This window comes from Podarcis tiliguerta (genome assembly GCF_965153285.1).
Source record: "Podarcis tiliguerta genome assembly, chromosome: 7".
In the NCBI taxonomy this organism is placed as follows: domain Eukaryota; kingdom Metazoa; phylum Chordata; class Lepidosauria; order Squamata; family Lacertidae; genus Podarcis; species Podarcis tiliguerta.
The window spans coordinates 10,574,236-10,820,582 of NC_139540.1; the positions used below are offsets into that span (position 1 = coordinate 10,574,236).

The 246,347-nt window shown below is 45.7% G+C and overlaps 2 protein-coding genes and 2 long non-coding RNA genes across 5 annotated transcripts; 3 read left to right on the top strand and 1 right to left on the bottom strand.

Annotated features, from left to right (window-relative positions):
- The first annotated feature begins 29,614 nt into the window (after positions 1-29,614).
- On the top strand, positions 29,615-188,838 carry KCNQ3 (potassium voltage-gated channel subfamily Q member 3). 2 transcript variants are annotated; one of them, XM_083450493.1, is made up of 16 exons: positions 29,615-30,939; positions 163,065-163,155; positions 164,322-164,448; positions 165,463-165,635; positions 167,196-167,348; positions 168,655-168,765; positions 169,221-169,316; positions 170,621-170,715; positions 171,386-171,409; positions 174,048-174,104; positions 181,479-181,666; positions 183,160-183,262; positions 183,822-183,953; positions 185,033-185,131; positions 186,011-186,095; positions 187,276-188,838. In XM_083450493.1, exons 1-16 carry the CDS (start codon positions 30,560-30,562, stop codon positions 187,990-187,992), a joined length of 2,631 nt encoding a protein of 876 aa, XP_083306619.1. In that variant the 5' UTR covers positions 29,615-30,559; the 3' UTR covers positions 187,993-188,838. The 2 variants fall into 2 exon arrangements, with proteins under 2 accessions (XP_083306619.1, XP_083306620.1); XM_083450494.1 differs by lacking the exon at positions 174,048-174,104 and having other exon boundaries at positions 29,872-30,939.
- Positions 86,728-113,794, top strand: LOC310682248. Its single transcript, XR_014513809.1, has 3 exons — positions 86,728-86,822; positions 112,679-113,383; positions 113,486-113,794. It is a non-coding gene; the product is annotated as an uncharacterized lncRNA (long non-coding RNA).
- Positions 106,935-113,240, bottom strand: LOC310682268. The gene is made up of 3 exons (XR_014513830.1): positions 113,195-113,240; positions 111,670-111,768; positions 106,935-107,000 (listed from the first exon to the last, which is right to left on the bottom strand). It is a non-coding gene; the product is annotated as an uncharacterized lncRNA (long non-coding RNA).
- A 15,492-nt stretch (positions 188,839-204,330) lies between the features above and the next one.
- HHLA1 (HHLA1 neighbor of OC90) lies at positions 204,331-245,340 on the top strand. The gene is made up of 18 exons (XM_083450585.1): positions 204,331-204,472; positions 209,911-210,018; positions 210,863-210,913; positions 213,058-213,138; positions 214,422-214,505; positions 215,312-215,395; positions 215,769-215,852; positions 218,091-218,147; positions 218,770-218,856; positions 220,578-220,670; positions 221,480-221,731; positions 223,901-224,140; positions 226,578-226,655; positions 227,474-227,545; positions 229,961-230,035; positions 241,391-241,541; positions 242,037-242,119; positions 244,955-245,340. Exons 2-18 carry the CDS (start codon positions 209,943-209,945, stop codon positions 244,996-244,998), a joined length of 1,692 nt encoding a protein of 563 aa, XP_083306711.1. The 5' UTR covers positions 204,331-204,472; positions 209,911-209,942; the 3' UTR covers positions 244,999-245,340.
- The last annotated feature ends 1,007 nt before the right edge of the window (positions 245,341-246,347 follow it).

Consider the following 246,347-nt stretch of genomic DNA (forward strand, 5'->3'; position numbering starts at 1 on the left):
TGGGTGAGTTAGCTTGGGATGGGTGAGTTAGCCTGCCTAGTTAACTTTGTCACTCCAGCTTTCTCTTCTCTCTCTCTTTTTCTCTCCCCCGCAATGCCCTCCCTCCCGTCTCTGCTTCCACGAATCCTACACTGTGTCTCCGCTGTTCCTCTGGAAAATCACTATGAAGATTGTTATTTACTTCTACAAAAGTACACTAGTTCCTGAGCTGTTAAGTGAGGTGAAGGAAGTCTTGTCGCTTTCCATGCTGCAGCAGTTGGCAACTTAGATAGGCCAGTGAACGAATCCAGTGCAAAACACCTAGTGGGAGGTGGGGCAGCCTGGCCACAGCACACGTTCCTAATCTTTTCTCCCTTCTTCATGCATCCCAAGCCTAGGCAGCAACAGCATTGCTGAGACAACTCACAGACAAAAGGAAGTGGTGGGTCATCATCCTTCCCTTCCCTCCCCTCCCCTCCCCTCCCCTCCCCTCCACCACTTCAGATTCACAGGGAATCGTACAACATGCCCGATGTTTTCATATCAATGGGATGAGTGAAGATTAAGCCCAGGGGGGTGAAATCATCTGTATTGCTGCTTAGCAACCACACAAACATCTTCTATGCTTCCTGCTAACCTAGATACCAAAATGAACACTTGTGTGGTTGCCTAGCAACCATACTTGTGATTTCCACCCCCATTTCACTTTCCCCTACCTTTCTAGATTACCTTTACTAGCCCAGTTGAATTGAGCGGAACTGTAAAGTTGTGGCAGCACCTGCTGCTGCTGCTGCTGCTGGCCTTCAAGTGGCGATGGCAGCATCCCTGGAAGTGGGAGCGGACAGCATCGAACTCCCCCATCCTGCCGGCGCAATAATGGTTGCTTATGCAATGGGCTTTCTCCCCTCTCCTTCCCCTGCTGCACGTACCCCACACCCTCCCAAAATCTGCTCCGGAGGGTTGGGGAAAACCCCAGAAGAGTTTAGGGTGTGTGTGGAGAGGAAATGGGGGGAAGTCTAGTTGCACATGCAGAAATCCTTGCACTGGTGGGAGGCTTACTACATTGGATACAAACCATAACCTCACCCCTTTTTGCTCAATATCACCCTGTGGCTAAGGTTCTGCTCAGTCCCTTGCCTTAGTTGATTGCTAGGCATTCTAATAGGGCTAAGATGATGGGGAGCATTGGATTAACTTTTGCAGATCTCACAATGTCTCCTAAAGGCAGGGGGAAAGCATTGCCACTTTGCCTTGTGTCCTCTGTGCACTCACTTTTTTGGACATACTACCATTATCAATCTGAACTGAAGTATTGGAATAAATAGGCCAATAAGCTAACTCACTTTACGGCAGTTATAATTTCATGCAAGACTTGGCCTGGTTCTCTCTGAAGTGGTATACCTGTGCACTGCAGCATCTGAAGAGGGCAAACATCACTCTTCCATGTCTGGGAGAAGTATTTTAGCTTATCCTTCTTCCTGACACTTCAGTTTTTATTGTTTTGTGCAACTCAGAGATGCAAGTGATCAGTTTGTGCAACACAACCACAGAAGAAAGGTGGGATATAAGTGTAATAACACATGGAAATCCACGCACCCAGTGCAGTGGAGTGTTGCCTGTTCATGCCACAATAAAGTATTGCAACACTATCATTTATTTGAAGCTTCTTAGTCTTCTGGGATTTAGGAAGTCATCTACTTTTCAGGGTAAATCACCTTTGAAACATCTTTAACTTTTTGTTGGTGTCCAATCAATTTCCTACTCAAAATGTTTTGCATTTTCATTAAAGCCATCTGTGATGTTGAGAGCGATGGTTCCTGCTGTTTGCAAGGGATGAGGATCCACACTCCCAGGAGGAACTCATCAGCTCCTTATTAGTTAATGAATTTTAAGGTGTTGCCTGAAGGTAACCTTGGCATCGCTTTCTGTCAGAACACCTGCGGAAGGCCAGCTGTTACTTGTCAAAGCAAGGCAAGGACCAGACTCTGATTTCACTTCTGTGCTCAGGTCTACTTTTAACTTTTTAAAATCACTTCAGAGAAGAGTATTTGGCATAAGACATTCTACATTGGGAAGGACTCTGGAAAACTGGGAGCAGACATCCCCCTGGTGTGATGGCCTGGGATTTGGACTCGGATGCTAAACCTGAGGGATCCCAGCCTGCACAGGATTCCCCACCTCCAGAACCAACTGAGCCGGGGCTGGGGCATGAGTCTGAAGGGTCATCACCTGTGCTGGATCCTCAGGTGCAGGCATCAGCTGAGTCTGCTCTGGCTCCTGAGGTGCAGCCTGCAGGTGCTCCACTCTCAGCCCCATCAGAGGAAGCTGAGGTTGCCTCTGGGTCCGGTAACCCTCCAGCCTCTCTTGAGCTGCAGAGGCTCAGGGCAGAGAGGCGGAGGGAACTATGTTCCCGCAGGAGGAGTGCTCACCTCCAGGCCAGGAGAGGCGAGTCACCAGAGGATCAGGGCTGCCCTATGCCTCGGGACAGATAAAAGCCAGTCAGCCCCAGTCCCAAGTTGCAGGAGCAACATTGTTGGTTGCTAGTTCCTGCCTGAACCCTGTCCTGATTTCCTGCCTGAGCTCCTGATCCGCCCTGGCTCCCTCCTTGCCAGCTTGTTCCTGACTTCACCCAACTCCCTCCCCTGCACCCAGCTTCAGCTACTATGGACTGCCTCCATGTTGCACCTTTGACCACGGACCGGACTTGGACCTTGCCTCTCTGGTAACCCACGGGACCAGCACACCTGGAGCCTTACAGTACACATACAAGGGACCTCACTAGCCTGCTTGCCCTTCATTCTCAAATAGCAAGGTCAGGTAATTGCTGAGACCCTACTGGCTCAAGGGAGCTTGGACTGCATGTTCATTGCAGGTGGGAACAACTCAGAAGCAGGCATGAACTACTGGAGCGGTGTAGAGTGGTGCCAAAATGCTCTGCCCCAAACTGTCAATAGGTCTATCAATGGGTATTAGTCATGATGGCCGTATGGAATATTCATGTTTATGCCATTGAACCCCAGCCGCTGGGAAGAAACAGGAGAAAGGCTCAACTTGTTAGCTTCCTGGAGGCATCAGCTTAGCCACTGTGAGAAGAAGGAGGGTAACTTAGAGAGACCTGTAGTTTTCCCTGAGCACATGCATTGCATGCAGAATGTCTCTGATTCAATCCCCATCATCTCCAGGTTGGGCTGGGGGGGGGGAATTCCCGTCTGAAACCCTGGAGAGCTGTTGCCAGCTAGCATTAGCAGAACTAACCTAGATGGACTGGTGGTCTGGCTTAGCGTAAGACAGTGAATGGGTTCAGTCTGATCCACGAAGCTTGCATTTTTAGGGGTCTCTAAAGTCTTTGGGCTTTGCTGAGTCACAGGAGACATTTGATGTTATTCTTCCCAAAGGGCACCTTCCCTTACCCCCGGAAAAACACAATAGCCTGGGGCTCATCTCCATGGCCCCAAGAAATACAGAGGTTGCTACTGCTCTGGAACACACATCAATCAGTCAATTTCATACATTACTGCAGAAGCTGCTTCTCCACACCTTTTTCTCAAGGCCTCATAGTAGCATGTGGAAACAGGAAATATGTGTCCTGGGCCAATTGTACTTTTCCTTCCCAGAATGCAGTTGCCCTCCCTCCTGGCTGGGTCATTATCGAGCGGAAGGACCCATGCACTTGGGTCAAGCTGCGTAGTTCCAGTTTCCAAATGTTACCGTGGCACTAAGGGATGAAATTACAGTGAATCATCTCCCAGGTTGCCACAATAATGTGTGAGGGCTGTTGCTTTGAGGGTTCACATCGCCTTGGTTAAACCCCGACATGAAAACCTAAGATGCTACAAGTGGTCAGTCTCCAGTACGTAAACAGAACAAGACTGAGCATTGGTTCTGTCATATCCCACAAAGAAGAAGAAAAAGAAGAAGAAGAGGAGGAGTTTGGATTTGATATCCCACCTGAAGGAGTCTCAAAGCGGCTAACAATCTCCTTTCCCTTCCTCCCCCACAACAAACACTCTGTGAGGTGAGTGGGGCTGAGAGACTTCAGAGAAGTGTGACTGGCCCAAGGTCACCCAGCAGCTGCATGTGGAGGAGCGGAGACGCGAACCCAGTTCCCCAGATTACGAGTCTACCGCAATTAACCACTGCACCACACTGGCTCACCACACAAAGGGAAGACTTTTACATTAAAATAAATTACATCAGCATTGGGGCTCTGCATCTTGCAGAAAAGCGATAAAAATAAATGTAAACAAATAAAGCATCCTATAAATCTAAACACAATTCAAATAACGACATATCTCTGTGTGATGTGTCTTCTCTAGCGAGCATGAAGAAAGGTCAATGAGGAATGATTGATTGTGTTTTTTCAATGGTCGCTGGTCTCCCACCAGATTTATTGCCGCCAGTCTGGGAGGTGACTCAAGCCTCCTCAACTTGCCCTTGAAAGGGTAATGCAAAAAGATGGCATGTCATTTTTAAAAAGCGCTCTTTTACTCAAGGAAACCTGCGCTATTTCTATGTGAAAGGATATTGTAATCCCAAGATGAGTTCACTTTCTAAAAATAGCTCCTGTGTTGGAGCTGCAATGTTTGATTAATGAAGATGAGGACAAATTAGCAGTAGATACCCTCTGAAGGCAAGCGCTGGAGGTGGGGGTGGTCTTCAGCGTGACCCGGACTGTCTTTACAATTAGAAAATCAGAGCTGCCTAGAATGATCCTTTCAAGGATATTTGGGGATTATGACTGCTGCAGGGCATGGCTGTCGGGCTCTTACTAGAGATTTTGTCCCTTGGAGCATAGTTGTAAACCCCACTTCAATAAAGAAGGACAGCAGAGTGATACGAGACATAATACTACAATTACATTAATCTGTCTGAACAATGCAGTTTTTAAAAGACATCTAAAAGAAAATGGGTAAGATACTTGCCTTCTTTTACTGGCCAGACGTTTCCACAGGGCAGGACCTGATACATTACAGGCTCAGTCCTTAGTGATGACCGACCGAACTACAGGGGCCCCAGGAAACACCCAAAGGGTCCCATCAGAAGATCTCAGTGATTGAGCTGGAACATAAGGAATCCCATGGTCCGTATGTAGGACAAAGCTGACCGCCTAATACAGCGGTACCTCTACTTGCGTTCACCTCCGGTTACTTATCTCTCGGGATAGGTATGTGGCAAACTACGTGTCGTGCTCATGTGCAGAAGCAGCATGTCCGGTTTCGAATTCATCGGGATGTGACCAGAGCTCTGGAACGGATCCCGTTTGCAACCGGAGGTACCACTGTAATATGCCAAGAGATTGGCCCTTTGAAATTTGTACTTCACTGAATTTTGTAGTGTAGTTCTCCAACCAAAGAGTATGTACAGAGATAGTATTATCCTCGAGAGAGATGTGTGTAAAATGCACATATTATGGAATATAGCGCAAACATGAATGATATTATGGAAACTTGCTTGCAAAAATGTGTATTCTAGTCCTAACAATGTATAAACATGTTTATTAGGAGAAATTTGCATTAATGATGGATATTCCTGAGTATATTTTTTAAAAATGCAAATTGCCGCAGAAATGTAGAGAAGAGAGTTTTTGTACTGGGAAAATCAGAAATGCAGACAACCAAAACTGATGGTTTCCTCCATCCCTACTCATGAGTAAGTCTGCTAAGGCTTGGGCTGCATGGGTGAAGCTTTGAGGGGGAAGAAAAAAGAAAGCATTTGCCAAGAGAGAGCAGAGAATGTTAAAACTGGCCTACTTCTCTGAAAGGCCCATTTTTTCCCTCAATTTCAGCGAGCAAAATGGCTTTGTTTAAACTTCCAGTAGAAACCATGTCGCCCATTAATCTCCTTATCGGATGCCTTCAGTTTCTGCGATATGAAATATATATATATGAAATCTTTGAAATGGATCCTGCTGGATTATGAAGAACACGAGATGCGTCTCTTAAAGCATCGCAGTGGGTTTAGCTATGTGTCTGGTTCTCTCGGCTGTGACGTGCAAGAGATATGTTTTTAATAGCTCTGCATGCAGAGTTGGAGCTGGATAAAAGGGAGTTCTTGTGCTGCTCTCAAATACTAATTCGACAGCTCTTGCTCCAAATGCATCTCACTGCCTGGTGACAGCAGTTCAGTCTCGCTAACACCCTCAATGTATTCAGCTCGGGTCCCTGATGCTATTTCTGACTCCTGTCTGTGAGGGAGAAGCGGGTACTGTTGCTTTGTAGTTAATTAAAAAGACCTACGCTCTCAAGTGCAGATCTGCCTGGTCTACAGGCACAACATGATGAGCCTCTCTTGATGCCTCCTGGTCCTTTTCTGGTGGTGACACTTTTGGTAGGGTATAAGATAAGATCGCCGAAGAATTGATGCTTTTGAATTATGGTGCTGGAGCAGACTCTCGAGAGTCCCATGGACTGCAAGAAGTTCAAACATGTCCATTCTTAAGGAAATCAGCCCTGAGTGCTTTCTGGAAGGACAGATCCTGAAGCTGAGACTCCAATACTTTGGCCACCTCATGAGAAGAGAAGACTCCCTGGGAAAGACCCTGATGTTGGGAAAGATGGAGGGCACAAGGAGAATGGGACGACAGAGGACGAGATGGTTGGATAGTGTTCTCAACGCTACCAGCATGAGTTTGACTAAACTGCGGGAGGCAGTGGAAGACAGGAGTGCCTGGTGTGCTCTGGTCCATGGGGTCACGAAGAGTCGGACACGACTAAACGACTAAACAACAACAAGAAGAAAAGGTCTCACTGCTAAGGAGCAAACCTAAGGAGGAACAGGCAAGAGGTTCAGAGGCTATTGCAGCGAGTAACAGTTTCTGGAGAACTACTGCCTTCATACCCTGTTCAGAAGTTTCCCAGAAATATGTGGTTGACCACAGTGGCAATTCCAGCCCTATCTTGAGGCAAAGTGAGTAGGGGCCTCTGCAGGTGACAGATGCTGGAAGTGATGTCAAGGTGTTGGGCCGATACGGCTGTGCACCTTCCTAAGTTTTCCTCAAGCGCAGCAGACGCCATTGTTCCACCACCAAAGTAGAAGCAAGACTCAACTGCTGGCCCAGCTGGCTTCTGTGAGTGACACGGAATGGCATGTGGGCGCCATCTTGTTCTTCATCCCTGACAACAAAATGTCTTGAGCCAATCCTGCACTGTGGGATGCAGGATGCGGAACTATAGATGGATCTCTGCTCTTTGGTGATATAGAAGTTGTGCATGGCACATGGAGAGAGTGGATGGAAAAAAGTTTCTCTCACTAGAACTCATGGGTGGCCAATGCAGCTGGTTGTTGGAAGATTCAGGAGAGATAAAAGAAAGGACTTCAACACTCAGTTCCCAGGATTCACTGGAAGAAGAACATGTGCTTTAAATCTGAGTTGACTGTGCTTTAAATTCAGATGTTTCCTCAAACCCAGCTGGAACTGGTTAGTCCAAAGATTATTGCTTCCTAGGGGGTCCCCATTTCCAAGTTTCCTTGTTCTTCTGGGCCTCGAGGCTAGCATGCTGGAGATGGGTGTCCCTAGTGCTTTTTTTCCGTAAAAAAAATGTTTAGGTGTACTCTCATTTTGACTCAAGACAATCACTGGGAAAGGAAATGAAGCCGTCATCGAAAGTGGTAACAACAGAACTGACCAATCACCATGCTAGATTCTAACTCCTACTTCACACATTAAACACTCGCTTCCGCCTGAGACTCAGGAAACACCGTGACAGGAAATGAGGCCGCCATTGGGAGTAGCAGTAGAACTGATGATTCACTGTGCTATTCAATGGAACTGACAATTCACCGTGCTGGAGCAGAAACTATATATTTTTTAAAAATACTATCTTTCCCCATTAGATTCACATTTTTTTAAGGGGTATGCATACGCCTCCATCCCCCCAGAAAAAAAGCACTACGTGTCCCTGTACCTTCAGATGCCAGAGCTCCCTGGGGTTGGGACATCGTTCAACACCCACCTTTGATTCTGCAAGTTTTTGTTTTTGTTTTAATCCTTTTAAATATTTGAAAACCCTCATGATATGTGCCCCCTCTCCTTTATTCTTCAGTCAGGCTTGCATGCAGAATTCCTAGGACACCTGTTCAGGGCAGCCAGCCATTTAATTTCTTGACATATATGTAGCCCATGCAATTCTGGGATGAAGAGTAAAAGGTAAAGGGACCCCTGACCATTAGGTCCAGTCGTGGACCACTCTGGGGTTGCGGCGCTCATCTTGCTTTATTGGCCAAGGGACCCGGCGTACAGCTTCCGGGTCATGTGGCCAGCATGACTAAGCCTCTTCTGGCGAACCAGAGCAGTGCACGGAAACACCGTTTACCTTCCCGCCGGAGCAGTACTTGCACTTTGATGTGCTTTAGAACTGCTGGATCGGCAGGAGCAGGGACTGAGCAACAGGAGCTCACCCCATTGCGAGGATTCGAACCACTGACCTTCTGATCAGCAAGTCCTAGGCTCTGTGGTTTAACCCACAGCACCACCCGCATCCCGGTTTGCTTACCCATGGTTTAATCCATGATGTCTAAAGGAAGTGGCAGAGAAGCCGTTCTGTGAAATTGTGCCCGTGTTCTTTGCCAAGCGTCTAAATGCCATCTCTAAAAATTAATAGGCATATAGCTCAGCATACGGCAGCCTTGGCACAACTGCTAATGGTGAGGAAATGAAAGATGAGAAACAACTGAAAAGAAACATGTTGGCTCCAAGGATCTGCGAGGGTGCAGATGCTTCAACGGTCCTTGCTTATCTGGGGCTATCTCCCATTTCCTAAATCACTGTTCCTGCTTTGTCCTGTGAAAAAGATTCGGCGGGTTCCTTGGAAAGGCTTTGCTGGTGCGATTTAACATTGCAGGGGATCAGTCTGTCAATGGCTACTAGTTGTGATGACTATAAAGGTTCTCAGGCTGTATTCTGTTGAGAAACTTTTTTTGGAGGGGGACAGCAGGAGAAGGCTATTTTCTTTACGTCCTGCTTTTCTGGCTTCTTGAAGGCATCTGGTTGGCCACTGCGAGAAACAGGCTGGGAAACAAATCCAATGAAAAGTACAGACCCTCCAAGTGTCCCTGTTTTCCAGGGACAATCCCAGATTTACAGAAGCCATCCCGGTTTCTGATTTGATCCCAGAATGTCCCGTTTTTTCCTCAGGACGTCCCTATTTTCATCAGAGAAATGTTGGAGGTTATGGAGTTTTGCGACCCCTGAACCAAGGAGATAAGTAACTATACAGCCTTTAGAAGACATCTGAAGGCAGCCCTTTGTAGGGAAGTTTTTTTTTTATTTTTATTGCATTTTTTATTTTACAAGCAATGACAAAAACATCAAACAGAACAGAAACAAAATGTCCCCTTTGACATCCCCACCTTTTGTGGATCATTATTTTTCATCTGCATCTCCCAATTATTATAAATCCTTAATCAACCCATAATTCAAAATTTAATTCAAGTTTTCTGTCAATCCTACTAATGGTTGTAGTTGTCTACAATAATTTTTCTAATACATTATATACTTTCCCCATTCTTTATTAAAGTTTGATTCTTCCTGGTTCCTGATTTTTCCTGTGAGTTTTGCTATTGTAGCATAGTTCATTCATTTTATCTGCCACTCTTCCTTGGTTGGGACTATATCGTTCCATCTCTGGGCTAGCAAAGTCCGGGCAGCTGTGGTCGCGTACATAAACAGATTCTTCTGGTCCTTCGGAATCTCCAGACCTAAAATCCCTAAAAGAAAAGCTTCTGGTTTCTTAGAAAAGGTTATTTTCACCCCCCCCATTAAATATCTCCCAGAAAGCTTTCACCTGTGTCAGGAAGGGTTTTTTAAAGAAAATATTTAATGTTTTATTATGTGAGCAGTGAGCAACCTGGCCAACAAATTCAGCAGCTGAAGTTTCCGAACCATCTTCATAGGCATCCATATATATAACATGTTGCATATCTAGAGGTTACAGTGTTGGGTTGAAATAAACGGCAGACGAGTGACAAGTGTCATACGGGAGGCATCTCTCGAGCATGTCTCGGAGAGTCCCTTTTATTGAATATTACAGCATTGCCACGTATGTGCTTGGTTGCTGATTGGTTAACACAAAGACAATGCAAGGGTTGCATATAGGCATTAATCATCAATAGATTAAAGGTTGGGAAAGGAACACAGATTCGGACAGGTATGAAAACCTCCCTATTGATTGATATAGCAAAACTTAAAAGGGCATAACCATTGCATTCATAGATGTGGTCAACCATGCATTAAGAACAGGTCAGGGTACGATGTTTCATGATGTTTCAGGAACTCAATGTGAACTGAACATTCTAGGCAGAAGCAAAACTTCCCATCATACAGGAAGATAGACAACTGTAGTTAGGTTATTCCTGATCAGATAAAACAAGACAGTCCCAACCTGCAGGCTTACAGTCTAAGAAACCTACAGAGAACAAGGGAAAGGGGACAGGGAGAGGAAAAAATCAAACTCAGACACCAGTTTCTAAACAGCTGTTCTTATCATGACGGGCTGGCACAGTTCAGTGGAAAAGGTACCCAATGCAGCTAGGGTTTTTTTTTTTTTTTACAAAGCCAGTGGAATGAGCCCAGCCCCCTATCTCTCCCACTGAGGCAATCGGATGGAATGGCTGCCCCAATGGGCCAGTTGAAGGAGAGGAGTTGTTGAGATGATGTTCATGCCTAGTTATGTACAGTAGAGCTCTGCTTCTGAACGACTGAACTGAGTAGCCTGTATACTGATCTACGTTTAAGCCGTGCGCTGACTTGCAAAACGAAACCTTTGGGGAATAACCGAGCCCAGAGTCTGAGTGCTGTGCCTGAGAGTGGGAGCCAAAGCAGTGGGTGACATGATGGGTGACGTGGTGCTCATTGGGATGAATCACTGCAGCATGCTGGAATGAGACGGCAAAGAGTGAGGTCAGCGCAGGGCAAGTGCAACGGCGGAGCCCATCCATCAAGCCTGCTAGAGTGTTTGCACCATGCAAACTTTGCCATCGTGGCGGCATCCCTCCCCCTCTCCATCCAGGTATGCAGGGGCAACTCAGCAGGAGGAAGATCAACTGAGCAATGCTGCCCTGCCCAACAGTGGTGTGGGGTCAGTGGTCTAGGGGGACTAGACTAGTTTCCTAAATGTATCCAGTAAATTAGAGTATTAAAGCCTGGTGCCTCCATCCCAAAGCCTAGGAAGCTTCTGCCTGGCTTAGGGAGGGAGGCACGATGCTTCACTGGGGCCAAAGACACCTCCTGTTACCTTCCCAATGCCTGCGCAGCTTTGGAAAGGAAGCAGCAGGGCACCAGCATCGTGTCAGAGGCCTGGGCATCTCCCTTCCAAAGCTCGGGAAGCTTCTGCCCGGCTTAGGGAGGGAGGCAGGATGCTTACACTCGTGATGTCAGGACATCGCAATCACCCTCACAAGCTAACACCTCTGGACCTAACTTTGAGAGCCAGTGTGGTGTAGTGGTTAAGAGCGGTAGACTCGTAATCTGGGGAACCGGGTTCGCGTCTCCGCTCCGCTGGGTGACCTTCGGCTAGTCACACTTCTCTGAAGTCTCTCGGCCCCACTCACCTCACAGAGTGTTTGTTGCGGGGGAGGAAGAGAAAGGAGAATGTTAGCCGCTTTGAGACTCCTTCGGGTAGTGATAAAGTGGGATATCAAATCCAAACTCTTCTTCTTCTTCCCCAACAAACAATTTCACTGCACGCCACTGCTACCCTGCTTTCTGTTTCTAGCTGTAACCCTCCAGAAGTATTAGTTACAGGTACGTAGACATGTTGGTCTGCCATAGTTGAAACAAAATTAATTTTTTTCTTCTTCCAGTCGCACCTTAGAGACCAACTAAGTTTGTTATTGGTAGGAGCTTTCGTGTGCAAGCACACTTCTTCAGATACACTGAAACAGAAGTCACCAGAACCTTCTATATAGTGAGAGGGTGGGGAGGGGTATTACTCAGAAGGGTTGTTGGACTACAACTCCCATCACCTCTGACCACCGACTAGGCTGGCTTGTGTTGATGGGAGTTGGGAGTCCTACAATATCCGGATGGCCAAAAGATGGCATGGCTTGTGCTGTTCCACACTCATGCAGAACCCTGAATAGCCAGATCTCTAGTTACCAAATAATGCTGTTTGGACCAGTAATTGCTGGAATTTTTAATTTTTTAATTATTATTTTCAATGCAAAAATTACAACAAAAATTAGAAACAGAAAACCCAAAAAACTAAAACAAAACAAAACAAAACAAAAAAACAACAACACACCTACAAAGAAAACTATGCCATCATAATGATCTTTACGTAAAAAGGTAAAGGTACCCCTGCCCATATGGGCCAGTCCTGACAGACTCTAGGGTTGTGCGCCCATCTCACTCAAGAGGCCAGGGGCCAGTGCTGTCCGGAGACACTTCCGGGTCACGTGGCCAGCGTGACATCGCTGCTCTGGCGAGTCAGAGCCGCACACGGAAACACCGTTTACCTTCCCGCTAGTAAGCGGTCCCTATTTATCTACTTGTACCTGGGAGTGCTTTCGAACTGCTAGGTTGGCAGGCGCTGGGACCGAACAGCGGGAGCGCACCCCGCTACAGGGATTCGAACCGCCGACGTTTCGATCAGCAAGTTCTAGGCGCTGAGGCTTTTACCCACAGCGCCACCCGCGTCCCAATCTTTACGTACATATACACATATTGACTTCCTTCCTCTGTTTGGAGAGGAATTTTGGAGAGGAATTTTTTTTGGCACTCTGTTAGGAAGGAAATGCAGAAGGGTTCTTTCGAAGCCTTTCTGGGAGATCTGGGAAGCTTCCTTCTTGCCTGAAGCACCAGAGCTGGCCTCCCACTCTGTTTTCCCTCTTGCCATTCTCAGCGCTGTGCAGCAGAAGGTGACTGGATCCGCGGAGAACGCCCTCCAGAACGCACCCTCCTTGCCAGCCTGTCACATAGTGCTACACACGCCTCCAGTTTTAAACATCCAGTCTCTCGTTTGGTACATCCCTGGAAGGCAGTGGGCACATTATGTTCAATTAATCCCTTCTCTGTCTGCCAAGAGGGAAGCATTGCATGGTGCAAAGGGTCCATCTCAACCCGCCAGATCGGTGCAGCCAGAATCCAATCGGTAGGACGCTTTGAAGCCCAGGTTTCTCCCCAGTTGTGCCACCAAGCAGAGGCATATCTAGGTTGCCTTGTGCCCGTGGCAAGAAGCTGTATCAACACGCATCCTTTGCTCCCTTGGCACAGACCTCTATTGGCACCCTCATCCCTTGCACTCTTGCCAAGGAGATGCATCGGTGCCTCCAAAGCCATAGACCAAAGTTTTTGTCCCTGTGATGGCCTGGGACTCGGGCTCAGACTTGGAACCAGAAGAGTCTCAGTCTGCACTGAATCCTTTGCCTCAGGCATCATCTGAACCAAGTCTGGGGCCTGATCCTGAAGAGCCCCAGTCTGCACAGGTTCCCCTGCAACAAGCACCAGCTGGGCCAAGTCAGGGGCTTGAGCCTGCCCTGGCTCAAGAGGCATCCATGGTTCTCCTCTTCCCATTGAATCCCCGCAACAGTCCTGTGAGGTAGGTTGCACTGAGAGACAGTAACTGACTCAGGTTCACCCACTGAGCTTCATGGGGATTCGAACCCTGGACTTGCAGGTTCTATCCCAGGACTCTGGCCACTACACCAGCAGAGGTGGCTTTGCGGGAATCCATCATAAAACCACAAAAACGAAAAGGCAGCAGGTAGGCAAAACCTACAGATGACAGCTCTGGAAGACGTGCAAGGAGCATGTCAAGAGTCAGGTTTCCGTTCTGTGACTCCTTCTAGCTTTGATGCTAGAGTTACGCTGTGTGCCCGTCGTCCCTTGTTTGTTGATTCCTTTTGAACGGGGAAGTGTTCTTTTACTAATGTATTTATATTGCTTGTCTTTCTCTAGTGACGGCGGAAATCAATAGACTCGTGCCTGTCCAAAAGGCCAAAATGCATCTTACCGTGCTTCAGATATTGAAACCTTTGTGCCAGGAACTTGGGCTGCTCTGCATGGCTGCAAAGATGCAATCTGTACCAGCTGCAAGAGCTTCAGTATCAGAGACAACAAGGGGAGTTGCGTGTCAAGACCCCATAGCCACCCCCTCGTCGGGAAATAACACACACAAGGACATGGATATTAGGTTTATGTTATTGGGCAAATTTGGCCACAACTTTGATTACAGAATGTGAGCGGTATTGGCTTAGGCATTGAATGGACCCAACTATATCTGACTCCTGCCCGATGCACAGGAAGTCCAGTAAGGGTAAACCACTGGAAGGGGGAGCCCTGTCGATGCGAACCAACTCAAGCTCCCCCTGGTGTTCCTGTCGGGGTCGTGTCATGGCCCTAGCCCCTGACCTGGGCTTCAGTCAAGATCAACACTCCCAGATTCCTTTAACGGAATACCCTTAAGCTTGGAGGGGCAGGTGATGGCCACACCCCCCCTCCCCCATCACAAGGTCAAACAATGCCTAACTGCAACCCTAACAAAGTTGTGACGATTGCTACGAGGTAGGTGAGAACCACAAGGCCAGGGCCAATTTGCCAAGTGGAAAAATTCCTACCAACCAAGGTCCATAGCAAGCCTAAACCTACGAAATAAGGAGGGAGGGTGATTGAGGAAGCGAGCCAAAGAGGAAGCCCTTCAGCTCACGCTTCCGCTTTAAATGGTCCTGGCCCCGTAGCCCCGTAGTGGATAGGCTAGCCGGGTTCTGACGTGGCCGGGATCTCTCGGTCAATGGGGGACAAAGTCCCCCGCCCCTGGTGGGAAGTGGGTGGCCATGCTGTCCACCGCAACTCCTCCCCACTGGGAAGTGGAGCGGATTTGTAAAAGTGATACATAGTAGAAAGTCATTGCAGGAGCTAGGATCATAGGCTTTGTAGAGTTGGAAGGGACCTTGAGGGTCATCTAGTCCAACCCCCCTGCAATGCAGGAATCTCAGCTAAAGCATCCATGACAGATGGCCAGCCAAACTCTGCTTAAAAACCTTCAAGGAAGGAGAGTCCACCACTTCCCGAGGGAGCCCATTCCACGGTCGAGCAGCTCTTACTCTCATAGAGTTCTTTCTGATGTTTAGTCGGAATCTCCTTTCTAGGAACTTGAATCCATTGAGATGGAGAAATCAGTCCATTTTGGTTTCCATCTTCAGTTCAGTTTTCCACATCAGTTAGTTTGTGATTATTATTATTTTTTAAAGTCCTCCTGAAAATTCAAGAGCATTTTAGCACAAATTCCCCCTAATACGCACATATTTTTTTTGCAGGGAATTTTCCCTGGTATCATCTAGTTTTGCATGTTTATTGGTTTGTGTTTTTATCTTCTTGTTTTTATTATGTAATTTATGTTATGAACCACCCTGAGAGCTACGGGGGAAGGACAGAATGCTACTTCTACTAAATGATAATAATAGTTAGCTCTGGTCTCTGAGAAAGAAAGGGAAGAAACCTCCAGGTGTATGAGGGAAAAAATTGTTTTTTTATTCCTCTTGATGCATTTTGAACCAAGTTCTTCCTCAGGGACCTTCTGGAATGGCAAGTTTCAACCTGGTGAACCCTTTGTTGCATGGGTTTGATCATGGACTGAAAATTGTAAGGGAAGAGTTACCCTGAGGAGGAACTCTCTTCAAAATGCTCTCAGACTGGGATATGTAATTGCACTGCAAATCTTACTCAGAAATTAATTTGCACCTTGGCTTTAAGGTTGATGTAGGTGAAAATGTGAATTTTCCAGAAGTGTGTGTGTGTGTAGTAATAAAATTTTTTTCCATATAGAAAGTTACAGTTGTTACTCAATAATTATATTCCAATTCAGCAAAGCTAGTGACTTTCTGCTCACCCACCATTGCTGTTTCTAACTCAAATTACATACAATTGCATTTTAAGGTTCCGTCTTACCTAATTTCATCCACTCTAACATGTTTCTTAATATATTCTGCTGTTTCCTTACACTTCAGACCCTGCTGTGGTCTTTGCATATGGGAAACAACTTTTTAAAAAGACTAGAAAGGGTTTCCAGTTTGGATTTGATATCCCGCCTTTCACTCCCCTTCAGGAGTCTCAAAGCGGCTAACAATCTCCTTTCCCTTCCTCCCCCACAACAAACACTCTGTGAGGTGAGTGGGGCTGAGAGATTTCAGAGAAGTGTGACTAGCCCAAGGTCAACCAACAGCTGCATGTGGAGGAGCGGGGAAGCGAACCCAGTTCACCAGATTACGAGTCCACCAGTCCTTCAGATTATGAGTCCAGTTCTCTTTAAAGGATTCTAAATTTACATCTTCTATCAGCGGCGTCAATTTTGCCATCTCTTCATATACCAAGAGAACAAAGAACACCTCTTCTAGAAATTGTGGTGCTCCCAATTAAGGATTACACCCCTTCTGCCCCTATTAATCTACCTCACTCCTACGTCTTGTAAGCTGAGTTTGTACCCTCTGTGCTTTCTGTTCTGCCACTTTCTGAGCTCTTCTTGACCTTGGGCTGAATGGAGGATTGCTGTCTAGAGACTGTGAATCTGTTAACCCCCTCTCTCCCAGTGTTTCTTCTCCTAGCTGTTCCCCATCCAGTATTTCCCAGCTTCTGCCTTCTGAACTATGCCCCTCTGCAAACCACTGTTCCAAATCTATACTGTGGGAAGATTCAGGATTTTGAGCAGGACCAGGGGGATGCTCCAACCATTCCTCCTAGAGTCCAGCCCTCCCCAGCATGATCCCTGACCATCATTTATAACTCATCACGTAAAACTGTACTGTCTGGCATATTTATGGATGGGTTTACAGAGGATCCCATCCATGCAGGGCCCATGGCAAGAATCTGCATGGCTGAGCATCTGCTGAGGATTCACTCCCACCCAACCTGCTGCAATACAGGAGCAGCTCACCTGTTGGGGGCAGAGCACAGAAATAGCTTCCTGGCAGTGGTGTCACCACTGTTTACCAGGAGGGCGAGTGGGCTGTGCTGGTGAGTGGTTCACCACACCTCAACCAGGGTGATGCCCTTTTAGGATTCAACCTGGGACGTTTGGCATGCAAACCCGTGTGTTCTTCCCATTGATTCAGGTCATCTCTCTCCCACTCCCCGCAAGACTCCTGAGCACAGACATATCCAGAACAGTGTTCAAATAGTTTTATTTATTTATTATTATTTATTACATTTGTATACCACCTTTAGGGACGCGGGTGGCGCTGTGGGTTAAACCACAGAGCCTAGGACTTGCCGATCAGAAGGTCGGCGGTTCAAATCCCCACGACAGGATGAGCTCCCATTGCTCGGTCCCTGCTCCTGCCAACCTAGCAGTTTGAAAGCACGTCAAAGTGCAAGTAGATAAATAGGTACCACTCCGGTGGGAAGGTAAATGGTGTTTCCGTGTGCTGCTCTGGTTTGCCAGAAGCGGCTTAGTCATGCTGGCCACATGACCCGGAAGCTGTACGCCGGCTCCCTCGGCCAATAAAGCAAGATGAGCGCCACAACCCCAGAGTCGGCCACGACTGGACCTAATGGTCAGGGGTCCCTTTACCTTTATACCACCTCTATCGTCCAAGAATCTCAAGGTGACTTACATGGTTCTCCTCCTCTCCATTACATCTTCAAAACAACCCTGTGAAATTGGTTAGGCTAAGAGATGATGACTGGCCCAAGGTCACCCAGTGAGCTTCATGGCGGAGTGGGGATTCGAATCCTGCTCTCCCAGGTCCTAGTCTAGCACTCTAACCATTACGCCACCCTGGATCTCAATCATAGAATTGTGGAGCTGGTTGGGCCTTCTAGTCCAACCCCCTGCAATGCTGGAATCTTTTGCCCAACGTGGGGCTCAAACCCACGGCCTTGTGGTTAAGAGTCTCATGCTCTACTGACTTCGCTATCCAGCTCTGTGTATTTACCCAGGCTTGTTTTGAGTCACAATCGTTCTGGGCGGCTGCTTGGCTATGTCTTTAAAAGCAGCTGCTGAAGACGGCTTGATCAGCAGCGAAAGAAACAAAATCCAGCCACTACAACGGAGCCATCTGGCGAGGAAGAAACGGGCAGATGTGCACCCCCCTTCCTTTGCTGGATTCCAGTTCTCCCATTCTTCTGCAACGCCTAATATTTTCTACCCCACTGAATACCATTGCATCTGGCGTCCAGTAATTTGATTGCCTCTCCAACTTGATGGATGATAACATCCTTAATTCTGATAGCTGCATCACATTTTCCCTCCCCCTCCATAAAGTTCAGGGGGCAGACTCTGATATTAATGATACAGCCTCGTGCTTTGTATGCAGGAGGTCCAAAATTCAATCCCCAACATCTCTAACATCAAGGACTCCAGGTAGGAATATTAAGAAAGACTTACCTGAGACCTGGGTGAAACGCAGAAAGCAAGAAGTGTGCTCTGAACAGGTTATCACAGTGTGTTCTGATCCATAGGAAGCTGGCTTGTATTGACTCAGACCGCTAATCCACCTAGCTTAAAATAGTCCACACTGACTGGTAGCAGATCTCCAGGGTTTCAGACAGAGTCCTTTCCCAGTCCTACCTGGAGATGCTGGGGGACTGAACTTGTGCATGCAAAGCAGATGTCCTACCATTGAACTACATCCCTTCCCATTGGTACCTGCCGATGACCAACATCCAGGCACAACCAATACATGAAGGGAGGCGGGAGTTGCGCTGGCTGACCTCATCCCTGAGCGCCACACATTCATCAGATCTTCTGTGCAGAGCCTCCATGGATGTTGGTTGCCTTCATGAGATTATAGTCCAATGAAATCATTGTGTTACATACAAAAGCTGGCGAGAATGTGCAGAAGTTAAATCCTACACCGCACGACCGAAGATGATGGAAACACAGCCCAGACAACGTCAGTGCTAGACCACAGAAGTACAAGGGTTCTTTGAAACAGTGATAGCCAGACCCACGCAGATCTACTCCAGTATTAATCCAGTGATCCAGCCTCTGAACTGGGCATGAAACAGATGGAGGCCTGTTGTTATTGGTGTTAATTAAATTTCTATACCACTCTTCATCTGTGGATTACAGGGTGGTTTACAATATTAAAATGCAAAAATACATAAAAAAACTCCCTCCCACACATACAGTTTAAAAGGCTAGAGATTGGGGGGTTTTTGTCACAATTTTTTATTGATTTTCATACAATTTAACAAATTCAACTCAGTTTCCATACAATATTCCCTTAGCATCCTCATCCTTACTTCCAGGATGCTTCTGTTCAAATCCTTTTATCTGCTGCCTTAAATGTAATACAGCAGTACCTCAGGTTACAGACGCTTCAGGTTACAGACACTTCTGGTTACAGACTCCACTAACCCAGAAATAGTACCTCGGGTTAAGAACTTTGCTTCAGGATGAGAACAGAAATCACACAGCGGCAGCAGAGGGAGGCCCCATTAGCTAAAGTGGTACCTCCGGTTAAGAACAGTTTCAGGTTAAGAACGGACCTCCAGGGACCCCTGACCATTAGGTCCAGTCATGACCGACTCTGGGGTTGTGGCGCTCATCTCGCTTTATTGGCCGAGGGAGCTGGCGTACAGTTTCCGGGTCATGTGGCCAGCATGACTAAGCTGCTTCTGGCAAACCAGAGCAGCGCACGGAAACACTGTTTACCTTCCCGCTGGAGAGGTACCTATTTATCTACTTGCAATTTGATGTGCTTTTGAACTGTTGGGTTGGCAGGAGCAGGGACAAGCAACGGGAGCTCACCCATCGTGGGGATTCGAACCGCAGACCTTCTGATCGACAAGCCCTAGGCTTTATGGTTTAAGCCACAGTGCCACCCGCGTCCCAAGGTACCACTGTACTTATTTCTAGAACATGTGTCGTACATTAGATTCCTTTATCGTTCTCATTCCTTTGCTTATATTTCCAGCCCTGCCTGCGGTTTCATTTGACTATAATATTTCCTCAGAGAATCCTAGACATTGTTTAATTAGTCAGAGGCCTGGGAGAAGAGGGATGCTTTTGACTGGTGCCTAAAGATTTGACATGTGTCGGAATCAGAGGGACTCAGTTGCATCACTGGTATAGTCCTCCTTGTCACCTCCCACCTTCACCTTGGGAGAATAGTAAGAGCCCTGTTGGATTAAAGACCCATTTAGTCCAGCATCCTATTCCTAAAGTGGCCAACCAGAAGCCCAGAAGGAGCAGAACCTGAGAGCAACACACTTTCCCTCCTTCTGCTTCCTGGCCACTGGCATTCCTAGGCATATCACCTCTGGTTTTGGAGATAGGCCGGAGCCATCATGGAGAGTAGCAGTCGATAGCCACGTCTTTCAATAGTTTGTCTACCATATTTTTCGCCCTATAGGACGCACTTTTCCCCCTCCAAAAATGAAGGGGAAATGTGTGTGTGTCCTATGGGGCGAATGCAGGCTTTCGCTGCCAGCCCCACAAGGTCGGGGGACAGAGGGAGGCGGAACGCTGCCATCCCACTGTCTCCTGAAGTGGTTTGGAGGCTGACGGCGGGGGGACGCGTGCTTCTCCCCGCTGCCTGCCCCGCAAGCTCCGGGGAGAGCAGGGAGGCACAGAGCGTCTTCCCGCTGTCCCCGGACCTGGTCTGAAGGCAGGCGGTGGGGAGAAGAGTGCTTCTCCCCGCTGCCGGCCCCATAAGCGCCTGGGGAAATTTTTTTTTCTTTATTTCCCCCCCAAAAAACATGGTGCGTCCTATGGGCCGGTGCGTCCTATGGGGCGAAAAATACGGTAATCCCCCTTTAAAGCCCCCAATTGGGTGGGCATCACAACATCTTGCTGGAGCAAATTCCAGGGCAGAAATCTGTGCTGTGTGATGTCCTCTTTCCCTCTGCAAAGCTGGACAAAATTGACGTGTGAGTCACAAGCGAAGGACTCCAGGGAACATGAGCTCCCAGATGGCTTGGGGCTCATCCAAAATAGAAACAGGGAGTGGGGTGGATATGGAAACGTCCCCCTAATTTAAGAATTTGATGCATCTCTTGTTAATTATGATTTATATAGTGCAATCTGAGTACAAGGGGCCAGGTCCCTGCCCTTGAGTAGTTTACCATCTAATACAGTGGTACCTCGGGTTAAGAACTTAATTCGTTCCGGAGGTCCGTTCTTAACCTGAAACTGTTCTCAACCTGAGGTACCACTTTAGCTAATGGGGCCTCCTGCTGCCGCTGTGTGATTTCTGTTCTCATCCTGAAGCAAAGTTCTTAACCCGAGGAACTATTTCTGAGTTAGTGGAGTCTGTAATCTGAAGCGTCTGTAACCCGAGGTACCACTGTATTTGACACGGGAAGCAAGAAAGGGAAGGATAGCGTACACAGATACATGATGGATCAGTCTCACATGCTTAGGTTTAGTTACAGTCTGAGGTAGGGCATGAAAATGACCGTATCGTTACGAACTTGGGAGAGCCAGCCTAGATAATATCATTGGGTTCCTTCCAGGCCTGTGTTTCTCTTTATCCTTGGTGGGATGACGATGATATTCATGTCCACACCATAAAAGCAGTGTATAGCTGCTTTAGGGACATCTTTAGTAGAAATGTCTAAAGAGTAAAACCCTACACCATGGGTAGGCAAACTAAGGTCTGGGGGCTGGATCTGGCCCAATCGCCTTCTAAATCTGGCTGGCAGACAGTCCGAGAATCAGCGTGTTTTTACATGAGTAGAATGTGTCCTTTTATTTAAAATGCACCTCTGGCTTATTTGTGGGGCCTGCCTGGTGTTTTTACATGAGTAGAATGTCTGCTTGTATTTAAAATGCATCTCTGGGTTATTTGTGGGGCATAGGATTCGTTCATTTCTTTTTCTTTTTCGAAATATAGTCCGGCCCCCCACAAGGTCTGAGGGACAGTGGACCGGCCCCCTGCTGAAAAGGTTTGCTGACCCCTGCCCTACACCAATCTGAAGTGGAGTTCCTAAGATGGCGCCTTGTACGCCTCCTTCCGGCAACTCCTGCAGCCGAGCTGATGCCGAACGTATTGCTCTGCTTTCCTTTGGACTGCATCAGCGAGGACAAGGGAGAGTCTTGTCATCTGGGCAGCCCAGGACCTCCATGCACACTGCCCAGGCCTGCACCCCAAAGAGGTCACTTTGCTGCTGCTAATGCAGCAGTTTGACTTCACCCCTGGAGGCGCACTCCATTGTCTCTTGAGACAGATGGATGCCAACAATAAGTGATGGTGCTCTCTGGAAAATGGGGGGTTCTTCCTGGGATGAAGAGCAATAGGCTAAAGGAGAGAGTTGGGGTGTGAGCTGGGCTGATGCTGGAAGCTAGACACAGAGTCATGTCAGCTCTGTGATGGATCCCAAGCTATGCCTTGGGGGCTTCTCTGTAAACCTAATGGAGAAGCAAGATTTGTTGGGGTGTTAATGCTGTGAGCCCCTCCATCCTATGCTTAGGTTGTGCATAAAGGTAAAGGGACCCCTGACCATTAGGTCCAGTCGCGGACGACTCTGGGGTTGCGCGCTCATCTCGCTTTAGTGGCCGAGGGAGCTGGCGTACAGCTTCCGGGTCATGTGGCCAGCATGACCAAGCCGCTTCTGGCGAACCAGAGCAGTGCATGGAAACGCCGTTTCCTGCCGGAGCGCTACCTATTTATCTACTTACACTTTGACGTGCTTTCGAACTGCTAGGTGGGGAGGAGCTGGGACCGAACAACGGGAGCTCACCCGTTCGCGGGGATTTGAACTGCCGACCTTCTGATCGGCAAGCCCTAGGCTCTGTGGTTTAACCCACAGCGCCACCCGTGTCCCTTGTACATACATATGTATAAATGAAACCATATATCTGAAAGACACCACAGTCTCTGCTAACCTTCATTCCAAGGAAGCCAAAACCTGGGTTAAGTGCAGGTACCCCTGGAGTCTCCAAGCGCTCAGAGTCTAGGATAGCACACAATGGTCATGGAAGACATCATGGAAAAGGTGGAATTGAGGAGGGATCTGAGTTATGTTAAGACCAGTGTCCTGGGGTGCAGTTCCAAGCATACAAGGCAGCATGGGAGAAAGGGAGGATAGGTTTGGACAGTGGAAGGGGGCAGAACTCGAGGAATTAAGATCACAGGCATTGATATAGGTGGGTGGGGTGGGGGTAATAATAATAATAATAATAATAATAATAATAATAATATATTTATACCCCACCTATCTGGCTGGGTTTCCCCAAAGGCAGCAGCTCTGCTGTCTGCTTCTTCTACCCTGCTATCTAGGTGTGTGTAGATAGCAATAATAAAATAAATACAATTGCTAACTAAAAATAGCGCACAACCAGAGTGGCTATAATTTTCAGAATAGCTTTGAGAATTTGTTTCTTTATGCATAGTGAAAAAATATATTTGCAGTCTGCTGTTAGACTAGCATTTTTCTCCAATAAAAGTAATTTGGGCACAACCACAAGGATGTGTGTAGATTTATCAGTCTGCAGTCTACAACTGGTTGCTGAGATGCCCTGTTCTGTGGTCAGTGCTTGGGTGCGACAGCCCTTTCAAACCTTCCCATACTGCTTCTGATTCAATATTAGGAAAGGCTGAGGTGTGTGTGGTTGGTGGAGCATTAGTCAGCCGGGATTACGTTCGCATCTTGCTGAAGAAATGTTACCTTGTGTTCTTTTATCACCAAAACTGATAATAAGATCATCGTTTTGGCATCGATGCTGCCATTTGTTATTTGGATACGGCGGGGGGGGGGGAGATAAGGAAAAATTAATAATTGGCTGGCTACATGCAGAAAAGCCTACGTTCTGCTCTGATGCACTACCCGCCATCTGGCAGCCATGAGATGTTGCTGGCAATGTATGGGCCATCCATCTAGTTTGGGAGCCACGGTTCTTGATAGCTTTCTTTTCCCATTTCCAATCCATCCTTTGGGCCGTAACATACATTTATTTGACACTGATATTGGTTATATACATGAGTGCAATAGGAGAGTCCCGGGAATTATGGTTTATTACCCGATTGCCTGATTTGCTCCCATGCATGTTTACTCAGAAGCAAGAACTCAAGGAAGAAGCCCTAAGCCTACTAGCAGAGCATAGGCTTCGCTTGCATGGAAAAGATTCTGTGGCCAAACCCCAGCTCCTCTAGAATGGCAGAGTTGGATGGGACCCCAATGATCATCTAGTTTCTAGTCCAACCCCATGCAATGAAGGAATATGCAACTGCCCCATGCCTGGATCGAACCTGCAACCTTGGCATTATCTGCACCACACTCTAATTAACTGAGCTATCCAGTCAGCTGAAGGACTTCAAGTAGAAGGGTCAGATCACTGCCAGTCCATATAAAGCCCAGAGGTAGCCAATGTGGTACCCACTAGATGTGTCGGGATTACAATGTCCATTATCCCCAACCATTGGGCATGCTGGCCAGGGCTGAATGAATGAATGAATAAAACTTTATTTGCATAGCCAACAGGCCATAGCATCGAAGGACAAACACCAACAGAAGTACATTACAAATATAGTTAAAATCTTGTGACCTATTAAAACCCTAGGTAAATTAATAATCTCAGTACTTAAAACTTAGCAGAAGTAATAAAATAATAGTAATAAAACATAATGATAATAATCATAAAAACCCAGGCGAGGAATCCGGGTGACCACACTGATATCATTCAGATACCAGCTCTCAATCTCATTGCTCTCTCGATAAATTTGGCAACCTTCTCTGTTGTCGAGCTGTTCTGATCGGCTAGAAGTGAGCACAATTTGGCTTCGCAAGAGCGGCCGGGGATGGCAGATAGGAGCGGCGTGATGGTCTCGTCCCTGAGATCTTTATATAGGGAGCAAGACAAGAGAACGTGTGACGCCATCTCTACATAGCCAGCTCCACAGGGGCAGAGCCGGTTCTCAAATGGAATTTTTTGATATCTACCTTCAAGAACAGCTGACGGTAACATATTTAGTCTGGCCAGTGTAAAGGCCCGCCTAAGTTTTGGAATGGTTAGGGTAGACAAATAAGGTGCCCGAAAATCAAAATGGGAGGGGGGCAGATAAGCGTACCAAGCACTAAATTTCTTAATATAGGCCAGATTATTCTGCTGCTCAATATCCTTCAAGCGCTGTTCGATAATGGGTTTTGCCTTGGGGAGACCCACTTTCAGGAGATGCTGTGCTTGTAGGCCACATGTAAGTAGTTTTTGATGCACTACTTTGGACCACCGACTTCTATGAGCGTCTCGTGCTACTAGAGGTAATAGTCCGGATGGGTTTAAATTTAAACAAAGCCAATAGTTGAATGTTCTTATCCAGGTCCGGGTCTCGACGGAGAGGAGGCCGGTCTCCAGCCGTAGGGCCGCATTTGGTACGCATGATGGAACGGCTAGAATCTGTCTTAGGAATTTAGACTGGACCGTTTCGAGTGTGCGGCAATGATTTCCCGTCCAGATTTGGGCCCCGTAGAGTAGTTGTGCCAAGGGTTTTGCTTGAAAGACCTCCAAAGCTGCTGGGATATGTCTGCCCCCCTTCGTAAAGTAAAAGCGAGATAGTATTTTGACGCTTTGAGATGCTTTTTCCCTAGCATATTTATGGTGGGCCTCCCAGGCCCCTGTTGACTGGAAAACTACTCCGAGGTATTTGAAAATTTTGACCTGTTCTATTGGCTGATTGTCCATCTCCCATCTGTGATGTCTGTGTCTCCTAGCGAAGACCATGACTTTAGTTTTTTGGTGATTAACCACCAATTGATCTCTCCTGCAGTAAGCTGAGAATTCTCTTAGTAGCCTTTTGAGGCCTACTTTAGTTCGTGATAAGAGAACCGCGTCGTCCGCATAGAGGAGCACTGAAATTGTTTTTTCGGCCAGTTTGGGGGCATGGAACTCTGGGGATGTTAGGTGTTTGACCATGTCATTGATATATAAGTTAAATAAGGCTGAGGCTAGAATGCAACCCTGCTTAACGCCTTTGGTGGCTGGTACAGGGCCAATTAGTTGCCCATTTACTGAGGCTCTTACATATAACTTGGAGTCTTTATATAGGCTTTTTATCAAGAATAGTAATCTTTTGTCAATGTTGGTAGCATTGAGTTTCGCCCAGAGTTTGATTCGTGAAATCAAAGGCCGCCTTTAGGTCAAAGGCCGCCTTTAGGTCAATAAATGCTGTGTATAGAATCCCACGTGTTTTGTTGACATATTTGTCAATGAGATGTGCTAATACGAAGCAATGGTCTATTGTTGTTCTGCCCTGTCTGAAGCCGGCTTGCTCCTCTGCCAGAACTGCCTCAGTTTCCATCCAGTCGATTAGTTTAATGTGGAGGTGGTTTGGCGTACAATTTGCTGGGAATGGGGAGGAGGCTGATGGGTCTGTAGCTCGCTGGATCTGCCATAGGACCCTTTTTATAGATTGGGATGATTACTGCCTCTGTCCAGCAACCAGGGATTATGCCTGTTGAATCGATGTATGTAAATATTGACGCCATTATAGGAGCCCACCAACTGGTATTGTTCTTCAGGAGCTCTGCTGGAATGTAGTCTATGCCCGGGGCTTTGTTGTTTTTCAGTTGGGCAATTAGTTTCCCCACCTCCTCTATGGAAACAGGAGGCCAATATGGTAAATTCTCAGAGTAGGCACTTGGATCGTTGTGCTGAGCTTTGTCATCATAGAAGAGGGTTTGGAAATATTTCATCCACTCCTGGGGTTCTACAGTGCATGTGGGACCAATCTGTTCTTGGCCCAGGATCCCCCTAATGGTACGCCAGAAGGAGGTTGAGTCTTTGTCATTCGAGGCCTTCACTAGTCTACACCAGGCCATTCTCTCGGCTTTTTGTTTTTTTACCTTTAATGGCTGTTTGTAATTTCGTCTTAAATAGATGTAGGCCATAAATAGCGAGGGTGCTCCGGTGTTTCTGTAATTCCGATAGGTTGATCTCAGACGTTTCCTTGCTTGTCTACACTCCGAATCAAACCAACTCTCTTGATCCTTTGCCCGCTTTGTAACAGAGTTAAGTATCTCAGTTGTTAGGAAAGTCTTTAGTCTTGCTAATAACTCGTTGAACGAGTCCATGGCCTTTGCCCCGGTATTGGCTAATACAATGGCAGAGTAGATGGTCTTCACGTCTTCCGAATGGAGGAGGTGGGTTAACTCTGTATTAAGCATGGAGGACCATTTAATGCTTCTGGGGGCCAATGATCCCAGGTTAACGATGGGGGTGTAGTAAAGGTTAGCCGTGGGTTTGTTAAACGATGGGCCATTGAGCGCTAAAGTTAGTGGGAGGTGGTCGCTTTCGGTGTTATGTCCCACTTGAAACGTCGATACAGAATTATAGGCGAATCTTGATATCAGAATATAGTCTATCACACTTCCTCCCATCTTTGAAAGATGGGTATACTCCCCTGGGTGGTCCTCTTCCCTACTACCGTTTAATATCATCAGCTCCCTTCTTTTTGCGACCTGGGCTAGGCATAGCCCCGAGAAATTACATTTATTATCTTTAGAAAGTCGTGAGACGCATTCTTCGGTTGGGCTTTCAGGGTCCTGAATCTGATTATATTGGCTGTAAAGGTTGTCATCATCAGTTCCCATATGGGCGTTGAAATCCCCCCCGATTATGATCGGTGTAGAAGGGTAGGAAGATTCTATGGACTCTAAGAATGCCTCTAACTCTGCCCAGTTAGCTTTCACTATAGATTTTTTTTGGCAGGGGGGCAGGTAGACATTGACCACTACCAGTGCATCTCTCTTGATTTTGAGTAGGACTGCCGTGGCTAGTGAATTGCAGTTTGGGAGGGCTTTTAAGGAATGTTCAAGCTCTGTGGAGATGAGACTAGCTAGACCTCCACTAGGCCTACCTCCCCTCACAGATGGAGTAGCAAGTAGGGAGTGGCAAGAATACCCATTGAACAAAATGGGGTCGCTGTACCAGGTCTCCTGCAGGAGGATGATATCAAATCGCTTAAGAAACATCGCAAATTGTTGATTGTTTTTCTTGGCGCGCCATCCTGCAATGTTCCAGGACAGCAGCTTTAATTCTCTGTCCCTCCATGGTGTAGATTTGTTGGGTCCACAGAGTCCAGTGACCCCTTTACATCTAAAAAAACACTCCCATTAAGTTTGTCAATAGGCATCTGCTGCATAGGGGAGTGATTATCCATAGCTCCCGGGGACTTAAGGGGGTGGTTTGGGCTTGGGGGAGTAGCTATTTCATTTGGGGAGAGTTTAAGATAGTTGAACCAGGTACTCGGAGATGTGACAGTCTGTTTTAGTTTTGCCTTACCATACACCAGCGGGGGCTGCGATTGGTCTTCCGAATCTACACATTTAAAGGCGCCTCCCGCCGTCCTCTTGTCCACTAGGCACTTGGGGGATATAGGCCGTGTGTATGAGCCTTCCGTAGTCTCAACATGGGCCACCTTTTTGGTCAGTCTGCTTCTCAGGGTGTCCAGTCTAACCAAGATTTCCCTTTGGGCTGACGTCTGTAGTGACCAGAACCGATTTATTAAGGCATGTTCTTCTATGGAGAAAGAGTCCTCTCTGTCGTTCGAATGAAGTTGAGTCTCAATAGGAGCTTTGTTTTTCTGCTGATGCACTAGGCTCTGGTTTTGTTGGTTTTGTTGCATGTGCACTCTATCGTTTTGTTCCTCTGTTCCTGGTCTCCCTTCCCCCTTGGCCGCCAGTAGGGAGGTTGGCGGGGCCAAAGCTGGATCCATCAAAGCTCTACCCCTTAAGGCAGTCCCTTCTTGCCGGTGGGATGGTCGTCTAGTAGATCGTGGGGAGGGGTTCATAGGGAGGGACCGTTGCTGCGAATTCCGGGCGTGATCCTCAATCCTCCTTGTAGGTCGGCTAACCAAATTTGCTGAGTTTGGGATTTTCCCAATAATGCCCCTACAGTTGTTAAAGAAGCAGAGGTAGCCAATGTGGTACCCACTAGATGTGTCGGGATTACAATGTCCATTATCCCCGACCATTGGGCATGCTGGCCAGGGCTTGTGGGATGTTCATCAACATCTGCAGGGCACATTGGCTACCCCAGGGAAATAATAATATTGCTGGCCCAGATGGGCCATTAGTCTGAATCAGGTTTTTTCTTCCAGTGGCCTCAGTTGGAATTTCCCCCAAGTAAATGTGCACAGGGTTGCATCATGCTGTGAATAGACCACAAAGGGCAGTCAATGAATTATACACCTCAGTCTAAGAACATGTTTTTGGGCTTTTGTGTATGATTACATTCTAGCTCAATTGGTTAGAGTGTGGTGCTGGTAACACCATGGTCACAGGTTCGATTCTCCTATGGACAGCTGCACATCCCTGCATTGCAGGGGTTGGACTAGATGATCCTCAGGGTCCCTTCCAACTTCACAGCTCTATCGTAACAGGTTCACATCCTGGCATCTCACAAAAATGAGGGGAGGGCACTCTGCATGTGCTTTGGGGCACTCTTTGCAAATTCAGAAGAGGACCCCTACGTGTGTTTTAGGGACACTTTCTCGCAAATCCTCCTCTTATGACCGAGCCCTGGGAAAACAGGCGTCATCACAGACCGTTCTGAAAATCGTACCGATGAACGCGGCTCCTTTCGGGATCCAGAAGCTGCTGCACCGAAGGTGATCGTGCAGGTGTGTGTCTCTGTGTGACGGCAGCACCCCTCCCCGGTCCTCTCCCCCTCGCAGCCTCCCTTTTCTCCCGACAGCCTCCCCCCACCTCCTCCCAGCCCGAAAGCCGCGGGGAGTCCCGGCAACCCCCTAGCCTGGCCTCCTCCTCCTCCCGTCTCTTACCAGAGCCAAGCCTGGAACGGAAAGAGAGCGCCACGAAAACAGCCAGCTTGGCGGCGCGATCGCCGCTACTGCCTCTACCGGAGAGAGGGGCAATCCCTCGCGCCTGGTTCTGGGGGATTCACACCCACCCACCCACCTCTCCCTTTATTTTATATTTTTGCACCCATCGGCAATCGCGATCATAAAAGGTGGCGGGTAGAGAGCGCACGCCAGCCTCCTTTCTCGCCGCCGCTCTGTGCGCAATTACGCGCCGGGCGCTCGCCAAACTGGGCAGGAGGAAGAGGAGGAGGAGGAGGAGAAAGAAGAGAAGGAGGAGCCGGTTGAGGCGCTGCTGCGATTTGCTGGCTTCCTATCTCTACAATGGACCACGCCCTACGGTGAGGTTGGGCAGGGCTGGGCGGAGAGAGAGAGAGGAGAGAGAAAACTCGCTCCCTGGCTGGCATCGGAAGCTGGAGCGCGCGAGGAGGGTCGGGGGGCTGCGCCGGGGCTCTCATGCGTCGGGCTGGGAAATAAACCCTGCGATGAGCTGCTCGCCCCTGCCCGGCTGGACCAGGTGTTGTTGCCGCTGCCAGCTTCCTCTCTCTTCCTCCTTCTCCTCCTCCTCCTCCTATTCCTCCGGAGCATCCTCGCCGCTGATGCCTCCTCGGTGCCCGCGGAGCTGATGCCCATCTCCCCTGGGGAGGCGATGACCTGACGGAGGATGTGATTCCCTCGCCCTTCCTTTCCTTCCTTCTCCAGCTCTCCCCCCTCTCTCTCCTCCCTTGCCCTGCCCTGCTGGGGAGGGGGGAGTTCTCCCCTCTCCCTCCCCCCCAGAAAATCGGAGGGTGGGCGCAGACCATGGCCTTTGGCTCCCCGCGGCTGCTGTTCCTGCGCACCCCTTGCTCACCTCTGAGGACCAGGGCAGAAGAAGAAGGAGGAGGAGAGGAAGATGGGACTAAAATCCAGGAAGGCGGCGGCGGCGGCAGCAGCAGCAGGAGCATCGCCGCCGCTACCACCTCCAGGGGCTGATGGTGGTGGCAGCGGCGGCCACGTCGGGGACGAGAAGAAAGTGGGGCTGGCCGCTGGGGACCTGGAGCAGGGCGCTCTGGCTCTGGGTGCCGGGGCAGACAAAGATGGGACCCTCCTGCTGGAAGGGGCGGGCAAGGAAGACGGTGGCAAGAGGTCCGCGCAAGGGATTGGGCTGCTGGCCAAGACGCCGCTCAGCCGACCCGTCAAGAGGAACAACGTGAAATACAGACGGATGCAAACTTTGATCTACGACGCCCTGGAGAGGCCGAGGGGCTGGGCGCTGCTCTATCACGCCTTCGTGTGAGTCGCTGCTGGCACCCCATGACACCTGGGCGCGCGGTTGAGGGATTGCTTGCGCGATGGGCCAGGATAAAATGTTCGGGGGGTGGGTGGGTTGGATGGGACCAGGGGTGAGGAATCATGTCCATATGGGTTGGCATTCCTCAGTGGGATGGATATTAGGAGGGGGGGGGTGTCATTTGGTGGGCCGATGCCACGATGCCAACAACAACATGTTTCTGGTTGGGTTCTAGCAAGCTGCAGACCTAGATCCTGGAACGGAGAGCGTAGCTTTAGGGCCGTTTCCCACGTTATGTGGCAGCACACACGGGTTTGCTGCAGCAAAGGGGTGTGCAGACAACCCAGCCGGGAGTTGCACTTGATCCCGGTCTCCCAGTAAGATGCACGTGTCTGCAAATCCACCTCGGTGGTGTTTTGCGTTTTGTGCTGAATGTAATGTGTGAATCAGCCTTTGGGAAGGCTCGTGGCACGCATGTAACGCTCAGAGATGCTTCTCATTTACGTGCCTCTTTTACCCAAAGGGCTTTTTGCAAGAAACCGTGGTGGTTTGTAAGGGCAGAAAAACATAAATAAATCTGGATTGGTGATGGCGGGTTGTGGGTTATCGGCATAGGGAAAAAAGCATATGAATTCTGGGTTGTTGGGGAAAACGCGTGATAAGAATTTGCTTTCTGAGGTGGACTAATCGCTATCAATAGCTAGGGTGCGTTCCGATAACGGAGTTAAATTGTGGCACTAGGTGATCGGCTGGGTTCTTTTCCTGCAAGGTAAAACCTTCCACGATGTTGGCTGATGGAAGCTCGTTGCAAAGATAGAAAGCATGGCTTTATTTTCTTCCTGTAAAAAAAAAAGGGGGGGGGCACTCTGAGCCCTCGAGAGATGCAACGCCTGAAGATGTGAGGGCTGTGATAACGTAATGTTATCTTGGTCACATGGAAGAGAACATGTTTTCCTGAAAGTCGAAAGCGCTCAAGGTGTTGTGGGGAATTTGCCATAGAAACAGGAATGTTTGATGATCTGGCTGTGGTGCTTCATCATTCTAGTCTAGGCAACAGCCTCATGGAAACTTGTTGTCAACAAAAAGAATTGCAGGCGGTTGTTTGGGTCCCTGTGTGTGCTTCTCCGGGAGCAACACTTGTGCTCTTTTTTTGGGGGGGGGGCGATATGATATTCTCTGGGGAGTTTGTAAAAAGGCACGTAGATTGAAAACGCTGCTTCAAAGACGCTTCTCTAGATGAGTTGTGAAAAGGCTTATTCGTTTTTTAAAGAATGAGATGCCCCTGAAACGCACCTCTGCAATTAAATATGGAGATGAATAAGCTTTTTTCCGTTTTTAAGGAAAAGCAAGATCAGGGAGAAATTAAAACAAGGAAACAACATTGCTTTAGCGGATCGGACCAAGAGTCCACTTAATACTGGATTTTCTGTTCAGCGCTGGTCAGCTGCACTACATCCACAATCTGGGTGTGAAGGTGGTTACTGTCTGCACCTGCTGTTTGCAGGTATACTTCCCTTGGGCATGGAGGTTCTCTATTATGAATAGTGGCAAACTGATAACCCACCATACTTTTATTTAAATATCGAATTAATTGACAGTGATCAATAAGGTTTCTGTGCATTACTAACAACTCAACGTTTTGCAGTGTGGAGAACTTTGCAAGAAACAGACTTATACCAAGGACATGGGTGAAATGGAAGGGGCACACACCAACTGTATTCCACAATATAAAAGCTGGAATATCCCCTAGCAGCCGAATGGCATCTTTAGTGACTGGGGCCACACCCACACCATGGATTTCCCAAAGAACTCTGGGAACTGTAGTTTGTTATGGGTGCTGGAGATCATAGCTCTGGGAGGAGGCAAACTACAGCTCCCAGGATTCTTGGGGAAGGATGTTCTTTGAATGTATGGCGTGGCTTATCGTGCTGTGGGCTTTTGTGAAATAAATATATCCAAAATGCAAAAAGGGCAAATGGGAGGCTGACGACTATGTCTCACTTTTAGTATGGGTACATTTAGTTTGGCTTTCCTGCGTAAAACCAGTAAAACAAATGGTCACGAAGAGTCGGACATGACTAAACGACTAAGCAACAACAACAGCTATGGAACAGTGCAGGGCCTGTGCAGAGAAACCACACGTATTTTTACAGATGTCAGGCCAGTGCAGTGGTTGCAGTGTTGGACTTAAAGCTGAGAAGGTGTGGGTTCGAATCCCGGGTGGGTAACCAAGAACCCTTGTCGATCTTAGACCAGTTGGTATCTCACAGTCAAGTCTGCCTCACAGGGTTGTTGTGAGGATACAAAGGGAAGGAGACTCACTCTTAGGTCCTTGGAGGCATGGTGAGATGATGATGAAGATGATGATGATATTAACAGCCACATCATAAAAGCGGTTTATAATTGTCATGTGGGACATCTCTGGGAGAAGAAACTGCTAAGAAGTAAAACCCTACACAAATCCGAAGTGAAGTCCTTAAGACAATTGGATGGCGCCTTGTATACATACAGTGGCACCTCGGGTTAAGAACTTAATTTGTTCCGGAGGTCCGTTCTTAACCTGAAACTGTTCTTAACCTGAAGCACCACTTTAGCTAATGGGAAAATATGAAATAACGTAAAACCAATTTTGCAGGCAAAAAAATCAATTTTAAAAAATCAATGTGTGTGTGTGGGGGGGGGGGGGGTTGACAAGAAATTTTCCTCACCAGGTACCACCTGACCTTCCTATACCTCTGGTTGTGAGGTGATGTGAGATTGCTGGGGATTGTGCATACAGTACTCTGAGGGGCAGCTTGGTCGGTAGAGAATGAGACTCTTAATCTCAGCACCATAGGTTTGAGCTCCACCTTGGGCTAAAGATTATTGCATTGCAGGGGGAAGGACTTTCCCAAACTTAGGTCTCCAGCTGTTTTTGGACTACAGCTCCCATCATCCCTAGCTAACAGGACCAGTGCTCAGGGATCATGGGAACGGTAGTGCAAAAACAACTGGAGACCCAAGTTTGGGAAAGCCTGGACTCCACGATCTTCATGGTCTCTTCCGACTCTACAATTCTGTGATTCTGCTCCAAGTTCTCGTGGCAGAGACTGCATAAAACTGACCCCCCAAGGGAGAGCAGGATATATAAATTAGGGCTGGCACGCAATTAAAATCAATCAGTCAATCATTTAAATATTGGTTGGCTGGTGAATTTACCTGCCTGTGTATGCGAGTGAAACAAATAGTTTTGAAACAAAAGGGCTATTTTGTTTTTCAATGGTGCTGCAAATGTCGTAGCCAGCATGTCTAAGAAGAGGTCCTGTCTTGATCTTGACCTTCCAACTCTAGAATTCTGTGATCCTATGGGACGTTCCTTGCTGCTTGAGGGAGAAGGGAGATTGCCTCTTTTAAGAGGACCAAGAGTCTGGAAACCAAGCCTTAGGAGGAGCAGTTGAGGGAGTTGGGTGTGTTTATTCTGGAGAAGAGAAGACTTGAGAGCAAGGGCTGTCACATGGAAGATGGAGCGAGCTTGTTTTCTGCTGCTGCTCTGGAGGGTAGGACCTGAACCAATGGGATTCAAATTACAAGGAAGGAGATTCCCATGGAAACTTTCTGATGGTAAGAGCTGTTCAACAGTGGAAGATATGGTGGACTCTGCATCGTTAGAGGTCTTTAGCCAGAGGTTGGGTGGTCATCTGTCAGGGATTCCTTAGCTGTGATTCCTTGATTTCCAGGGGGTTGGAGCTGGACAGTGGAAGATATGGTGGACTCTCCATCGTTGGACGTCTTTAGCCAGTGGTTGGGTGGTCATCTGTCAGGGATCCCTTAGCTGTGATTCCTTGATTTCCAGGGGGTTGGAACAGATGACCCAGCTCTTCAATTCTGTGATTCAAAGGTGCTACAATCCAAGGTGGTCGTACTAGTGTGCCAAGACTCCAGTAGCCACAAAGCTGACTCCACCAGTATCAACCATCTTGGGCCATATGATCAGAAGGGCAGCCCTGTTTGTGGTGCTGTTTGGTGGGCATCATTGCCATTTTTTTATTTGTATACCGCCTTTCTATCTTACAATACTCAAGGCGGTTTACAAGCTGAAGAAACAAAGAATGTGATAATAAAACAAAACTTTAAAATAAGCAACCTACATCAAAAAGTAACTTTCAGCAATTAGAGTAGTATAAAATAATATCAACATGTAAAAGTTAAACAGAAATCCACTCAACAGTTACAATAAATAATTTCTAAACTATGATCAATAAAACAATGGCAAGCCACAGTACATAAAATAATACAATACAAATTGAGAAGCAGAGACTAGAGGATGGAGCAAGGCAGGTGGAAGGAGGCCTTGCCTGATGGAGTCTCTCCCCTCATTGACCCATAGCAGGGTCTCCTCAGTGGTGTCTACCTGTTTGTGAAATGCCCTCCCTGTTGAGGTGTGTCAGTCTCCCTCATTATTAACATTCAGGAGGGATCTTTAATAATAATAATAATAATAATAATAATAATAATAATAATTTATTTATACCCCGCCCATCTGGCTGGGTTTCCCCAGCCACACTGGGCGGCTTCCAACAAAACACTAAAATACAATAACCTATTAAACATTAAAAGCTTCCCTAAACAGGGCTGCCTTTAGATGTCTTCTAAAAGTTTAGTAGTTATTTTTCTTTTTGACGTTCCACAGGGCGGGTGCCACTACCGAGAAGGCCCTCTGCCTGATTCCCTGTAACTTGGCTTCTCGCAGCGAGGAAACTGCCAGAATGCCCTCGGCGCTGGACCTCAGTGTCCGGGCAGAATTTCTCTTCCCTCAGGCATTTGGTGGCTGAAAGAGGCTGTTCCTGGTAATCTTGAAAATATTAGCCACGAGGATATGTGACTGTTGTTAAATGTTCTCAATTTTTTTTTGCAGTAGTTTTGTTCTTTCCCACCATTCATTTGGGATAAAAAAGTTATAAAAACTAATAGGGTGGTGCTTCGCATCTGCAGTTTTTGAGTGCTTACAGCCTACAGAAAGTTCGGCTGCCTGATTAATCAGCGTCTTTAGTTAGTTGATGAAAAGTTTTTAAAAATAGATTCATGCAACCAATGAGTAGCCTTGGAATAAAGAAACCGCTTGCAGTTCTGTCTTGCATGTCGGACCCACTCTGCTATCCCTTTCCCCCAGGAATACTTAGTGTGTTATATTTTGCTAATACTTACTTCATACTCACCATGGCTAAAATTCTCTTGCCATTTGTCTATGTCTCAGCTTGAATATTTATTACTGGAGGCAATGATGCACTTCCTTATTTTGGCAACACTTCGTGGCTGGGAATACGCAAGTTTTATGTTTAATGGAATCTTTTAAAACCCGTTTTACGTAAATGCTTTTTAATCTTTAACATGCTCTGTGAGCTGTAGCTCAGAGTAAACCCACTGGAATTAATGGGCATGAGTTACTTCGGTTGATTTTAGCGGGTCTGATCTCAGTAGGACTTAGTTTTACATAGATGATAGATAGACAGATGATAGATAGATAGATAGATAGATAGATAGTATTCCTTTTATGTTTTATATTGCACACTTGTGGACAGTAGTGCCGGGTAGTGGAAAAGAATAATTTGAAATATTAAAAAAAGCAGAAGAAAATGTTAAGAACTGCATTGCTGGATCAGTCCATCTAGCCACAGGACTGTATAATGTATGGCGTTCTAAGAGACCCCAATAAGTCATCTAGACCAGGTAAAGGTAAAAGGACCCGTACCATTAAGTCCAGTCGTGGCCGACTCTGGGGTTGCGGCGCTCATCTCACTTTATTGGCCAAGGGAGCCGGCGTACAGCTTCCGGGTCATGTGGCCAGCATGACAAAGCCGCTTCTGGCGAACCAGAGCAGCTCACGGAAACGCCGTTTACCTTTACACGGGAGCAGTTCCTATTTATCTACTTGCACTTTGACGTGCTTTCGAACTGCTAGGTTGGTAGGAGCAGGGATCAAGCAATGGGAGCTCACCCCGTCACGGGGATTCAAACCGCCGACCTTCTGATCGGCAACTCCAAGGCTCTGTGGTTTAACCCAAAGCACCACCTGTGTCCTTAGACCAACCCCATGCTTAATGCAGGATCCACAATGCAAGATGCTCTGCTTAAATATCTCCAGCAGCAGAGCCCTGCCACTTTCTGAGGCTGTTTCTGTGCCTCTGTCCAACCGTTCTTCGAGGGTTTGGCTAATGTTTAGCCAAGACCCCCCTTTCCATCCATTGCTTCTCTAGCCTTGCCCTTTGGAGCAACAGAGCCTTGGTGTTTCTAAGAGCCCAATGCCTACAAAGGAGGGCACGAAATCAACAGCCCTCCCCGTTAGACCTCAGACACTGCGTGGCTCAGTGGTAGAGCATCCGATTTGCATTCGGAAGTTCTTGGGTTCAATTCCTGGCATCCTCTGGTAGGGATGCGAGAGACCCATGCCTGAAATCCCAGAGAGCTGGTGCTAGTCTGTGGAAGCAGTACTGCACTAAATGGTCCAATGATCTGACTGGATAAAGCAGCTTCCTCCTATTCAGAGTTACCTTGCCTCTTGAACATCATCATACATTTTACATTTAAGGGCCATGTGAGCTAGAGTTTCCACCAGGTGGGCATCACATGGGCAGATCCTATCTCCTTCTGCCAAACCCACAAACCTACCCCAAAGAAGGTTAGAAGGATTAGAATTGAACTTAGCCAGCGAAAAGACCCTTCTTTCTTGCGGATTAAACGAAAATGGTAAATTCCTGCGCCCAAGAGAGTCGAAAATAAAGAGGGGAACATGTTTTTTCCGCAGCTGAGATTAGTTCCTGGTGATCTATGTCCCACAGCCTAGTTTTTAACGTGGTCTTGGCGACTGGAAAGCCACAGCGCCCAGGAGATCCTCTGAAAGCCCGAGTTGCTGTGTCTTTGTGCAAAACAGTTGTAGCCCTGGGGAAGGGAAGGCGTCAGACAGAACTTCACTAAGTAAAGTATCTTTGTCTGTGTGGCTTGTTGGCTAAGAGACTAAGCTGTGAGTCAGGGAGCTCCCAGTTCAAATCCTGCCCCTGCCACAAACTCACTATGTAGCTTTAGGCAAGGTTCTCGCCTTCTGTCCTAGTCTCTCCATCTGCACTATGTGAAGGAGCAGTAAGACTGACTTGCCTTATAGGCTTGTTCTGATATCATCGATTCATTGAGTTGGAAGGGACCCCTGAGGATCATCTAGTCCAACCCCCTGCAATGCAGGAATATACGGCTGTCCCATACGGGGATTGAACCTGCAACCTTGGCATTATCATTACCACGCTCTAACCAACTGAGCTATCCAGGCTGTAGGGATCACCTGAAACTCTTTGAACGCTTAAAAGCACTGTGCAAACATTGCAGATTATTAATTGCCATCAGCAGGTCGGCCCCTGGGTGACTATCGCCAAATCTTGCGACCATGAATCCCAAACATTGCAGTGCATGCAGGAAGTCTTTTCTGTCTTGCACTCCAAAAAAGGTGGGGAGGGAGAGAGACAGATGTGGAAGAGCGATAGCTCAGCAGATGAGCCTCTGATCTGCACGCAGAAGGTTTCGGGTTCAAGTAGGGCTGGGAACATCCCTTATCTGAAACCCTGGCAAGCTACTTGGACTAGTGGATCTGACTTGCTATAAGGCAGCTTCCTATGTTTCTAGGAAAGCCAGCAGATTTGGGACCTGCTCTTCATCACCTTAATATCCCTTACTTTCCTGGAAACATCAGAGCAGCGTATATGCAACTCCAGTGGTCTCTGCAAAGGAGCTTTTGCTGTGCCTCAAGCATGTGACTGAGCCCTTTCCATTCTGCTGAGATACTCCAACTTGCTCTGAAAACCTTTTAATGACATGCCGGGGTCAATGTATTATTAATGGTAGCAGCTCTGTAGAATTAAGGGTTCTGATGTTGCTCTCCTGCATTTTTTTTCTTCTCCTTTATACAGTTTAGGCTATGGAAGGCGGCGGGGAAACATAAAAAGCATCTTGCTCAAAACAGTCAGAGATTTCAAATTTTTCGCCCAATTATATTTTATTAAGTTTCAACATTTCAAATATGTACAGTCAAAAGACATTTTCACCCCCCCCCCTTTATTTTTGTTGACATCTCACCCTCTTTCTCATGGAATTCTTATTTCTTCCCCTTCTGCCTCAGCCTATCTATCAAATCACAGCCACAATATTATAATCCATTGCTTCTTTTGCTCATAGCTCAGATTCTGCTCCCAAGTTCATCATATTGTAATATTCCTTTAAATAGTCTGAAAAGGGCATCCATTCTTCCACGAAACACTCATCGTTAGATTTGCTTAATTTTGCTGTTACTTTTTGACAGTTTCGCATAGTCCATTACCTTATTTATCCGCTCTTCTTTGGTGGGAACTTCTTGCTCTCATTTCTGCAAAAGTTAGAGATTTCAAATGGCCCGTCTGCAACCAGACACTAACTGAGTACAGTGGTACCTCAGGTTAAGAACTTAATTCGTTCCGGAGGTCCATTCTTAACCTGAAATGGTTCTTAACCTGAGGTACCACTTTAGCTAATGGGGCCTCCCTCTGCCGCACGCGATTTCTGTTCTCATCCTGAAGCAAAGTTCTTAACCCAAGGTACTATTTCTGGGTTAGCGGAGTCTGTAACCAGAAGCGTATGTAACCCCAAGTACCAGTGTACTCTGTTTTTTATTTAAGCATCTTTTCCTTTCTCCGTTATCTGCTTGCTTCCTTTACTGCCTCACACTTCATGGAGAGTCAGTGTGGTTTAGTGGTTAAGACTCGTAATCTGGTGAACCGGGTTCGTGTCTCCGCTCCTCCACATGCAGCTGCTGGGTGACCTTGGGCTAGTCACACTTCTTTGACGTCTCTCAGCCTCACTCACCTCACAGAGTGTTTGTTGTGGGGGAGGAAGGGAAGGAGAATGTTAGCTGCTTTGAGACTCCTTAGGGTAGTGATAAAGCGGGGTATCAAATCCAAACTCTTCTTCTCTTCTTCTTCTTCTTCTTCTTCTTCTTCTGGTGTTGCCGTTGGGGTGATCATTGAGTTAGGTGATCAGAGAGTTAAGCGTTTTCCTTGCACCCTGCTGAAACATGAGAGAAGATGGAAGATTATGGCTGACCTAGAAACACTTTTCTCAGAGGGTGAGGAAGGAAGCAGGCCAGGACTCTCCCATATGGCAGCATCACTAATAGAGACATCGTCTTAATGGCGTTCCTGGCTCGAGGCAAGATTAATTATGGCACAGCATGCGTATGGGGACAGCCAACCTTGGCTTAAGCCTGACTTATCTGTTACTCAGGTAGCAAAGGTGTACAGATGCCTGCATCTTGCCCTGCTCTGGTGATGCATGAAAAGAGGGAGCCACGTGGAGAGGACCAGATCCTGGAAAGGTGAGGAAGAGCTTCCTAAAAAGATGGGAGATGCAGACCTTCCAGGCTGCAGAAATAGGGCTCTCCACCCCCATCGTTCAGACCGGACACTGGGGTCCAGCTCCAAGGGCCTTCTGGTGGTTCCCTCACTGCGAGAAGTGAGGTTACAGGGAACTAGACAGAGGACCTTCTCAGTAGTGGTGCCTGCCCTGTGGAACGCCTTCCCTTCAGATGTGAAGGAAATAAGCAGCTATCTTATCTTTAAAGAGACATCTGAAGGCAGCCCTGTTTAGGGAAGTTTTTTATATTTAATGCTGTATTGTTTTTAACACTCGATTGGGAGCCGCCCAGAGTGGCTGGGGAAACTCAACCAGGTGGGCGGGGTATTAATAATAAATTATTATTATTATTATTATTATTATTATTATTATTATTATTATTATGAGATGTGATTGGCAGGTGAAGTGCTTGCCGAATCTGGCAATCTGGTGCAGCATCATGTTCTCACTGTGGCCAAACAGATGCCTGTGGGAAACTCCCGAAACTCCCCTCCTGTGATTTCCAGCAACCGGTATTCAAAAGCGTTGTCGTCTTCAGTTGTGGGGACAGAGCACGGTTAGCAGCTGTCGACAACCCTCTCCTCCATGAGTTTGTCTAATCCTCTTCTGAAGCCATCTAGGTTGGTGGTCATAACTGCTCCTGTGGCAGTGAGTTCCGTAGGTCATACAGCAGAAGGCTTCCACACACAAACGCAGCACAAAATGCAAAGGTGAAAGAGGGCAGAGCAATTAGCTTTGCACAGGGCGGCCTGGTTCTGAACACACATCTCTCTGCTGTCCACCCCAGAGGTAAGAGTTCAAGGATACATACCAGCGAAGCAGGAACACCCGAGGAGACTATGATGCAAGGCAGAGGGGCCAACTTGAATAAAATATCAGGAGGGGAGGGTCTAGGTAAGCCCCACCCTACATAATTGATCACATGCCATCTGAATGGCAGTGCCCATCAACTTTGGGGCCCTCCCCCAAATATTTCATTCGAGGGACAAAGGGACCCGGCCCCTAGGAGATGGCTTCTATCGTGCAGGACTAGTGAGGGTTGTGGCTTGGAAACGGTGTGGTGCAGAGAGAGTTTTGAGCAGTGTTAGAAACTCAGGTATATAATCTAATCGCCTTATTTATTTATTGAATTTATATACCACCCTATACCTGGGGGTCTCAGGGTGGTTCACAGAATAAAATCAAGATATAAAACCAGAAAACACCTAATTAAAATAAAAACAACAACCCAATAGGCCCGCCCCAAAAACCCCCTCCATATTTTAAAAGGGCATAGGATGTAAATCAGCTCAGCCAAAGGCCTGGTTAAAAAGGAACGTTTTTGCCTGGTGCCTAAAGGTGTATAATGAAAGTGCCAGGCGAACTTCCCTGGGGAGAGCATGCCACAAATGGGGAGCCACTGCAGAGAAGGCCCTGTTTTTGTGTTGCTACCCTCCGGACCTCTTGAGGAGGAGGCACACAAAGGAGGGCCTCAGAAGATGATATCAGGGTCCGGGCAGGTTCATATGTTCCTTGAGGTATTGCGGTTTGTTGTTGTTGTTCACTTCATTTCTGTGCTGCTTTCTAGAACAGATCTCAAAGCGGTTTGCATAAAACACCAAGTACAGTGGTACCTCGGGTTAAGTACTTAATTTGTTCCAAAGGTCTGTTCTTAACCTGAAACCGTTCTTAACCTGAGGTACCACTTTAGCTAATGGGGCCCCCTGCTGCTGCCGTGCCACCGGAGCACGATTTCTGTTCTCATCCTGAAGCAAAGTTCTTAACCTGAAGCACTATTTCTGGGTTAGCGGAGTCTGTGACCTGAAGCGTATGTGACCCGAGGTACCACTGTATAACAATCCAGTATAAAACAAATCCAAACATCAAGGGAAATATTTCTAAGCGACATTTTGCTTTCCCCAGTTGGCAACCTGGCATCCAGAGATCTCCCTGTGGTTGCAAATGGACCCAAGCCAGACGTAAATTGCACCTAGCTCCTGGCTAATTTCTAACACTGGTCCTGAGCGGGGATGCATCTGCCCACAAGCCATTCCTGTGCACAAGAGTGTGCAATAGTTATTGGTACAGAGTTATTGGCAGCTTCCTGCTCTCCCCATCTGAAATGATGTTCATATTCCACAGTGCTTTTGGAGGCATGCCTCCTTTTCGCTCTTCTGTTTTACACTCGGAGATAACACATCACTTTGGCATCTTGTCATAACAAGCCAGCGGTGGGTTAACCAGGGGTGTGTTGCAACTGGCTGTTTCGCTTGATCTGGCCTCAAAAAGGAGCAAAGCGGGATCTCTGCTGCTTGAGCTCGAAAGGATCAGGCACTCGGATGGGAGAAGGAAAAGGAACCGGCCTGTAGAAGCCAAAGCGGAATGAATAAAAATGAGAGCCGGTTTTGAACGGCAAAGGTGACTCATCCATGCAACAGACAATTAAGAGACGTGGTTGTTTCTCCATTTCTCGTCTTCCCAGCCAGCCCTGACGCCTTTGGAAAAGGCAAATGTATCTGTATCTTTTCTGCAGTCCCGTTGCACAAGTGCAGAACGTGACACGAGATTTGCTGCCCTGAAAAAAAAATCTGTTTCCAGGTGGTTGTTGTTTTTAAAAAGGCAAGTTCCTAGCGGTCAAGGTCTCTGAAGATGAGTTGGAAAGCATATGGAAACTGGTGAAATCTGAGAGATGCTGCTGAGGTGGATTCCCTGTGGGCTTCTGTGCTAACCTGGTGCCTTGCTGCTACCCTGGTGGAACTCTGCCCATGCTTCCATCCTGGTCTTCGCTTTGCCCTGCGCATTGTTGGTGCATTAGCAAAGGCCCTTTCTGCTTGGTTTATTTAGTTTGGTTTTAATTATTGATGCTAATACTTCATGTTGCGCTAATAAATATTCGGCAGTGTGCTGTGTAAGAGTAATGAAGCCTCAGCAATTTGGGATCTCAACCACACAATTTCTGCTATTAAATCTTTGCTGCAAGTTGGAGCAGTAGCCAGAGTATCCCCCTTCTCTCTGTGTGTGGTTGTTTATGTGTGTGAGAGAAACCATGCATTATCTGCGAGGATAACACAATCTAGGACCCCAGTGTGTGCTTGTGTGTAAACTGTGTGGGTTCCTGAGGCCTTGCTGTTTTCTGCAGGAAAGATATTTACATGCTGCCCAACATTTTGCAAATGATAATGATAACAACAACAACAACAACAACATTTATTTATACCCCGCCCTCCCCGGCCAGAGCCGGGGTCAGGGCGGCTAACACTAGTAAAATTACAGTAAAATCATAATAGGGGAAAAAATCACCAATTTAAAATACAGGTTAAAATGCAATTTAAAATGCAGCCTCATTTTAAAAGTAGCCCATAGGTCAAAACCATAAGGGGGAGGGAAACATAAGGGTCAGACTGAGTCCAAACCAAAGGCTTGGTGGAACAGCTCTGTCTTGCAGGCCCTGAGGAAAGATGTCAAGTCCCGCAGGGCCCTAGTCTCTTGTGACAGAGCATTCCACCAAGTCGGGGCCAGTGCTGAAAAGGCCCTGGCCCTAGTTGAGACCAATCTAACCGCCTTGCGACTTGGGACCTCGAAAATGTTGTCATTTGTGGACCTTAAGGTCCTCCGCGGGGCATACCAGGAGAGGCGGTCCCATAGGTACGTGGGTCCTAGGGGGAAACCTTGCAATACTCCTGTTCTCATATCAAAGGCTGCCCTACCTTATTATCTTTGAGTAATTTGGGCGAGGGCTGTAGGTCAGTGGTGGAGCTTTGGAGGCAGAAAGTCCTAGGTTCAATACTTGGTACCTTCAAGAAGGACTGGGAATGTCTGCTTTGTGAAATTTTAGAGAGCTGCTGCCTGTCTGTGTAGACAATATGAAGCTAAATGGGCCCATGGCCTGACTCTGGGCTCATGCACATTTCTGCTTCTCCTGGGCCTGGAATGCCTGGATCCAAGTGATTTTCTGCTTGCCCCATGTTTCTAGGCATGGGTCTGAGCAAGTCTGCCTTTGTTCTGCCATTTGCCACCGGAAAGCCCCCTCTTTAGCACTCCATTGGAACAAATAGCGATCTGTGGAAAAGTCAATTGCTGTTTGTCCTGATTCAGTGCTAAACCATGGGTTTTCCTGGGGAAATCAGCAGGGTAAATGGAGTTGTGGCTAAGTCCAGAGTGCATGGCAGGTTTTTTGTTTTCTGCTACTGTGGAACCCCCACTCACCTCACAGAGTGTTTGAGACTCCTGAAGGGGAGTGAAAGGCAGGATATCAAATCCAAACTCTTCTTCTTCTAAACTGATAAATTAATAACTAGAAATATAGGCATGTGGCGGTAGGACATCAAATAATGTCCTAGCAATTCCCAATGACATTGTTAGAGAAAGTTGGATTAGGAAAAATCACGGGCAATAAGTCTCATTGTGGTGTTGCTTTGATATTGATGAAATGAAGTATTCAGTGCTGAGTAAAAGGAAGGTGATGCCTATTTTCACCACTGCGATTCCTTTCTTGCAGGCATCTGACTTCACCCCCTTTGGAACAGAGGGCTGGGTTTATGGAGACCTTTAGATGTGACCCCAGAAAGGCAATTCGTACATTTTTATTATTATTGCCATTGTACTTTGATACTGCACATTTTTAACAAAGCCACAGGCATTGCTTGCCTCAAAATTGCTTCTGGCGTGGAAGAAAATTAAAAGGGAGAACCTCAACTATTAATAACTTTGAAAAGAAAATGGGCGAAGAACCATTAAATATGTGTCACCTCCAATTTCATTTTGGAGCTATCTGTGCGAGACTGATCAGCTCGTGCCTGGAAGAAAGATAAGACGCCCAAGAACTTTGGAATAAGACTGCACAGCACTGACTTCAGGGATCAGCTGCACTTAAAAGAAGAAGAAGAAGAGTTTTGCCTATAAAGCAGCATATTAAATTTAATTCAGCCTCTTCTGTTCCCCAAACCATTGATGGCTACAAGCCTATTCCTACTTATACCTGGAGCTAAGCTTCATTTAAGTCAGTGGGAGTTAACTTTTGAGTGTAAATGAATATTATAAGATTGCACAGTTAGACTCCTGTGCATGCATGCTCAAAAGTAAGCTCCATTTAGCCCCAAGGACTTACTCCCAGGTAAGGCTGCAATCCTTATATCATGATCCTCTTCAGTTCAGAAGCTTTAGCAAAGTCACTTAACTAATGCAGCTGCAGCCCAGAGAGAAAAATCTTGATAACACTTAACTGAGGAGACTGAACCAAGCAGTGTATACTTTGAAGAGAAATAAGCAGGGAGATTTGGTCTTTTCTTTGTGGGCCTTGTACATCACACAGAGACATTCAACCAAATATACAGAAGAAAACTCCCTCAGAACTGAACAGCCAATCAGAGATGTGCTACATCAGTGGAGCTCATGCTGTTCTGCCTGGTTGCTAAGCAACATTTACACACACACACACACACACACCCACACCCACACACCCTTGGCTAGACTTTAAAACCATTAACCCTTACATTACAAAGGGAATGGCCCATTGAAAAGCACTCTTTGAGTGTGGGCTCCAAACAGCTGTGAATTAGTAATATAGGAATCTGCTGTGTAACTTCAGTCCATTTTTGTCTGCACTGACGAGAAGCATCATTCCCGGCCCTACCAGGAGATGCTGAGGACCGAATCTGGGGACCATTTTTGCATGCAGAGCAGGTGCTTTCTTGAACCTACAGCCCTTTCCTCTAGCTGCAATCCACCTTGCTGTTTTATCACCTAGCCTGCCTTTAGCCACTTCACAAAAATATCACAGGGGATTTTGTTAAAAGCTTTGCTGAAATCAAAATAAATTCCACCCGCAGCATTCTTACAATCCACAAAGTGAGTAACCTGATCAAAGAAAGAGATAAGACTAGTCTGGCAGGATTTATTCTTGCCAAATCTGTGCTGACTTCTACTTTATCGCAGTTTTGCTATCAATATGTTTGCAGACTGACTGCTTTAGAATCTATCTGAGTGCCTTTCTCGGTCTGGAAGTCAGACTGATTGGGCTGGCATGTTTTAAATCTCTCTCCTCCCCTTCCTCTTTTGATTTATTCCTTACTATTGGGTAGGAGTTGGCAACCCTGTCTTTGTCCCCTCCCCATAGGGACACAGATGTATGACATCGGCAAGGAGTCGCCTTAATAAAACCTAGGACAATATCTCAGTCAGTAGAGCATGAGACTCTTAAATAATAATAATAATAATAATAATAATAATAATAGTAATAATTGTTGTTATTGTTTAGTCGTTTAGTCGTGTCTGACTCTTTGTGACCCCATGGACCAGAGCAAGCCAGGCACTCCTGTCTTCCACTGCCTCCCGCAGTTTGGTCAAACTCGTGCTGGTAGCTTCAAGAACACTGTCCAACCATCTCGTCCTCTGTCGTCCCCTTCTCCTTGTGCCCTCCATCTTTCCCAACATCAGGGTCTTTCCCAGGGAGTCTTCTCTTCTCATGAGGTGGCCAGAGTATTGGAGCCTCAGCTTCAGGATCTGTCCTTCCAGTGAGCACTCAGGGCCGATTTCCTTAAGAATGGATAGGTTTGATCTTCTTGCAGTCCATGGGACTCTCAAGAGTCTCCTCCAGCACCCTAATTCAAAAGCATAAATTCTTCATCAATCAGCCTTCTTTATGGTCCAGCTCTCACTTTCATACATCACTACTGGGAAAACCATGGCTTTAACTATACAGACCTTTGTTGGCAAGGTGATGTCTCTGCTTTTTAAGATGCTGTCTAGGTTTGTCATTGCTTTTCTCCCAAAATAATAAAAATAAAATTTATTTATTTATTTATTTTGCTACCCACTCTTCCACCTAGTGGGATACATGGCAATTTTAAAACAACCCCTAAAACAGATCGCAAGCATGCATTTCCGACACTCGTCAACCAGTAAAGCAGGAACTACAGAATGATAGTTTTTTTTCAAGTGGTGCTGAAAGCTTGTCAAAAAGTAGGATTTTGCTCAGAGGGGAGGGAGTTCCACAGAGGGAAGGGCGCCACCACCGAGAAGGCTCCCCCTGCAGTTGCCTGTACCACCATTAGGAGGGCCTTTCCCCATAGCACACGGGCAAATCTGTAATGTTTGAGCCATTCCTTCAAGCAATCTTCTGATAGAGGCATCCGGAATAAATGCAGCGCTGCATTCTTCCAGAACTCCGGCATGTAATAGAACACCTTTGCTTATTAAATCCCCAGTTCCCTGTTTCACTGTCATATTGCATTATGAACTGCTGCAGTTTTTGCTGAATAATGATATTTGCAATTTTTTGTTTGGTGCTGTCTCCCCGTGCTTAGTGTTGCTGTTTTCAAGGTTATCCTTTCTCAAACGGTACAGCGTGGGGACATTTTGCACCCCCCAGTGGAAACTCTGTGAGTGGCTAGATCTAGCAACCAGTGTTGGCTTAAGGTCGACAAGTCCAAAGCCTTCTGGTTTTCAGGCTCTGTGTTGCAATGAGAGTGACGGGGGATGGGCGATCTTTCAATTGATCACTCTGAGCCACTCAGAGCCTTCAGGTGTGTTCCGATGCAGACAGACACATTTCCACACAACAGGATGCTGACGGAGCTTGCATATGAATCAACACACCATTAAAATTTGCTATTTTTACCATCAAAACAGAGACATCACCTTGCCAACAAAGGTCCGTATAGTAAAAGCTATGGTTTTCCCAGTATGGAAGTGAAAGCTGGACCATAAAGAAGGCTGATCGCCGAAGAATGGATGCTTTTGAATTATGGTGCTGGAGGAGACTCTTGAGAGTCCCATGGACTGCAAGAAGATCAAACCTCTCCATTCTTAAAGAAATCAGCCCTGAGTGCTCACTGGAAGGACAGATCGTGAAGCTGAGGCTCCAAGACTTTGGCCACCTCCTGAGAAGAGAAGACTCCCTGGAAAAGACCCTGATGTTGGGAAAGATGGAGGGCACAAGGAGAAGGGGACAACAGAGGACGAGATGGTTGGACAGTGTTCTTGAAGCTACCAGCATGAGTTTGACCAAACTGCGGGAGGCAGTGGAAGACAGAAGTTCCTGGCATGCTCTGGTCCAGGGGGTCACGAAGAGTCAGACATGACTAAACAAGAACAACACCATCAAAACAAAATAAGAGGTAGATCTTGAGCACTGGCAATAGGCTAGGGATTGCACCATCATCTCTCAGAGACATTAGGCTTGTGGAATTATCAATGCTAAACTTGATCAGTATCAACTTTGGGCTTTATTCCCCATTCCCATGGAAACAGATATTGGTTGTTATATCACCACTTTCTCTGAAGCAGAGCTAGAAAACAGGAACCCAAAATGTAGCAGTCCCTGCTCACAGACTCCTCATTTGGGTCGCTCTCATCCAGTCATTGCCCAGCTGAAAAAGGACCACAATTTTAATGGGGTTGAAAATTTGCAGAGGGAGGGAGAATTGGACTTTGATGAAGTGTGATCTCTGAGTTTGGTCCCCACCTCCCCTTAGAAACCTTTCAGAGGCAAAGAGGAAGGAAGCCAATTGTGTTTGACCGTCCCATTAACTTTTCATTTTTTTCCTCATTATTCATTATTCATTATTAGTTTTATATACTGTCCTTCCTGTGACACTCACAGGGCAATTTACAGCATAAAAATGCAAAACGAAAGACAAAATAATAGCGTAACAACAACAAAACCCACCCAGAAACACCCTTCCAAAAACACATTTAAAAGTCCATAGATTTTTTTTAATCAGCCAAAGGCCTGGGGAAAAAAGAATTTCTTTTTGGCATGGTATCATATAATGAAGGTGACAGGCGAGCCTCACATTCAGGGTGCCACCAGAGAAAAGGCCTGTTGTTGTATGTTGTAAACAAAAATCTTCCCTTTTTCTCTTATGGGGTATCCAAGAGCCTGTATAGAGTCCTTACGTAGGTTCCCTATTGGTAGGAGAAAATAACAGAGGCCAACCAGAGAAAACTGAGAAGCAAAGCAGCTAGTAAGCTGATCTTTATTGATCTGTTGCAACAGGGTACTCCCCTCACATGCAGGAAAGGAGGAGGAACCCCAAACGAAAGTGTGCCTGCCCTTATATAGACATTTTAAATTCCCTCCCTTGAGTCCAAGACCACCCCCTGAAACATCATACATACATCACAGAAGGGGTGTAGCTCAAGACCACCACCCCAGATACATCATACCTACATCACAGAAAGGGCGGTCTACAGCAGAAATCTGAGTGCTTTGTTTACTTCCTGTCTGCCAGGTTACCTGTTTAATGGTCACTTGATTGGATTGCCTGGGGAGCCTGGCCAGTCTTTTGTAATGATAAATAATTAGTTCCTGAACCAGGTCACAGGCTCACACCCTATTCATATATTACATGTGCCCTTAAGACAGGATTTGTGAAGGAAAAGACAATGGGGAGGCTTTTCCATTTTCCTTTGACCTTGCAGAGAAAACATTTGGTCAGTTTGGGAATCAAAAATGGCTTCAGGTCGGTCTTCCTGTGCTGATCTATGTACGTGCTTGGTTGGTACACTTATGAACATTTAACATATATCTAAGACCTCAAAATTCCTATCACATTGTGTTGCCGCCCTCTCTGGACCTCTCATGGAGGAGGCACACGAAGAAGAGCCTCAGATGATTTATTACAATATATATTTAACCAGAAGAGTTTTCTGACAGTAAGAATTGTTTGACAGTGGAATGAACTCCCTTGGGAGGTTGTGGACTCTTGTACCTTGGAGGTTTTTAAGAGAGTTTGGATGGCCATCTCTCATGGATGCTTCAGCTGAGATCCCTGCATTGCAGGGGGTTGGACTACATGACCCTCAGGGTCCCTTCCAGCTCTATGATTCTGTGATTCAATAACAACAACAACAACAACAACAACAACAACAACAACAACAACAATTTATTATTTATACCCCATCCATCTGGCTGGGTTTCCCCAGCCACTCTGGGCAGCTCCCAACAGAACACCAAAAGCACAATAAAACATAAAACATCAGATTGACATCTGATGGGAGGGCGTTCCACAGGGCGGGTGCCACCACCGAGAAGGCCCTCTGCCTGGTTCCCTGTAACTTCGCTGCTCACAGAGAGGAAACCGCCAGAAGGTCCTTGGAGCTGGACCTCAGTGTCCGGGCTAAACGATGGGTGTGGAGATGCTTTTTCAGGTATACTGGGTCGAGGCCATTTTGGGCAGGGGTCAGTAACCTTTTTCAGCCGTGGGCTGGTCCACCGTCCCTCAAACCATGTGGTGGGCCGGACTATATTTTGAGGAAAAAATGAATGAATTCCTATGCCCCACAAATAACCCAGAGATGCATTTTTATGTAAAAACATGCTGATTCCTAGACTGTCCGTGGGCCGGATTGAGAAGGCGGTTGGGCCGCATCCAGCCCACGGGCCTTAGGCTGCCTACCCCTGATTTAGGACTTTAAAGATCAGCACCATCGCTTTGAATTGTGCTTGGAAATGCCAATGTAGGTCTTTCTGGACCAGTGTGGAAATGCCAATGTAGGTCTTTCAGGACCAGTATGTGGTCTCTTCCAGTCTATGATGATTTCAGGGTCTGGATTGGTTCATATGGGATAGGAGGAGATGCTAAGCAATTTGCCCTGTGTGGTCGAAACTCTTTGGGAGTGGCTCCTATGCTTGTGAAGCAATGTCAGAATGCAGATAGATGCCTTTGAGCAAAACTCCCCTAGTCCTCTTGATCCTTTTAGTGCTGAAACTGTAGCCCAAAAGATAGAGATGCATTTTTCTTCTGAAAATTGTGATGCTGAACTTGTCTGCACAGATTATCTTTCTCTTTCCTGGTTCACTCCTTGATCTTCTCGCTGCTAACATAATAACATGTTAATATGCCTAATCTAGGGACGCAGGTGGCGCTGTGGATTAAACCACAGAGCCTAGAACTTGCCGATCAGAAGGTCAGCGGTTCGAATCCCCATGATGGGGTGAGCTCCCGTTGCTCGGTCCCAGCTCCTGCCAACCTAGCAGTTCGAAAGCACGTCAAAGTGCAAGTAGATAAATAGGTACCACTCCAGCGGGAAGGTAAACGGTGTTTCCGTTGCACTTCTCTGGTTCGCCAGAAGCGGCTTAGTCCAGAAGCTGTACGCCGGCTCCCTCGGCCAATAAAGCGAGATGAGCGCCGCAACCCCAGAGTCGGTCATGACTGGACCTAATGGTCAGGGGTCCCTTTACCTTTATGCCTAATCTAAAGAAATAAGAACACCTAGACTCTAAAGAAAGCATAGCAGTTTGATACGAAGTAGAGAAAATAGAGGGGGGAAATGCAGAGTTACCTATCGTGGCTCAGGACTGAGTTGTCCAGCAACTGCAGTGACCTTCTCTGAACACGTCAGTGTTGAGATCAATACCAGAGGTTTGGGTAAGATTTGCAGGCCAAGACTCCCCTTGGCAGTCACAAGCTCTGCCCAGCGCGGTTGCTTTGAGTTTAGACCTTCAACCAAGGAAACTAGGCAGAAGAACTCTTATTTTTACATCCGGCCTCTCGCTCTGACACATTGTGCTGTGATGTTCCTCGCCCAAAGATGCTGCATGAGTGGGTGTGAAAATGAGATGACGTCTGAAGCGCAAAGCAAGGCTGAAAGCTACGCTTTAAGTCTGCTCTTGATTCTCATAGGCGTGTATGTATTTTAATGGGGGGCAGATATGTTGTTGTGAGGACAAATGAGCAAGGGAAGGAATATCTCCCGTCACCTTGGGGAAAGTTCAAATTCCTTTGCAAGGCGGGCACCTGAGATGCTACCCTGGTTACAGACAGGCACTTTTGGCACTGTTCCAGTTTGCTTAAAACGTGAGGAAAGCAATTTTTTGTCCTTCCGCTTGTGATTCCAAGCTTAATTTGCACCTCAGTGGTATCTGCATTTGGCAGGAGCAACTATTCCTTCAGAGATAAGGAGGACCTTTCGTTCAATGGCTATCTATTGCGTGCAGAATGGTTTTGATCAATTGCTACCTCTTTGCATCTGTCGGCAAGACGGCTTGAATTCTCCGTGAGCTGCGGAGGGGAGGGAGTAACGACCCCGTCATGAGCCACTGGTCCAGTTCATGAGCCGAAGTGCTGGCTTATCACTCCTGACAAGGGCAGGTGACAGGGACATGACCGAAGGGGTGGGGCCAGTGTGTGGGGCCATGCTCTTTCCCCTATTGGGATAGCAATGGCACAAGGGTAGAGCAGGGGGCAAGAGTGACAACCTCAGGCCTGAAGATCAAGTACATATTTTCATTTAATAACTTTTTATTCAAAATTAAACAAAACATATTATCCAGAGACATATCATCCTTATTTCCCCCCATTTTTCCTCCCTCCCCCCACAGAACCCACCCCCACCCCCGACTTCCCTCAGTTCCAGTCTTTGATTTCTCTAAAAATGCTGTTTTCTGCACGTTACACAGTTGTATAGATCCTCAAACTATTTAGCTGATTATTATCAATAAAAAGTTTGTGCATGTTTATTCAAAACCAGCCATGGAGTCCAGTTCGCTTTGTTGCGTCTTCAAATACTTTGTAAAGGGTTCCCATTCAACTTTAAAGTCACAGTTATCCTTGTCCCGTAGCTTGTATGTCAGTTTTGCCAGTTCTGCATAGTCCATCAATTTTTCTTGCCATGATTCTTTAGTTGGGGTTTCTTCAGTCTTCCATCCATGTGCTATTAAAACTCTTGCGGCCGTTGTCGCATACATGAAGATGTTTTTCAGTTTTTTTGGCAGATCTTTCCCTACAAAGATCAAGTACATATTTTCAAGCATCTCTGTTTGGCTCATGGGACCCTCCTCAGGCCAGATCTGCCACCAGCCTCATTTCACGCCCTCTTTGAGTGTTTGGCTGGAAGGCGGCCTTGGACTCCGATGAGGGCAATTGCTCACCTGGATGGAGGACCGAGAGGCTTATGAGTAGAAAGAGTAGCTCACTGGTTCCCAAATTCCATCCCAACCCACATGGACCACTTACAAATTACAGTGGTACCTTGGGTTAAGAACTTAATTTGTTTTGGAGGTCCGTACTTAACCTGAAACTATTCTTAACCTGAAGCACCACTTTAGCTAATGGGGCCTCCTGCTGCTGCCGCCGTGTTGCCAGAGCACGATTTCTGTTCTCATCCTGAAGCAAAGTTCTTAACCCGAGGTAATATTTCTGAGTTAGCGGAGTCTGTAACCTGAAGCGTATGTAACGTGAGGTACCATTGTAATGGAGGGTCTTGGCAAACCACCGGGTGATTTTTCCTGTATGTTATATCCATTGCAACGCAGCATTCAATATGCTGCATGCTTGCTAATTTTATGGCTTCTTATATTTCTGACTGATTGAATTTTATTCATAGAATCATGCGGGTGGCGCTGTGGGTTAAAGCCTCAGCGCCTAGGGCTTGCCGATAGAAAGGTCGGCGGTTCGAATCCCCGCGGCGGGGTGCGCTCCCGTTGTTCGGTCCCAGCGCCTGCCAACCTAGCAGTTCGAAAGCACTCCCGGGTGCAAGTAGATAAATAGGGACCGCTTACTAGCGGGAAGGTAAACGGCGTTTCCGTGTGCTGCGCTGGCTCGCCAGAGCAGTGATGTCACGCTGGCCACGTGACCCGGAAGTGTCTCCGGACAGCGCTGGCCCTCGGCCTCTTTGAGTGAGATGGGCGCACAACCCTAGAGTCTGTCAAGACTGGCCCATACGGGCAGGGGTACCTTTATATTTCTGACTGATTGAATTTTATTCATAGAATCATAGAATTGTAGAGTTGGAAGGGATCGCAAGAGTCCTCTAGCCCAACCCCCTGCAATGCAGGAATCTCAGCTGAGGGATCCATGACAGATGGCCATCCAGCCTAGGCTTAAAAACCTGCAGGGAAGTAGAGTCCACAACCTCCAAGGGAGACTATTTCACTGTCGAACAGCTCTTACTGCCAGAAAATTCTTCCTAATGTTTAGTCAAAATCTCCTTTCTTGTAACTTGAAGCCCTTGGTTCTAGTCCTACTCTCCGGAGCGGGAGAAAACAAGCTTGCTGCCTCTTCCATGTGACAGCCCTTGAGATCTTTGAAGGCAGCTATCATAGCTCCTCTCAGTCCCTCTTTTCCAGGCTAACCATACCCAGCTCCTTCAACCATTCCTCATAAGGCTTGGTTTCCAGACCTTTGATCACCTTGGTTGCCCACTTCTGAACATGTTCTAATTATACTACAGTTATAATTCCATAGAATTCAAATGGCAATGTGTAGGAATAACAGAGACAATGGGAGGTTGAATGCAGGTGACCTGTGCACTCTTCTCACTTTGGATCAAATCTGTTCTTCCAGGTGCCATAAGAAAGCGGCACATTTCCTGGAAATGATCTCTTTCAGCTTCTGCCTTCTGGAAGAAGGTACAGGGTTATAAAGACGAGGACTAGTCGCCTGAGAAACAGTTTCTACGCAAATGCAATTCTGGTTCTAAATGCAGCATAAGGGGTCTCCATAGTAGAGTGTATTTTATAGTATAGTATAGTATAGTATAGTATAGTATAGTATAGTATAGTATAGTGTATTTTAAAATGGGGTTTCAGAGTTTTTAGGGATTTTTATAGTATAGTATAGTGTATTTTAAAATGGGGTATCAGAGTTTTTAGGGGTTTTTGAATGTTTTATGTAGTTTTTCAGTTTCATTGTTCTGTATGGGACAATGACAATAAAGATATCGTATATCATATATCAGAAGCATGCTGGCAAGCATGCTCCAAGCAAGCTGCTGACTAGCTCTACGGAGCTGCTGACTAGCTCTACGGAGGCTCCTTTTATTAGCAGATGTCAACAATTGGAAACAGTAGTGAAACCACTACTGGTTCTATATTTCTATATAAGCACATTTCCAACATTAGCAAATACACGTGTCAGCAGGTGTTTTCCCTCAGATGTTCCCCCGATACTTGATTACGTCTGCGTCCCTGGTCATGCTCTAGCCAAGAATTATGTCTAGTAAACAAATCTGTGAGAGGACAAACAGTCAGGGGAAAACCCCTGTTTTCTAGCCAAGAAGGCAAAAGGTCAGGGTAAGCAGGCGCAACGCTGCTTGACATACTGTTGCATGTCTGGTGCGAGGTTTGCCTTCGCAAAGTGGAGCATTACCTCCACACAATGTAGTGAACTGCAACGTAAGAAATGGAAGGAGCCATAAAAATACAATTAGAAATCAATATGGATGTTCAGTCTCGTCTTCAGCCACAAACATACAGACACACTGTTGTCCACCTTGCTAAAACTTTGCATCCAATGCCCTGCCCACTTTTGCCTCCGTCCCCACCCACCACTTGCATGTGGCCCTGGGAAGATTGCTTAGAAGGAAATGTGGCCCTTGGCCTGGAAAAGTTTCTGAGTTAGAGGTGAAGAGCCTTTCTCACTCCTGGCTTTGAGATTCTTGCAGACTCTCTGGCTAAGTTTCTCTCCGCTTCCCTCTGCCAGCATCTAACCTATAATTCTGGGTTACTTAAAAAGTGATTACAGTGTAGTTGCCGGCGTAAAAGCTGTCAGCTCTGTCTAGGGAGATGATTCCCACCCACCCTCCCCAAATAATTGATATGCTTGGCATTTTCCCACAAGTCCTTTTTGGCTCTCTTGGTCTCTGGCTCTCCCAGAAAGCAACTAGCTGACTACCTAAAACAAGAGCAGGGAAAATAAGGCCAAGATTCCATTAACCATGAGATGGCAATGAACAGGTCTAGCCCATGTGGGGTGGGCTTGCAATAAAGGGGAGCCCCCTCTTTTTTTTCTAGTGAAGGCACTGCACTGCCGGGGATATAGCTCAGTATTGCCTAATTTGCCTGGTGTTGACTCTCCAGGGTCCCAGGCAAGCGTTTTCCCCATCCCTGCTCTAAGGAAATGGAGAGTTTTAGAAATATCTCAATATCACATATGGCAGACCCTCCAAGTGGCCCTACTCTTGTGCTCAGGTCCTGCTAGTGGACTTCCCACAGGCACACGTTGGACAAAAGATTCCTGCATTGCAGGGGATTGGATTAGATGATCCTACTGGTCCCTTCCAACTCTACAGTTCTATGACCTGGGCAGCCACTGTGAGAACAGGATGCTGGACTAGATGGGCCTTTAGTTGGGTCCAGCAGGGCTTTTCTTATGTGCCTCCTGAGGCCATCGCCTTATATTGTAGAATGATAGGGCCAGCCCTGAGTTTACACCTCTGTTTACACTGGCTACAATATATACCAGACATCCCCAAACTCAGTCCTCCAGCTGTTTTGGGACTACAACTCCCATCACCCCTAGCTAACAGGACCAGTGGTCAGGGATGATGGGAATTGTAGTCCCAAAACAGCTGGAGGGCCGAGTTTGGGGATGCCTGATATATACAGTCATACCTTGGGAGCTGAATGCCTTGGCACTCCTGAATGTCACAAACCCGGAAGTGAGTGTTCTGGTTTGTGAAGATTCTTTGGAAACCCAATGTCTGGCGTGGCTTCCTGCAACCAATCAGAAGCTGCACCTTGGTTTCCAAACATTTTGGAAGTCGAATGACTTCTGGAACAGATTCCATTTGGCTTCTAAGGTACGACTGTATATATATATATATATATGTATATGTATATATATGTATATGTGTATATATATATATATATATATATATATATATATATATATATATATAAATGTAGGGAATAGCTTGAAACTTCTGAATTGAGACCAGGGATTTTTTTCAGCTGGAACCCACAGGAACTGAATTCTGGCACCAAGCTATTTGAGCGAAAGCCTGGACTTTCCCTATTTTTAGGCAGAGGTGAATTCTTAGGCAGCGGATTTCAGAGCAGAATTAAAAAGCAGCAAATTGTCAGTTATTTAGTTTATTACGGTTTTATGTTCCCCACCCCTGGAGGAGCTGCCATTTGGATTTTCTGCTCTGGCCATCAAATTGATTGGTGTCTAACTTCTAAAGGCATCAAAGAGCGTCAGAAGCCTGCCTGAACGAGAGCACCTTCTTCTCACAACTTGTGGTGGGGTGGAGAGAGAGATAATCTATGCTGCTGCATCCAGACATTTTTAATTCTCCGCCAAGAAAAGATGGAATCCTCATCTTATTTTAAATTATTGAATGGAACTAAATGCTCACATTATCGCATACTTTGCATAATTTATTCAGCTTGTGCTAGTTATGGGAAGTTGCAAGGAGCTAGTTTTGCTACTTAACCATTACGTATCAATAAAGCAGTTTCAACTCATTCTGTTCTATTGGCAGTGGAACTCTCAGCCATTTCAGCTCAGCTTCTATTCCCCCTGGAGTCTGGATCCGCTGCAGCCATCTCTGTCCTGACTTCTTTCTTTTGATCTTCAGCTCTTTCTTTTTCCCTCCAGCAATCTCTATTTCCCCAACGGGGGAAAAGGGGTGAGCTGCTGGGGAAGTTGGCAATGTGAGTGGCGATTGATGATGACGACTACTTAATTTCTGTCCTGCTGATTAAAAACATCTCTAAAGTGGTGTACAGAAAACTGAAGCAACAACAGACATCTTAAACAAAAGTATCACAGAAACACACAGTTACATATAAATGTGTTGATACAACATGACAAATATATGTTGTTGTTGTTTAGTTGTTTAGTCGTGTCCGACTCTTCATGACCCCATGGACCAGAGCACGCCAGGCACTTCTGTCTTCCATTGCCTCCCGCAGTTTGGTCAAACTCATGCTGGTAGCTTCGAGAACACTGTCCAACCATCTTGTCCTCTGTTATCCCCTTCTCCTTGTGCCTTCCACCTTTCCCAGCATCAGGGTGTTTTCCTGGGAGTCTTCTCTTCTCATGAGGTGGCCAAGTCTTGGAGCCTCAGCTTCAGGATCTGTCCTTCCAGTGAGCACTCAGGGCTGATTTCTTTAAGAATGGAGAGGTTTGATCTTCTTGCAGTCCATGGGACTCTCAAGAGTCTCCTCCTCAACCATAATTCAAAAGCATCAATTCTTTGGCGATCAGCCTTCTTTATGGTCCAGCTCTCACTTCCATACATCACTAGACAAATATATATGTAATTCATTAATAGTTCTTTTTCCTTCTGACACACCCTCCCTCTAAGCCTCTGGGTTCTCACCCAGGGTCCAGTTAAATTCTCAGCTTTCTCTTGCACAACCGTGAATACACATGGCACTAGGAAATAATTAAATACTTGATTTCAAACCTAGAAATGGCAGGAGAGAGCTGGAGAGTCCTTGTGGCTTGTGGGAAGGCCCTTCTCGGAGCCCCAATAGGACATCAGTGAGGACAGAGGAAGCCTCAAAGAGACTGGAGGCACAGCGAGGCTTGTTTAGGCTGCTCAGCCTCCCTGCCTAACAGCTGGCGCACGAGGTAGCGCAGCGGTGGCAGTTGCTCTCCCGCAAAGCCTCCAGCCAGCCTCAGAGCTTCCATTCTAGTTGTGGATATTTTTAGATACAGTATTTTGGGTATGGATTGCAGAGGGGGCAGAAGAGAGGGCTTTGAAAGGGTGTTTAGAGCGTACTCCCCACTTTACATGATTTCACTTATGCGCACGGGGGACGGGGACGTAAGCCCTGCAGAAGTGAGGACTTGCCTGTAGTGAGCTACTGGGCTTCACCATTATGCCGTACAAACATGGATGCATGGCAGAACCACTCCCAATATGTCACATAAAAAGGTAAAGGTAAAGGGACCCCTGACCGTTAGGTCCAGTCATGGCTGGCTCTGGGGTTGCGGCGCTCATCTCGCTTTACTGGCCGAGGGAGCTGGTGTACAGCTTCTGGGTCATGTGGCCAGCATGACTAAGCCTCTTCTGGCGAACCAGAGCAGTGCATAGAAACGCCGTTTACCTTCCTGCCGGAGCGGTACCTATTTATCTACTTGCACTTTGACGTGCTTTTGAACTGCTAGATTGGCAGGAGCAGGGACCGAGTAACGGGAGCTCACCCCGTTGCGGGGATTCGAACCGCCGACCTTCTGATTAGCAAGTCCTAGGCTCTGTGGTTTAACCCACAGCGCCACCCGCGTCCCTTAACATGTCGCATAAGAAGAGCCAAAATCCCATCCAGTCCAGCATTCTCTTCTCACCGTGGCCAACCAGATGCCTTTGGGAAGCTCTTAAGCAGGGGTCAGCAAACTTTTTCAGCAGGGGGCTGGTCCACTGTCCCTCAGACCTTGGGGGGGGGGGCGGACTATATTTTGGAGGGGGGGGGGGAAATGAACAAATTCCTATGCTCCACAAATAACCCAGAGATGCATTTTAAATAAAGGCACACATTCTACTCATGTAAAAAACACCAGGCAGGCCCCACAAATAACCCAGAGATGCATTTTAAATAAAAGGACACTTTCTACTCATGTAAAAACACACTGATTCCTGGACTGTTGTGGGCCGGATTTAGAAGGCGATTGGTCTAGATCCGGCCCCCGGTCCTTCGTTTGCCTACCCGTGCTCTTAAGCAGGGGTCCCCAAACTAAGGCCCGGGGGCCGGATAAGACCTGAGGGACTCATTTATCTGGCCCGTGGCAACCCCCGCTGCCACCACCCGCTCTTACCGTCACTGCGCTGCGCGGCTGTCCACTTCCGGGTTGGAGGAGCACCGGAAATAGCTTATGTGCAAACATTATTTGTGCATGCGCAAGCGTTATTTTGGGTGCACATCTGGGTCAGAGGAGGCCCATGCACATGCACACAAGCTATTTCCGGTGCTCCTCTGACCCGGAAGTGCGCCAGAAATAGTGTGTGCGCATGTGTATGGGCATGCGCTCCCCTGCCCTCTGGCCCGCCACACGATCGGTGCTGGAGACACTGGCCTGAGGCACGGTAAGTTTGCTGACCCCTGCTCTTAAGCAAAAACTGAGCACAGCAACCTACTCCTCACTTATGATTCCCCAGCATACTGCCTCCAACAGGGAAGGTACAGCTTAGCCATCTTGGGTAGAAGCCATTCGTGCTCTTATCCTCCATGAAAGGGGACTGTCCTCCTTATCTACATCCCGAGAGCAGGGAATGTTGGAAGACCAAGCTCTCTTTTACAGAAACTCACTCCCTATTATCCATCTCTCCAATATTGCCTGATAAGATTTCCTTGGAAAGCAGTTTGAAATCCACGGCTGCAGTTCTCTCCCCCCCCCCCCGCATGCTCACGGAGTTCTCACGAGTCTCAATTCCAGGGCCATTGTGTCCAAAGAAAAAAACATTTTCCTTGCTAAAACCAAGTGATTTGTAGTTGGGCAGCCCTGGGAAAGAGATGGTCAGAACTGGCCTGTGGGGGATTTTCAAGGGAATGTTTGCGGTAATTAAAGAGCTCTTAACTGAGAACAGATTTAGGCATTTTTCTTTCTTTAAAAAAAAAGCAAGATGGGGTTTATTAACTATTTTCCTCCCTTCGCTGCTGTTTTTAAACGGTAAATATGGATTTGGCTTTTGGCTTGCTGAAACACAGAGGCAGGCCCTTTGTTAACCACTGAAATGGACGACAGATGGTGCTTCTATTGGTCCGTTCATTTTCAGATGCAACTTTGTTTTTAATTTTTTGGCACTAGGTCAAAATAAATTAAATTTCAATTGAGCCTGGAAATGTTTATCGGTACTTTTGTACAGACAGACTTGTGTTGCTCCTCATGAAAGAGCCTTGATACTCAGTATGGTGTAGTGGTTAAGAGTGGTGGTGAACTTGTAATCTGGTGAACTGGGTTTGATTCCCCGCTCCTCCACATGCAGCTGCTGGGTGACCTTGGACTAGTCACACTTCTCTGAAGTCTCTCAGCCTCACTCACCTCACAGAATGTTTGTTGTGGGGGAGGAAGGGAAAGGAGAATGTTAGCCGCTTTGAGACTCCTTCGGGTAGTGATAAAGCGGGATATCAAATCCAAACTCCTCTTCTCTTCTTCTTCTTCTTCTTCTTCTTCTTCTTCTTCTTCAACTTCTTCTTCTTCAACTTCTTCTTCTTCTTCTTCTTCTTCTTCTTCTTCTTCTTCTCCTCCTCCTCCTCCTCCTCCTCCTCCTCCTCCTCTTCCTTCTTCTTCACTGCAATGTACAAAGACCTTTTATGTTGACCTTCTCAACATGGTCCCCTCCTGGTGTTTTGGACTACAACTCCCATCAACCCCTGTTTACTTGTATGTTGCGCAAGAAAATCTTTAATAAAATCTTTTTTAAAAACCCTCCCGCTAGCCCCATGGAATTTCTGGAGTTCCCCAGACAGGAGAAATCTGTGTGTATTTGTGCAGTAAGCATGTGCTTGTGTGTGGCTCCATGTATTGGGATCCAATATTGTCCATGTTCTTAGAGAGCCAGTGTGGCACAGTGGTTAGAGTGTTGGACTAAGACCTGAGAGATCAGGGTTCAAACCCCCACTCGGCCTCACCGGGTAACCTTGGGCAGGTCTCAGCATGACCTACCTCACAAGGTTGTTGTAGGGATTAAAACGAGGAGATGGAGCTCCTTGGAGAAATTGTGGGATATAAATGATTATTTTTTTTTTAAAAAAATGCTTATAATCAGTTTCCACATTAAGTTTTGCCTCATCACATGGTGCCCTTGGGCACCTGCCAGGCCCAGCAACTTGGGCAAGGCCTACCACCATTGCTTGCTGGTGCACCCTTTATTAATTTTATTTTTGAGGTACTCAGTGCTATGTGGCCAGGCAGTGCCACTCCAGGGAATTGTGGGGTACTGAATGGGCATCACTCACCGTTGGCGGCCATCTTAATTTCTTGTGGTGTGTTGGAGTGATGCAGGGGCATTGTGGGTAAATCAAAACGGCACTCCAGGGAATTGTGGGGTACTGAATGGGCATCTCCCACCGTTGGCGGCCATCTTAATTTATTGTGTTGTGTTGGAGTGATGCTACCTCAGGGGCATTGTGGGTAAGTCAAAATGGCAGCTGCCTGGCTCTGATCAGAGAAGCAGCGTCACTGGTAAATGATGCTGTGGAGGCCCACTGGCATAGGAGGGCCCCCAAGTGCCAAGTTCCTTCTTTCAAGGAAGCTGTACCTGTTGTTGTTTAGTCGTTTCTCTTCTCATGAGGTGGCCAAAGTATTGGAGTCTCAGCTTCAGGATCTGTCCTTCCAGTGAGCACTCAGGGCTGATTTCCTTAAGAATAGAGAGGTTTGATCTTCTTGCAGTCCACGGGACTCTCAAGAGTCTCCTCCAGCACCATAATTCAAAAGCATCAATTCTTTGGCGATCAGCCTTCTTTATGGTCCAGCTCTCACTTCCATACATCACTACTGGGAAAATAATAGCTTTAACCATGCGGACCTTCATAGGTCCTTCATAGGACCTTCATAGTCTGCTATGTTTGCACAGCGCTTTTAAGTGTTCAAAGGGTTTCACGAGGGTTATCTGCTTGTGATCCCTACAGCCTGGATAGCTCAGTTGGTTAGAGCATGGGCACTGATAATGCCAAGGTTCCAGGTTTGATTCCCGCATGGGACAGCCGCATATTCCTGCATCACAGAGGGTTAAGCTATATGACCCCCCCTTCCAACTCTACAATTCTATGACAGAACTAGCATGGTTCCCCCACAAAGACTCCTGGGAATTGTAGTTCTTTGAAGGAAGTGATAATTCTTTGCCAAAGTCACTTTTGTGTCCTCCCGGCTCCAAGAACTACAACTCTCAGGGTTCCCTGTGGAGAAGCAATTATTCTTAAGCCAGTTTAACTCCGCAGAGTTGATATTCCCCGAAGCCCTGTTCACACATGGGGCTTTAAGTGCATTCTCTATCAAATTGGCTCGTAATATGATTGTAAAACCTATAGATCTATTTGGATTGCAAATGCCTCTCTTGCGCTTCCTGTTTTGCTTTCACAGCGGTCTCGCATTTGCATGGATTGCGCCAGAGGGGCTCGGAGGCAATTTAAGCATCGTGTGTGAAAATGCCCCTAAAATTTCCAGAGCACATCCAGTTACATAAATGGCAATTTGGCTCGATAGCGATACAGCTTTCCTCCTCCTCCTCCTCATCTCCCCGTCCCCTTTAAAAGCAGAGGTTATTTCAACAGTTTGAAGACAGCCTGGAGTACAGGAATGAGCATGCAGGGATAGTTGTTAGGTAGACACGTATTTACCCAGCAAATAATCTTTCAAAGAAGGAGGGGGAAACCTTGGACCCAGAGTCCAAATGCGGCCCTCTGATTCTCCCTATCTGGCCCTTGGGATCCTCCCCAACTGCTCCCCCACTCCCCCTGAATTGCATCCCCATTGATGGCATGGCTTCAACTGTGACAGTGCCTGTTCTTGCTTACCCGGAACGAGGGTAGAGCTATTGGTGTGTGAGAGACTGTAGAGACTAGCCTGATTTTCAAAGAAATGCAAAAACTTTTCCCTCTAGCCCTGTGCACGTTTAGAGCTCAAAAGTCAGTTCTCAATTAAAATACGTAGTGACATTAAAATATCCTCAATTAAAAGATAAATTAAAAGCAAACAGTTCAAATCCATAATGGTTAAAATGTTTAAGAAACAGTTAACACAATAAAACCACAAGTAGTAGTAGTAGTAATAATAATAATAATAATAATAATAATAATAATTTATATCCCGCCCATCTGGGTTTCCCCAGCCATTCTGGGTGGCTTCCAACAGAATATTAAAATACAGTGGTACCTTGGGTTAAGTACTTAATTCATTCTGGAGGTCCGTTCTTAACCTGAAACTGTTCTTAACCTGAAGCACCACTTTAGCTAATGGGGCCTCCTGCTGCCGCCGGAGCACGATTTATGTTCTCATCCTGAAGCAATGTTCTTAACCCAAGGTACTATTTCTGGGTTAGCGGAGTCTGTAACTTGAAGCATATGTAACCTGAAGCGTATGTAACCTGAGGTACCACTGTACAATAACCTATTAAACATTAAATGCTTCCCTAAACAGAGCTGCCTTCAGATGTCTTCTAAAAGTCTGGTAGTTGTTTTTCTCTTTGACATCTGATGGGAGGGCGTTCCATAGGGCAGGCACCACCACTGAGAAGGCCCTCTGCCTGGTTCCCTGTAACTTGGCTTCTCGTAGTGAGGGAGCCTCCAGAAGGCCCTCGGCGCTGGACCTCAGAGTCCGGGCAGAACGATTGGGGTGGAGACGCTCCTTGAGGTATACTGGACTGAGGCCGTTTAGGGCTTTAAAGGTCAGCACCAACACTTTGAATTGTGCTCGGAAACGTATGGGAGCCGGTGTAGGTCTTTCAAGACCGGTGTTACGTGATTTTGGCGGCCACTCCTAGTCACCAATTCCGCCAAAGGTTTGGCTAGACAGGTATATTTTCAAGAGCTGGCAGAGTGTCAGTACTGATGGGGCTTCTCCTATTATGAGAGCATGAGGCCTTTCTCAGGTTTCCCAGAAGGGAAATGTGACCCTCAGGTTGAAAAGGGTTTCCTCCTCCTGCTCTACAGGAAATAATGTGTGCCGTGGATCATTGCCTGCTAAAGGGAGTTCCTAAAGACTTTACGGACCCTCCAACACCTGGCAAACCTTTCTCCATGAAAAGGATATCTCTGGAAAAGAGTGAGAGCAGAGAAGACAGGGAAGCTTGGGGAAATGTGGGGAAGTTTTTGTTTCTTTACCCTCTCAAAGCACAGATCAACCCAACTGAATATTCAGAGGAGCTGGTGACTGCTCAGTCATTCCATCTATCTGGTGATGCTGTTTGCCATTTCAGCACCCCTCTACCCAAGCTGCTACGTTGCGAGTCTTTGGTGATGTTCCCCCATTTATTTATTTATTATTAATGTTGCAATACATATATGAAATCTTTACATAATTATACATATATATTATATTCATAAATTCACATTTTCCCATTTCTTTTTTTTCTTTTTTTAAAATAATATTTTAATAAAGGTATGCTCAATGTCTCTTTTTTCAAGTTACATTTTCCATAGGTGAGTTTCTTTTCTTTCTTTCTTTTTTTTAACTTTTATTTTGCTTTAAACAGGTACATATAAATATGGACAACAAAATTACAAAGGAAAATTCCATAATAGTAATGAAAAAAAAACCCTAAAAAAACCTACAAAAAATATCAAAGTACATGACACAGAACATAAGCAACTATAGGAAAGATAAAAGAAAAGAAAATAGAAAAATAGAAAAAAAAGAAAAAGAAAAAGAAAAACATTTTCCCATTTCATTTTGTACCAACATTTATCCATTTCTTATTTCTTGCCCTGTGTCTTCCCTCCACCCGTGCGTGACTTCCTTGTTATCATTTTGTAACTTTATTATTGAGATTGTAATTCTGTATCTTAATAATTAAACATTCAATCTTATATATCTGCTTAGCTTAGCTTAACTTTGTGAAATCAGTCTATACATATCAATAAATTCTTGTTGGAGCATCTTTTGGTCATGTATTCTTCGAGACGTTTCCATTCCTCTTTGAGATTTTGACTAGATTGCATTCTAATTGTTGCTGTCATTTTTGCTAATTCAAACATTTCAAAAAAATTATGTTGCCCATCTCTCAATGTTGGTACTTCTTCTGATTTCCATTTTTTTTGCAATCAATAACCTTGTGGCGGCTGTTGCATATAAAAAGATTCTCTTTGTGAAATGGGGATGTCATTTGTTATAATTCCTAAAAGGAATGTTTCCGGCTTCTTACCAATCGTTGTTTTGAACTTTTTTTTTCAGTTCCTTGTGTATATTTCCCCAATTTTTAATTTTTTTTTAATCACATCCCCAGTCTTTGGTGATATTTTATTTAAGCTCCTTATGGTGTGGCGGTGTGCGTTTTTCTCCTACAGCTTTTTCAAGGTACTGACAGGGAGCTGCTAAGCGGTGCCCTTAGCTGGGGCTGCAATGTTGTCGTTCAAGTCGATAGCGCTTTTCCAAGTGCAAAACACTTCAACAGACAGCATCCTATTCTCTCACCCTGTTATTTCCTCACCACCAGCATGCCTCACTAATCCAATCATGGCAAGATCTCCTGCGACGCTTTTACGGACATCCCATTGCCTCTGAAGTGCATCTTCGCAGGGTTTGTGTGTGTATGTGCACATCTCACCTTGCCACTCACTGGTAACTTTATTCTCGCGCCCTCTTCAGGGAGTCTTACAATATGGCTGCTCGGGGCCAGCCCAAGACAATTTCCTACCTGAAATGAAGGACAAGAGGCCTCTGTCATGCACAAATGGAAGCCATCTGGACTGGCAGTTTAATCTTCCTTCAACCCCAGTTTACTGGGCCTCAGAAGAGGCGGTGTTGGCAACAGAGGAGGATGGCTTTGTGGAGCTCAGCAGGAGCGGCTGGAGGCTGCCGTTCCTGCTCATCGGTATTTGCCACCTGAGGCAGTTGTCTCATTCTGCCTAATGGCAGGGCTGGTCCTGTTTCTGCTAGAACCATATATTTTGTTTGTTGTTGATGTTTAGTCGTTTAGTCGTGTCCGACTCTTCATGACCCCATGGACCAGAGCACACCAGGCATTCCTGTCTTCCACTGCCTCCTGCAGTTTGGTCAAACTCATGCTGGTAGCTTCGAGAATACTGTCCAACCATCTCGTCCCCTGTTGTCCCCTTCTCCTTGTGCCCCCCATCTTTTCCAATATCATGGTCTTTTCCAGGGAGTCTTCTCTTCTCATGAGGTGGCCAAAGTCTTGGAGCCTCAGCTTCAGGATCTGTCCTTCCAGTGAGCACTCAGGGCTGATTTCCTTCAGAATGGAGAGGTTTGATCTTCTTGCAGTCCATGGGACTCTCAAGAGTCTCCTTCAGCACCAGAACCATATATACCTCACATTTAAAGAGACAGGGAGAGAAATTCAAACCCAGCAAAAGGAAACCCAGATTCTGTTCCAAGGGCAGCTGATTTATGTAATCTGTATAAACGATGCAGCTAATTGTATTTGCTGCAAATTAATCCGATCAGCAGAGGCGTGCTTATTTGGCATAATATGCCGGCCAACCCTATGCATGTTTACTTTGAGCCATTTCTCATTAAGTGCAATGGCCCATGCTACCAGTAAGTGTGAATAGGATTACTTTGTTGGTCGTGGCTAAGGAACAAAGTGCTACAGGGGACTGGAGCCCCTCCCCTTAACCTTGATTGAAAATAAGACAGGCTGTTTTTGCAAGGCTTTCTGTACAAATCCCTGGGACAGCCACTTTTAGAAATGTGACTGCTTGCCATTCTGGGCATCCCATTTTCTAAAGGGCATCATCAGGAACTGAGGCAGATAGTAGTGACAAAAGATGAAGTTATAGGCCAGGCATAGGCAAACTAGGCTCCCCAGATGTTTTGGGACTACAACTCCCATCATCCCTGACCCCTGGTCATGTTAACTAGGGATGATGGGAGTTGTAGTCCCAAAACATCTGGAGGGCCGAGTTTACCTATGCCTGTTCTAGGCCTAATAGATAAAAGAAAAATGGAGAAATTGCCAGGTCCTAATGGCCTCTACCTGAGTGTTCTCAAATAACTCACATGTGAAAATGCTTATCTTCTAACAAAAACATGTAACTTGCCTCTCCGATCAGCCTCCGTACTTGAGGACCGGAAAGTAGCTGTTGTAATGCCAGTTTTCAAAAGGCGATCCAAAGGAGATCCTGGAAATTACAATGAGTGTAACATCCATCCTGGGAAAGCTGGTTGAAAGTCTAGTTAAAACAACCACAGATATAGAACAAGCCCTGCTGAAGCAAAGCCAGCATGGCTTCAGCAAGGACAAGTCCTTTCTCATTAACCTATCATCGTTCTATGAAACTCACTCCCACAAGTGGATTAGACAAATTCATAGAGGTTTAGACAAATCATAGAAGATAAATTTATGAATCGCTTCTAGTCATGTCAGCTGTGCTCTGCTTTCATGGTTGGATCAACATTCTATGGCCTTTTAAATGTGTTTGTGAGTGGGGTGTTACTGGTTTCCGTTTACGCTTTATTATGTATTTTGTGCTCTCATTTTGTATTTTTATGTTGTGAACTGTCCTGTGATCTTCGGATGAAGACTTGTATACAATTTTAATCAATATTATTAATACTAATTTGGCCAGATGTGGGGAACATCAGGCCCAGGAGCTAAATGCTTTCCCCAAGCCTCTTTGACCTAAACCCCTCACGTCTCCTTGCTTTGTATCCCAAGTGTTTTTGCCTGGCTGTGTCCTTAAACTCTGGTCCTGCTTCTTGTTTGCCTGGAAGGAGAATAGAGAGAAGCCTCTGTAGAACGATACTGGCCTACTGCACAAAGATGCAGTTGACATTTGTTGCTTCGCCCACTTTTGTCTCAGGTTCTGCCTGTTGGGATATTCCGTTCCACCTTAAGAAAAGAAGTGTGGAATTGTTGCATGTCACATGTCTGTGTACACTCCAGCACAGCTTGCTGGGAACTTCTGTTTGTGTATAGCTTTTGCTTAGGCTGTCTTGCTTTGGGCACAAAGGAGATCAGACATGTTTCCTTCTGTTGCATAGTGTTTACTCTGCTGAGTAGCGTGCCCTAGCTTCTGAAGCTCGGGTCACAGATTCATGTCAGTGGGCTGGAGCCAGCTGGGGGCCTGCCAATTGTCCCCGTTTCCTTGGTTGCATGCCAACACTGCCCACCCCTGGCATATTGCAGGGGGTTGGACTAGATCAGTGTTTCCCAACCTTGAGTCTCCAGCTGTTTCCCCCCCCAGACTACAGTTCCCATCATCCCTGAACACTGGTCTTGCTAGCTAGGGATGGTGGGAGTTGTAGTCCAAAAACAGCTGGAGACCCAAGGATGGGAAACACTGGACTAGATGACCCTCCTGGTCCCTTCCAACTCTATAGTTCTATGACTCTATGACCCTCAAAGGGTTGCCCAGAAGGGAATGGGGCAGACTTCGAGCTGACAAAGGTTCCTAGCTCCTGAACTAGGACACAATCGATCCAAAACTCTCTTAAGATGGACAGTTTCTGAGTGTCAAATTGATTCACCAACCTCCTTCTTTCTCACACTCTCTGTTCCCAGAATATTGTGAGGAGGGAGGATGAAATCTGTTAAGTCCTCATCGAAGTCTGGAGTTCAAGAGCATTTCTTTCCCCGTGCCTTCTCCACATTTGCGTGTGAGTGATGGGGAGAGGGCATGACAGGTGACAGGGTATTAGCACCCTGAGCTATGACCTCATGCACCACCCACTCTTTGCTTGGGCTGCTGCTCCCAGCTCCCAGCTCCCCATCGCAGTTCAGGCATCATCAAGCCTTCTTGGACGCCTTGAGTTCTGTTGAATCATCACCACTGCAGTCTGGGGTTTTCATGACACGATATGCAAGCGAGCGAGTGAGCTGGCTGGAGCATGAATCACGTCTTGGGCCGTCTTGCCAAATAGGCACAGGAACACATGTTGAGCGATTGCACAGTTCTCTGATGTGGCAGTTGGACGGCTGGCATATACGAAGCTGGCCAAAAGGTAGATGGGCAATTAGAATGAGGCCATCCAATATCCTCTGCAGGGCTATATGCATACAAACAGCCATAAAAGCTTATGAGGAGCTCGGCTCTTCTAGTGCGCCTGCCTGACTCCTGTCTCTGTTGAAGTGGACCCTCAGGCTACTCACTTTCTCAGATGCTTCCATTAAACTTTATTTTCGGAGAGCATCTTTTAGTCGATTAGAGCCATGGCACAATCTGAGCCTCTCTCCATTTCCAAAACCAGTAAGAAGATAGCTGATTTTCAGGGATTGAGAGAGAGTAGGACATCTATAGGATGGGATGTCTAAGTGGGTACAACTGAAGTGTAACAGTGAGTGTGGCCAATTTTCTTTTCTTTTTTTGATAGTATCAAATTTCAGAAGGTTTCCAGGAGGCATCTGGGTGGCTGCTGTGTGCATGGGCTGATGGACTAGATGGGCCCCTGGCCTGATCCAGCGACCTCTTAGTCTCTTCTTATAATGTGGGTCAGTTCGTGCAGTGTGGCTGAGCTTTGGCACCCAGCCACAACTTTTATCCATCCCTCACTCTTAGCGTAGTTGCTCCTACTGCCTTAATACTCTCATGATTGACTCGCTGAACTGGAAGGAAGCACAGCGACTCCCTTATTCCACTCTGCGGGAGGAGAATCATAGCTGCCCTTCGCTCCATCCCTTGCGCAAAGGACGCCATCCATCTCGTCTAGCTGCAGGGTCTTAATTTAGCTGTCGGTTCTGCCACTCACTGAAATCAGGCCCTGCGTGGCTCGTGCTAAGGATTCGAGGCAATTTTTCACAGCAGCTGGCATCGCATCGCCGCCCTCCCTGAGCTCCCAGCCTGCCTACAGTGGCATTTCCTGCCTCCCAGGACTTCTCTTCCAATTACCTGAGCAGTTCATTATATGTTTCAGTGTTGGGGGTGCTTTGTTTTCTCCCCCCCTCCCCCCCCACTCAACTGCAAACACAGCACTAAATTGCAGCCACCTGCAGGTACTTGAGAAGGAGAACAGGGACAGTTCTTGCTGGATGCTTGGGGAGAGTCAATTACACCGTGCATGATTAACAACAGCCCAGGTAAACATTGATTTAGAGAATGATTTGTCAGCTGACACCTTTCTGTGTGTGGTGTGTGGCCCGTCAAGGCTGCGGTGGGGAATCAATGGCAGACACCAAGCCGAATTGCTGAGCTTGGAAGTCTTGCAAGAGGAGGTTGACTGGGACACCCAAAAGATTTCAGAAGGAGAAACAAACCATCAGGGAAAGTGTGTGTGTGTGTGTGTGTGTATTCCCTTTGGGCTTTCAATGTTGAGGCTCAGACTTTATTCAGTCCAGAAAGCCTGTGAAAGCATATCAATTAGAAGAAGAGGAAGAAGAAGAAGAGGAGGAGGAGGAGGAGGAGGAGGTGGAGTGGAGGAGGAGGAGGAGTTTGGATTTGATATCCCGCTTTATCACTACCCGAAGGAGCCTCAAAGCGGCTAACATTCTCCTTTCCCTTCCTCACCCACAACAAACACTCTGTTTGGTGAGTGGGGCTGGGAGACTTCAGAGAAGTGTGACTGGCCCAAGGTCACCCAGCAGCTGCATGTGGAGGAGCGGAGACACGAACCCGGTTCACCAGATTACGAGTCTGCCGCTCTTAACCACTACACCACACTGGCTCTCCTATAGAACAGACTATATAGGAACAACACCTCATCTTGGCTATTTCATCCTCTGCCCAACCATCTTCCGACACCCATCGCCCCACCATCTCTCAAGTTTGGCTGAAAGAATTTGCATCTGCCAAGGGCATGACAAGTGTTTGGAAGAGATTGGCACAGCAGATGCTGGAGGATTTGTGTATGCGGAATGTGAACGCAACTTCTTAATTTCGCCTCGCGATTAATTAGACCTGCAGCTCCGAAGAACATACTGGCTGCACGGAATTGCCTCCGCCTTTGGTAAATAGCAGCCATGCCTAGATCTGAATTCAGCTGAGGAGATCATGTGCTTATAAATATTCTTGATTGCATCCTGTATTTAGCGGATCGTGAGATAACTATTTACATAACACCCAGGAGAGTAAATGATGTGGCTTCCTTAGTTTCCCATTAACAACAATAATCACTCTAGCCAGCATACTTTTCTTTCCGTTTCAGCCTAACCAAAGGCCTGTCCTTCAAGTTCAGATGTGAGATGACAACAAAACACAGTCCATGGGCATGTTGTTTTCTTTGTGGGCTCCTCCTTTGAGTACAGTACAATATAGGGGCACGATCCAGTCACCCACCTCTGGTGTCAGGGACTGGCTGGATGCAGAGGAATGGTGGGAGGCAGCAGCTGGGAAGCCCCCAAGGGAAGAAGGCTCAGAGGCTGGGAATTGGTGGTGGGAAGACAATGTGTGGTCAGAGGGAGAAGAAGGAGCAGATGGTGCGGGGAGAGATGATAGAAGCTGAAAAGGCAACAGAGTTTAGTGAGCAGGAAGAGGCTGGGTCAGAGAGCAGTCCAGAATCAGAGGCAGAAGCTGAAGCAGGGGAGGGAGGAAGCCGGAAGACACAGATGAGGCAGGCTGGTGAAGAAGCCAGGATGTTTTCCTCTCCTGCTGGGACCAGCACTCCTCGCTCCTAGTCTCCTAGAACCAGAAGAGGTTTGAAGAGAGAGGAGCAGAGACAGGCATGGTGACTGTTATGTACTGAGTTGAATAGGATCCAAAAGGCAGCAGTCTGATTGGTCCTAGAACAATAGGATTCAGAATATAGCAGCAGTCTGATTGGTCCTAGAACAATAGGGTCCAGAATGCAGCAGTCTGATTGGTCCACAGGAGCCACCCAATCCAGCTGCAGGTGGAAGTGAATCTGCAACCTGATTGGCCTACAGGTGAATCCCGGAATTAGCCAATCACATGGGGCCCATTGTGTAAATAAAGCAGACATTCTGGGGGAACTTCCATTCCTCCTCACTACTATGAGCTGAATAAAGAGCATGAAATCCACTCTCGATTCCAAGTATATTTCAGTGACATAGTCTCAGATTCATTGGGAAGGACCTAGGGGAGGAGGAGACTTAGGGAACTGTGAGAAGGCAGGGACCTTCAGTCCCCAAGTCTGCCTCATAGGGGCCAGATCTACTGGGATGAGTTGCTGTGCTCACTAGGCCTGGCTTCCTGAGCCGACCTTCTTTCCTTGAATAAAAAGTTAACTTCAATGGGACTGTGAGATTTATTGCTGACCTGACATCTGGGAACATTTGCACACATACTCCATTGAGAAGCGCTTGTGCGGGACTCCTATGAACCACCTATGGCTTATGCTGAGTCAGACCTTTGCTTGAACTTGCTCAGCATTTGTCTGCATTGAACTGAAAGTGGCTCCTCAGGGTTTCAGACAGGGAACACTCCCAGCACTACCTGGAGAGTCCAGGGGACTGATCCTGGGACCGTCAACAATATGTGGTCCACCACTGAGCTATAGCCTTGGTCTTGGCGTCTCTCAGCACAGCCAATACAAGTGTGCACAGAGCACTGTCTGCTGGCAATTGTATTTGATGAGAGGCCTGTGTACCTCTAGCCTGGAGTTCAGAGATCCTGTCCCCAAGTGTGATTGTCTTGGCTGGCAGGCAAGGAGAATAGCAGGTAGCAAGCAAAACACTGCCCTGATACACTAATCTGCCTGGGAACAGAAGAAAGAGCGGACACATGTCCTTTCCACATTACCCAGTGCAACTGCAGGAAGCAGGGGAGCCAACCTGAATAAAATATTGGGGGAAGGGAGCCAGGTAAGTCCTGCCCCACATAATCAATCACATGACACGGCACACACACCCCATTTGAATGGCAGTACCCATGAACTTGGGGCATGAGTGGCACTGTGGGTTAAACCACAGAGCCTAGGACTTGCCGATCAGAAGGTCGGTGGTTTGAATCCCCACGACGGGGTGAGCTCCCATTGCTCAGTCCCTGCTCCTGCCAACCTAGCAGTTCGAAAGCACATCAAAGTGCAAGTAGATAAATAGGTAAACGACGAGAAGGTAAACGGCATTTCCGTGCGCTGCACTGGTTCACCAGAAGCGGCTTAGTCATGCTGGCCACATGACCCAGAAGCTGTACGCCGGCTCCCTCGGCCAATAAAGCGAGATGAGTGCCGAAACCCCAGAGTTGGTCATGACTGGACCTAACGGTCAGGGGTCCCTTTACCTTTACCTTTACCCATGAACTTTGGGAGCCCCTGGCCACCTCAAATATTTTTTGGGGGGAGCTGAAGGGACCTTGGCCCCCAGAAGTTGGCTTCTATGGCAATAAGCCTCTGCTTCTTACTGAACTCCCCAGCACATGTCCGAGGACTTAGGGCAAATAGAAACAGAGATCAGCTAGAAAGTTAAGCCTTCAGTTGTGGCACTCTACATTGAGCCACCCCACACACTTGAGTCCAGCTATCACATTGGACAATAAGGCTGGATGTTAGGGGGAAGAAATGATGATGATGATGATTTATTTAATATATTTACTTCCTGCCTTTGTCCCACACTGGGATTCGAGGCAGCTTACAATATTTAAAAACAGCATGAGATTTAAAATCATTATACGATACAAAAGGATATAGTTAAAAGCAATAACTAAAAGACATCAGAACACATTGAGAGCCAGCAATTAAAACCCAGTCTGCCCTGACAGCAGTCCGGTGATCAGTATCATCTGCGCCTCAGTTTTCTGAGTACAAAGGTCTCCGCAAGGATAACCATAAGGAATGCTTGCCAGGGCACCAGTCAGCCCCAGAAACACTGGGGCTGTGAGGATGGCTCTGCCCCACTGGGCTACTGGTGAAAATTCCATACAACACAAAAGCTGTGTGTCAGTGGTTCCGAAGTGGGTGGTACTGATGCCTGGGGGATTACTGGTGTGTGTGTGTGTGTGTGTGTGCTAAGAGGCAAGGGGGAGACAGGGCCTGTGTAGATGGCTATCAGACGCTGAAAATCTGGTCTGACTGGATCAAGTTCATCTGTTTCGCTGAATTAATTAAACCAAAGAGTTTTCATTGGATTCTGAACAAATGTGGAATGAATTGCTACTGTTTTGAGTTGCGCTGTGTTGTCATCTTCCGTAATGGGCTGTGCGAACCATTATTCTGAATAGTGCTTTATATAGGGTAGGGGTCACTGGGGAAGAAAATTTGGGACCCACTGCTGAATACAAAGGAAGAAGTCAGGCTAAATCACAGGTGGTCAGAACCATGGACAGCTCACTGTGTGGCTGCTATTAATTGTCTACAAGAGTTTGGGGAGTGATTCATTTGGCTGCAAATGTACTTGAGTTCATGATCGTCTTCAGTAAATGTAAGAGTTGGTGCAACAAAGCTGTTTTCATTTATTTTTTGCTCTATAAGACTCACTTTTCCCCTTCTAAAAAGTAAGGGGAAATGTGTGTGCATCTTATGGAGCGAATGCAGGCTGCGCAGCTATCACAGAAGCCAGAACAGCAAGAGGGATTGCTGCTTTCACTGCGCAGCGATCCCTCTTGCTGTTCTGGCTTCTGAAATTCAGAATATTTTTTTTCTTGTTTTCGTCCTCCAAAAATTAGGTGCGTCTTGTGGTCTGGTGCGTCTTATAGAGTGAAAAATACGGTATTTGTTTGGCCCCCCATAGGCTCCTCCACTGACCCACCTGCTTCTGCCATAATCCACGGGTGTGTGGGTGTGGATGTTACTATATTGGGAATAAAAACTCCAAAAACTTTGGGAAAGTGTTCACATTCTGCCTCAACATCACAAACTGCCTAAAGAGAAGAAAGGAAACGATTTGGCCTAGAAAGTACTTTGTTGCTGAGCTTGCTGAACTGTGAGAACTTTCTTTCGAACCTTTTCCAGCACTAGACAGGGGTGTGTGTGTGTGTGAACTGCCAGCGTTCCATCTATCGACCAGGCTCTGCAAAGTTCAGAACAACAAGAGGCTCTTAGGTTCTGGCTGGGCCAAATGAAGTCCACAGTCTTCTAGTACAATTATGTAAGCTGCTTAGCTGGCAACATTCTGAGCCGCGGGGCAGAGGAGAGGTTCCTGTTACAACAGCCTTTGCTGGAGCAAAATGCAGCTGGCTGAGAAGGGAGCTAAGATGCTTGAAGGCAGCCGCCTCCAGCCCGGTGCCTCCCAGATGTTTTGGAGGGCAACCAGAGGGTTATTAATGGCTACTAGCCACAACGGTTCTGCTCTGCCTCCACAGCTGCAATGCTTTGGAATACCAGCTTGTTGTTCTTTCCCAGTAATCTGGTGGGTTATTTTTGACTGCCTGCATTATTTCCTTCCATTTGATTTCTCATTCTCTGTAATAGAACAATACACACCAATTTCAAGCTGCTGTGTGCTGCCTATATTTTGGTTTTCCCTGTTGTCAAACTGTAGGTTGTTCCTCCTCCTCCTCCTCCTCCTCCTCCTCCTCCTCCTCCTCCTCCTCCTCCTTGGCTTGATTAAGGTTCTAGTTGCTAACAGACCGTATTTTAATCCTCGCCCCATGAGGCATATTTACAGTATTTATCCAATTGCCTTCTAAAGCAGGTTCACAGCGTGGTGTACCTAATATATATTTAAATATCTGAGTAAAACACTCTCAGCAAGTGTAAACCTTATAAACAGTAAAACGAACAACAAAGTCAAGTACAGTGGTACCTCGGGTTAAGAACTTAATTCGTTCTGGAGGTCTGTTCTTAACCTCAAACTGTTCTTAACCTGAAGCACCACTTTAGCTAATGGGGCCTCCTGCTGCTGCCACGCCGCTGGAACACAATTTCTGTTCTCATCCTGAAGCAAAGTTCTTAACCCGAGGTACTATTCCTGGGTTAGTGGAGTCTGTAACCTGAAGCGTATGTAACCCGAGGTACCACTGTCTAAAGCCATTTAGGGCTGATATCCAGTTGTGGGCTGCCTGGTTGTGAAATAACCATCCTGTTAGTGGAACCATGGTTCTCAGTGCTGTGCAGTAGCCAAATCCAATGGATACCTTGCGCTTGTGCAACATATTTCACAAGCAACCACTGATATTATATTGTCTGAGAGTTGTCATGCTCCCACTGTTGGAATCCTCTTCAGAGCATGACCTGGAATCCCCTGGCCAAGGTGGACAACACCCACACCAGGCTGTTAAAACCCTATGGTGACAAAGTAACTGTCATGGCTCCCCACAAAGAATTCTGGCGGCTGTCATTTGTTATGGGTACTGAGAGCTGTTAGGAGAACCCCATTCCCCTCACAGAGCTTGGCTGTGAAACCACTCTGGTATCAACAGCCCTGCTGGAAATCCTGCTACCAGACAGAGTAGACAATGCAGAGCAATGAGTTTCCTATGTGGAAAATTATGTTTCTAGCCTTGTGAGGGAAGGAGAGAAACCTCAGTGTGGTGTAGTGCTTAGAGTGATGGACAAGGACCTGGGAGGCTGGAGTTCGAATCCCCACTCAGCTATGAAACTCGCAGGGTGAACTTGGGCCCCGTCACTTCCTCTCAGTCAAACTGAGACCACATAACACTGGTCCTGAAATACCTACATTGGCTCCCAGTACGATTCCGAGCACAATTCAAAGTGTTGGTGCTGACGTTTAAACCCCTAAACGGCCTCAGCCCAGTATACCTGAAGGAGCGTCTCCACCCCCATCATCCAGCCCGGACACTGAGGTCCAACTCTGAGGGCCTTCTGGCGGCTCCCTCACTGTGAGAAGTGAGGTTACAGGGAACCAGGCAGAGGGCCTTCTCAGCAGTGGAACCTGCCTTGTGGAACGCCCTCCTATCAGATGTCAAGGAAATGAATAACTACCTGACTTTTAGAAGCCATCTGAAGGCAGCCCTGTTTAGGGAAGTTTTTAATGTTTGATGTTTTATTGTGCTTTTGCTGTTCTGTTGGGAGCTGCCCAATGTGACTGGGGAAACCCAGCCAGGTTGGTGGGGTATAAATATTATTATTATTATTATTATTGAATCACAGGATCATAGAGCTGGAAGGGACCCTGAGGATCATCTAGTCTAAACCCCTGCAATGCAGGAATCACAGCTAAAGCATCTATGAGAGTTGGCCATGCAACCTCTATTAAAAACCTCCAAGGTACAAGAGTCCACAACCTCCCAAGGGAGTCCATTCCACTGTCAAACAATTCTTACTGTCAGAAAACTCTTCTGGTTAAATATATATTGTAATAAATCTGGCTGGGCTTCCCCAGAGTGGCTGGGGAAGCCCAGCCAGATGGGCAGGGTATAAATAATAAATTATTATTATTATTATTATCAGCGCCTCTCAGTCAAACATACCTTGCAGGGTCGTTGTGGGTTGAGGTGGAGTGAAAACCATGTACTCCACCTTGAGCTCCTTTCAGAAAAGGGTGGGCTCCAGCAAACAAATAAACCTCAGTGTAGTGTAGAGGTTAAAGCTATGGGCTGGGAGACGAAGGTTCGAATCCCTGCTCAGCCATTGCTTGGGCCGCTCTCTGCCTCTAGGCCTAACCTACCTCACAGGGTTATTGGTAAAAGGTGGAGGAAGAGAACCACTTGAACCACTTTGTGCTCCTTGGAGATATAATTGTACGCTAAATGAATAAATAATAAACACCAGTATGCATTTATAAATAGACAGCACCGGATACATATTTGGCCATTTTAAGCTCTCGTTTTAGCTTCTTCAGCAGATGCTGAGGCTTGGGGGAAAAAGTGCCCCAGTTTCTCAGGATTGTGATCGTTGCTCCCGCTCCCTCGCTGCTTATCTCTGCGCTTGCTGTGTGTCAGCCCAAGATGCCTGCTAACAAGCGTGCGGTCTCGCGCTGTCTCGCCTCCCCTTTGATTTTGGCTCGAGTTCCCCTCCCGCACAGCAGCCTGCCAAGCAGAATATCGATTCCAATGTATCGAACGAGTTGGGATTCCCTTCTCCCTTGCTCTCCCTCTCGGCTGCTCTTACTCCCTTTCCCTCCAATCAAATAACAAGGCGTTGTCGAAACGGCAAGGGGTGGGAGGGGGCCGAGACGCCGGTGGCGTGGAAACGCGCGAGATAATCTGACAAAAGCTCATCAAATTCTAACGCCGTCTTTGCGACATAGTGGGTTTTCACGAGGCAAGCCTCGAAGCTGGCGCCAGATAAAGAATTTTTATAGGTGACAAGTGCCCAGCGCAGTTTGGCAAATTCGCCTTGTTTGAGGGCGGCTGTCCGTGCCAAGGAAGGCAGAATAGAGTTAATGCTAAGAACAGCAGTCCAGTTCATTAAAATCATTAATCGCACGTGCAGAAACATTTAAAAATTCATAGTAAATAAAGCAAGGGACTGATCATTTCTATGCCATGCATTTTTTCCTTGGCAACGCATAAGTTCAGGAGGTTTGTTTTTTTAAAAACTGCAGGAGCTGGCTCCACTGGCAAACAGCTCATACTGTCAGAAAGTTATTCCTGATGTTTTGTCAGAATCTCCTTTTTTATACGTAAATCCGGCATTGGGATGCGGGTGCTGCTGTGGGTTAAACCACAGAGCCTAGGATTTGTCGATCAGAAGGTCAGCGGTTCGAATCCCCGCGATGGGGTGAGCTCCCGTTGCTCGGTCCCAGCTCCTGCCAACCTAGCAGTTTGAAAGCACGTCAAAGTGCAAGTAGGTACCACTCCAGCTGGAAGGTAAACGGCGTTTCCGTGTACTGCTCTGGTTCTCCAGAAGCGGCTTGGTCATGCTGGCCACATGACCTGGAAGCTGTACACCGGCTCCCTCAGCCAATAAAGCGAGTCGGTCACAACTGGACCTAATGGTCAGGGGTCCCTTTACCTTTACGGCCTTTTTAAACTGTGTTGGTGGGCGTTATTGTTCCGTGTTATGTAGTTTTGTGTTCCTATACCGTGATCCACCCTGTGATCCTTGGATGAAGTGCACCATATAAGTTTAATAAATAATAACAATCATCTTTCCTATTCATTCCGAGAGATTCCTTCCTTTTTCTTTCGATTATGAAAGTCTGCCAGGTTGGCAGCCCTGGAAGGCATCGTGAAGCATATGCGTCGTGTAACCTTGAAGTGGCCTTAGTATTGAGCAGGACCTCCTGCTGCTAATGGCATGATGTTGTTCCCGGCCTGCTCAGCCCCCAGAAAGGCTCAGAGGAGTGTATAAAGATGAATTATTCAGAGGTTGCCTTTCCAGCTCCATAAGCAGAGTTGGAGATGAATTAACTTTTCATGGCTGATCATAAATCCGGGAGTAATGGCGAGGGTATCCCCGCCGTACGGAGCTATATATAGCTCATGCCTGCAGTAACGTGCAAAGAGTAAACAGAATAAAACCTCAGAATGGAGGAACTAGGGTAGGGGGGAGGGAAATGTCTGGCAAGGATATAAATCAACCTCAGAAACAGGCAACCCACCTTCTCAATGTCTCTGCAGCCGTTCTTACATTACTGCAGGCGCAGATTTTGCATCACAGCCATTCAGTGTTTCATCTAAACCAGCCCTGCTCTTAATCCAATTGTCATTCTGACGTCACTGTTGGAGCAAAAATCTGAATTAAGGAAGTGCACTTTCTCACATCTTTAGCCTGGGTTTGGTTGTTTTTTTAAATGAAATACAGTGGTACCTCTGGTTGCGAACGGGATCCGTTCCGGAAGCCTGTTCACAACATGAAAAGAGCGCAACCCGCAGCGGCACATCTGCGCACACGCGGGTTGCGATTCACCGCTTCTGCGCATGCGTGTGACACCATTTTGTTCTTCTGCGCATGCGCGAGCGGTGAAACCCAGAAGTAACCCTTTGCAGTACTTCCGGGTCTCCGCAGGACGTAACCTGAAAGAACGTAAAATGAAGCGGATGTAACATGAGACACGACTGTAATCAACAACTGAAGCACAAAATAAGGGAAGCCAAATTGCAATGTATCCTAATATTTCTCCACCATGGCTGCTGTTCTTTAAATCAGGAACAGGAATAGAGGTGTCCAGATGTTCTTGGGAAATCCAGCTCCCTTAATTTGCAGCCAGCATGCCCAATGGTCAGGAAAGATGGGACTTGTGGTCCCATAACCTCAGGAGGGCCACCAGCTCCTTATCCTGACTCTAAATCAAACAGTTATCCAAAGCCTATAGAAATATCCCTTCCCACTCCCCCCCCCCAAAATATCACGATCAGTTTCAGCTTGCTCAAGTCTCCAAGTGGTCTACAGAATGTGATGATGATAAATAATAAAGATCCTTGGTGGAATATAAATGTACAGTGGTGCCTCGCAAGACGAAAAGAATCCTTTCCACGAGTCTCTTCGTCTTGCAGTTTTTTTCGTCTTGCGAAGCAAGCCCATTAGCGGCTTAGCGGATTAGCGCTATTAGCGGCTTAGCGGGCTTAGCAGATCAGCTGATAAGCGGCTTAGCGGCTTGGGAAAAAAGGGGGGGGAGGAAAAAACCCCTGCAGGAACTTGCAAGACATTTTCGTCTTGCGAAGCAAGCCCATAGGAAATTTGTTTTGTGAAGCACCTCCAAAACAGAAAACCCTTTCGTCTAGCGTGTTTTGCGTCTTGCAAGGCATTCATCTTGCGGGGCACCACTGTACTTTTGAGGCAGATTTAGAGCACCATGGCCGGTTCACCTGCACAGGGCTCAAGAGCCAACAGGGGCACCTTTCTACCACCTTCCCAAAGTCTAGTAAGTGCTGGCCTTTGGGAAGAAGGCATGAGGGCTCTGACAGGGTCCTAGAGTCCTCCATCCCCCTTCCTGAAGCCTAGTTAGCACTTGTCCATCTTTGGGAAGGAGGCATGATTGCTCTGAGCCTTCTTCCCTTGGGGGTTCCCCAGATGCAGATGTTCCTCTGCATCCAACCAGTCTATGTCAGTAGGGCTGGAAGAGGCCATTGTATGAAACCCATGAGAACAGCTGCCGGTCAGTGTTGGAAATGCTGAGCGAGATGGACTAGGGATCCTACTCAGCAGAAAGCAGCTTCCGATGCTTCAAATGATCTTCCTATGCTTTAAATCAGGCGTGGTGAACCTCTGGGAGCTGAATGTGGCCCTTAAGGCCTCTCTATCTGGCCCTTGGGACTGTCCCCAGACGCCCCCCTCTGCCCAGACCATCCCCATCACCGGATCTCCTTTGCACCCTCTTGTTGTGTTTCTGCCTTTATGAAATAATATCCAAAAAATATCTACATGGTGTCTAGGGAACAACTTCCACCTTAATATCAGCAAGACAAAGGAGATGGTGTTGGAGTTTTGGAGGAAGAGAGGAGAACTAGTCCCACTGTACATTGGGGAGGGCTGTGTGGAGAGAGTCTCTTCCTTTAAATTCCTAGGAGTTTATCTCAGTGAAGACCTTACTTGGAAAATAAATACAGCCCAGGTGGTTAAGAAAGCCCAGCAGAGACTCCATCTCCTCAGATTATTGCGGAAGAATGATGTCAATCAACATTTGATGATCTCCTTCTACTGGTCAACAATAGAAAGTGTCCTTTCATACTGCATCACGATGTGGTACACTGGTTTGACATCAACTGATAGGAAGTGCCTACAGAGGGTGGTGAATACAGCACAAGATATTATGGGCTGTCCAGCGAATCCACAGGATGAAATAGCGAAAGAACGTTGCCTCAGGAGAGTGAGGAAAATTCTCAGGGATCATTCACACCCTGGCTGGCACTTTCTTTATCTCCTGCCCTCAGGCAGAAGATATAGAAGCATGATTAGTCGCACCAACAGGGTAAAGAACAGCTTCTATCCGTGGGCTGTTAGGCTGCTGAATGAAAAGATAACAACAGGGCAACTGAATTTTGGGTTTGGTGGGTGTGCGTCAGTAAACGAGGGGAATTAAGACTAGGAGAGCTGAGTGGGGGGTGCTCGTGTAATCTCACTGTACAAGTGACAATAAAGTATTTCAATAAATATGTCCTTGGACTCTGTCAACTCTTGCTTGCCTGGATAAGGTGGAGAAACTAGCTAGCCGTCCAAAGCTAATATGTGCATCAATTGTTCCACTCACTTTTTGCTTCTGGCTGTGTTTACTGCTGGCATAAGGCCCCCATGTGAATGCCTAGCAGGGAATGTGGCCCTTGCTTTTCTTACCTCTGCTTAAGTGAAGAGTAATAATAATACTGGGGAGATCCAGTCGCAGTCTCTTACGTCTTCTTTGTTCCAGTTCACGGAGGGAGAATTTCCTTCAGCTATGCTGCTGAACCTATCACGCTTTGTTTTCTTTTTCTTTCTTTCTTTTTAAAAAAAATCTCCCTGTAATTGGTGCCGCTCTGGGGAATTGCAAATGACTGTCTTGAGCGATGACATGTACAGGAGGGAAACTCTGAAGTTCCTTTTCTTCCATCTGGCCTTTGAAGTTGTTTGCAGGTTCCCTGCTATCCTGCTAATGCAATTAATCTTTGACATCTGGCTGTAAATAAGGCTATATTTAGTGCAGCGAGAAAAGCGGGGAAACTCAATTAAGGCTCGGGTGAGTAACTGCTGACTTGCAGAACAGATCCTCTTCTCTAGGTGGTTTTCAAGGAGGTAGAAAATATAGCAAGAAAGCGGCGACTGAACACCCCCAGACCAAGCCCTGGCCTTCCCGAAGTCACTGTGTGGCCGAGGAAAAACTATAAAGACATTAACAACTGCCTCTGTCTCCATCCCCTTATGCCTTAATCTGGGGATGACTGACGGTGTTCACGGAATCATTTTACCTGTTTCTCGGTAGCTCTGCCAAATTTTAATCACAGCGTGGGAACAAGGTTGTCTACGGTTTCACTCATAAGGAAAGGGAAAAGACAGGAAAGGAGGCAGCTACCCGGTTGCAATTCGCTTGTCCTGTACATGTCTACTCAGAAGTAAGCCCCACTGAGTTCAGCAGGATTTGCTTTGGAGTATCACCGTATAGGAATGCGCCGTTCAGTGTCAGCGGATCACCTGGGTGTTAGTCAATGAACTGAGTCATTAATTGAAGAAATTTCCGCAAAGTTGCAAACCAAATGGAAAACAACCCCTCCTACACAGACACACTAGACATGTGTCCTAGCAGGAAAAAATTGAGAAAATTCACATTCCTGCGTGAGAGTTAAAGGGGGGGGGAGGTGCCCCTTTAAGGTGATGTGTATCGGCTGCAGATCTTATAAATACCTCAGTTGATTATTATTTTTAAATTGCAAATATAGATGCAGAAAAGAAGGAAAACAAGTGAGAGGAACTGGAGCGGCAGTAGGTCAAGCACGAAGCTTGTTTCTAAATGACAGATGCCGCCTCTCCCAATAGTTTCTGAAAGGTTGCCATTTTCTACGAAAGGTGTTATTTTTCTGTCTTCCCGTCTGCCGCTTGAATGCAATGAGTTAATTTTGCAGAAATTACACATTCTTGGCATTTATTCCTCCACTCATTTGTGCTCTGCACAGTTCTCTACCCTCTGACGATACTGTGCGTACTATACTTTAGCTGTGCTAATGGTGTGCGCAGTCATTTGAGTGAAGAAGGAGCAGGATTTCTGTCCCTCTGGGCTTGTGTTCCCACCCCAAAACACTCTCACCCCATTGCGTTTCCTTATGCAAAGGGCCAGATATCTGTTCGTCCTTGAACTATTCTTACTATCGATTTTTGAATTTATATCTCGCCCCTTTCTCCCAAGGATCCCAGGGTTGCAAAGAGAGAGACAATTTAAGACAGGGGTCGGCAACCTTTTTCAGCCATGGGCCTGTCCACCATCCTTCAGACCATGTTGTGGGCAGGACTATATTTTTTAGAGGGAAATCAACGAATTCCTATGTCCCACAAATAACCCAGAGATGCATTTTAAATAAAAGGAAACATTCTATTCATGTAAAAACACCAGGCAGGCCCCACAAATAACCCAGAGATGCATTTTAAATAAAAGCACACATTCTACTCATGTAAAAACACCAGGCAGGCCCCACAAATAACCCAGAGAAGCATTTTAAATAAAAGGACACATTCTACTCATGTAAAAACACGCTGATTCCCGGACCGTCCGTGGGCCAGATTAAGAAGGCGATTGGGCTGGATCTGGCCCACGGGCATTAGATTTAAGACCAAAGCAAAAACCTTCTAAAACAGATTGAAATGTTCTAAAAACCAATGACCATTAAAAGCCATTAAAACGCTTAAAGACACTCCATGCAACACTGCAATATTCCTCACAAAAATTCACCAGCATTTTAGCACGCATTTCTCCCAATGCAACACATATTTGTGGCTACGCGCCCGTTTTTGGAAGCAATCCCCTGCCCAATGCATTTTCCTATATTGCTATTTTCACTAATATGCATTTCACTAATATATGCATTTTTTTGGACTGCTGTGCGTATTTTCTGGACACTTCTGTTTGTTGTCAGAGCGAAGCACGAATTTCAAAGGATTGCATATCGGGTTGTGTATTCCTTCAGGAAGTGTGAATCAGGTGGGTTCACGCTGAAATGCAAAATGCACAAGCAAAAAGAACAGAGAAGGGTCATAGCTCACTGGTTAGAGCATCTGTCTTAGATGCAGAAGGTCACAGGTTCAACCCCCAGTGTCTCCAGGTGGGACTGGGAAAGACTTTCTTTCTAAAACCCTGGAGATCTGCTGCCAGTCAGTGTAGAGCAGGGGTCAGCAAACTTTTTTAGCAAGGGGCTGGTCCACTGTCCCTCAGACCTTGTGGGGGGCTGGACTATATTTTTTTTTGGGGGGGGGTGATGCAAGAGCCCCACGAGCCCCGGTGGCTGCTTACCTGTGTCTTGTGAGTGGCAGGGACTGGGGCGGTGGCAGTGGCGGTACGGTGAGTGGTGCGTGAAAGGGCTCCGGAGAGGGGCTGCTTAAAATGGCGGCTGCCAACCCCCTTTCTCCTCTAGGCAGGACGGGGATAATAATAATAATAATAATAATAATAATAATAATAATAATAATAATTTTTATTTATACCCCGCCCTTCCCAGTTCAAAAACTGGGCTCAGGCCGGCTAACAACAAATTAAAAACACTTAATTGTAAAAGCAGCATAAAATACAGTATAAAAACATGAATAACAATAAAATTCAAAATTCAAAAATCAATCAGATAATCCCCAGGGCTAGCTGGCTGAATTGGTCCTACTTGGGCCAGTGAGGAGGCGAGGGGAGAATTAGCTGTGGGGTCTCAGGGCGGGTAATCTTCATAAAAGGGGAGGGGGAGGGAAGGGAAGGGAAATAAAAGATCAGGCTGAATTCAAATTAAAGGCCAGGCAGAATAGCTCTGTCTTACAGGCCCGACGGAAGGAGGTTAAATCATGAAGGGCCCTGGTCTCATGGGACAGAGCATTCCACCAGGTCGGAGCCATCACTGAAAAGGCCCCGGCCCTGGTGGAGGATAGTCTGACTTCCTTAGGGCCCCGGACCTCTAAACTATGGTTATTCATGGGTCTTAAGGTCCTCTGCGGTCCTCTTCCACCATCCCTGACTTTTGCCCCTGCTGGCCTCTGTGGGGCATACCAGGATAGACGGTCCTGTAAAGCCCCACAAAGGGCTTTAAAGGTCAAGACCAGCACCTTGAACCTGACCCTATACTCCACCGGGAGCCAGTGCAACTGGTAAAGCACTGGGTGAATATGCTCCCATGGCAGGGACCCCATGAGGAGCCTCGCTGCAGCTTTCTACACCCGCCAGGAGGAGGGAGGGAGGAGGCGCTGCCGCCGTGCGAGGAAGAGGGAAAGAACATGCGTGCTGGTGATCCATGTGGCAATTCCCGGACTGTCCGTGGGCCAGATCCAGAAGGCAATTGGGCCTGATCCGGCCCCCGGGCCTTAGTTTGCTGACCCATGGTGTAGAGAGCACAGACCTAAATGGGTACATGGGTCTGACTCAGTAAAAGGCACCTTCCAATGTCCTTGTGTTCTTCTCCATTCCTAGCAATGTTATTCCGCTCTCGCTTCGCTGCTCCCCCCTGCCACCTGCACGGTATTTCAGATTCTTGCATGCCTGTCCTTCTTTGAAAATGAATTTTCGCACTTGGCTAGAGTTCCCTTGAAAAAGTCCCGTCCCCCGCTATTTCATTTTCTTATTGGCTGCTTGTGTAAGGCATCTTATCTGACAAGTTGCTAGCCAGCTGACTGCACGTAGCAGAGATAACGTCTAGCCTATTACTAAAGTCCGACAGAGCCTATTTGTTTGTAAACACAAAGGGAAAGGCGAACGGCCGTTTGCCCCGATTCAGCGTGAAAGAGCGAGTTTTCGCGGGGGAAGATCCAGAGCTAATAAAAAAAGGTCGTTCGGACACAGACGTTTAAAGTGTGGACTGTGCCTGGAAAGAGCAGGGCAAAATATAAGGGTGAGTAAGCTGCAAGTTAGGTCCATTCATTTCAGTGAGTCTACTCTGAGTAAAACTTAGTTGAATGCCATTGTATCATTCTAGATGCTCCTTCCAGCAACTAGCAGGGGCATGGATCTGGGCAGAGGCAGATTTAGGGGAGTGTGATCAATTTCTGACCAGATTTAGGGGAGCGTGACCAGTTTGGGCATGGAGCAAGTATGATATAGAACAGAAGGCAAAAGGCAGAGGTCGCAGAATTTTGGTGTTGCTGAAATTTGAGACCTCCAGGTCTGCCGCTGTTCTGGGACGTGAATACCTGAATGGCTTGCTTCAAGATGGGAACAGAAATTGTACGCCAGCGGCGCAGCGGCAGCGGGAGACCCCATTAGCTAAAGTGGTACCTCAGGTTAAGAACAAGTTCAGGTTAAGAACGGACCTCTGGAACGAATTAAGTTCTTAACCTGAGGTAACACTGTACAGTGGTACCTCGGGTTACATATGCTTCAGGTTACATATGCTTCAGGTTACAGACTCCGCTAACCCAGATATAGTGCTTCAGGTTAAGAACTTTGCTTCAGGTTGAGAACAGAAATTGTGCTCCGGCGGCGCAGCAGGAGGCCTCATTAGTTAAAGTGGTGCTTCAGGTTAAGAACAGTTTCAGGTTAAGAATGGACTTCTGGAACGAATTAAATTCTTAACCCGAGGTACCACTGTAATAGTAATTTGCCTCCAGCTTTCCTGTCAGGCATGCTTCAGCCCAAAGTTACCGAGTCAGCTAAGTAAATTACTGCTGTTTACGTCTAACTTGGAACTGCTGAATTAGGGCATGCCGAACCAAGAGGTATCCGTAACATCATCACATCTCTCTGGGGCTAGGCAGTTTTTGGTACAGAGGCCCGCAGGGATTATTCCCACCTGGCTCTGTGCATAAATGGAGCTGACGGTTTGGTAAGGGGGAATTTTCGTACCTGAGTGAAATACTCAGCCAGATCCCTGGGGCATGTGGCCTCATCGCAGGAGTGCTGAGCGGTGAAACTGAACAGAAGCTCTTGTGTCTCTGTTGGCTAGAGTATGCCAGATTGCAATACTTTCCCCCCTTGAACTGTAAAAAACAAAACGCCCCATAATGCTATTATCATGGGTGTGTTTCACAAGGAGCCATTTTTACCTTCAGGGAGTCTAATATATAAGCGCAGCATTTCACAAACAGGGCATGGAGCAAATGGCAGGTATCGCTGCTGATCATACCTCCATTTTCATAGTGTGATTCTCTCAAGGCAGGAGAGGGAAGGCTTCAAGCTTGCGGGATCTAATTTGCATCTTACTATAACTCTGAGATGTACCAGCTAGAGCCCAGCTAGAGCCCAGCTATTTTCCAGGGGCAGTCCCAGATTTACAGAAGCCGTCTTGGGTTCTGCCTCCATGGAGGCGCAGGTCAATTCTGTGTCCAGGGCAGCTGTTTACCAGCTCCACCTGGTACGCGGGCTGAGACCCTATCTGCCCACAGAGTGCTCTGGTTATCTCCCGCTTGGACTACTGCAATGCGCTCTATGTGGGGCTACCTTTGAAGGTGACCCGGAAACTACAACTAATCCAGAATGCGGCAGCTAGACTGGTGACTGGGAGCGGCCACATAACACCGGTCTTGAAAGACCTACATTGGCTCCCAGTACGTTTCCGAGCACAATTCAAAGTGTTGGTGCTGACCTTTAAAGCCCTAAACGGCCTCGGTCCAGTACACCTGAAGGAGCGTCTCCACCCCCATCGTTCTGCCCAGACACTGAGGTCCAGCACTGAGGACCTTCTGGCAGTTCCCTCACTGTGAGAAGTCAAGTTACAGGGAACCAGGCAGAGGGCCTTGTTGCTATTGGCGCCCGTCCTGTGGAACTCCCTCCCATCAGATGTCAAAGAGAACAACAACTACCAGACTTTTAGAAGACATCTGAAGGCAGCCCTGTTTAGGGAATCTCTTAATGTTTGATGCATTACGGTATTTTAATATTTTGTTGCAAGCCGCCCAGAGTGGCTGGGGAAGCCCAGCCAAATGGGTGGGGTATAAATAAAAAATTATTAATTATTAATTATTATTTATTATTATTATTATTATTATTATTATTATTATTATTAAATAAATATAATTTGATCCCAGAATGTCCTGCTTTTCCTTAGGACATACCTATTTTCACTGGAGAAATGTTGGAGGGTCTGGAGTTATGTGACCTCCGAGCCAAGGAGGTAAGATACAACCTTTAGAAGACATCTGAAGGCAGCCCTGTATCAGGAAGTTGTTTAATACTTAATGTTTAATTATGTTTTTACATATGTTGGAAGCCTCCAGGGCTTTTTTTGAGCTCACCAGAACATAGTTCCGGCACGTCTTAGTTGGGCGTCATTGCCATTATAAGAGAACAAGTGTTCACGGTGAATTTCCTGAACCCCACCACCAAATTGTGGGAGTTGTAGTTTGTTTAGAGTTGTCAGAGTTGTTAACACACCTGCCAACATTTCTCAGATGAAAATAGGGACATTCTATTCTACACCAGGAAGCTTCAGGAACATCTGATTATCTCCTTCTACCGGTCAACAATAGAAAGTGTCCTTTCATACTGCATCACGGTGTGGTACGCTGGTTTGACATCAACTGATGGGAAGTGCCTACAGAGGGTGGTGAATACAGCACAAGATATTATGGGCTGTCCCATGAATCCGCTGGATGAAATAGCGAAAGAACGTTGCCTCAGGAGAGTGAGGAAAATTCTCAGGGATGATTCACACCCTGGCCGGCACTTTCTTGATCTCCTGCCCTCAGGCAGAAGATATAGAACACAGGTGTCAAACACAAGGCCCGCGGGCCGAATCCGGCCCGCCAGACGTTGTCATGTGGCCCGTGTAGCCGCCATTCTCACTGCTGTTCTCGCCCATCCAGTGCACCATCGCCTGGTTGTGCGCCGCGTCGCCTTTCAGCACGAAGGTGGAGGTGAGCAGAGAGGCTGCTCCTCCGCGCGCCCCGGAAGCCGCTGCTGGTGCCATGCTCGGCCTCCGCTGTGCCGCCGCCGGGCAGGGATGCGAGTCTGGCAGGCGAGGCGCGGAGGCGGAGAACGGGAGGGAGCGAGCCGAGATGGAGGCGGGAGCGCGACGCGAACGCGCGGCGTGGGAGACAACGTGCCAGCAGGGCTTCCACGCCCAGGCGAGGCGCAGCGCCGCCCTCTGCCGGCGGGCCCCACCGAGCCCCGGAGCCCGGCCGCCTTCCCCGACGGCTGCTGGCAGCTGGCAGCAGGGCTGCAGCGAGCGCACCGGAGCAAGTGGACGGAAGCCCGGCGCCTGGGCAAGCGAACGTCCCCCTCAGCCTCGGCTTGCCACGGAGGGCAAGGGAGGCGGCTGCCTCAGGCAGCAGGATCCACAGGGGCAGCTCGGCCCGTTGTGGAAATGTGCTTCCTCCACCAGCACCAGATTTGGGGCCGTGCGGGCGCCTTACCCGCCCCGAGCCAAGGGAGGACAAAATAATGATAACGATGCCTATTTATTCTATGGGGGGGGGGGCACCAAAGTTTGTCCTCACTCAGGGTGGGTGCCATATTACCAAAGTCCGCCCCTGCCCCCCCTCAATGGGATTTGAAATCCAGGGATTTGAAATCCAATAAATTCCTAGGAGTGCCCCTGTCCGTACTGAGTAAGCCCATCAGCCCCTAAAAGCAGACGATACCAACTTTTCAACATTGTGATAGTGATGTTGTGATACGGTAGCGATATATTGCAGTGTTGAAAAGTAGAGGGAAGAACAAGCAGCATTGGCCCCCGTCAGAAACTGGGTTGCAACCGGCACATCTCCCCCCCCCCCCCCGCCAGCACCTGGCACAGGGAGGAGGCAGCACCAGGCGGAGAAGGAAGAGAAGGCGTAGATAAGCCCCAGCCACAAGACGCAGTCCAGTAAAGGTGCCCTCAGACTGGGCCTGCACAATGTTATGATACATCACCACAGGGGCAGACTTTAGTAATCTTTCATAACAGGGGTGTCAGGCTGAATAAAATATTGAGGGGGGCAGGTAGGCCCCACCTCACATCATCATCATCATCATCATCATCATCATCATCATTTATTACGGGTCAAAGACCAGCTCGAACCTCACATAATTTATCACATGCCACACACATCCCATTTAAATGTCAAAGCCCATCAACTTTGGGGGTCTCAGCCTGCTCAAATATTTTAGGCCGATACAACCGGCCCTTTGAGGGTGACCAAACTGCTGATGCGGCCCCCGATGAATTTGAGTTTGACACCCCTGATATAGAAGCATGATTAGTCGCACCAACAGGGTAAAGAACAGCTTCTATCCGTGGGCTGTTAGGCTGCTGAATGAAAAGATAACAGCAGGGCAACTGAATTTTGGGTTTGGTGTGCGTGCGTCAGTAAACGAGGAAAATTAAGACTAGGAGAGCTGAGTGGGGGGTGCTCGTGTAATCTCACTGTATACAAGTTGTACAAGTGACAATAAAGTATTTCAATTTCAATTTCTGATCTGTCACCTTGAGCCAATTACAACCTCTCAACCTACCTCACAGGATTGTTGTAAAGGGAAAATGTATGAGGGAAGAGAACATGTACAACATCTTCAAGAGGAGAGACAGGGAGAGGAAGGGCCTGCTTTCCTGCAGCTGCCCAAGAGAGGAGATTGGCAGTGGCCATGGAGAGACAACAAGAAGCTCCCTTGCAGTCGCAACCGCCTTCATTGTTGTTACTCAGGACAAAAGCCTGGTCAACCTCCTCCCAGAGCTTGGCACTGGCGCCTCTAGCAGGGGAAATTGGGATATTCCTGGATCAAATCAAAGAAGCTGCGATGACTTCTGTCATTCCAAGTCCGTCCAGGGAAAATTGGAACACTTTGAGGGTATGTCTTTGCTGGGATACTGCCAGGGAGACAAAGTCCATCATGACTCCACGTCATCTCCGGACGTCCATCAATCTCCCACAGACACGCAGTATCAGCAATTAGCGACACGAGCTCCAGAAATAGCTTGCCACATTCCAGAGCCGATGCACGCTCTATCAGCAGATAAAGCACACAGCGAAAGATGCAGTCAGGAGAGCATTATTTACAAGTTTATTTCTGCGTTGATCAGAACAAAGAAAACCATAGCTGCCTGCTTCAGTGTTCAGGCACAGAGAGAGAAACGAAAACAAAGACACAACAGAAACATCCTGTGAAACAGGAAATACGCAGGCTGTGACACAAACATCCTGCTCCCTTTTAAGGTGGAACGGAAATATCCTAACAGTCTTAAGAGCCCTTCTTTCCCCACCTCATAGAGCTACAAGACTCAGAATGGTTCAATAACCTCTTCACAGGGAACTCTGGTTCCACAGCTGAGTGGGGATTTGAACCTGAACCTCCCTGGTCCTGGTTGGGCACTATAACCACTATACCGGACAGCCCTCATCACCTCTAGTGGCTCTCAGCTCTTGTGGTATGTGCTGGTGTGACCCAAGAGTCCTGGACAATTCCTCATTGTTCATCTGAATGCACGCTCCAGAATTGCCTGCAACACAGAGAAGTTCTACTGCAGTGGAATCATTGTAGAAAAGCTTCCTTGACAGTAGAAAGTTTGTAAACCTCTGATCTGAAGCAATAGATTTAGAAATATCGTCATGGCTATCACATACAAATGTGACTCTCCATGGGTGATATTCTTACGCCGTTTAATGCTTTGCAGTGTCCATACAAATTATGTCATTTCTACTCTCTCCCAAGGAAGCTTGGCGAGATCGTTCAGCTTTTTTTTTTATTATGATTAACGTCAAAGTCAATATTAGGTTGTGTCAACAAACATCACGTGGCTCTAATCGTGAAGCCTGAAAAAGCAAGGACCAGATCCCAGAAGCCTGAATGCTGTTCTGCAGCAGAACATTAGCTTTGATCTAACAGAATGTCAGACTCTGTTTCTCGGCTGTGAGTGAATGTATTCAGAGTTTAAAGGGGGGGGGGGGAAATCCTGTAATTGCTGAGTTAGCGGAATGTAGCTGGAAATGGGTTGACGGTTGTATTAAGTTCACATTAAATATGGGTTCAGATTTCCCCACCAAGTTCTAGGGTAACTTTCTCCTAAACAATACACACATGCTCGTAATTTTTCAATTTTTATTAAAGGTTTTTCATAGTTAAGAAGGGTTAATTGGCACCAAATTATGTCAATTGTACCAATTAGTTGATTTCCAATGAAGGGGGTTGTGTGGTCCACACACACACACACACACACACACACACACACACACACACACAGTGGTACCTCGGGTTAAGTACTTAATTCGTTCCGGAGGTCCGTTCTTAACCTGAAACTGTTCTTGACCTGAAGCACCACTTTAGCTAATGGGGCCTCCTCCTGCTGCTGCCACACCGCCGGAGCACGATTTCTGTTCTCATGCTGAAGCAAAATTCTTAACCCGAGGTACTATGTCTGGGTTAGCGGAGTCTGTAACCTGAAGTGTTTGTAACCTGAAGCGTATGTAACCTGAGGTACCACTGTATATAGAGTTCTTGAATCACTGCCTGGAGAATAGCGTTTTCCTCTGGATTAGAAGTGGGAATGCTCTTTGTTTTTTCACTAAAATCCTGAGATTACCCCCCAACCAGAGCCATGTGGTCATACTCCAAGGATTAATAAAAAAATAAAAAATTGTCCAGTAGCACCTTATAGACCAACTAAGTTTGTTCTGGTATAAGCTTTTGTGTGCATGCACACTTCTTCAGATACACAAAAGCTTATACCAGAACAAACTTAGTTGGTCTATAAGGTGCTACTGGACAATTATTTATTTATTTCGACTGTGTGAGACCAACACGGCTACCTACCTGAATCTAGAATCCAAGGATTAAGGACAGGATGAAGAGGAGCGACAAACCATCATTGAAGGAAATGGTTATAGCAATCTCTGCATTCCATAACCAGCCAAACACCCTACTGAATAAGAATGTGATATGCCACCTATTGGGGGACGCGGGTGGCGCTGTGGGTTAAAGCCTCAGCGCCTAGGGCTTGCTGATCGAAAGGTCGGCGGTTCGAATCCCCGCGGTGGGGTGCGCTCCCGTTGTTCGGTCCCAGCGCCTGCCAACCTAGCAGTTCGAAAGCACTCCCGGGTGCAAGTAGATAAATAGGGACCGCTTACTAGCGGGAAGGTAAACGGCGTTTCCGTGTGCGGCTCTGGCTCGCCAGAGCAGCGATGTCACGCTGGCCACGTGACCCGGAAGTGTCTTCGGACAGCGCTGGCCCTTGGCCTCTTTGAGTGAGATGGGCGCACAACCCTAGAGTCTGTCAAGACTGGCCCGTACGGGCAGCGGTACCTTTACCTTTACCTTTATGCCACCTATATATGGGGAAACAGCAGAACTGGGAAAATGGGAGGAGCATTCTCCCCCAAGCTTTTCTTTCTCCCCACTTCTGGCGTAGACCTACTTTGATGAGAAATCAGAAGAGTATACTATTGCATTCGAAATCATTCAGCAATTGAAGTAGCTCAACACAACGGATGCTTCAAGTGGTTCCCACCAATTCAGCTGGAAATGCAACTTACACTGGCTTCTCCAGTCTCGCTAGTATTCAACCCCTTATGACAAAAGATGTCTTATTCAACATCTTTATCAATGACTTGGATGATGGACTCAAGGGCATCCTGATCAAATTTGCAGATGACACCAAACTGGGAGGGGTGGCTAACACCCCAGAGGACAGGATCACACTTCAAAACGACCTTGACAGATTAGAGAACTGGGCCAAAACAAACAAGATGAATTTTAACAGGGAGAAATGTAAAGTATTGCACTTGGGCAAAAAAAAATGAGAGGCACAAATACAAGATGGTTGACACCTGGCTTGAGAGCAGTACATGTGAAAAGGATCTAGGAGTCTTGGTTGACCACAAACTTGACGTGAGCCAACAGTGTGATGCGGCAGCTAAAAAAGCCAATGCAATTCTGGGCTGCATCAATAGGAGTATAGCATCTAGATCAAGGGAAGTAATAGTGCCACTGTATTCTGCTCTGGTCAGACCTCACCTGGAGTACTGTGTCCAGTTCTGGGCACCACAGTTCAAGAAGGACACTGACAAACTGGAACGTGTCCAGAGGAGGGCAACCAAAATGGTCAAAGGCCTGGAAACGATGCCTTATGAGGAACGGCTAAGGGAGCTGGGCATGTTTAGCCTGGAGAAGAGGAGGTTAAGGGGTGATATGATAGCCATGTTCAAATATATAAAAGGATGTCATATAGAGGAGGGAGAAAGGTTGTTTTCTGCTGCTCCAGAGAAGCGGACACGGAGCAATGGATCCAAACTACAAGAAAGAAGATTCCACCTAAACATTAGGCAGAACTTCCTGACAGTAAGAGCTGTTCGACAGTGGAATTTGCTGCCAAGGAGTGTGGTGGAGTCTCCTTCTTTGGAGGTCTTTAAGCAGAGGCTTGACAACCATATGTCAGGAGTGCTCTGATGGTGTTTCCTGCTTGGCAGGGGGTTGGACTCGATGGCCCTTGTGGTCTCTTCCAACTCTATGATTCTGTGATTCTGTGACAAGCATCTTTTGTACTTAGTAGAGCAGCCTTCTGCTGCTATGACCTGCTGCAAATGAGATGCATAGCCGGCCAGCTGCTTCCCACAGCTTTCCTGAGCAATGGGCAAAAGGCTGCTCTTCCAGCTGAATTTTGGGAAAATCACCTGAAGCATCCCTTGTGTTGAGCTATTTCAATTGCTTTTGTTTGATTTGCTCATTGCAAACAGCCGAAGGTCTGTAAATTTTGATAATAATAAACCTGATTTGCAATGGGGGTTGAATAATTTCGATTGCAACTGCACACACACACACACACTCAGCCTTGCCACTGTAACAGGATGTGATTAGGTTTGAGAAAACACAGGAGAATCCATATCCAAGTTCTGTTGCAAAATGTTTTTAATTCAATTTTTAGTCATTAAGTCTGACAAGATGAATTCCAGCTGCGTAGCTATTGAATAAGCATCTTGGGGAGATGGATTGAGAGACGTTCAAGCCATGCATCATGGAGTGACAGATTTTCCCTCCAAGTTGTAGTCCATGGATGAAGGGGCAAATTGCCTTTAATGTACTGTGCACACAAGTACAATATTTCACCTTGACGTAAACTCTGCTTTATGCCATTGAGGGCCATGCCGTTGCATTGGACAAAGGGGAAATATGAAGTTGCCCCAAGTTTGGCATGGTTTGGTCCTTGAAGGACAACGGACCCAAGTGGGTTATTGGACTACTTACTCTTTGTGAACAGCCACCTACGCATCTGCATGAGCCGTGTCTACTTGCAGTGAGAGAGGGGATTTTGCTTGGAAGTCAGGCTAACGTGGTTCAGCGTACTCCCAAGTGGGATGTGAGAGCTGGACCATAAAGAAGGCTGATCAACGAAGAATTGATGCTTTTGAATTATGGTGCTGGAGGAGACTCTTGAGAGCCCCATGGACTGCAAGAAGATCAAACCTATCCATTCTTAAGGAAATCAGCCCTGAGTGCTCAATGGAAGGACAGATCCTGAAGCTGAGGCTCCAATACTTTGGCCACCTCATGAGAAGAGAAGACTCCCTGGAAAAGACCCTGATGTTGGGAAAGATGGAGGGCACAAGGAGAAGGGGATGACAGAGGACGAGATGGTTTCCAATGTTTGTTTGTAATGTCTCATTTGGCACCAAACAGGTGAGGGGAGACTTCAGGGTAGATTTATAGGCCAAGTTTCATTTGGATAAGAGAAGGCTCCAGACATAGCTCCTTTGCAATGATTTGTTTATATCTGCATACAATGGATTAAGCCTTATGGGGCAGCAGTAGCAAGTGTGCAGGGAGGCAGGGCTGGTCATAGAATGGTGCAGTTGGGGGAGTCTGCCCCACCGCCCCCTTTCCTACACCCCTGGTCCAATTCCCTGCCATGCAGGAGTATGCAGCTGTCCTGTATGGAGATTGTGTGGGATGTGAAACACAAGAGCAGTCAAGTACAACATTCCTAGAGTGAACATGTTTACACATGGGGAGGAATGTTTGTCCAGCCAGCAGATAAACTTCCTTTTTCCTTCTGGGCTGGGACAGACTTCCTCTGCATGTGACTAGACGTGGGTGTGGCCTCACCTGTGCAGGTAATGACAAAAGCACAGGGCAGGGCAGCCATCCTCTCTCTTTGACTACATGCATCAAAGAAGCAACATCTGCTTAGCAACATCTTGGCTTCCAGCCAAGAGAGGACAAAAGGACTGTCTTCTTATGAGATAGTTTCCAGGTATATGTTACTTTTCTAAGCTAAGTCTGCCTTCTGGGATCCTATTGTGAACAGAATGATGTGTGAGTAAACCTTTTTATACTTTTATAGAAGACTGTGTCATGTCTTATCTTTTATGAGGGAATAAAGGGGAAATACCAGAACAGTTATTATAGAGGCTTTAGCGAGCCTGAGCAAACGCATCCGCTGCAAGTTTAAAAGGGGAATGTCACTCTGCTAAATTGTGAACTTGTTAACACAAGTTGGAAAGGGCATTATCAGACAATATATCCTCTCCTGCATTCCTGAACATTCCCACAGATTGAACCTGCAACCTTGATGTTATCAGCACAGCAGTCTAACCAACTGAGTTATCCAGTGGTAACTAAGCTCCCCTTCTGCAGTGCCCTCCACATTCAGACTGGGATAAGCAATCGAAGGCTAAATCCTAAGCACACTTGGGAGTTGTTGTTGTTTATTCATTTAGTCGTGTCCGACTCTTCGTGACCACATGGACCAGAGCATGCCAGGCACTCCTATCTTCCACTGCCTCCCGCAGTTTGGTCAAACTCATGCTGGTAGCTTCGAGAACACTGTCCAACCATCTCGTCCTCTGTCGTCCTCTTCTCCTTGTGCCCTCCATCTTTCCCAGCATCAGGGTCTTTTCCAGGGAGTCTTCTCTTCTCGTGAGGTGGCCAAAGTCTTGGAGCCTCAGCTTCAGGATCTGTCCTTCCAGTGAGCACTCAGGGCTGATTTCCTTAAGAATGGAGAGGGTTGATCTTCTTGCAGTCCATGGGACTCTCAAGAGTTAAAGTAGGTACACACCCTGAAAGAATCCTGCGAACTGTAGTATACCTATCACAGAGCTGTAATTTCCAATTAAGAAATTGCTGCTACCTGGATTCTTGGATTCTTGTGTGTTTTAAATGTTCTTTAAACATCTGATGTGTATGCAGCTGAAGGCTCTCATCCCATTCTCACCTGTATTCATTTGCCTTTGTCTGCAGGGAACTCGAGATGGGGGAGAAATCCGATTCCGTTTGCATTGTAAGGCAAATTACCTAATTTGCACTTCCTGAAACAATACAGGAAGGGCGAGGAACCTTTTTCGCCCAGATCTTTATCTGTCCCACTCCACAGGCCAACTCTGATAGTTAGGTGGGGCAACCCACCTGTTGCCCTCATGATGTCATTATGGCATCACATGATTGACAGGTGGTGTTTCCCACCCACGTGTCAAAATCATTTTTTGTGGGGTTCCCGAAATTGGGAAACACAGTGCAGGGGGCAGTGCCAGGCCTATTCTTTGCAACCTGGTTCATGCCGCTCCTTTCAACCTCCAGTTTCAAAGAAACAGCACAAAGCCCTTTGCAAGCTGCCCTGGGATTCTCCCTTCAACTTTCCGTTCCGGAGGTTACAGGGAGCAGCAGAAAGCAGTTTGCGTTGTGGCTGCTTCACAGAGCAGTGCTGGGAGAGAGAAGTCATTTCAACTGAATGAAAACTGCTTCCCCCTCTTTGAGCAAGGCACATTCCTGCAGCCCATCAGTTGATCTGCTGTTGGGAAAATGCCCTGCTCCACCAGAAGATGACTAGGAAGCCCATATTTGCCCCACACCTGATGTAATGTATGACTTCAGGTGTAGGGTGTGTCTTCCTCAAAACAGCCTCATAACCTGCAGGTTCCCCACCACTGCAACACACAGACAAAAATGCAGCCACCCTCCTCAATTTGCACTTCTCTGAATTTTGCAAAGTAGTTCTCCAGACAAGTCATACGTTCAGAATGCATATGCTAGGTAAAGTGTGAATGGATTTCCGTGGGGTCTTTTAGAAGAAAAATGGAATTTGCAAACTGATGTGGTAACCTGGAGATCTGAATTGAAGAGTGGGGAAAATGAGATACCAAAATTGACAGATTCTCCCCTTCCTTCGGGGAACCTTCTTGTCAGAGCAAACAAAGAGCAGCTGAAACCTCTAATCAAGTATAATGTGCCTTTATGCGATAAAATTTATAGGGTTAATGTGGCTGGATAAATGTAGATTTGCTTTTCTCATTCTACCCTCCCTACATTAATTTCAGGCATTATTCATACTAGATTGAGGGGGAAAGTAGCCTAGCGAATGAGACAGAAAGAGTGATCTTTCTAACTTTTCTTGTTCAACAGCAAATGCAGAGAAACTTGTCCTTTTAGTAGCCATTTGTAACATATGGTGGAACAAGACTCCTATTTTTATGTAGCTTCTGGACAATGGTGATAAATCACTGCCTTTCATTTGCATTCGTTCCTGTCCCCCCTTGTTCATCCTGCAAGCTCTGGATGGCACAAAGTGCTTTAAATAATGTATTCTTTGCACCCACCCATTGGAGAACACAGGCTTACTCATACTTTGACATCAGCGCTAAAATGCTTCACTGCCTCAGCAAGCCTGAAACTGTGGAGGCTCCTCAGTTGCTTAAAACCCCCCCACTAATTTAGTGGTTATCATACAGAAAGGAGAAAGTGCCAGGTTTGAGTTGTTAGGTATTTGAGGGCTCCTCCAAATGACCTGTTTATCGTGTATCCATCTTCATTTGCTTACACGGAGGTTAGACTGTGGCTCAATAGATCATTTGTTTGCAGGAAGGTTATATGGCAATGAGTAGGGACGTGGGTGGCTCTGTGGTCTAAACCACTGAGCCTCTTGGGCTTGCCGATCAGAAGGTCGGCGGTTTGAATCCCGCAATGGGGTGAGCTCCCGTCGTTCAGTATCAGCTCCTGCCAACCTAGCAGTTTGAAAGCGTGTCAAAGTGCAAGTAGATAAATAGGTACCACTCCGGTGGGAAGGTAAACGGTGTTTCCATGCACTGCTCTGGTTTCCCCAGAAGCGGCTTAGTCATGCTGGCCACATGACCTGGAAAAACTGTCTGCGGACAAACGTCGGCTCCCTCAGCCAGTAAAGCAAGATGAGCACTGCAATCCCAGAGTCGTTCGCGACTGGACTTAACTGTCAGGGGTCCTTTACCTTTACCTTTTATGCCTCCTGAATTACTTGCATGGTGTTTATATGCCTTCCCATGGATTATTTTTTCCTCCCCTACTTTTGAGTGCATTTCCATGTCTCTTTCCTAAGTGCCAAAATTCTGGTGGGGTTTTTGTTTTAAAGCAGATTGGTTTATAAAATTTGTCCGTTGCTTTATCTGGCCAAAGGCAACCCAAAGTGTCTTACAATCAAACAACCAAAACAAACTACACCCCACCCTGAGACATTAAATCTGGGGGCGGGGTGGCGAAATACATTAAAAGCATCCCGCCCATTTCTAAAAGGGTGCAGATAGTTAAAGACCAAAGTACTGGTTATAGAAGAAAGTCTTTCCTGGTGACTAGAGATATGTAATGAAGGTGTCAGGAGAGTTTCCTTGGGGAAAGCATTCCACAAGTAGGGAACCAGTACAAAAATGGTCTGTTATCATGTTAACACCCACTTCACATGAAGAAGGGCCTCAGATTTTGATCTCAGGGTGCAGGTCAGCTTATGTTTAGCATTCTCTCATTCCCTCTGTTTCCTACTTGTGTCTTCATCTTCATGAGGGCAACTGGGGTGTGATGGCCTGGGACTCAGGCTCAGACTCGGAACCAGAGGAGTCGCAGTCTGCACCTGATCCTCTGCCTCGGGCGGCATCTGAATCGAGTCTGGGGCCTGATTCTGAAGAGCCCATCTGCACAGGTTCTCCTGCAACAAGCACCAGCTGGGCTGAGTCAGGGGCCTGAGCCTACCCTGGCTCCAGATGCGGGGATTACCTCGTTGCCTTCAGCTGGGCCATCACTTACAGCTGCTCCACTACCGGCTTGGTCAAGGGAGGCTGAGGCAGCCCCTGGGTCTAGTAACCCACCGACGTCTCCTCAGCTGCAGAGACTGAGGTCTGAGAGAAGGAGAGACCTGAGTACTTGCAGGAGGAGTGCTCGCCTTTGGGCGAGGCAAGGAGGTGAGTCACTGGGGGATCAGGACCGCCCGTTACCCCAACAAAGATAAAAGGCTGCTGGACCCCGCACCAGTTGTCTTCAGTTGTCTTTTAAAAGTAAAATAGTTGTTTATTTCCTTGACATCTGCTTGGAGGGCGTTCCACAGGGCAGGCGCCACTGCCGAGAAGTCCCTCTGCCTGGTTCCCTAGAACCTCACTTCTCGCAGGGAGGGAACCGCCAGAAGGCCCTCAGTGTCCGGACTGGATGATGGGAGTGTATACAGGACCAAGGCAGTTTAGGGCTTTAAAGGTCAGCACCAACACTTTGCATCATGCTCGGAAACGTACTGGGAGCCAATGAAGATCTTTCAGGACAGGTGTTATATGGTCTCGGCGGCCACTCCCAGTCACCAGTCTAGCTGCCGCATTCTGGATTAATTGCAGTTTCCGAGTCACCTTCAAAGGTAGCCCCACGTAGAGCGCATTCCAGTAGTCCAAGCGGGAGATAACTAGGCTACTGCATATTGTTGAACTCGATATGCGGCAGCTCCTAGACTGGGGAACTAGATGAGCCTTGGATCTAAACCAGCAAGGAAGTACTTATGCGTGGGACTTGCCAACCTTCTGAGTCAGATCCTGTGTGTCAAACTTGCATTTTGTCGCTCGAACATGAGACAGGCATGTGTTCGGCATTTCTCCATTCCCTCCCTTTCCTGCAACAGCAAGAAGTGACATGCAATGTCCCCCAGAGGCCCTCCCCACCGGAAATGACTATCAGTGCCAGCCTATCTGCATGCAATACATGAGATACCTTCAGTGTGATGTTTCTCTGTTGCTAATCTGCTAAATAAGAAACAGCAAATGTGCGAAGTGTCCCATTGCACCTTTGGGACTAGCAGATTTATAAGCCACAGTCTGCTTCGTCAGAAGCATTTGCATATTTTGATTAGAAATGCGAGAACTATTCAGTGCGAAGACACGCCACGCGGCTCGGTTGTGAATATGCAGACACACGGACACACACACACACAGGGTTTCGCATCATGCAAATGAAGTCTCCTGTGTTTTGGGGTTCTGCCTCTGAAAAGCATCGAGGAAATGAAGCTGCGTAGATGTTGAGCCAATCCCATGAGCAACATCTCTATTAATAAGACCTGTTTTGAATTCTGTTCCGTCTCTGCTATTGCTGCAGCCTCCAGTGGGGTTTCGAGCCCCATTGGGGAGAAGGAAAATACCCCTGATGGCATTTCTAGGGAAGGGAAGTTGCTTTGTGGTACAGAACATGAAGTTCAATTCCTGGCATCTCCAGGTACGGCTGTGGAAATTCGTCTCTTGAAATAAATGAATAAATGAATGAATAAATGAATGAATAAAAAATTATTTGTACCCCGTCCTCCCCTGCCGGAGCCGGGCTTAAGGCGGCTAACATCATAAAACTAACACAGTACAGTGGTACCTCGGGTTACATACGCTTCAGGTTACAGACTCTGTTAACCCAGAAATAGTACCTCGGGTTAAGAACTTTTCTTCAGGATGAGAACAGAAATCGCACAGCGGCGGCAGTGGGAGGCCCCATTAGCTAAAGTGGTACCTCAGGTTAAGAACAGTTTCAGGTTAAGAACGGACCTCCAGAACGAATTAAGTTCTTATCCCGAGATACCACTGTATACAAAGAACACAAAAACAGGCAATCAATTAATTAATTAAAATACAACTTAAAATTAGTTCAGAGCAAATTGAAATATGGACAGATGGCAGTCCACGGGTAAAATTGAGAGTGTTCTGGCCCGTGGGGTCACGAAGAGTTGGACATGACTAAACGACAACAATATTCTCCAGAGCCAACTGTTACCAGTGGTCTTATCTTAGCAGGGATCCATAGGTATACTGCTTCTGGATGAGGACTCATGATATGTGATTGCAGATAAACATGCATGCATTCACCACTTTGGTCCGGCTGTCTTTGGCAAAAAACCCTACATATCTGCTTTTTCAGGCAAATTCTCCTATTCTTGTAATGCCAGTCTGTAGAAATAGCAGCACAAGAAGGATAGCCTTGCCTGCTTTCTCTCCCTTGTCATCTGCATGCCTGGAGAGTAGTTATTTGACTAGTCTCTATTAAGCAGATTAGACTAACGCTTTAACGTAATTATCTGAAGATTTCAACACTGCGGTTTGCTCTGTGATTGGATGATCATGCGCTGTATCTTTATTGAATGAAGTCCCATTATTTGATTCCTGCTATTACTATTATTATCACTATTGTTATTATTTTTATTAATCAATCCAAGTTTTGCAAACCCAAGCAAATGATTTTACACATTTCATTTCTTCTATGAATCGCTTTCCACGAAACATCCTGAAGCGATTCAACAACAACAAAAAACCCAACACCACAATTCTGTTCAAATCCAATACAGGGACTATTGCTGACTGAGACAAATGTCTCCACTTAAAAGCTTTGCTGGAAAAGGAAGGTCTTTAAAATATGTGCTTGTCTGATATATAATGGAAGGAAGGTCCAAAAGGCAGGCACTGCCACACTGAGAGGGCAAAAGTCCAATGCTGGGATGACAAGTCAATAATCACAACAGGGTGGGAAAAGAAAGGATTTATTCAGCCTGCAGTAGCAAGGTACGGGTAGGGTTGCCATATTTTGAAGAGCAAAAAGGAGGACACATTTTCCGTCATACTTTTAACTAGGATCGCTGTGACGATTCTCATTTTTAAAAAGAGGATGTGTCCTTTGCCAAGTTAATAGTCGACATTTAAAGAATGAGAGATAAATGGTGAAACTTCAGGCATTTCTTTTTTCCAACCCCCTGCCCCCGCTGCATTATAATGCAAGATGAAGGTAAAGGCACCCCTGACAATTAGGTCCAGTCGTGGACGACTCTGGGGTTGCGGCGCTCATCTCACTCTACTGGCCGAGGGAGCCGGCGTACAGCTTCCGGGTCATGTGGCCAGCATGACTAAGCTGCTTCTGGCGAACCAGAGCAGTGCACAGAAATGCCGTTTACCTTCCTGCTGGAGGGGTACCTATTTATCTACTTGCACTTTGATTTGCTTTTGAACTGCTAGGTTGGCAGGAGCAGGGACCAAGCAATGGGAGCTCACCCTGTTGCGGGGATTCGAACCGCTGACCTTCTGATCGGCAAGCCCTAGGCTCAGTGGTTTAACCCTTATAATGTAAGATGTAAAGGTAAAGCGACCCCTGACCATTAGGTCCAGTCGTGACCGACTCTGGGGTTGCGGCGCTCATCTCGCTTTATTGGCTGAGGGAGCCGGCGTACAGCTTCCGGGTCATGTGGCCGGCATGACTAAGCCGCTTCTGGCGAACCAGAGCAGCACACGGAAATGCCGTTTACCTTCCCGCCGGAGTGGTACCTATTTATCTACTTGCACTTTGACATGCTTTCGAACTGCTAGGTTGGCAGGAGCAGGGACCGAGCAATGGGAGCTCACCCCGTTGCAGGGATTCGAACCGCCGACCTTCTGATCGGCATGCCCTAGGCTCTGTGGTTTAACCCACAGCTCCATCTGTGTCTTTATAATGCAAGATAGATTCATGCATTTGATGGTAAGCGTTGCCCTTCACTTTCCCAAAATGCATCTTTCCACTCTAAAGTGTTCTGTCTCTTTGCTGCAAAATACCAGAGGTAAGCTTGCATTTCGAAGTTATATTGGAAAGGTCCTTTGCTGTGCTTGGCTGTGATTCAAAGCCTGGAGGTGGACAATGGGCTGTGTATTTTCTCAAAATTGAAGGCAGTGTGGGGGAAAAAAGCATTGCTGGCGCACAATGTGTTGTGAATGCTTATCTCACCATCATTTCTGCTGACAACATTTGTGGAGTTTTCTCCCCATGGATCTTCAGAAACGCATGAGAACCTTTTGATTGGAAAGGGGAAAGGGACAAAGAAACGAGTGGAAAATGTTGGCTTTTTCAGATCATGTTACGGGTTGCATTTGGGTACCATGATAAGCTTTGGTTTATTATAAGGAGATGAACCTAACCTCTACCCAGACTCATAAGCTTCCTCCTCCCTTCCCTGCCTTCAGTGTGGTTGTGCGGAGTTTGAAAGCTTCGCTTCTAATTTCAGTTTAGCATTGCGTCTGTCCCTTAAACTCTGGTAGTCTAGACTATGGTTTGTTTTGTAAGTCATAGTTAAAGCTGACCACAGTTTGATGGATTTTTAAAGCATGACAAACCATGGTTAATTGAAAAAGGGGAGTGAAAGCTTCTACTCTTTACAGGAAGGCCAGAGGGTAATAGTAGTAATAATAATAATAATAATAATAATAATAATAATAATAATAATAAATAAAAATAAATTATACCTCACCCATCTGGCTGGGTTTCCCCAGCCACTCTGTGTGGCTCCCAAGAGAATATTACAAACACGCTAAAACATCAAACATTAAAAACTTCCCTAAACAGGGCTGCCTTCAGATGTCTTCTAAAACTCAGATAGTTGTTTATTTCCTTGGCATCTGATGGGAGGCTGGTTCACAGGGCAGGTGCCACTACCGAGAAGGCCCTCTGCCTGGTTCCCAGTTCCCTGTAGCTTCACTTCTTGCAGTGAGGGAACGGCCAGAAGGCCAGGAAGAGCCAGGAAAGGACTAGGTGTTAATCAGTGCTATTTTTTCTAGAAAAAGAGGTTCTGGAACTCACCATGAACACCTCCCTCTTTCTCTTAGAATGGCAGTGGTACCCACCTGAGAGATGCCGGAACCCACCTGTGAGTGCCCCCTGGAAAAAAGCCCTGGTGTTAAGTGTTAAACCAGAGGTGAGGAACTTCAAAAGTCCAGGAGCTGAGTGCAGTCCTTTCGGCATCTCTCTCAGGCCCTTGGACCTCAAGCCCTTACATGGCTTGAATGCAGCCTATCTCTGAGTTCAGCCATTGCAGAAGGGAGTGAAATGTTTTGCTGGGAAATGGCCTGGCTTCCAAGCCATCACCAGAGCAGCTGGCCTTGTTTTCTCCCCCTGTGGATCTTAACCAAGTTCTTTCCTGGCACCTAAGTTGCTATTTCGCTGAGAAGCTCATGACCTTTCAGATGTCCTGGCTGGTGGTAACTACTTTCTTCAGCGGGTTTTGTTTGACTTCTCAGGAAATTTAATAATCCCATAGCACTGAACGGGGAGAGGGGGGAACACAAAATCTGATAAGGAGCCATACATTCATTGTGGTTTCGCTTGTACATTAATGGATTATTGACTGAAATAGGTCAGATCTGTCCGTAATTATGCTTTTTGCTGCGCTTGTGAAAACGGAACCTCTCGTGTGACTGTTAACCTACATACTAACCTGGTAAACGATTTTTCCGAAAGGCATTCAAAGTCAATTTCTGTCCGGCATAGGCTGAAAATCTTTCCTCTCAGATTTTTATCAGGCAAAGTTGATTATTACAAGGATGTGTTAATAGGATGTGTGGGGACCCTTTTTTCAGTTTATTGTTTATGACCTACCTTTTGCATTTCTTTGGTTCCAGTAAATTGCACAGCAAAGGTGTGAGCCAATACATGTTTAGTAAAGGTAAAGGTACCCCTGCCCGTATGGGCCAGTCTTGACAGACTCTAGGGTTGTGTGCCCATCTCACTTAAGAGGCCGGGGGCCAGCGCTGTCCGGAGACACTTCCGGGTCACGTGGCCGGCGTGACATCGCTGCTCTGGCGAGCCAGAGCCGCACACGGAAATGCCGTTTACCTTCCCGCTAGTAAGCGGTCCCTATTTATCTACTTGCACCTGAGAGTGCTTTCGAACTGCTAGGTTGGCAGGCGCTGGGACTGAACAACGGGAGCGCACCCCGCCGCGGGGATTCGAACCGCCGACCTTTTGATCAGCAAGTCCTAGGCGCTGAGGCTTTAACCCACAGCGCCACCCGCGTCCATATGTTTACTTGGGTGTAAATTCACAAAGAATCAGTTTTAATCCAATTTTTAGCATCTAGGGTACCCCATCAGCAGCTAATGGATGTAATCCAGGAAAACTCTCCTCCCTTTAAGAATAACAAACATTAATAGGACTTCAAAGGTTAAAACACATTCACATGCACACCAGCCCTGAAAGGTACGCTGGTATTTATTATGCCCATATTTCAGAAGGGTATGCGATGGAAATCTGAGGACAATAGATTAGTAATTTGCCTAAGGCCACTATAAACATTTCCAGAAATTGCTGCAGTTTGTGTGGTCAGAAATGAAAACTGGTCAAATCAACACGATGAGTATTCGTTTGCTTCATTGCTGTTCTGCAAACGATATGTAATTAATGACAGGCTGTTTTGCCCTGTTTTGACATTTGTTTTACATTGAAATGAACGCAAGTTATGTAAATTATGTAACTTATTTTAATTAGTGGACTTAGTATAAGGTGGAAACCAGGAATCAATGCTGGTTGTGATTAATGGAGGTCAGAATGGAAACCGCTTCCTTTCAACATTGCTCCCTCCAGATGACCTTTTCTTGAGCATTTGTCCTGATTTGCTTGCTCACACAGAGGTCTGGTCTTTACTAAGCATCTATTCTGATTTGTTATATATGACAATGAGCATTCATCATGATTTGCTTGATGGGTGTGTACATGTCTTCCCATTAATGATTCAGGACCAAGGTGAGCAAGGGTCTGGAAAACCAAGCCTTATGAGGAACGATTGAGGGAAGTGAGTATGTTTAGCCTGGAAGAAAAGAAACCGAGAGGGAGCTATGAAAGCCTTTGTGGTGATCACACAGGGTCCCCAGACGTTTAACGGTCTATTGATCCTAGTGCCACCACTATGCTCACTTCCCCGCTGCCACCAACCCATTACTCTCAGGTAAAGCACTGAGTCCAGACAGTTGTTAAGAGTGAACCAAATAAAAAAGTTTATTTTATAACCATTAACAAGTTTATGGTTTCTCAGATAATATTCCTGTCAGTATCTTAACTTTAGTTTCTTTACCGGCCTATACCTTCCTAATACCTTCTGATTGATTATCTCAACTGTTTGACTGACTCCTCTTAACAAATTCTCTCACACCAGCCTAGCCCAGCCCACAGACTTATCCTCTCTGTCTCTTCTAACTCCAGACTGTCTTCTCAACCACCCTAACTCCTAACTCCTCCCAAAACCTCTCTGTGCTTAAACCTTATACACAGTTAACTCCGCCCCTTGGGTTCCCATTGGTTAGTCATTTTACAATCAGGTAAGCCTTTCCCTATGAACCCAGTATGATGTCACACGCCTAGGAGGGCAAACGCCACAGCCTTCTTCAAATATCTCAAGGGCTGTCACATGGAAGATGGATCAAGCTTGTGTTTTCCTGCTCTTCAGGTTGGGACAGTAGGACTTGAACCAATGGAGATTCCAGCTAAACTCCAGGAAGAAATTTCTGACAGTATGAGGTGTTCGACAGTGGACTCCTCCAGAAGATTGTAGACTCTCCTTTTTTTGGAGGTTTTTCAGCAGAGGCTCAATGGGCTGCTGGCAGGGATGCTTTAGTTGAGATTCCTGCATTGCAGGGGGTTGGACTAGATGACCCTCAGGGTCCCTTCCAACCCTATAATTCTATTATTCATTAAACACACACTTTTCTGTGCATTTCCCCATCACTTTCCTAACTGCAAAAAGTTCATTTTTTTTAAAAAAAAGTGGATTTGTTGCTCTAGGGAGGCAGAAAACGGTCATCCACCAAAATTCCCAGTATATGTTTGGATCTCTCCTGCAAAATAGTGACAGTCTGGGGGGGGGGGAGTCCTGTCTGTCTCACTCAGCCACTGCCTTTTCTGAGTTCTTGGGATAATCCATCTTTATTTTAGTGGAGAGTGTAATTGAGCAGCATGTTCTAGATTTCATGCAGTACAGAGTGCTAAACTAAATTAAAAATATGGTACAGTATGTATCTCACCCCCCTCTCAAAATTGAAATTCTCTGCCAAGAACAACCAAATTCTGAATTTTGCAGACTGAGCTCTACTGATTCTTACTTTGGAAACTTTAATCCTAGTTTTGTATCCATAAGGACTAGAAACCTGCTCTCTCTCCTTTTAAAAAAAGAAGGCTTAGATTGTCAGGGAGGAAGCAAAGTTGAGCACAATGTCCCATATTCTGTGCTCTCGTACAGCCACGGTGGGCACAAAAAATGAGAGGGGAGAAGATTCATTTTTCAACTTAAAAAGTTGCGTTTGCCAATTGATAAGTGCCTGCCTTTGTCAATAATGATAATGATAATAATAATAATAATAATAATAATAATAATAATAATAATAATAATTTATTATTTGTACCCAGCCCACCTGGCTGGGTTTCCCCAGCCACTCTGGGTGGCTTCCAACAAAGATGAAAAATACACTAACTTTGAGAAACACCCACCCATTCTGTAAAAGAGAGAAGCCCCCAGTTTGCCACCTGCAAATCAGTTTTTAGGGCTCATCTTTCCTGCGTTGCCAAAACCAGGGCATCAAAGCAATATGCTGACCTGCGGAGCGGCGTTGGGGTGGCGGCAGGGAGCCTTGTAAGAAATAAGTCAAGGATTTTATGGGAACATGGCTAACACTTTTTAGATCTATTGACCACATAAATCTGAGAGGCATAAAACGCCAAGTCATTATAGAGCAGTGAATCATCTCTCTCTCTCTTGGGGAGCAGATGTTCTTGGAGGCTTCTGCCCAGTCTGGCTCACACAGTGACCTGATGGAGCATTATGAAGCTTTGGCTGGCTCGAAAGGAAACTCTTTTTTTTTGAAGGATCAGCAAAGGTATATGTGTGCAAATGTACAATCAGAAGCCCAGTTTCTGTTCTTCTTGATCTGCAAGTTTGATCTGGGCAAACAAACTCGTCTGTAGAAGCCCAGTGCACGTTTTGGAGCAAACAGTAAAAGGAACTAGCCATATTTATCATACGTGCGAACAGCTGCCTAAATGGGCAATCCTATGGCAACAGTTGTTGGCAGTTTAGGATGCTGTTGGCTCTCCAACCCTGGCTTAGTCGAATATATGCCAGGGTAATTTGTACAGCTGGGGCTCAGCTGGCTGAACAATCCAGCCGTGGGCTTAGGCAGAGCAGCCACCCCACTACTGAATGGGTTTGGATCTGGTGTAGCTTTATGCCAGCTTAATTTACAGAGGCATGCTTTATACCAACTTCTTGTGCATTGAATTGTGTCCATGAATTGCGTCATGGATCTTCATGTGGTCAGAAGAGCACCATTCATATGTGCAGGTAACTCAGGTTTTGCAGGAGTATTTTTTTTTAAAAAAAGAGGAAGAAAACTCCTAAGGAGAAGACCCTTCCCCAAATCTCAGTAAGGACTGACCCCCCATGCTCTGTGGGTACAGAAGGACACGGTGTGGTTTAAAGGAAACTCTTGTTTGTGAAACAAGCAGCTGCATAACTCATTGTAGCATATACTGCAAAGAGCACATAGCCAAAAACCCGGTTTTGAAACAACACATTTGAGCCAGGAACTGGCAAGTGGACTCAGCCCAGGTCATGCAAAGCAAGCAAGTTTATGCTAGTTTGCTTGTTTTGCACAATCTGCAGCACAATCCGAACTGTGTTAATTTATAATCTACCCAACAGTGTTCAATTTTGTTTACTTCCGGGTAAGTGCCCATAGCAATACAGCTTTGTTCCTCCTTTAGTCTAGGTGTAAGATGTTGCACAGAGAAATGAAAGAGTCCTGTTGCTGTAACCTTCATTTCTGCATTACTGTTTAACTAGGCATTGTTCAACAAGCAGTGCTTTTTTTTTACATGGGTGGCTCTGTGGGTTAAACCACTGTGCCGCTTGAACTTGCCGATCGAAAGGTCGGCAGTTCGAATTCCTTCGACAGGGTGAGCTCCCATTGTTTGGTCCCTGCTCCTGCCAACCTAGCAGTTCAAAAGCACACAGTGCAAGTAGATAAGTAGGCACTGCTCCGGTGGGAAGGTAAACGGCGTTTCCATGCGTTGCTCTGGTTTCACCAGAAGTGGCTTAGTCATGCTGGCCACATGACACGGAAAAACTGTCTGCAGAAGTGGACAAATGCCAGCTCCCTCAGCCTGTAAAGCAAGATGAGCGCCGCAACCCCAGAGTCGTTCGCGATTGGACTTAATTGTCAGGTGTCCCTTTACCTTTACCTTTTACTAAAGGGTACATAGTACTGGCACCTCTTTTTGTTGTTGTTAAAAAGTGTGACACTTACTGTAACAACTTTATGGTGAGTACCGGCCCCTATTTTTCTAGGGGGGAAAAAAGCACTGCCGATAAGGGTTTGGAAGCTGAAGGTGGTATTCAACTACCATGTCCCATCAGAGCAAGGATCTGGGTACGAGAGTGGGAAAATGTTTCATTGCAGAAGGGGAAATACTTGCAGTGATGGAACAAGAGACTTAATTAGGGTTGCTATACGTCCGGAACTTCCCGGACACAGCCAGTATTTAGCCCTCTTAAGCCAAATAGGGGAATTTCCCAGGGGTAAATTGCTGCAATGTCCGGGACAATGTAGATTTTGATGAATTTCATTAAAAATAGCTCAAAAACTAATATTTTCTTTGAGATTTTGCACACACAAAAAGCCCAGCAACTTTTGTGTCCGGATTTTCACTTTTTGAAATATGGCAACCCCTTGCTTTGGTTAGATTCCACCCTTGTTGTCTGGGTTTTGGTTTTGCTCTAAATTAAAGCTGATACTTTCCATTATACTTACACAATGTGATCCCCAAAGCCGCATGAGATATAAACTGCCCTGGGGAAAACCCAAAGATGTATAAGTGATGCCAACACAATCCTACTGGTGCAGGTGAAGCTGGAAGAAGCAGAACATTTTATTTCTAACCGGTGCCCTGACAGATGGGAGGTTTTTGGCAAGCTTCCTTTGTGCTCGCAAGGGTGCTTTGCCGTTCAGGTGGCAAATGAATTCAGCAACACAGGCAAGCGCTCCCTGGCTGTCCCAGGTGCTAGACACGACGTCACACTGGCAGAATGTCTTGGCTCAGGAACAAGCAAAGAAGAAGAAGAAAAGAAGGAGGAGGAATGTTCCTGTCTGGGGAAGAGATTTCTAGCGGTTTCTGCAACTTACACTTTTGGGGGGCGAAGAAGAGATTGGTGGCTCTGTAGGAACAGATGCTTCTTGCTGACCTTTGGATATCAGACACTTGGCACAATGTCAAGCACTTGGGTTGTACAGGAAAAAATGATGGCCTGGATCCAGTCCTAGTCCTAGTTGCCAGCTGGCAACTCCAGATAAGGACAGGCACACTCAGCCTTGCCGTGACGGCTGAACTTTGAAGAGTGAGTTTCGGTTCTGCACGCGTGCTGGTAACTTGGAACACAATCCAAATTTCTGCATTCTGGATGCCGAAGTTTTAAGATATGAGAAATTAGGAACCACATAGAGGTAGGAGGAAGTCATTAAATAAATCAGGGAGTAAAACCAGAGATTAGGCATAGATAAGAAAGTAAGAGTAGCAAGGAGAAATCGATAAGGTGAAGATAAACAGACTTCTTACTGGAAATATATGTTTATAATGATGGTTCATATTTCTTAAAAAACTGATAAGATTTTCCTTTTAACTTTCTATTTTTCTCCTCTTTTCTACTTTTCCTTTTCTTCTTTTCGATTTTCTTTTTTGTAATTTTTTTTCTTTCACAACAGAACAATGTGTTTTATTATGTGCCATTTTTAATGTTTAAATAAAGATATTTTTTTAAAAAAGGAATGCAATCCTGAGCATATTTTACTCAGAAGCAAATCGCATGGAGGCTGAGGGAGGCTGCTTTCTAGTAAGTATGTTTGGGATCTGAGCAAGAGGCAGCGGAAGTGTATAAAAATTTGCTTTTTTTCTCTCTCTCTCTCATGACACTAAAACTTTGGGGCATCCAGCGGAGCTGAATGCTGGAAGAGTGAGGGCAGAGAAAAGAAAGTGCTTTTTCACACAGCATTTTGTAAAGTGGTGGAATTCTTTCCCACAAAAGGTCAAAGAATCATAGAGTTGGGAGGGACCCCATGGGCCATCTAGTCCAACCCCCTGCCATGCAAGAATAATGATGATGGCTACCAACTTCAATGGCTTTGAAAGGGGATTAGATACATTTGTGGAAAATAAGGCGACCAATGCCTACTTGTCATGATGGCTGTTGTAGCGTTTCCCCGTTCGTTTGAAAATGTCTGTACAGGGGAGAGAGAAAGGGTTAAAATGTAGACCAATAGGAAAGCGGGAGGCGGAGTCTACCTGTTTATAAAAGGGCTTAGCCTGAGGTTTGGGTTGTGGGTAGTTGTTTGGTTGGTTGGTTGGGAAAAGGCAGTTGGAAAAGCAGTTGGCAGGCAGTTGAAAATAGAGAGACAGTTGGTGCAGTGGGTTCGAATGTGAGGGAGGTAGAAGAGATAGAGACAGGATAAAATAAGACTAAGAAGGTAAAGAGTAGCAATGTTTGGAACATAGCTGTCAACATTTTCCCCTTTTTAAAGAGAAACTCCCTTATTCTGAATAGGATTCCTCGCAAGAAAAGGGAAAAGTTGATAGCTATGGTTTGGAATGCGGTTAAAGTTTGTTTGTGTCTGCAATAAACTACACTCTTCTTTGTTAACTTGAGAACCTGACTGAGACAAACTGATTTACCGGGGAGGACCTGGTTGGTGGCAGTGGATTAGTGGTGTATGGTTCAATAGTCTGTGAGACGACCAGGGGCTCCGTACGAACGCCACAAAATGTTCTGCTGCCACTCTTTGAGGCATTATGTTTCCAAATTACCGGTTGCTGGGAATCCCAGGAGACAAGAGTCCCGTTGTGCTCAGGTCCTGCCTGTAGGCTTCCTATGGGTGTCTGGTTGGCCACAGCAACAACAAGGTGTTGAATCAAATGGGCTGGTCCAGCAGGTTCTTCTTATGTTCTTATGTTAATTGCAGCCTTTGGTCCCCACCTTGCACTCGGCTCTCACCTGTGGCTCCTAGATGCTGTCAGCATGCGACAGTGACTACACCCGGGAAACAGCTTTGACTGGCTGGCTAAACCAGGGGCTAGGGGCTGGACTGAGGAGGAATTGTGAGAGCCACCCACTCCTTTTTATGAACCTTTCCAAGGGCAGGAGGACAGTATTGATTTAGAACAGTGGTTTGCAGAGGGACATAGTCTAGAGGGCAAAAGCTGGGAAATACTGGGTGAGAATAGCTAGAAGAGGGAATACCAGGAGAGGGACAGCTGGCAGATTCAGTGTCCTTCGACAGCATTCCTGATCCCCCCTTCCCCTAAGACTAGATCAGGCACATCCAACAGGTAGATCATGGTCTACTGGTAGATTGCAGGGTGTTCCTGGTAGATCTATGGTCTCTCAGGGATCTCCCCCCCAAAAAAAAGAATAAAAAAGCTCAATAACTACTGTTTCGTAAAAAAAAAAGTTCAACCACTCTGGCTTCCTAAGAAAAGCTGAACAACTTTGCCTTTCCCAAAAAAGCTCAGCAACTTTTGGTTTCTAGCCAAAAAGTTGACCATCAGATTAAGGTCCACTATTTGACTGCGGATTCAGGACCCTAAACTGTGTTTTATATAATCGACTTTTGATTATGTTCTGTGTATATCGCAATGCTCATTCGGTTTCATTCATTCATTCATATATTCCATTTCCTTCATTCATTTGCTTCCTAAAAAAAGCTGAACAACTTTGGCTTCCCAGAAAAAGTCCAACAACTTTGATCCATCCAACGACAATGGGTAGATCACTGCTAGTTTTTTTACACTGTGAGTAGATCGCAGCCTCTTGGGAGTTGGACGTCCCTGGACTAGGTGGAATTTGAGAGTGATAGAACAGAAAGTACAGTGGCAACAAGATCAGATTACCCAACGTAGGAGTGACGTAGATTAATTGGAGACGGAGGGGGTGAACATGTACTGGGAGCAATGCCATTTCTAGAGAGATATGCATTCCTTTATCTGTGGCTGTGATTATTAAAGAAACTAACTGGTAAGGGAGTGGTGCTGTGGTCTAAACCACAGAGCCTAGGGCTTGCTGATCAGAAGGTTGGCAGTTCAAATCCCCATGATGGGGTGAGCTCCTGTTGTTCGATCCCAGCTCCTGCCGACCTAGCAGTTCGAAAGCACGTCAAAGTACAAGTAGATAAATAGGTACCACTCTGGCGGGAAGGTAAACGGCGTTTCCGTGCGCTGCTCTGATTTGCCAGAAGCGGCTTAGTCATGCTGGCCACATGACCCAGAAGCTGTCTGTGAACAAACGCTGGCTCCCTCGGCCTATAGAGTGAGATGAGCGCCGCAACCCCAGAGTCATCTGCGAGTGGACCTAATGGTCAGGGGTACCTTTACCTTTAACTGGTAAGAACGCTCCTTTCTTTTGATCTGCTTATATAATGCCACCAAGGGAGGGATCCCATTCCCCGAAGCCTGACACCAGGTGAGGGTAGCCGATGGGTCTCAAAGCCTCGGTGAGTTAGGGACCTTTCCCCTGAATGCAAGGCAGGCTCCGGCAGATTGAAGATCAAGGGAAGTTATAGTGCCACTGTATTCTGCTCTGGTCAGACCTCACCTGGAGTACTGTGTCCAGTTCTGGGCACCACAGTTCAAGAAGGACACTGACAAACTGGAACGTGTCCAGAGGAGGGCAACCAAAATGGTCAGAGGCCTGGAAACGATGCCTTATGAGGAACAGCTAAGGGAGCTGGGCATGTTTAGCCTGGAGAAGAGGAGGTTAAGGGGTGATATGATAGCCATGTTCAAATATATAAAAGGATGTCACATGGAGGAGGGAGAAAGGTTGTTTTCTGGTGCTCCAGAGAAGCGGACACGGAGCAATGGATCCAAACTACAAGAAAGAAGATTCCACCTAAACATTAGGAAGAACTTCCTGACAGTTAGAGCTGTTCGACAGTGGAATTTGCTGCCAAGGAGTGTGGTGGAGTCTCCTTCTTTGGAGATCTTTAAGCAGAGGCTTGACAACCATATGTCAGGAGTGCTCTGATGGTGTTTCCTGCTTGGAGGGGGTTGGACTTGATGGCCCTTGTGGTCTCTTCCAACTCTATGATTCTATGAAGGGACAAGACCAAGAACATGCATGTCCCTTTAAAATAGGGAAGATATGCAACTGAACAAGGCTAACCATGCCTGATGGCCTCTGGGCTTCACAGAATGCTGCAGGCAACTGAGGGTGCATCTCACTACTGTGGTGATAGAGGGTTACCTCGTTCTCCAATGATTCCTTGTGGCTGCTACATTACTACATTTTTAACCTGCAGATACATATCAGCATCTGATTAAAACTCTTGCTTTATCTCTTTGTCTCTTAAAGGGGCGCATTTCAAAGATGGCTCCATGTCGGAGATTTAAAGTCTCTGAGAGTCTTTCCTGGGCGGACATTTCTCTCTCCCTCCCCTCTGCCAGCCCATTTTATGGGATTTGTAATAAAATACTGTAAATGGCTTACTTAACGGGTCAACCTTTTTTTTCTTCCCTGGTATAATATCGAAACTGCAATTCCCAGCACATTTCAATACATCAAGAGGGAATAGTAGAAATTTACAGCTAATGAAATATTGAGGAGGGCGATTACCTAATCTGCTCCTGGGGACTTGGCAGCCAGGCACACGATAGCTGAGTGCTGTGCTGTCACTGGAGTTTTTCGGGGTATAAAAACTTGCAACATTTTGTTGCAGCGTGGAGCCCTGCAGTTCAGGGTTCCAGGGGCTCTGCTCCATCCCTCCTCCCCAGTTTTATGTTTCCGTCACAGCAGTCAGCAATCCGTGAACCCTGGAAACATTTAGGGACCCACCAGACACTTCCTGTTTGTGTGTGTGTGTGTGTGTTCTGCAATAACTGAATATTGTAGTAGCTCAGCTTGGTAGAGCACAAGACTCTTAATCTCCTTGTCATGGGTTCGAGCCCCACATAGGGCAAAAGATTCATGCATTAATAACAACAATAATTTTATTATTTATAGCCCACCCATCTGTCTGGGTTTCCCCAGCCACTCTGGGAGGCTTCTGGCTGATATAAAAACATAATAAAAGGTCAAACATTCAGGGGGTTGGACTAGATGACCCTCGTTGTCCCTTCCAACTCTAGAGTTCTATGATTCTATGAATTGATGCAATAATAGAGCTTAAGTGGTGGGTTTATACTGGATCTTCCTACTTCATTAGTCATTCTGTGATGCTTCCCAGTGCTGCTGTATTATTGCCAGTGATTTTTCGAGAAGGACTCACCATGTTTTCTTATAATGGCAATGGCATCCACCTGAGAGGTGCTGGAACTGAGTTTCGGTGAATTCCGGCTAAAAAAAAGTCCCGATTATCGCCATCTGGAGGGGGTCTTTTGCCCTATAGTGCAACAAAAGCCGGTGTCTAGGAACTGCACCCAGAAGACCAAAAACTGTATTGAGGAGTTAGTGATATAACATGGAGCTCTCCCTGCCTCTGTTCCGTCCCCTTACCGTGCTCTTGCTACATTTTTTGATGGCGTGAGAACAGCCTTCAATGTCCTGAGAACGTTGGGAGGAGGTGAAGACCCCATACAGCTGCCTTAATCAGCTGTAGAGGATAATGATGGCTACCTTCTTTGATGTTGGACACTGTTTTGGGAAAATGAGGCATTGGGAGGGGGTGGCTATTGGAGGATCTGCACGTAGCCAGTTGGAAGCCACACAGGCTATCTGTAAAATCGGACGGTTTGGGCAGAGTTTCTTTGAAGCTCGTGCACGGACTGATTGGCCGCAGGACCGTGCAAATTGGGGCTACTGGGGGAGTCGCTTCGCTGCTTCTTGAGGGCTTCCAAGTGGCAGATTGAAGTGCTTGCTTGGTATGTACACATTGCCTGCTGTTTTGGAACAAAACCTTTAATCTTCTCACCCATTTGTGTATTTTGTATTGCTTCTGAATCTCATTTAAAAGAACCACCTTGCCTTTGGCATGACGGCCGAACAACCTCCCCACCCTGCCTCGAACATTTGTGGGGTGAAGATTCAGGACAGATGAAGGAATGTTCTTCTTTGAATGTACATTTCCGAGCACAATTCAAAGTGTTGGTGCTGACCTTTAAAGCCCTAAACAGCCTCTGTCCAGTATATCTGAAGGAGCGTCTCCACCCCCATCGTTCTGCCCGGACACTGAGGTCTAGTGCCAAGGGCCTTCTGGCGGTTCCCTCACTGCAAGAAGCCAAGTTACAGGGAACCAGGCAGAGGGCCTTCTCGGTAGTGGCACCCCCCCCTGTGGAACGCCCTCCCACCAGATGTCAAAGAGAAGAACAACTACCAGACTTTTAGAAGACATCTGAAGGCAGTCCTCTTTAGGGAAGCTTTTAATGTTTAACAGACTACTGTATTTTAATACTTTGCTGGAAGCCACCCGGAGTAGCTGAGGAAGCTCAGCCAGATGGGCGGGGTATGTATAAATAAATAAATAAATAAATAAATAAATAAATAAATAAAATAATAATTTAATCAGTTTGTACTTAAACTATGGAGCTCACTCCCAGAGGAGGCAGCGGTGGTCAACAACCTAGATGGCTTTAGAATAGGGATGTCCAACTCCCAAGAGACTGCGATCTACTCCCACTATGAGAAAACTGCCAGTGATCTATCCATTGGATTGACCAAAGTTGTTGAGTTTTTTTTTTGGGGGGGGGGGAGATAAATCAGGATCACGCGATCGACCAAGATTGACCAGGGGCGCCCCGCAATCGACCAGTAGATCACAATCAACCTGTTGGACATGCCTTCTTTGGAAGATGATGAAACCAGTGGAGGACAAGGCTCCCAATGACTACTACCCATGAGGGCTGCCTGCACAACGGGAGACAGTAATGCTTCTGAAGACCAGCTGCTAGAAGCCACCGGATAGTGCCCTTGTGCTTTCAGGCTTCCCATCTGGTTGGCCACTGCGGGAACAAGGTGCTGGACTAGATGGGCCACTGGCCTGATCTTCTTATGCTCTGATGATGTGCTCACAATGTGCATGTTCAGCATTGAGGAGAAACCACTGCTCTGCCAGTCAGGATCCCTGATTGTCTCCCACATAGGTGGGGGGGGGCACTCTGTGCATGCCTGTGTCCCTGTCTGCATATTGGACCCTTCTCATTTGCAGGCCTGTCCATGTTTCCTGTTGTGAACATTACTAGAGGGACACAGAGCCAATTATCAGCAGCATCCACAATGTGCAGGCAATGCCGACTATTGCATGAGCTTATGCAGGGGATTCCCCAACCTGATGCCTTCCAGATGTTCTGGTGGCTGCACAGCTCTTCTGGCTAGCAGTAATGGGAGTTGTGGTTGAAAGCATCTTGAGGGCACCATGTTGGAGAAGAGTGATTCAAGGAGAGGGATGACGTCACTGCAGGAACTGGGGAGAAAGACAGCAATGCACTCTTAATTACATCTTGTCATCTAGGCTTGATGGTTCCTTCCTGTTCTTCCCTCTGAAAGTCTTAGTCTAACTTATTTTTCTTTTAAAAAAACTTTCTAATGATAGTGACCATCCATGACCTATCTAGTTCGTGATGCGCAGCCTGCAATTTCCTGGTTTTAATTTTCTTCTCTTTGCTTCTGCGGAAGCCAGTTGCTATAACCAGTGGCACAATTATATTTAACTGGTTCTCTCCCCCCCCTTCTTGACCAGGAAACACATTCATTGCAACTTGCCGCCTCCTCACCTTCAACCATCTTTCCAGGACCGTTTGCCATTGTTGTGTGAAGGTTAGACTCCAGTATGCTGGTGAAGTCTTTGTCCATGGAGTTTTCTTGGCAGGGATACTGGAGTGGCTTGCCAGTTCCTGCTCCAGGTGGATCACGTTTGGTCAAAACTCTCCACTATGACCTGTCCATCTTGGGTGCCCTGCTCGGCATAGTTCATAGCTTCTCTGAGTTATTCAAGCCCCTTCGCCATGGCAAGGCAGTGATCCATGATGACCAGAGCACGCCAGGCACTCCTGTCTTCCACTGCCTCCCACAGTTTGGTCAAAATCATGCTGGTAGCTTTGAGAACACTGTCCAACCATCTCATCCTCTGTCGTCCCCTTCTCCTTGTGCCCTCCATCTTTCCCAACATCAGGGTCTTTTCCAGGGAATCTTCTCTTCTCATGAGGTGGCCAAAGTACTGGAGCCTCAGCTTCAGGATCTGTCCTTCCAGTGAGCACTCAGGGCTGATTTACTTAAGAATGGATCAGTTTGATCTTCTTGCAGTCCATGGGACTCTCAAGAGTCTCCTCCAGCACCATAATTCAAAAGCATCAATTCTTCGTCAAGCAGCCTTCTTTATGGTCCAGCTCTCACTTCCATACATCACTACTGGGAAAACCATAGCTTGAACTGTATGGACCTTTGTTGGCAAAGTGATGTCTCTGCTTTTTAAGATGCTGTCTAGGTTTGCCATTGCTTTCCTCCCAAGAAGCAGGCGTCTTTTAATTTCATGACAGTTGTCACCATCTGCAGTGATCATGGAGCCCAAGAAAGTAAAATCTCTCACTGCCTCCATTTCTTTCCCTTCTATTTGCCAGGAGGTGATGGGACCAGTGGCCATGATCTTAGTTTTTTAGATGTTGAGCTTCAGACCACTCTTGGAAACAGTATATACCAGGGGGACCTTTGGGGGTGGCCTGGCCAAGCTCTTCTCATCTTATGTTCTTAGAAGATGATGCATTGGCTGAAATCTAAGAGCATCAAAGTATCTGGAAAGCCAAATTATTATTGGCATTGACACATCGTTTGAGCTCCTGCTGCCTGGCTGCTGGCCAATCAGCTGGCTTGCCCAGTCCCTCTGCTACTGTTGGTTTGAGGCAGCCCTTTGTGGCAAGTTACGCCGTTGGAGAGATTCCCTGATATGCCTGATTTGTCGCAGGAGCATTACTGCCATCAGAGCTGAGCTGGCTCGGATTTATTGATCTTTCAGTCAAGGACTCAGCAAGCCTCTGCTCCCATACCCCAGCCAGTCAAATAATTACCCGCTTGCTTAGACATCTGGATTATTTTTTGTATCTTTTCGTTCCAAACTTTCCCATGCTACAGCAAGAGTTTTGAAATGTTGCTGGGTGTTTCTCGATAAATATATATCTATATTATTATTATTATTATTATTATTATTATTATTATTATTAATTATTGATATACGATAGAGTAAGCTCCTGTTGCTCCATCCCAGCTCCTGCCAACCTAGCTCTTCGATAGCACACCAGTGCAAGTAGATAAATAGGTATCGCTGCGGCAGGAAGGTAAATGGCATTTCTGTGGGCTCTGGCACTCGTCATGGTGTCCTGTTGTACCAGAAGTGGTTTAGTCATGCTGGCCACATGACCCAGAAAGCTGTCTGTGGACAAACACCGGCTCCCTCAGCCTGAAAAGCAAGATGAGCACCGCAACCACATAGTCGCCTCTGACTGGACTTAACCGTCCAGGGGTCCTTTGTCTTATTATTGCATCACAAATTTCAAAAGCAGTTCTGAGTTACAACAGATCAGCAGCCATCTTGCATTGTTATAAGGTAAAGGTAAAGGGACTCCTGACCATTAGGTCCAGTCGTGGCCGACTCTGGGGTTGCAGTGCTCATCTTGGACCCCTGACCATTAGGTCCAGTCGTGGCCAACTCTGGGGTTGCGGTGCTCATCTCGCTTTACTGGCCAAGGGAGTCGGCGTACAGCTTCCGGGTCATGTGGCCAGCATGACTAAGCCGCTTCTGGCAAACCAGAGCAGCGCACGGAAACGCCATTTACCTTCCCGCTGGAGCAGTACCTATTTATCTACTTGCACTTTAATGTGCTTTTGAACTGCTAGGTTGGCAGGAGCAGGGACCAAGCAACGGGAGCTCACCCGTCATGGGGATTTGAACCACCAACATTCTGATCGGCAAGTCCTAGGCTCTGCGGTTTAACCCACAGCACTACCCGCGTCCCTATTGTTATAAGAGGCACAGCCTTTTTGCACTCCAGTATCCTGTCATTGTCAGAAGCCTTGTTCTACGGAATGCTGCATCTAGCATTGAAAATAGATTCTATTTCCGGGCATTGGCCTAGGAAAGCGGGCCTTCAATTAGGGACCTTCACACAGGTGGAAAAAAGCAATAAGAGGTTTTCCAGTGCAGTGAGCACTTCAATTTCATGGGCTGCTTTCACAAGGGAAAGTTATAAGCCAGAGCTGTCGAGTAATATTGCCCAGGGCTCATATCAGTCTCCCCAGAGATCCCTGAACTGCCCTTTGTTAGCCCTTCCAAATCTAACATATATTATTCAACCAACTTCAATGCTGGAGACTTGGTAGCCTACGGCATTTGCCAATGTGAAACTCTTCACTCCTTCCCCCAATTTCCCCTCTAAATTAGGCTGAAAATGATGGTAAATAAACAAACAGTAGGACGGACAGTTCCACTTCAGACAACAGGTGGGGGAAATCCTGTTTTTGAATGCTCCTCTGATTTGAAAAAACAACCCCCAAAAACAGATGAACAGTAGCTCCTGGCAAGTAGAAGAGGAGGAAGCAAGTTCAGCTCTGTTTTCCCCACTGATGTGCTACCTTTATGCCTGTAGGGAGTTTGGGGGTTTATTTTAAAAAACAACAACCCAGGGAGAATTCAAAAATGGTATTCTGTCACCTGTATCAGAAGTGGAGCAATCCACTTTCTCATCTCAACTTTACTGGGTGTGTATTCATTTCTTTGAATTTATATATTGGTTAATGCTGTAGTTTCTAAACTGTGTACAATAGGGATACAACATACATCATGAAATCAGTTAAGATTAACCATAGTAAAAAGGTAAAGGGACCCCTGACCTTTAAGTCCAGTGGCGAATGACTCTGGGGTTGTGGTGCTCAACTCGCTTTACTGGCTGAGGGAGCTGATGTTTGTCCGCAGACAGTTTTTCTGGGTCATGTGGCCAGCATGACTAAGCTGCTTCTGGCGAACCGGAGCAGTGCATGGGAACACTGTTTACCTTCCTGCCAGAGCGGTACCTATTTGTCTACTTGCACTTTGATGTGCTTTCGATCTGCTAGGTTGACAGGAGCAGGGACTGAGCAACGGGAGCTCACCCCGTTGCGGGGATTCGAACCGCCGACCTTCTGATCTGCAAGCCCTAGGCTCTGTGGTTTAACCCACAGTGCCACCCGCGTCCCATTAACCATAGTATCAGGGGGAAAAACTCACTTAAAATACAAAGTTAGTAATAGGGCATCTCTTACAGGGGATGTGCAAAGACATATGGGGAGACTGCAGGATCAGACCCATGGCCCATCTACTTCAGCCTCCTTTCCTCACAGTGGCCAACCAGATGCCTATGGGAAAACACAAGCAGGACTCGAACACAGAATCACTCTCCCCTTCTGCGGTTTCTAGCATTGCTGTCTCCAACTTTGCAGAGCCATCCTGACTAGTAGCCATTGTTATCTTTATCCTACACAAATTTTTCCAGTCCTCTTTTTAAGCCTTCCAAGTTGGTGGCCTCCTGCAGCAGCGAGTTCCATAGTTGAATCTTTTGCTGCATGCACAAGCTTTGAGTCTGGCAGAAGTCTTCAGCGGACAAATGAGCTCCACGATATTCCATACAGATACTGCACGCTCCAAGCCCGTAAATGCCCATTGTCTCGCCTCTGTTGCATCTTCCGACTTTCATTTCTTATGTTCTGAATTTTTGTTTGTCTTCCGTCTCTTCTGAGGATATCAGCAGGGGGTTAATGTGATTCTTCTACAGAGTTGGGCTTCCTTAATTAAAACAACAACAGCCCCAAAGACGAACTGGTTGCCTTTTCCTTGCTTGTGTGACTGTACTTATTATTTTCTAGCTCCTGCTGTTATCTCCAGCAATCAGATCCAAGAAGATGATCTGATGCTGTATTTGCATCCGGACAATACTTTAGGGAGGCTGTTTTTCTTTTGTCAGAATGAGGGGAGGGGAGGCTCTCTGGGCTGATTCATACTTGCATCTCGAGCGCTGCAACATCACGGTTCTTTTTGCTCATTTAGCATTTGGTTGGAGTTTTAGCACATGCAAGGAAGGTGAAATTGTGCCTCCTTGCCCACCCACAATGCATTGGGGAGGGGGATAATAATTGGGTGCTGTTCAGTCCTAGTCCTGATTGTTAGTTTCTGTTTGCCACTCTGCAGTGCCCTTGGAGTCACAAGACTCTTTTTTGCATTCCAGAGACATTCCAGACTGTTGGAAGTCTCACGGAAGACGGATGTGACGTTACTGGTTTCCTGTTCCTTTGTTGTTCAGTTGCTCTCTGCTTTCACAGAGAGTGGATGTTTATTTTCTGTCTGCGTAGCTAGAAATAAAACTCTTAGCGATGTAGCTCATAAATCTCATCACTTCTGCTGCTTTGAAACTCTGCTGAATGGGAACATGCTTGGAGCCTTATCAGAGGCTCAGGTCGTTAATTACCGTCGGAGGAGAGAACGAAGGCTCGACCGGAGGAGTCGCTCGGTCGAACGCAGGTTCTGACACTGCTTACATTCACATGATTTCCAGCAACTGGCATTCAGACGTGCACTTTGCCTGAGAACAGCATGGGTAGAACGTCATTGTGGCTAGATGCCATAGGTGCCAACCTGGGGCCCTGGGTGCCTGAGCACCCACAAAATTCCCCATGAAGGGGCCGGGCACCCACAAATTTTGATGCCAGGGCCATGCATGCTGCATGGCACCCACGGTCTCGGGCACTCACGGTCGTGGGGCCAAGATGGCACTCCTGCTAAATGCCATATTGCAGACAGCATGCATGGCCAGAGTGGACCACAGATTTCCCAGCCCTGGTCTAGGGAAATTGATCCCTCAGTCCTCAATATCTAAGTGAATTATGTACAGTGGTACCTCGGGTTACAAACACCTCGGTTTACAAACACTTCGGGTTACAGACTCTGCTAACTGTATATATATGTAGAGATAGAGAGAGAGAATATTTCAATTGAACAAAATAAAATGGAAATAAAAAAGTGAACAACCAATAAAATATAATGAAGTAAAAAAGTATATTACAGTGGTACCTCGGGTTACATATGCTTCAGGTTGTAGACTCCGCTAACCCGGAAGTAGTACCTTGGGTTAAGAACTTTACCTCAGGATGAGAATAGAAATTGCACGGTGGCGGTGTGGCGGCAGTGGGAGGCCCCGTTAGCTAAAGTAGTACCTCATGTTAAGAACTGTTTCCAGTTAAGAACGGACCTCCGGAATGAATTAAGTTCGTAACCAGAGGTACCACTGTATATATATATATATAGAGAGAGAGAATATTTCAATTGAACAAAATAAAATGTAAATAAAAAGCGAATAACCAATAAAATATAATGAAGTAAAAAAGTATATTATATCACTATATATGCAAAATTCCATATGTGCTTGTGTAGTACAGTCATACCTCATGTTACGTTTGCTTCATGTTACGCTCTTTCTGGTTATGTCCCACGGGTTACTTCTGGGTTTTGCCGCTCGCGCATGCGCAGAAGCGCAAAATGACGTCACGCACATGCGCAGAAGCGGCGAATCACAACCTGCATGTGTGCAGATGTGGCGCTGCCGGTTGCACTCTTTTCATGTTGCGAACAGACCTCCGGAACGGATCCCGTTTGCAACCAGAGGTACCACTGTATATAGGTATATAAAACGTTATTATTATCGAAATACATATATGATTATTTATAACCTACTATATTTTTTATGAATGCATTCCAAGTATCGCTTAACTTGTCTGTGCAAAGTCTACATCTATATGCAATCTGTTCATAAACTTCAAGTGTTGTCATAACCTCAATCCATTGATTGAAGAGGACCACAGATTTATCTTTCTAGTGCGTCAATATAGTCTTTTGACCATAGTAAAGGCATGAAGGATCCATTTATGTTATCCATTTGTCAGATTCCATATTGTATGTGTGTAATTCAGAAGAATATTTTCCTCTGAGATGTTTAACTTTTTCTGCACAGTCGTTTTAACAGAATCCAATACTTTCTCCCAAAACTTAGTAAGTGAAGGACATTGTAAACTCATGTATTTCAAAGAACTATCAAAGAAGCATTATCCTCGTTATATCTCCAACCATATGCTGTCTTAGACAGTCCTTTTCTATATAAACATAATGGAATCCAGTAAATTCTAAATATTATTTTCTGTTGTAGAGGTCATAATTTAAGATCCAGAGATGCCTTTGTTAAAGAAGCTAAAACACTTTCCCACTGTCTACTTAACAAAGGAACCTCCAATTCTTTGTTCCACTCATTTCTTAAAATCTGTGAATTGAATTGATTCGTTGATACCAGATATCTATAACAAGTAATCATAGGCTTTTTAGTTTCAAAACATTTGACCAATTGTTCCAATATCTCTGATATCTCAGAAGCTGTAAAAGCTGCCAGTCTAAACAAAGTAAATGTTGCAACTGCAAATTGGGCTGCATTCGATAGATGATATTTATCCCTTAAGGCAATGTACAGTCGTACCTCGGAAGTCGAACAGAATCCTTTCCAGAAGTCCATTCTACTTCCAAAATTTTCGGAAACCAAAGCACGGCTTCCGATTGGCTGCAGGAATCTCCAAAGAATGTTCGCAAACTGGAACACTCATTTCTGGGTTTGCGGCATTCAGGAACCAAAACACAAGGCGTTTGGGAACCAAGGTACGACTGTACATGTAAAATTCATCTGCCTCACCTACCAGTTGTTTCAAAGTCAGTATACCTGCGGACTTCCGGAGGCGGCGCGAAACCGTGATGGCGGACCTCTTCGAGCTCTGAAGAGGGGCACCGCAGAAAAGGGTTGTTTCGCTACGGCGCAGCGGCAACCCATTAAGAAAAACCACGGACAGAGAGAGTCCGTGGCCGTGGGACTCGGCGGGCACCTGGAGCGACCCCAAATTCGCGGAAGGGACCCCGTAAGGGGCTCCGGAGTGAAGGAGGGGGAGCGGTGCTGTGAGTTCATCGCTCTTTCTGCGGAGGCGAAGCCGCGCGGCTGTCACGGATGAGCGCTGACCTTTCTTCCAAAAAATACTACTCTGAAACAGCAAACCCGTGAGTAAGGACTTAAGATTTGTTACAATAACTTGAAGAAATTTGGCTGAAACCGGGAGACGAGAAAGAGGAAGTCCGTCTTCCGGCACTGCTTATAAGATCAAAGCAGACTGTTTAAAGAGCGGAAAGCGCTGTGAACAGGGAAGCTTTAAGGCTTTAAAGTGGGACTTTCGTGCACACTTGAAATTCTATTCTTAAAGGAAGAAAAAATACAGTTTAAATTGGACTTGGAGCGGTCCCCCATGGGGCGAGGGAAGACTCTAACCCCAAATCTTCGGGTGGCCGGGTGAAGTTGCTTGACTGCGGAACTGTTACAAACTTCCAGATACTTTTGTAACTGAAGTGCAACTTTTGGGCTTACTTAGTTTGAGTGGATACAATTGCAGGCACCTTGTTGGAACATTGTTAAACGTTTTAAAGTGCTCTGCAGGACTTTTTTCTTAGTGTTTTGGAACTAACTTGCTTTTAAAATTGTTTTTGAAAACGGAAACTTTAATGGCGGAAAAGTTACCTTCTTCTTACTAACTTTTGGTGGCACTCCCCCTAGAGGACATTGGATAACAAAGGCCTGGGAAAAGTTTTTTTGCTTACTTTCTTTCTCCAGACTGTTTATAAATTTGGACTTGTCTTTCCCATGGGATTATAACATCTGACCTTGAACATTGACTGATGAGTGGTACAGGAAAGACAAGAGCAGCCAAAGCTAAGGAAGCTAAGGAAAAAGAAAAAGCAAAAAAGCAGGCACAGCTTTTGCAAACAACTTTAACTCAGGGACGTAGACTATCAGTGCCTGCTGTGCTTGCAACACAAAAAGTAGAAAGTGAAAAGCCTGAAAAATCTGAAGAGGAAGATATGGCATCAGGAGGAGCAGAGGCAGTACTGAAACAAGTTTTGGAACAATTGTCAACATTAAATCAAAAAATTGATAACCAATCAACAAAAATTGACCAAGCTACATCCTCGATCCAGAAATTGACAGATCAGGTTTCCCAACACACCCAAGCAATTGAAAAATTGCAAGGAGCAACGGAAGAGAACCGTAAATTGGCAGGGGAAGCCGTTGAAATTGCAACATCAGCTAAAAAAGAGGTTGAGGAAGTTAAAGCAGAAGTCAAGCCTCTGCATAAACAGATAGGGGACCAACAAACCTATCTCTCTTTGGTGGAACTGAAAAACCGGGAGACTAATCTTAGGCTTAGGGCGGTCCCAGAAATCGAACAAGAAGATTTGATTGGATTTTTGACAACAGAATTTTCAAAGTTCTGGGGCTTAAAAGAAGAAAGTGATTTTAAAATAGTATCGGCTTTTCGACTGGGAAGATTGGTAAGAAAAGATAGATCTAGAGACTGTCTAATAGCTTTGAGATCAAGAGAGGAGAGAGACAAAATATTAGGCCTACACTTCAAAAACTCAATTGAGATACAAGAGAAAAGGGTGGAAATCTACCGAGATATTCCTAAACAGCTATTGGATCTGAGAGCCACCTATTCAGAATTGGCTAAGTTGTTGAGACTTAACTCAATCCCTTATAGGTGGGAGTTCCCACAAGGACTATCATTTACTTACAAACAGAAGAAGGTTAAAATAAGATCACCAGAGGATCTACAAAAGTTCCAGCACGACCACGGAGAAGATCTCCAAAAAGAAGCAGCAGCCCTTTGGCCTATACTTAAATCAGGACCCACTCTGCCAGCAGGCGGAGGGACGCCTAAATCCTCGGAATTAGAGGAAAAAGAAGATACACCGCTCTAGGTGTAACAGAATAGTTCAGGATGTCTCTGCAGCTACTCAGTTGGAATATAAATGGCGGAAATTCCCCGGAGAAAAGAAGGAAACTGTTTCATATATTGAAGAAAGAACAATTGGATATTATTTGTTTACAAGAAACCCATGTGACCAGGCTCCACAGGAAAGTTTTGGTCAACAAAAGACTAGGCCAAGAGTTTATTTCCTCAGACAAGGTAAAGAAAAGAGGAGTGGTGATTTATGCTAAGGAGAGCCTGATACCTAAATTTTTATTCAAAGATGAATATGGAAGAATTCTGGCAATTGAAATCCAGACCCAAGGAGAAAAAATATTGATACTAGGAATTTATGCTCCAAACGACGGGAAATCAGAATTTTTCAAGAAGCTGCATGAGACGCTGCTGGACTATCTGGACTATGCTAACATCATAATGATGGGAGACATGAATGGAGTGGTGTCTACACATATGGATAAGTCTTATAACCAAAATCTAACATCAGACGGCAGACTGCCTAAAACTTTTTTTGAAATGACTGACAATCTGGATTTGATTGATATATGGAGGACAAAGAACCCCCTAGGTAAAGAAGGAACTTTCTTCTCTGAGGCCCACCTGTCCTGGTCAAGGATCGACCAAATCTGGACCTCCAGGGGGCTGGCACCCAAGACTAAAAAGGTGGAAATCTGCCCAAAAACATGCTCCGACCACAACGCTCTGAAATTAGATCTCAGACTTACTCAAACCGGTTCCTTCAGATGGAGAATGAATGACACTCTTTTAAGAGATCAAGAGATTGTGAAAAAGGCCCAAAAAACATTAAAGGACTATTTTGAGATAAATTTGAATACTACAGTAGAAAAAAGAACCATCTGGGACGCAAGCAAAGCTGTCATGAGGGGGTTTCTGATACAACAGAATACAATTAAGAAGAAGCTCTGGAATGGAAAGAAAGATAAAATACTGGAGAAAATACATCAAGGAGAGAAAAAATTGAGAACTAAACCAAAGTCAAAGGATCTGTTGAGAGAAATTAAGCAAAGATCCTTTGAATCAGCAAATAAATGTGGAAAGCTGCTAGCTTGGCAGCTGAAAAAAAGACAAAAGTTGAACACAGTTACAAATCTAGAGATTGAAGGAAGAACGGTGCAGAAACCAGAGGAAATTAGGAAGTGCTTCCACAGATATTTTAAAGAACTTTATGTACAGGGGCCTCAGAAAGAATCAGAGATAGATCATTTTTTAAAGACAAATGGACTATCAAAAATAACTCAAGATAAAAGATCAATCTTGAACTCTACAATAACCACCCAGGAAATTGAAAGTGCCATTCAGAATATGCAACTAGGCAAATCTCCAGGCCCGGATGGGCTTACCTCCAAATACTACAAGACTTTGAAAGACTATTTAACACAACCCTTGTTGGAGGTATGCAACCAGATCATGGATGGGAAGAGGGCACCAGAAACGTGGAAAGAAGCGTTCATCACATTGATACCTAAGATAGAATCTGAAAAGACTCAACTCAAGAACTACCGCCCCATCTCACTCCTGAATGTGGATTACAAAATATTTGCAGACATTTTGGCAAGTAGACTTAAAAAAGTTTTAATTGAAGTAATTCACAAAGACCAAGCAGGCTTTCTCCCTGGTAGACATTTATACGAGAATACCAGAAACATCATCGATATTTTGGAACTTTTACAAACTGACAGGAACACAAGGGCGGTGTTAATTTTTGTTGATGCGGAGAAAGCATTTGACAATATATCTTGGATGTTCATGAAGAAAAACTTGGAAGGGATGGGAGTGGGGCGGGGGTTTGAAAATGGGTTACGAGCAATTTATTCAGAGCAAAAGGCCAAATTAATAGTGAACAATGTGGTGACGGAGGAGTTCAAAATTGAAAAAGGGACACGACAAGGGTGCCCTCTATCCCCTCTTTTATTCATTTCAGTCCTGGAGGTGCTATTGAACATGATAAGGGAGGACCGGCTGGTACAAGGGATAGAGGTCGGAGTGAAACAATATAAACTTAAAGCTTTTGCAGATGACCTAGTTTTGACATTGCAGGAGCCAGAATCCAGTACAAAAAGAGTTCTTGAACTTATATCTGAGTTTGGTCAGGTGGCGGGGTTTAAGTTGAACAAACAAAAAACCAAGGTTTTGACCAAGAATTTGACACTTACAGAAACAGAGGGGTTTCAGAGAGAAACAGAATTAAATGTGGTAAAGAAAGTGAAATACCTAGGGATCTATTTGTCTTCCAAAAATTTGAATTTATTTAAGGACAATTATGAAAAATGCTGGTTGGAAGTAAAGAAGGATTTAGAAATTTGGTCAAGATTGAAACTTTCCTTGTTGGGAAGGATTGCAGCAATTAAAATGAATGTATTGCCGAAAATGTTATTCTTGTTTCAAACCCTACAGATCGTGGACAGAGAGGAATGTTTTGGAAAATGGCAGAAGGATATATCTAAGTTTGTCTGGCAGGGCAAAAAGCCCCGAATAAAGTATAAAATATTAACGGATTCAAAAGAAAGAGGGGGGTTTGCCCTGCCGGATTTGAGGTTGTACTATGAAGCTGCAGCCTTCTGCTGGCTGAAAGATTGGTTTTTGCTAGAAAACACCGACGTCCTAGATCTGGAAGGTTTTGATAATGCATTTGGTTGGCATGCATATCTATGGTATGACAAGGTTAAAGTTCACAAATTGTTTAAAAGCCATATTGTCAGAAAAGCGATTTTTGCAGTCTGGATGAAATATAAAGACTTATTAGAGAGTAAAACACCGAGGTGGCTATCACCGGTGGAGGCCAAAGCTCGAAAAAGACCCAATATGGAGGCCTATTGGCCGAAATATTGGGAATTAATTGAAAAAATTGGAGACGGTTGGAAGTTGCAGAGCCAGGACAAATTAAAAAACAAGGTGCGAGATTGGTTACATTATGCTCAAATTCAAGAGGTTTTTAAAATGGATAAAAAGGTTGGTTTCCAGGAGGGGAAATCGAAACTAGAGACAGAATTGTTAGAACCAAAGACCAAGAATTTATCTAGAATGTATAACTTGCTGCTTATGTGGAACACACAGGATGAGACAGTTAAATCTGCTATGATAAAATGGGCACAGGATGTTGGACATAATATTATGTTTGAAGACTGGGAAAGGTTATGGAACACCGGAATGAAATTCACGGCATCTAGTGCCTTGAAGGAAAACATTATGAAAATGATATACCGGTGGTACATGACCCCAGTCAGGTTAGCCAAGATGCATCACCTGTCTGACAACAAATGTTGGAAGTGTAAGGAAGCAGAGGGGACTTTCTTCCATCTCTGGTGGACCTGCCCAAAAGTGAAGGCCTTCTGGGAAATGATTTATAATGAATTGAAAAAGGTATTTAGGTATACCTTTCCTAAGAAACCAGAGGCCTTCCTGTTGGGCATGGTGGACCAGAAAATGTCAAAGAAAGATAGAACTTTGTTTATGTACGCTAGCACAGCAGCAAGAATACTCATTGCAAAGAGTTGGAAGACACAAGATTTGCCCACGCTGGAGGACTGGCAGACGCAGTTGATGGACTACATGGAGATAGCTGAACTGACCGGCAGAATCCGAGATTTGGATAAAGAAACAATTGAGGAGGACTGGGGAAAATTTAAAGATTATCTGAAAAAATATTATAAGCTGTATGAATCCTAAGAAAGTGCATGATTAGGAAACGATAAGCTTCTGCGAATATGATTAAGTAAATGGTAAAATTAGTGACAAAAGAGAAAAGGAGACAATTTAAATTGAATATGTTATGTTTATTTTAAAGGTATTGAAATTGAGATATAATATATTGTATTTGGATACATAACATTCGAAAGTTACAACAAGGTATGAAATAAGGTAACAAAATGCTGACATTGTTAATGCAAAGAACGCAGAATCGGAAGGGGTGGGGAAGTCCAAGTTTTATTTTGTTTTTGTTGTTAAAAAAGAGAAAATTTGTTTCTTGTAACTACTTTATTTGTTTATAAACCTATAAAATTATGGAAAGAAACGCAATAAAAAAATTTATAAAAAAAAACAAAGTCAGTATACCTGCTTCCAAGTATACCTTGCCAACAAAGGTCCGTATAGTAAAAGCTATGGTTTTCCCAGTAGTGATGTATGGAAGTGAGAGCTGGACCATAAAGAAGGCTGATCGCCGAAGAATTGATGTTTTTGAATTATGGTGCTGGAGGAGACTCGAGAGTCCCATAGACTGCAAGAAGATCAAACCAATCCATTCTTAAGGAAATCAGCCCTGAGTGCTCACTGGAAGGACAGATCCTGAGGCTGAGGCTCCAAGACTTTGGCTACCTCATGAGAAGAGAAGACTCCCTGGAAAAAACCCTGATGTTGGGAAAGATGTTGGGCACAAGGAGAAGGGGACGGCAGAGGATGAGATGGTTGGACAGTGTTCTCGAAGCTACCAGCATGAGTTTGACCAAACTGCGGGAGGCAGTGGAAGACAGGAGTGCCTGGTGTGCTCTGGTCCATGGGGTCACGAAGAGTCGGACACGACTAAACGACTAAACATCAACAACAACAATACCTGCTTCCATCCAGTTTTTCCATAGTACCATCTTTTTTTTTAAAAAAATAAAAATTAAAATTGAGTTTCCACAAAGTCAATTTAGCAACTAAGTGAACTTGACTTTTATGAAGATGCATCCCCACTGTCCTGTATTGGTCCATCCTTTCTCTCATCTCCTTCCACCATTGGATTGTTCTTGAGGCAGCTTTCCAAATTGGAAGGCAGTCAAAGTGGCAATTAACATGTCATAGGGTTTCATTTTTTCCCGAGGAAAGTTCCTTTCTCACATATTGTTCTTGGCTGGAGACGTTCAGAGCACTTTTCTCTTTTGCACATTACTGCCCTTTCCTTTGGGATCAGGTGCTTTCTCAAGTACATTTCTCCATTAAATTGCACACATATGACCCAAATACATCTCCTGTACATTAGTAACTCCCACTGATGGCAGTGGGTCTAATTTCTGAGCAGGCATGCATAAGATTGTACTGTGGTTCGTGAAGCAGAAATTAAAATAAGGCAGCCACGCTAAGCAGGCTTACTACAGGGTAAGTTATTCTTGGGATGCCGCTCTACAATTCCACTGGAGAATATAAGGCTTCTCTAGAGTAAGTACACTTACAGCTCCGATTAGCCAAATTGGTGGCACGAGTTGAGCTGGTGGAACGCCAGCCTTTAATCTCATGTGGGGAGTTTTTTGCACGAGGAAAAGCAGATGTTCTTTGACAAAATGATAAAATAATGGTTTCTCTGGGACTCGACAGTACAAATCTCCCTTAAGTTGTGCAGAAAGCTACAGCTGATCCATTCATATCTGCCGAAAACACTGGGTCTCCAAAGCCCCCAGAATGAAAAGGCAGTTTATTAATACAGCCTTGCTATAGCTTAGCCAAATTCTCGTACAAATGTCAGAGCTAGCTTGGACCTGATACATTGCAAAACATCTTCCTGGTGTGCCGAGCATTGCAGGAAAAGCAGGTGCCACTGAATTGGAAATAGTTCAGCTGCAAAGCTATTCCTTCAGGGCAACATGCTGGACATGTATGTCTACTCTGAAGGAAGTCCTATTTAGTTTGAAAGGATTTACTTCCAGGTATTTGGGAGGCTGATCAGAACCTCCCTTTTAAAGAAATTTCTTAATAGTTAGCTGTCTTATCCTTTTGCAGCAAAGAGCAATAACAGCAGAACCTTGTGGCATTTTAAAGATGAGCAAATTTATTGTGCCGTAAGCTTTTGGCAGTTCAGTTTGTCAGCGTTGGTGTTATGCTGAGTTACAGGTGTGCATGTTTTTTTTGGGGGGGTTGGTGGCGGGAGAAGGGGGGTTGTAAACTGCGAGGTCAGAGGGAAATGAAATGCAGAGAAATGCAGGCAAAGATAATTACCGTATTTTTCCATGTTTAAGACGATGCTTTTTGCTTTTTTAAAGGCAAAAATTGGGTGTCGACTTATACACGGATACTGACTGCAGAGGGGGGAGGTGCGATTAATGGCAGCAGCAAGCAGGAGATTGGCAGCGGCGATTGGGCGGGTGATTGGTGGCTGTGGCAAGGCAGGCAGGCGATTGGCGGCTGCAACAAGTGGGCGGGTCGGCTGTTGGTGGCTGCCAGCAGGCAGACAATTGGGAACTGTGGCAAGGTGTGCGATCGGCAGTGGCTGTGGCAAGCGGTTGGCAGTGGTGGGCAGGCAGGTGAGCAATTGGCGGAAGTGACCTCACCCCCACCCCAAAGCTAAACAACTTAATTTCTTAATTTTGGTTTTAAAAAAATAGGGGCCGTCTTATACATGGGGGCGTCTTATGCACGGGAAAATACGGTACATAATTAACAGTTGACTGTGAGGGGAGAGACTCCATCAGGCAAGTCCTCCTTCCGTCTGCCTTGCCCCACCCTCTGCTTCTCAATGTGTATTGTTTTATGTACTATGGCTTGCCGTTGTTTTATTGATTATAGTTTATATATTATTGTAACTGTTGAGTGGATTTCTGTTTAACTTTTATATGTTGATTATTATTTTTTACTATTCTAATGATTGTTGAATGTTACTTTTTGGATGGAGGTTGCCTATTTTAAAGTTATGTTTTATTATCACATTTTTGTATTGCATTAGATTGTTATAAGATGTACAGTGGTACCTCGGGTTACATACGCTTCAGGTTACATACGCTTCAGGTTACATACGCTTCAGGTTACAGACTCAGCTAACCCAGAAATAGTGCTTCAGGATAAGAACAGAAATCGTGCTCCGGCGGCATGGCAGCAGCTGGAGGCCCCATTAGCTAAAGTGATGCTTCAGGTTAAGAACACTTTCAGGTTAAGTACAGACCTCCGGAACGAATTAAGTACTTAACCTGAGGTACCACTGTACAATTTTTGTTTCTTAAGCTTGTAGACCGCCTTGAATATTGTAAGATAGAAAGGTGGTATACAAATTAAAAATGATGAAAATGATGAATGATAATAAAACAGCTGATGGTAACATTGATGCCCTGGCAGGGGTAAACTGATTGACATATGTAAAGTGATAAAAACCCGTTGCCTCAGCCCAGCCCACAATTATTACATTGGATCCCTTGCTGTATAGTAACATGTAGGTTGTCTCACATTCACAGACTCCCTTTGAGGTTCCTCAGCTCCAGAAAGGCCACTCTGAGGTCATTTACTGAGTGCCCTAGGGGGCTGAAATGCCCTCTCACTTGGTTTGGAATAGCGCTATTTCTTCCTAAGGAATTTTTTTAATGACCACTTTTACTACAACTGACTGTTTTCATGCTTTGTGCTGTTGTTTTATCTCGCCGTTTGTCTCTCGTTTTATTATTCTGCTTTATTATTTTGCATTTTATCTTGCTTTGTTGCAAACACTTCATAGCCGCCACCCTCTCGATTGTTTTAACGCCCCCACAATAATAATTGCACTAATACATTCTTTATCCCACACTGGTTCACTTTTAATGTGTGTCCTTGTCTACACATACCGAGCAAATGCACACATATAAACAGAATATATGTCGGGGCATTATAACTCAGTTATCATGGCATATGATGGGGTGAGATATAAAGTTGTACCAGGGAGATTTAGTAGCTAGGTGAGAGACCAAGAAAGTTCAGAATCAGAGAATTATTACAGAAGAGTAAATCGAAGTTAAAGCGATCTATTCCAAGGTGAGAACAGAAAGCTAGAACTAGATGAGCCTTTGGCTGGATCCAACAGGGTTCTTCTCATGTTCTTATCTAAAACATTCCCCACCCCATTCAGATATCACTTAGCAGTTCCTAACCTATTGCTCTTGCCCCAATTTTTACGTCTTACACTCCCCATGTAGCATTATCCAACTGCATCCTCCAGGAGTGATTTAACAATAAACTTCAGTGGATCAAGTGCAAATCAGTAGATAACAGCCTTTGGACTGTTGTGTAAGCAATTGTGAGGTTGTTTTTTTTTTTTTTTAGGTCAAGGTATAAAAAGGTAAAGGTAAAGGACCCCTGGATGGTTAAGTCCAGTCATCTTGCTTTCAGGCTGAGGGAGCTGGTGTTTGTCCACAGACAGCTTTCCGGGTCATGTGGCCAGTATGACTAAACCGCTTCTGGTGCAAAGGAACACCGTGACATAAACCAGAGTGCACGGAAACACCGTTTACCTTCCCGCCACAGTGGTACCTATTTATCTACTTGCACTGGCATGCTTTTGAATTGCTAGGTTGGCAGGAGCTGGGACAGAGCAATAGGAGCTCATCCTGTTGCAGTGATTCGAATTGCCAACTTTCTGATCTGCAAGCCCAAGAGGCTCAGTGGTTTAGACCACAGCGCCACCCATGTCCCTAGGTCAAAGTATAGTTGCATTCATGGCTGCAGAGTTCAGAGGGTCTCACTTTGAAGGAAAACATGCACAGGATTGGCCTGTCCCTCCTGTGCCCTGGTTATGGGTTTCCCAAAGTAATCTGGTTCACAAAGATTAAAAAGAGAAACTACATAGCTCAAAGCAACAAGGAGCCTATTTTCCAGCAGTTCTGCTCTGCAGCCTTGTGATTCAGATTTAGCACCATCATTTTGAATTTTTTATAGGTGAGCACTATTGATTGCCATTTCATAGATTTTCCTGGACAATGTCAAAGTGGATTCGACACCATCATCCTTTCCGACAGAGCAAGAACTGAATTTGTTATCCATTGATAGTTCTTGAATCCATTATTTGTTTCCATGTGTTCATCCTTTTGGGAAAGCATGCAATTTGGGGAACAGACCTAACAGAACATGATGTATCCAACATTCATTACAGTAGTGGTTTGTGGGAGTTGTTTTTTTAAAAAAGTGTATCTTTTTATGAATCCCTCCTTTCTTACCTAGCGAATTACATGCAGTCCAATAGGGCAATTAGTAAATGTGATTAGGCTGTCCAAATTGTAATGGGAGCCATGTGTCATCTGCAAAGTTGTTTATCCTCCTTTCTGCAGTCCATTAGACCCCTGCAGTCCATTAGACACTCCACCCTCTCTCATGTTTTGCCACCCCTTGTTATTAAAGGATGGCTGCCTAGTGAAAGTGCGTGAAGATAAATAGCACAGATTTCTGGTACAAAGAAGTGGCTTTGAAATGAAAAGTGGGACAAAGACTTGGCGGCAGCGGCCTCAGGTTAGAAGTCAGAAGGGTTCTAACGTTACAATGTGTTATGTTCAGATGCATTCAGCTGGGTTTTTCTTTCAGCCTCATTAGAAAAAAGGAAAACCCCTCTTTTAGCATAATTGGACGGCCCACATCTTGGGCCTGCTTTATCATTGAAGCCTTAACCTCCTCATCCATTACTTCGTAGTCTAAAAGAAGTCTGTACATTTTTGCGATGATTTTGGTTTTACTATTCAGTAGTTCTCTTTCAAATCTTGAAGGCTCCTTTTCAAAACCTATCTGCTTATCCTGTCTGAACACTTCATTCACATGGAAGTAATCTAGCCAACTGGAAAAGTGATCTTTTATTTTCTCATAACTTATCAATATTAGTTGACCCTCCTTAGTTGTTGTTTTTTTAACAGTGATTTCTTTTAGTGGAGAGCTCCATCTTGGGATTTTATATTCCAAATATCTTTTGTATTTTCCCCATAACTTATATGTAGCATTTCTTATTATATGATTTGAAAAACTCCTATGCACCTTTATTTTCCCATAATTAAGATAGCCATGCCACCCAAAACGTGTGTCATGACCTTCTAGATCTAAAATATCCCAATTTTTTAATAAACCTTCTTGCTGCTGACATCTCATTCCCCCTTGCCACAGCTTGCAACCATAGTCAGCTCATTGGTCATCTGGTTTCACTGATGAACATTTGGTGGTTTAGAATCTGACTCAGACCTTCCTCACTGTAAAACAAAATGGCGCCCTGTGTTCAACACAGGTTTTGCTCCACAGAGATTGGGCAGAATAAATAATAACGTAATGGGCTTTGGAAGTTCTATGGCCATATTCCTGCACTGATGCCTATTCTCCATTCTCCTTTCAAGTATCATTCTTCGTTCTGGGGTGCGTATGTAGCTGTTATGGTCAGTGGCATAGCGTGGGGGGTGCAGGGGGGGCCGGCCGCACCAGGTGCAACATCTGGGGGGGCGCACTCGCACTTGCAGCTCTCTGCCCCTACCTGGCTTCCTCACTCTCTCTCACTGCAGTGCTGGCTGTGCGAATCCGATCCGAGCCGCCGGGTCGCCGCCCACTGTGGGGGGGGGGGTGCCAGGTGTGCGGTGCGGAGAGAGAGCGAGGGACTATCTGGGGGAGGGACAGTGCAGCGGGGGGGGGCGCAAATTACTTGCCTTGCCCCGGGTGCTGACAACCCACGCTACGCCACTGGTTATGGTTGGGTCTCTCCCACAGAAGCAAGACAATGCTGGCAGCAATTAACTCAGGTTTTATTGCTCAAAACACACAAATCATTCTGGAGTTCAGTCACTCAGAGTCGGCTTCCAAGTTTGCTGTTCCCGAGTCTGAAGTACACGCCTTCCTCCTCCCACTTTTAAAGCCCCATTTACTCTTCCTTTCCTGTTCACGCCGTTCATTAATCTTTGTGAGCCTATGCACCTGGGGATGGGCAATTCCCGGTAACTCTCCCTCTGAGTCTGAGCTACTGCTGTCAGTCTGCATTTTCTCCCTTGAACTCCCCCCTTCCTTCTCCTTGTTCTCGGCACTCAGGCTTCTACTGCAAATTGGCTGCTCCTCCCCCCTTCCACATTCCTGCCTAATTCCCTCCACCTATCTCTCCACACTCTCCCCCTCTGTCAGCAATGGAACGCATCTGACAGTAGCTATCTGCTTGGATGGAGACAGATGTGCAATGTTTGTTTTTCTGCAGCTGCAATGTAGCCTACTGTACTCAGTTAGAGCTCTAACTTGTTGTAACCTTAGATCATGTGATGAAGGTATTGGGTTGCAAAATCTCCATTTTGTAGGGAGTTGCCTCTGAGTCGTTGTCTCCCAAACTCAGTGGAATGAGGATGTGAAATGAAGGGAAAGTAAACAGCCTAAGGGCAATGAAGGCTGTGAAGAGAGAGAGTGACCTTTGCTTATAGGTCTGTTACATTATTTCATATTTTCTAAGATGCTGAACCTGTGCTGGACAGCACCAGACATTGTATGGGTATTTGTATGGGTCCATTTGATGTTTTGGGACGCGGGTGGCGCTGTGGGTTAAACCACAGAGCCTAGGGTTTGCCGATCAGAAGGTCGGCGGTTCGAATCCCCACGACGGGGTGAGCTCCTGTTCCTCAGTCCCAGCTCCTGCCAACGTAGCAGTTCGAAAACATGTCAAAGTGGAAGTAGATAAATAGGGACCGCTCCAGCGGGAAGGTAAACGGCATTTCCTTGTGCTGCTCTGGTTTGCCAGAAGCGGCTTAGTCATGCTGACCACATGACCTGGAAGCTGTCTGCGGACAAACGCCAGCTCCCTCGGCCTATAGAGCGAGATGAGCGCGCAACCCCAGAGTCGGTCATGACTGGACCTAATGGTCAGGGGTCCCTTTACCTTTACTTTTATTTGATGTTTTAATTCTGCTTTCAAGCCTATTGCCAGTAAAAGTCTGAATAATCTTCCTAGGGGCTTGGGCAATGCTTTATTTCCAAAAGGAGTCAGTTCCGATGCTTCCAGCTGCTTCAAACTGAGCAAAATTAATATCTGCAACAGTGACTGACTGCCAGGGATTGTTTATATGGCTGGGTTTGAGTTAACGGGATGATTTGCGGTACCTCTGAAGGGTCCATCGGTTGCAAATTGATGAGCGCTGAGGGGAAGATGCTTGACAAGGCCCAATGTCTGTGAGGTGATTGGTGCCATGAAGTGGGACCATTTGGCAACAAGGAGGCTTCCTAAAAAGAAGAATGAACGAGTGTCATCATAAACACTCTGCCTGTAATTAACGGAGGCAATTAACTCAGGCATGTGGCTGTGTGTGTGTGTGCCACATGGGATGTGTCTGAGGCCTTTATCTTGCATAGTAATGATTCACTAACAGCACCTCTTGGCTTAGGTCTCTCTGAGCAATTGCCACCTGTTAATTAAGAAAGCCTCTTGGTACCCAGGCGAGCTCGCTAAATGTTTCATCTTTAGCAGGGGGGCAGGAAAGAGTGAGGCTTAGATGCAACCTGGGACCCCAAAGCACGTAGAGCACCACGCAGGAAATGTAAGCCAGATGTCATGGCCCCCTATTTTGGAGAAGCATCTCATGAGTGCTTTATCAAGTGTTAGTTGGGAACTAATAAGCCAGTTGGCAGTGAAACGCCAAATTGGAAGCAATTAGGAGAGGCAAATCAAAATGTCTGGAGCAGGAACAGACTGATACTGCTGGGTCAGCTCAGGTCAAGCCCAGTTTTGTCTACCCTAGGGGTGAGATCCTGTGGTCCTACTGATGTTGGTGGACTCCAACTCCCATCAGCCCCAGCCAACATGGCCAACCTTTATGGATCATAGTTTTTTAGTCCAGCAAAATCTGGAGTGCAACTGGTTCCCTACTCTGGAAGTACTCTTGACTGGCAGTAGCTCTACATAGCCTCACAATCATATGGACTAGAAGCCTGGGGTTTTAAAACTGATGCATTATTTGTGTATTAAAGGATGGAGGAGAGAGATAAGGACACCTGATCCCCTTCCTCACCTATAGTACTGCCAAAACTACAGAGAAAGTTATCCAGGGAACTACGAAACCAGCACAACTGAAGCAAAAGGGGCTCAGAACATTGGTCCATGTCGCTCAGTATCACTATTAATCAATCAGTTAAATTTCTCTGCTGCCCTTGATCCAAGGATGCCAGGGCAGTTAACAATATAAAAATGCACAAAAATGTGTAACATCACACGGTTGTGTGGTTGTGGGTTTAAGCCCCATGTTGGGCAAAACATTCCTACATCACAGGGGGTTGGACTAGATGACCCTTGGGTTCCCTTCCAACTCTAGGATTCTAGGATTATGGGGGGGGGGTGCCCTCCTCCATTTTTTTTTTTTGGGGGGGTGCTTCTTGTGTGGGTTGAATGGTCTGAGGACATTCCTTGGTGAGAGGAAGAAGTACCAGGCATGGAGGGTTCAGTTCCTCCCATCCTTGGTTGAGAATCTTGGATGGGAGGCAGCAACCTGGCTGAGAGGCCCGATCGCTATGGGGAACAGTCCATGTCTGTGATGGATAAGTGGCAATTTGTAATGTTGTACTATCAGTGGATAGATGCGACACAGGTGGTGCTGTGGGTTAAACCACAGAACCTAGGGCTTGCCGATCAGAAGGTCGGCGGTTCAAATCCCCGCGACGGGGTGAGCTCCCGTTGCTCAGTCCCTGCTCCTGCCAACCTAGCAGTTCGGAAGCACAAAGCGCAAGTAGATAAATAGGTACCGCTCCGGCGGGAAGGTAAACGACGTCTCCGTGTGCTGCTCTGGTTCGCCAGAAGTGGCTTAATCATGCTGGCCACATGACCCGGAAGCTGCACGCAGGCTCCCACGGCCAATAAAGTGAGATGAGCGCCGCAACCCCATCCGTGAGTCATCCGCGACTGGACCTAATGGTCAGGGGTCCCTTTACCTTTACTATCAGTGGATAGTTTCATTGTCTCCTCGGTGCTTTAGCAGTACCTATTTTTTTACTGAGCGGAAGGAGTGGTTGAGTGGGCGATATTGGACTGATTCGGGGGATGGTTTGTTTGTCTGATGTGTGTTGGATGTGAGGGCTGAATGGGAAGAATGATACTGAATGAGGAGTAGGTACTGAATGAATCGTGTAGATCTAAGACAGATTTGGGCGTGATGCGTATGTGCTCGTGGGATGAGTATTGTTTTTTATGAGTCAATGCCTGCCTTGGCAAGAGGAGGGCAGAAGAGGGAGGGAAGCCTTGGCACCAAAGATGCTGAAACTGTTGCTTGTTTGGGGGGATTTTATTGCTTTTTTGCACTGTGTTGTAGTTTTGCTCAATATTCCATTGCACTGCATTATACTGCTCATCTGTTTCATCTATACTGTATAAATCTATGTGCCTCTGTAGCATTTGTTATTTTGTAAACTGCTTAAAAGACCGTCTTTAAGTATTCAACAGTACAATAGTACCTCGGTTTATGAACTTAATCCATTCTGGAAGTCCGTTCTTAAACCGAAACCATCCTTAAACCGAGGTGCACACTTTCCCTAATTAGGCCACCCACTGCCGTTACCCTTCCACCGTTCGGATTCCATTCTTATATCAAGGTAAAGTTCGCAAACCAGGACGCTACTTCCAGATTTGCGAACTTAATTCGGTCTGGAGGTCAGTTCTTAACCTGAAACTGTTCTTAACCTGAGGTATCACTTTAGCTTTGGTTCCTCCTACTGCCGCCACGCCACTGCCGCACGATTTCTGTTCTCATCCTGAAGCAAAGTTCTTAACCCAAGGTATTATTTCTGGGTTAGAGGAGTCTGTAACCTGAAGCGTCTGTAACCCAAGGTACCACTGTAGTTTGCAAACAGGGCTGTTCTTAAACCGAAGTACCACTGTATAGAAATATATGGAAAAATAAAAATTAAATGATAATAAAATATTTGAATGAATTATTTAATGATAAATAAAATCATAGAGATGAGATAGAGATCACCTAGTCAAGGCTTCTTCAACCTCGGCCCTCCAGATGCTTTTGGCCTACAACTCCCATGATCCCTAGCTAGCAGGACCAGTGGTCAGGAATGATGGGAATTGTAGTCGCAAAACATCTGGAGGACCAAGGTTGAGGAAGCCTGATCTGATACAAACTCTCTGTGATGCAGGAATGTGCAGCTGCCCCATAGTGGGATTGAACCCGCAGCCTTGGCGTTATCAGCAGCAATTGAGCTTACCAGCCAATCGGAAGTGTGAGGGAGCTCTGCTAAATTTTTGCCCTTCACCGGATCTTCCCACTCCCAGAGGAGACAAGACCACCCTCCTTTATTTCACAGTCTGTGAAAAGAGCGGCATCAAGGGAGGCATTTTTGCCTAGCCATCATATAAATCACTTCTAGTAAGATTATTTTCATGGTTTCAAGGTGGTTCCACAACACACACCCCTCCCTTGCGTAAGATCTTCCTCGCTTTAGTTTCCGAGGAAACAAGTTTTATTTTTTAACACTGGAAATTATTTTACACTCTCTCTGGCTGCAATTCTCTTTCTGAGAAGATGTCAATAGCGTAAGATGAACCTTCGTATAGGGATAGTGGTAACTTAGAAAGCACTTGCAGAAAAGATCACGATTCCTGTATTGCAGTGGATAGCAATTATTAATTCATGCATTGGGTCTTGATTAATTCTATACTGTTGGCTTTAGCTGGAAATAGAATATTAAGACATTTTTAAAAAATATGTCCAGGATGGATCAGAAAAAGAAGAAGTGACAGCAGTTTTCATGGCTTCAATTTCACAATCTCTTCCAACATTCTGAAATATGCATCACTCAGTTGGGATCAGAATGTAAGTGACCCACTTAGAAACTTTTGGTGAGCAAGAACTTTGCCCTACATGTTCTTGGTTTTACTTTGTATAGGTGCAGATTTAAAATAGTGTGTGTGTGCGTGCACATACACACACTTTTTGTCTGCTTGGGAAGCTGTTTAGAATTCAGTCTGCTTGTGGAAGAAAGCAATTTAATTTCAAACAGACTTGCAAGTGATATATAAAAGCCATGAAAGTCAGATAGATGTTTCATATTGCTTCACAACACAATATTTTTTTTTTCTTTCGGGCAGTGGATCACATGATATTGGTGCTGAGCCCAAACTAGAGGAAGGAAGAGCAGTTTCAATTCACGAGAACTGAAAGGTGAACACTATCCCATTTGGGAGAAACCCCCTGGGATGGAACATTTCAAAGGTTCCAAGAAACTATTAGAAGGATCCTTAATTCACTAGATTGCTCACATGAGGAAACAATAACCTTCATTCCAATAGGCTTCATTTTAGAATCATAGGATTGTATGGGTCCAAAGGGTCATCTAGTCCAACCCTCTGCAATGCAGAATTATTTTGCCCAAAGTGGGGCTCGAATCCACAACCCTGAGATTATGCTCTACTGACTTATGCTCTACTGACTGAGCTGTCTTGGTGACTTTGGTGCGTAGCTACATTGGATTGTCTAGGATTTCCCATGTGAGTCCTTAACATAATTTCCAAGACCTGTTCTTAACTGTTTTTATCAATCATTTTAATGTTTTGTCTATGTTGCAAACAGCTTAGAGGTGGGTGTGGGTTTTTTTTTGCAATCAAGTGATTTGCAAATTCCGTTAAATAATTAAATTTCCTCTCATTCTAGTGGGTTTCAATTACCCTCGGTAACAGCAATGCGTAGCTAAATTTGATTTTCTGTATCGTGTTTTGATACAATATCATCTATCACCCAGATTGGCTGAGATGACTTGAGTAGGATTGATTTGCAGAGGGAAAGAAATTGCTACCAAAGGACCAGGAGGTGGAGAACAGTTCTCCAGTGGCGTAGCGTGGGGGGTGCAGGGGGGGCCGGCCGCACCGGGCGCAACATCGGGGGGGGGGGGCGCTCGCACTCGCAGCTCTCTGCCCCTACCTGGCTCACTCACTCTCTCTCACTGCAGTGCTGGCTGTGCAAATCCGATCCGAGCTGTCGGGTCGCCGCCCACTGTGGAGGGGAGGGTGCCAGGCGTGCGGTGCGGAGAGAGAGTGAGGGACCATCTGGGGGAGGGACAGTGCAGCGGGGGGGGGGGCGCAAATTACTTGCCTTGCCCCGGGTGCTGACAACCCACGCTACGCCACTGCTCCCGTAGCCAAATGCTGATGGCGAATTTGGAGATCCTTCCACAGGAGAGACGCTGGATGAGTGCCCTTTTGCGAATCGGGAACTTTCCTTGCTGGACCTATTTCTTAAAAGGAAACACAAAATGAATCCCGGGCACCAGTTGCATGTTTATTGCAGCGGGTGGCATTTGGAACTGTCAGATAAGTTGTGAGTGCAATGAATACGCCTCTTGTTTTCTACACGTTCATTTCCTGGCAAAGCCCACAGCTACAAATCTGAAAAGACTGACCCATAAATGGCGGCTGGAGGCCTGGCGGAAGATGGAAATGACAGTCCAACGCAGGCCTTGCTCCAAGGAACAGAGGCACATATGCATTTGTAAAATTTGAGTCAAGGGGACAAATGCAACCTTTTACCACTGTTTATCATGTTTTGAATTATGGTGCTGGAGGAGACTCTTGAGAGTCCCATTGACTGCAAGAAGATCACACCTATCCATTCTGAAGGAAATCAGCCCTGAGTGCTCACTGGAAGGACAGATCGTGAAGCTCAGGCTCCAATACTTTGGCCACCTCATGAGAAGGGAAGACTCCCTGGAAAAGACCTTGATGTTGGGAAAGATGGAGGGCACAAGGAGAAGGGGACGACAGAGGGCGAGATGGTTGGACAGTGTTCTCGAAGCTACCAGCATGAGTTTGACCAAACTGCAGGAGGCGGTGGAAAACAGGAGTGCCTGGCGTGCTCTGGTCCATGGGGTCATGAAGAGTCGGACACGACTAAATGACTAAACAACAACAACAATCATGTTTTGGGGAAGCAGTCCAAGCTTATGTCATTTATACTGCGTTAAGTTAAGCAGGCATCCAATCCCTGTTCAGGAGCAAGGCTGCTGTGGGCTGAGCTGGCCCAAACCTGTCAGAAGGAAAAGAAGACTTTAGAGTTTGACTCACACTCTTCTTCTTTGCTGGGTTGCCGGATCACATGTCTGAGCTGAACACAGTTAGGATCCCTGCTCAGTCACACTTTCACCATACCCCTGGAACACACCCCTTTGGGGACATAACACCAGCCTTGGCTTGGCCAACTGAGCCAGGATCAGCAAGTTATGCCAGTGTATCTTCAGCTGAGCCAAAGTTGGGGCTGTTAAGTATAATTTTTAATTTTTTTAATTTTTTAATTTTTTAATTGGCACTGAAATGGGAATTGCAATGTGTATTGGTGAAAGAGTTTAACTGGACAATTCTCTTGAAGATAACTTAAGAGCAAAAAAGGCTCTCTGAGCTTTAGCTGATAATTAACTACTGTTGTTTTCTGCTGTCTCTGACGTGAGTGTTTAACCTTAGATCAGGCAATTAAGGTATTGAATTGAAATCTGCCATCTTGGAAGGGTAGTGGCTGCAGTTTTTTGTTCCCAGATTCTGTGAGGGTAAGGATGTAAATGAAGCTCTCCAGGTTAGGCAGGAATGTAGGCTGTAGGGGGAGACAGACCTCTGCTTCTAGGTCTGTTGGAATTATATCATATTTTGTAAGATGCTGAACCTATGCCTTAGACTTGCATGTGCCTTGTAGAACTACCTGGATGGGTTTTGTTTTGAAGAAAGTTCTGCAAGTAAAGTTTTATTTAAACTTATGGGCCTTGACAATGTTTTTATTTCTGTAAAGGAGTCAATTTTCATGCATCCAGTCGCTGCACAATATTAATATCTGCAATAGAGGCTGTCACCCCCCTCAAGCTTCTGAGGATGGTGGAACAACCAGGAATGCCCCCTCTGCTGATCTTAAGCACCAAAAAAGCTCTGTAGGAAGCATTCTTGCAGGTTTGGGGGGCCTGAGTCATTAAAGGCTTGAAACACTAATTATGAGCACCATGAACTGGGCCCAGAAATGAAGTGGCAACCAGCACAACTGTTTAAAACAGGGGTTGTATGGGATATGAGTCCAAAATATCTGTGTTTGCAGAGTCACGTCTCCTGTGCTGGGCTGAGAGTAATGTGTTCACAGGGCCTTGATAATCTCTAGTTGCTCTGTCTGCTGATAGAGGCAAGATGTTCACTGAGTACTCAAACAGGGAATCTCATAATGATGTTTAGACTGGAGGGGAGATATTAGACAGAGAGACACATACTCTTAACTCCCCCTCCTCCTTTAGGAAATGCATTTAAAACAAACAAACAAAAAACACATTGCTGCAATGATTAAGTTAAACGGTATCAGCATCCCTTTCTTAGCCTGACAATACCTCTTTTCTCAAGCGGTTGAACTGCAGGAAAAGAGCTGAAGAAGCGTTATAGCTTGCTAACTTGCTTAGCGGACCTAATTTGCGCAGAACCATCACTCTGCAAACTGGGCAGGAGCCCATGAAGTGCAAATCAGATTGTCGCGTCTCGGTGGCTGCTTACAAGATTACCATCCATCACGTCATGCCAGCCCAAAGAGAAAGCCGATTTCATTTGCCTGCCCTCCAAGGGGCGACATCACAACATGGCCCACCGCCTAGAAAAACCTGGATGAGTAATTGGCATGAATCACAGGCTCGGATTTCGTTTCTTGTCGGGCCTCTGGGAAAAGAAAGTGTAGCTGTTTTAGGAATGATGGCTGAAGCCGTCGCCGAAGAGATGGATGGCGTTGTTTATTTGTCCTGCGAACAATTCTGGATGTGCTTAACGTGGTGCTTTTAGAGGGCTGACTCCTTGTGATCTACCAGGAAAGCTCTTCATTTGCGTTCTCAATTTTTTCCATGCCACTCCACCCCATAAAGTCATCCCCAGTTGCCTCCTACCCTACCTTATAAAAAGCATTATTCAGAATAGTGCTTTGCATGAACCCACTAAGAAAGGTAACAATAACAACAATTTTATTATTTGGACCCCACCCATCTGACTGGGTTGCTCCAACGAATATAAAATCATAATAAAAACCAAACATTAAATGGATAGTAACACAATAAAATTCAGAATGATAACAATTAATTATGCAAAAATCCTAATAGAACTGTTTAGTTTGATTAATTCAACACAACTGATGAGCTTGATGTCGTGATACCAGATTCTCAAAGTCTGATAGTCGTTTGCACCTCCAGGGCCCCTTGCCACTCCCTGCCTCTTAGTGCCCCATGGGAGATATAACAACAACAAGAACAATTTATTTATACCCTGCCAATCTGGCTGGGCTTCCCCAGCCACTCTGAGCAGCTTCCAACAAAATATTAAAATACAGTAATGCATCAAACATTAAAAGCTTCCCTAAACAGGGCTGCCTTCAGATGTCTTCTAAAAGTCTGGTAGTTGTTGTTCTCTTTGAAATCTGGTGGGAGGGCGTTCCACAGGGTGGGCGCCACTACCGAGAAGGCCCTCTGCCTGGTTCCCTGTAACTTGGCTTCTCGCAGTGAGGGAACCGCCAGAAGCCTCTCGGCGCTGGACCTCAGTGTCTGGGTAGAAAGATGGGAGTGGAGAAACTCCTTCAGATACTGCCCACCTTGCGAACCACTAGTCTAAATGGAAGGGTGGACAAGCAGAAGGGTGAACTCTGAATTGGCCAGGTCACCCTCTGCCTACAAAGTGCAGGACTCAGGGACGCTGCGGTGCCATGCATAAGGCAGTCTATATCAAAATTGAATTAACCCAGCCCCTCCTGATTAGGGCAAGTGATAGCATTTGCACTAAACGCCAAAGCATTTGTTGGGAAGACATTGTTTTGTCTTGTTTTAAGTAGAAGAGGTCATGAAATCACAGGAGAGCTGTCAGAGCCTGTAATAAAAGCCAAGGCATGTGCTATGGGCTAGTTGTGTTTTGAAGGGCCTGGATACAAATGTTAACCAGAGTTTCACAGCTTCTTTACACCCAAAGCAGTGGCGGATGGCGTCCATTGGAACTGGTAGGGCTGGTGGCCTCAAATAGGTGGAGCCCCAATGCTGATGGTGGGCCAAGCTAACTCATCCCCCCCCCAATTTTTTTTTATTGGTTTTCCAAAATTTTTAAACAGACAAACAAACATCATCTTAACTGTACTTGATCCAATCTTAGTAACATTGTTAAGTGACTTCCTCAAATCCCCCTGGCTGAATTTCAGTGTATTCATTGTAACAGTTTTCCAGAACTTATTTTCTCATAAAATTAACTTAATCACTTTACCTCTTACTTTGTTTTCATTTTGACTTATTATTCTCTAAAATTACATAATTAAATCCTAAGCCTATCTGGGATTTGCAAGTTTTTTCCAATTAAGCTATCTTAGCATATTTAACTAAATAGTCTTTAAATTTCGTCCATTCCTCCTGGTACTCCTCCTCCTTCTAGTCGCGGACTCTTCCAGTCAGGTCGGCTCGCTCCGAAAAGTCCATCATCTTCATCTGCCATTCCTCCACTGTCGGGACTTCTTGTGATTTCCAATACTTAGCTAACAAAATTCTAGCTGCAGTTGTGGCATACAAAAACAATCTAACATCTTTTTTGGGCAATTCTAAACCTATTATTCCGAGAAGAAAGGCCTCTGGTTTCTTAATAAATGTATATTTCAACATTTTTTTCCAATTCATTATAAATCAAGCCAACTCATTCTAGCTTTTTCTTCGTTCTCCTCCCTGCTGAGTTCTCAGTCCCCCCTGAGGCTGAGGAGGAGGAACCTGATGGCCGGGTACACCCCCTGGACTTGGGCACAAATGTGGAGGCCGGCTATTGAGGGCTGGCTGAAGGCAGACTGGTTGGACATGGGCTTGGACGTGGAATAGATTTCCCTTTAGAAATATGCTGTGCTCATGCACAGGAGCTCCTTTTTCTAGCACAAGTGGAGAATAACTTTCAGGCAAGGGTAGGCAACCTTTTTTTTTAATCTGAGGGTCACATGAACAGCCTTCTGGGGGCCATATACCAGCAGGAGATGAATGGTGAAAGAGGGGGAGCAATGGATGTACCTGCTTCAACGTATGACAGGGGGAAAGGGCATTTCATAGTAGAGTGGCAATAATGGGAAATGCCCAATTTTTGAGTCGCTGCCCTACAATATTTTGCAGGGTGCAGTGCTATGGGTAGAATTTTCTCCGGTAATCAAAATGTTCTTACAAGTCTAGAGAGGAGCAGGCAATGTGTATACTTCACCTTCTTTTGGAATGTTCCATTTCATGGTTTAAAACTATTATTATTATTATTAGGAAAATATAAAGCAATATAAGGTAAAGGGACCCCTGACCATTAGGTCCAGTCGCGGACGACTCTGGGGTTGCGGCACTCATCTCGCTTTATTGGCCGAGGGAGCCGGTGTACAGCTTTTTTGGGCAATTCTAAACCTATTATTCCGAGAATAATGGCCAGCATGACTAAGCCACTTCCGGAGAACCATATCAGCATACGGAAACACTGTTTACCTTCCCGCCGGAGTGGTACCTATTTATCTACTTGCACTTTGACATGCTTTCAAACTGCTAGGTTGGCAGGAGCTGGGACTGAGCAACGGGAGTTCACCCCATCGTGGGGATTCGAACCGCTGACCTTCTGATCGGCAAGTCCTAGGCTCTGTGTTTTAACCCACAGCACCACCCGCATCCCTATAAAGCAATATAGACATAATTTAAATAAAGTAAATAAATGCATTTTTGCTGGCCTGAAGGGCTGATCCTGTATACATTCTCTGGAACAGGGTAGTGAATATCCACAACTGTGGGGACCAGACAAGTGTTGGGAGGATCTGTGAGGAGGTTGGGGGGCAAATTATCAGGGGTCTCATCCTGACACTGCCCATTCCATTTTCTCCACATTTGCATGCCCCTTTCAGCTCTCTCTCTCTCTGTGAGTGCTCGTGTGTGTATTCCAATATTCTTCTGGGTGAGTGACTTAAAAAAGGAGAACTTTGTCTTCCCTCCTTTAGAGGCGAGAGTGCTTTGTGGAATGTGTGACATACCCCACTTGAGCAAAAAAAGGAAAGGGGGGGGGGATCCTGACAGATTGAGCTAAACTGAGCAGCAGAAAAACACCCACTGTCGTGTCTCTGAATCAGCACACTCTGTGCTCCTTTAAGATCTGCTGTCAGCTTCTTCCAAACAGCTCGCCTCTAGCTGATATTCACAGGGCAGAAGCTACCAACCCATCGACTTCTCCGGGGTGTCAGAGCTGGAATTCTTGGGATGCACTTAAGGGCTACTTCACACTTCATGATTTTCCCAAGGTGGTGTTTATTTCGAGCTAGGAAAATACATCCAAAGTGTTAAAAAAAATCACTGGTTTATATTTTACTTAACAGCTGGTTTTCACACGCTATAAATCAAGCCCCTGTTTTTGTATCACATCCAGTTTTCAGACTTTTTGCCTCCAGGGAATCCTATGCATGCAAATTCGCCTGCCAAGGAGACGCAGCACACCACAGAAGGACACAAGACACACGGGCTGGGCCAAATATCCCCTATGAATGCAGATGTTTGGGAAGCTGAGGGAGTTTTGGCCTTAAACCAGGGGAACAGATGTTGGCTTCCAGTGGCAATCAACCTCATTCAGGAAGGCCAGTGGTCAGGAATGATGAGGGTCTCTCCCCCCTCACAGTTCTTTCTCTGGAAACAGCTCCCTTCTGAAGGTTCCTAGGGCTAGAGGATGGAGCAAGGCAGGTGGGGAAAGCCATGGCCTTCTGGCCAGAACAGAGCCCCTCTCACTCCTGTACACACAACGACAGCTAGGCAGAGTAGAAGCCATTACAGTGGTACCTTGGGTTAAGTACTTAATTGGGTTAAGTACTTAATTCATTCCAGGGGTCTGTTCTTAACCTGAAACTGTTCTTAACCTGAAACACCACTTTAGCTAATGGAGCCTCCAGCTGCTGCCATACCGCTGGAGCACGATTTCTGTACTCATCCTGAAGCAAAGTTTTAACCCGAGGTACTATTTCTGGGTTAGCGGAGTCTGTAACCTGAAGCGTATGTGTCAGGGAACTGCCATCGGAGCCAGAAGGAGAGGGAGGGCTCCAGAGGGATTCCGGAGAGCGTCCCGGGAGGGAGAGAAGCAGCACATCTTCTGGGGAAGGAAATCAGTGTAGCACCAGTGGAGGAGGGGGGCAGATGGGGGAATCGGCGAGGTGGCTCCAAGACTCCTTGCCGGGGACCAGCGGGGAGAACACGGGTCCTCCGATGCCCACACCCTCCCTGCGCAGAAGGCTTCCGCGCAGGGAGAGTAGGCGGCGACTAGGCGTCAAAGAACTTTTATGCTGGAAGAAGTTCAAGAAACGCCCACTGACGGATTCTACCAGCGATTGAGACGGCCACGGGCGAGTGGCTGTCCAGACAGAAGGGGTTCACTCAGGCAAGTCACCCAGGTGTGGTGCCGATTTACGCATGAGCAACCCCTAGAACCATTACAGTATGTAACCTGAAGTGTCTGTAACCCGAGGTACCACTGTACCTTTTGATGCAGTGATTCAGAATGCACAGCATGACTGTATGTTTCAGCATGGAAGAGCTTTGTGTGCTTTGGTAGCCCTCTGACATGATGTTTTAAAAACCAAGGGCAGAGAACATGGCGGTGGGAGGGGGGGGGAGAGTCTTAATATTTATTCCCTAGCTGCAGCGATAACTCATGCTCTGTTGTATGGCATCATTTAATCACTTGTGATCTCTATAGCTCAGTGGCAGATTGCACACTTTGCATGCATACATACCCAAATTCGATCCTTGATGTTGCAGGTTGCAATCATAGAATCACAGAATTGTAGAATTTGAATGGTCATCAAAGAATCCCTGACAGTTAAAAGGCAGATAGGCAAAAGGCTGGTATATTTGCACCCTGAAGAACTGTTGCCAGCCAGAGTTGCAAGGGTAGACCAGATGGGTTCATGGTCTGAGTAGCCGCAAGCCTAATATCTATACCAGAAAAGAGTCAACCTCTGATGCTTCTTGTAATAAAATGTTTAATTTGCTCGGTTTCGGTGATAACCCTCCTTCCCTAGGAGCTATGAAGAAAAACAATAAGAGGGATAAAAACACCAACAAAAACATCCAGAAAAGAATCAATAAATACTGGTCTGTTAAAAGTCTACACTGCCTGAAGAACATCGATTTTCGGAGACAGCTAAAAGAAGGCAGGAATGATTCCTGCCAAACCTCTACTGGCAGGGAGTTCCACAGGGCAGGGTCTGCCATGCTAAAGTTTCGGTCCCTAGTAAAGTCCAAACCTCAGGGGCCATAGTGTTCACAATATCTTTATATAAAACTGCAGAGCAAAATTCAGGGAAGTGCAAAATTCTAAAGTTGGCTGTGTTTTGGTTCACGCATTACTTGTTGTTGTTGTTTAGTCGTTTAGTCGTGTCCGACTCTTTGTGACCCCATGGAGCAGAGCACGCCAGGCACTCCTGTCTTCCACTGCCTCCCACAGTTTGGTCAAACTCATGCTGGTAGCTTCGAGAACACTGTTCAACCATCTCGTCCTCTGTCATCCCCTTCTCCTTGTGCCCTCCATCTTTTCCAACATCAGGGTCTTTTCCAGGGAGTCTTCTCTTCTCATGAGGTGGCCAAAGTATTGGAGCCTCAGATTCAGGATCTGTCCTTCCAGTGAGCACTCAGGGCTGATTTCCTTCAGAATGGATCGGTTTGATCTTCTTGAAGTCCATGGGACTCTCAAGAGTCTCCTCCAGCACCATAATTCAAAAGCATCAATTCTTCGGCGATCAGCCTTCTTTATGGTCCAGCATTGCTTAGGAAAGTGTAAATTAGGAAGGCTCACCTGTAAATGCAAACTGAATGAAATTTCCCCCCCCCTCCCCAACATACACTTAATTATCTCGTTGCCTGTCCTTGCTTTATTGAAAATTAAAAGTTTTGTAGAAGAGTCACGCTGCTCCTCTCTGTGAATGCTTGGAACTGATTGTGGAACCCAGAAGAGTTTGGCTGGAGAGGAATAGACTCAGTCTGTGCAAACTTTCTGTAGTGAAATCAAGAGGTTCTTTTTCCTATCCTTAGAGAAAACCTCATTTCATTCATAGCTGGATGTAGAGGATGATTCACTTACCAAGTGATTACATCCGCCCTACAGTAAGTTAACCACCTGGTAAGTGGTCATCTGCATTCATTCTTTGCCTTAGCTTTTAACATTCTAAATCCCATGTCCCCCGTTGAGGGCGACAGACAAGATTTAGTGGGAATTTAGACTACAAAATTAATAAAGCAGCCTAGCAATAATACTCTCTGTTGGAAGTTTGATAAAACTGTCCGCATTTGCAAATGTCACGTTAAAGAGGAAGAATGCCTTTTGAAATATTAACATGTCAGCAGAGTGAATAGAAGTGTTGTATATTCTGTTGGAAATCATTGTCGCCCACCCCAGTGAAATGTTTCAAGAATATAATCAAAGCGACTCTGGAGGAAGCTGATAGTCTCCTCCGAAGATTTCTACTTCAGACTTCTTCTGAAATATTGCTTGTTTACAGATGCTTGTTCCGGCTTCTCTGATGCTGATTAATTACTTACGGAAATATAGGACGGGAGACATTTTTACACAGGTACAATACACGGGTTTATGTTGCTGAATTGTAAATCAGAGTCCCGGTGACGTGAAAAGCGGCGCGTGGCTAATCCAAAGTTCACCTTCAGGAAGGGCATGAATCATCAGCTGCACATCCATCGCTCGCAATTCACATTCAGAAAAATGAATAATTGCCGAATGTGTGGCACAGAGCTACAAATCAGATGCAAGTCCTTGGTGCAAATCTCACCTCCATCATGAATTCCCCAGTTGGCCTTCTGCAAGCTCTGCTCATCCCCACAATGGCAGCAGAGGGAGGATAGAACTGATCCACCTTGTAAGGCTGCTGGAAAAACTGTTATAAGAAAAAAGAAACTGCTCCTTTTCCCTTATGGGGTATCCAAGAGCCTGTATAGAGTCCTTAAGTGGGCCCCCTATCAGTAGGAGAAGATAACAGAGGCCAACCAGAGTATATTGAGAAGAAAGCAGCTAGTAAGCCTGATCTTTATTAAACTGTTGCAACAGGGTCCTCACTCACCACATGCAGGAGGGAGGAGGCACTCAGAACCATGGTGTGCAAGCCCTTATATAGACTTTTGAAATTGCCCAACCTATAGCTCAAGACCACCCCCCTGAAACATCATACATACATCACAGAAGGAGGCAGTCTACAGAAGAGGAGGTGGTCTACAGCAAGAATCCCGTTTGCCAGGATACCTGATAATGGTCACTGATTGCATTACCTGGGCAGTCCAATGGTTACCGTATTTTTCGCCCTATAGGACGCACTTTTCCCCCTCCAAAAATGAAGGAGAAATGTGTGTGCGTCCTATGGGGCGAATGCAGGCTTTGTGCACCTCTCCGCAAGCAGCAGGAGCACTCCCGCTGCTTGCGGAGAGTTGCCTGCATGCTGAAGCCTGCGCGCGCTGAGCTCAGCGCGTCCAGGCTTCGTGGACCTCTCCGCAAGCAGCGGGAGCGCTCCCGCTGCTTGCGGAGAGTTGCCTGCATGCTGAAGCCTGCGCGCGCTGAGCTCAGCGCGTCCAGGCTTCGTGGACCTCTCCGCAAGCAGAGGGAGCCAGCGCTGGGCTCCCACGGCTTGCAGAGAACTGCCTGTTTGGGGGCTGGGGTCGGGGGAAGCTCGGGCTTCCCCCGCCCCAACCCCGCGCCTGGGGGGGGCAATAATTTCCCCCCCTTTATTTCCCCCCAAAAAAACTAGGTGCGCCTTATGGGACGGTGCGTCCTATAGGGCGAAAAATACGGCATGTGTGAATTGTGAATTATTTAAGCGTGGCTTGGGGGACCTTGACACGCAATAAATGTTAAAGGAGGAATTGGGCCCTAGGAATTGGGTCCAACTAGGTGCGCCTTATGAGACGGTGCTTCCTATAGGGCGAAAAATACGGTAACTTGAATCCAGGTCACAGGCTCACCCCATTCACACACATATGCGGCCGTAAGCAAAAAGACAGGAATATTTGAGGTCATTGGGAGAGTCAAAATGGCTTCAGGATTGCTCTCTTGTACGATTCCAGGCACGTGGTTTATGTACTTATGTATGTGTTTGCCTTGTACATTTGTGAACATTTAATTCATATTTGAGACCTTAGAATTCTTACAAGATGGACAAAGTGAAACTCTTTCAGTGCTATCTCCTACACCGGAGGCAGTAAACTTGCTGGGAATCCTAAGTGTGGAGAATGGGCATTGACAGTCTTTGTTCCTTTATGGATGCTTGAAGAGGACTGGTGGGTCCAGAACCTACACAGGAGTTATAGAAAACTTATGCTGGCAGGGACTTGGAGTCCAACATTACCCAGAAGGTGGTGGGAAAGAGGGATAGCTCCCTCCATATTTTAGACCACATGAGCTTACTCCCTGGGAGCTCCTATATCTCCATCTGACTAACTGGTTTTACAGCACGAGTGACATTGTCACAATCAGTCAAATGGGTCTAGGTGTGCATGCCAAATGCTCAAATCCTGTTGCTTTTTTTAGAGAGAGAGAGAGAGAGAGAGAGAGAGAGAGAGAGAGAGAGAGAGATTTGTTTGTGTGCAATAGCCTGTGTTTATTGCATTGGTATGATGGGTAAAAAGAAGAAGAAGAAAAGGACCATGAAAAATGCATTTGTGCCGCCTTTTTTGCCATTTAATATTGAAGATATCAGACAAATGGAGCTTGTAATCTTGCTGTGAAATCTGAAACATAGTTCCTGGGCTCATTTGAAAAGTTTAGCAAATAGGGACAAGGATGTTGGAAGCCAGCAGCTGGAAGCCAGATGAGAAATGGTGATTGGGTTCCCCGTGTTGACATTGCAGGAGAGAGATCACAACCCAAATGCAGCTGCTGTCTTTGACACCTAGAATTGTAGGGTTGGAAGGCACCCAAGGGTCATCTAGTCCAACCCCCTGCTGTGCAGGAATCACAGCTAAAGGATCCCTAACAGATGGCCATACAGCCTCTGTTTACCCAGGAAAGCTGATGGTTCCTACTCACATGCAGGGCATTTTTACTAAGTCACCCCAGTTAAAGCCCTCCTTTTCTAGGAGATTTAACAATCTCCATCTCTCATCAGGGCAATTAGCTCAAATGTTATCTCACCATATTTTTTAGTGAAAGATCTGCAAAGTAATTTTTACTAAAGATGCCAAAATGAACTTTGAATATACGAAGAGGTCCAGTTTGGTAGATACAAATTAAATCCAACTTTTAAATCTGTGGGAATATCTATCTATCTATCTATCTATCTATCTATCTATCTATCTATCATCTATCTATCTATCATCTATCTATCTATCTATCTATCTATCTATCTATCTATCTATCTATCATCTATCTATCATCTATCTATCATCTATCTATCTATCATCTATCTATCATCTATCTATCTGTCTATCATCTATCTACCTATGTATCTATCTATCTATCTATCTATCTATCTATCTATCTATCATCTATCTATCTATCTGTCTGTCTGTCTGTCTGTCTATCTATATCTATCTATCTATCTATCTATCTATCTATCTATCATCTATCTATCATCTATCATCTATCTATCATCTATCTATCTATCTATCATCTATCTATCTATCTATCTATCTATCTATCTATCTATCATCTATCTATCTATCTATCTATCATCTATCTATCATCTATCTATCTATCATCTATCATCTATCTATTATCTACTACATTCCTTTTAGAGATGTATTTACTCAGCTCACATTTCAAACTATCCCATATCTGACCAGTAAATTATTTAACAGGCCAACTAATGACCACTTTCTTGTCTTTTGTGGATCAGACCAGTTTGAATACATTGTGCAGTGTAATGTTCTCTTTATCACTCTTCATTTCCCTTGGGATATATTCCTATATACTTTACAGAGTTTCTTTTTTTCTTTTTAAGAAGGTAATTCGCATGATTTCAAAATTATCTGATGGAGAGAAGTTTGTTATCTATTGGGTAGTTTTTTATTCTCTAGCAAATAGAATGTTACAGACTACTTTTTTGATTCAATAGTGTCAACTGACAAGGGGTTTTGTTTTGTTTTGTTTTGTTTTTTAAAAAAACCCTAAGTGATTTGTGGAAGCTACATCATTTTAGGTTTTGATAATTTGCCGTTCTGAAAGTCGATATGTTTTAGTTTTCTCTTGGGTTGTGTTCTTCTGCTGCTGTTTTGTAGTTGACAGTGTAATCACCATTGGCTATATGACTGGTTGTTCACTAAGAGCTGTCCATGGTACTGATATAACCAGACTTCCTTGTTCCCCAGACTTCTCTGCAGGGCCAGAACAGGACAGATGGCTGTGTGGCTTTCCCCCCTGCATCTTGTCATTCCAATGGGTTGTAAACTGCCCTGAGCGCAGTTTAACATAGAAAGGTGGTGTACAAATTAAAAATGACATGAGGATGGGAAGAGACTACTGCAAAGCATAGCGCCCCCACCTGATGGTAAAATGGGGAGAAGCAATGTGCAAAGAATCTTGGTGATTGTTGTTATTGTATGAGAAGTTTCTTTGCTCTTGATCATGGTATAGAAATAGCATCACTGACTCCTAAAGTTCTCGTAGTTGGGTGTGGTCCGTGAGAAGAGCTTGTGGCAGTGAGAAGGAGGCAAGGCTATGTGAAGGAAGTGGGTGGGAGGGCAGACCCCACATGGCCACACCAGCCACCTCACCAGTGCTGTTGTGTGACCTACACAGCCTTCCTCCAGATCAACAGAACTTGTGGAGATCATCTGTGAAGGAACCAGTCTGACAGTCTCACCTGCATTACAGAGCGTAGGACTAAGAGATCTTTTAAGGCACTTCCAAATCTAGAGTTCTGTGATTCTAGGAAGCAAGCTGGAAATGACATGCTGCCACTTGGCTCAACAATTTGGCACTCTAGCTTGCATGTGATAGGTACTGAAAAATACTTGGGAGTTGAGTGTGGATTTCATGCTCTTTATTCAACTCATAGTAGTGAGGAATGGAAATTTCCCTGGACTGTCTGCTTTATATGCATTATTTACACAATGGGCCCCACGTGATTGGTTGATTCCGGGATTCTCCTGTAGACCAATCAGGTTGCGGATTCACTTCCACCTGGAGTGCGATTGGGTGGCTCCTGCGGGCCAATCAGACTGCTGCATTCTGGATCCTATTGTCCTAGGACCAATCAGACTGCTGCATTCTGAATCCTATTGTTCTAGGACCAATCAGACTGCTGCAATTTGTATCCTATTCAACTCAGTACATAACAGGTATGTAATCTAAGCATGCTCATTGCTTGGTTCTCACAAGGTGGAGCCTGTGGACAGGTTGAGATGATGCAGGTCCAGCAAGCAGTTAGGGATGGAGGGAAAGATGAGCAGGAAACCAACAGGTGGTGTTTGAGTTTCAGACCTTACCTCCCATTAGTTCTGCCAGGCCTTTGGTCAGGGTTCAGTCTGACTCATTTTCTCTTTGTATAAGAACAAGCACGAAGGAGCTTCCCAGCCTGATCACAGGTGCTTATAATATGAGTGGAAACAGTTGGTAACCGCCTTCAATTTTAACCTGAAGATTGCCACTTGTCCAGTTTTAATTTTAATTTGTTTGAATTAATTGTGGGATGTATCTTAATTTATAAATCACTTTTTAATGTATTGTCTTACTTGTATGATGTTAGCTGCTCTGAGCCTGGCTTTGGCTGGGGAGGGTGGGATATAAATAAATTTATTCTTCTTATTATTAAACAAAAGCAGCTTGATGCAGGCTTTTCAGAACCATGGACAGGGCTCAGCAAGTAAAGATGTTGTTCCAATGAAAGCTCAGTCCCAACTGAGCCCTTTCATATTTTCTGGACTTGACTCTAGCTCCATCCACTTTTTGAGGACTGCAAAGCCTTAAAGAGTCAGCCCAGCACTTTGTGGCCTCTTCATATTTTCTCACCCACCGTATTTTCCTGGTTCAGCAAACTGGATCTGTGAGGCGTGGGTCTGTTGAGTGAAAATGACAGTCCTCCAGTGTGACTAAGGATGAGGACTGCAGTCATGAGTTATTGCAGACTCAAGGATTGTCTCCTCAGTCCGGTCCACTAATCCCCCACTCTCTGTGTCTGAGCTGCTGGCAATTGGGGCCAAGGCACCCATAGAGTGCAATATGATGCTACTGACTTTTTGCGTCCTCAAAGTCTGCCCACATGGTCAAATTCCTGGGTTTTACCCAGACAGAAAAATTGGGAAATTAGCCCACAGGTAGCTACAGGGCCAGAGTTGGATTGCTGCATTTTGCCTGATCAGTTAGCAGCACTTTTGGAAACTCACCAAGCAATAGTGGCAATCCATATAATGGCCAGCTATATATGTTACGACTGATGTACAGAGGTTCTTTCATCCCGAGCCAAAAGATTTTGGCTTGAATTTTTGATGGGAGGGCCAATACTCCCAGCAAAATTCAGGGATTGGGGGGGGGGGAAGATTATCTGCCTCTGAAGTTCCTTCTTGAGGTCAGAACTCCCTCCGCTGAAAAAGAAGGGTGGCATATGAACAACAACAACAACAACAACAACAGCCCTCAGGAGCAATGATGATGTAATGTCATATTGGAAGTAGTTCCTGATGGGGAAATTGTGCTCATCCAAAAGCAACCACAAGGAGCTTCAGAGTGGTCGATGTGCTCATGTGTTGCCCCCCCAACTTTACAAACCCCCATCAGCCACATTAAGGTGGGGTGATCGTGGCTCCACAATGAACAGTCATAACACGTAGATGGATCATAAGGAGGTCAAAACAATTATGGTTCTCTTTTTTATATATATATAAATTTTTATTGGTTTTTTTAACATATCATTTCCAACAATCATATAACATAACTTCTTATCTTATACAATGTTTTAGACTTCCGTCAACACCTCTGGTGATTTTTTGTTCTTTATCACTTATTCTGCATTTCTTAATTTCTCTATTACTCTTAAATATCATTAAGTAATAATTCTCCTCATAGTCTTTCTTGCAATTTTTCCTTCCCTCTTCTATTTTTTCCTTTTTTTTATGTTTTGCAATTTCGTTACTCTGTGGTGGATTGGCTAAGCCAGAAGAAATATATTTTCAATACCTTTATTAATTGGATTTAAAACAATTGTGGTTCTCGATTTAAAATGTTGACGAGCAGAAATGAGAGATCGGCAGGTTTAGCTGAAAGTTACTTTTAAAAAAACATTCCTTGTAATTCTTTGGATTTGATACCCCGCCCCCCCTTATCTTATATTTCTTTTCTTGGCTAAGGCAGACGGAGCTGGAAAATCACTTTGTTCCTTAAGTGCATAGACATTTGCTGCCTCCCTGTGGACAAAGCACAGCACTTCCTCTTTTCCTTGTGTGGAATGGAGAAGGAGGATGTCTAAAGATTCACAAATCTCTCTCTCTTGCCCCCCCCCCCCTTTCCTACAAGCATCATTCTCTTTTTCCATAGATATACAAATCTATGGGTGAACACTCAAATGGCTATTACTGACCACTGGAGCCCATGCATGAAGAAAGTATGGCATAATGAGGGATGTTTTGAAATGACATTGCTGTTCTATACTGGCACAATTCTATAGTGCTAGATCAAAATTTCAGATCTATAGCCGAAGGAAAGTGAACTCTCACATTGTTGTTTTTTTAAAAAACTTTTAAAATTCAAAATTAAAACAAAACATATTATCCAGAGACATATTTTCCTTATTTTCCCTCATTTTTCCTCCCTCCTCCTCCCTCCCCCCACAGAACCCACCCACCCCCACCCCCTGACTTCCCTCAGTTCCAGTCTTTGATTTCTCTAAAAATGCTGTTTTCTGCATGTTACACAGTTGTATAGATCCTCAAACTATTTAGCTGATTATTATCAATAAAAAGTTTGTGAATGTTTATTCAAAGCCAGCCAAGGAGTCCAGTTTGCTTTGTTGCGTCTTCAAATACTTTGTAAATGGTTCCCATTCATCTTTAAAGTCACAGTTATCCTTGTCCCGTAGCTTGTATGTCAGTTTTGCCAGTTCTGCATAGTCCATCAATTTTTCTTGCCATGATTCTTTAGTTGGGGTTTCTTCAGTCTTCCATCCTTGTGCTATTAAAACTCTCATGGTCGTTGTCACATACATGAAGATGTTTTTCAGCTTTTTTGGCAGATCTTTCCCTACCATCCCTAACAAAAATGCTTCAGGTTTTTTTAACAAATGTTAAATGGAACATTTTCTTCAATTCGTTGTATATCATTTCCCAATTTTTTAAAATTACCTTACAATCCCACCACATATGATAAAACGTCCCCTCCTTTTCCTTACACTTCCAACATATATTTGAACTAGTTTTGTACATTTTCCCTAACTGGGATGGTGTCGTGTACCATCTGTACATCATCTTCATGTGCGAACTCTCACACTGACCTGCCTGGGTGTTAAGATCAACAGGGAAGTCTGTTCCCAGGGCTACTGCCCTCTGTGAAGTGACCCATTTCCTTGGGGAAAGAATTGAGTGCCTGGCTTGTGAGAATCTCTTGGGCAGTGAATGCCCACTTGTTTTGCAGGCCGGCCAATCCCTTTAATTGCCTTTGCATCCCAAATCAAAGGCACCCTACATTCTTGGAACAAGAGCCTTCTAGAGGACTACGCACTGAACGAACATCTCCTAACATTCTGTTTTCCTTTTTTTATCTATCTCTTCTTCTAGGTTTCTGATAGTCCTGGGTTGCTTGATTTTAGCTGTTCTGACAACATTCAAGGAATACGAAACTGTTTCAGGAAACTGGCTTCTGCTGTTGGTAAGTTCAGGTGCTTACTTGGGATGGTGGAAAGGAAGAGGATACTGACTTGGTCAGACCTCACCTGGAGTACTGTGTCCAGTTCTGGGTACCACAGTTCAAGAAGGACACTGACAAACTGGAACGTGTCCAGAGGAGGGCAACCAAAATGGTCAAAGGCCTGGAAACGATGCCTTATGAGGAACGGCTAAGGGAGCTGGGCATGTTTAGCCCGGAGAAGAGGAGGTTAAGGGGTGATATGATAGCCATGTTCAAATATATAAAAGAATGTCACATAGAGGAGGGAGAAAGGTTGTTTTCTGCTGCTCCAGAGATGCGGACATGGAGCAATGGATCCAAACTACACGAAAGAAGATTCCACCTAAACATTAGGAAGAACTTCCTGACAGTAAGAGCTGTTCGACAGTGGAATTTGCTGCCAAGGAGTGTGGTGGAGTCTCCTTCTTTGGAGGTATTTAAGCAGAGGCTTGACAACCATATGTCAGGAGTGCTCTGATGGTGTTTCCTGCTTGGCAGGGGGTTGGACTCGATGGCCCTTGTGGTCTCTTCCAACTCTATGATTCTATGATTCTATGACTTATTCTACTATCGGTGCAGATGGTGCCAGCAGCCGCTGGAGCTCACCTGGCTTCCCAATGTGGGCGTTGCTGTCAGGAACAGAGAGATAGAACAGGAGGGGCAAGGCAGTGGGAAGGACAGTGTTGTTCCAGCATTGAAGCCAACCTGATGGTTCCAACATCATGCCAACCTTTCTTCTGCCTTGCCTTTCCTCCTCTCAGTTACAGGCAGCATCATCCCTGTTGGGAAGCCGAGTGGACAATGTCTCCCAGCTCTGCAAACCTCTCCAGGGTGGCACCTTATAGGTTAACAAGTCAGCCGCCTTGAGTCCCATCAGCAAAATAGGTGGGGTCTTAATGAATGAATAAAATGACATAGGTTTCATGGGTTCTCAAAGGTGTGGCCTGGAGAAAGTCCTACGGGCCAGATAGGGGGACACCTTTGACCCCCCCCAGCCCAAGGTTCCCCCATCCCTACCTGACCTTACTTGCTCTCAGCAAATTTCTCCTTCGAATTATTTCTTTCAGAAGCTATGACTTTTTGCGACCCTGCAATGTGTGCATTTGGTAATATACGTTGTTTTGCTACTTGTTTCCCATTCTGTGTAGGAAACCTTTGCCATTTTCATCTTTGGAGCAGAGTTTGCCTTAAGGATCTGGGCTGCCGGCTGCTGCTGTCGGTACAAAGGATGGCGAGGGAGGTTGAAGTTTGCCCGGAAACCTTTGTGTATGTTGGGTAAGTACAATCCTTTCCAGGGGATGCGGGTGGCGGTGTGATCTAAACCACGGAGCCTCTTGGGCCTGCTGATCAGAAGGTCGGCGGTTCGAATCCTGGTGACGGTATGAGCTCCCATTGCTCTGTCCAAGCTCCTGCCAACCTAGCAGTTTGAAAGCACTCCAGTGCAAGTAGATAAATAGGTATTGCTGCGGTGGGATGGTAAATGGCATTTCTGTGTGCTCTGGTTTCCATCACGATGTCCCATTGCACCAGAGTTTAGCGGTTTAGGTTACATGACCTGGAAAGCTGTCTATGGACAAATGCCGGCTCCCTTGGCCTCAAAGTGAGATGAGAGCCACAACCCCAGTCGCCTTTGACTGGACTTAACCATCCATGGACTGCAAGAAGATCAAACCTATCCATTGTTAAGGAAATCAGCCCTGAGTGCTCACTGGAAGGACAGATCCTGAAGCTGAAGCTCCAATACTTGGGCCACCACATGAGAAGAGAAGACTCCCTGGAAAAGACTCTGAATTTGGGAAAGATTGAGGGCACAAGGAGAAGGGGATGACAGAGGACGAGATGGTTGGACAGTGTTCTTGAAGCTACCAACATGAGTTTGACCAAACTGCGGGAGGCAGTGGAAGACAGGAGTGCCTGGCATGCTCTGGTCCATGGAGTCACGAAGAGTCGGACATGACTAAATGACTAAACAACAACAAACCATCCAGGGGTCCTTTACCTTTTCTTTTTTTTAACCACAAGCCTTTCCATTGCAGGTTCCCTTTTCTTTGTGGTTCCCTATTGCTTTGAAGGGTCCAGCAGGGTTGGGGACTGGGTCAAACAAACCACGAAAAGCAATTCCTCACTCCCAAGGCTTTCAATATCTACCAATTCTTGTACCTGTATCTACTTCGTTCTTGAGGTTCTTGTAAAGTGCTCAAACCTTCCCATCTCTGTTTTTTTTAAGGAGACAAGACAGGTTTTCTTCCTTATCTGAGAAAGATCTTACTTTAATTTTTTGCTCCACAGATATCTTTGTACTGATCGCCTCTGTGCCGGTAGTGGCTGTTGGCAACCAGGGCAATGTCCTGGCCACGTCGCTGAGAAGCCTCCGTTTCCTTCAGATCCTGCGAATGTTGCGGATGGACAGAAGAGGAGGAACCTGGAAGCTCTTGGGTTCTGCCATTTGTGCACACAGCAAAGTAAGAAAGGACTGTGGGGCTGGAACAAGAAGGGCCTCAGATTATGAAGGCAGGGGCTGGGTCTGTCCCAGAGAGGTGGTCTTTGAAGTATTGCGGTCCTGAGGCATTGAAGGTTGTTTGGGTCAAAACCAGCACTTCCAATTGGGCCCAGAAACTAATTGGCAGCCAGGCTGTCAGGGATCAGTTGGCAGAGAAGGGGGGAGAGACCAGAATGTACAGAGAGCCGCCTCCTTTGATGAGCAGCTGCACTTCGTCAGAGGGAGAGGAGGAGGGACTGTCAGGAAACACGGAAAATGAGAGGGAGGGAGATCCAAAGGCTGCTATAGTAGGCAGATGAAACTGATGGACTATATGGAAATGGCGGAAATGACCGGCAGAATCCGAGACCAGGGAGAAGAGACGATGGAAGAAGATTGGAAAAAAATTAAAGTATATTTACAAAAATATTGTAAAATTAATGAATGTTAGAAGTATATTGGAATGAAGCTACACGGTTTTAGCAGAAGGAATATTAAGAATGATGAACAGTAAGTGTTAATGCGTTAAATTGGGAAATTGAAAATTAAATTGTATTATGATAAATTAAAGATTAAATTGAAGAAGAGGGAAAGGATTTGTTGAATTAGATAGTTTGAACTAGAATACAAAAAAGGGAGGTGTGAGGAAGTCGAGGAAATAAGCTAATGAAAGATGTGGATATAAAATCTGGATGTGTGTTTTTACTTTTGTTTTTTTCTTTTTTATGTTGTATTGTTATATTGTTTTTATCTCAGTTTCTATTGTGGATGTATTGTTTGTTGAATTTGTGTATTTTTTTTCTTCTTTTTCTTTTATTATTCTTTATTGTCTTTCTTGATATAAGTATAAAATACCTAATATATATATATATTTTAAAAAAGGCTGCTATAGTAAAGAGAAAGGAGCAGTCTCCGGTGCTTAGGTTTTCACGTAAGGAGAGGAGGAAAGGGGGGGGGGTGTCTCAGGAAGTTTCTCTGCTGGAGGGGGAACAGGCATGAGCCACTTCCGGCAACTGATAGTGACTGAGGCAGACATGCTTTCAAGAGCTCCGTACTGTACATAGTTTTGGACTTAATACATCTTGTAAAGACACGCTGGAATCCCGGGCTGTTATCTTGGCAACCACCCACATATCACCCTGACACAGGCCATAATTGGTGTTATATGCTAGGGCTGCCATATTTCAAAAAGTGAAAATCTGGACAGGAAAATTGTTTTTTTTCCCTGCAAAAATTGACATTTTTGGGAGCTATTTCTGAGGAAAATTGGCAAAAATGACACTGCCAACATGGGCTGCCTTACGTCCAGATTTTCCTTGACATTTCGCCGATTTCTGCCCAGAAACTGCTTGTGGCTGCAGTATTCTGGATATGTCTGGGAAATTCCAGACATACGGCAACCCTATTATATGCTCAAACCATCTCGCCCTGGTGAGCGATAACTATTGGGTCTCCTGAACTAGGAACGTCATGGTCTGAGGCCAAGACCTGGCCCAGTCAGGAACTTTGCTTTCTGTCTTACAGCAGTGCCTTTCCCTCTTAGGAACTCATCACTGCCTGGTACATCGGGTTCCTGACACTTATCCTCTCCTCATTCCTGGTTTACCTGGTGGAGAAAGATGTGCCTGAAAAAAACGAGGAAGGGAAGGAAAAAAGGGAGTTTGAAACCTATGCCGATGCCCTTTGGTGGGGACTGGTCAGTATCCACAGGGGTTATGCTGACTGAGGTTGCTTTGGGGTGGTTCATCTGAATGTTCTGGGGTCCTTTAGCATTTTAATGCTAGCTGTTATTCAGCTTGGGTTGCATTGTGAAAAGGAAGGGAGGAGGATGGAAGCTTGCAGCATCCAATTCCAGTCTCTTCAAACAGGGCTGGGAAACCTCTAACGTGCTGAGGGCCAGATCCCCTTGGAGTAACCTGTCAGGGGCCGCATGCTGGCATCGGGTGGAATGAAAACCAGAGATGGGGAGATACATAAAATGAGGTTGGGGGGCTAGCTAGGGGCTACTTGTGGCCACAGGTTGCCCGCCTGTACCTTAAAAGAACCAAAAAGTGTTTCCTGCAACAAATGTTATTGCACATGCGTGGGGGAAATGGTGGAGGCCGTCAAGTAAAGCGAAGTCCAACTTGAAAAGATGCAGCAATGGAGTCCCCATCCGCACAACATTTAAAGCAGCATCATACCACTTTAAATAGTTGCAGATTCTCCCAAAGAATTCTGGGAACTGTAGTTAAGGGTGTTAGAATTCCTGCTTCGTGATTGCAGTCATGGGATTGTTGCCTTTCACATGATGGTGTATGTTTTGACTCCACAGAGTGGGAAGTGACGGAAACAGGATGTTTGTGTTACTGTGTTCCATGAAGTGGGACTATTGTCCTTTGCTTTTTCTCTTTGCTGTCTGATGCTAGAGAGAGAGGGAGCCATGTTGCAGTGCTCCATGTGCGTTCATATGTAAATAAAGTAGATTAGCCAAAATGCTGAGTTGCTGAGGTCTGTCTCGCAAGCTGCGAAGACTCTGTGGATCCCTAAGTGTGCCGATGTCTGTTGGCATCGGTCTCTGTGATGTTCGGGCTGAAGAAAGCTTTTGAAGCTCCTGAACGATTGACCAGGAGGGAGAGGACATGCCAGTCGGGCATGTGTTTCTGCCAGGAGTGTAGGACGAGCTCCTCACAAAGGGTTCTGAGGTTTGTTAGGAGACCCCTTCCAGAGTCACATTTCCTAGAGTGGTTTGACATTCAATCTTTCATCACAGGGAACTCTGAGAACTGTAGAGGGGAAACAGGGGTCTCAGAACAACTCTTGGCATCTTAACAAACTACAGTTCCCAGGATTCTTTGCTAGGGGGGCGGGGAGAAAGAGCCATGCCTGTTTAAATGATATGGCCTTAAACACAGGGTGTGTACAGGACTGAGGAGTGGCATTACGGAGGTGGAAAGTGCAAGAAATCATTGTCCTTGCCCATTTGTCTTTCTTACAGACTGTCCCAAACCTTCTCCCCACAGATTACACTAGCAACCATCGGCTATGGCGACAAGACGCCCAAAACATGGGAGGGACGCCTCATAGCAGCAACATTCTCTCTCGTTGGCGTTTCCTTCTTCGCTCTTCCAGCTGTAAGTTCTGCCGGTGGCCTCGTGAGAGAAGGCGTGGGGGAACAGATTGGAAATGGGGCTGGTGACGTCACTCCTGGTGACCCTTAGAGGGGGCTAGCTATTTCAAGTGTTCCAATCAAAGCCCCCGTCCCACAAAAAACCCCACCCAATGCAGATATCCACCTCATCCTCTCCCTTCCTCAGAAGAGGCTCTAGTTCCACCAATGGGGGCTCCTCTGCCTTCCGCCCCCCACACCAGCCACCACTGGGGAGGAGCACCTCAATAAAGGCTTAAGCTTTGAGACACTGCCCTTGACTCCGGCCCCTCTCACTGCCCAGGACATCTTGGTTCCAACTTCCCCACCATTTTCGAACCCCAGGGAGAAGCTGTCTCCCGTTTTGCCCTCGGTCTGACATTTCCATTTTCAACAGGATGATGATGACGATGATGATGATTTGCCCAACTTTGCTTTCAGGGCATTTTGGGTTCAGGACTCGCTCTGAAAGTGCAGGAGCAACACCGCCAGAAACATTTTGAGAAAAGAAGAAAGCCTGCAGCGGAACTCATACAGGTTGGGATTCATCGTGCCCTCTTTGAAACACACACAGTTCGCAGCTCTTTGAAAACTGCCCTCTTCCAGGTCTCGTGGCAGAGAAGCTACAGAGGAGGGGTTGGCCTTTCACATATTTCTTTATGAAACCCTTCCAGCTTTAACGAGAAGAGAAGATCACTGGCTGGACTGAAAGTTCTCCAATGAGAACTTTTGGGCAAATTTGGGGAAGGGGGTATTTGGAGGCTAAAAGCGGGGTAGGAGTTGCCTTCCTTCTTTTGCATTTTTTGGGGTGGAGGGGGCATTGACAAAGCTCACCAGTGCTCCTCTTGGAACCTAGTGGTCATGGGTTGGTTTTTTTGTGTGTGTGGAAAGGGCAGGATTGCAGTGGTAGAGCATCTTCTTAGCATGCACAAGTTCTCGGGTTCAGTGGCATGCACCCTGCTTGAAACCCTAGACAACCTCTGCCAACCAGTGTGAGCTAAATGGGTCAAGGGAGAGCTCCCTATATTCCTATGTTCTTACCAGAATGTCATGGAATGATAACATGTTGTGATCTACAGAGTTGGACAGATCCCTGTGCCTCTGTCCTACGTGCGGCCTAGGACCCACAAACCTATGGGACTGCCTCTCCTTGTATGCCCCACGGAGGACCTTAAGGTCCAGAAATGACAACATTTTGGAGGTCCCAGGTCGCAAGGTGGTTAGATTGGTCTCAACTAGGGCCCGGGCCTTTTCAGGACTGGCCCCGACTTGGTGGAATGTTCTGTCACAAGAGACTAGGGCCCTGCAGGACTTGACATCTTTCCGCAGGACAGAGCTGTTCCGCCTGGCCTTTGGTTTGGACTCAGTCTGATCCTTATGTTTCCCTCCCCTTATGGTGTCTATTTATTGGCTACTTTTAAAATGAGACTGCATTTTAAATTGCATTTTGACCTGTATTTTAAATTGGTCCCCCCCCATTATGTTTTTACTGTGATTTTATTGGTGTTAGCTGCCCGAAGCCCGGCTCTGGCTGGGGAGGGTGGGGTATAAATAAAATGTATTATTATTAACCCTAAACAGTCCTAAAACCTCGGACTGCTTGGCTGGGTCAGGGTCGGGGCCGTTCTGACAAGCCTTAGGAGGCCGGGCGAGGAACCGTTCGCATTTTCCTTCCCTACCTATTTCCTGCACCCAAATCACCTCTTACATCTTGTCTCGCCGTCCAGCTCCTAGGCGCAAAAGCATTCGTTCACCTGTTGCATTTGCTCGGAGGCACAACATGCGCCTCCGGTCGTTCCCCTTCTTCTCCTAACCATGTTGCTCCTCTTGTGTCCCTTTAGGCTGCCTGGAGGTACTATGCTACTAATCCCAACAGGCTGGACCTCGTTGCCACTTGGAGGTTTTATGAATCAATCGTGTCATTCCCGTATTTCAGGCAAGTCTTCTGCTTTGAGACATCCTCCCAGATCAATCAGCACGGCCTGTTTCGTGGTTATGGAACAGGAGACCAGAGCGTCACGAAAGGGGCAGCTTTGTTGAGAGCAGACAAAGATTGTGTATCCTGTAATGTATGCATACCAGGGGCGGGGAACTTCCTGGCCCTTCCAGGCCTATCTGGCCCTTGGGAATCTTCCCAGACCATGCCCCTTTCCAGGCCACACCCTCACAGACTGCTTTTGCCTGACTGCAATGCCTCCTTGAACTGTGATCTGCAATCATGACTGGAAGTGACTGTGTTTGCCGGGAAGGAGGGTGGAGAAATATGTGGTGTGTGGGCACATTTGAGGAAACCTCTGACTTTGGTTGAACTACAACTCCCATAATCCCTGGTCATTGGCCATGTTGGCTTGGGCTGATGGGAGTTGGAGTCCAACATCACCTGGAGAGGAACGAGTTTCCACATCCCCATGATAAAGAAACGTTATTGCTTACCAATATGTCCCCTGAGAAGCACATGTAGGATTCTTATGGGTCAGGTGGCAGGACCAAAAGCACTTAGAAATGCCTTTGCATGGCTTGAAGCTAACGCTTGGCATTTCCTGCTAAATTTAACAGCTACCTCCTTTCTCCTTGCTTTTCTCCCATTGCTTTCAATTCTCCAAAAGGAAAGAGCCAGTGGATGGGACCAGGTATGTAATCAATATCTTCAGCTTCCTATGGTCGTGCATTCATTTGTTGTATGTTCAGATGGAGGAACGCAAATCCAGCCCCGCTATTGTGACTTTTAACTGGTTTGTAATGGGCTAAGTAGGTTTGGTCTAAGTCTGTTTGTTTGTCCAGATGACAAAAAACGGACTGTCTGGGTAGCATAATCGTGGATTAGCATTTGACCTGTTGCTGCAGTAATTATTTTAAGCAAAAGGGACATCAGTACCTTTGATCTGATAGCAGAATGGTCTTAATTTGCTACATGCGCAGGCTTTAATGAATTGGCGCGTACTAATAACTCTCAAAAAGAACAACAGCGTAATTGATTTATTGTTGTTTGTCGTGTTCATAGTGGGGAAAATTAATAAGCAAAAGAGAACAAATCAAAGCCGCCAATTGCAATCTCAGTTCTCTGAGTGCTGGCAAAACCGCACCACTCGTGCATGAAAACGAAGGCTTAGAGGAACCTTGAGTAATGTAAATATGAATATTGAGGGGGGTGTGTGTGTGAGAAGCCTCAGCAGGATAGTGAGATGAGGACCCTCCGAAAAGCTGCCCAGTCAGGATGGAGCAAGCTCAGTGGCCAGGTGATATTGTTGGGGTGGAGTAATAGGAAACCACACCACAGGGGACACAATGGAGAACCCTGAACAGAAGCACTCCATACTGTAATATTCTGTTACAGCTCTCACTTCTTTGTATCAATAGTACCACATTTGTCTTCCACCCCTCCTGGGCAAAATACCATTTCAGATTCTAAGTGGAATCGCTCATTTAAATTCTCCCCAGACATAGCAAACTAGCACCTCAGTTCTAGACCTGCTGAATTTCTTTCCAGATATATTTAACTCTATGGCCACGTTCATAAGCAGCATCAAGGACTGATTCTTAGATCATGATACAGCATAGCAGCTGTAATGCATGAGAGCGCTTATCAAATGGACTAGCCCTTATGGGATGTGGAATTTTCATGTCACCTGTGCACATTTCTGGTCAAGGTGAGGGTGACCTATATGGTAAGCAGCCCTAAATGTTATGGCACAATGACCGCATTTCCATCCATTCCCACATTGGCTACAAAAACCAGCCCCCAGTGTGCTATTTCTCATTTGTTTTTTGGTGTCTGACATGAACCTGTTTTCAAATGGGACCTGAGACAATTCGCAATGATCTGCTTTAGTTCATGTAAGATGTAGTGGCAGAATGTTAAATAATAGATTCTTAGAAAACAAGCCGAACAAGCCATTCACTGCATCAACAGCATGTGGTTCGGTCCAAAGGTGTCCTTGCAGCAACAGAAAGAGTCCATCTGTTGTAGAAAGATTCTTTCCACAGGCGCAAGAAATTCTTTGGGTCCAGCCCAAGTCTCCAAGCAGCAACCAGCTATGCCATGGCATGAGAAAGTGTTTTGAATGAGAACATGATGATCTGTGACGGAGATACATCTTGGCACAGTCACATAGCCAGTTCTCAGCTGGGAAGGTATCTCAAATCATAGAATTGTAGAGTTTGAAGGGAGTCAGTATGGGGATCGATCCTGCAACCTTGGCGATATCAGCACCATGCTCTAACCAACGGAGCTGTCCACATGTGAGTAATAATCGCCATATGGGACAGTTGCATATTCCTGCATTAGACTGGATGAATTTCATGGTCTTTTCCAATTCTATGATTCTATGATTCTATGAGATCATATTCCAGAAGGATCGTATGATCCAGCTCAGGGCTATTGGGCAGGCTCACCCTGTCTTTCTGTGCTCTGTTATGATGTTTCCGTGCTGATGATGAAAGAGAGAGATTATGGTTCGGAACCATTGCTATGGCTTGTTTTTTCAAATATCTCAGGAGGTAGCTAGTTGCTCCAAAAGCACACCATGACAAAACCTCTTCTGCTTGGGCAGTGAACCCTCCCTTCAGTCTGCTCTCCCCTTGCTCCCCAAAATCTGCTCCAGAGGGTTGTGTTGACCCCCAGGACAGAGCTGGGGCACATGGGGAAAGGAGAAGTAGGGGAGGTTCCTCATGCAAACAGAACTCTTTGAGGTAATGGGAGGCCTCTGTTGAACACAACCCAATTTCACAACACCTGTTATTCTTAACGTTGCATCTCTTCCAGTGTGGTGTAGTGGTTAAGAGCGGTAGTCACGTAATCTGGGGAACCGGGTTCGCGTCTCCGCTCCTCCACATGCAGCTGCTGGGTGACCTTGGGCCAGTCACACTTCTTTGAAGTCTCTCAGCCCCACTCACCTCACAGAGTGTTTGTTGTGGGGGAGGAAGGGAAAGGAGAATGTTAGCCGCTTTGAGACTCCTTAAAGGGAGTGAAAGGCGGGATATCAAATCCAAACTCTTCTTCTTCTTCTTCCCAATATTTTGTGTATGTAATCTGTGTTCCTTTGTTCAATGAGGTGTGGGTTGCGAAAGGAAGATAGCAATATAGCAAGCAACGGTGTAAGTGTAAAAATGTGATTATTTTTAGCCTTCCTTCCTGAGAAGAGAAACTGGGTCAGGGCTGAAGGACCAGACGCTCCAGTAATCCTGTTTCCATACTCATTTAATTGACTCCACGTAGATTCTCATAAGTGAACATTAACCACTCACAATGACATCTTTTTCACTTTGCAGTAATGTCATGTTTAGTAGGGAGGCTTTCTTTGGATCAAGCGTCACCAGAAAACTTAGGTACATGCATCTGAATAACAACCAAATCTTTTTTATATACTGCATGCCGTTCTTGCCTGCGATATCTATCTCCTCCTTTATTTTAATTTTTGAATAGCCATTTTTACTACAGTAGTTTATCAAACCCAAAAGTGGAGAAGGGATGGAAGTGGGAGGGCGTTGTCTAGCATGGAACATGCAAATTCAATTTTCAGCATAAATGTCTAATATATATTATAAAGTAGGGATGAGGAAGCTTTTTTTTACAGCTTGGGGGCCACATTTCATTTTGGACAACCGCCTGAGGCCACATGCTGTGGTGGGCGGAGCCATGGGCAGAAAGTGGGCGGAGCAATGGAGTGTTACCTTTGTCACAGTACAGTGGTACCTCGAGTTACATACGCTTCAGGTTACAGACTCCGCTAACCCAGAAATAGTGCTTCAGGTTAAGAACTTTGCTTCAGGATGAGAACAGAAATCGTGCTCCGCCGGCGCAGCAGTGGCAGGAGGCCCCATTAGCTAAAGTGGTGCTTCAGGTTAAGAACAGTTTCAGGTTAAGTATGGACCTCCAGAACGAATTAAGTACTTGACCTGAGGTACCACTGTATCTTTCTTTGCTTCTTGTTTTAAAAACAATTTGTGCACACCGCTGAACTACAGCCGTCTCTAACCGGTGTGCAAGAAATGCAATACAGAAGAGGAAAAGTTAGAACTGCAAAACCAGACTTCAATTAAAAGTGTTTGCTGGAATAATAATAATAATAAATTCAGTAGATGCCAGAAGTTCAACAGGGAGGGGACCTGTTCCATCTCAGGTGGAAGGGAGTTCCATAAAATTGGGCCAACAATACCGGACACACAGCTCCTGGTAGCTATGAGCCATGGGAGGCCAGGGTTCAACTCCCCACTCATCCCTGAAGCCAGTCACTCACTCTTAGGCTAACCTACCTTACAGGGTTGTTGTGAGGATAAATGGTGAAAAGGAGAAATATCTACACCACCTTGAGCTCCTTGGACGAAAGGTGGGATATCAATTAATTAATTCATTAAATGGGGAGGGGTGATGTGAAGCCCAGAAGGTTCTCCCACCCCCAGATTATTGCACACCCAGGAGAAGCAAGGTGTAGCACAACACACACAGGCAATCTGGCCTCACTCCCTACTGCTAGGGCAGCTCACAAGTAAAAGATTTCCCTTTCTGTGTTGCACGTGAAGGCACAGGATTCTCTGGAAGAGAAGGAATCCCTTGAGTCTCCTTCTCCTCCAGCCTGCAACTTCTAGCGCAGAGAAGGAGGTGATGAACTGGCCGGTTTCATCTCTCCCTCCCGCCCAACCCAGATTGCATTATGAACTGCAGGACAATGCTCCCTTTCCTTACCTTCAGAATAATGGTGGGACTTCAGGTTGAGCAAACCTGGAAGAAAACTGGATTCTGTTGTAGAACAGGGTAACATCAACTGCCATTGAGGAATTGGGAAATTTTGAAGGAGAGCCCATGATGGGAGGGGTTTGGAAGGAAGGATAGAATATATTATTTATTCATTATCCTTCCTCTTACTCACTTGAGGAAGACTAGAGTCTAGTTTGGCAGATACTGAAATGTACAAGGGCCAATGTATCCTCTTTCCCCTATCTCCTGCTCATTTTGACCCACCTTGGTAGAAAGGGCTGTGGCTCAATGGTAGAGCGCTTGCCTTGCATGCAGAAGCCCCAGGTTCTGTCCCTGACATCCTTAGGTAGGGCTGAGAGCAGCCAGTGTCTGAAATTCTGCACCAGCTGCTGCTGGTTGTCATAGAACAGGGATGGAAACCTGCAGCCCTTCAGATGTTGCTGGACTTCAACGCACATTGTCTTCCCACAGCATTGTGAGGGCCATAGGTTCTCCATCCTTGATGCAGATAATACTGAGCTAGAGCGACCGATGCTACCTCAGCTTCTTAGGTTCCTTTACTTACCCTTTCCTTAGTTCCCTCTGCTACCTCCAACTCTTTTCTTAGCTTCTAGCTGGTTTACCCTTTCATAGCCTCCCTGAATTCCCTTTTCTACCTTTAGATACAAGTCTTAATACTGGGGGTAATTTTTGGAGTCCACCAGAAGCTGATGTAACATAGGCATTTCATTCTACACCATGAGAAATCCTTGTGGGTGCAAATCCCAATTTGCAAATTTTAGGTGGAATGGGCTTCTCCTTGATTTCTTTCCTGGGTAGGTGTTTACAGATCTGCCAAATTCAGTCCACTGTCTTCTGCCTCTCAGTTTTCCATCGTCACCTCTTCCACCCTTTCCAGCAAAGCAGTTCAGAAAGAGCAGGCAAACAGACCTTCAGATGTTGAGTTGTGTTACTTTGAGGCATGGTTTCTTTGGAGTCAGGGATGTAGACGTTGTTGGACGACAACTCCCATCATGCTTCACCATTGGCCACGCCATCTGAGGTTGATGGGAGCTGGGGTTAAAAAGCCAGGTCAGGGGGCCACAAGTTCCCCACACTTGCCTTAGAGGTTGTCCTGGGCTTCCAGAGCATTGTGTAAGTCCGTCTTACGTGTTTTTGATATCACTACCAGACAATACACAGCTTGGTGGAGCTGTGTTCAGCCATGTTGATACATACATCTTTCTAATGTAGTAAAAATCAGAGCAAGCATGGTTGTCTTGTGCTTCCAGTGTTAAGGCTGCAAAATCTAAGAATATAACTGCTATATTTTTGTTCAGTTTTTATTGGTCTTTTACCCCTCCTCCTGCAAAAAAAAGGGGGGGGCTGTAAATGGAGGAAGAGGCATGCTTTGCTCTGCCCTTTGTTATTTAATTATTTGGTTATGAACTGCAGAATCAGACAATGAACAGGGGAGTGTCTGGTTTGCATGCTGAGAAGGAATTGCTTTCAGCTGTTGCATGAGTGGTTCCAAAGGCTTATTCAAGTTCCGTTCTGCTTACACATTGGAGGCAAAAGTTTGACCTCCGCTATCCTTCCCATTAACTTTCAGATATTCAATAATACTCAAATGCTTTGTGGAGAAGCTTCCGTTGAAGACCTTGCAATGTTTATTCCAAAGAACTTAAGTAAAGGCTGGATCATGGCTTGTCATTATGAGAGGAAGTCTGCACAACCCTTCAGCTAACTTGCACACCCTCCTTTGTGCACATGAGATTCTGCTTTCACTTTGAATCTGCCACAGTTCCTTGTTATGTCCAAACTCGGGAAACTGTGGTATGTTTTAACTGTGATTAGTTTAAACAAATGAGGATATAACACTAAGGTTTTATAACTTGTTCTGCTTTATTTGCATTAGCCAATGGCCATAGCAACATAAAACAAGCAATATATACAATTTAAAAGACAACAATGGGTAAAAAGGACAATCAAATGACCAAGATTATCCCTGTATTTAGAACTCTTTTAATTTTCTCTGGGTTAATCTGTTCACAGTTTATCAAGCCTGAATATCTATTAGCATGAATTGACTGGTTGTTCCTACATAAGATAACTAATTCTGTTTAGGCCAGTTCTTCTCAGAATAAGACCACCCCCCTGACTGGCTCTATTCTCTTCCTCTTTGAGTTGGCCTGGAGGTCCTAGTCTAGCATTGTCTTTTCATCTTATCCATAGAGTCTCTATCTCATTCAGATTTAACCATCCATCAATACTTCTACAGCTAAGTATTTTTATCACCTGCATTTGCATTTGCTGTTCGAGCTGTGTTCAAGTTCAAGGGTGGTTTACACGAAAGTGTGGCATGGATATAAGCTTATCTGGCTGGAGGAACACCCAGCCCAATGTGGGTTGAGGTCAGAACATAGTTAAGTAACCACAGTTAAAACAAACCACAGTTCCATGTGTACATGTGTAACAGGGAACCGTAGTAAGTTAAAAAATGAAAGTGGAAACCCAGTTCCCTCCTGTGCACTAAGGACAAGGGTGTTACATAGCATGGTCATTCATGTCATCACAAATGAGTGTTTGCCATTACGTCTGATTCTGGCTGCTGTACAAGAGATGATCTAGTGGAGGGGTAGTCAATGTGTTGCCCTCTCGATGCCGCAGCACTACAGCTCCCATCATCCCTGACCGTCAGCCATGTTGGCTAGGGCTGATGGGAGTTGGAGTCCAACAACCTCTGCAGGGCACCATGATGGCTACTCCTGATCTCATATAATGGCTAAGAGCAGTACAGACATTGCGGTGAGCACGGTCAATGCTAAAAAATTGAGCTCATCTTTAGTATTGTGTGGCAAAACACGCCCATGGCCTGGTGACACTGTGCTCTTCATTTCACTGTCCCCTGCCCTGCATCATTTTTGTGCACACTAACTGGTGAACCCACTTCTCTCACCTTAGCCTCTGCTCTCCAAGGATAATACTAGCATTATTAGGGATAATGATATTGTCCCGCCTTACAGGATTGCTCTACAGATTACTGGAAATGACCTGTGGGTTGGGTTTTGATGTTAACTAGGCAGCCGTCTAGGGCACAGACCTCAGAGGGGTGCAGTCCTGACCTTTGAGGGGCACAATTTTATACAGTTTATTTTTAAAAATATACATTCCTAATAATATGTTACTTTTATTTTATATTTTGAAGAATTTTACCATTTCCACGAGACATCTGTTTTTGAAAATTGAATTTAGCATATATATATATATATATATATATATATATATATATATGGGGTAGGTGCAAGTATTTAACCTTACCTAGGATGCAAAATAGCTTTGCCTGGGCCACCACAAAATAGCCTGGTGCCAGCACTGGGGATATTCCAAATGCAATATCATTGCCAAGTATTGTTGTCATTATTATTGAAATATCTGAAATTGTTAATGCAGACCATGCTTAATGCGTGCCTATAATTGATTATCTGTCTATTTAGGATCTGGGGGTATCTAGGACTGCAACACCTCAGAACTGGCACATCCACACTGTTTATTTGAATGGAGTTGTATGAATCGATGTCTCTTCTCTGCATTTGCTCTGCACCATTCATATATTGCTGACTTTCTTCCATTGGCTTCCTGACATGATGGCGCAACCATATTGTTCAAAACCCTATTTTGTTCATGCATTATGTTTTCTACCTTTTGGGGGCAGACTGTTGCACATATTCCTTTTTTCCAATTACTACCTGGTCCGCGGTGGACTGAGTTGCCTTGAACATGTCTAAGACCCATGATTGACTCCAGTGTCATCACACATTTGCCCAGTTGTAAAAACCTTGTTTGCAGAAAAACATGGTGGAATTAGAGTCCGGTTTGGAATTCTCCATGCTGCAGGACTCCATGTACAGCATCCATTTGCACAGTGATCATGAGAGAGGATCACATAATCCTCAAGAGTCAAAACTATTGTCTTGACGTCCAAATCAACAATCCCAGATCCAGTACAGTGGTTGTATGAGCCTAAAACAGGATGAATGCTCTGAATCATAGCTTGTTTATGCTTATGGTGGAACCACAGGGTCTGCTGAAGCTGAACCATCCCACTGAACCAATTTCAGTAGACCTCCCAAGTTGCCTTCTAGAATCCCATGCAGATTATTACCAGGCCTTGCAGTGGGCATGTGGGAAAGGCAAGTACCCTCTGGAAATGTCCCTTAGGCCACTCAAATGCTCTGTACACATTTGCACCCCACTGCAAACAATTGTGGAGAATGACACACACTGGAAGCATTGGCCGCATGTGTGCACAGACCTAATACGGCACATTTGGACTTACTGAAGCCCCTTGGATCCACCCATATACACAAATCTAGACCCAGGACCAGCCCAAGACCTTTTGCTGCCCCAAAATGACTGGACTGAGGTCAAATTCTTGCTGTGCACCTGAGGCAGTCGTATACCACTTAGTCATGCTTCACCCCAAAGAACTCTGGGAACTAGCCTGCTAAAGGTGCTGGGAATTGCAGCTTCATTGAGGCGTAAGCTACAGTTTCCAAGATTATTGGGGGGAAGCCATGACAAGGTGGTATAGGAATGCTTTAAATGTAGGTGTGACCTGCTTCATTGAATACTGGTGATAGAGCAATGTCATCTACAGAAGCAGCAGGCTGGTTTAGGGGGCCTTGTAGGCAGGGGCAGAGGAAGGGGGTGCGATGGGTGCAGGACACCCCAGTTGTCACTACTGAGGGGGTGACAAAATGCCGGGTGGCACTCACCACAGGGCCTGGGAGAGACGCGGTGGCTCAGGCACACACAGGTTCTGTGCTGCCCAAAAGGTCCACCTACTGCCACCCCCAGCTGAGTGGGAGGAGGTCCTGCAGTGTGGCCCACCCCTATGGGCGGCTTACCCCACCCTCGCCCCTATAGCCAGCTCACCCTATTCCTGGGTGTGCTGCCCTAGGCACCTGAGCACCTTCCTCCGCCGCTGCTTGTAGGACACAATTCTGTTCTCCCACAGAGGGGAATGGGGCTCAGGAGACACAGCCAAGGGCTACTGCTGCTTCACAACACCAGCAATCTCAGGCTGTCTCCTCACTTGGCCTAACAGCAGGGCTGGCCCTGTCTACAACTGAGATGGCCATTTTCCAGCCTATGTTGTCCATTACTGGGGATGTCTCAAGTACCTTCCAGAATGGACAGAATATTCTCCTCTGTTAGCCAGGCTCCTAGTATTTATACCAGGCCTCCTAGTCAATCCAGAAGCTTCAAGCTGCCAACCCATCAAAGAAAAACACCCTTCTTCCCTCTTCTTCTGCATCCAAATGAGGCTCCCAGACTTTTGGACTACTCAGCTAAGTCAGCTTCAGCTATGCAGTTTTCAGTTCCATCCCAGAATCCCCGAGTTTTGAGAACAATGGCTGCTTTGTCCAGAAGTTACACATTCCACTGCAAATTACAGTTGGCTCACCATTCGACAGCATCCTCACTGCTCATGCATTTTGATTGACAAACTGGGATTTTGTCCTTCCCGCAGCATTCTTCAGAAGTGCCTACCCAGTGCCACACGGGGGTGCTGAGTGCCTGAATTTGTTAATGTTGGTGGACTGGAATCACATTATGTATGGCAGATCAAAACTTCCAACTGGTGGATTCATTTAACCCTGGTGGGGTAACCTAGTGGGATTGCTTAGCAAATCGGGTATCATTGTTTGCAGGAATCCTTGCTGAAACACACCATATTCATTCGTTCATAGAAAATACTAGCGGTGCAAGTCCAGCCAATAAATATGTGTGATTAATTCTTCAGTAGGGTGAGTGTGATGTTGGGTGGTCCATTGATGGCATTTTATTTGAAGACCTATGAAAACATTGATCTGTGGGTTTATACAGTCAGCTGCCATGTGGTCCTTAATAGTATCCTTCATGCATATGTTTGCTTGGGATGTAATGCATTAGGAGCACCTTGAAATGCAGGTCTGTGTGAGAGTGAGGGGGAAAATGATCCCTTTTCCTTATTTTTTTAGCCAAAAGCTGGGTCTCTTGGATCGGGTTCGTGGTACCAATACTAAAGGAAAGCTATTTACCCCTCTGAATGTAGATGCAATTGAAGAAAGTCCTTCTAAAGAACCTAAGACTGTTGCCTTGAATAATAGGGAGCGTTTTCGCACTGCATTCCGAATGAAAGCTTATGCATTCTGGCAAAGCTCCGAAGGTAAAAGGTTCACATTGATTTCTGTTTAATTTTCCCGGGCTATTTCACCGATCACTCTCTCCATTTTCTGAGTCCCTTTGGCTGGAGTTGAAATTGAATGTTGCACAAATGTATAATCTGGCAAAGCTCTGAATTTTCAGTTGAGTTTCTCTCTCTCTCTCTCTCTCTCTCTCTCTCTCTCTCTCTCACACACACACACACACACACACCCTGCTGAATTTTCAATTAGGAGGACATTTTCAAAACAGCAAAATCTTACTTCTTGTTGTCCGAACAAAGTTCGATCACGAGCCCTGCTTCTTTGCTTATTATCACTTTGTTGAATATTTAGATCTTGGAATGAAATTTGGTGCACACATTCGGGACACGATTCTGTTATTTCAGGTTTTAAAAACTAGTTCGACCCACACAACCATTTTAAAGGCGGCGGGGGGGGGGTGAACTATGAGAAAACACACCTCACAAAACAGTACCTTCCTTGACTCTTAAGACATTGCATTATGAACTTTCGCATTTTTCAGGGAATCCATAGCTCAGTTCACACACACATTTTCAAGAGTGTCAGGAAAGGCGTACACAACACTGTTCAATATTTGCCCTGAAGACAGAGAAAAAGAAATGAGAAGTAATGTGCACATTCAGGTCAACCCGCTCCCCTGCATTTTGGAGTAGTAGTGGCCAACATCAATTCTACCTTGTGAATTTGGCCCTTGAAGTGTTTTCTTTTGCTCCCAGGTTAAGTCATGTAAATACTGCCAGGTAATATGAAGAATGTTAATGTGTGTCAGAAATCCTGCTCAGCCACACATTAGGTTGTGTCCTCGGGGCTATCAGGTTGTTGTTTTTATTTTCGTTAGGTATTTTGTGGTTTTATATCTTGATTTTATTATGTGAACTGCCCTGAGCCCCCTGGGTTCAGGGCGGAATATAAATCCAATAAACAACAACAACAACAACAACAACAACAACAACAACAACAACTTAATTGGGACTAATACTTTAAGCATGGTTTTATTCAGGCAACACAGCTAATTAACAAGTGTCGAAAGAGTAGGGTTTTGTTTTGTTTTAACTAAAGAAGAATGCATGATGAACTGTTAAATTCAAGAGAACTAGTTTCTGACTTCTACATTGGCCTGGATGACATTTGGGAGCCATGGTTTTGATGGGTGGTAACTATGTGTTTGGGCAAAGACTTCCACTTGTACAAAGTAATATCATCTTCCTCTCCTCCTATGGGCACCCCAGATCTGGTCTGGTCTGGGGGGTTCCACCAGACCTCCAAAGAATATTTTTTTTGGAGGGGGGAGCATGGGGAGAGAATAATGGAATTTTCCATTGCGCGTGCAGAAGTCTTGTGCTACTGGGACATTTTCAATGGATACAACCCAATAATAAGAGAATTTAGCTGGTACTGTAGGAGCAGCTCCACTTTGCTCTGAACTCTTCTGCATCTGCCCTTCCTTCATGTGGATTCTTCACTCACCTTTTAGATGCTGGAACTGGGGATCCTCTGGCAGAAGACAGAGGGTACAGCAATGAACTCCTCATTGAAGACATGATCCCCACGCTGAAAGTGGTCATCCGAGCTGTCAGGTAAAGTCTGTGCTTGTTGTCCTCTTTTTGCCTCAGTTTAAAATATTGGCCCCTGTAAACCTGACCTTTGTGATGACTGCAACTCGGGGAAAACTTGGTTTTTCTCATTTTCCCAGTCTCAAGATGCGTTTAGACCTGGCGAAAAGCATTGCAAAATTCAGGGAAGTGCAAATCTCAATGAGCGGCTGTGTTTCGGTTTGCAAGTTGTTTTGGGAAGTGCTGCTGCACCTTAGTTTGTTTGTTTTTAGAATAATGGCATTATTTTTAATAACAGCATTATGATATTGGCAGTTTTATTTCCAATTGCAGCTAGTTAGAGCAGCCTTCCAGATGTTATGGGCTATACCTCCTGCTATGTATGCCAATTGGTCACGTTGACTGGGGCTGATGGACGTTGGAGGTGAGCCAGCGTTGCAAAGGCTGAACTATGGTTAGCGCATCAGGCTAATAAGCAAGGCTGATATTTAAACACAGATACATAGGCAATCCCTTCCTCTATGAGAATGGCGAGAATTAGCCAAGGGAAACCCCAGCGATAAACATTCTCTCCTTGTACCAGAATACTACAGTTCCGCCTCTATAAGAAGCGATTCAAGGAGACCTTGAGGCCTTATGATGTAAAGGATGTGATAGAGCAATATTCAGCAGGACACCTTGACATGCTTACCAGGATCAAATACCTTCAAGCGAGGTAAGTGGCTCTGCTGCCAGCAGTGTGCTAAAGGTGTAAAGATGTTCAGCTGGCAAGGACTGGCCCAGAATTTTACAGTATGGATTAGAAGACTCTTTGGGGTTGCCAACCCATGCACCAGTGACGGCTGTAGGAGATATTCAGAAGTTACCACTTTGTACAGAAAACCCTGCCCACATTTTGGAAGGTGCTTCAATTCACCCGTCCTCTGTCTGGCAAGGGAGGAAGGCAGAGGTATATGCACATAAATTCCCACATACATCATGTCACCATGCAGTAAAGAAACTAAAGTTAAGATCTTGACAGGAATATTATCGGAGAAACCATAAGCTTGTTAATGTCTGTAAAATAAACTTTTGGGGTTTTTTGTTCACTTCTAACAACTGTCTGGACTCAGTGTTTTACCAGAGAGTAACTGGTTGGTGGCAGCGGGAAAAGCGAGCACAGCGGTGGCACAAGGATTAATAGACCGTTAAGTGTCTGGGCGACCTGTGTGATTGCCACACCCCCCCTCAAAAAAACCCCATAACCAAATGGGAGCTAAAGCTAAAGCTGGAAATGATGCCTTATGAGGAACGGCTAAGGGAGCTGGGCATGTTTAGCCTGGAGAAGAGGAGGTTAAGGGGTGATATGATAGCCATGTTCAAATATATAAAAGGATGTCATATAGAGGAGGGAGAAAGGTTGTTTTCTGCTGCTCCAGAGAAGCGGACACGGAGCAATGGATCCAAACTACAAGAAAGAAGATTCCACCTAATCATTAGGAAGAACTTCCTGACAGTAAGAGCTGTTCGACAGTGGAATTTGCTGCCAAGGAGTGTGGTGGAGTCTCCTTCTTTGGAAGTCTTTAAGCAGAGGCTTGACAACCGTATGTCAGGAGTGCTCTGATGGTGTTTCCTGCTTGGCAGGGGGTTGGACTCGAAGGCCCTTGTGGTCTCTTCCAACTCTATGATTCTATGATTCTATGTATTTGGAAGATTTATAGCACACCTTTTGATTCTAGAATGTAACTGGGGCCATGGGCCAACAACGAATGACTCACACCCGTTTCATTATGTCCTCTTACTGTCTTCTTTCAGAATAGATATGATTTTTGCACCTGGACCTCCGTCCACTCCCAAGCATAAGAAATCCCAGAAAGGAGGAGCCTTCCCTTACCCTTCGCAGCAGTCTCCAAGGTGAAATTCCTCTTGTGCACAGCTTGTTGAGAATAGACAACTGTCCAACAACACCTAGAGAGCCAGTGTTGTCCATCCATCCCTGCTGTAGATTTTACAAAAACTGCAACCAACCACCAAAACACTTAAGTGAACCCTTGCAAAACCTGACCGTTTCTGAGCCAAACCAAAGAATGTTTGCACATACTTAGAAAGACACAACAGACTTACGAACTATTAACAGAGGCTGATTGAAAGGGGGCAGGCAAAGCTAGAACAGTAAGTCGTACAGAGGTGCATCGATCAGCCTCATTTGTGGATGGGCCTTTTGGTTCACAGGAGCACTTCATTATATAACACCTTGTAGTACCTTCATAGTTCTATCATGGTGCCTGCTGCCACACAATTTGGGAATCATTGAGTTGGCCATTCTGTGCTTCTTCAAAGCAGGACATGGTAAGCATTAATCGTGCAATATCTCAGCAGCCTCAGCACCGCTCAGTCCAAAAACCACATGCAACTCATTCAGGTTTCTGTGCTGCTCTTGCTCTGGGGCCAAGGAAGCACCTATAGAATGCACTGTCAAGCAGATCAGTTGTCACAGCACCACGGACAGCTCCTGCTGAGCAGCATACTCTGATGGGGTCTTGGAGCCTTTTGACTCCAGTCCATCTCTCCTATGTTCCGCCTCCTTTGTTGGAGAATTGCAGGTGCTTAAAGGGCCAGTCCCCTGGCCTGGAGGAGGCCACTTCTCCTTCGTCCAATGGCCTTCCACCATGCCACATAAGACTGGTGAGCTAGTGTGGGAGGCACTTAATTCCTTGGGCCCAGAAGAAGTGGAAATATGAGTGAAAACAACAGCAAAGGTTTTGCCTAAACTAGAGCCTTCTTTGCTTTTAGGAATGATCCGTATGTAGCCAAAGCATCGACAGTAGATCCTGAAGACCAAAGTATGATGGGCAAATTTGTCAGAGTCGAAAGACAGGTAAGGAATTCTCAGCTCTTCCCAAGTTTTCCCTATAACACCCACTTATAACATATAACATGCCTCTAGCGATATATATGTATAACATGCTTATAATGATGAGATTTTGTATATCTATTTTGTACTGGTGACCATCTTTTTTGCTACAGTTGGCTGCAGAAGATGTGGGAAGGCTTAGGTGGAGACTCCATACTTCCTTGAAGTTCGTGTTGCGTTTGCATCTGGCCTCAGTGATGCGCTGCTTTCCAGATGCACTGTTGGTCCAGCACTTGAAAGCAAAAATGGCTTCCCTCTGCCATGCATGAAATACCACCCTCCTGATTGAACATGCTTATAGATTCCAAATGGCTAAGGCGGCTTATTGATAAGGGGACATGTACACCAGCTCTTGGTACAAACCTGCTCCAAGAAAAGATGTAGAAACTATAGGTGAAAGCTCCTCCCTCCATCCCAGCCTAACATGAAAACTCTGGGGGAAAGGGCTTATATTCTGTGAAATCATCCTGTTCAAAACCATACAGAGTGGCTTCAAGTCAGTGTAGACTATGGCTAGTCTGGCCCCATAGATCAAGTGTGAGGAACCTTTGGCACTCCTGATGTTGCTGAATTACAACTCCCATCATCCCTGGCCATGCTGGTGCTGATGGGAGTTGTAGTTGTTGAAGAAGAAGAAGAAGAGTTTGGACTTGATATCCCGCCTTTCACTCCCCCTAAGGAGTCTCAAAGCAGCTAACAATCTCCTTTCCCTTCCTCCCCCACAACAAACACTCTGTGAGGTGAGTGGGGCTGAGAGACTTCAAAGAAGTGTGACTGGCCCAAGGTAACCCAGCAGCTGCCTGTGGAGGAGCGGGGAATCGAACCCAGTTCACCAGATTACGAGTCCACCGCTCTTAACCACTACACCATGCTGGCTCTTGAGCAAGATCTGGGTGGCCAATGGTTCCCCACCCCTGGTCTAGAAGTTGCTGGGCTACAACTCCCATCATCCCTAACTGTTGGCCATGCTGACTGAGGCTGATGGGAACTGGAGTTCCAACAAAATCTGGAGGGTCACAGGTTTCCTTCTCCCTGTCCTTGGTGGAGACCATGATGAGCTAGAAAGAACAATGGTTCCCTTCTGCATGTGATTGGACGGCCAATTGCTCATTGTCCTCCAGTCTGATGGGCTCTTCTCTTTCAGGTCCACGACATGGGGAAGAAATTGGATTTTTTGGTCGATATGCACATGCAGCATATGGAGCATCTCCAAGTCCAAGTGTGCCCTTCAAAAGAAACTGTGTCCCCATCAGAGGATAACAGATATTCTGAACTGAAGTCCATCATTTACAAATATTCTGAGCCTTCTATTCATGAAATGCCTCCGAGTTTCCACCATGTACCGGTGAACAAAGTCCCCCCTTTTGGCTTCTCGACGCAGGGCTGCGACGTCGGCCCGCTCTCGTTGCCGTTGGGCGGTCAGAACTCCGGTAGGTGGCAGGCCATGCCGTTCTCAACTTCGTACGCTGAAAGGCCGACGGTTTTGCCTATACTCACCTTCATTGACCCCCACGTTTCCTACCGTTCCCCACCAGGAGACCTCCAGAGCCCCCACTCAGACAGAATCTCTTCCAGGCAGAAACATAGCCTGACGAGAGACAGCGACACTCCCTTATCCCTCCTCTCTGTCAACCACGAGGAACTTGAACGATCGCCAAGCGGGTTCAGCATCTCCCAAGACAAGGACGACTTCCTTTTCGGGTCGAATGGGGGCTCAAGCTGGATGAAGGAGAAGCGCTACTTGGCTGAGGGCGAAACGGACACGGATACTGACCCTTTTACCCCAAGTGGTTCCATGCCCCTTTCTTCGACAGGGGAGGGCTTCTCTGATTCAGTATGGACTCCGAGCAAGCCAGTTTAAAAATTATCCAGTGGGGGTGGGTTGGGGTGGGGTTGGAGTCACTGGCTGGCTTCTTCTTCTCGTAATGTAAACATAAACTTTGTATATCTCACTATACACACCCAAAGCTTCCTAGCTCATAAACCAACACACACACACACACACAAATTCACCAATGGCTGCAATGCATGCTGGTATTAGTGGTAGTCATCCTGCACCATTTCATATGGTCGGCTTAATGCGGTTTTCTTCATGCTGCCAAAACTAAGCGGTTTAGTTTTGAGCAATGGTTGTGCATGACTTTACACTATAAATGGTACAGATAATTTCTTCTGTGATTTTAAATAACAAAAAACAAAACAAAAACAACCCATAGCAAAAATGGATGTTCTTCAGTATACCGAGGGCCGGGTCAACTCTGGGCACAAAAAGATATCCTAACAGTGGCACATGCTACATTTTTGTAAGCAGAGCAAAACCAAACACTAGGTTACAGAACAATGCCCTTTTCAGTATATATATGTGTGTGTCTGTATGTCTGTGGAATATTCCACCCTCCCATCCTGTCTTTCTGTACGTCGGTTTTCCAGTTTGCCGGCATCACTGTAATTCATTCTGTTCCTCCAAATTTCCTTTGCTATATCCTTTTTTTTAAAAAAAAGGGACTTTGAGGGTCTTTTAGTCCAACCCCGTGCAATGCAGGAACCAGAGCTAAAGAATACCTGATGGATGTTTACCCAACCTTTGTTTAAAAACCTCAAATGAAGGAGATCCCAGCACCTTCCGAAGGAGTCCGTTTCGCTGTGGAACAGCTCTTACTGCCCCTTTTGATAACTGAACATTCTTCATGCCCCTTCTGGTAATAGAATATATATATATATATATATATATATATATACAGTGGTGCCCCGCAAGACGAATGCCTCGCAAGACAGAAAACCCGCAAGACGAAAGTGTTTTCCGTTTTTCAATGCGCTTCGCAGGACGAATTTCCCTATGGGCTTGCTTCGCAAGACGAAAATGTCTTGCGATTCCTGGGGGTTTTTTCCCGCTCCCCACCCCCTTTTTCTAAGGCACTAAGCTGCTAATAGCCTTTTAGCAGCTAATCCGCTAATCCCTTAAGCCTTTAATAGCCGCTAATAGCCACTAAACCGCTAATAGCGCTAATCCGCTAATGGGCTTGCTTCGCAAGACGAAAAAACCGCAAGACGAAGAGACTCGCGGAACGGATTCTTTTCGTCTTGCGAGGCACCACTGTATATATATATATATATATATATATATATATATATATATATATATGAAATCATAGAGTGTAGGCACACTTTTCAATGAGAATTACATGTGCCCTAGCACTCTGTGGGTTGTGGCAGCCTTCCTATCACCTTGAGAACATCCATCTCACTAAACTTGGTGGGTTTCTGACTCCTTAAATTCCATTAATTTAAACAGGATTTTTAGGTGACCAAGGCTGCATTCACGTGGCACTTTATTCCATTTTCTTTTTAAAAAATTAATATATATTTTAATTAAATTTCCAATTTTTTCTGCAGATCAACTTCAAATTAAATATTGACATTGTTCATGTATGGACCTCTCACCCACACCTCCAAAATGTATTTATCCAAACCTTTTTTCTGCTGCATTATATGTCAAATCCTTATCTACTACAGAAATCCCTCTAATACAATTACTGCATCATTTTCATTCCGCTGCTCCAATCTCAAATCCTGCCTGCGATTTCATTTGCAGTGTTTTCCCCCCAAAATGATCCCCCAAAGACCTCCATTCTTCTATTTTGAAAAAAATCCATTGTTTTGATCTCTTAATATTGCTGTCAGCTTTGCCGTTACCTCATATAGTCCATTACTTTTTAAAGCCATTCCTCCTTCGTTGGAAATGTTTCTTCTTTCCATTTTGGTGCATATAACATTCTGGCTGCCATTGTCACATATAAATTACTATATTCCATTTTCAGAACTTTTCCCTAACTGTTAAGCTCCGCATTGTATGTGAGCTTTCACGCAATGTGAAAGCTACTTCTGGAACTATTACGAAATTAATAGTGCAAGGTTAATGCTAATTTCAATATTATTTGCTTCCAGGTAGTATATAATATGGAAATGAGTGCTAAATTGTGCTATGCTTCACTAGAATCCCATCATATTCCACTACAGTTTCAGAGGTGGCCTTTGCACTGTGTGAAAGCTCAAGTAGACAGGTGACTCTCCATTTATGTTCCGAGTGAAATCCCACATGTTTGGGACACGATTGAAAAAGCCTGCGAGCACCACAATCAGTCCCTCCAAACATCCTTGCTCAAACTCCCAACTCTCCCAAACCCTCCAAGTGTCCCTATTTTCCAAGGATGTCTCTAATCTACAGAAGCTATCCCGGTTTCTCATTTGATCCCAGAATGTCCCACTTTTCTGTAGCTCATCCCTATTTTCATTGGAGAAATTTTGGAGGGTATGGAATTATCCAACCTCTGAGCCATCTGAAGGCAGCCCTGTATAGGGAAGACTTTTAAAAAGGTGTTCAATGTTTCATTATATTTTTATATATGTTGGAGGACGCGGGTGGCGCTGTGGGTTAAACCACAGAGCCTAGGACTGGCCGATCAGAAGGTCGACGGTTCGAATCTCCGCAACGGGATGAGCTCCCGTTGCTCGGTCCCTGCTCCTGCCAGTCTAGCAGTTCAAAAGCACGTCAAAGTGCAAGTAGATAAATAAGTACTGCTCTGGCGGGAAGGTAAACAGCGTTTCTGTGCGCTGCTCTGGTTTGCCAGAAGTGGCTTAGTCATGCTGGCCACATGACCCAGAAGCTGTACGCCGTCTCCCTTGGCCAATAAAGCAAGGTGAGTGCTGCAACCCCAGAGTCGTCCGCGACTGGACCTAATGGTCAGGGGTCCCTTTACCTTTTACCTATATATGTTGGAAGCTGCCCAGAGTGGCTGGGGTAACCCAGTAAGATGTGTAGGGTATAAATTAGGGAATGGGACGTCCCTATTTTCACCGGAGAAACGTTGGAGGGTATGCTCTCCAAAGGCTGTTGCCCGGGAATTGCACTTGCAAAGGCTCATGGGATTGCTGGATGTCCTTTGAGGGTCATTTTTGCGCCACTTCCTGGTTTGTGGTAATGCGCACATGCGCAGCCGGGCATGCCTTGAACGTGTGAAAACGGGGAGATGCCTATCATGCAGAAATGAACAGTTAGGCAAACGTGAAAATGAGACAAACTGCCATGTGAATGCAGCCCCGTCACATTTCATTACTTTATGGTAGCAGACATGTTTGCTGCATTTATGCCAGTACTGACTCTGTAGGGAACAGGTCACATACCAAAGGGAAATGTGAGTCTACACCACTAGGACGGACACCCCATGGACATGCCCTGAGAAGCATGCTCTGTGTTTCAGAGATATGCTTCTCCCCTTCACACACCTTGTAGGGAAAACCACAATACAGCAGCCAGATATTCCTCCATGGAGTGCAGGCCAGCTCTGAATCCCACTGAGCTCTATGGTATTGGAGCACATAAGAGTGATCTTACGTTCCATTGGTTTGAATGTGATTTTAATGCATCCAGAATCTCCATCATTTATGATCAGTGTCCGGGGCAAGCATATATCTTGCAAAAGGAGTGCAGTGCAATATTCTGGAAGACCGAACAATCTATTAACAATCATTAGGAGAGATAACTCCAGTGAGACACGACTTGGTACCCTTGACAAACTGAAGTAGAGCTCCTCCTACTTTTCTGCTCCTCCTAATATTACAAAACCCGGCACACAGCAAAGGATGTATCCTAATCCAGCAGAGATCAGCAAAAAAATTGGCACTCTGTTTCAGTGGCACTGAAAATCATCCGTAAAATAGCCAGCTTGGTATATCCAGCCCCCCCCCCTTTTTTTACTCTTTTGGTAGGCCCCTGTGCATCAATGAATGACCCTGTTCCCTCATGCTTCTGTTTCCCCATCTGTAAAATGGGGTTAATTATACCTTGCCGTGGAGGACTATATGAGGCTCAGTTTGTCCATATCTGCCACGCACTTTGAAATCAGTAGAAAGTTCATTGATATATTTCCCCCCTTTTACTACCTGTGTATGTTATGGGGCACATTCGCAGGACCATTGGCAGGAAGAGAACGGTAGTCATTTACCGTCTTGCAGAAGAGTAAGGCTCGCTTCAGACGCCTGATGGACTGGTGAGGCAATACATTTGGTGTGATGAGGGCAGATGCTCTTGCACTGCATACATCATGTAACATGCAGAGTGAGCATCTCTTTTTCTGCAGAACCCCATGCACATTGTGGCTGTATGCACTCCCTCCCCACACTTTTTAAGGGGATAAGTCATGTGAATCAAGTCATTCTACATAACAGACCTTTACACGGAACCCCTTTAGGAACATAGAATCCTTCCTTATACTAGGGCTATCTAACTCAGTACTGACAATTCTGACCAGCAGCTGCTCTCCAGAATCTCTCCTGCTACCTAACTCCTTTAACTGGAAATGGCCAGGATTTTCAACCTCTGCAGGAAGAACGTGTGCTCTGCCACTGAGCTGTGGTCCATCCCTGATTTCTGTAAATGGTTCAAGGACATAGAACCATAGAATTGTAGAATTGTAGAGTTGGAAGGGACCTGTGGATCATATAGTTCAAAACCCTGCAATGCAGGAATATGGCAGGCCCATGCCAGCTCCTCTGACGATGTCATCATCCACGCTGTAAAAATCTGAAGCAAGCCTAGATCATGAGGTCACCTGAGCATCACTGTCGACAGGCAACCTCTTTTGCAGGACTCACGGCAGGTGAACCATTTGTGAATGTGATGCCTTTTCCACCTGTTCTCATTGGGAAACTTCTCCTATGGACCATAATAATTGTAAGCGGGGGGGGGGGGATGCAGATACCATTTGGTGAGGATTGATCATTTCAGGAATTCTGGAAATTAATGTTGGCAATATGCTACCATTACCATCATGACAACAACTCGGACTCAGCCGATTCTATATACTGGTGCTGTATTTCACAAGTGATACGAAGGTGGAAGTGGTGTGCTTGCTGAATTTATGGTCACATGGGAAACCACCATTTTAAATGATCATGCTCAGAAATGTCATCCATTTCCTTTCAGCTACCTGAATTCCTTTTCCCCATGGTGGGTTTTAACAGGGCATTTCTTTGTCCCATCTTGGCCATAGAGAAGCTTAGCATGCCAGATCTCTTTTTGTTTTTTTGGGGGGGAGCACACGACATCTCTCACACTACAAAAGAGCGGTAGTTGAATTTCTGAAGAGTTGCAAAGCAATTAACGATTGATCATATGGAACAGGGGCTGGCGCAGCCCATCGTGAAGAAAATGGGCCGTCCAAATCTGACAAGTGTTTCTTATTAATGCACCTAGCAAGTTTTCAAAACAGGGTGTCTGTTGTGGGTTGCCATATTTCAAAATGTGAAAATCCAGACGCAAAAGTTGTTGAGCTATTTGAGAGGTGGAGGCAAAGCCATGGCAGCCCTAGTCTGTCGCTATGTGCCAATTCCCATCCGATCACTTTATTGTGTGTGAAAAATATGGCATCTCTACATGGCCTTAGGTTAACCTTGCAAGCAGCGCTGAGACCATGTGGGATAGAATGCAAAAAAGAAAAACTTTATCAAAAGTACATTACATCCATTGCAGGTTGGCAGAAAGGCTGATTCTATCCATGGCCGTCCTTGTTGTGGTTGCAGTAATATTTTCCTTACATATCCCACTAAGTTTGGCAAGATTATTATCCTGTTTTCATCCAGGAGTTGCGGCTGATTCAATCTGTTTTCTGTCCGTGGTGACTTAAAAAAATCAACAGCGGAGCAAATCGTTTTTAACGGGTCGGCTGAGAGCAGGTTTTGCATTGTTAGGCTGCTGCTAAGAAGCTGCTTTGAATTGCTTCAGGTGACTGGCTGAGAAAGTAGCTCAAGGGATTCAGCAACTGAACAAGTGCAATCAGGCTTTAAAAAAAGAAAACAAAAAATGACCTGCTTTTTTTAAAAAACCAAATGGTGGCACATCAGCTAAATAGCACTGCCACTTTGGAAACCAGGTGTATCTGCAAGAGCAGCATTAACTCATAGAATTGTAGAGTCCTCAACCTCCAAGGGAGACTGTTCCACTGTCAAACAGCTCTTTCTGTCAAAAGGTTCTTCCTGATGTTTAGTCGGAATCTCCTTTTTTGCAACTTGAAGCCATTGGTTTGAGTCCATCCCTCCAGAGCGGGAGAAAACAAGCTTGCTCCATCTTCCATGTGACGGCCCTTGAGATATTTGAAGATGGCTGACGTATCTCCTCTCAGTATCCTCTTTTCCAGGCTGAACATGCCCAGCTCCTTCAACCGTTCCTCATCAGGCTTGGCTTCCAGACCCTTGATCATCTTGGTTGCCCTCCTCTGTTCCAGTTTGACAAGATCCTTAAAATTGTGGCACCCAGAACTGGACACAGTATTCCACTCATGTTTCTCACAGGCATCTGGTTGGCAACTGAGAGAACAGATTGCTAGACTAGATAGTCTAGGCTCAATTTATGGTTTTTTATGTTCTTTGCATCAAAATGAATGGTGTGGATTTAATTATGTAATTATGTGAAACTCCATCACAGTGGACAGTTACATTCAGTAAGATGAATAACATCAGAGGTTGAACTGCAGTGGAATGAAAACATTGCTGTAGTTGACAGACATGAGTCAAACAAATATTGGTGTTTTCTTACATTCCTAAAGATTTTTTTATAATAAATTTTATTGTTTTCAAAAATTTTACATATATACTTCAATACATAATAGATTTATCTTCTTTTGACTTCGTACCCCATTTTCCATGGTGTTTTTTATCCCACCCCCTACTTTCTTTCTCCTATACCATAACATCAATATTGTATTCTTTTATTCCTTCTGTTGCTCATAATTCAAATCCTGCTCACGAGTTCATCATAGTGCAATATTTCCTTAAGTAGTCCAGAAAGGGCTTCCATTCTTCCACAGACTTGTCCCATTGATTTCAAAGCTTAGTCTAGGTTTCATCCATTGTATTTTATAATTTGTTTGTTTGTGTGTTCATTGTTAGATCTACATTTGGACTGGGCAAATTTTAAAGGCAACGCGGCAAAATTGTTCCAACATTCTCTAGTTTGTTTACCTGACCACTGTCCCCTCCCAAAAAAAGTTAGCCTCTTAGTTCTTATTAGGTAAAATTCAGGGAAGCCTCTAGCACTGATCTCAATGGAATTTTTTAAAATGTGTGTTATAGCAGGACCATTTGTGTAGCAGGTCCAAGTTACCCATAGGATAGCGATCTAGCCAGTGCCGGCTCTGCCATTAGGCAAACTGAGGCCGCTGGCAGATAAACAGCTCTGCTATTGGCTGAAACAGTGTCCTGAATTACATGAGATTGTGCAAGATCTCAAGCGATTTTAGTGAGATCTCATCCAAATTGGGTGGGATCTCAACTGAAATTTGTGCTGATTCCAGCACTGCTTCTTTGCCAGTAGCTGAGGTGGCAGAATGGAAGCAACAGGTATGGCAGCAGTGGCAGGAGCTGTGAGGCAGTTGCAAGGCATCACTTCCTGCTTCACCTTGCTGGGCAAAATGGGACACACTTTCCTGGATCTGGCCCCTGCTCACTTCTAAGGGATGGGAGCAGTGGCGTAGCGTGGGTTGTCAGCACCTGGGGCAAGGCAAGTAATTTGCGCCCCCTAACCCGTGGGGCAGAGAGCTGCGAGTGCGAGCGCGCCCCCCCAGATGTTGCGCCCGGTGCGGCCGGCCCCCCCGGCCCCCCCCACGCTACGCTACTGGATGGGAGTCATTATCATCAAATTTTACAGGGCTTACTTCTGAGTCAACATCCTTAGGATTCGGCTGGGCTCCTAAGCAAATGCTACATTATAAACTCCACATTCTTGCAGGTAGGGCTGTAGAGTACATCAAACTCATTGGGCCCTGCCTCTAATGAAATCCTCCAGCTTTTTCTGCTGAAGGCATAAAGTGGTGGTGTTGGGTAATGTGTTTCTTTCAGCCTCAGCGACTTGTTGTTGTTTTATTTTAAATCTTATTTTATTTTTAAATCTCCCCTCCCCATTGAAAACAATGGGAGAAAATGACCCACACCAGCTGGTGGCTAATTGGGCTTGAAGTTCTCAGGGCTTTTGGGGGGGGGATCTAGTAGATCCAAGGCCACATCTGTCCCAGAAGGTCCCATGTACTGCTGGTCGAAACACCGTTGGCCTTTGGATTTATGCTGCAGAATTCTCTAAACATATTTGAGGTCTCTGCCCACCAACCTGCTAGTGACACCTCTCTGTCTCATCCTGGCCAGGTTAGGATTGCGTTGTAAGGTTACTGTCCAAGGCAGTGTTCTTCAGCCTTGGCTCCCCAGACTACAACTCCCATGTTTCATTGCTGTTTGGCTAAGTTGGCTGAGGATGATGGGAGCTGGAGTGCATGCCATTTGATGGGTACCATGTTTGGGAAGGCTAGTCTAGGGATAGACAACTGGTGGTCTGGAAGTTTGATCCAAGGGCTCTCTATCTCTGAGCACTCCAGGTTCTTTCTCTCCATAGACAGGCAAAGGACTCTGTCACAGGGCACTTCCTGATGCTGCTGTTGCAATTATAATATTGATAAAACACACAAAGCCAGTAGGCACTGTACAATGAGGGTGGCTAACTCTCTTGGCTACAAGGGCTGCATTCAACCTTCTCCATTGATGGAAGGAGCATCTCTTAGGTCTGCAGAGATCAGCTAAGGAATGGCATATCATTGCCCCCTCTTGCCGAATGATCATTCTGATGAACTGGGGAGAGGCCATTTTGTATGCCCATCAAGGTGCCCACCTCAGCACTAAGTCTTGGCTGTTTTTATCTCCTTTCCCCTGCTGCTGTTGTGAAAATCAATGAGTTCTTGGGGAGCCAAAAAATAAAAATAAAACCTTCTTGGAGGATCAGGGGCAGGGGCAGATCAGGTTGCCAAACTGGGGGTGTTAACTAGCCTCTCCAGCTGTACCGTAAATATAAATATAGAAATAAATAAGGACAGCCCTCCTCTTAACAAGCAAAGTTTACAATCGAAATGTGTTGACATATACAGTCGTACCTTGGTTTTTGAACAGCTTAGTTCACGAACAACTTGGAACCCAAACACAGAAAACCTGTATTTTTCGCTGTATAAGACGCAGCCGACCATAAGACGCACCAAGTTTTTAGAGGAGGAAAACAAGAAAAAAAATATTCTGAATCAAATGTTGTTGAAGAGGCTTTGTGCGGCTATCCCTGAAGCCAGAACAGCAAGAGGGATTGCTGCACAGCTCTCCCTCTTGCTGTTCTGGCTTCAGCGATAGCTGCGCAGCCTGCATTCGCTCCATAAGATGCACACACATTTCCCATTACTTTTTAGGAGGGGAAAAGTGTCTCTTATAGAGCAAAAAATACTGTAGGTGTTCCGGTTTGCAAACTTTGCCTCAGAAGCTGAACGTCCGGCACGGCTTCCACAGCTTCCGACTGCCTGCAGGACACTCCTGAGGCCAATCAGAAGCCTCGGCTTCATTTCTGAACATTTCGGAAGTCGAACGGACTTCCGGAATGAATTATGTTTGAAAACCAAGGTACGACTGTACATTGGTGGTGTGCATGTGTGTATCAAAGAAGGCTTTGCTTCTATCTAGACTGCCATGGAGATAAGCCACAGCGCCAGCTTGTGATAGGACCAGAACCAATATTTGCTGCCCCTTCAGACATTGCTTGATTCAAAATACAAACGCCTGTGAAAAATGAATTGCTGATTGGGTACTCCAAACGAGGCTCCGGCCACCTCTGGACTATGCATTTGAAGCACTATTGTACCACTCCAAGGGATCTTCAGAGTTTGCAAAGAGTGACAATTCCCAGAGTGGTTGAACAATCAATCCCTCTTGCCAGGGAACTCTGTGAGCTGTAGCTCTGTGAAGAGAACAGGGAGTCTCCTAACATCTCTCTGCACCACTAACAAACTAGAGTTCCCAGGGGATGCTGTGACAGTTTAAAGTGGTATGATGATGCTTTAAATGTCCTGTTGGAGATGGAGCCTCTCTTTTTTTTTAAAAAAGCACTTTGTAAACCCACCTCCCCCTTGCACCAACGTGCCGCCCAGTTTATATGATCAATCGCCTTTTGTTTTCTAGCTTAGAGCCTCTTGTTCTTCTAACTTGTAATTGTGCCTTGCTCATTCAGATAATTTCTCCATGCTACAACAGATGCTCTTCAGATCCGGGCTGACAAGGGAAACACAACTTTTATACAAGTGGCCTTCAGAGCTCTTTCTAATATCATTTAATGTAATTTTTAAACGGTTATGTGTAATTTATATTCCAGCACTGTCCAACATTTGAACAACTTTAATATGTTGATTTCAACGTGTTATATATACATATATATATAAATATATATATATATTATGCAAATAATACTTCTTACCTGTTTTTTTTATTTATGTTCTGTCTTTAAAAAGAAAATATACAACCTGCACCACTTATTAATAAACGAATAGAAATTTCAATTACTGGCCGTGTGAAAAGAATTCATTTCAAAATGAGTTCTGACTAGAGAGGAGTTAGCTGCCTTGGTCCGAAAATGAACGAGGCCATTTACAGTGTCGCATTTGCTTCTTCCAAAAGCCTTGAAAAGTTTTCTAAGTACAGTGGTACCCCTGGTTAAGAACTTAATTCATTCTGGAGGTCCGTTCTTAACCTGAAACTGTTCTTAACCTGAAGCACCACTTTAGCTAATGGGGCTTCCCGCTGCCGCCACACAATTTCTGTTCACATCCTGAAGCAAAGTTCTTAACCCGAGGTACTATTTCTGGGTTAGCGGAGTCTTTAACCTGAAGTATCTGTAACCTGAGGTACCACTGTATTTGAGAGAACATGCAAAGCCTTGAAATAGATTTCTTTAAGTGCTTGAAGGGATGGCTCAAAACATTTCGGCACCCGAGGCGAACCACACAATATCCACCCCATCAAGGAAGAAGTGGTGAGTGAAGATCTAGGAACGGGGGTGCGAGGAGACCAGCAATGCCTCCTATTCGCCAATAAGCCACTGTAGAGGTATCATAGAGCTGCAGAGTTGGAAGGGACCCAAAGGTCATTCAGTCCAACCCCCTGCAATGCAGGAATTCTTTTGCCCAACATGGGGCTCAAACCCACAACCCTGAGACTAAGAGTCTTGTGCTCTACCGACTGAGCTATCCCTCACTTGGTGGGGTGGCGACTTTCTGATGGTAAGAGCTGTTCGGCAATGGAACGGTCTTCCATGGGAAGTGGTGGAATTTCCTTCGTTGAAAGTTTTGAGGCAGAGGTTGGCTGCATGAATACTTTAGTTGAGATTCCTGCATTTCAGGGAGGTGAACTGAATGACTCACAGAGTACCTTTCAACTCTACAATTCTATGGTTCTAAGAAACGTGAGCTTAGTATTTGTAATGAGCAGGAAAGGGAACTTAAACGGGTTAATGTGGGAGACAGAACGGCAGCGGGGTTGGTGAGCAGACCAAGTGAGGTGAAGCATCTAGTACAGTGGTACCTTGGGTTAAGAACTCAATTCATTCTGGAGGTCTGTTCCTAACCTGAAACTGTTCTTAACCTGAAGCACCACTTTAGCTAATAGGACCTCCCACTGCCGCTGCCACGCGATTTCTGTTCTCATCCTGAAGCAAAGTTCTTAACCCGAGGTACTATTTCTGGGTTAGCGGAGTCTGTAACCTGAAGCGTCTGTAACCTGAAGTGTCAGTAACCTGAACTGTATGTAACCTTAGCTTTTATCAAGTCTAATTTTCTCAGTAGTGGTAGCTGAAGATGGAGGATTACAGTCATACCTCAGGTTGAAGTAGCTTCGGGATGAATATTTTCAGGTTGCGCTCCGTGGTAACCCGGAAGTAACGGAGGGTGTTACTTCTGGGTTTCACCATTCGCGCATGCGCAGACGCTCAAAATGACATCACGCGTATGCGCGGAAGTGGTGAAACGCAACCTGTGCACACGCAGATGCGCAGTCGCATGTTACGTTTGCTTCAGGATGTGAACGGGGCTCCGGAACAGATTCCGTTTGCATCCAGAGGTACCACTGTATTCCTTCCTTCTCCAAATGCCTGCATTCACTACTGTGAATTTTTCAGGGAATGTAGCCTCACACACACACACACACACACACACACACAATTTGATAATATAACAATCGCCTTGCTAGATAAGACCTATGTTCTGTCTGCAGCAGACCCATACCTCTCTGAAGCTCCTCAGCAGGGCATGATGCAGATAACATTTTTCTGTTGTTTGTCCACAAGGGGTATATTGCCCCTAGAGATGGAGGCTCTACGGCTTCTTTTTTCGCTTCTTCCCTTAGCAATTGCTCAAAAGATTCCTGCTGGGAAGTTAAACTATAGCCCTGAGAAAGTTCCTTGCATAATTCGTCTGAGCTGTGCTTTCACAGAAAATGTATTATTGCCCCAAATAAAGCTTTTTGTATGCTGGTCGGAGCAGAACAATACAGTGATTTAGCTGAGCATCGCCTTGCAGGGAGGCACATCTGAAATTGCACTGCCCCCAAATGAAATGGCTGTGTGATGTATGTCCTGCTGAAAGTCAAATTATCTCCGCATCCAAACATCAAACGGTTTGGATGGGGGCCCAGGGAACACCTTTATCTCTCAGTTAGAGAGTCTTGTGATAGATCATTCTCCCAGGCCCTTTCATTCCAGCATGATTGATGAAATATTAAGCAGCGGTCAATGGCAACAAAACCTCCAGCAGGGGAGGAAGCAGAAATCTGAGGAATTAATTTCTTCAAGTACCTCCATTGAACCTACAGTCTAGAACTGAGGCAGTCAGTGTGATGCCCTCCAGATTTTGTTGGACTACAACTTCCATAATCCCTGACCTTTGACCATGCTGGGTGAATCTGATGGGAGTTGGCACCCAGTAACATCTGAAGGTACCGTGTGACTGACCCCTGGACTGAACCCAAAGAGATAAACAGCAGAAATGGACTTCACGTCTGTGTCAGGAGATCGGCCTACACTGAGTAGGTCCCTGGTAGAGACACATGCCCGGCTGGCATGTTCCCTCCCTCCTGGTAGATCGTTCAGGAGCTTCAAAAGCTTTCTTCAGCCCGAACATCACAGCGACCGATGCCAACAGACACCGGCACACTTTGGGATCCATAGAGCATGCACAGTTGCGTAGCAGACCTCAGCAACTCAGCATTTTGGCTAATCTACTTTATTTACATATAAACACTCCCAGAGCACTGCAACATGGCTCCCACTCTCTCTAGCATCAGACAGCAAAGAGAAAAAGAACAAAGGACAATAGTCCCACTTCACGGAACACAGTACAGTGGTACCTCGGGTTATAGACGCTTCAGGTTACAGACTCCGCTAACCCAGAAATAGTATCTCGGGTTAAGAACTTTGCTTCAGGATGAGAACAGAAATCGTGCTCCAGCAGTGCGGCGGCAGCAGGAGGCCCCATTAGCTAAAGTGGTGCTTCAGGTTAAGAACAGTTTCAGGTTGAGAACGGACCTCTGGATCGAATTAAGTACGTAACCGGAGGTACCACTGTAACACAAACATCCTGTCTCCGCCACTTCCCACTCTGTGGAGGCAAAACATATACCGTCATGTGAAAGACAAAAATCCCATGACTGCAATGATGGAGCAGGAATTCTAAAAGATTTTCAGATCTGGTGAAACCAAGCCCTTTGCATTGGGCAGAATTAAGCACATAACTGGCTGGATTCAAGCCTGTGCAGCTGAATAGCCATCAAACCCAAAGCAGTCCTCTGTTTGCATAAGATAATGGTGAACCCACCATTAAAAACACCTGTCTTCCTGGGATCAGTCCGCTGTAGGCAGATCTCCCCTATCATGTGTCGTCTGACAGTTAAAAGAGCCAGTGTAGCATAATGGTTAGAGTGTTGAGCTAGGACCTGGGAGCCCAGGGTTCAAATCCCCTCTCAGCCATGAAGCTCACTGGGTGACCAGTCACCATCTCTTAGCCTAGCCAACCTCACAGGGTTGTGGGGAGGATTAAATGAGGAGGAGGAGGAGAACCAGGCACACCACTTTGAGATCCTTGGAAGATAAAGGTCATAAAGGTAAAGGTAATGGTACCCCTGCCCGTATGGGCCAGTCTTGACAGACTCTAGGGTTGTGCGCTCATTTCACTCAAGAGGCCGGGGGCCAGCGCTGTCCGGAGACACTTCCGGGTCACGTGGCCAGCGTGACATCGCTGCTCTGGTGAGCCAGAGCCGCACACGGAACGCCGTTTACCTTCCCGCTAGTAAGCGGTCCCTATTTATCTACTTGCACCCGGGAGTGCTTTCGAACTGCTAGGTTGGCAGGCGCTGGGACCGAACAACGGGAGCGCACCCCGCCGCGGGGATTCGAACCGCCAACCTTTCGATCGGCAAGCCCTAGGCACTGAGGCTTTTACCCACAGCGCCACCCGCGTCCCTTAGTACAGTCATACCTCGGGTTAAATGTGCTTCAGGTTGAGCGTTTTCAAGTTACACTCTGCGGCGACCTGGAAGTAACGGAGCATGTTCCTTCCAGGTTTCGCTGCTCACACATGCGCAGTGGCTCAAAATGACGTCATGCGCATGCACAGAAGCGGCAAAACACGACCCGCGCATGTGCAGATGCGGAGTCGTGTCTTACGTTCTACTCAGGATGCAAACGGGGCTCCGGAACGGATACCGTTCGCATCCAGAGGTACCACTATATATAAATGTAATTAACAACAACAACATACAGAGAGGCATGTGGGCAAAAAGATCCCTGCATTCCAGGGGGTTGGGCTAGATGACCGCCGTGGTCTCTTCCTACTCGGCAATTCTATGCTTCTGTGATTCAGTTGGTACAATGTTTCAGAAGCTGCAAATGAGGTGGGTCTGCCAATACCCGCTTAACTGAATCAAATTCCCCTCCTAATTACACATGTGCTAGTATATGAAAGCGGAGTCTGTAAGCTGAAGCGTATGTAACCTGAAGCGTATGTAACCCGAGGTACCACTGTACCTGACTTTTAGAAGACATCTGAAGGCAGCCCTGTTTAGGGAAGTTTTTAATGGTTGATGTTTTCTTGTGTTTTTAATATTCTGTTGGGAGCCGCCCAGAGTGGTTGGGGAAACCAAGCCAGACAGGCAGGGTATAAATAATAATAATAATTAATAATAATAATAATAATAATAATAATAATAATAATAATAATTTATTACTTATACCCCACCCCTGGCTGGGTTTTCCTAGCCACTCGGGGCGGCACCCAACAGAATAGTAAAAACACCATAAAACATCAAACATTAAAAACTTCTCTAAACATGGTTGCCTTCAGATGTCTTCTAAAAATCAGATAGTTGTTTATTTCCTTGACATTGGATGGGAGGGCGTTCTTCAGGGCGGGCACCACTACTGAAAAGGCCCTCTGCCTGGTTCCCTGTAACCTCACTTCTCTCAGAGAGGGAACCTCTAGAAGACCTTTGGAGCTGAACCTCAGTGTCCAGGCTGAGTGATGGGGGTGGAGATGCTCCTTCAGGTATACTGAGCCAAGGCCATTTAGGGCTTTAAAGGTCAGCACCAACACTTTGAATTGTGCTCGAAAATGTACTGGGAGCCAATGTAGGTCTTTCAGGACCGGTGTTATGTGGTCTCGGCGGCCACTCCCAGTCACCAGTCTAGCTGCTGTGTTCTAGATTAGTTGTAGTTTCCAGATTACCTTCAAAGGTAGCCCCACGTTGCAGTAGTCCAAGAGGGAGATAAGCAAAGCATGCACCACTCTGATGAGACAGTCTGTGAGCAGGTAGGGTCTCAGCCTGTGTACCAGGTGGAGCTGGTAGACAGCTGCCCTGGACACAGAATTGACCTGCGCCTCCATGGACAGCTGCGAGTCCAAAATGACCCCCAGGCTGTGCACCTGGTCCTTCAGGGGCACAGTTACCCCATTCAGGACCAGGGAGTCCTCCACACCTGCCAGCCCCCTGTCCCCCCAAAACAGTACTTCTGTATTGTCAGGATTCTGAACTACAGCAAAGCAGCAACACACACAGAGCCATTTTCTGAAGTCAACCTCTCTTTGTTCCAGAAGGGATGTTCCTTTATGACACTAAGAGGGCCTGTCTCTTTAAATGTTGGAGAAACAATCCTCTCAATTCTACTTTTCAGGGAAAGTAATTACTGCCAAAAGTGGCTTCACATCGCACCTTGCTATGTCATCCCACTAAGGGATTCACTCCAGTTCGTGCCACAAGCACTTTTTGCTTGCCTTTCACTTCCTCCATCCCATGGAGACTGACATTTCTCTTTTTCCACCGGCTTATCTTTTAAAAACAAGGTTATCGAGCCTGTCCATTCGCAGCCTAGTCACCTTTCATCAAAAGGAGTGAGATAACCTTTTGGCTGAGTACTCTTGCAGGGCTTTATCAACACCATCCACAGAAGCCAGGTGAGTTGAAACTAAAAGATACATAGATATGGTGAGAGAGAGAGAGAGAGAGAGAGATATCCTGGATAGTTTCAACATAAATATAGCCCTTTTTGAAAAGCTTTAAAACAACAACAACACAAAACCCTCCTCTAATAATGGACCAGACAGAATGATAAATGTAGCAAGCTAGTTTTAAGTATAGGATGAGCGATCAAGAAAATAATTTGCAGTATTTCTAATTTGCAGTATATATATAAATATTTGAAGTTAGCTTCAGATCTGAGACAGCGGCCTCTTGCCGCTTGGAAATGAGCTGAAACAGGAAGAGTCTCAAAACAAGATCTCTCTCTGTGTTATTTGCATTTGCTGTAATTCCTTGTGTATTGCTACTGATAAAAGCAAGGGGGAACACCTGATACCTGATTTGACATTACTGGCAACACACAAAAAGGAGAACATTATAAGTTACTTGTCGTGCTAAATGGTGCACGTGAACCGTGGCTAGTGTTTTTGTTAACTCGGGTCGGAGCAATGAAAAGGCACTTAATCCTGATTAAATGGTCTGACTATGGATGATCAAACAGGTTATAAATTGATATATCTGGAACGAAGCTATCTTTTCCCTGCTGAAGCTAATGGCCCAGTCGCCATCAGGAACCTTAAATGTCTTAGAAAATAAATGTTTTGTTGAGTTCAGGCTTGGCGTCAAAATAATAGCGTGTCATAGAAATGCTACACTTATTAGCAAAGCAAAATGGAAAACTTTCTCTGAATGTTCTATTTGTATGTTATCTGGTATAGATTTTTTAAAGCTGAATGAAATTGTGGGTGTGAGGCTGGACTTCAAAAGTCATCATTAACAGTGTCTCTCCTTAGATGCTCAGCACTAGAAACTGCTACAGAATTGGTTTTAAAATATTAGTGATGAGCTTACTGAACAGTTTCAAAATGCAATGGATTGTATTTGGCCAAATGTTGCTGAGTTGTTTTATGTATTTATTTGCTTGCTCGTTAGAGAGTCTTGCCCCTCCTGCGATCTGGAGCTCAGGATGGCTAAAAATTAATAGACAGATAATTATACAAAACGCCGCTTTCAGTTAAACTGCAAAGTCGTAACAGCAACAATTGATCAGCAAATAGTATCAGTAAAACTACATCTAAAAATAGCTTGCCCTATTGTGCAAAGAGCTGGCCAGAATGAAAATATCTTCAGTAGGGTTAGGTAGGGACAAAAGCAGTCTTTAATCTGGATGGGAGATCACTGGGACTTCTATGTATGTAGAATAATAATAATAATGAATTTAAAATGTTTTCTAATAAATAACAAAAATGGGTTTTATCCAATGTTAGTGAAAACAGAGTAGACCTTAGTCCAGAGCTTTCCAAACTGTTCCAAACTGGTGACACGCTTTTTAGACATGAATCATTTCTCGATGCAGTCATCCAGTTTTATTAGCAAACCGGAGGTTAAACTAACCCCCTTTCCAGCCCCGGCAGCAGCGCAGGGAGCGTTCGCATGACACACCTACACACTGCAGCCGACACACTAACGTGTCGCGACACACAGTTTAGAAAGCTCTGCCGTAGACATTTCCATTCATTTCAGTGGGACCCCAACGATCATCTAGCCCAACCTCCTGCAATGCAGGAATATGTAACTGTCGCATGTAGGGATCGAACCTGTAACCTTGGCCTTATCAGCACCATGCTCTAAGCAAATGGGCTGTCCAGGCTTTGCACAGCTACCAAGCAGAATAATTTGTTTTGAGGCGGTGAAGGTCCTGTGTGAGTGTCCAGAGGCGGTTGGAGGATGGATGGCAGCTAACGGATTGAGGTTGTATCCTGACAAGACAGAAGTGCTGTTCTTGGGGGGCAGGGGGCGGGCTGGTGTGGAGGACTCCCTGGTCCTGAATGGGGTAACTGTGCCACTGAAGGACCAGGTGCGCAGCCTGGGAGTCATTTTGGACTCACAGCTGTCTATGGAGGCGCAGGTTAATTCTGTGTCCAGGGCAGCTGTCTACCAGCTCCATCTGGTACGCAGGCTGAGACCCTACCTGCCCGTGGACTGTCTGGCCAGAGTGGTGCATGCTCTGCTTATCTCCCACTTGGACTACTGCAACATGCTCTACATGGTGCTACCTTTGAAGGTGACCCAGAAACTGCAATTAATCCAGAATGCAGCAGCTAGACTGGTGACTGGGAGTGGCCGCTGGGACCACATTACACCGGTCCTGAGAGATCTGCATTGGCTCCCAGTATGTTTCCGAGCACAGTTCAAAGTGTTGGTGCTGACCTTTAAAGCCCTAAATGGCCTCAGTCCTGTATACCTGAAAGAGCGTCTCCACTCCCATCGTTCTACCCAGACACTGAGGTCCAGTGCTGAGGGTCTTCTGGTGGTTCCCTCACTGTGAGAAGTGAGGTTACAGGGAAGCAGGCAGAGGGCCTTCTTGGTGGTGGCGCCTGCCCTGTGGAACTCCCTCCCATCAGATGTCAAGGCAATAAGCAACTATTTTTTTTAAAAGACAACTGAAGGTGGTCCTGTTTAGGGAACTTTTTAATGTCTGATGCTGTATTGTTTTTAATATTCAGTTGGAAGGTACACAGAGTGGCTGGGGAATCCCAGCCAGATGGGCGAGGTATAAATAATAAATTATTATTATTATTATTATTATTATTATTATTATTATTATTATTATAACTGGGATGAGCTCGCAGCCCTTCTACACAATAGGTAAAGGTAAAGGGACCCCTGACCATTAGGTCCAGTTGTGGCTGACTCTGGGGTTGCGGCGCTCATCTCGCTTTATTGGCCAAGGGAGCCGGCGTACAGCTTCAGGGTCATGTGGCCAGCATGACTAAGCCGCTTCTGGCGAACCAGAGCAGCACACGGAAATGCCATTTACCTTCCCGCCGGAGCGGTACCTATTTATCTACTTGCACTTGGACGGGCTTTCGAACTGCTAGGTTGGCAGGAGCATGGACCGAGCAACGGGAGCTCACCCCGTCGCGGGGATTTGAACCATCGACCTTCTGATCGGCAAGTCCTAGGCTCTGTGGTTTAACCCAGAGTGCTACTCGTGTCCATTCTACACTATAGTCCATTCTTAATCATCCCCCATGATTTCTGTACTAGAGTGGGGGGGGGGGCGAGTTTTCAGCCATCCTTGCTGATCTACTGCAAATCTTTCCCTTCTGCCCACTCCTCCTCTAGGGATCTTGGGTGGGGCAGGAGAAAAGCGCAGAGAAAAGACAATTCACACACCAACAAAACATTCAAAAGCCATGCCCCCAAAGCGAAAAATTGTGACAATGAAACTGGGAATTGTCCCTGATAAATAAGGGCTGATGGAGCACCTGGGAATAACTTGAGAAGCAGTAACGAATCTCATGGGAACTGGTATGCTGTCACAGTATACAATCACCTACAAACTCCATTTGAATAATCTTAATATATTCAAAGAGCTCCTTTCTCTTTTCTTTCTGTGTTGCTCAGTACTGCTCCCCACCAGTTTGAATGTACAATCAGAACTCTTGAATCCTGGTTGGAAAATTGCTTGGACATATGAGAAACGTTTCCTTTTATCCGTGACCATGTGTTGAACCAAACTGGTAATGACGGCCGGACGGCTGACAGACCGGTTCATTCTTCCGTGCAATATTAATAGACATCAAAGGCATTGGTCTTCCTTTTATCCTTCGTCCATTCCAAAATGTTGCAATAATGCAGAGGCTCTGGTAATTGACCGCCCAAACAGGGAGGCTATTTTGCAGATATGACACAAAGCCATCCCAATGTGGGGTTTTTAATTTGGCCCAGCCATGCGATCTTCTGACACCATTTGGGCCTCCTGGAAAAGTCAAGAGCAACTCAGCCATTGGGCGTGGCTTTTTAGTTGGGGGGGGGGGAGAGAGAAAGCCTTCATGAAGAGAACTTCTAATTTACCATAAGAATTGTGGGCCAGCAGTTCACGGTGCCCAGGGCAAGAGTCTATCGTTCCTCTCAGTGAATGTTGTTTTCTCTGATGTCGGGAGATGAGCACTTGGCTGGGATGGGGGCTCTTGCTTCGCATTTCCAAAGGCATTTCCAAAAAAGATACCTTTGGCACAATTTTAATGCCATCAGTTGGTCCCTTAACTTTCTCGCCCTGATCTGGCCCCATTGATCCATGCGATGGTCACTTCCAGGCTTGATTATTGTAACTCGCTCTACACGGAGCTGCCCTTGAAGCTGACCCAGAAACTCCAGCGGGTGCAGAATGCCGCAGCGAGGCCCCTTACAGGGTCCTTGCCGTGGGACCGCAAAGGTCCACAAATGACAACATTTTGGAGTCGCAAGTCACAAGGTGGTTAGATGGGTCTCAACTGGGGCCAGGGCCTTTACAGTACTGACCCCGACTTGGTGGAACGCTCTGTCAGAAGAGACTAGGGCCCTGCGGGACTTGACATCTTTCCGCAGGGCGTGCAAGACAGAGCTGTTCCGCCTGGCCTTTGGTTTGGACTCAGTCTGACCCTTATGTTTTCCCTTCCCTTATGGTTTTGATCTATGGGCTACTTTTAAAATGAGGCTGCATTTTAAATTGCATTTTAACCTGCATTTTAAATTGCCCCCCCCTTATGTTTTTAGTGTAATTTTACTGGTGTTAGCTGCCCTGAGCCCGGCTCTGGCCGGGAAGAGCGCGGTTTAAATAAATTATTATTATTATTATTATTATTATTATTATTATTATTATTATTATTATCATCATCATCATCATCATCATTATGATATCAACTGAAAATATTTAATGAGCCAATGTGACGGTTAGATACCGATGGGAAATATTTAATGAGCCAACATGGCAGCAAAGTATAATTAATGCATTAATCATTTTATGGCATTCTAGCAATGAGGAAAGTTCGTCATCATCATCATCATTTTGTTGGTATGCTGCCTTTCCATAGTTAAATGCCCAAGGCGGCTTACAACATGTCAAGATTTCCAAAATTCCCAACATAACAAAAGTCATAAACAATAAATAAAGCACATGAAAATGCGCAAACCAAATGGATAGCAATTTCCACATAAATCATAAAATCTAAAACTGAAAAATACAACAGTAATATCAATAACAATTTAAAATGACATAGGTAAAAAATAAAAACAATTTTAAAAAGGAGCCATCTCTGTCGAGCAGCAGCAGCAACAGCAGCAGCAGTCCTTTCTGGAGCCCTCAAGGCCCCACCTCAGGCCAGGTGGAGAGAGGCAGGGCAGGGCATTATAACCTTTGATTTTGTTTGAAGTTTATACTTGTGGCTTAAAAAATAATAATCCAATAATAGTAATAATAATAATAATAATAATAATAATAATAATAATAATGACAATGACAATGACAACCAATGACAACCAAGTAGACTAACTTACCTTTCCACCAGAGGTACTGAGTCCCCCGTCTCTCTCTTTTCTCACACTCCAGGCAATTTACATAACTGGAAGTCAGATTCCAAAATGTCATGGTTCCCTCTGCATGGTGCTGTTAATGTATCCCTCGGGTTCCTTTGCCTCCTGTTTGCCTCCAGCTTGGGTAAGTAACATATCTGCATAGGCAAATCTTTGCAGGGCCGGCTCTGCCATTAGGCAGAAGGAGGCAGGTGCCTCGGGCAGCACATGTTGGGAGGTTGGAAGCAGCAACAAAATGCCTGTGGTTTGTGTGACCCACAGGCTGCCTGCTATCTTGTAATCTAGCTATCTCGTAAGCTATCGGTGAAGGAGACCCTATCCTACCATCAGGGTTGAAGTAAGATTCAACTGCCGGATCAGTATAGTTAGGGAAGAGGCTCTGTTTTGTGCTGCAAAACATATCTGGGTCTTGCAATCCGCAAAGCAGCAGGCTTTTAGCAGGTAACAAAATACCCATTTCATATTAGCTTGCAGACTTTCAGAGTCAAACCAATTTATGAAATGAGAAGCTGGAACTCGAATCGGCCATTCAGACTGCAAACCTGTGTACACTTACCTGGGAGTAAGCCCCACTGGACAAAGGGGATTTTCTTCTGAATAGATATGTGCAAGATTCCACTGCCAGGGTGAAGCAACCCTGATTTTTCAGTTTAATTGCCTTTGGCTACCTGAAAAATTATTGAAGTTGTTTGTACGTTGAATGAAAAGCATCTGCTGTGTTTTGTTTTTTTTTAAAAAAGTTCCATTTACTAAATATAAACCAGACTTTCTGAATCAGATCCCAGTTCATCAAGGGCACCTGAAAGGTTTCCAACTCAAAGCTTTTCCATTCCCTATATCCCACCATTACTGATGCAGAAGATCTCCAAGAAGCTTTTCATCATTTTCAAGCAAGGCATGCTTCAAGTAAGTTTTGTTTTGATAGCTTGTGGCATGAAGCATAGAAGCCTCTTAAATATCTTTTGCAGCTGAAAGCGTGAAAGGAGAAAGCAAGAAAGTGGCGGTGCTGGCAACTGCAGGTAAGTCTTTCTGTAGAAACTCAAGGGTTATAAATAAGGGAGTGTGTTGATATATAGTCTTGCACACTAGCCAAAATCAGAACTGCAGGAAGGGTGACGGATGAGTCTTTCAAATGAATAAATTGATATTTCACCCCTTGCACCCTACTCACCAAAAAGGGGCCGGCTAATACAACATTTTTCCTGAGACAAATGGTGTGATTGTGCTAAGCACTGTTGTTGTTTAGTCATGTCCGACTCTTCGTGACCCCATGGACCAGAGCACGCCAGGCACTCCTGTCTTCCACTGCCTCCTGCAGTTTGGTCAAACTCATGTTGGTAGCTTTGAGAACACTGTCCAACCATCTCGCCCTCTGTTGTCCCCTTCTCCTTGTGCCCTCAATCTTTCCCAACATCAGGGTCTTTTCCAGGGAGTCTTCTCTTCTCATGAGGTGGCCAAAGTATTGGAGCCTCAGCTTCAGGATCTGTCCTTCCAGTGAGCACTCAGGGCTGATTTCCTTAAGAATGGATAGGTTTGCTTTTCTTGCAGTCCAGCACCATAATTCAAAAGCATCAGTTCTTCGGCAATCAGCCTTCTTTATGGTCCAGCTCTCACTTCCATACATCACTACAGGGAAAACCATAGCTTTAACTATACAGACCTTTGTTGGCAAGGTGATGTCTCTGCTTTTTAAGATACTGCCTTGCCATGGCAAAGGGGTTTGAATAACTCAGAGAAGCTATGAGCTATGCCGTGCAGGGCCACCCAAGATAGACAGGTCATAGTGGAGAGTTTTGACCAAACGTGATCCACCTGGAGCAGGTACCGTCAAGCCACTCCAGTATCCCTGCCAAGAAAACTCCATGGACACAGACAACAGGCGCTAACCACTAGGGGTCTCTAAAACACCTTCTTCATATCATCATTGTCTACCCAATTTGAACCAACATATGAAACCCACCTAATTTGCACTTCTCGAACCAATACACAAACCAATACAGTGGTACCTTGGTTCTCGAACTTAATCCGTTCCAGAAGTCCGTTTGACTCCCGAAACTGTTCGAAAACCAAGGTGCAGATTCCGATTAGCTGCAGGAGCTTCCGGAACTCAAGTGGAAGCTATGTTGGATGTTTGGCTTCTGAAAAGCGTTCAAAAACCGGAACACTTAATTCCGGGTTTTTGGCATTCGGGAGCCGATTTGTTTGACAACTAAGCCGTTCAAGAACCAAGCTACCACTGTACACAGCTAGCCTTCACAATTTGCAGATATCCAAATTTCACAATGCAGTTCCTCAACCAAACTAGAGCACTTCAGAACTTACAGCCTCAAAGCTTTCCAGAAATGTAAGAACAGCAGGATGTCAGCATGCAGAGGGTCACAAGGCCAGCTGGCTAGCCCCAGCTGGGTTGTTTCATTCCAGCCATGCCGCTGCGAAGACCCATTGGCCTCTGCTCTGATGTAAATCAGCGACCCAGGCTTCAAAACCAGGGCACACTATGTCAGCAGAGTGAACTGCGCACACAGAATAGGCGTGAGGCTTGTGGAAGCATACTACAACTACGGATTTAGTAATCATAAATCAGGACAAAGAAACATGTCATCTCTCTCTTTGTCTTCTCCGAGAGACAGAGAAAAGCAAAAGCTATACACAACGGAAGTTCCCAGCAGACTGTGCTGGAATGTAAACAGACACATGACACACAACAGTTCCATGTCTGTAACTAAAGGTGGAATGGAATTTTTCAACATGCATGAAGTTGACTGAACAGAAGTCACTTTATGCAGAAAACAGCCATATGAATTTGCTCCTTGGTTGTTTACCTGATCGTTGTTTTCTGTGTGCCATTGCCTGCTTCCAAACTGAGACAAAACCAGAGAACATTTCAGGTGTTACTGATTCTCACAGAGCACCTCTGTCAATTTTGCAAAGAAGAAGAAGTCTAGTGAGGTGAGACCCAGAGAAGTGGTACAGGCATTGTACCAACCATATTGCGCATAACTGTCTTGGATGTGGCATGGGTTATGCGACCTCATTATAGCCGTTGCATATGCAGTCACAAGCGCAAAACTGTTGCTGAACTATGCACTTTGAAGTGTTTGGTTTGGGCATAACTGCAACATGGAATGTCGGCACTCATAAGAAATGGTTTCTTCTTTTCCAGAGTTGCCTGCTAAATCGGTTGATCTAGCAGCGATTAACCTGACTGAATTGGTAAATGGGATGCTAAACACAGCTCTCAAAGGTATCTGTTCCCCTTCTATTATTTGTTAGAATTCCTGCTCCATGAATTGCAGTCATGGGATTTTTGTCTTTCACGTGACAGTATATGTTTTGACTCCACAGAGTGGGAAGTGACGGGGACAGGATGTTTGTGTTACTGTGTTCCGTGAAGTGGGACTATTGTCCTTTGTTTTTTCTCTTTGCTGTCTGATGCTAGAGATAGAGGGAGCCATGTTGCAGAGCTCTGTGTGTGTTTATATGTAAATAAAGTAGATTAGCCAAAATGCTGAGTTGCTGAGGTCTGTTATCCGCAAACTCTACGGATCCCTAAATGTGCCAGTGTCAGCTGGCATCGGTCTCTGTGATGTTCGGGCAGAAGAAAGCTTTTGAAGCTCCTGAACGATTGACCAGGAGGGAGAGAACATGCCAGTCGGGCATGTGTCTCTGCCAGGGTCCTACCCGAGTGTAGGACAAGCTCCTTGATTAACTACATTCAATGCATACCCATTGGAGGATGGAGACAGGCGGTATGTGATGTTAGAGGCAGGGGCAGGGGAAAGCAAATGCTATATCTGTGAGCTTGGGCCCTTTCCCGAACATTCATTTGCATGAAGTTTGTTGACCATAAACTTGACATGAGCCAACAGTGTGACGCGGCAGCTAAAAAAGCCAATGCAATTCTGGGCTGCATCAATAGGAGTATAGCATCTAGATCAAGGGAAGTAATAGTGCCACTGTATACTGCTCTGGTCAGACCTCACCTGGAGTACTGTGTCCAGTTCTGGGCACCACAGTTCAAGAAGGACACTGACAAACTGGAACGTGTCCAGAGGAGGGCAACCAAAATGGTCAAAGGCCTGGAAACGATGCCTTATGAGGAACGGCTAAGGGAGCTGGGCATGTTTAGCCTGGAGAAGAGGAGGTTAAGGGGTGATATGATAGCCATGTTCAAATATATAAAAGGATGTCACATAGAGGAGGGAGAAAGGTTGTTTTCTGCTGCTCCAGAGAAGCGGATACGGAGCAATGGATCCAACCTACAAGAAAGAAGATTCCACCTAAACATTAGGAAGAACTTCCTGACAGTAAGAGCTGTTCGACAGTGGAATTTGCTGCCAAGGAGTGTGGTGGAGTCTCCTTCTTTGGAGGTCTTTAAGCAGAGGCTTGACAACCATATGTCAGGAGTGCTCTGATGGTGTTTCCTGCTTGGCAGGGGGTTGGACTCGATGGCCCTTGTGGTCTCTTCCAACTCTATGATTCTATGTGTATGTAACTGATGGGCAAGTTTTGTCTATATCTCCACAGGCAGCAAAAAGTTCTTCTCATTGCTGAGCATCACATCTTACAGCTCGTATGCCTTCCATAAGGTTTCCATAGTCGTCTACAACAGTAAGCTAATTTTCCTTCAGGGAGGAAGGGTGGGTTATAAATAAATATATATTAATGGGTTTTTAAACGTTGTGGTTTGTCAGTGACAATTATGCCATGCTTTTTCTGCTTTCTTTGATGAGATTTTCATAAAAAGGAGGATGAAAGCTCTTAATTTAGAAACAAACAAAACATAAGCCATTAAATAAATACTTACAGAATTTATCTACCACTTTCTCCTCCAAGGAGCTCAAGGTAGTGCACATGGTTTGCCCCTTTATCCTCACAACAACCCTGAGAGGTAGGTGAGGTTGAGACACAGCAACTGGTCCAATAAATTACCTGATTTAACAATTCAACTCCTGAACATTGCCCATGTCTTAAATGCCTCTGCAGTGAATGTCTTCTTGCTTTGTCCCCCTCCTTTCTTTCTTTTTTAAAAAAATAATATTTATTGGATTTTCCACAAATACAAAAACAGAGTTGGAAAAACAAAAAGACCAAATACAACAAATACAACAAAATAGAAAAAGGAAAGAGGGGGAAAAAGTAAAAACCCAAAAATACATAAAAACCCAAAAATACATAAAAACACCCTCCCTCCACCCCCCAACACAAAAGGAAAACAAAAAACAAAAGCATTCAAAAAGAAAAAAAATCCATTTTCTCAAATTCCATCTTTCAATAACTTATTTCCTCGGCCTCCTCCCACCTCCCTTTTTGTATTCCAGTTATTAATCAAATCAGCAAATTCTTTCCATCTTTCACTGCTTACACTTATTTACCTTAATCTATTTAAACCTTATTCTCCCCTCCTTTCTTTATAGTATCCAACCTGAAGAATATTGACCCCACCAAATTCCCCATGAGGTACTGCTATTGCTTGAACAACAGGACAAATGACTTAACAGGTGAGTGGTACATGAAAGATACCAGGGGGACATTGCCAAAGTATCTGAGGGATACACCCAACTTGTCAGTCTTTACTCGCGTGTAAGCAATATGCCGTGGCACAGGAGTTGGGTGCCAATACTTAAAAAAAAAAAGGGCAATTTAAACACACTTTTTTGGGTGCGGGAAGTGATGATTGTAAACCAGGGATGGTGAACATGGCAGCCCTACAGATTATTGTAAACCAGGGATTCCACCATCCCTGTCGAAATGTGTAGTTTGGCTCTTCCTGTTCCATCCCTTCATTTTTGGTGGTAAAGAGATGGACTTGGGGAAGGTCCTAGACTAGAAAAGTGCTTGCTTTATTTATTTGGCTGGGTTTTCTCTCTCCAGATTTTACCGCTTTGCTAGTTGATATCGTTGGCAACTCCACCGATTCCCTTAAAGAAATTTTCAAGTCTACCTCTATTGTGTCAGGTAAGAGTCATTGCTGGCAAATTTGATGCCAAGTCCATTAAGCTTGTCAATCGCAGGGCAGGTACAGGGAATGTGGGTGCCGGGCCATGGGCCCCATCTGCCACCCTGGCCAAAGGGGCTCCCCACCAAACTCAGATTTTTTTCAAAGAATCCAAGGACACTTTTTTTAAAAAAAGAGAAAAAAAAGATATTAAAAAAATTAAAAAATAATAATCAAGAAGTAATATCTTCTCTTCTGCGGTCTCCTCTGTCATGCGGCCTTCCTCTGGGCCCCAGTCTGCTCTCTTGGAGTGCTAGCAGCCGTGGAGTAGGCTCGGGCCGGGCCTGGGCTCAGTCAAGTGTCCTTGCCCTCCCGGTGCTCTCCTACTTCTCTCTTTTTAAAAAAATAATATTTATTAAAAGTTTAAAGATTACAGAAAGAAGTAAAAAAAAAAGAAAAAGAATAAGAGTAAACAATACAAATCAATACATTACAATACATAAAAAGAAAACAAAGGACACAATACATCAAAACAAAAACAAAAGCAAAAACAGTTAAAAACACATCCAATATTTATCATTATCTTTCATTAACTTGTTTCATCGACCTCCTCACACCTCCCATTTTTGTGTCCTAGTTATTAATTATTTCAGCAAATCCTTTCCACCTTTCACTGTTTTCTGTCATTTAATTATCTTAATTTATTTTAACCTTATCTTACCATTAAAACCCTAAAACTTATTTGTACTTAACTCCTTATAATGTTTCTACTAAAGCCATGTAATTTCATTCCAACATTTTTCTAACATTCATTAATTTTACTTCTCCTCCTCAGCGGTGGCAGCGGTGCAACAAGGTTGGGGCTCTCCTCTTTTTTCTCCTTCCTCTTTCTCTCTCTCTCTCCCTTCTCCTTCTCCTCTCCTCCTTCTCCCTGTGTCGGCTCCAGGGTTTTTCTGGCCCTGGAGTGCCGCTGGGCAGTCAGCCAAGTGGCCAGGTGCTCTCACTCCTGGCTCAATTTGGGTCGTGGGGGGGGGGGGTCAGCGGTTCCCCCAGTTGATGCACCAGGTGTACTCAGTTCCCCCTTGGCAGTGGCAGTCTCAGCAGCTCGGAGCCAGCCTCTTAGTGCAGTTGGCTCTGCCTGGCTTCAGGAGCTGCTTGCTGCCGTGGCGCCCGCCATTTTGCCTCACCGGAAGTCCCCATATGATGTGTCTTGTGCTGTTGAGCCAATCACGCAACATTCATTCCCTACTAATAAATCTACAGCACTTAAAATATAAACCCGGGGACATTAAATGAAATCCAGGGACGGATTTTTTTCGGGGACAGATTTGTCAATCCAGGGACTGTCCCCAGGAAATGGGGACATCTGGTAACCATAACCTGAGCAGCACTTTGAGCAGGAGCTGGGAGAGGATGATCCCTTGCCATCCTCAGCTATGCAGCGTCTCCCACCGGTGGGGGAGGCGGGCAGATGGCAAGACTCATGCCAGTGCCCCAGCCCAAGGAGCCATGCATGCATGTCCTGCTGATGCTCCACAGCCCTGTCTGGCAGCAGCATTGGCGATGCATAGAGGCACAGGTTAGGAGGCGCAATACTTGCCTTACTATACTTGCCGTGCCCTGGGAATCGGCAACCCATGCTACACCACTGCTGCCCATGCCATGGCAGCCTAAGACCCACAGTGCTTGGCTCAGTCAGCTGGATCCCAATTCAGCTGAGGGTCATAGAAATGTAGATTTGGAAGGGACTACGAGGGTCATCTAGTCTAACCCCTTACAATGTGGAGCTGGAACCCACGACCCTGAGATTAGGAGACTCGTGCTCTACCAACTGAGCTGTGGAAGGAGTTAAGCTGGCGTAGCATGGCTGAGCTGAGATCGTCCTGTTTCAGCCAAGGATCTGTTGGATCCCATCCTGCTCCTCCTGGTGGATCTTTCTATTGGATTGCTCTCTTATCCACTACACAAATTCAGGAGGGAATCAGATTTAGGCTCGATTTGCTTGGATGCTGTGTGTGTGTGTGTTTGTGTATGTTTAATGCATGCTACAAAGAAGTTCCAGTGAGATAATTATAAGGAGGGCATTGTTCCCTGCTGTTGCCACTTGAAATTCCAACTTGAAAGATCTTGGCACTACAACTTTAGGGATAATTTTTGGATATTTCCGTCGCAGACTTTGTGATGTGAATGGGAAAACTGATTTTGTTGTTGTTGTTCCTCTTCAATGGGTTTTAATTAAGGCAGCATCTGTCTTTCAGTGAGCCAAGGAAATGACACGGACTGCATCTATATTTGTGTCATGTCAGGCCGCACAGGTAACCGTGTAATTGCTCTTCTCTTCCCCAAATATGTTGCTTAGAAATCTGAACTCTGTATTCGGAAGAATCCTGTGCACAAAAGCCCACCTTGGACTGGACCACTTCAGCTGGGGGGGGGGGTCAGAGCTTCATTGCTTTGGCTGGGGGTGTTTCAGGGCTAAATCTCTGCCCAAGCTAACCTAACATGCCAAGAGGAAGGGTTGTAGTGATGGAGGCCAATCCTTAAGGTTGAATGGGGCACTGCCTCCCCAACATCATGCTGGCTGAAGGTACTTATAACCCATCCAGGGTGTGGCACTGACAGAAAACATCTACCTTCATGGTCCCTGTTTTGCGTTTGATGAACTCAACAGGAAGGAGGATGGAGACAAATCTAGAATTTAGTTGGCTGTGCCAGTTATGGGCTCTAGTACCACCTACTGTTGGCCTCCGTACTTTCCACTAGCCAATTCTTGGACCTTGAGCATGTTACTCAGGTGCTCTTCCACTGAGCTACAGCCTTTCCCCTGATTCTGGGACAAGCACTAGCCTGCTTGCCTACTGCTATCCCAGGTCATTCTCTCGCCCCTTGTCACATCCAGTTTTATCGAAGCAATCTGAATCCACATTTTCCCAACAGGAAGAAACCTGTCCGATTTGTGGGAAGCCATTGAGAAGTCACCGTTTATTAATTACACTTTTTCAGGAAATGTGTCAGACCTTCTGGGTAAGTGTATCTTGAATGTAACACGGAGGGAGGCCGAGCTGTTAATGAACAAGAAGCGTGTTTGAGTTGCATGAAATGGCCAGGCTTTGATCTTTGGAGGCTAAGCTTGTTTCTATCCTAAGACCCTTTAGCACTACTGAGCCATTACTTGTCAGCTGGGCACACAAGCAAAATGGTGGTACTTAATATAGCTCAATCCTATCCACCAATGTCCTTTCCTAGGGCCCAATTCCTCCTTTAACATTTATTGCGTGTCGAGGTCCCCCAAGCCACGCTTAAATAATTCACAATTCACACATACCGTATTTTTCGCCCTATAGGACACACCGTCCCATAAGGCGCACCTAGTTTTTTGGGGGGGAAATAAAGGGGAAAAAATTATTCCCCCCCCAAGCCCGAGCTTCCCCCGACCCCAGCCCCCAAACAGGCAGTTCTCTGCAAGCCGTGGGAGCCCAGCGCTGGCTCCCGCTGCTTGCGGAGAGGTCTGCGAAGCCTGGACACGCTGAGCTCGGTGCACGCAGGCTTCAGCATGCAGGCAACTCTCCGCAAGCAGCGGGAGCGCTCCCGCTGCTTACGGAGAGGTCAGTGAAGCCTGGATGCGCTGAGTGGTTGCTTAGGCATTGGTTATGACTATCTATCCCCACGCCCAGGGACAGAACTGACTTCCGGATTCCAGCGAAAGCCAGTGAGGGAAAACAATATTGAGGAGAGCATGGAGCCAGGCACCAGACCCCCCCCCCCCATGCTCCTGGGGGCTTCCGTGGCCCTTAGACCCATTCAGGGGTACAGATGAAAGAATGGCAAGCCCCTGGATTCCTTTAACAGAATTCCACTGCAGCAGCAGCATTGGAGGGGCAGGCACTTACCCCTCCACCAACCAATTTTTTAACCAATGCCTAGCCGCAACCTTACAAGTTGTGATGATTTGCTAAGCAGTAGGCAAAAACCAAATGGCATCAGCCAATCAGCCAAATGGACAAAATCCCTACCAGGCCCCTGCCCCCAAAGGAGACGACCCCATGACAGGCATAGCAAGGTCAACGCAATAGCCCTAGATTAGAGAGGGTGGGCGGGTGATCCAATGCACACAGCAAAAGAGCCCAGTCAGTGCTGCATGACTTGATTTTATAACCTTTGGTCCATCCCCCTAAATGGCAACACCAAAATTTGCCCAGTAACCCAACCGCCCAATCACTGCAGATGGTCATCCATACTAACCCGCCCAGCAACAGAGGGGTGGCCTGTCAGACCCCACCGCAACACGTGCTCTCTATGAAGGAGAACACGCTTTCCCATGCAAATCCCATTCAGTATGAGCAGGGAACCTTAGGCCCAGAGGTCAATAATCAAAGAAATTGTAGACTTAGGAGGAACCACAAGAGCCATCAAGTCTAGCCTCCCTGCATTGCAGGCATGTGGCCCTTCGAAGGTTGCCTGCAAATGAGCGTGGCCCTCAAGCTGGGGGTGGGGTAGGATCCCCATTCCAGCTATTTGTGAACGCTCATCTGCAGTGTTCATCATAAGATCCCAAGTTGCAGATACTGCCTCTGTTATTGGTTCCTGTTCAGCATGACCATGGGCAGGCGGATGAGTGATGAGGTGCTTCTCAATCAGTTATTGCCTGTTTCCTGTGGTGGCGTTTTCCAGTGTTTGGTGGTGATGGCCATTGCATTTTCTTTGCTGCAATAGCTTTCCTTTCTTTTTCTCTCCCTCCCTCAAAGGTTTAGATTTGATTCTCCCCGGCCTGGTTCCTTTATGGGAAGACGCTGACAAGGTCTTAGGTGATGCTGCAAAAGACACATGGACCTTTAAAAGTGCGCAAGTATCCCTCTGTGTTTGGAAAGGCAATCTTTTGTTTATTTGGCTGACTAATCCTTTGTCTTTCAATGGGCATGTTTGTTTTTAGAGGTTCTTAAACATCTAAAGTAAAAAATGCCTTCACTTACCTTATTGTACTGGCAATGATATCATTTTGATGGGGAAAGGAAGGTGCTCTCTCCCTGATCTTCACCATTCCTAAAAATGTTGCATTCTCTGTTTTCTGTATCACAGTTCGCAGGCTACCTTGGGGGGAAGCCATGATTGTACCTGACTGTGATGGCTTTTAGCCAAGTAGTATTGGAAGCACAAACTCAATGTGTGTACTGGTGGAGACAGTGGTGTGCTTACGCATGTATGTGATTGAAATATATATAAGCACATATATATATTTATCCTCAGATGGGGCACCACTGAGGGTACCATATGTCCCAGAGGTGCACTTAATTTGTACTGCAAAACTGGGCTTTTAGAGTTGCAGCTCCAGCCCTCTGGAATCAATTGCCAGCTGAAATAAGATGGGACTTGACATTTAGGTGGTTACTGAAGACCTTTTCCATCAGAAGACCTTCCCAAAAGTGTGACTCAGTCATTTTTTTGCAATACTATTTGTACAACTGTAGAAATGGTTTTATTGCTTTTCAGAACTTTTTGGGGTTGTTGTTTTTTTGTATTCAAACTCATTTTTTATTGCTGTATGCCAGTTTGGTAATTTTGGGCAGTGAAGCAGTTTATAAATCTGCAAACGATAATGACATAATATCTAATCTGTATTTTATCTTCATATTTCCTAAACATATTTCAGCTACAAAGATACCTAGGTGGTCACAGGCGGGTGACTGGAAAGGAAAAGAGATGCCTTTCACGCAGGATCCCACAAAACAAAAGAGTGTTAGTCTAACAGGCTTCGAAGCATCATCTACTGAGGCTCCGTTATGGCTGCAGACTGAGGTTTCAAGAGCATATGAGGTTTCATCGACTACAACGGCTTCAGCATGGCCTCCTCCAACTCCTCTGGGAAACTATGACAGTCCATCAGGAGCTCCAGCAACTCTCAGTGAGTTCTGAGGATTCAGAACTGGGTACACAGTCCATATCTGGATGGAGTGTGAGCATAAAGCAGGCAACTGCAATCTGTCACTCAGACGATCGCTTTCTCTGTGTCACATTTATTTTAATAGATTTTATTGCTTTCCTTGGAAAAGCTTTTAAAACCTGCTCTGTTTCATTTCAAACAATCATACTCTGCACAGATAACATAAAAAAACGCCTTGAATATCGGCAGTTGCAACGGAAACACCTAAAACTGCATTAGGCATGAAAAGATATCCCAACGTATGCAGCAAATCCATCTTCATATCAAAGACAAATAGCTAAGAAAAGGAGACTACCATATCCTTTCAGAGTGTACTTCCCTCATTCTACACAATCTGTGTTTAAATCATTTCTTTTCTTTCCCTAAAATATGGAAAGCTAGGGTAATTTAAATTAAGTGAGCGTAACGTGTGCCAGATTCAAACTACATTCAGCAGTGGAGCTGCTGCCAGCTGAGCCAACCTAAGCCTGGCAGAGGAAAGGTAAAGGTAAAGGTAAAGGACCGCTGCCAGTTAAGTCCAGTTGCAGACGACTCTGGGGTTGCGGCGCTCATCTCGCTTTACAGGCCGAGGGAGCTGATGTTTGTCCGTAGACAGTTTTTCCGGATCATGTGGCCAGCATGACTAAGCCGTTTCTGGCGCAACAGAAATCAGAGCAGCACACGGAAATGCTGTTTACCGTTCCAGCAGAGCAGTACCTATTTATCTACTTGCACTGGAAGTAGGAAAACAAGCCTTTAAAATAGCATTTGAGTTCCACCATAAGTCCCACTAGGTTGTCAGTTCATGCGACTGAGCTGAACAGAGTTAAGATTCTGAGTAAGTACCCCTTGCTTGCTCAGTCCCTCGACTCTCCCCTGGAATGTCCATTTTTCATGGCTTGGGCAGTTCACACTCCTGGCTCACGGGAATATTCCCAAATAACTGTGCACAGGATTGTTTCCCTTGCCTTTCCACCACAGGCAATGAAAAGACAAAGGTTTGTCCACAGGCCTCTTGGATAGGTTTGTCAGCGAGCCCTCAGGATCTGTTATTAGGCATGCCATATGTCCAGGAAAACCTGGGCATGTCCTCTTTTTGGGGGCCAACATGCCCATCTGGGTAGATTTTTAAATTTAAAAGGAAATAATAATAATAATAATAATAATAATAATAATAATAATAATAATATTTTTATTTATACCCCACCCTTCCTGGTTCAAAAACCAGGCTCAAGGCAGCTAACAATAAATTTAAAACACTTAATTATAAAAGCAGCATAAAATACAGTATAAAAACACGAATAACCATAAAATTCAAAAATCAATTTAGGGGAAATAAGCATTAGATAATCCCCAGGGCTAGCTGGCTGAATTGGTCCTACTTGGGCTAGCGAGGAGACTGGGGGAGAATTAGCTGTGGGGTCTCAGAGTGCGTGATCTTCATAAAAGGGGAGGGGGAGGGAAGGGAAGAGAAATAAAAGATCAGGCTGAATTCAAATTAAAGGCCAGGCAGAATAGCTCTGTCTTACAGGCCTAACGGAAGGAGGTTAAATCCTGCAGGGCCCTGGTCTCATGGGACAGAGCATTCCACCAGGTCGGAGCCATCACTGAGAAGGCCCTGGCCCTGGTGGAGGGTAGTCTGACTTCCTTAGGGCCCGGGACCTCTAAACTATGGTTATTCATGGACCTTAAGGTCCTCTGTGGGGCATACCAGGAGAGGCGGTCCCGTAGATATGAGGGCTCTAAGCCACAAAGGGCTTTAAAGGTCAAGACCAGCACCTTGAACCTGACCCTATACTCCACCGGGAGCCAGTCCGGGGTTTTTTTGTTTAAATTTGGGGGGTAGGGGGTTGGGGGCACACACATGCTTAGGTGGGTGCTGTGACCCAGAAGCGGAAGTGGCGCAGCAGAGCGAGGCTGTTGCAGCAAAGATCAGGTAGAAGCTGGGGTTTACCTCTGCTTGGACTAGCAGTGACCTGGGCTCTTTGTGCCATGGCTGCTGCCATCCTGAGCCATGGAAAAAGGTGCATGAGTGTGACGGCAGTCCCGCATGCCTCTTTCCCCAGTTTGGGCTGGCAGCGGCTCGGGCTGCCCTCTTTTTTGCTCTTCGAGACATGGCAACCCTATCTGTCATGCTTCTTAATTTTTCAGCTCCAGAGATGCCTGCGCAACCGTGGACCATTGCTGCAAAAGGTGATGGGGCATCCTCGCCGCCGTTCACCATGTGGCAACAGACTCCTGGCTTGAAAGGTGTTGAGGCTTCATCTTTCCAAGAGTCCTCGTGGCTGCAGACGGATGCTGCGAAAGAATGGGCAGTCTCGCCTACTGCGATGGCTTCTTCCTTGCCTCCTTTGAGCTATGGGATTCTGCCTGGAACGCAGCCAGTGCCAAGTGAGCATGCAGAGTGTGGGAAGCAGAGGGATGATAGATGCCCACTGTGAATATAAGCAAACCTTGCTTTGTATACAGCAGGGGTGGCCAACTCCCAAGAGGCTGCGATCTACTCACAGAGTTAAAAACTGGCAGTGATCTACCCCCTTTTGTGGGGGGTTCAGGTCAAAGTTGTAGAGGTGTTTTTTTTTTAGGATGGTGTTATGTACTGAGTTGAATAGGATTCAGAACGCAGCAGTCTGATTGGTCCTAGAACAATAGGATTCAGAATGCAGCAGTCTGATTGGTCCACAGGAGCCACCCAATCCAGCTCCAGGTAGAAGTGAATCCACAACCTTATTGGCCTACAGGTGAATCCCGGAATTAGCCAATCACGTGGGGCCCATGGTGTAAATAATGTATATAAAGCAGACATTCTGGGGGAACTTCCATTCCTCCTCACCACTATGAGCTGAATAAAGAGCATGAAATCCGCTCTCGACTCCCAGTATATTTCAGAGGGAAAGCCCCATTTTTAGGGTTTCAGGTCAAAGTTGTTGAGCTTCCTTGAGGTGAGCCAATGATCAACCAGTGATCTACCACAGACGTCCAGTGATCTACCGGTAGATCACAATATACCTGTTGGACATGCCTGTATACAGGGTACTGTACTTAGCATTAGAAACACTTCGGGATGAATCCTATAGCCAGATCCACCAGGATGAGCAGGTTAGGATCCAGCAGATCTCTGGCTGAACTTGTGAGTTTCCCGAAACAGCTGGCTGTGCCCGCTTAACTCCCTCATCCTTGGCTCAGCCAGAGATATGCCAGCATATGTTCCCCATCCCAGTTCAACGGGGACTCAGCTGGTGGTGTTATATGATACTGCTTAGAATCATAGAATTGTAGAGTTGGAAGGGACCCTGAGGGTCATCTAGTCCAACCCCCGGCAATGCAGGAATCCTCCCAAAGACTGTCCCTGGGTGTGCTTGAACCACCAACCTTCATGTTCATCATTTGGTGACAGCAGCAGGAAGCAATGAGTCATTTCTATGAATGAGGCAGGATGAGTCTAGCATCACAGATGCAACCTTCCATATTGCCTCAGGTGCAAAACATTTTGTTGTACAGTGGTACCTCAGATTAAGAACTTAATTCATTCTGCAGGTCTGTTCTTAACCTGAAAGTGTTCTTAACCCGAGGTACCACTTTAGCTAATGGGGCCTCCCGCTGCCATCGCGCCATGCCACATGATTTCGGTTGCCATCCTGAAGCAAAGCAAACCATCATTCTGCCTGGACACTGAGGTCCAGCGCCAAGGGCCTTCTGGCGGTTCCCTCACTGTGAGCAGCCAAGTTACAGGGAACCAGGCAGAGGGCCTTCTCGGTAGTGGCACCCGGGCGGTGGAACGCCCTCCCATCAGATGTCAAAGAGAACAACAACTACCAGACTTTTAAAAGACATCTGAAGGCAGCCCTGTTTAGGGGAGCTTTTAATGTTTGATGGATTACTATATTTTGTTGGAAGCCGCCCTGAGTGGCTGGGGAAGCGCAGCCAGATGGGCAGGGTATAAATTATAAATTATAATTATAATTATTGTTATTATTATTGTTATTACCCGAGGTACTATTTCTGGGTTAGCGGAGTCTGTAACCTGAAGCATCTGTAACCCGAGGTACAACTGTCGTTAGTTCACCCATTAATTGGTGGATCATCTGCAATCATTTGATATGCTAAATGGGTTATTGTGCATGAATTGGGAAGCTCTGTGGGTATAAATTCACTGTAGATCCTCAGGGGAAAAAATATTCATTTTGTCAAAGGATTCTTGTACTTTGTACACAAGATTGCACCCTTTTATTCCTGGGTGTCCATGCAATTTGAATCTCTATTTGTACAAGATTAAAATCCAACAGTTTGGGAATCTTTATGACTTTGTTTTAAAGCATGATCATATTTCCAGCTCCAGTTATCTTGATATTATTTTGGGGTCCTCCCCCCCAACCCCCTCCCAAGATAATCTAAAATAGGACCAGTCAATGTATTGCCTTCTAAATGTTACTGAACTCCATCTCCCAAAAGACCCTACTGGCATAGGCAACAGTTGGGGAAGATGTGAGATACAACCCAATAATGTCATATGGAGGGTACCACATTGACTATCCCAATCTAAACAAAAGGTGGGAGGAATTGCCATTTCAGCCAAATGATATGATGATGGGTGATTATTATTTTGAAAGCAAAGTTTCCAGTACTTAAGAAAATGTACGTATACAGTAAACTTCCTAAGAATTGAGATTCTCTCTTTTTAAGCAGATCTAAAAATTTACGAAGATGCTCCAGTTTAAGAACCCCACATTAGATTTAGTCCATGTTTATCTCTCATAGATATAAACCATGCAATGTTTGAATTCAGTTCAGATCAGAGGCAACTAATTTTAACATTCAACCCTTTCAGCAACAGGAATTCCTTTACCGCTGGCTTCTCCTTCCATAGAGCAAGTACAGGATGCCTTGAAGACCCGCCCTCCTCCCTGTGAGTAGAGATTGTCTATGAAAATGTCTGAATAATCTACTGGAAAGATCCTACATGGGTTACTCTCTTGCAGCAAAAACAATCCAAAGTTTGTGTGTCATTTTAAGGATTAACAGAACCTGTTTTTTCTGATGGCTCAGGCACCCCCAAACTCAGCCCTCCAGATGTTTTGGGACTACAACTCCCATCATCTCTAGCTAACAGGACCAGTGGTCAGGGATGATGGGAACTGTAGTCCCAAAACATCTGGAGGGCTGAGTTTGGGGATGCCTGTGATGGATGAAGTCCTGTGATATCTCAGCACAAGGAACACGGGGAAATTAATTCAGTTTGTATTTAAAGCTGAACTCACTGAATTTATGCTTGCCGAAACAGTATGCAAAACACCTCATCCTCCTCTATTCTATTTCCAGTGCAGTTCTGTGGCCAAGCAATGTCCACAGAAATACTAGAGTAAAATAAGTACAGTGCACATAAATATATTAGTGAAATGAAAATGCATGAATGCATTACGTATGGGGAAGTGGTTTTGCAAAAATGTGTATTTTAGAGAAAATTACATATAAACAATGGAGAAATCTGCACCAAAATGCTGACAGGTTTCACTAGGCTCATCATCAGGGAATGGGGTTGGTCTGTGTCTACCTAAAAGAACCATTTGAATATCCTTTGGATTCATGGGAGAATCTTCTGCACGTCTCCTAACCTGTTTGAGGAACTGCTGTAACGTAACTGCTGTGAAACCCTTGACAGTACAAGAGCAATCCTTCTTGTCACTGTAATTAAGGTCATATGTGTTTCTGTTTTTGCTTTCTCAGCTGAAGCCCTTACGTTCTGGACGCGACCAGCTTCTTTGAAACGGACCAAAGCGCCTCGCCCAATGCAGACAGGTGAGCTTATTTTGCAGCGGAAGGAACCCACAACATTTTGGTGTATCTTGTGAATTTCTTGATGGTGGAAGCCATGCCCAGGCTCCAGCCTTTCTACATATATTAGTGGAAATGGTTGCAAAAGTAAGTATATTAGTCCAAAATGCATACCAAAAAAATGTATTTATTGGGACAAATTCTCAGTAGAATAGTTAGAAATTTAAAATTTATTTATTGTTTTAAACAACTCAAATGTGGAAAATAGAATTTAAGATTGGGGAAAACTGAGATCATCACCATTTTAAAAAAATTGTATATCGTCTTTCTATCTTACAATATTCAAGGCAGTTTACAAGCTGAAGAAACAAAAAATGTACATTTTATAACAATCACCCCCCCTCCAAATAATATTTATTAGTTTTTCAATTAGATACTCCACATACACATATTGTATTACATCGTCTTATAACAATCTAATGCAATACAAAAATGTGATAATAAAACTTTAAAACAGGCACCCTACATCAAAAAAGTAACATTCAACAATCATTAGAATAGTATTAAATAATAATAACATATAAAAGTTAAACAGAAATCCACTCAACAGTTACGATAAATAATTCCTAAACTATAATCAATAAAACAACGGCAAGCCACAGTACATAAAATAATACAATACAAATTGAGAAGCAGAGACTAGAGGGTGGGGCAAGGCAGGTGGAAGGAGGCCTTGCCTGATAAAGTCTCTCCCCTCACAGTTCTTCCTCCAGAACCAGATGAAACTGACAGGTCCATCCATCCCTCTTTGCATGTATGAAGAGACTGGGATGTAGGGATGATTCTTGCTCAACAACAATACACTTTGTCCAATTGCCTTTGTCCACTTTCCTTTCCTGGTTCTTAGGAATGCACATGCAACTCCATGGGGAATCAAATTCCTTCAACAAGTTCCAAGGCGCCCAGAGGCTGTACCTGAAGACTCTGGGTGGGCCCACGAGTCCTTGCAGAAGGGGTGGCTAACACCCCAGAGGACAGGATCACACTTCAAAATGACATTGACAGATTAGAGAACTGGGCCAAAACAAACAAGATGAATTTTAACAGGGAGAAATGTAAAGTATTGCACTTGGGCAAAAAAAATGAGAGGCACAAATACAAGATGGGTGACACCTGGCTTGAGAGCAGTACATGTGAAAAGGATCTAGGAGTCTTGGTTGACCACAAACTTGACGTGAGCCAACAGTGTGACGCGGCAGCTAAAAAAGCCAATGCAATTCTGGGCTGCATCAATAGGAGTATAGCATCTAGATCAAGGGAAGTAATAGTGCCACTGTATTCTGCTCTGGTCAGACCTCACCTGGAGTACTGTGTCCAGTTCTGGGCACCACAGTTCAAGAAGGACACTGACAAACTGGAACGTGTCCAGAGGAGGGCAACCAAAATGGTCAAAGGCCTGGAAACAATGCCTTATGAGGAACGGCTGAGGGAGCTGGGCATGTTTAGCCTGGAGAAGAGGAGGTTAAGGGGTGATATGATAGCCATGTTCAAATATATAAAAGGATGTCACAAGGAGGAGGGAGAAAGGTTGTTTTCTGCTGCTCCAGACAAGCGGACACAGAGCAATGGATCCAAACTACAAGAAAGAAGATTCCACCTAAACATTAGGAAGAACTTCCTGACAGTAAGAGCTGTTCGACAGTGGAATTTGCTGCCAAGGAGTGTGGTGGAGTCTCCTTCTTTGGAGGTCTTTAAGCAGAGGCTTGACAACCATATGTCAGGAGTGCTCTGATGGTGTTTCCTGCTTGGCAGGGGGTTGGACTCGATGACCCTTGTGGTCTCTTCCAACTCTATGATTCTATGATTCTATGCTGGTTGCCTGGAATATTGACACATGGTTCAGCACATTCTGCAAAGATCCACACAATCTCACCAACCCACATGGTTGGGTCAGTGGTTATCTGCATTCTGCAGGATCAGGTTGCAGAAAAGACCGGTCCCATGAGGATGCACGGGCACCTCTCAGACAGGGCAGATTATTTGTACAGTGGTACCTCGGGTTACAGACGCTTCAGGTTACAGACTCCGCTAACCCAGAAATAGTACCTCGGATTAAGAACTTTGCTTCAGGATGAGAACAGAAATCGTGTTCCGGCGGCACAGCAGCAGCAGCACGCTCCATTAGCTAAAGTGGTGCTTCAGGTTAAGAACAGTTTCAGGTTAAGAACAGATCTCTGGAACGAATTAAATACTTAACCTGAGGTACCACTGTAGTTGTTTATCTCCTTGACATCTGATGGGAGGACATTCTACAGGGTGGGTGCCACAATCTGTAAATTTTAAATCAGTTTTCCACAATCTTTCCCAGTCTTCAAACATTATATTATGACCTATATCTTGCAGCCCAGCTGATCTTTTATGTTCTGTTCCTCATTTCAGTGGCAGAAAACATGCCTCTTCCTCCAGCATCTACGCCACAACAGAGGCCTGGCATTTTACTAAAGGTGCCCTCCAGTAAGTACCTATAAAACGTAGACCATATATGGCTAGCCATTTTGCTATATATGGCTAGCCATTTTGCTATAAAACGTAGACCATATATGGCTAGCTGCTACCAGGCTAAGTTTGTTTACTGCCATGCGTGTGAATCTTTTTCTTTCTTTTTAATGAGTTCCTATAGCTTTCTTTACTGTAGATCCTACACATATTATCCCAACACCAAAGATAACCAACTTTGCAAATGCCCCATATTCATTCGTGTTTGGGAATTTTACAAAAGCACCAAGTGTCTCATCCTGCAGCTAATTCATCTGTGCCACTGAATTTGCCTCAGGCTGGAAAAAAGTTGGCTTGTTTCAGGGTTCTTCAGCTGCAGAAGGAAAACCAAAACATCATTGCTCAAGACTTTCCATCCGCCATAGATTTGACAGGGAAATGGGGCTGGGGCCAATTTGGGGTCCCGGAACTGCCCTTTAACTGCAAAAAATATCACCTCCAAGTTTTGCTTCATAAGCTGAGCTTTTAGGGTTTGAGAGGAGGAGGTTAAAAGCATGTTTAACGTCATCCTACTACTTCATCTTAAAATGCAATATGTAATAGGGATGCCAGAGTTCCAGGGCTGACATGAAATCTCCTGGTTTGCCTGTCCCCACTCCAGGTGGCAGGGAGAGAGCTTGAATCTCTAGGTGTGTAGCCTTATTAGACTTTACCGACTGGTGGGGTATGCGTTGCTCCCGGGAGGGACGAAGGAAGTCAAATGACACCAAGGTTGATTCAGAGAAAGAGTTTATTCTGCTCTCCGGATAGCAGAAGGCACTTGCGTGGTCAGTCCACAGCAAGTCCAAAGAAATGAGAAATTTCATGCAGTATATATATCCTCCAGGCACCCTCTTCCCCCTTCCCCAGGAATCCAACCACGTCAGCTTATACACGTAAGTTGACACCCATGCCCATAAACAGATATTCCTGTTCCGGTACTCTTGACCATAAAAGGTTGTTCCTGTTCCTATACTCTTATCTTGGGTCAGGAGGTCACCAACTCTAAGAGTGCTCCTGGTGCCGTTCCCGGGCCTCTTGTCAGACCTGACAAGGTCTGTGCGTCTTTGTGGTCAGGATGTGAGATAAGACCCAGACGTGCCATCCCTGCTCCACTGGAACTGGCAAGGTCATCCATTGCCGTCACAGACTGATAAAGGAGAGGGCTTTGAGCACTTGTTTATACAGCTGGCTTTCTGTTTATACATTGACTCAAGAGCTCAAGTTAATGCATTTTAGAAATGCTCTCTTGGAGGAGGAAAAATGAGGATTTGGGGTCCCGTTTCAGACTGACTGACTGCACAGAAAACCCATTCCTTCCCCCTTCAGGTGGATGAGAGGGTCTTTAACAGCAACAACAACAACAACAACAACAACAACAACAACAACAACAAAGCTATGCATTCAGCTTGCAAGCTTAAAAATAAGGACCCCAAAGCTCACCAATTTTGGAGGGGGGCACCAAAGGGCATTTTGGCTGCACCCCTGGCATGCATGCATTCATGTACCCCTGTACAGAGCCTGTGGCAGACAAGCTATACTTGTGTGGGCATCTTCCATACAACACATTAGCAGCACTTAGGCTCTCTGTGTGGATTAAGATGAATGTGCAGGGCAGGAGTCAGGAATTTCTGGCCTGGAGCTGAATACGGACCTCCAGGTCCCTCTTCCTGGCCCCTGGCACTCTCTGCAGGCCAAACACCTAGGGTTCCATATTTCAAGAGGTAAAAATCCAGACACAAAAAGTTGTTGAGCTTTTTTGGGGGCAATCACATGATAGCCAGTCGGTCCAGTATATCTGAAGGAGCATCTCCACCCTGATCGTTCTGCCCAGACACTGAGGTCCAGCGCTGAGCGCCCTCTGGCAATTCCCACACTGCAGGAAGCCAAGTTAGAGGGAACCAGGCAGGGCCTTCTCGGTAGTGGCACCTGCCCCGTGGAACGCCCTCCCACCAGTTGTCAAAGAGAACAACAACTACCAGACTTTTAGAAGACATCTGAAGGCAGCCCTGTTTAGGGAAGCTTTTAATGCTTGATGTATTTTAATATTTTGTTGGAGGCCACCAAGAGTAGCTGGGGAAGCCCAGCCAGATGGGTGGGGTATAAATAATATTTTTTTTTAAAAAAAATAGCCAGACCCAGAGCTGCCTGTGCACAAAAAATAACCCAAAATCCAGGAGATTTGCTTTGAGATGTAAAAATTCCCCCCGGGTGGGCATGTAGGACTCCCAAAAGAGGACATGTCCGGGAATTCCAGGAGAACCCTACACACCCCTTGCTGGTGATTGCTTGCATGGTTGGAAGGTAGAGGTGGGGGTGCGGAGAAACTAGTTCACTGCACACAGGTAAAATTTACATTTTTTCCACCCCCTTTTGCCTCTGCCGCCACCCACCACCATCATGTGTAGTGACTGGCGGCAAGCCACTATTGCTCTGTATCCAGCAAGATCTGTCCAGGAAAGACAGGGGAAGCTGATAAGCAAAGGCATCTGGAGAATCTTGCCTCAATTAAATCCATGGGCTGTGTTCCCTTGCTTGAAAAAGGAGAGGAGCTTCTCCAACTGCATTCTTGCATCAGCTGAACACTGAAGCTCACATTCCCTGGAGAAGGTATCCCAGATGTGTCCCCTTTGGCTGGATCTTCCCTCTGGGCCATCTTCTCGTCACAATGGGATGCAGTGTTGTGCACAAGCCCAAATCCTTAAGGAGGGAGATTCTGTTTCAAGCCACTGAGTGAACTTTAACTTGATCCATCTCTGAAGAGCTGTCTCTACACACATCCTCCACCCTGGGCACCCTCCTTTGACATTAATGCCTGCAGAGCAAGCAGAAATTCAAGCGGTGAGGCTGATGTATCCCATGTAGAGGCTACCCAACCGAAATTGCTAAGACTTGCCGATCAGAAGGTCAGTGGTTCGAATCCCCATGACGGGGTGAGCTCCCGTTGCTCGGTCCCTCCTCCTTGGTTGTGTACCTTTAGATGTGTTTTATTTATTTTTATTTATTGGACGCAGGTGGCACTGTGGGTTAAACCACAGAGCCTAGGGCTTGCCGATCAGAAGGTCGGCGGTTCGAATCCCCGCGACAGGGAGAGCGCCGTCCCAGCTCCTGCCCACCTAGCAGTTCAAAAGCACATCAAAGTGCAAGTAGATAAATAAGTACCCCTCCAGTGGAAAGGTAAACGGCGTTTCTGTGCGCTGCTCTGGTTCCCCAGAAGCAGCTTAGTCATGCTGGCCACATGACCCAGAAGCTGTACGCCGGCTCCCTCAGCCAGTAAAACGAGATGAGCGCCGCAACCTCAGAGTCGATCACAACTGGACCTAATGGTCAGGGGTCCCTTTACCTTTATAAACAGAGCAATCTTAAAATGTCCACTCAAATGGGTCCAATCATCATCATCATCAACATCATTTAAAATTCTTATTCTTAGTCTTAATCTCTCCTTGAGTGTAATGGTTCTAGGGGTTGCTTGTGCGTAAGTTGCCGCCACTCCTGGCTAGGTTACCTGGTTGAACCCTTTCTGTCTGGACAGCCTCAAGTTTCGTGGCTGCCTCGGTCACTGGCAGAATCCGTCAGTGAGCGTTTCTTGAACCTCTTCCAGCATAAAAGCTGTTTGATGCCCAGTCTCTTCCTACTCTCTCTGCATGGAAGTCTTCTGCGCAAGGTGGGTGTGGGCAGCAGAGTACCGGTACTCTCTCCGCTGGTCTCCGGCGAGGAGTCCTGGAGCCACCTCTCCGATTCCCCCATCTGCCCCCCTTCTCCACTGGTGTTACGCTGATTTCCTTCCCCAGCGGATGGGCTGCCTCTCTCCCTACTGGGACCCTCTCCGGCATCCCTCTGGAGCCTTCTCTCCGCCTCCAGCTGCGATGGCAGTTCCCTGACATTGAGTAATAGCCCAGCAGAGTCCTGCAGGGTGGTCCGTAGGCTGTTGACACCTATATCAATGAATGAAGACTGGGGTACCTCCTCTGTGAGTTGCATGCTGTGGAAACAGTAAACCCAGATTAAATAAGGCAATTATATGGGGCACCATTTTTGGCGAGGACGACGTCTTCTGAATGCTGCACACACACAAAATATCTGCAGGATCGACTAGCAGTGCGCCCACAAAAAACTGCTGTGTGGAAGCCCCTCAAAGTGCCAGTAAGGTTGGGTATAGGATTGCAACGGCAACCTCATGGAGTTGAATGGGGAGAAAGGAAGCATGTGTTTTGAACTTTCCACTGGGATATGCGGATCTTCAGAATGCTGGATTTGGCTTGGTTGTGCCCGCATATATATATATTTAAATGATGATTGAATGTTAGAAATGCAATTACATTATTATTTGAGTACTGAGCCCGTGGGTAGTTGAACTGTAGCATGAGACCCGTTTCTTGGACTGCGGGGGTTTGGGGGCATGAGCGGAAAGAAGCAAATGGCTCAAGCGTATCGCCAGGTTTGCTTCTCTCGTGTTTCTCTGCAGTCTGCTTTTCAGCAGAATAGACGGCTGGTGAAAAAACCCAACAAAACCAAAGGTACAGGTCACTTCATCAAATTGTAGCTTGGTGGCATGATTGGCATGTAGAAGGTTCCAGGTTCAATCCCAGGCATCTCCATTCATAAGGACCTCCATGTAGCAGGACTGGGCAAACACCTTCCTGCTTGACACCCTGGAGCAGGGGTAGCCAATTTTGGTGCCCTCTGGATATTGTTGGACTCCAGCTCCTGTCAGGCCCAGCCAGCATGGCCAATGGTCAGGTATGATGGGAATTGCGGTCATCTTGGCTACCCCTGAGTCATTATCAGTCAGAGAACAAACTACTGGGCTAGATGGATGGAGCTGTGTTTTCTTTGCCTTGGTATAAAGCAAGGGCATGGCCTCCAACATTCCTCAGATGAAAATAGAGACACATTCGACATCAGTGTCGCTGTCCCCCTGCACACCTCTTCCTCAGAGGCTGTGGCAGGAACGCAGACCCAGCTGCTGAACGAAACAAGCCAGAGTCAAGCAAGCTCTTCAGCGCCTGCGAACCCTTGGAGCCATGGCACTAGCCTTATGGACAGGCCCTGCCCCTTTGCTCCCGTACACACCACTTTCTTTATGGGAAACTGACCAACTGAGGAAAACAGTGACCAACTTTCTTAGGCGTGTTCGTGTGCCCCAGAGTCAAGCAAGTGCCATGGCTGCTCTTCAGCGCCTGCGAACCCTTGGAGCCATGGCACCAGCCTCATGGACAGGCCCTGCCCCTTTGCTCCCGTACACACCACTTTCTTTATGGGAAACTGACCAACTGAGGAAAACAGTGACCAACTTTCTTAGGCGTGTTCGTGTGCCCCAGATCTTGTTTTCACAAGAACAGGAAGTGGCGCCATATTGAGTGAGCGGTGAGAAGGGAGAAATGTGTGTCCTTCTGACATACAGATCTAGCCTTCTAGTAACACATTGAAACACTGTGCAGAAGGGAAGGTCCCTGGGGCATTCGGAACTCTGTGTGGAAAGGTGGAAAGCCAGGACAGCGTAAGGGTTTTTGTGATGATCCCAGTGTTTTCGTGGCAGCTGGAAGGTGTGTGAGGGTGGGCCAAATGTAGACCTTGGGCCTCTAAAATTCTCTCCTCGGGGCACAACTTTCACCGACCCTGTTCTGTGCCCACCTCAAGTACATTTGCCTTGTTCTGTGCAAGTACTTTTGCCTGGCACTCTTTTATGCCCATTGAATAAAAGTAAGAGTGGCACCCATTGCTCCACACACTTTGGCCTTTGGCCTTGCCCACCACAGGCGTGTGGTTTCTGGAAGGTTCTCCACAAAGGAAGGTGGGCCTTGGACTGAAGCATGGTCCCTACCCTGGTATAAAGCTGCTTTTTATGCTTCATGGCACACTTGCTGATGTGGAGCCACTCCTTATCATTTTGAAGTGAGGACAGCAAAAGCAGCCCACCACAGGCTGCCCAAAGCAAAATGGCTACTGACAGGAACATGTAAATTTGATTTACTATACTGTCCTTCTATACTATACGATGGACCCTCTGGATACAAACTCAATTCGTTCTAGGGGTCCGTATCCAGAGGCACCGCTTCTGCACACATGCACGGCGTGATAGAGCACTTCTGCGCATGCACAAAGCGAAACCAGGAGGTATACACTTCCTGGTTTGCCATGTTCGCAACTCACAATGACATTACCCGAAGGTAACGTAACTTGAGGTACGACTGTATTTCTATATTGTCCTTCATCCAAGGGTCGCAGGGTGGCTTACAATATAGAAACACAAAAATACATACCACCGCAGCAAACAATGGGATAACAGGAATCCAGAGTGAGTTACCTTTGCAGGCTGTCAACATGCCATCTTTGCAACTTCTATTCTAAGCAGAATGTCGGTCTTAAGTCTTCTGGGAAACGAAAGCATGGATTGAAAAGACTTTCTCCTTCATGTCTGGAATTGATAGCAAGGTAATCCATTGTCTTCTCTACTTTTCCCTTGCTCCTTTTGGCTTTCGTCCACTTAAAGCATATATTTTGTTCACTGGGACATAACTATTTCTTTCAGGCAGGTGACAGAGGGGTGGATACTTCTGAGAAGAATGAGGCTGCTGTCCCTGGAAGAAGGTAAATGTGTATGTGAACATTCTCAGCTTTGAAGAACATCCTCTTCACCTTAAAATGAAAAATGATCCATTATCTCTGGTTTCTCTACAGGGACATAATGAGATGGTGGGACAGAGTTGGTACCTGCCATGTGATGAAGCTGCAAGTCTCCTCCCTTTGCCAATGGAGATGCTTCTAAAGTTTTCAAAGAAAGCTAACACTCTTGAGTAAATAAATGAAAATGCTCTCTGGGCTTCAGATCACTGCTCAAGACTGTTGACATGAGCCAACAGTGTGACGCGGCAGCTAAAAAAGCCAATGCAATTCTGGGCTGCACCAATAGGAGTATAGCATCTAGATCAAGGGAGGTAATAGTGCCACTGTATTCTGGTCAGACCTCACCTGGAGTACTGTGTCCAGTTCTGGGCACCACAGTTCAAGAAGGACACTGACAAACTGGAACGTGTCCAGAGGAGGGCAACCAAAATGGTCAAAGGCCTGGAAACGATGCCTTATGAGGAACGGCTGAGGGAGCTGGGCATGTTTAGCCTGGAGAAGAGGAGGTTAAGGGGTGATATGATAGCCATGTTCAAATATATAAAAGGATGTCACATGGAGGAGGGAGAAAGGTTGTTTTCTGCTGCTCCAGAGAAGCGGACACAGAGCAATGGATCCAAACTACAAGAAAGAAGATTCCACCTAAACATTAGGAAGAACTTCCTGACAGTAAGAGCTGTTTGACAGTGGAATTTGCTGCCAAGGAGTGTGGTGGAGTCTCCTTCTTTGGAGGTCTTTAAGCAGAGGCTTGACAACCATATGTCAGGAGTGCTCTGATGGTGTTTCCTGCTTGGCAGGGGGTTGGACTCGATGGCCCTTGTGGTCTCTTCCAACTCTATGATTCTATGAAAGCCTCACCTCCCAAGCCATCATCCCAAAGGAATCATTTTACAGAAGGCAATAATGAGATTGCATCCATCATATTCTTTTGATTCATTCATATTATAATACAATTGAACCAGTCATTTTTGTCCTATGTAGATAGAGACTGGGACTATAGAGAATGGCCTCTAGGATCCCAAGGTATAGTTTGAAGACACTATGGACCACCACCACTATGTACGCTGGCTCCCTCGGCCAATAAAGCGAGATGAGCGGCGCAACCCCAGAGTCGTCTGTGACTGGACCTAACGGTCAGGGGTCCCTTTACCTTTACCTTTATTTATTGTTTATGACTTTTGTTATGTTGGTAATTATGTAAATCTTGTCATGTTGTAAGCCGCCTTGAACACTGTTTTAACTATGGAAAGGCGATATACAAATAAAATGATGCTGCTGATGATGGAAGGGAGTTCCATAAAATTGGAGAAACGGTTCTGAAGGCATGGTTCCTGGCATGGCTGCAGGCTGTGCTGTTGTCACATGGCCTCAGGTCCCCTCAATCATGGGATCAAGGCAGCAGCACTAATCTCTGCTACTGGGTTATCTAGCCTTTTGGATCGCCATTCCACCACCCACCATCCCATTTCTGCTCCAAGAAGTTCAGTTCACCCTGTCTCTCATTAGATCTTTGCGACAAACCTGGGAGGTAAGTTTGGAAACGAGATAATGACCGCTGCAAGACCACATGCTGTACTTTGGGGCTGAGCTTGGGGCTGGTGGGGGTAACTCTGGGCAGGAAAATGAGTAGGTTAGAGGCCAGGGTGACTTAAAAAAGACAGGATTCCATTTTGCTTGCTAGCTCACCCAGTTCTTAAGGTAGTTTTGTGCCTATCTCTTTGAAGACGACAGCAGCTTTATTTCTCTGCCATCAACGAATGCCACTTTTTATTAAATTCACGATGGGCTCCGACAACTGAGGTGTATGTCAACAGAGCTTCATTACTCTAAGGGTAACCTCCATAACCTCTCCTATCGTATAACACAACCAAAGCCATAAGGAATGCAAGGCATTGGGCGGGTGGGGAGAGATTCAATTACCTTGTCCAAAGAGATTACGGCTAAGAGAGCTTGCAAAAATGATGTACAGCTGAGCCCTGATTTCAAATGCCTGGCCAAGGCAGCTCCAATAACCACAAGCGTCCCTATAGGATTGGCTGCACCAGGCTTTAGACAAACACAAGTATATTAAGTATGGCTATTTTTCTGCATTGGTTAGCAGGACTCGCTTGTGCCCCCTGAAAATCATGAACCACTGGTAAGTGATCCCCTTTGGACTGAGATAAACAGGCAGCATCAGCTAGAAATGCAAAAAGGCAGCGATTTCTGTTCCACTTGTATTCACAGTCAGCACTGTTTCCATTTTGCTGCAGTTTGGTTTCTGCAAAATACTATACCATTTGTCTCATATTCCATTATTTAATGTAAGTTGCGTAGATTACACACGTAAAGGAAGCTTTACACAATGTAAAGAAATGTCAAAACACTGTTTAAAAAAATAATTAAGTTTCATCTGTAGGCTTAAAAACAGCAACAACGTCGTGAATGAATATAGTGGAACCTCGGTTCTTGAATGTCTCCGTTGACGAACGATTTGGAACCTGAACACCAAAAACCCGGAAGTAATTGCTTCTGTTTTTGAATGCTCCTTGGAAGTTGAATGGCTTCTGCTGCATGTTTTTCCATTTTTTCAATGGATTTTGCCAACCACCCATTGATATTTTTTTTTGAAGAGTTTGGATTTGATATCCTGCTTTATCACTACCCAAAGGAGTCTCAAAGCGGCTAACATTCTCCTTTCCCTTCCTCCCCCACAACAAACACTCTGTGAGGTGAGTGGGGCTGAGAGACTTCAGAGAAGGTCACCCAGCAGCTGCACGTGGAGGAGCGGAGACGCGAACCCGGTTCTCCAGATTACGAGTCCACCGCTCTTAACCACTAAACCACACAGGCTCTCACCAACCGCCCATTGATCCTCGGTTTTTGAATGTTCCATAAGTCGAATGGTCTTCTGGAATGGATTATGTTCAAAAACCAAGTTTCCACTATATTGATAATGCTTGGCTGATTTCTGCTCTAAATCTCAGGTGGATGTGCGAACTTCAGCAATTCTGGCTTCTTTTTCCATTTTCATCAGAATCCTCTGACCCCACCACTGCCAGGATGATGTAGTGGCATGAAAATGAGGAGAAGAGGCTGACCACTGAAGCTATGCTACACTTGGCTCTGCACCTGGCCTCCTCCACCCCCTGCTTTTTTAAACATAGGTGGCGGGAGCAAAGAAAATCATTGGAGGGCCAAAAGAGCTTTGTTGATGACTCTACGCCTAGTTCAACATTCTGTCCCCACTGTGGCCAGCCAGATCCCTACAGAAAGCAGACATGAGTGCAATAGCTCTCTCCCTAGGTTTATTGGTATTCAGAATCATACCATCTCTGACAGTGGAGACTGCAGATAGCCATCAGAGCTGGTAGCCACTGATAGTCTTCTCCTGCATGCATTTGCGTAATCCTTGTGGGAAGGTCTCCATCACCTCTAGTGGGACCATCATCACCTCTAGTGGGAGCAAATTTCCACTATGAGCTGTGTGAAGAGTTGTCCCACCTTTTGACTTCATTGGATGATTCCAGGTTCTCACAGGGTGGGAGCGGGAGGGAAACTCTCCTGATCCAGTTTCTCCAAACCTTTCCTAATTTTTTTTTAAATAATAATATTTATTAGTTTTCCAACAAATTGAACACAAATTACAAAAAACCAAAAAAGAAAAAAACATACAAAAATACAATACAAAAAAAACAACACTACAAAACACTAGCATACAACCAACAAAACAAAACCCATTTAAAACACAATCCAATTTCAATATTTTGTCTTTCTTTCACTTATTTCCACGACCTCCTCACACCTCCCTTTTTGTATTCCACTTCTATTAATTGTTTCAGCAATTCCTTTCCATCTTTCTCTGTTTTCTATCCTGTAATTATCTTAACTCTTTCTAACCTTATTTTTCCCTTTAATGCTCTAATAACCTATTTATACTTAGTTCCTTATAACATTTCTACTAAAGCCATATAACTTCATTCCAACATTTTTCTAACATTCATTAATTTTACAGTATTTCTGTAAATAGTCTTTAAACTTTTTCCATTCTTCTTCCGCCGACTCTTCTCCCTGGTCTCGGATTCTGCCAGTCATTTCCGCCAATTCCATGTAGTCCATCAACTTCATCTGCCATCAAACCTTTCCTAATTTTATACACCTTTCCCATGCCCCACAGTCTTACTCATCTTTTTTTCTAACCTAAAAAGCCCCAAACATTGCAACTTTCCCACTGTAGAGAATTACCCGAGCGCCTTGATCCTTTTGGCTGCCCTATTCAGGAGTTTAGCAAGTGCCTTATTCCTGTGCCTCTGACATGTCAAACATATGGTAAAGGTAAAGGTACCCCTGCCCGTACGGGCCAGTCTTGCCAGACTCTAGGGTTGTGCGCTCATCTCAGTCTAAAGGCCGGGAGCCAGCGCTGTCCGCGGACACTTCTGGGTCACGTGGCCAGCGTGACAAGCTGCATCTGGCGAGCCAGCGCAGCACATGGAACGCCGTTTACCTTCCCGCTGGTAAGCGGTACCTATTTATCTACTTGCACCCGAGGGTGCTTTCAAACTGCTAGGTTGGCAGGCTCTGGAACCGAACAGCGGGAGCGCACCCCGCCGTGGGGATTCGAACCGCCGACCTTTCGATCGGCAAGTCCTAGGTGCTGAGGCTTTAACCCACAGCGCCACCCGCGTCCCTCTGTCAAAGTCTACTTGGAGATTATCTTCTCCCTTGTAGGATGTCCGCAGGCAATGAAGAAAGGCACCTCCATGACCACACCGTACATCACGGCTCAGAAGATAAACCCTTGTGTGATGGAGCTGTGCAAATTTTTCCAGCAGTGCCTCTGTGCAAGGGACAGAAGCTACTCAAGAGATGAAGCTATGAGGTAAAAGGTAGAACCGGTCTGACTTTTGTTTTTATCCTAAATATGGGGGACTGAGAAGGATAATTGAGAACATTGAGTTTGCATGAGGAAGTTCAGACCTATACAATTATAGCAAAGAGTTTTCAACACACAGAATGCTGGATTCTGTTAGATATAGAGGTCCCTCTGCCCCCTTCCTCAAGAGCTCTAAGCTTGGGCTGTATTGTCCCATAGCCAAGATTAGCTATAAAAGATGATACAGTCCAGGTTTTTCCAAGTACTGGATTGCCCCAAGATTCATGTCTTGCCACTCCTTGACTGGAAATACCAAACTCACGTTTTATGACTGAAAAGTCATGGAGTGCATCTCCAATGCTGTAGTTGCTGCTGCCTTTGTTCTTTTGACCCTGCCATGAGTTTGTATGGTGGTTCTGTGTGATTGTGGAATGACTAGATGATCAGATCTTATTCCAATCAATATTGTATTGATCTTGTGATTCTGGTTAAATATTTTAGGTACTGTATTGAAAACTATTCCTGGTTCTTGAAAAATGCAACGTACATCTGTGAAAAAGTCAAGAGGGCTGCCCATTCAAGGAGTAAGTAGATGTTCCTCAATGGTGTTTCATAATGTTTTCTTTCTCAAATATAATGGGACAAATTTTCATCTGGCTCGTAGGATGTTGGGGATGTGGCCTTCAGCTGTGCTGGGGCCTAACCTTGAAATGGACAATGGAAAATATTAAGACTAAATTTATTGCATTTAGTACCCACTGAAGTCAACAGGATATGGTTAGCCATGACTACTTTTTCCACAATGACCTTCAGTGGGACATCAGGGAGACTAACTTAATCCAGGTCCATCCTAATGGGTCTACTGGCTAGTAGCCATGGGTAGACCTTAGACTACGCAGCAGACATTAGTTTTCAACAAACAAGTAGACCTGGTGTTCAGCTCTTTTCCCAGCTGTAAATTGAACCCAGATTTCCTCCTTTTTCATAAGATTGCAGGAGAGCTTGCAGGCACCCAAAACTTGAATTGCCTAGGCTTGCCTCCCTTTCCCTTGGACAAAATCTATCTCCTTTCCCACTACCCTTCTGTGATTACAGGACAGGATAGCTTGACCACAGCTGTCCATGCACTAGTAACCCCAAGTCTGGATTACTGCAATGTGCACTAAGTGAGACTACCCTTGAAGTTGGTCCAGAGACTGCAGCTAGTGTAGAACATGCTCGTTAGCCTACCTGTGCCACCAACTACCACCAGCAAATAACACCTTGTCTGTGGGAGCTACACTGGCTGCCAACCTGCTACCAGGTCAAGTTCAGTGTTCTGATATTAACATACAGCACCAGGTTACTTAAGAAACCATCATAGACCCAGTAGGGTTTATACTTCACTTCTTGAAGTCCCTAAAACATCAGAAGGCTGCTCCACAGCAACTCAAAACAGGACTTCCACTTTGACTTGGCCTGTTTTATGGAACAGCAGCTCTGTTGAGATCATACAGGCATTCACTGCCTGTACTTTCTAGAAACTACTGAAGACAATTTTTTATTTTGACAGGTTTTTCCATCTTGGTGTAGTAATAATAATAATTTTATTATTTATACCTTGCCCATCTGGCTGGGTTTCCCCAGCCACTTCATTTTGTATTGTTTAAAAAAACCTATATCTGTCCCTTTTGGGGTATTGTTTTAAAATTGCTTTTAATTGTTGTTACGGTATGTTCGTAAATAGCCTTGAGACTGATTTGAAAGGCTATTCAGAAATGGATAACAACAATTATACAATACAATACTTTGTGCTTTTGCACAGAATGTTTTCAGAGTGGCTTGCTCCCAGTTGACTTTACTTAGGTAACTTTATCTGCAGCCTTGACAGTTCACCACTCCATCCTTGAAGCAGGGGACTATTGCTCACAGGGACATATGAAGCTGCCTTGCACTGAGTCAGACAATCTAGCTCAGCATTGTATACTGGTTGTGGTTCTTCAGGGTTTCATGGAGGGCTTTCTTGCAGACCTTCCTGGGGATGCTGGGAACTGAACCTGGGGCGTTCTGCCTGCAAAGCAGATGCTGTATCACAGAGCTATGGCCTTTCCCATCTTCCAGTTCCCAAGCTTCTCTTCCTCCTGCCCAGCTAACCTCTGGGTGGAAGGATGGAAGGAAGGAAGGGTGCATGGGTGGTGCACAAAGAGGAAGCACAGACAAGCTCATTTAGCTCCTCACCTTCCTAAGTGATTGCTTATGAGCAGTAGACCCCTGCCATATGGAATATTGCACTTTGCACATGCTCAAGGCACTCAGGAGGTAGAACCAAAGGAGGGTAGTGGGTGGAAGCAGAGGATTTTTTTTTAAGGCTGCCATTGAAGCCACAATTTTGGGAGTGTGAATCATTGGTATATATTACATATATGCAAACACAAGAAGACTGAGAGGTGATACGAGATCCATCTTCCATTATCTGAAGGGCTGTCACATGGAAGATGGAACAAGCTGGCTTTCTGCTGCTCCAGAGAGTAGGACTCAAAGCAATGGATTCAAGTCACAAGAAAGGAGATTCCGACTAAACATTAGGAAGAACTTTCTGTGGGAATGTTCAGGGATGCAGGAGAGGATATATTGTTTGATTATGGCCTTTCCAACTTGTGTAAACAAGTTCACAATTTAGCAGAGTAGCATTCCCCTTTTTAAACTCACAACGGATGTGTTTGCTCAGGCTCGCTAAAGCCTCTATAATAACTGTTCTGGTATTTCCCCCTTATTCCCTCATAAAAAATAAGACACGACACAGTCTTCTATAAAAGTATAAAAGGAGTTTACTCACATTGTGTTCACAATTGGATCCCAGAAGGCAGACTTAGTTAGAAAAGTTACATACACCTGGAAACTATCTCATAAGGAGACAGTCCCTTTGTCCTCTCTTGGCTGGAGGCTGGAGGCCAAGAGAGCATCTTTGGCTAAGCAGATGTTGCTTCTTCGACAAAAGTAGTCATAGAGAGAGAGATGGCGGCCAGTCCTATGCATTTGTTACCTGCACAGGTGAGGCCACGCCCACCTCTGGTCACATGCAGAGGAAGTCTGTCCCAGCCCAGAAGGAAACAGGAAGTTTACCTGCTGGCTGGACAAACATTCCTCCCCATGTGTAAACATGTTCACTCTAGGAATGTTGTCCTTGACTGCTCTTGTGTTTCACATCCCACACTTTCTAACAGTAGGAGCTGTTCAACTGTGGAACAGACTCCCACAACAGGTGATGGTGTCTTCTTCCTTGGAGGTTTTTAAGCAGAGGTTGGATCACCATCTGTAAGGGATTCTTCAGCTGTGAATCCAGCATCTGAACCAGATGAACCTTTGGGTTCCTGCCAACTGTACATTTCTATGATTCTAAGATTGTTAAGAGTTTCCTCTTTCCCCTTTTGCTTTTTCAGCTTTAAAGCAAAAATGCCTTGCAAGCATTTGCAAAGCTATTTAAAGCCCGAAGAGGAGTCATTGCTAAGAAGAAGTCTCACACAAACACCTAGACTTCATCCCATTATCCAGTGCAAGAAATTACTGCCAGGTATGAAGAAGAAGAAGAAGAAGAAGAAGAAGAAGAAGAAGAAGAAGAAGAAGAAGAAGAGGTGGAGGAGAGAAGAATGAGTTTTTCCCTGTAGTAGGTTAGAATATTTTCCATTCCAAGCACTGATTAAATGAACTGTAATAATAGGAGGTGGAACTCAAGCATGAAACTAAACTTAAATGATTTTTTTTTTTTGTACATTGTACTTCATAAAGTGTAATCATTAGTATTGTTGCGGGTGCATGTTGAGGGTTGTTAACTGTGGTAAACCAGCTCTGAATAAAAATATGTGCAAGAATTAGATTGTGATAAAATCTTGGAGAACTTTTTTTTTATTATGAAATGGCATATATTTAACTGAATTGATATGAAACCTATTGCTGTTTCATATCATGTGCAGTGTACGAAGAACCTGCTTTAACAATGAGTAGACCATTAGTCCAGTGAGCTCTCGAGGGTTTCAGACAGGAGATTTCCTCAGACCTGCCTGGAGATACCAGTGATTGAATCTGGAACCATTCCATGCTCTGCCACTGAGTTATGACCCTCTCGGGGACTATGAGATTTAAATGTGACTTGCGGTGTGAATGGGCAATTGCAGATAAAACTTCTTGTTGCCGTTGTTTAGTTGTTTAGTCGTGTCCAATTCTTCATGACCCCATGGACCAGAGCATGCCAGGCACTCCTGTCTTCCACTGCCTCCTGCAGTTTGTTCAAACTCATGCTGGTAGCTTCGAGAACACTGTCCAACCATCTCGTCCTCTGTCGTCCCCTTCTCCTTGTGCCCTCCATCTTTCCCAACATCAGGGTCTTTTCCAGGGAGTCTTCTCTTCTCATGAGGTGGCCAAAGTCTTGGAGCCTCAGCTTCAGGATCTGTCCTTCCAGTGAGCACTCAGGGCTGATTTCCTTAAGAATGGATAGGCTTGATCTTCTACATCCTAAGTATGGCATTAGCAGACACACCACTGTACCTCTAGGTGGTGCTAGCAAGCAGGCCCAACTGTTTTGAGCGAGGGGGCGGAGTTAGGGCTCTGTATCAACTCCACAATGGAGAAAGTGTAGATTTTCACAGGCCACAGAGCATGGGATTGGGGGCAGGGAGACTGGTGGCTTCTCATTTAATACTGGACGAGATATCAGCTTGGTTGGAAACCTGTTTCCTAAGCAAGTTTATGTCATGCTTGAAATGCATTGCCCACCCATGTACCCAAAGGACCCAAGCTGTTGACCTCATTCCTAGAGAATCACTTCATGAGCTACTG

What these genes read in the sequence shown, in the direction of transcription:
- KCNQ3 (XM_083450493.1), top strand. Translation starts at nt 30,560, where the DNA reads ATGGGACTAAAATCCAGGAAGGCGGCGGCGGCGGCAGCAGCAGCAGGA. An exon ending in ATGCCCTTTGGTGGGGACTG is followed by an intron (nt 167,349 to 168,654) that starts GTCAGTATCCAC and finishes TTCTCCCCACAG; the next exon opens with ATTACACTAGCAACCATCGG. An exon ending in GTGGTCATCCGAGCTGTCAG is followed by an intron (nt 183,263 to 183,821) that starts GTAAAGTCTGTG and finishes TCCTTGTACCAG; the next exon opens with AATACTACAGTTCCGCCTCT.
- HHLA1 (XM_083450585.1), top strand. Translation starts at nt 209,943, where the DNA reads ATGTCATGGTTCCCTCTGCATGGTGCTGTTAATGTATCCCTCGGGTTC. An exon ending in TGTCATGTCAGGCCGCACAG is followed by an intron (nt 218,148 to 218,769) that starts GTAACCGTGTAA and finishes TTTTCCCAACAG; the next exon opens with GAAGAAACCTGTCCGATTTG. An exon ending in TGGAACGCAGCCAGTGCCAA is followed by an intron (nt 224,141 to 226,577) that starts GTGAGCATGCAG and finishes CAACCCTTTCAG; the next exon opens with CAACAGGAATTCCTTTACCG.